Source organism: Chaetodon auriga, chromosome 2 (genome assembly GCF_051107435.1).
Source record: "Chaetodon auriga isolate fChaAug3 chromosome 2, fChaAug3.hap1, whole genome shotgun sequence".
In the NCBI taxonomy this organism is placed as follows: domain Eukaryota; kingdom Metazoa; phylum Chordata; class Actinopteri; order Chaetodontiformes; family Chaetodontidae; genus Chaetodon; species Chaetodon auriga.
In genome coordinates, this window is record NC_135075.1 from 7,223,568 (window position 1) to 7,508,163 (window position 284,596).

Sequence of the window (284,596 nt, forward strand, 5' to 3'; positions counted from 1 at the left end):
ACAGAGCTGCTCTGCAGCAGCACAGGTTTCATGGACTCGAGCTGAGGATGTCAACAAATAACACCGGCGCAATACCATGATGCATCGTTTGTGGTGATTATATAAAAGGTGTTCCTAAATATGACAAGTATGTTTGGACAGTGTGATTCTTTACATAAGAAGAAAAAGCAGCAATACTACAATGTCAGTAGCAAGTGCAAATGCTAATAAAAGTCCATTTAAAGCATTTAAAGGGTGCTTCACTGATTTAGTACTGCACCGACATAAAGCTGGGGGACATATAAAAGAATGCAAATAAGAGTGATGAAAGCTGAGATATCCTCACCTTGACTCTCTAATATTGGTCCGGCTCCAAGAATATTCAACCCTACATTTCCTTTCACTAGACCCGTCCATGGCAGTGAGCCATAGAAGTTATTAACCAACTTGTTTTCACTGGCTGAGTAGTACTGAGTAAACTAAATAAGTCTCTACGTAAGTAAACTGAACCTTCATGGGTAAAATAGATGAAGTGCCTTTAGAATGAAATATAAGCAACAAAATATACCAATAAAAGCCCTCATACATCCTTTCAGTGTTATAAATACATGATACATTGTACATTGACTGGTAAGCAGCTCAGTTATTTCCCACATATCCAGAAATGAACCAGTCCTCAGACGCTGGAATAATAGAGGCTGACCCTATGTCACTGTGTCAGCGACTGCGTGGTGATTTGAATAAATAAAGTTTATATAGGAATATGAATATATAGGAATTGAATGGCACTCCATTCAACAGTTGTCAATATGTTTCACTCAAAACCAAAAATGCAAGCCTCATATGATGCTAGAGGAAAAGTCAGGGGATCACCAATGTCATTAGGGTTCATCCTGAAGAGACCATGAAAACCTGTGCAAAGATTTTAGGACAAATCTAATACATTACTAAAAGCCAAGGCCACAAGATAAGGAAATACTGCTGGACACATCTTACAATATATAAGACATTCTGACATGTCACTGTACAAAAAATAAATAGGTGTAAACAGTAAAATGAAACATGGCTGAATTCAGGGTCTTGGCACTGTGCATGCTAGCTCACTGTCACACTGTCATGGCTTACTGAGACAGCTGAATAGATCAGTATGACTAGCTAACTGACACAGTGAACCTGGGGCTTTAAGGCCCCCTGGAGGTGTGGATGATCCACAGGGAGTCGCAGGGCAGTGCTACTATACTGCTACAACTAGTACAACACATTTGGGTGGTTTGATGTATTGCAATTTAACATAATATATGAGTGTATCATGTATTTAAGATGTGCAAATACAGATGGTGAAGTCACAAGAAACTATAGGTGTTGCTTAAATGCAGGGAAGTGAAAAGGTGTTTTATTGATAAGCTACTCCACTACAAAACACAATCATGATTAGCAGGAGAAGAACTTTTCAAATGCAGTTGGACACTTTCAGCTCTGACTGATATGAACATCCTGTCTTGGTAATAGCAGAGTGTCTCCACCGGACCAGCCATCCATATCATAAATGGTGTGTTGTTAAACAGTAGATATTCTCTCCCCCACTTGCAGCAGGAACATCAAATTTATTCTGCTGCTTTGATCTCATTTTAGACGGAGTCCTGAAATAGCAGGAGGCTCAGAGTGGTGTCAGCAGAAAAGCAGCCAGCAGAGCCGGCCCATCCTGGGCGGCACCTTTACTGAATAGCAACATCAACACTAAACTGTGAACAGTTGATCACACAGCTAGCATCAGAACCAACATTCAGCGCTGTTTTTCAGATTGGACTGTTCCCAGCTCCGGCCCAAGAGACTCACTAGCTATATGGAGAGGAAATGAAAAGAGCCAGGCTTGGACATGTTTGAAGAGGAGAACTTTATTTACAACACACAAGGCACTGGCTGCAAGCCAGCGGCAAAGCTTTCAGTCTATATGCACCATTTATCAAGGGGGTAGCTTGAGTTTGCTTTCTTCTTCCACTCTGCCTATCTGCCACTGGGAGAGCAAGGGAACTTCAGCTAAGCCCATCAAAGAAACCTTCCCTGAAGTTAATCTCTTATCTGCCAGCTGGCTATGACCAAGATGACCTTTTACCAACTTGATTATTATATCAGAGCCGTGGCGCCCACCTCTGATGGCTCTTTTATTAACATAGGGCCACATTTCTGCCAAGTCCATCGCAGAATTCACTATTGTGCCACAGTAAAGGTTAATTTAGGTTTATTAGTGGATGTTCTCATTACTGGGACACTCCAGTGTGGATGAGGTATCAAAGCTCTCATTAACTGCTCCAGTGTGCTCCATAAGCTGTCCTCACCCCGACCTGTCTTCTTTACCTTTCCGCTGGTCGCTCTTCTAATTTCTGGTCAAAGTGCACAACACGCAGTTAAGTAGCACTCTATTTCTCTACCTCATATTTAACATTTTTTCAAGTCATTTTCTAAATGTTCTGCTTTGTCCCTGCTGTGTTTGAATCTCACTTCCTTCAGCTCCCTCCCGCTGACCCCTCTCTTCCATCCTACTAATCACCTCGACACACAGCCTACCTACATCACGCCACCACCTCATTTTTCTCCCTCTCTCTTACTGCCTGCCTCTCTGCTTTCTCTCTGGGTGTCTCATTAAAGGCGCTCTATCTAATGAGATTACGCCGTAGGGATTAATAGTGTGGCTAATTGATAGACACACAGCCGGAGAGGATTAAATCCCTTTAAGTCCCCAGTGGGGTTTTTGGCGCTTCAGCTGACTAATTGAAATCACAGGAATGGACACAAATATACTTCCTGACCCCATATACTGCTTTCCTACTCCTTCTCCTGAAATGCAATAAAAGGACAAATGGTGAGTATTTTATTAGAAAATGAAGCCATATCCAAACAATAGGGTCAAAGATTAACTGTGTAATTGCAAAGGGAGTCTGTTCCACTTCATGTCTGTTTCCAACACTAAAAAATACATGATTTCATTGTAAAAAAATAAAGATGGTGCAATCATGGAGTGTGCAAATATAAACCAATAAGGTCATGAACAAATAAAATGGAAAGGCAGAGAGTTTAAAGCCACTGAGTGCAGGCTTTTATGTGATTATAGCCTATCTGAAACACATTCCCAGTGAAAACTGATGTAGTCTCTGTGCTGCTTTCAGCTCGTTCGTGGTCAGTATACCCTGGTTGATCCATGTGTGTGGGTGGGGGCCAGAGGCATGGTTTGCTTTCTGCCACAGTATCTTCATTAATACTACCACTCTGGGGGGTTGCAAACATCAGACATGTTCAAATCCAACATGCAGTGGCTTAAAGTGTAGGCTATTCAAGATGAAGCTGGAATAACTAATGATTGTAAAGATGACACGGGCTCATTATGTATTAAAGCTTTGAGTGACAGAACATGTTAAATGGCTATTGAACCAAACGGGCCACGTCACACAGTTCAGCATGCACCTGGAGATGATGCATGTAGGGAATATTCAAAAAAAAATGGCACATTTTCAAAACATGTCTTGTTTATTTTCTGAAGCACACATCCAGTATCTAGATGAATGAATAAAAGAATTCCAGGACACTGAATAATAGAACAACTATCAGCAGGCATGGCTAATGAACCTTCCACTGTCCAGAGGCCAGAGACAATGCAGAGTGAAGGGGAAGGCTGTGTTTTCACATATAAAAGGAGTATAACAAAGCGTTTTTAGAAAACAATCTCAAAAGAAAAGAAAAAAGAGCGAAACATGTATAAGCAGGCATCTTGAAAAAATGGAATTATGCTTCAACGGAGGACAAAGAAACAAAAATATCCACATGTTAAAAATGAACGGGCCAAAAATCCCTTAAGCCCAATGAAGAGCTAGAGAAAGAGCAGCAACTTTTATGTCATCAATACTTCAAAAATAGGTATCTTACAGTATTTTTATTTTCTCAGTGTCTTTATACAGAGTATATTCATATAGTTTCTGCTGACTATTTTCACATTCTCACCACATAGTAACAAGTGCTTTAAGTAAAACATTTGGAAAAAAAAAATCATGCACCTTTTAATAGTTTTGTTGGCCTATAAAAAACGGGAATGTTCAAGGCGACCAAAAAAAAAGAAGAAGAAGAAAAAAAAAAAACTTTCTCAGATGCCTTTGTTCCAGGTCATTTAAAGTTCCACTTTCTTACACTGTCTGACTAATCAGATCATGCCTACATAAGCTTTACACTGTGGAGAAAGCAACACAAAACCGTACAGGGCAGGCAAGCGTCTTCAACATAAAGCCTCCTAAACTCATGAGTCCACAGAGGAAAGGCAGGAATTCTCCACTAAATTAGAAAACCCCCACATGTATAAAAATGGTCTCACACAACGTCAGCGTGTCGACAGGTGATTGTGAAAGTCAAACTGAGCAGGTCCTTGGAGAAGAGGGTTGTCTTCCCCACAACAACTCTTATTGGCTTCTTGTGGGCCATAATTCATTGGGTTATGGTATCCGATAGTCTGCCCTGGTTGTGTCCTTCCCTCCTGGGATTGGCTGCTGGGGTTGTTCATCTGCACCACTGTGAAGGAGAGAGGAGAGTGACAGGCAGGGCTGGTCTGAGGAGCGCGGTGGGAGTAGGCGGCGACGAGAGAAACGCGCCTCCACTGTACTGCACGAATGGCAACCGATCCTGAGATAGCAGGAGTCTGATACAAAAACACACCACAAAAGGCACTTTATAAAATGACAGTGCTTCTGTTCTAAGGAAATTCAAGTTGACAGAGTGAAAGAGAGAGTCAGAGAGTGTCTTCCCAAAAACATTCTCTTCAGTGTGAGACTAAAGCAAGAGATGGTTTTTGTTTTAACAATCAATCAAAGCACAAATTCACTACTCGTGTCTCTCACGACCGCCTTGATTCGTCCCCAGAGAGCTCCGGGTCCAGCACGGTGAGAGAACAACAAAAAGAGAAAAAACATCACACTACAAACTCGCCACTAAAAAATAGAAAGCCAGAATACAGTTGCGTTGCAGCAGAATTCATGTTTGCGGGCTCGGTCGCTGTGAGCAAACTAACGTGGCCCATGTAAGGTTCTGTTCCTCACACGTCCACCGGAGAGCCTGCGTCATTTTCTTGGCCCCTGCCCGTAGGTTCTACGAGCATCCGTCCAACCGACCCCGCCTCCCCCGACCCCTTCCACAGCCCCACCCAGCCCCCTGCTCCGCTCTCAGTCATCGTCCCCTCCTCCGTAGAGGTCGGCCAGCTTCTTGAAGCGAGGGCCCCAGTCGTTGAGGTAGTCATAGTCCTGGTCCCCTGAGCTGATGGAGTTGAGTGAGCTGACAGAGCCAGCAGTTGAACCGCTGCCCTCGTAGTCGAACACCAGCAGGGAGTCGTAGGGAGGAGCTGTGGGGTCGTTGTCTGCTGCCCTCAGACCCTGGAGACACGAAGATGGACAGATAAAAAAAATGAAAGAGCTTCTCTGCAGCTACAGTATTTCCTCTGTGTGGTTAAACAGAACACTGTACCACATTTCTCTCTTCACAAAACTGGATTCCAGCCAATCATTGTTGTCCACCAGCAGTATAATGGAGTTGATGGTTTTTCACAGACTGTAAAAGTTGCAATAAACCGTGTCTCATCTGGCTCAACCACCCATTAGGATTTAATGCTCCATCATGGTCTGAATGCTGTTTCAGAGCCAGACATTGAGCTTTCTACACGGGGAAAATATTTCCAGCAGCATCCGAGCTGACAGGAATACAGTTCGGGCAGAAACATAAGAAGTGAATCATTACATTTTTTTCTTGCAATATTTAGAATCACTTCTGAGGATCCTTTGCAAAAAGGGAATCTTTCAAACTTCAAAACTCAAGCTGTGTAAACTTTTGCTAAGTTGCCTCAATGAGGTAACATTAACTGTGAACTGTCTGTGAACACTGCGAAACTGTCCAGCTCATAAAAAGAAACTGCTATGGAAACAACACAAAACACTTTCCTCCATTCTCGAACTTACATCATTAATGAAGTCTCCTATGTCTCCAGGGTGGGGCAGACTGGGTCTGATGGGGTACTGCGACTCAGCAATCACGGGTCTCTCATCCACCCTGCGCACCCCTACCGGCTTATTGATGATGTGGTCTAAGGACTCGGGCTGCTGCAGCTGGCTCAGGTCGTAGTCCTGGATGGACGCCACGGAAAAAATGTTGAGAGACACTTCATCCTTGTCCTTTTATATGAGTTTGTTTTCTACTTCTGGCAAATCCACGTATTTTCTCTGATTTACCGCTTCTTTGTTAAAGTGTCTTTCAAAAAATGTAGCATGATCAATTGAACCCAAATGATTAACCCTTTAAAAAGAAGTGATTCTCTAAAAACAGGACATGCATTGTAATGTGAATCGAGCTTCCTTCCCAAGTCGGTACATATTCTTTGGCCTGGTCACATCGTCCGCCCTCACAGACTTTGATGTGCGTTCCTGTTAAGCCTGCGAGGGCTCAGGACTGACCTGCAGAGAAATCTGTGCTACAGATCTCTGCTTTCTAACGGACGTTTGGGCCCTTTTGTAAAGCTGCAGTGCTGCAGTCTTTGCTTGAGGGAATTACCCACAATTCATAGTGTTCCGCTGTTATAGAGACAAGGTTGTCAGGGGAGGTGTGAAATGATAAAATCCACTGAAAGCTCCTGCAAGAATACGTTCACATTCAGAGAGCAGCTGTGGTTCGATGAAAAATTACTGATGATACTGTGAGTTATTGTTAAATTCCTGATATGAACAACAACGTACTGTCACATTGCTCTTAAAGCACGTTCACTGCTCATGCAGGTGACGTCTCTGACTAGTCATCACGCTCTCCTTCTTTCTCTCTCTCTCTCACAAACACTCTTAGTTGGCTCATATTTATGTGATAATTATTCTAAATGCGTTGTGTTTGCTGTCCAATTCATATTCGGTGCAGATCTGATTCTGTGAGATTCTGTGAGCCTAAACTAAATGGTTCATAACAAATGAATGGTCTGTGGTCCAGAATGTTCTGAAATGTTTAACTATGTGTTGTAAATGGAGCAGGCTGTTGAGTTCTCTGCACTGCTCTCTTGAAGCTGATGAATAACTGTACCATACTAAATCCTCACGCAGGTGCTTCAGAGTGAAAATATGTCTACATGCACTGCAGCCGGCTAATGCTAGTGTTTGTTTATGCACCAGATAGCTGGCGTGTGTGGGTGTTGGAAAATAGCAAGTATCAAAAAAAGGCATAATTAATCATACATTTCTGAATTAATCAAAGCTGTTGGAGCTTAACATTGTTGAAGGTTTTCATTTATTTAGAAAATAGTATTAGATAAGAGGAGGTGGTGTGCAGTGGGTGTATAACTTATATAACGATTTCTGGGCAGAAAAAGGGCTCGTCATACACACAGAGTTGCACAGTCAACTGTACGTGGAATTCAAGCCAAGCAGCATTTTCAGCCCCAGCACTTGTTTGTAAGGCAGAGGGCAGACTGCACCCTGAAAACATTTTTCCAAGTCTGGCTCACTTTTAGAAAAGTACATTTTGTTCTCTGAAGACTCTGTCTGCAGCCCTGCTGAACAAGCCGTTCTCAGCATTGTTCATAGTTATTTATGGGTAATTTTACCATTGTGATACATGGACTAATTTTCTGTGTTCTCTCATTTTCATTAAATATAAAGTTAGTAAGGTGATGGAGTTAACATTTGACCTTTCAAAATGTAAAGAATCACGAGGTTGTACAGTTTTATATAAACATCCGGGTGTGAAAAGGTGAAAAGACTTAGGCCGGGTCAGCAGGAAGCTTTAAAATGTCTTCTGTCAGAGTTTTGTGGAAGGCGCCTTGGATTATTTATTCAGCACTACAACCAATGACAGCAACAGGACTAAGAAATGTAAGGTAAAGGCTGGCTCTTCAACCCGTTTGTGGTCTGCTTTCATTTTGAATTGTGGAGCCAGTGGATAGACAAGTATACATGATAATGATTAAATGTTTGACTTGTTTTTTAAGCCAAATGTCAAACATATGCTGGTTCCAGTTTCTCAAATGTGAAGATCTGGTGCTTTTACTTCTTATGTATCACTGAATATTGGCAGATTAATATCAAATTAAAATGATCATTAGCTGCAGACATAATTAATTGATATTATGGAAGACATCATTTTTTAATGTTGTGGCCCCTAAACAAGGCTCATCCCCCTGCTATATGTGTTAGTTTGTCTACTTGTCAGTGTTTATGGGTAACTCGACTAATATCCCTTATGGCGATTCATAAAGTTATCTAATCTAATCCACCAATAAACTCCTGACCTTCTCTAAGAGAAAGCAAATTTTTTAAAAAAGGGAGTTTAAGTTAAAGCAGCTGTGCTGGTTCACAATGATACCTGGTCCTCCTCTCCTCCTCCCTCCTCGTCGTACTTGAGGATGTTGTCTCTGACGTCGTCCTCAGGGTCGATCAGCAGGGGCTTCGCCTGCCGCTCCTTCTCTCTGCGCTTCATCCACACCACGAACAGCAGAACCATGCCTGTGAAAAACAAACAAACAGCCAAGAGTGGATACTGGCATGTTTCTGAGCAGCTGTGATAGAGAAAAGGTGTCAGTAACAGTTTGCTGAGCAGCCTTACAACTACATTTTGTCGTTTTCATGATGTATGACAATTCAATGATCCGACAGCTTTGATCTATAGTGTACACTCTGTAATAATATAATACCTAAAGGTGTTGAATCTGCATATAATGTCTTACTATTAGCATTACATTGCTTATACCTGCACTATATATCTTCATGCTGTATTTCATACCTGCATTGCCTACTGTAATTGTTCAAATCAAAATCAATCAAAATTGTTGCACATGATCAAACTGTTTATAACCTTGGATATCCACTGCACGCAGTTATGCTGTCTTTCTAATGTCTCTCATACTCATATCTACCCCTTGCTGTTGATTTATACAAACCACCATGTACATTACTCTGCACTTTTCACGTCTGCTTAGATACTAAACTGCATTTCATTGTCTCAGAACTTGCACTTGCAATGACAATAAAACTAAATCTGATCTGATCTACTTGTCCCACTGGGATGTACTCACTGAGCAGTATGATGATGCAGATGAGTATAGCAATGATGGCCCCGGTACCAAGGCCTGCGGCTGCAACGGCCCCTGTGGCACTGCAGTCCCCGTTATCATCACAGGGACAAACTTTGACCCTAATCACAGAGCGGTTGGACAGAGGAGGGTTCCCCGAATCGGACACGATGATCGGGATCTCGTACACACTCGCCTCCAGGTAAGGAATCCTGAGCCTGAGCTGAGCATAGTCACCTGGAGAGTGGGAGTGAGATGGTGTTGATGAAGGGGAGAAGGCAGTGGAAAGGGGGGAAATATTAAGAGATGCAGGAGAGTGAGTAGGAGGGAAAGAGACATGAAGAAGAGGAAGAAAATAAGATTAGACAGTGTACTGCAGAGAAATTAAATTTGTTTACTGCAGGATATCATGTCATCATGTGCGGAGGTACGAGTGAATGACACCCCAAATAAAAGCTGCAACCAAACAGCAATCATTCTTACATGTATGTATGCGAGGAGGCATAAAAAATATATATCCAGAAAAACAACACAACCGAACATATAACCTTCAGCATCTATCACTCAGTCAAGCTAAGACAAGAACCTCAGTGGGAGAAGAATCCAGGTATGTGATCAGATTTGTCCTCAAGACAACTGCTGTGATACATCCATCTGGGTGGATTAGGTGACAGATCGGCTGCTCGGGGGACAGAGAGATGAATGGATCTCATTTGTCACAAACGATGGATCGTACGTCAACACTGGATGGCACCCGCGTCTCTCACTGTGAGCTTTGTGAGACATTTTGTTAAACTTGGTCTTCTCTCACAGCTTACAGAAAATCCCTGGTCCCCTGATTGATGTTGCCAGTTATGCTGCAGAGGGGTTTTGCATCCCATCTGTTTAGTTTATGGTTTAATTCAGCTGGGGATGCAGAATGGTTATATATCCTTCCCACATAACTCCTGAAAGTTACATCACAAGGGTAAAATGCTTGCAACGTAAAAGCGAAATGTAGAGCATTTAATTACCGCTGAGCCTGGAAATAGTCCAGTTGCGGCGAACGCTGGCAGGAAAAGAAGGCAGCTCAAAGACAAAGGGCCCAACGTTGGGATCGGCGTCGGCGTCAGAGGCTGTGATGTTGATCCTGGAGTTGGGGCGTGCACGCTCGCACACCTGGGCCTCCCGGGGTATCAGCACCGGCGCGTTGTCGTTAACGTCGATCAGGTAGATCTGGAGGGTTCCCGTCCCACTGGCTTGAGGCGAGCCTGAGGGGAGGCGAGAGGAAAGAGAGGAGGCAAAGAGATCAAAGGATGAGATGGTGAGATAATAACGGAGCAACTGAGAGAGGCGCGAACAGCGGTGAGGCGAAGGACTAAAGATTAAATGAGTGGAGCAAAAAGCGGGAAAGCGGCGTTGAGAGACAGCGTGATGTGGAAGCTGCAGAAGAAGGCAAAACAACTCTTCCATTTCAATTACAATTTCTTTCCAGCTGATTCATGTGTGGAAGTGAGAAAATGAGGCGTACAGGCAGACAAACAATTGGGAGGAAGAAGGTTTTGTTTATTAAAGGACTGAACGTGGAGGGGCAATAACAGTGTGCATTTGTACTGGAGCACCCAAACAAAACAGCCAGAACAAATAAAAGGACACATGCATTTTTTAGTCCTCGTGTTTAGAACTGGCTGCGTTCTGAAAAGGCTGAGGCGAGACTCATATTGGAGGGGACAACACTCACATAAAGATTGCTGCTATCTGCACTCTGCAAAGCCCACTGGGAAATGACTCAAAGGCTAACTCTACACTATTCCAGCAACACAAGCTCAGCCTAACTTACTCAGGCTTTCTCACAACTGTCAGACCAGAACAGAAACATCAGGTTCAGAGACACACTTTTTGATGTTTTATGCATTAACAGCAAAGCCTCTAATGTGCTTTGATTACAGCGCATGCAGTCACTGAACTGCAGTTAAACTGACGCAGAAATGTTGTTTATCTACCACACTGTTTCTGTTGCTGTACAACACTGCGCAGGGAATAAGCACCTCATTGTTTTTTAAGTGCGTTGCTTGCTTTCAAAAAAAATAAAAGCAAAGTGAACTTGAAGTTGTTTTGCTGCTCTACCTCAAGTCGACCAGTCAACATGTTTTTAACAGTGAAAACATTTGTAATGTTGCTGAACTCTATTGTCAGGTTAAACACTTAACTCTCAGACTGAGAATGCGAAAGAATAACGTCTTTGAGTGATGTGTCCTCCATGAACACAAGGCTGTCTGCCAAAGTTTGATCAGTTTTGATTATTTGACATATGGGATATGTATTTTGTGCACCAATCAGGATTTAGCAGCATTTAAAACAAGCTGTGACAGTTGTGGGGTTGTTATTTATGCCAGGCAACTGTCAGTCAAATCTGATCACATCCAAACAGTCCCAATGGAGCACATTAGCCGGACTTTTGAGTGCTAAACTCTTGTAAAAAATAATACAGAAGAATGTTTTCTTCCAAAATGTACCTTTGATTGTTGCTTATTTAGTTATTAATATTTAATATCATAAAGAAGAACCTGAGAAGTGAAGTTTTCAGGAGTCATTCAAGCGATGACAGATGTGTGGGCAGTGAATTATGCAGAACAAATGAAATGAAGACTCATAAATGATCATTACACTCATTTAAAAGTGTTTGTTTTCACCGGGATGTGGTTCAAATTACTGGAAAATGATCAGACGACTGCAGTGCGCTTTAAAAGAAACAGGACACTATTTAAGTAATGGAAAACAGTGAAGTTATTCAAATCTAATCAGTGGACTCAGTCAGATAATTATTACAATCACCAATGCTAAATTCACTCAAGTTCTGCACATACGTACGAGTATGAGGTACGTCATAGTTTCACCTCAACCAGTTCAAGCATCAGTTCAGTCATATGGTTTCAATCAATATGATATTTTTCCAATAACAATAATCTCTGTGAAGATTGTCATTCATCCAGACAACAACAACAACAACAACAACAACAACAACAACAACAACAACAATAACAATAATATATTACTACACTGTACTCATAATATTAGTGGGTATTACCACTTTAACTGGAGTACATGACCTGAATATTTCTTCCGGAAGTGACAATCACCAGCATTCTTCAGTGATTCGCTTCTGATCATAACATTACGATCCCAAACTACAGCTGAAGAAAATATGTGCACTGCTCTGGTGAACAGACAGACTGCAGTTTCTTATTGTGGCCTTGATATCTGGTTGACAACCCCCTGCACACAGACTGTCAGCACGCACAACGAAATCCCTGATGCAGTGCAGCATAGATTGAGTTTATCCCAGTGGCTCATCAGTGTTGTATTTCAACTTTTTTCCCCCATCAGCATCAACTATGTAAAGGTCTGTTGCCCCAGGCCCCAAGGCCCATCGACCGTCTTGTCGGTTATGATTGGCTGGGTGCTTTGTTGCTTCTTACGCTTCGCTTGAGTAGAATAAGTAAAGAGAATTTCAATCAAAGTGGAATATATCCCCTTGTTGACAGTGGGCTCAAGAATCAATAGGCAGTCAACACTTTGAGCTTAAGTTGGTGTGCTTCGGGGCAACCAATCCCCCATTTCTCACTGGAGTAAAAACACCTGGGTCCCTCCTACTTACACAGAGAGCAAGCACCTTTGTTTGTAGTGCTTTAGTTCTTTAACTTCATGCATTGTTACAGCACCTGAGGCGGATGCTCAAGACTTTCTTTTTTTCTATCAGAGACAAGGTCAGTGCGTATACAGTATACTGTATACAGAATAGTATATGAGCAAATCACACAAGGGTGTGACACATTAAATGCATACAACTTTCATTCATTGAAATCGCTGCCAAAAACGGTTTGCTGTGCTATTGTGTAGCTTTGGTCCATGAAATAATTATAGTAATAATAATAGTTATGCTACTACTATACTACTACTATTGTAAATGGGATGTCTTCCTCAGTTTGAATGTGTTGCTTTGTTATTGAGTTGAGGTGTACAGAGGGGAACAAAACAGCTTTCAAGGTTATTTTCTAGTATATCCAAGCTACTGCTAAGTCATATGTTGTCTGCATTAACCCTTCCCTGAAAGTACTGAACCAGTGAATAATTTAATCCATTTGATGATTGAGAAGCTCAGAAGTAGTGAGAAATATGCAAGAAAAATGTGTTACTTGATTATGCTGTGACCCTTTACTGCAACTGCTACATTCATCCCCCGCCAGTGCTACAGTGCTTTCACTCAGGTGATGCAAAATAGTAAAAGATAGCTTCATTTTCAGTCAGACGATGATTGACTTATTGCCCTCAAAATTAAAATATAGCTGATGCAGTTTTTTCACAATGACAAAAAGCAGCTATGCCGGCGGTGCTTTGAGCAAAATGCTTTCATCAGCAGGCTGAGATGCTCACCGTGACAACACTAACAAGCTGATATTTAGCAGATCATCAAAGTCATCTTCTTACCACTGAGGCTGATGGGAAAGTCATTATTTTTACAGGGATTTGGTTAAAAGCCAAAGTACTGGTCAAAGAATTGTGACCTGATGATGAAAAGGGATCACAGAAGTGATCACAATTCATCTCAACCTCATGGTGACACTATAAGAAAAGCCAGGGGCTCACCAGAGTCATTAGGATTCACCTTCAGGGGACCATGAATGTCTGTACCAAATCTATTGGCAATTCATCTAATAACCGTAAAGAAATTCCAGTCTGGACCAAAGTGGCAACGCACCTCGAGCCTCGCTGCTACCGTGGCTGAAAAGTACCTCTATTGTCCCATATGTGCCCTGCTGTTTATCGGACAATCACGACACACACAGTCGTCCTGACTTACCAGACTTACCATTGTCGAATGCTAGGAATGTGGCCTCGTACACATTGTTTTTGACGTACATGGACTCTCGGTCCAGCAGGGCCATGGTGGTGATCTGACCATTAGTCCTGTTGATCTTCAGCCAGTTAGCTGGGTCTGACAGCTTGGAGTACCTGCACACACAAATACACACACACAAATCACACACACACATCCACAGAGAGAAAGCCAGACTGTTCAATGAATCCAAACATAAACACACAGGAACATATTCCACACATTACCAGCCAACTGCTACTTGAATTTCAGCAGCCCTGAATCTTTTATTTGTTGATTCAAAGTACCCATTATCAAGTTGAATGTTCATTACCATAATAAGCAATACCAGCCAAGCACCTTTGAAATATTACAGTGACATGGAGAGCGGAACATATGTTCACCGAGCTTATCATAGCAGCAGCTCATTAGCATGAAGACCGATGAAAACCTGAACCCATATGCAGAGCAGCCAAGCAGCGCTCTTAACAACTGCAGTGCTCTTTGTACCCACACAGCCGCCACGGCAGCTCTCATCACCGGTCGTGACATCAACGGAGTGTAAAGTGACAGCTGCAATTAAAGTCTATAAATCCCATTAACAGCTATGACGAGTCTTAACAGCTGACCGAGTAGAGTGAAGTGCGTCTCTCTCAGGTCTAATGAGAAATGGTTAATTGTTGACGAGCGAGACGTCTCAGTGGTCGGTACATGGTCAGTGTGACACCGTTGTGACAGGAGATGGAGGTTAGAGACACAAGCACACAGAGAGGAGAGAGATCAGAGGCAAATTTCTGAATGTGAGGGGGAAAGGGGATTTAATTAAAACAGTGCGTTGGAGGCTGACACCAGTAAGCAAGAGCCTGGTGGAGAAAACTCATTCCATCTGCAGCCAAAGACACACACCTCTGGACCAGTGCACCCATAACAAACAGACAGAGGGACATAGTGACAGACAGGGACAGCCGCCATCACATTTTTTACTTTTTTATTCTTGGAAATAAAGAGAAAAAACATTTAATTTCTGGGGAAACAGCTTGTCATGTGGTGTTAGTCGGGATCTGATGTTGTCCTGCAGGTTAGACTGTGGTGTTTTCATGTCGTGCCTGGCACTCTCGTCGCCTTCTTGTGCCAACAAGATGTCACTTCCTGCTGTCATCATCTGCAGCTGGCAGAGCAAAGCGTCTTAATATACATGTGACATCTGCAGTAACCTTTAATCCGAATGTTGTGTTTGGGGCCCTCTTTAACGGCTCAGAAAACATAGCCCACATGATTGTTAAAGCAGCTTTCATACAGCCCTTTCCTAATTTTATGAGAATGAGAGTTGATGTGTCAGAAGTCCACTACAGAAAATGACCCACTGATTGTGTTTGATGTCTCAGAGATCCCAGCTGTAAAACATGGTTGAATAAAATAGATTTTCTATTCTCATATAGATGATTGGTGTTGGCAGTACATACAAACCATCATTGTATAGGACAACATACTGTAAATGGCCATGCAACATACAGCATAAAGCTCAGAAGTTGGTCTTGTTTTTATGGATACAGCAGAAGAATCTGTAAGACCCCAAACAATGAGGAAGTTAAGCCATTTTCAACAAAACACAAAGGTTATCCAAACCCTGATTACCTTGAAGCCTTCAGTGTCCCCACACTGCGAAAAGCGGAATCAAAATAAGATGAAATATTTTAAATCAAGGCAATACATGCTTGTTTTGTGTCTAATAAATCTTCTTACCAGGCAGCTTTTAATGTTAGAGCATTTCACTTGTCTCAAGATTTATTGTCCTTAATTATGTTAATAAGATTTTATTATTCTTATTGAGATTAATTAGTGGTTCTGAGTAACTTAATGCTTAAAACTGGAATTTCCAGAATGAAGTAGTGAACTGCTTTGTTGAAGTCAGAATGTTCTTTGAATCCAGACAAACGTACTTGTTTTCTGGCTGCACTACTTTTAAGGTAATCATCATTTCCCCTATCTTATGGCTTCTTTTTTTTTTTTTTTTTTGTTATTTCTGTTTTTGCAGCACATCATTCATCCATCTCTCATAACACTTTTGCATTGGAGACTGAAGGTGTGTTGTGTGTTTGAAAGAAGTGGTCATTTAGGTGGTGAGAAAGATCTCATGAAAGACCCTACTGAGTTGCATTGTAGGAAATGAAGTGCTTCTGCTATGTGGATTGTGCAGACATTGTGTAAATGTCAGAATATCTCAGCCTATGCTGCTCTGACTTTGACCGTTCTTTGATTCAGTCTGTCTTTTGAGTCTCACGGCTTCATGGGAGTGCAATTCTAAATTGCTGGAGTGCAACTTAAATCCTAAACTGGAGCCCGAAATGGAGATAAAGTAGCAGCAGAGGACCAACCAACATGGCCTCACATCACATCATTCTGCAGGGCTAATATGTTAATGCTAACAAGAAACACGCACAAAAGTAGACAAATTAGCTCTCGCTGCCACTTAGATCACATCTAACAGTAAAGTCAGATGCCAAAAAGCTCACATCTTTTCTAAGAAAAAAAGAAGAAGCAAGAAATCCAGACGGATAAAAAAACCAAAAGCTGGCTCCTCTCCCATCCGCTGCTTACACACAGGCCTTGCACTCATCCTCGGCGGGTGCTCGTGTGCATGTTTGTGTGCGTTTCTGAGTCTGTGGTTGTGCATTTCTGTTTCTTTTGTGTGTGCTTTAGCGCGGGTTCAAGCGAGGTCACCTAAAGGGAATACAGCAGCAGCAGCAGCAGCAGCAGCAGCAGCAGCAGAGATGAGGCTGTCTGAGGATGAGTTGAGCGTCTGCTGCCAAGCTGCTTTGGAGAAGACAGCAGCTCTGAGGTCCCATCAATAACAGACCCACAGGCTGACAGAGAAGAAAGTGACAGGGTCAGCGGGAGCAAGAGAGAGGAAGGGATGAGAGAAAACAGAGTGAAAGAGGAGTTACTTCTCTCAAAGGGCAGGAGAGCTCAGTCCACTTAGTTTGCATGACATGTCTTTTCAGGAGAAGAAACCTGAGATGTGGATATTGCCCACTCTTCTGTACAGTATATATACGAGCACATCTCCCACTGCCTCCCCCGCTATCAATTCAGTAACATTTCCACTGGGTCCCTCTGTGAGAAGCGGCCGTCTCACTGACATTAAGAAAAATCAATCTCTCTCGTTGGGGCAGGCTATGGAGTGGAACGGTGCCGCTGGACCTCAGCGGGCATGTGGGAGTTTCTATCACGCAGGGTCGATGCCTGGATGGCACGATGCCCGCTGTGTGTCATCCCAGTTAGGAAGGATGGAGGGAGAGATCAATGAGGAGGAAGAGAAGAAGGAGATATGGATCTAAGGAGGGCAGTCAGACAGTATCCAACTCATTATAGGATGACCTCTTCACACCAGTCGCCTGGCAACGGGGAGGTAACTGGAGCCCGAGATGTGGGCGAGAGGGTCGGTTGAGAATGTCACTAAAGAGGGACAAACTGTGGGGAAAGCGCTCACCGCTGATTAAACACTGGTGACACTCAGCAGGGGGCAAAAGATATCTGACTATCAGGTAGTCTTTGGCCATCAGAGGAGCTTCGGTTCCACCTCTGACTGCTGTGATATGAACCCTGGAACCATGAATGTGTCTATGAAATCTGCATTTTCATCTAAAGGTAAAGCGACACAAGAGATGGTGGTTTGGAACAGCAGGGAGCGCGAGCAGTGATCGCAGCCACGGATAAAATTAAAGTAAATAAATAAAACAAACACTGAAAATAACAAAAAGAGGTTCCAAGGAAAAGGCTGCTGCAGCACAGGATGTAGAGTTTGAGTGAGCTCAGCGTCTTCAAAGAGCCTTACCGCAAGGAACAAATTATGTTACATCAGTTAGACTATTTAATTAAATTTATCCTACATTTTATTGAAGGTGCGTGCATTTTCTAACATCTGACCCTTCTTCTCTGGTCTTTATTAAGTTACTTTGTTTTTAAATTGTTGCTAAGGTTATTTTATTTGTTTTTATTGTTAATGTCTTCCTTTCTTGGATGCATCTTCAACAGAAGGAGTTATAATCGGCAACTGGAATAAAACTGACATGCTGAAATGTGTCTAAGACATAAATAAATAGAAAAGAAAAAGAATGTAACCACTTTAAAGCTGCTACAATCAATATTTATAAATGAACGCTGATTACAAATGATTAGATGTGAGTGAAAGAGGCTGTTCTTAGTGATGAACCCACAGACATTTATCTTGGTTCAGTCACTCGACTGCCATCGTTTCCAGACAAAGCTTTTCTTAGGCAAAAAGCTTTGATACACGACTGTAAGCTACCAAACAGCAGATGGATAAAATCAGTGACTAACTGGTGAACAACAACTGGTGGGACTAAAGAGCCAGACATTTCCTTCAGGAGTTGGTGGAGACCAAAACAGAGCTAAAAGGAGAGTGAATATTAGACTTAAATTAATCAGAAGGACACAAACAGGACCCTGAATCAATGCTAACGTTGGACTGTATCTCCTGGATGTGTAAATAAACAACTGTTGCTGTGTCCAAAGTGTACCTGTGTTGTGAGATTACTGATATATTACACTCAGCAAATAAGTGAGCCCTCCATTCTGTGGTGTCCTGTAAAGTACCTGACAATCTGGTGGATGAAGTGGTCAGGGTCCTGGGCGGCGAACACGGTAAGAGTGGTCCCTGCCGGCACACCCTCCTCAAAGCGGATCGTCTTGGGGTTGACGGGGAAGACCGGTGGCTCGTTCACATCCTGAACTGAAATGGTGACTCCTGCTGTGGACTGGAGCGAGGACTGGATGCCGCTGGCCAGGTGGGCCTGGTTGGACACCACCACGGTCAGCATGAAGGCACGATTCATCTCAAAGTCGACCGGCTGGAGAAGAACCATCGAGTTGGGAGAGAGGAGAGAGAGAGATACAGAATGATGAGAGATGGGAGGAAAACGAGTGCCGCTGATTGCAAGATTGGTTCTAACTGCGCTCTAATTTGAGAAATGACATAGAATTAAGTCAAAACAATGTGAGACCAAAGTACTCAGTCATCAACATCTGGCACTTCAGAGCAGGTGGAAGCACACAAGATGCAGCATTGAATAATGATGGAGAACTACTGCACGCTCTCATTTTGAAAGTCCGACATCAGGACAAATGCACAGCTTCATTTTTACCTTGACCACTGTCAGCATGCCCTCGTTGGTGATGGGGTTAGTGCGGATGGTGAAGTGTCCAGAGGGGTCTCCGCTGACGATGCGGTAGACAGCGTTCCAGTTGGGACTATGCGGCTGATCCCTGTCCACCACTGTAAGGTTGGTCACCACCACATTCACCTTGTTCTCTGGCACCTCCCCAGAAAACTACAGAACAGGAGGGAGGGAGGAGGGAGGAGCAGGGAGAGACAACAATTACGCTGCTGTTGTTCCAGCTAATGCACGTTAATAAGTTGATTTATTGAGATTCTAAATGTTTGCTTGCAGCGTCATCGATTTTGAAGCGTTTTCCATAACTGTTATTATGAAAACAAACTGCTTTTTAGGGTCATGCCAAAGATGCTCATTACACTGAAACATGAACTGAAAGTAGTAGCATGAAAAAATGTGGGGATAAATTAGAAAGATAGAAGAGGAAGAAAAAAGACGCATTTGTTTAAACGGGGATAATAGAGAATCATATCTTCCATTATGTTAATGCCTTCTCTTATTCCACTCCATGTCTGCTCATATGAAGCTCATTATTTGAACTAATGGATTTGTTCAATTAAGTGTTTACTCATTTAATTTAGATTCTGTGCATTCACCAAATCTAGGTCTTAATTAGACCTATTAGATAAGTACTGTAATTAAGGCAGCGGTAGGAATAATCTTTGGCTAATGATCTTCATTATATTGCAATCTGAAACAACTCCCCTCTGAACTAACTCTGGAGGAAACTTGGTGACAGCTGCAGAGCCTGAAGAAGAATTTACAGTGCAACGGGATACGTGTCTTAGTCTATGGGGATTTATCTGGCTACAGAGGGATGGGCACTCAAAGGTAGACACACACACACACACACACACACACACACACACACACACACTTCCATGCTAAAAGCTCTCATTGTCAGACAATAATCCGTGTTTCCTCTTGTGAAGCGTTAACTTGTTTATGGTGTGTGTCTGCCAGCTGCTGTTCACTTTAATGGCTTCATCATCATGGGATTGAAGCAACGTCCAAACCGCTCGATTCTTCTTTTCCTATTCTTTCCCTCCCTCCCTCACTCCCTCTCCTTGCCCCCTCCTCTCCTATCCCCCGCAGTGTGACCGGGCTGATAAGCACAGAACAAATTAAATATGCACTCTCAGCCTCTGGTGTGTGGGCTCCTCCATTTCATTTTCACCCCCGAGCTGTAGCACAAACACCACCACAAACCTTCCAAGCTTGTTTGGTCCACGCTGTCAGACGGCCAAATGGAATATGCTCTCTCAGAGGCGTTCACAATGGTGCTGACTGTAGGGGAGGGTGCTTCCAAAATGGCCACTCTCATGAAAATGCAATGTGGACCCAATGATAAGCCACAAGAGAGACAGACTCTGAGTTTCGGAAGGATTTTGCATTTACACAGAAGGCAGGAAAAAGGAGCGGACCAACTAAGAGTCAATTGTAGGTAATCATCAGATGGGACCTCACTTTGCTGGAGAATATAAAATTCAGATGAGACAAATATAAAAAGAATCATTAAACTTTAATTTGGGTTGTTATGTCACAACAAGTTCTGTCAGTATTACAGATTCTGGCTTTATAGACAGACTTTATGTGTTTTGCCCTTTTAAACATTTAACAACTTTATGGGGAACATCTCAGGACCAGTGTGAGCTTGTTCAGCAACATTAGCTGAAGATGCATTTTCTGAAGGCCTGCAAAGGGGATGTACAGGATCAAAAGAAAACACACAGGGACAACATGTCTTTGTTGTGCTGTGGTGCGATGGTGTTAGGGGTTCATGGTGAATGCTGCAACATGCAGAGACAGAAACCATCAATCATTTTGCTGATTCAAATTGTTTTAGTTCAGGAAAAAGTTTTTTTTTTAAGCTAAGCAATTGCATCTGCATTCAAATAAACTTTAGAACGTACAGTAGTAAGTAAACGCATCACTGTTGGTGTGTCCGTGGCGTTCATCACTGATTCTGACTGACTTCAGGTCAGTATAACATTTGGTCTGTTTTTAGTTCAAGGTAATACGTTCCATTCAATACAAAATTAGTTCTGTTCAAGCACTGTTTATAAGGTGAATGGCTCAGCAGCCTATCTGTGCTAACATTCACATTATATGATCTGTGCTTTTGGTCTTTTATTGTATTGCACATATTGTTTGTCACAGCTGAGCTGACAACTGTGCTGTCAGTCACCAGTGAGCTACTGATTTGATCAGTGTCTATGGTGATTCACTCAAGTCTGTTCAAGATTTGGCGCTAAAGATTTGGCCACACAGGAACTGAATACCTCCAGAAACAAAGCGTAACAGCTGCACGGGTCGAGGCGAGTCACAAGGTTAGTGACCTGACTCAGTGATGTCAGTTACACAGCAGTTTCTATCTAATGTTTGCTAACATTAGTTGCCATATGTTACTGATCATACAAGACCAAGTAAGAGTGTGGCTGCAAAACTTTGAGTGCTTTTATTGCTTATGAATTTAGTTTTTCATTTGTAAAAGATTTGTTATTTCGTCTTTCAAAAGTTACGCAGTCTAGTTTCAAGAACTTGGCCAGACAAAGACACACGGGCAGGGGAAGAGGTAGGGTCACTGTAGGTCAACAGCTCTAGACCCTGGAAGAAAATGAATTTTATATCTTCACCATTCAAAGCATAAGCATCATCACTGGCACGTTATTTCAGGGTCTTCTTTTATGAACCTCTGACATGGCAGTAGATCACACATGTATGAAGGTCAGCAGTAAACAAAACCCAGCTGACACAGGGTCACTTATGCCTGATTGCTTCTGATTATTGCTTTTCATGTTTTAAACTGTCCACAGAGTATAGCCTTCAAAGGTTTGAGCTGCGGTCCCACCAGGAGGAATCAGTAGAGCTACAGTGCTGCACAGACCATAAATCACTTTAGTAAATAAATCTGCACCAGGGTGCACTGGCCAGCAGGGGAGATCTGCTGCCTTCTTACTGAAAACTGCAATGTAAAAATGTTCAATTCCAGTTGGCAGAAGCACAGTTCAACAAGAATAAATGAGCTCTTCCTTTCCTCCATGGGGTGTTGAAAACAACACCAAACGTAATGGCAGCATTAGCACATAGGAATACATGCCCAGACACAGACTCCTGCTAGCATCAGACTGACATCAGTCCACTTAAGGCGGCTGCGATGTATTCACCACGCTGTAATAACCACCACAGTGGGTAAGAGGCGTCTACCCTTACTCATTTTTCATGTTATGCAGACATATCAAGCTTTTCAGCAGCTCTGTTTTAACACCAATCAAAGATGAGGAGCGGGAAGCAGAGGAGCCTGCTGAATGGCACTCCAACTCTTTCAGGTATTTAGAAGCTAGAAGCTGCAGCTCTACAGGTGAATCACAAATAGCACTCAGCACTCATTCAGATCTCTGAGCTTGTGTGTCTGAGAGTTCAAGCTTTCAACCCTATGAGTCTCCTGAGCGACTCTCCTGCTACTCTGGTGAATGAAAAACCACTGAACTGCACTTTCACACGGGTGTGATGCACTTAATTAGATAGTTTGATTAGATAGATTGTGGCAAGCACCATTGTCTTTTTGTTATCACTTAATGATGAACATAGCAGAAATGTAGTGCGAGGCCCATGTGTTGATATGAATAAAACATTTGGCATTTTTAAAAACGTAGGCGCTATATATCAGCTTGGTTTACACGCTTGCAAGCAATTTCACTTAATTAGCGCCCTTATGTTTTCTCTATGCCTCCCATAGAGAGCAATGAATTCTTCTTGTGGCTGTCATGCACAAATAATTACTGAACTGCTCCCAGTCTCGTTGCTTGTGTGGGACGAAAAAAAAAAAAAGAAAAAAGTAGAGATTGACAAAGCAGTGGAAATGACATCTGGTAGGCCTCAAGAACAATTTCTTTGCTGTGGATGTTTCATATGAGAGTGTGTGGCTGTTTGTGTCTAAGTGAAGGACATATAGGAAAATACATTATTTAGCATTTTTACTCATTACCATCTTTGACACACACACCAAAATATGGGCAACTGCTCCTTTACAAGCTCAGGCAAACACATACTGTCACTTACTCAGGGAAAGCAATGAGGGTCTGAAGAGATGGCAAACATTAATCACTGTGTGAGTGAGCATACCTGCAATGTATGTGCACATCTCATTAGTGTGCAGTGGTGGACTGTAACTCAGTACATTCACTCAAGTGCTGTACAATTCAATAAATCCAACTGATGCAACTTTACTATCTACTCCACCACATCTCAGACACACATTGTACTTTTCACTCCACAGCTTAAGTTACTAGTTACTTTTCAGATTTGTAATTCATGCAGCAGTAATATTAATGCAGATATAATAATATAATAATAATATAAAACACTGACAAGGAACATTTCACTGCACAAAGAGTACTTTTACTTTTCATATTATCATATATTTGCGATAATACTTGGATACTTCTGCTTTTGTAGTGGAGTATTTTCAAGGTGTGGTCTTACTTTTACTGAAGTAAAACATGTGAATACTTCTCCCACTACTGTCACTGCCTACTGTATTATGTCAAGGACAATGTACATGTGTTTTTGTGTGTCTGTTGAAGCGTTGCATGTCCATTTTTCTGGCTAGCAGGAAGACTCTGGTCCAGAGATTTTCCCAAGTGAAGAGCGCTGACGGCTCCAGCACCACAGACGGGGGACAGAGCAGTTCTGAGCGGAGCGGCAGCCTTGTTCGGTGAGCTCTAACCCTGACAGCTGGGGAGCTCTTATCAGAGCATGCGGCTGGAACTGTACTGGCATGCACGCTACTGACGGCCCCGCTGAGGAAGACAGGGATCACAGTGTGTGACGCTGACACACTGCTTGCTCTGCCTCTGAGCTCGGCTGCAGACAGCATCTGTCTCTCTCTGGAATCTCAGAAATCCAAGCGCTCACATAAAGAGCTGCTACAATATTGCAGGTCTGTCAAGCTGCGGTCAGTGTTCCCATCTATTCAACCATCATGGTGAGAATAGAGCATACAAGCTGCATATGAGGGAAGACGCAGAAACCTAAAGGCATGCATGCGCACATACACAACATTCACACTCAGCATAGAAGAGCTTCTGCTTTCAGTTGCTCTTTCCTCATCAATAACATTTCATAGAGTAAGCCTCTCTCTCAAAAACAAACATCTGCACACACTGCCACAGCTAAGTGGGCCAGCTGTAGCATGGTTTCCTGTCAGACCAATGTGGAGGTATCAGGGACCAGGTCCAGATGCCTGCAGACAAAACCTGGCCACCACAGGCCCCGCTGGCAGGGAACACACAGAGAGGAAGGGAGGGAGGAGCACACCTCCCATCACCAAAACTGATCTTGATCTTACTTTAACTCACAGTGTCTTTTTCTGTCTCTCCACATGCACAGTGGTTCTTTATCTGTCACTGTGTCCATTATATCTGGCCTTATCCTACAACATTGTCCACAGCTGTACGTATGTTCCCTTCATCTCAGTGTTCTATGAAAACATATTTCAGTTGAGCTGCTGTGATATGATTGTTGTCTTTGACAGGGATCAGATAATGCATTTTCTAATCATATCTGAGAACCATTTAGTCTGGAGTCTGGAGAATAATATACTGCACTTTCATGTGCTACATGTAGCATAATGGCTCTATGGGACATTAAGCAATTGTTAAAATGACAGATGCAAGGTCAAGCCCTGAGGTGAGACTGAAAAATCAATATCCTCCCCCAAAGAACAATACAGCAAATAATAATAATAAAAAAAACATATTTATAGCAATAAACAAAGTGGATTTATAATAAAGAGCTATTTAATAAAGGGGTGCAAAAACCACTAAATGACTGAACCAGGAAGAGACTGCTGATTTGGATGAGAAAAGTAAGGCCGTAACGCGGAGACAGGGCTGTTATACTCTGCATATAGACAAAGAGCACTTGTATTACCCATGGTGTGGACAAAAGACATCTCTTGTTGATGACAGTAAATCTCAAAAGGGAAAAATTCTGTAGCACATAAAAGGGGATAAGAAAAAGTTAATGGATCCTCCCTCAGAGTCAAACTACCATCCTTTCAGCATAAGCAAGAAGTACACACCCCTCCCCCATTTCTCCCTCCTTTTAATGTTCATACAGTCCCTTACACAGATCAATAAAACATCTACGGGAACGTTAAGGACTCACTGTTCGGACTGTCAGTTCTGGAGGATTGTCGTTGATGTCTGTAATGCTGATGAGGGCTGTGGCTGTGTTGGACAAGCCAAAGTTCAGGTTGCCCTCCATGTCCGTGGCCTGGACAATGATGGTATACTGGGACACTTTCTGTAAAAAGAAGCAGAGAAAGAGAAAACATAGGTATAAACATTGGGTATTGGGTATTGATATTGAACCTGAAACAATTAAATGTTTATGCCATTTGGCAATGACATAATGAGTCACATGAATAACGAAACAAGTGAATGAATGAAATCCCTTCACCCCAGCCCAGCTACCAGCCCAGCATACATACATCTCCCCTTCTTCCACAGGAGACAGGACAACTGGAGTCCGTTAGAACACTTTATTTGCTCAATAACAGATGCAGTACACTGTGAGCGCGTGTGCGCACACACACATACACACACACACACATGGACGTACACAAAGTCGCAGGGAGGGAGCAATGTGTTGGTAAAAGGCTCATCCATTATTGCCTAAAAGTCTTGGCTTTCTGCTGCGGGAACAGACCTGGATCATCACTCATTTTAATGGAGGTGCCGCCACTTTAAGATGCGCCACAGTGCTGCAGATAATACCAGAAGGTGGACGGGCCTTACTTAGTCTAGTTACAGTGAGGGGGAGTCGCCCCAGAGTGTACTGCAGCACGCACCGCAATATTACAGTGCCATGACAAGAAACACCAACAAACATTGGGCTTTGTTCAGACACAACCGAGAATCAAAGAGGCAGAGAGACAGTGCAGCTGTGACACTGTCCATGGTGCTGAAAGTTCAGTCCGTCCCCAGACTCACCGCTGCAAAGAGGACTCTCTGTGTAGAAACCAATCTGCCGTCTGGTCTCTGCCTCTTCCTATTAATCCATTTGCCTCAAACCTCCATTGTGAAGGAGCACAGTGAGCGAGTGAGACAGAATGAACGTCAAGGACAGGGGTCACTTTTCTGTGCACAGGGCTTGCTGATTTGTTCAGTGTCCACAATGTGTATTATCAATGGTCTGGAGCTTGTTTGTTGCTTGGCTAGTTTCGCCATATTCAACCCAGGACTGTGCTTTCTAATGACTTGATGGCCAGTGGCACTGACGTCAGGGACTGCCTGGAGGAAGGAGAACAAAGCCAGGCAGAGGTCTTGTAGGCGTAGGTGGGGGAGGTATTGCTTACTTCTTAGGTGGCTACTTCTTTGCGTTTTCATTTCTTTGAGTTGTGGCTTTTTTTTTCCTTTTTTTTCCTTCAGCTTTATTCTGTGCTCTTTGTTAACTCAAATTCTGTGCTTCTTTTGATCTCTCGCTATCTTTCTCATCACATCTTAGTCAGTGCTCTCCGCCTGTCTGTTCTCTATCTTTGTATCTCTCTGTCTGCCTTTCTGCCAGTCTCTGTGCATCTCTATATCTCCTCTCTCCCTCCCACTCTCTTTTTTCATTTGTGAAGGATGCAGCTGATTGTCTGATCAGTCGAACCATTCAGGCCAGTTAAAACACCCAGCTGGAGTCATTTAGCATCTCTCCAAGTCATTATGAAGTGCGCAGACATGTTAATCTGCACCAAACCAACCCTATTAATGAAAACTCAATACTGGCTGCCCTTTATTAGACTCATAATGAAATATCAATACCATCTCCGCTCATAGAGTGCTTCAGTAAATAGAGCCTCCAATGAATGTGTCTCTCTGCAGACTCATTTAGATCCGGTCACATACATCAATCTAGAAATAGCACCAGATGGCTGCAGAAAGATAATGGGCTTGAGCTTTGATGGACACCCTTTTTAATTTGGTCAGGTGAAGAGAGATGACTGGAGCTGAGCCAGCAGGTGGAGCTGTCACACAGTAGGAGGTGCGGCTGATGCGTCCTATCCTGCAGGCTTATATCACTCATCTGAGGGTAGTTGTGAGTTTATGGTCCTTCCAGTGCACACACAGATATCCGCTAATGCTCTTATAGCGGGGATACACTTGCACATGCACACTAAACACACACACCTGCATGCAGATGCATGCACACACACACACACACACACACACACAGCCAAACACACTCTGCTCTGCTGTCAAAAAGTGGCTGCCTGAACAAGCCAGTAAAGGGCTCTCTAATGAGTCCTATAGAAGTGCTGAACAGAAAATCTCTGTGTTAGATTAGAGTCCAGCCCTGGCAGGAAACATAGCTTCTTGTCTCATGACCAACAGCAACAGCAGAGTCCGCCACAGGCCTTGAGCCTCACAGACTTAATCTGCAGAAGCTGAAAGCCATCAGAGGCCACAGAAACACCTGTACACAGAGCCTCGCCAACAATAAAACCCAATCCCTTTCTTCAACGAGGCCAAATTAGGTAGTTTACCATCCAGCAGACTGAGGAAAGAAATAGGAAAAAGGCTTCAGGCTATCGATGTTAGCTACTTGCCAAGTCGAGCCAAACAGCCGGCAGGACAGGTGGAAAAAAACCTGGCTGCGCATGGTTTGTAAGCAAATGGACTTGTGCTCCAGTGAGACTTTGTTAGCAAGAACAAAGTAGGGGAAATAATGGTCTGAACGTGTAAGGCGATGTCGAACAAGAAACTGGAGAGGAGTGGTTTTCTGGCAAAACACGTACAGTTGTGAATTAATTATATCTGAGCTGAGTGTGCATTTTCACTTGGTGCGCTGTACAGGACCACTCAAGGAGGGTAAAGAGGGAGAGGCCAGGCCAGCCAGACTTGCTCTTACTCGTGTAGTTTGTACATTGAGTTCCGGCCTGCCAGGCTCAGTCATTAGTTTGTCACTTACAATCTGTCTCAAATGGCCCAGTTCTCGTGGCTAAAAGTGTTGAGACCAGCCTTGTTCCTTCCTGTGACTGTACTCTCTCTCTACCTCACTGACCCTCAGTATCAGTGACCCATGCTACAGTTTCAGGGCAGTTCAGCTGAGATCTCTTTAATTAAATTTACTCAGTTTGATTTGATGCTATTCCATTCCACTTCATTACATTTTCCTTCGATTCAAATCAGTCCAATTCATTTCAGTTCAGTTACAAATCCATGTTGCCAGAGAAAAAAATGGCATATTTAGTGACAAGTGAAGTACCTGCAGTTGGGAGGGATTCTGACAATCAAATACAGTACATGTCTGAGTTATTTTCTGTTTTCACACATTTTCCCAGGAAGTGCCAAAAATAAGCAGAGAAACCTGTTTTGCCTCCACCTTCATCATCATTCCTCTCTGCATCCCTCGCAGGGATGCTTTCAAGTTGGTCTGAGGACACAAACTGCTCAACGCTGATTTGATGAGAACACAAGCCAGGGATGATTTATTGCAAGCAGCACACTGTTCTCTTAAAGCTTTTCTCTGAATCCCACTGTAGACACAGTCACTGAGACACGAAGGTAAATCTGAGATATACACTGAGAGTCCACTTTATTTGATACACCTCCACATTTACGCAAACGGCTCAGAGTCACATACTGGATAAATAAAGGCTGTGAGTCACACATAAATAAAGCTGCTAGAAGAAAGCTCACAACACGACTGGACATGAAGTTTGGTTGATTGTTCAAGTGAGCATTACGGTACCATAGACAGGACACCATCAAGCAAATATGAGTAAGATGAACATGCCGTTGTCGGACTTCGTGGCTCCAGCATGTCACAAACAGATAAAAAGTGTGATGCCAGATAGAAGCAAATGCTTCTTGTTCTACAGCAGCAGATCATGTCAGGTTTGTCATCTTTCATCAAAGAGCGTGACGACGGCATGCGGTCACCAAAATCTGAAATGGAATCGCATTAAATAAGAGACAAGAAAGAGGAGCAGCAACAACCGGTTAATCTCTGAATATGAGCTATGTGAAAAGTTAACCCTTCTGACACACTGAAACAAGAGTCCACAGCCATGTTAGCTGGCTTTGTGAGACTGTATAGGCACAGCAGTGCTTTGAACTAAATGCTAATGTAGGCATTGTAACAATGCAAATGCTCATGCCGATAAGGTATAATGTTACCATGCTCACCATCTTAGTTTAGCATGTTGGCATGCTACCGCTTGCTAACCAGCGTCAAAACACTGAGTGCAGCTGAGGCTGATGGGAATGTGTAGTTTCGGACAGGTATTCGGACACCAAAGCAAACTGAAATTTGGAACTGATGGTGGCGCTAGATGGAAAGTCAATGAAGTTATCATAATTTATCCTGAGGAGGACAAAAATGTGTGCACCAGATTTCATAGCAATCCATCCGACAGCTGTTGTGACATTCCACTGAAAACTACAATATGCCAACCTCATTGTCTGTGGACGGACACTGCCATCCAGCCATACTGCTAGCAGGAAGAGAACCACATCTTGCAAAACTTGAACTTCAAACTAATCAGTATCAAACATCTTGCAAATGAGGTGGCAATCATGTTACATATGGTAAGTGATTCTGCGGTGATATCTGATAGTGTTAAAAAAGTAGTTACTGTAGGGTGGACATAGTTGTCCAGCGTGTATATGGTTTCCAGGGAAAGGCTGACACTGATCGCAAGGGAAAACACTGTTGTATTTTAGATGAAATCAGTATATTAAGTACACTGCATGGTTTTGCCTTGTATAAAGGTATGTCTTCTGCAGATACAATGCAAAATCTCTGACTTATGGTCATTTGCCATTTCCTCTCCTAAATCATCTTCCCATAGGATCCTAATGGGGTCTCACATTTGTAGACATAATAGGTGAATTCCACTGTGAACAAATGAGATTAAGCCCTTTAAAGAATAGGCTGGTGTCAAAAAGTCATCAAGGGAGAAGCAGGAAACCGAAGAGACAAAAGAATGAACTTCCAAATATCTGCAAAAAAATTTTGCTTTGGTAGAAAAGAGAGCCATTGAAAGTGAATATCTGACTAGAATAGAAAAGCATTATCTACAAAAGAGGAAGTGGAAAAACATGATTTGAAACTGGAGGGGCATAAAAGCAAAAATTCCAGCTTTTCTGGAGACAAAGCAAAGTCCAATTCAATACTAGCTAGGTGCACATAATAAAGTGGATATTGAGTGGATATTTTCTGGATTGAATGTTGACTACAAGTAGCACATGCGTCCATGTACATGCATCAATATACTTTATTCAGCATCCCACAGACAATCCTCTGATGGCTTTGTTGTCTGGCTCCTGGAGCTTTGGTGCTCGGCAGCAAGTTAACATAACTCAGTGTTTCCCTTGGACAATAGAGCCCCAGACCCATTTAGGATGCATACTCTCAGCCTGTATCCCCAGTCTCTGCAGATCCTAATGGAGCTTAAGGCTATGGGCACTCAAGTCCTTGAGGCAGTCCAGGCGATGTCCTAATCAGTGGCGAGACAGTCCAACGTAGAGCTGGCATCAGCCTGGTGGACACCCTGGCATTGGGCCACACCACACCATACCATGCCAAACTGTCCCAATCCAGGGCTCATGGGAGATTGAGACAGCCTGGGGTAATGAAAGACAACAGCTCTGCCTGCCAGTGGAACCAGAGCCATGGAGAGAGGGCACAAAGGGAGAACATCAGTGCCAGCTGTGGCACTCTGACATCTCCCACTCTGCTTGCGACCTGCTGCACCAGAGCTGTGCTTCACTAGAAACGTATTTCATCCATAGAAGACTGACTGACGAGTCTATTTCTAATACAACATTTATAGAAATATACATACACAAATTTGTGTCAACCCCAATTTAAATCATCACCTAGTGCAATCTTAATTCTAATCTAAATTCTGTTCTCAAATAAAATTCAAAATTAATTACAGTACATGACAGATGTGAAACATGAACCCATGCCCACATACAAACAATCATGTTATATTCAGAGTGTAGGATGTATGGAGTCAAACACACATGTGTACGGCTCAGCCCTGCTTGTTAGCCTGTAGGCAGGACCAAATGGAGGCATGTGAGGTCATGGGATGAGAGAGGTTGCGGGCAGTGAGTGAGGGAGAATAATTGGTATTCAGCAGTGTCAGAGGTAAGTGATACGAGGCTAACCTCAATGTACCCCCTGGTCTCCTCAACACGAGAGAACCTGCTTCACCCCTTAATTAGCACATGAATATTCTAATTAGACACCAGCATGGCGGATGAGGATTAGCTAAAGTGTGAGAGAAAGAGATGGGAGAGGAGACAGAGAATATAAAGTATCTGCCTCAAAGGTGTTTATAGGGTATTCAGTGTCATACAGTGGGTATGCATATTCATGCTTTTGTGCAGCAGCATGTGTATACATCACAGCGGTTGCATGGATCCAGTTTGACATCTTGGATCTAATTCATCATATCTGCTGCTACTCCTCAGTCTGTGTCAGCTTTACTGCCTCTAAGCAACAACCACAACCGCATGGGAGTGTGTATGTGAACACGTGCCCATGTGTCTGAGACTGTTTGTGTGTTTGTGTTGATGACCTTGACAGCAGGTGGGTGAACTCCCAGGTGTGTCCCAGTTTTAGTGGGAGGATCAGAGGCAGGTGGGACTGAGCCTGGCTTGATGTGTCCAGATTAATGAGCTTTGCCTCACACACATCAGCTGCTACTGCTGCCGCCTGGGCCAAGCTGGAAACAGGGACACAGAGCTGGCTCGCATTCACTAGGCTCATTTATATTGTCCCGCAAATGTATCACGCCATCATGGCGTGCCAACTCTGTGCAGAATTTGGACAAGGAACGATCATTGATGTATTGTATTCTTCTGTTATTCATACCCGATTTTGCTCTTGAGATTTCAACCATAATTATTCTCCTATACACTCACCTTACCATTGGCAAATCCTGTTTTAATTTCTAAAGTGCTGCCTGGCCGGGTTTAGCACCAAGAGGGACCACTGGGACTTCTCAGAATATAAACATTATGAGACACACTCAATGATGCTTTAATGTCGGTAGTAAAATCAGCCAACTAAGTTATGAGGATAAGATTATCCTCATAATGGCGGCATATGAATTTGAACGTTTCCCTGATTTTGCCAGTTGTATTTTTTTTTTTTTTTTTATCTTGCACCACAGAGAGAGGATAGTTTGTGTGTGTGCGTGTGTGTGTGTGTGTGTGTGTGTGAGAAAGAGGGAAAGAGAGAGAGAGTGGATGAACAGTCTGCCATGAAAACTCCAGTGCCCACAGTCACCTGATGCAGCTTAGGATAAACAAAAGTCGACCTCCCTCATTAATAGAATAAGATGGAAGATGGAGGAGGGATTATGGGTGGTGGTGGTGGTGGTGGTGGTGGTGTGTGGGTTGGAAAACGACCACAGCAATCAACAGACACACACATCAGCAGTGCATGAGACAACAGACGACAATCAAGCGAGAGCTCCTGTGACACAGAGGTGCTGGGTTTGCCATTATATCTGCCCTGCACTATGCAGACAAACATTAGCCGTTTGCCCATCATTTATATTTATACACAATAAGAAAACAGGCAAATGACTGAAGTGAATGAATGAATTTTGTGTCTGGTCTGTTTTATTTGACATTTTCGAAAGTGCCAGTGAAAGTGATCCTGATTTTAGTTACATCCAGGGATAAAAACATGACCCTGGAATATACAGGTTGAGATGTTTTTGTATTTGTTGTAACAAGATGATGGTGAATGGATATAGAGAGATTTGACATTTATTTAAAGCGTCTGTAGTCAACAATTGAGCATACACAATGCAAAACCCTCTGTCGCTCTCTCTGCTGCCCCCTATCACTCCGCTAAGCCCCTCCCACCAAACCTACAAGATCCAATGGCAGCAGAAAGAGTCGGTTGCCCTGCGAAACCTCATGCTTTGTAGGGCCTGCTTTCCACAGTGTGAGTCTCACCAAGTCCGAGGTCCCTCTTGCCGTGACCTGTTTTCTCAAAGACGCCACTCGAGTGCCTTGCGGCCCCAGGGTAGAGCAGCAAAGGCTTCAGAGGCAGCTGTGACGCCATCTAACAGCGGGATGAGAGGCTAGTGCACCACATACAAACACATACACACGCACATCACTGTCACCCCTTAAAGGTTATTCCCTACTGTTTGTCATCGTGCCTCTTTGCCACTCATTGAGACAAGCGTCATGGGATCAAACATAATGAGCCCAAAGTTCACTGTAGAGCCGGGACATGTTCATGCTTAGTACTATACTCTGTTGTAGGCTGATGAAGTATTTGAAATTTATCACAACTTGTAGTATTTTCTGCAGGATTTTCCGCCCCTGAATCAGGCTTTCACTGTCACTTTCTGGCACAGCACGAAAATGAGGTGTGGAGTTAGATCTGACTATGCAAGACAGGTCTGAAGGGACCTGCATCTGCATTTGTAGAACAGCCAATAGGATGACCCACTCTCTGAAATGACCTGTGATTGGTCAGTCTCTTGTCACAGGCTAGATTTTTGAAGCCCTGAGGAGCCAAGAGGAGGTGCAGAAGTCTAGTTTTCATTCAGACTGCTTAAATTACAATAAGCTGAAAGGTCATTATGGAATTTTTGTCAGATGATGCTAAAAATAAACTGCTCATAGCTTTAATGACTGCTTTTTTGTTGTAAGCAATAGGATTTCCAGTTCATTATTTGAGAAATATTTTGAGAATTTCAGGATTTATTTTGAGAATTGTCATTAACTTACAACTGGATCTTTCTGGGTAAAATGACGGACAGGCCAAATAACATTTGGTGCAGACCTGGATAGCATCCATTGTATTGCGGCTAACTCGTATTTGATTGCTTCTCTGTCCACGGACACACTTGCTGTTGTGAAGCACAACACAGCTGTTTTTATGTGTGTGTGTGCATGATGTCAGGTTTTGTTCCTGCAGAAAGGCTGTGTGAAAAAATGACTGACTGGATGGAATAGCTGTTTTGTTTTCAAGTCCCTTCCTGAGTGGGTGGGACATGGGGGAGCAAGTAACCAGAGTAATGGCCGGGTGGTTAAAGAAATAGTTTGACATTTGGTAAATACGCTTATTCGCTCTCTTGCTGAGAGTGAGATGAGAGAGTTATCCCACTCTCTGTCTGGTCTGTCTCTTTCAGTATTAGGCATGAAAGTTACCTTAGCTTAGCCAAGTTCTGCTCTGGCCTTCTACAACCCCTGGAAGTATCAACAAAACCACCGAAGACCAAGATAAAAATAACATAAAGTCATTCAGTGGCAGAATTTTAGCTCAAGTTTCATCTTCGGGCTGGGTAGATGCAGATGAGAATGGTCAAATGATGAGAGTAGCAGGGACACGACGCATGCAGCTGACACTGACCTCTCTGTCCAGGCCGGCTGCCACTGTAACGATGTCCCCGGTCTCGCTGTTGATGGTGAACATGTTGGGGATGGGGCTGTGGGGTGTCTGCGAGAGGATGCGGTAGCGCACCATGCCGTTAGCTGTGGTGGAGTCATCCGAGTCGGTGGCTGTCACCTGCATCACAGATGAGCCTGTGGAGAGAAAGTTTGTCAGCCAGGCGGCATACTCTGAAAAGCAGGTGACGTACATCGGTGCACACAGCATCAGAGGAGGTCAAGCTAAGAAAAAAGAAGACCCAAAAACAAGCAGGCGACATTCATTAAAATACAAAGATGTGCTTTTCAAGGTCCTTCACACACATACATTTTAGAAAATACATAATGAAGGTTTCTTGTAAGCCCATTACTGTTAATGAATTTGTAGAAAATATCAAAGAGAAGGAAGAGGGCTCAGAAGACAACAAACCCATTTATAACCACGAAATAAGTCAATCAGACTTTGCAAATGGCTGTGACATTCTCTGTTCTTTGGCAAGCAACTTTTAGAGTGAGAGCTATTACAGAGCACAGTACAAAAACACAAACAAAGCTGTTAAATAAGCCTATTTTTTAAGCTGTGCTGTTTTGTCCTTTGTATATAGCAAGGTAGTGGGACAAAGTTTCCATCTCTGCAGAGTCCATTTAGTAATGAGCAGCACTGGGTCTTCTGCCATTTCCACCATCCATTATTTCAGCCTTCAGCGGCACCGTGGCTGCCCTTAATGCTCCGATGCTCTCTCCCTATTTGTCTTAGAATCACGGATAAACACTGCCATTTAAGGCAGACAGCACAGAGGTGGTGAGGTGGAGGGAGTGTGTGTGTGAGAGTGAGTGTGTGGGTAAAGAGTGTATGCATGTCTGCGTCTACTTACAGGTACATGTGTGCATCTGTATGCGTGTGCATGTGTGTCCTCACAGCACGGATCAGGGTGAGAGGCCCTGTGTTCCTGCATCTTCCCCGAGCAGAATTATTGATTTGCTCGAGTTTGTCAGCTGATGCTCACAAATGCGACCAGGCAATTAGGAGCACTTTGTGCTGGAAAGAGGAGAGATCACCTTGCCTCTCTCACAGGGTTCTGTGAAAATGTCACTTTCCATCAGACGGCCATTTACAGGCTGTTGCTGCAGCTGAGAGAAAAAGACCGTCGGCTCACAGGAGGGGGAAGGGTTGGCTTAAGCATGAACACGTTTGGATGAGAAGACAGTGTAAGTAGAGAAAATTTAGGGAGACAAAGGGGACAGAGGAGCTCAAGTAAAAAAAAGAGACGGCGAAAAGGAGAAAGTTGTAATACAGCACCTACATTTCTTGTCAAAATTAAGTGGAACCTTACAATTTGAATAGCATTTCTGATGGTTTTAAAAAATATACCACTATTTTCATGTTAGTGGGCACAAAAAAGTGATTCAACAACTAATGCATTAGCCCTCTGGCCGTGTGGGTGGCACCAAAGTACCAATGTTCAATTATCACATCAAGAGCAATCAAAATTAGTGCAGCAGACATAAGAAAGTCCAGTTTTGCTTTACAAGCTTCAAAATCATCCATGTAAATGCCTCAGCCGAAGCAGGAGAGCTGCTGGACCCGCCGGTCCCTCGCGGGCCTGAGCAGTTGCAGGTGTCTCCACTCTCATGATTGGGCCTAGATGGCATCATCACTCCTGTGACAGCCCGTATGGACAGGATAATTGTAGCCTCGAATTCCATTTCAAACGACATTAAGTTCCAAAGCAGGATTTGTCACTTTGTCCAGTGAGGAAAAGAAAATAGTCCAAAGAAAGACGGGAGGAAGAAAAACAATTACTGCCGTTTCACCGAGGACAGCGTCAATATATAATCAACCACTCCAGTCCCGCAGGGAGGGAGAGGCCAGGATATTGGATCACATGTCAGCGCTGCTATGTTTCATTTCAATGAGGAGAATTCAGTGATATGATGATGGTGCGCTTTTGGAGGGGTGGCCATGCCTGAAAGGGTTAATCTGTGAGCCTGTTTAATTCCTCTTTAATTTGAACACTAATTCCAAATCCTAATTGCTTTTCCGCCAAAATCGCTGGAGCTGAAAATTTAACTGGTGGCAGGCGCGCATATTGTTGGCTACTTTGCCCACGTGATTCGAGATCACCGGAGAGGCCTATCTGCTGCCTAAACATTAGTAAGCCAGAGTCAACATCTGCCTCCCAATTAGAGGGTAGATTGAGAAAAATAGAGGAAGATAGATAGAGATAGACAGATATAGCAGCAACAGGGAAATAGGCACACACAGATGCAAAGATAGGAAGCAGAGGAGGAAATTGCAAAGCTAAAAAAGAAAGTGAAGAGGGGAGTAAAGGAGAGAGGGTTTACAAAGACCACTAAAAGGAAAAGTACAAGGGGAAGTCAGGAAGCAAGAGGGGATGGACAGTGTAAGAGGATAATAACTCTCATCAGCGGAGGAAAGATAGAGGTTGAAAGAGTGGCTGCTTTAGTAGACAGCAAGAAGGAGGAGTACACATTGAGAGTTAAGGGAGGTAAGAGAAAAGGTTGGGGGAAGTGGAGGGGACACATGGTGATCATAATAGAGCCTCTAATGGAGCCAACTGCTCTCTGAGGACACAAGGACACAATGAAACCATTCAAAACAGCTATGAGGTCAGAAACAGGCAGCATTCATAACAGGATGGGTTAAGTTCACCTTTTAGCTTGATCACTGTTCCTGCATGATAGCCGTGCCTGTGGATCTCTACATGCTTACAGGGACCACTGTGGAAGGCAAATAGCTGGACCTGCACAAGCTTGTACACTCCAGTCTGAGTCTGTCACACAGGAAGCAACTCATAAACTGAAAGGGCTGTTATTCTGGATGTCCGCGGTTGTTGTTGCAGCCAAAGTCCAGTTCATTTTCTGCATAGACTATGGTAGCTGATTAGCCGTTGGCAGCATCCGCAGGGCTTGGATGGGCCTAAAATGGCCCTGCTTGAATCATCTGTGCATACAGTAAGATGAGCAGCAGTGTTAGCATTTGTCTGGTGCTCCACTAGATTTGAAACATGTCAAGTACTTAACCTAAAACATGTTTGTATAAAGGTTTTTGTAGCTCTGGCAGAGCTTTGTCCTCAGGGTTTTCATGGCTTGGAGTGTTTGATATATGGGAATTGTAGGATCCAGGGTTTCTGGGACTCGATCCATTCTAGGTGTAAAAGGTCAGGATATCTCCGCCTCAGCAGAACTGAATATGATGGTTCTTTATTGAGTCTCCTGCAAGTCTCCGAACTTAATAGAAGTACAATAAGAATTCATTGGATTACCTTTCATGAAAAGTCCAAAAAAAAAAAAAAATTCTGAAAATGAAAATGAGAGAAGTATTATTCTTGTGTCTGGGTAAAACTGGAATCACGACACTTGACGATACACATAAACATTCAAGTGCCTCAATGCAGTGAAGGGTGTTATCAGTAACCACTGATGGCAGAGGCTGACGGTCGGACCTGAGCATAAAGCAAGCTGATTAGTCGATCCAACTCCTGTTGGGAGGCGGATGTAAACCTTGTACTTTGTTTAAGTATAAATGAAGCAGCCATACTAACATCTCAAAACAAAGTCCATACACGTTTGCCTACATTTAATCTCACGGGCATCATCTCCCACCTGAGAGGAAGAACATGATGGTCACAACCCTAAACCCACAATACTGTGAAATAATTGAGGAGAATAAATGTTCCTATCTTTCATTGAGAATATTATCAAAACATAACTTTCATGAGAGACTTTACAAGGATTAAACTTACTTCTGGAAAAAGCAGCTCATCCAACTGTGTTTTTTCATAGAGGCTTTTCTGATCTTATCCAGAGCTAAATGAATATCTACTACTGCTCTGGATGGGAAAATTAAGCACCTTATCATTTCAACGGAGATAAAATTGTTTTGTTGGCACTTATCAAAGGTCGGGTGAGGTATGAGAGCATACCGATGGTGAAATGCACTGTATGAGAAAACTCTGAATTACAGGCGCTAATGGAACTAACATGTAAAGGTGGCATGACTTCATACCCACAGGTCCAACGGATTCTCTGCTCCACATCTCTTGTCTGTAGGAACAAACCGGTAAAAAACTGCAAACGGACAGAGAAACAGTCCTTTATGCTGAGATGGCAGTGCTGACCCTCTGTGTCAATAAAACTGTTCATGTAGCCCTGATGTGTTTGACTAACAGCACGGAGCACAGCGAGAAACACACGCTCACCAAGTCTGCCTCCAATACTGATTGAAACATCGTTGTGCTCGTCCACCTCTGCTCGCCTCCATCACTGCATCTCTCCCTTCCTGCACCAATGCCTAATTACCCCCCCAAGGCAAGAGAGAAAGTCTCTCAAATTTCTCTGCAACTGCTTGGAAACTCGTCAGGAGAGAGAGAGAGGGAGACAGAGAGAGAGAGAGAGAGAGAGAGAGACCCCTGCCCCCCCCCTTGGGAGGGCAAATTGACTGTGAGAGAAGGCACTCAGCTGCTGGTTTTGATCTTGCTCTCTCATTTCCGACGGCCTTTTTGAGGAAGACGGTCCATAAAAGGGAACAACTTGCTGTCAGAGTCAGGAGGGAAGGGGGAGGGAAGGAGGACGACAGAACATCACAGGGCAGATGATCTGAGTACACTGCTGCCTCAGAACACTGGAGCTTTCTGAGGGAGTCACGCCATGTTGATTTTATCTGAGGCCACTTAACACAGAGCATGTACTGCCTCATGTCACAGTCTTGAAGATTTCATACAAATTCCGATCATTTTTGGTGATCTTGAAAAGGCAGAGGTTTTTTTTTATGTGCGTACTCTAGGTTAGCCCGAGCTCATAGCTCCAGAGCCAAAAGCCACAAGCGATTTTTTTCTGATACTATATGAGGAGAACAACCAAAAGAACCTATTTGCACACAGGTTTAGCAGGTTTCCCAGGATAATCCTCCGCAGTTTCAGATTGAATTCCATTTATTCCTCATTAACAAGAGCTGACTGTGATCAGATAGCTCATTTCGTCATGTACTGTTACGTTTGATTACCTGCACAAATTAAATTCTATTAGTCAAAGGTTCAGTGGGTGCAGAGTGGGGGACCCATTGGCAGAGGGTGACAAATGAAGGCATTTCAAACTGATCCTGGCTGACGGTTTGATCGGATCTCTCCCTACATAACATCTGGTGGCCATGATAAGGGTGGTTCCCTGTAGGTCTCCCTTTCTGATGGCTTTCATGCAGCGCAAGATGTAAAGATGTGTTGTAATGCCTCAGAGAACCTCTGATAGCTGGTGATATCTGGGGCTGTGGATACAGAATGTGATACTACTGCAGCTTTGCACATACAACCCCACCCCGGGGTTGTATATATCAAAGAATTTTAAATGAAATGTTTCTATATACTTGGATTTATTCATTGTGCGCACTTTAGATGAAGAGCACACATTCCTTCGAGCAGAGGTTTATTCGATTCATTGGTGTGGTGGAGAACTATGCAATGAACTTTTCTACTTGTCATGCATCGCTGCTCATCTTTCTGCTGAGACAGTGCCGATAAATATTCTAAATATTCCCTCAATTAAGTTTCTATTGGGATGACAGAGCATGAGCACTGAATTGGTTGCAAAGTCATCAGCACATGAATATATTAGAAATATTTTACACATGCTGTATTAATTTGGACAGTTTCACACTTTTTACTGACATTATGGTGGAATTTAATCTTTTAACCTTTTTCTCGTGCTTAAAGAAATTCCATTTAACACTAGCGGTATCTAACACTCTCCATGGAGATAGTTTCCTTTTCTTGCCAAGGTTTTTGAGATCTCCGCTGCTGAGACTTCTCTCCACACCCATACAAGTGAAGAGAATGTCAGCATCAAGAGGTCAGTCAAAGAATATCTTTGTAATTGCTTGTTGGTTTTTGATTTTATGGCAGAAGTTTCACGATAGCCACAGATACTGCATTGCTTATTACCCTGAAATTTTGTACAAAATGTGATAGAACTGAAAGCTTGTGAAAAATTGATTTTGATGTTTTGTTTAGTTTTTTTTTTTTTAATACAATTGAGTTGTCTGGGTCCCGATGGGCTCATGCAGTGAATGGAAATAATAACTGGCAAAGCCCACCACAGTGTGAGTGTAACTATATTGTGTCCTGGATCATTATGTGATAATAGATCTGAATATTCTTTGATGTTTCACCACTGTTTAAACCCGCTGTGGGCAGCGGGAGAGAACGGAGATATTCCAGCAGCATCGCAGGACACCCTGCCCTGAGCAGCGCCTGTCAGCTGCAGTGATAGGTTTCAACACACCACCCGCTGCCAGGACGGCAAAAGAGTGTGTCACCTGGAGTAACCCCTCAGGGTTTTCCATGGTCATCTTTCGATTCCACAGAATGATCTGAGCCACATGCAAATGCTGTGATCTGTGAGGCTCAGTGCAAGTGCCAGCTTTCTGCACCTTATTGATCTGTTGGCTCTTTTGGTAACCACTTAAAATTTCAGAATATCGTGTGATATGAAAGTTCAGTTTAAAGGATTTGGAGGAATAAATTTCTATCATAAGAAGAAGCCAGGTGAAGTGCTAATGAGCTGAGGTGCTCTTTAGGATGGACAAAGGTGAAAGAGGGAAGAAACTCCAGACAATCTGAGGAGCTCCCAAGCCGAGAAAGGGAACTAGTTCTGCCTCAGATTCCTCTTTATTTTACCTCAGATAGCTCTTTCATTGGATCTTAATATTTTACTTGTTGCTTTAGGTTTTGTGATTCAGTAGAGCAGAGTTCCTGCTGTGTAAAGAAAGGTGCACTCAATATAGGTTTGACAAAGTTGATATAAATAAATGCACATGACCTCATGACCTATCTTGCACTTGGTTGTGTTTCCTGTTCTCTATCTGAAGACTTCAGCCAAGACGTCTGTGGCACTTAACTTGAGGTCTAAACTGGGTCCATTATTAGTGAGTGAAAGATTTAACCGGCGGAGGATATATTAAAGGCTTAAATGGGGCAGAAAAGTATAAAATGTCTCCTTGAACCAACACTGAAGATGAATCCCACTCATTCTTGTTTTCTTCGACTAAACAGGCAATTAGGCCAGCAAGACTTTGCAGCCTATTTTCTTAATTAAAATTAATCAATTCAGAGACCAAAGACTTAGCAAAGGAAGACAAAAAGCACTGCGCTCCACACAAAATATGCTTTTTTTGACACCAAACTCTCAACACCTGACATTTTGTGCTCCACAAACAACTGTTTCTTGTGATAGCTTAATGAAGAGCACAGCAATTATGCAGTACAGTGTAATATATTTCTGTTAATTGGTATCACAGATTTCATTCTGTTCAAAACAAAATTTAATTCAAAGACTTTTGTCATTGCATGCTCTCATTTTAAACTAAGCCGAGAGTATCAGCGTGAAAAAATGAAGAAAGTAGCTTTTGGAATGTCTGGCTGCCCTCGCTAATTAGGAGCTCTGTATATAGACCCATGCTCCACTGAGGAGTAACCAGTACTCTCTCTCTCTCTCTCTCTCTCTCTCACACACACACACACACACACACACACACACACACACACACACACACGCACACACACAGTCAATCCCATACTTGCTCATCCATACACACACGTACAGACACACAACATGCTTTTCTATATTGTTTACAAATCCCCCAGAGATTAAACTTTGCAGCAGAACAATATCTGAATGCTGTGAAGACAAACATGGGTCCTCAGGGTCTGATTGTTAGAACAAGAGTTCTTCCAGTCGAGACATGAAAGCTACTTGCACATTCTGCTCTCGTCTCTGGCTTCGCATTGACCACAACTCTGTACCCTGATTCTGAGGAAAGGTCTACATCTCTCCATGCTCTGCAGAATCTGATAATGATGCATCCAGCCAAGATACTGTAACAAATATCTCATGAACTTGCCCTCAGCTGAACCAACCGAAAAGTGCAAGAGTCCCGGCAAATTCACACCTCAAATTGTTGGTCGGCCATACAAGTCTAAGTTTATTCAAGGACACCTCAAGTAAGACTGAAACATCTCTGAAGGGCCCTCTGAAGGTGGACAAGAATAGACTCAAATGGTTAAAAAAGTTAAAGAAATAAAAAGCTGTGCATTACAGTAACTGTAAATTAATCATTCATTAATGTATCTGTTAATATTTTAAACTAATCCAATAAATCAGCTGAAAGCACAGCTTCAAATGGATTATTGTATTAATCATCTTCTGCAGAGGACAGCACAGACGCTATGAAAGTGCAAGAACAAGTGATGATTTTCTTTGCATCCATTTAAATTGTTACATTACATAATTTTACTTTTACAATTAACTGATTATAAACTTGCATTTTCCGACTTTCATAATGACCAATCAGAACTGAACAAAAAGTACAGTTGAGCTCAAATCATTGTCTAACAAAAGGTGACAGCACTGTTCACGTCCTCTGCAGTTACAATGCCAGCTCTGTTGTTGAGCTTGTATGTTGTGGAGCCCTGAATTTAATATGTGCACAGGTGCATATAACAAACTCTTACATCTATATATAGATATAGATATAGATATATATAAATGCATATTTCTGCAATATGTTTGAAATTTTTTTTTCTGTGAATATTCTTGAAGTAAAACTTTGTGGAAAAAGTTTGACCTCTTCCAGTCAAAAAAGGTTGGGAACCGCTGCACTACGGCACAGTGGCTATTTATTTGATTCTTTCGGACTCAGACTCACAGTGTCAAATACTGGGGAATTACTTCAGTTTTCACTTTCACCTTTGTAACAATGAAAATGGCAGGAACACCATCCAAGCGTTGTGTGTATAGTGTGCTGTATGTTTCTGGCTGAGATAAATTGGCCTGATGAATTAGCTGTCAGCAAAAATAAGTCTGGGGAAAGAATGTGATAAAAGTTGAAATGATTCAACAGTACTAACAGTCATGTAGGAAGCTGCCATGGCTACACCGTGGCTTTCTCTGCAAGGGCAATTAGTTTAGATCAATACAGTCAACACAAATGATTTGTCCAGTATACATAATAGGTACTTGACAATCAGTATAATGTTGACTTTGCAACTAAGCTGCTAACCAATAAACTAGACTGCTTGAACAGAAAATGAATGATAGAGAGTTGTACTTGAAAGGGGTTTGCTGTTTAGGTGTAATGTATCGTAATGTCAATCATGAATGTAATAGCAACTAAGCTTGAGTTTGCTGTGACTGTGTGTGATAATTATGCACATGGAAAGGAGCGGAAGCTTTCAGCATTAAAGGACCAGACATACAAATCACAGCCCAATCACTTTGTGCCAGACATCTAGTTTTTCCAGGGAGCTCCTTGTTGCCATGCGATGCTCTAAAAATTAGCTTTAACTTTCTTCAAAGAGCAAAGCTATGATGGCGAACAACATGCAAGCTTTGCTTTGATGTGGTGCACACTTTTCAAATGAACCTGCACCCACACCTGTGTTACCATGCAGCTGCATCTACGATGAGCAGAAGTGACTCTTACCTGGTTTGGACCCTTCGGCCACAGAGCCGTTGTACACCTGGTTCTGAAACTCAGGCCTGTTGTCGTTCATGTCGATCACATAGATGTACAGATCGATTGGATTCTCCACCTGGTTGCCATTCATGTCTACTGCGTGGGCTCGCAGCTGTGAAAACACACACAAAGAAAGACGGGATCATTAGCAGTCAACACCGAATGTGAGCTTCAATGAATATTCCAAATGTTGCTCAGCTGATGACAGGCTGCTGGCTTGATTGATCTGAAACTCTGCAGAGTGCGTGGACTGGAACAAACTCAGCACACAGCACAACTTTGACTTTGTTAATTGGCAACTTCATTGAACTGGCAAATGCTCTGTTTCTGTCTGCCAACGGGGGCATGAGTATCCTGTTGGCATCATGGCATGGACCACAACAACACAGAAAGGGGCAAAGCAGTGAAATGTTCCAGACACACAAACAACACCTATTTTGTTGTTAGCACAGCCAGAGGCCAAAAGAATATCAGAGAGGTGTTGCTGTTCAAGCTGTGGCTCCTCTTTGTTTGGGAGAGAATGTTTGTCTTGGTTTGGGTTGACAATGTCAGCCATTTGGACGGATGTCTGTGACTGATGAGCTGTTCCTTGACAATTCACAGCGTGAGAAAAGAGAGAGCAAAGAGGGAGAGAATGCACAAAAAAGCGACGCAGGGAAAAGAAGAATGAGACGGGAAGGAGAGGAGGAGAGTGACTGAGCCTTGTGCAAGTAAACGAGAGATGAAAACACAAAGAGGCAGTGTGGGGGTGTGGGGGCTTGAACAGGGAGGACTGACAAAAGCAATCATCATCTACAGTGGGATGTCTTAATCTCTACCGCTGCTGTTACTCCCCACCAATCCCCTCTAATGATATCTAACATAACGCAAAGCTTTGTAATAGCCCTGGAACCAAACCGGCACTGTTCCCTGTGACTTACATTACTCTCATTCAATTGCCTAGAAACTCATATCCTCTGCAGAAATGTTATTCAATCAAAACTTGGCTTGGAAAGAGGAGAGGGGCTCTCATCCTGGCTAAAACTGACACGCTGGCAGCAAAATATTTTGTCTGCCACAACACAGTTGAGGAGGATCTGCCTGCCAGACTATTTACAGGAAGTCGTGATGTATTGTGGGGGTGACATAAAAGATTGAATGGCGGCACCTGCCTTCACCGAAACACAACTAATCATGTCGGCTTTTGTGCCTGCCTGTCAAGGATGTATCAAAACACATCAAAACACGTGCTCGCTTGAGCATTCACGCGAGCATCCGAACAGCAGTTCAGACACGTTTACGCACATTAACACGGACATTGACACAAGAGCCCGGATACACACTGGGGAGATGCACACAGCCAATCAAAGGAGCCCTCTTTAGCCACTTAATGATCCTGAAGATGGTAGTTTTCCATTGGCTGAAGCACAGCAAACAAACATGGAGAGGAGACCCAACAAACAAACAAACCCAATCTGTTTTCTCAGCTGTGAACACTGTGCGCTGAGGGATGTGTGAGTGTGGTGTGTGTGACTGCTTCAGTGCATGGCTGTGCACGTGTGTGTGTGAATGACTGATAATGATTGTGTTTTTCTGTCTTTGTGGTGAACTGTATTTTTGGGTGTGTGTGTTTTGTCCTTTCTGCCTGTTTTTGTGTGTAGGTTTCTGCATAGGTTCTTATATTTCCATATGTGTATCATTATATTCACTTGTGTGTGTGTTTGTGCGCTCGATGGAGGAATTGGAAATGTGATCTGAGGGCCTGGAGGAGTGTGTGTGCTGCACGGACGGCAAACGAATGTGTGTGAACACATCGGTGCTCTGCAGGATGAGCTTTAGTAGGCTGGACCAGCCACAGAAGAGAAATACCGTTAGCACGTGGCCCGTTGCTCTCCTTACCCAATATGTAGCCATAATTGCACGGTACTTCCAGAGGTACTTGACAATCTTATACTTTATGTGGTACTTTTTCCTGTCTCTCCTAAAATATTGCTGCTTATCCAAACTCCCTATTTTTGTAATACTATGGACACTTTTGAAACAAGCTGCTGCAAGAAATTTGGGGGTTAAATGTGCAGATCGAGCAGACATGCTCCTATAAATATCATATTTTTCAGTCATGCTAGTAGCGCTGGCCCACACTGAAATATCATGGATTTCCATGAAATTTCTCAAAATTATTCAAGGTCACTAGATGTCACGGCCACATGATGCCGCAGTATTTTCCCTTGTGTTTATGTGTTTTCCTTTTCCCCTTATCTTTCTCTCTGTGCCTGTGGGTGTGGTGTTTGTGTGGCACTCGCTGTCTCACTGCTGGCTCCTGGGTTGTGGTCAACCATGTCTTTTGTGCTTTGGAAGGTTCCTGAGTGAGTGAAACTGAGTGAAATGACCTGGAAGTATCTAAGCAGCAGCGATCAAAAGAGCTCAGATTCTTTAAATGCTAAGGAAAGGTGCTTCAGTGCTTCCTTTCTTATCTCCTTTAGCATATGATACACTGGACCCTTTATGAAAGGAAAGGAGATAATGCTCTCTCACACTTCCTTGCCAAAACAACATTTGAGGCGACCATGGTAGACCCACAGCAATGACATCCGTCGTTCCACAATTATATACAACCCAAAGTCGAAAAAGTTGGGCTGCTGTGAAAAACATGAATAAAACAGAATGTGATAATTTTCCAAACCTTTTTTGACATATACTCAATTAAAAAAAGTACAAAGACAATAGTTTTAATGTTTTACCTCATCAATTCCATAGATTTTTGTAAATATCTGCTTATTCTGAATTTGATGCAGCAACATGTTTCAAACAAGTTGGGACAGGAGCGACTAAAGGCTGGGAAAGTTGTGGAATGCTCCAAAAACACCTGTTTGGAACATTCCACAGGTAAACAGGTTGATTGGTAAAAAGTCTTTGGGAAAAGACATAGGAAGTCATTTTTTTTTTTTTACTGTTCGACCACACCCCTGGATCTCTTCTCAACCCGCACACCTGCCCTCCATCAGCTCATCACCGTCCAGTATTTCCACCCTGGCACCTCTCCCACATGTTGTCAGACTGTTGTCACAGCTACAGTGGAAATCACAAGTTTCATGCTGCTCTAGTTTCATTATTTGCTTCTTTCTGTTTGTTTCCAAGCGTGTCAATAACTATGTTTTCCCTTGTGCCTTGGCATCATTCCTCATCTGCCTGCTAAACTGCCTGCCTGCTTGCCCACTAACCCTCAGGCTACTCCAGCCTGCCCACGCCATCCACCCTCACTCATCCACCCTCTGCCGTTTATTCAACCTCTCCATTCCAACTCATCCCTGCAAGTCTTATATTAAACCTTCTTAACCTCGCTGTACCCCTGTGTCCTGCATTTGGGTCCACCCTGTAACACTGTAACACTAGAAGATAAATTCGAATGACTTTCACTATTCATAACTTTTCCTCTAGTGCCACCAGGAGGTCACAGTTGTCACCTATTCTGTGAAATATCTCAACGTCTACTGGATGGACTGGTGCAGCATTTTGAAGGATACATCATCCCCAAACCATGTTTCCTAATGACTTCGATTCACCTTTCATCTAGAGCCATCATCAGGCCAAATGTGTCCAGTACTTTGCTTTAGGACCAAATACCAGCAGATCTAATGAATCCCATTGACCTCAGCTGTACTTTGCTTTTGCTGCTGCTACTTACCAAATGTTGGCATGCTAAACTAATATTTTATAAATGGCAAACACATGTGCTAAACATCAGCATGTTGTCATTCTCATTGTGAGCATGTTAGCATACTGACATTAACATGTAGCTCAGAACACTACTGTGCCTATGTAAGGTAACTGGCTACACTCTTGGTCTTGTTTAATAATCAATAAAATGTTTCCTATATTCTCAAATTTAGCAAGTAATACATTTAATGGTGTTAAATCAAGCCAATTTTATCTACATAGCCCAATATGACAAATGGGCTTTATACCCTTTACAATATACATTAGAACACTATCTCTCCTTAGACCGTCCATCCCGTTAAGGAAAAGCTCCCCCAAAAACTCTTTAATGCAAAAAATGGAAGAAACATCAGGAGGAGCCACAGAGGTGGGATCCCTCTCCCAAGATGGAGTGTACAGAATAGACAGCTACCAGAAGTACGGTATGGAAAATCAGAATGACAAAATTATAAATTCATTGGAAACATAGATGAAGTATATAGATCTGGGACGATGAAGAGCAGCTTCCAGACACACCTGATCCACATGACTTCATCTGCAAATGAACACAAATGTCCCAACAGCATCAGCACAGCAGTATAATACACACATACAAACACTCACACACAAGTGGATGCATTCACACAAACAAATCTGAAAACAAAAAAAAAATCACAGATGTTCATGCATTTGCTCATTTCCTCCTTGTGCCCTGCTGACTCACTGCAGATCTGTCTGACAAAACCAAAGCTCAAGCTAACACCCACTCTCCTTACCTCACAGATCACTTCCCCCTGGTGCTAGTCTGTCAAAAACAGCCGCCTCGTCTCTCTTTTCACTTGAACCCAAAACTAACAAGCAAAGTTTGGCCTGCAAGAGCACAGCAGTGCTGGGAACTTCATGTCAAGTTGAAAGAAAGTAAGCAATGGACTAAATTTCCCCTGGGTCAAACACTGGCTACATTCTCCTACAATAAATCATACATCACATCACAAGCAGCATGGGTCCTCGGGAGTCTAAACAGGAACCACAGTCAACTTGAAGTGCCCTCAACCTAACATGCTGTTTTCACTATAGGCATTGTCAAATAAGAACTGTTTACTGAGTGGCTGTCCTTTCCCAGGGACCAATAACCTGGTTGCTTTATTGATCCCAATTTGCTGGTTGAGTGTAAGAGTAGGCATGGAGGGGCACGAAACACATGAGCAGCAGTGTCCAGAGCCTGAATGCAGCGAGTAAAGTAACAAGAGGCTCATCTAAAACTAAATGGAACACACACACACACACACACACACACAGAAGTACGATATAAAACAATCAAGAAGACAAGCATCTAGAGCTTTGTGTTTGTTTATAGTCACTGCACGTACTGTGTGTGTGTGTGTGTGTGTGTGTGTGTGTGTGTGCGCGCGCGCATTGGTGTTTAGAATGTGTGCATGCTGCTGAGAGTGTGCGCTGATAGAGACGCTGAAGGGATCCACTCTCCTTTATTCTTCCTCGGAGACAGCAGCATGCTTTTGAATTAGCTCTATCGGCAGTGTAGCCATCTATCACGCTGACAGGCACGTGGGCGTTGTGAGTCTGACACCAGCGCTCACCTCGAGTGGAGCTGTTAGTCCTTGCTGATTTAAATTGAAACCTGTAATGTGCGTATATGAACCAATGGCCTAACGTTAACACAAGTCTCCCTTGTGGTCTGCATATTTAATTCACGCATTCCCGAAGCTGTTTAACCCTCGGTTCCAGAGGGGCCAATCATGAAGTCAAACCTCCTATGTGTGTGTGTGTGTGTGTGTCTGTGTGTGTGTTTGTGTGTGTGTGTTTGCATGTGGAATCCTGTGGGCCACATTCAGGCTAGCAGTACAGCTGTCAGCTTGCATCTTTGAACAACACAGCTGGAGAGCGCACAAGCTGAGTGTGTAACAATGAGCGAGGGTGGTGAAGTAAAACAGGGCGGCAGGAAACGGAGGAAAAGAAAGTACAGGAAGTGAGAAGAGATGGGAAAAAGGAAGACCTGACTGCTTATGGTATGAACACACATCATATATCAATCAGCTATCAATACACACACACACACATACACACACACCTTTGCAGGCGCACAGACACGTACGCACACACTTGAAGGTGCACCTGCTCATTAGCTCTGATGGAAAGAACAAAGACAACAGTTTTCCTGCACTCCACCTCGCCTCTGTCTCCTTCCCTCCGTTCTATCCAACCAGCGCTGCTCTGTGCAGCTAAACCTCAATCTAAATGACAGCTGAAGTGGCTGCGTGTTTTGCAGAGGCATTCATCATTTCATTTCTGGCTTTGGCATCAATGGAGTGACTGGTGTGAAGGCTCTGTGCAGCAGCTAACAGTGCAGGAGCTTCTCTGAACGCACTCCAGCTTGTGACAGCATCGGTGTTAGAATTAAAGGTAGATGGGGAAGCGAAAAGGTGAGGCACATTTCCACAGGGATAATTGGGAGATAATGAGACAGACGTAAATAGAGCTAGAGGGGAAACAGAAACAGACAAGACAGACTCATTTCTTCCTTACATGGAAGGAGGCTCGCTCCTCTCTGTCCAGGGGTTGGGTGACAAACATGTTGCCGCTAATGGGGTCAATGTTGTAGATCCCGCTCGGGGGCTGATCAGCGCCTGCTCCTGTGATGCTGTAACGGATGCCAACGTCCTTGTCCTGATCTGAGCGGATCTGTGGACAGAATCAGAGAAACAAGTTCAACAGAGAGGAAAATCTGGGTTTTAGTCCTGGCTTTTCAGGCTTGCCCTGCACTTGCAGCCGACAGCACAAAATGTTCCGAGCACAGTGACATAAATTGTCATTTTGTCATAAAACCAAAAGTTTGTGAGGAGACAGAGTATGTGGTATGCCTGACAGATAGATTACATTTCCACTGGGAGCTTGCTTTTGCGCGAACGCTTTGAACCTACAGCCTGAGTGGGAAATAGATCCACTGTCAGAATATTTTGTCTGACCTGTTGAGTTCTTGGTTTTCTTTACCTTCATGGCAGCTTCTTCGCAGACCTTGAACACGTCTCAAAAGACTTTTTTTCTTTCTTTATTTAGGCTTAATGCCTGAATGAAGCGAAAATGATTCATGCCATTATTCTCAGCTACCTGGCTTAATATCTCCATGTGCCAGTTCCACCTTTAACACGTTGGCTGTTATTTCACACACAATTCAAAATGTGACATTTAAGGGGTGATATATTTTACTTTGAACAAGTTTCGGTATGAGTGCTTCTGCAGCCACAGCAATAAAAACATCAATAGTTTTGCTCAGCACCTTGCTGACTTCAAAGATGAAAGAAGATGCAGCATTTCTTCCTGTGGCATTGATTTTCAATGGACTTCAAGGATTCTACTGTCTAACCACAGAATGCGGCAATGTTAATGTGACATTACTTCAATCGGTGGGTCTGAAAGTGTTACCATTACTAAGTTGGCATACAAAGGTGGTCACCTCTGAACCCTCAGAACAGTTATTATTCTGTCATTTATTTAACCCCCGTGGCATTTTATATTTGTAGTATTTAAATGAATTGTTTGACATTATTGAAAATCCGTTTTTATCTCAAAATGTAATCAAATTTCAGATTTGCTTTGTAGCCCAAAGTTAAATGAGAGGCTTGATACCACTCTCATGTCTGTATGCTAAACATGAAGCTACAGCCAGCAGCCAGTTAGCTTAGCTTGGCACAAAGACAGGAAACCAGCACCTCAAAAGCTAAGCCAAGAAACAGCACAGTACATAAGCCTGCATGAAACCACAGATTTCCACCTTTTTTTTTTTTTTTTTTTACAGATTTAACAAAAGATATATAACATGTTGCTTTGTGAGTTTTAGAGGTTTGTTACCTTTACAGGTTTGCCATGCTATGCTAAACTGCTGCTGCTGGTGGTAGCTTCATATTTACTGACGGTCTCTTCCAACTCTGGGCAAGTAAAGCAAATAAGCTCATTTCCCAAGAAACCATTCCTCTAACTTCTAAATAATTTAGCACAGTATTGTGTTATTGTGTCTTTATTGGCAGTTTAGACCAAATCAGCACAGACAGGCTCAGTCACCTGAGGACAAACAGTGCTCACAGACATGTTGTTCATGCAAATGATGTGACCCTAAAGTTAAGTGATCACTTGATTCTAGTCCAACTCATTTGAATGCTACAGTATTACAGTATTTTTTATCACATGCAGAAAGGAGACTCACACTCCAATAACACACACATCAAGACAAATTAATAGTGTATTACAATTTGTGTCATGTAATTACTGCACACCAGCACTAATGCATTCAGTCAGCAACAACAAAGAACCCTGCTTACCACATGTTTAGAATACACCACATAAAAACTTGAGGACATAATCCAGACTGGATCAATTTCAGGTCAATGTCTTTGTTAAATCTGAAACATTTTGAGGGGTCTAAGGACGTAAAATTACACCTGATCGAACCCCAAGTTGGGAACCACAGTCTTAAACAAACTACAGTCCAAGCCAGCATACATACTACACCCGAAATTTGATCACTGTGCTTTTGTTCAGGAATTACACACAGGAATCATTTAATCAGATAACAGTGGTTGATGACTCCTTACACCCAGTTCTATGGATTGATTTTAAGGATTCATGCCTCCTGGACCAGTCTGATATATCTTTAAATGTCAAATATCTTCATACCATTTTTTCTCTGACCTCACCCTCTGGCTCTGAACACTGCGTTGACTGGTTTTTATTGGAACCGAACCATCACTATGGTTACAAGTCAGAGGGAATAATCAGAGTCAAATGGAGAAAAAGGAAGGCTTGGCCCTTTTTTTCTCTCTATCTTCCTCTTCCCCTCCTATGCAATTTTCCTGGTCTGCGGGGTTGCACATCATGCATGAAAATGAAATTACTTCATCCGTTCAGCGGTGACGGCAGCGTCTGCATAAAACATCTCTCTGTTTGAACATGATACCCTCTCTCTTAATTTCCAACGTGGTCCTCCCACACCCACGGTGTAGCACTCCACTGCGAGCTTTCAGAGACACAATTTTCATTTCCTGAGCTCACCTCGCACAAGATCCATACGTACACCCTGCAGGTTCAGTGTGATGTACAGTATTGTGTAACCCCTGTCAATCAGTGCACACAGGCTGTTCTCCTTATACATGTAATCACTGTGGCGTGACAATGATACTGTAAAACAAATTACATTTATTATTCATGACGCCCACCATCTGCCAATCAAAGCGGGATGAAATCATGGCATAAATAATAACATAATTTGATCATTCACCCTCATCATCAGTGTCATCTGTTTGGATAACAGATAGATAATGTGGAGCAGAACAGACAGATTATGCATTTCAGTAACGAGAACGTGCCTGAGAAATCCTCTGTCTTATTTATGAAGGAGACAAACATGTTGAGGCCTCACTGTTCAAAACAACAAGAAATGAACTGAGGCGCACCACAGAGAGTCCCATCTGCTCGAGTTGCAGGAGCATGCAAGAAAAAAAAAAAAAAGAAGAAGAAGCTTGTAGCCATGTATGTGTGTGTAGTGGAGTGTTTGACAGGTAAGAGATTCTCTGTGTGCACACCAAAGCGTGGATCAAGAGGACCAGCTCAGTTCAATAATTCACAGGGCCGTCGTGTGGGAAACGCACATATGAAATTTTCACCTGCCACGGGTCTGTGCTTCTTCATCCAGACGTGTGCACGGTTGCAGTTGTCTGAGCGTGTGTGTCTCACTTCACTGGAATTTCAAAGCAGAACGTGTGTAGTTGGCACATTTGTGTAATAGCCCCAAGAGGAGACAAAGGAGCTCTTACACGTCACATGGCCTCTGTTTCCACGCCTGCTTAAAATTCCACATTAAGGCCACCTGAGACCAGATGTCACATTTGCCGGTGTCTCTTAATGAAGAGTCTTTATATCAATAAATTGAATAAATGAAGAAGCATGGCTTCTCGGAGTCCTGGGAATCCCATGAGTGACAACTGCTCAATTGAGCCATTTGAATGGAATGCTAATGATGAAAGCTGGGATTTCTATCCTCCTCTCCCTCCCTGTCTCTCTCTCTATCTATCGCTATCTTTCATTGTCTCTCTTACTTCAGTACCTCCTGGTAGATAGAATGGCTACTAATCACACTAGAAATAGCAGAGGGAGGCAGATGTGAGGGACTTAACTGGCTGTCTGTCTCTGTCAGATCAGACCAGACATCAGATAACTGACCTATTTGTAGCTCTTTGAGAGTGATTTCCTTGATTAGTGACAACTGCTGGGATCCTGTGGGACAAGCTATCAGCGTGAGAAGAAAGATGGAGAGGGGTGGAGGCAGAGAGACACGGGGAGCGAAAGCAGCGGGGAGCTGGGGAAAATTAGATGAAGAATTAGTGTTCTGTTAAACTCCTCGGGGTGGCGCAAGGCACACAAACAGATACAGAAGAAGGAAAGGAACGGAAAGCAGTACTTTTCCATTTACTGAGCATAGCGGCTGGCTGCCTAATTAGCGCACTATGAAGCTTCAGTCTGTCCAAATCTCCTTGATCCAACTCTGTATGATCACCCTATCTGCATAAATAGTTTGATGCCTACATAAACAGCCACTAAATTGGTGTTTATTTGATGGTAGTCTGTGTTTCATCCATTCACTCCGTGTCTGACTTACTGTAGTTGTAGCGTTACTGCAGAAGGAACAAAGCAGCATTCTGCTATGCAAAAGGACAAGCATATGTGGAGCTGTAGTTCTTTGCCTGGCACTATTTTGCTTCGAGGAAACAACAATCATTCAACCAGGAAGTCATTAAAGGACAGCGTGCTGCAGGCACCCACGGGATCATGAAGGGTTACTGTGTGCTATGGGCTAATGTCACACAATAATGGGAATCTGTGGTTTACACTCTTTGATAGCCTCTTTTATGTCTTGTCCACGCTTAATGGTTCAGGACTGTGTTGTAGTCCTTTTGGCTTCACACACACACACACACACACACACACACACACACACACACACACACACACACACACACACACACACACACACACACACACACACCTCTCTCTCTCTCTCTCTCTCTCTCTCTCTCTCTCTTTATTTTATAGCCCTTTATGGGCTTAAGCTTGGTTTAGGCTTCTGCGTCGCGGCGACGCCGTACCTACGCCGTCGACGCAGACCCCTACGCGGACCCTACGCCGTAGCCTGACGCGCACCTCCAAAAAATCCTGACTACGCGTCGCGTCGACGCGTAGTGACGTGAACGTCGAGGACTGTGATTGGTCCGTTCAGAACGTAATTTTCGGTTCAGTCGCAGCCCTATGGTCGCAGCACAACAACACCGCCAATTTCAAAGTTTCTGTGGTGAGAGCTACAAGAAAAACTGGACCAAGCCGAAGAAATAATTATCGAGGAGGTACGCAAGTACGACCACCTCTACAACTCCTCTTCGCGGCAGCAAGAGCCCCCCGAAACCATACAAAGACACAGCCGCACCCCCCTAGCGGCTTGGCGGTGAATTGCGGAGCAACGCGTTCCCTCGACGCAGAACTACGAATGCTCAGTGACGGCGTAGGGTGTACGCCGTAGGTACGGCGTCGCCGCGACGCCGAAGCCTAAACCAAGCTTTAGTCACCTCACTTTGCCTTTAGGGCACATCAAACACTCCCCACAGGTTTCACAGGCTCAAGAGCCACACCAGGAAGCGAGGGGATCATATGATACCGTGGATCTATCCAACACAATAAGAACACTCTGTGAATTTACACTCACCTACTCTACTCAGGAGGACAGCACTGCATGTTCCTGTCATTGTGTAAATATCACACAGACATTCAACACAGGGGTGGATGAATTAGTTTGCATTTACTAGAAGTTTCATTACTGCAAATAAGCAACAGTCAACCAGCTCCTGTCCATCTAATCAGCATGGCAAAGGTCAACGCTATGAGCAGCTGCTTTGTTTCTATCTAAAGCAAAGCTTCAGTAGAAATGGCTTCAGTCGCAAAGTATTTCTTGTCCATCTACTTACAATGCTATATAACGAAAAGGTAAAACACAGGACAATTCTGGTGTTTTCAGGCTGAGTCTCACTTTTTAAATTTTTTTCCACTCTGGCTATGAGTCATAATAACTCCACTCTTGCCATCTTCATTTGGAAAATGCAGACCCAGCAAAACCACATATATTGTGACAAGCAGCATGAGCCTCCTAAAACCTTCCAAATAAACTTCAATTTCACATATATTATTTCAAAATCAAACGAATTTCTGAAGGTTTCTGAAAGTAAACTCCAAACTTCTTACTTCAGTACCTCCTGATAGAAGCTTTGCTTGCCGTGCTTTTTTGTGTTGTCCATGTTTCTTGAATCTTTATAATGGAGGTGGCGAGTGCAATGTTAGCGTGTCCCACAGTCTGAATAGACACTTAATAAGACCCAGGCTGAAAAACACTAACATTTTCCTCCTCCTGAGAACCAAAGAAAAAAATGTATCTTTCATTTTATTTATTTATTTTTTTATTTTCTTGTCATTTCCTGCCTCTTTGGAGCTCAAACAACAACTCACAATTTAGAATTTTATAAAAAAAAAAAAAAACCCAAAACCCCCCCCCCAAAAAAATTAGGTTTTACAGCATGTCCACTGTAGTGGACTAACAGAACAATTTTACCACAACACAACAAATCATAATAGGCTGACAAGAAAACAAGAATGTCAGTCCATTTTTTAAATGAAACTGAACATTTGGTCTGTATCTTTTGTTGAACTTTTTCTTAACAAAAAGTTTAACTGAACTCTGACTCCAATTTATGATTCCTGACATGTTCATAAACAGGAAAATATATGATTACCATAGTTAAAAAAAAAACAATATCTTAACAATATTTGACTTACCTTTTCTCTTTTCCTGGCATTTGTGTTTTGCTGCAGTCTCCGTTTTGTCTCAGCATGAAAACAAAGTTCCCCTCATCCCACCCAAACACATGCTCTACTGCGCACACCAGGACTTAGTAGGGTAGTTCAAATGAGTCAAAAGATATAGAACAAAACCAAATGTCCACTGGAGGACACAAATGAATAGACTGGGTCTCAGGAGGATATCATGTGTCTGCAGAATATATAGGGTGGATTTAAATTCTACTAACACAATAAAAATATGTTTACTATACTGTGTGCATAAAATGCTGTTATATGTATGGAATAGAGTAAATAGATTGAGACCAGCAGCTTAATGCCAGCTATTTATATTACTGAGTGAGACAGTAAATGTCACTGATAGCACCACTAGCCAAGTATGGAAAACACCTTCTACACAGCAGCTCTAGTTTGGTATGAGAGATGGGAGCATGTGAGTTTGAGGGATGGTTAATATGTAGAAAATAAAGGCAGCTAAGCCAAATTCAAGCTAAGTTAAGTTAAGCCATTTCTGTGCTGAGGTGCATTATGGGAGGAAGTGCTGCCAAACACTCAGGGCACCGACAGGCTATCACAGAGACCTTCTGGTGTCATGCTTTAGCTGTCATAGCTGTCAACCAAAATTAAGACAGTGTCTCTGCCAAATATCTGGCTGCCTTTAATAGAAACTACTTACTGACTGGATGCCTCATATACCCACAAGCCCGCTCTGCTTTTAGACTCCGTCTCCCAGTCTGAACTGCTTGTTTACATAATCACACAAGCACACGCGTCATAACAAAATGGTTATTAAGTGGGGATGAAAGCATGATTCTGGATTTTTATTGTCCAAAATTGAAATAATGAGGCAAAGTGCTCGGAGTCAGGATTAGTTTGAGGTCTAAGAACCTGATGGTCGATCAACATGTGGATTCAGAGAAAGCAGAAAACAATCAGAGGGGTTTTGTGGTTTTAAACAGGGTTTTAGAGATAACCAAATCTAATTTGCTCCCTGGTGCTCGTACTCTCCCCCTCTTGAAATGACTGAAATTTCCCTCAAGTGGTGTGAATTTCCAGCAATTTCAGCTGCAAGCTCATATGCCTAATTTCTATTTGCTTTACTGCTCCTTTTTACGGTACTGCCTTTCATTCAGGGAATTGCTGGCAAGCTATTTCATGGTTTTAAAATATGCTTTCAGTTTTCTTGTATGTTTTAGTCGCAGGTTCGTAGCAGGTCTGGCACCTTAGTGAGTGGTTTTGAAGAAAGAAAATGACACTGTCATGCTGGAATACACTATTGATTTTCCTATCTTGAACAGTCTGACTCCAGCGTCACCACTGGGGTTAAAATATTCAGATCTGACAATAAACCTTTGCACTCGTGGGGATGCCGGAATGGCTGCAAACACGAGTCACTGCAAATGGGTGAATTGCTATGTTAAAAAGCATTATCAAACACATCTGTGCATCTGCAGACTACACAGGCATCCTTGAAAATGGCTGTGTTTGATAATGTCTCATCTTTCCCTGCTGTTATACTGTATCTGTTTTCTCTTTGTTGAACATGAGGGAAATGGCAAAACTACATGCTTTTTAACTTCCTCTTAAATTTCAGTTTTGCATTGCTTTGATCCCTCCTGCTGCGTGCTTGTCACTCTTCAAAGCTGATGTGCCCTGCTTTTGATGGGGAAGAGGAATTCAAATAGCCTGATATGCCATCCACACAAACATCCAACAAAATGACAGAGGAGGAAATAGGGAAGCAGAGGATGAAAGAAAGAGAGAGATGGGCTGACAAAATGGAAACAAAATTTCCAATTATGGGAAATGTGGGACCTCAAGTTTTTGCCAGCCTTCAAACTTTCTTTCTTACAAAATACAATAACAACCTTGCACGCCGGAGAGTGGCGATAAAGAGGGGTAACACCTGTCAATTTAGTGGCATCATGAGAGGGGAATGGTGCGGATGGTTTTAAAAATAGTCACATAGGAGGTCTGTGAGGGAGAAGCTGCAGAGAGCTCAGGTTTAATATCTCTCAAGTGAGAGCCACTGACAGCCACCGTCGCACACAGTTATCCCTGGTACTCATAAAGAACAGGCGTGCCTGGGCCTCGGCACACAGGCGTGCTAGTCCATTATGGATCCAAAACTGAATGGGGAATGAACCAAGCTCTGAAATATGTTTTTTTTTTTTGCCTTATACACCCTCCTTTTCATTTGGTGTGCTCTCCCATTCTGTCTATATTTGTGCTGCCATATCAGCTTGTCTATCTCCATCTCTTCCTGTCTCTTACCCGCCTGCACTCCCTCCTCCCATTTCTCCCAGTGGGACGGAAGAAGTGAGAGTCCCATCAATACAAACGAGCAAGAGTTGCCACCTGAGGAAGGTTTTTCTGCTCTGGTACTGACACTATTATTCAGCCCTTCTTCTGCACTTTTTAACACCATCAATTGAAATGAATCCTTTGAGTTCCTGAGGTTTCCCGAGGTAATGTTTCTGTGAAGTGGATTTGGATTTAAAGATAAAAGACTGAGACTTTTTTCTTGACAATTAGGGAAACAAAGCTGAAACCTTGTTTTCCCCCTCCAGAGGACCTGTTTTAATGGGATGTATAACAGGAAAAGACAATCCAGTTATAGGTGAGTGTGAAAAGACATATAAAGCTTAGCAGAAAACGTGAGAAAGCAGAGGCATTGTCAAGTAATATGTATTTTAATGAACAGCGGAAAGCACTCTGAATGCCGGCAGCATATCCAATAAATAACCTTCAAATGAAAGAGTTTAGCTCTCTTTTAAGAACTGATATGAAATTTTTGGAGGAGATATTTTTTTATTCTCAGCTCATATGGATCACAGATATCTGGAGGATGTTCCTCAATTTTGACTGTGAACCTCTGATGTCTCTCTCTTAAATTTGAAAACCCTCCAACTCCATCCTGTGTGTCATTCATCGTTTTGTGGAAGAGAGAAAGAAGTCCCCGCACTTTAACATTTCATATCTGCCCAAAAATAGATTAGATGCTTTCTCAAGCGTACACGCGTGCATGCACACGCACGTCACTGCCTCCACCTCAGACCATTAAGCAGACGGAGGAATGAAATGTAGGATTGGGAAAAGGGGCAATTAGAGGGAGAACAAATATTAATGGAAGTTAAGAAGTGACTCACAAACCCAATTACAGCATTAGCCAGGCAATTTAGATGAGCTCTGCGAGAGGCGAGAATCCTGTTGAAATGTACCAGCGGTCTCTCTGCATTAACAATGGCATTAATTCCCCTGATTCACAGTGAGGGGAGAAGAATAGAGCAAATACAGCCATTCTGTCTCCCCTATAGAGAGAGCCACATTCTCTAATTCTGTGATGGGAATGGATGGGACAAAAGGCTGATGATCTTGTCTTACCTGCTCCTAACAGATCGCGGACCCCCCCGAGAGTCTCAACTTGTTAAACTGCATTTACTCTCCTGCCCAAGGCTTCCAAACACAAGGATGTAGTGATGGAACTGAACATAGCTGATCCCTGCTCTGTATAGATCCCCCACCCCCATGGTTCGACAGGCATGTGAATGGTGAGATTAATTGCAAGATTTAACCATCATAGCGTGAAATACAGTTTTACTGCTGCTGTTACTTGCAGAGTAGCAGTGAAAAGATAGACAGATTTGTGCTGTGTTTTACTCCGAAGTGCAATGATTGGGTTGGGGAAGAGCAACTGATTAAATTACCATTTCTCTACAATTTGCCTTTTACGTATATTTTTCTAACATTATGTCTCTGCGTTCTCCATAAAAGGTCATTTGCTATCTAGATAATTATCTATATTTATATTTAGGGCATCTGTACTTAGGCAATCCATACTTATATTTAGGCTATATATCTTTATATTTAGGACCATTTACTATATTTATCATTCCAAGCCCTGTATTATATCCCTCTTTGCACTGAATTCCTTGATCTGGGTGTAAATTACCCACTGAAGCAGCATATCTTCATATTCAGAATTTCACTGACTATTTGAAGTGCAATCATCTTTACATGGAAGAAGAGAATGAGGCACTTCCTGTCAATGCAGACTCTTGCTTACTATGTTGGCTTAGGCCATGACATGGATGATCCTAATTGGTGTCAGAGGGCAGCAGCCATTTTGAAACCAGCATATTGCCTACGCAGTTCATGCTTACGATTATTAGAGTGTTTTGGATTGAATATTTCACTGGATTGGATCATCTGGACCTTTGTCAGTGTAACCAGACAGTCAGACTGTTATCGGTTGGTGGATTACTATAATGCAGATTTCATTGGTGAGTTGCCTCAATTTTGTAATCGTTTTTTGTTCTTGAGTTGATTGTATCTGCTGTTGTAACTGTATCTTGAAATGCTTTGCATCAATCACATGACGAGACTCTTAGCTTTCCAGCAGTGCATGGCATGAGAACAAACTTGAATGTGACGTTGTGGCTTTCGCCTCTGCTGAGTGAAATTCTGCAGGCAATGACTTTGAGCATTTTCAGTGGTGTAAATGAGAAACTAGGCATGCTTGTCAGTATAGAAATAGATGACTCAAAACCGTGAAACGATCCGAATTGTGAGTTTTGTGATCCATTGTACCCCTACAAGGATGACAAGTAAACCATACTACAGGTTCTTCCATGCACAGAGAAATGTCCTACAAGTTAATTACAGTGAAGACATGGTTGGCTGCTGTAAGGCTGACAAAGGGAAAGACAGCAGCAATAAAGAGATATAGATAAAGTTATAGATGGCGGGGTGGGGGTGGGGGGTACGCAGTGAGGAGCTTTCTGCTGCTCTTGCACTTTTCCTCTCCATCTACCGCCATTGTCAAATTGCATCCCTCAACCCAAGCTGCTGCCACAAACTCCCGTAAGGGACATGCGGTCCTGACAGCCTGGCCAATCAGCAGCAGCCTGAGGCCAGTTGAAAGCCCCTCTGGCATGCCTAAGGCTAGCGGGGTCCAACCAATCAGTTAGAGACCAGGCTTGAAAGGAGGGCCATGCTTGGCTCAGGGAGCTGCTAAGGCTGCCAATGAGAGTCCAGAGGGGAGCTCGAGTGGCTCAGAGGGAGGCTGCCAGAGGGGTCAGAGTGGACGAGGGCAGACTGACAGTTATTTAGTGAGAGGCAGAGCTCTGTGTCACTCACAACAGCATTCAGCCTTTGTACTACTGGGCCGGCTCTAATGGGACTGTCACCTTCTAATTGTTCGACCGGGGATGCTGAGAATGACAAACAGACACACATACACTCTAATGCACAGGCAATACATAGAGACACACAGGAATACACAGAGACACACAGGTACCCCCACACCAGCACAAACCAGCAAACAAAAGGCGCGAAACACAAATCTTTAGACATAAACAGTCTTTTTATACTGTGAGAGATTTGTGTTTCTGGGAAAATTCGACCAAAGTGTAGTATATGAGACCGCATTCCCCTGCACTTCCATTAACAGTAAATGCCTACGGCTAATTTCTATATTACACCTGGTACTTTGAATTATGTATAATATCTGAATATTTTTGCTGAGCCGACCAAATTAAGTTAAATCCATTCCCTTTGCAGCATTTGTGGCGTTTATTGATTTTAAAAGCCTTTTGCTAATCTTCCCCATAACTGTGGGCACAAAAAATTATGGTAATAAATGGATTTAAATGTTGGAGAGTTTTGAGAATTAGCCAGACAACCTCTTAAATGCCTGTATGCATTATAAAGACATATTTAACAGAGAGATCCACTGGGATTATTATGTTACTGTCATTTAAATCTTCATTGTTAAATCTGATTTTTTTGGCCACTTGCAGGCAGTGCAAGAGTGTCTATGCACAACATTGACATATTGATGTGTAAATGGTGACCATGTTAGCAAACAGTTGCCTCTTTACTCGTGCAGCTAACAACGAACAAAAATAAATCAGAGGTTTAGCATCAAACTATGCAGATTTGAACAGGAACAGGTTCATGTTTCTGTGTCAACTGCACAATAATGCTTATAACAAGGAAAGCTATTCTTAAAATTTCTAAATAGAAAGCTCTATCAGAATATCAGCTGCATGTACTATGGACAGACAAATCACAGTATTTAATCTAACCACAGTGTAGACTGCAGAAGGCCCAAAGGAAAACAGGCTCCCAAAATATTTAAAGCCCATTTTAAAGCACCGTTGTGGTTCAGTAATGATCTCGGGTCAAAAATGGTACTTGGGGGAAAAATGGTTACAACAGTATTCTGGCCTCTCGTGCAACACTGCGGGGACACTGATTAAATGGAAGCTTTAATCATTCACAGTGATTCTCCTGTTGGGGCCAAAACTATTTCAAACAAATAATAAATAATACATTTGGTGACTGAATTATGCTGTTTTTTTTATCTCTGTTTGTTACAATACCATTACTGAAGGAAAGAGGAAAAACAGCAACATATCAGGTGTTTTGGATGGTGGTGTGAGGCCAGTATTCACTCTCCTTTTAGCTCTGTTTGGTTGCAACCGGCTCCTAAGAGAATTCTTCGGTTCTTCAGCTGTTAAATGCTCCACTATGTTCACCAGCTAGTCGATAAACTGCCTGTCAGCTTTTCAGTGCTGAGGCAGGTTGTATACAGTGGGTTTTTAGAGCCCCTTTTTTTTTTTACTGAAAAGAGCTGCTGGAGACTAAGTTGATGAGCGTGCTGAGAGTGAAAACACTGCCCAAGTTGTGAGCCATAAAACTAAACAGACGACCTCAAAAATGCTAAAATGCTCTGTAGAGCTGAGAGGAACTGCAGAGCTGAGTGTTATAATCCTTTTTTAAACAAGCTATTTTTTAATATGAATCACATACAGTGTGTGCATGTATCTTTGTCAACAAAGCTATAAACCTCAACGGTACATTATGTGTCCGGACCTGTGAGAAGTAGGAGTCAAACTGAGTGATAGACTAATCACAACAGCAACAAACTGCATGAACAGTCTTGAGCCGAATCAACTGCTAGAGCGGAAAGCTGCATCATGCTTTCTGGACTACTCCATCGTACTCTACAAGGAGACAGAGTCTGGTTTAGTATCTGGCAGTGCTCCTCTGTAGGAGACAGTACTTCATCATTATGAAAAAGTACAGCATGTGAAAGAAGATTAAAGGGAACTTTACTCGTGGAGACCTTGCTGTTACTGTGGATGATTCAGCAACAAGAAACTTCTGGATTCTGGGGCGCACTCTGAGGATCGTGTCAGGAGAAAAGGGAGTGAGAGGTGTCCTGATTTAAACCAGAACAAGACATGTCAACAAACTCTGTCTGCTCCTTGAAGCTGAGAGCCAAACTCACTCCGAATTTCTGTCAGAGACAGTTGCTGCTCAGAGACTTGAAAAATGAAGCAGAGCTGTAAGAAGCCGAGCTGAGATGCAATGAGTCGCTAAGTGATTGTACGAACCAATGCCTACTGGCTCTATCGATTGAACTATTACCGCTATGGAATAAGAAATTAGAGGCTGAACTATTATTATAGTCATTTTGATGGTTCTGGTTAATCAAGTGGTGCTGTCAACAGGAAGTGGTAATGACTTTGTTCATACCATCATGAAGACACAGAGAAGCCTTTGGCCTTGCCTTTAAACATATAACGCTGTGTTTGTTGTTTGATGGTCATCTGGACAGAGAGCGTGATGCTAATGCTACTAAAGAAGCAGTACTCTGTTACAGTAGTGAAGAATGTTGAAAGCACAGTACCACAAAGATCGAACTGCTGCAGTAGTTAAAGAGCTTAAACCCAATTAAACCTCACACTTTTGAGTCAAACTCTTCATGTTTTGAGATTTTTACATTGTTGGCGTTTGACAAAACTCCCAGAGATCTGACGTTAATGCCAAAATTTGCCATATGTCAGATCTTCGCCTCAGTGAGGTTAAAGTCCTGTGATAAGCCGGGAACCCATGTTAGCACTTTCCTTATACCAAGTGCAGTCATCATGCTGTCATGTTTAATGTACTACTTAGAGAAAGAAAAATTAATCAAAGCCCTTGGTTACCCAGCAACTGAAGTCAGAGTACGCAGTGAATGAGTTTCTACTCCCTGTCAATCAACTGACCATTCATTAAGCCCTGCCTTAGTTACTGTGATTTCCATCAAAATTACTGCAAATTTTAACTGAATTTTGAGCTTTTGGCAAAACAAAATGTGATGCTACCCACCGAGATTCCCATTCTCACACTGCATATACAGAGGTTACAGTGATGATGGTGGCTGATGAAATTCAGTCATTTTGAAACGCTTTGATTCCTCAATGAAGCAAACAAAAGCAGGCTTCTTATTTCTAGCAGTCCATTGTGGATTTTGCCTACAATGATGAGTCTAGCAAATGTAGCTAATGTCAGCTAATGCTAATGTTTAAACTCCATGAGTCAGCTGAGAAGTCCATCTCCATGTGACACATTTTAAAACAAGAACTCGGTAAAAGGTCTTAAATATGGACTTGATGGCAGTTGCTGATGTAATATATACAACAGAGCAGCATTGCTTGCGTATTTTAGTATAGAGCTAGTAAGCTCCATAGCATGGTATTAAAAATAAAATATCAAAAAAAAAAAAAAAAAAAAAAAAAAGTGGGCTAATCCTATTCATTCAATATTCATTGCACTTTTTGGATGCTTACTGTAGAAAAAAGTACTTGGGGAAGCAATACAGTGGTCAGATTTAGGCTGAGCTTTATTGTTCAAATTTTCAAATAGTATGATTCACTTTTACAAGAGAGAGAAATATAATGGTATCTAATGCAAATTTAGCTGGAGCTACTGAAGTGTGAACCTCCCCAAAACAAAGAGCAAGACTAAACTGCTATCATTTTTCTAAATTTTGATAGAGCTGCATCTTGGCTCACAGATCCCCAAACAGTAGAAGTGTTGGTCCTGAGCAGGTATGTATCTAATGTAACCTGTAACTACACAACATAATGGTGAAAGTTACATGCCCACTGCCTTTGGATGTAAAACCTGGTCACTACTCTTGGTTGTAAACCAGTTAACCACACAGCTTACATTAGAGCAGATGAAATCAAAGTTAAATTCATTTCTCATTCCTTCTTGAGATACCATTTCTCTTAAATCCTCGTCCATCCCACATCAACATGTAGAGACATGCAAAGCTTGACATGCCTGCCAGTGTCTTGTTACAGTTACCAAGCTATGATTGGACAGTTGCTGTTCAGAGCAGGAGTTTGGCAAAGGGTCTATTAGGTGGTACAAGACATGAGATAATTTTGAGGAAGTAGTTTATTTTGCAGTCTCCTTAAAAAACAATGTGCTTGGGGTGCTGGATTGAGCAGGATTTTATTTTGCTGTTGTTTGTACGGCAGCATCTCTCACCGCCTCTTTCAGACGTGATGGAATGTCATTATAAACCGGGCTGGGGGAAAGTAATTGATGTGAAAACTATTTCTTTGCGTGAAGAATCCTGTTAAGTGTTAAATTTAGATAAATATGATCTTGAACAAAGTAAAAGAATAGTGTACAGTATGTCCTCCTACCTCATGCACCCATATGCTGGTGGAAACACACATACACACAACCCACACACGTATGTTGCACACACGTATGTCACACACACACAAAGGAGACACAATAGACACAATGTATTTCAATGCACATGAGATGCAATAAAACTGCAAACAAAGCAAGCGGATCCAAAAAGCATATTACGAGCTCATTACAAGCTGTAATGAAATACACTGTGCAATATGAGGTTGTAAATAAAGCACAGTGTTTTCATTTTGGGGACTGAGCAAACAGTAGTACAGACATTACAACGTCATTGAGCTAACTCGCTCCCACACACACACACACACACACACACACACACACACACACACACACACACACACACACACACACACCACATATATTTTAGCTGCTTGGCACAGTAAACCAAATTAGAAACCCAATAAAAAGCCACATATTCCTTCTGTTTCTAAAGTAAATGCCAACTTTTCTTCTGCCAAAGGGTGGAAAGTTAACTTGAGTGGTGGGCGAACTTAGCTATTTGTTTTTGTTTGTGTGCTTCTGTTTGCTTTTGATAAAAATCCCTCTAAATGAGCAGCCCCCAGTCATTCTGAGTGTGACACATTCAACACTACACTGTATCGTATTATATTACCCATGAGCACTTCCATAATGGGCTATTCAAAATATTGAGGTAAACCATCATACAGAGATGCACTCTAATATGCTGCTTCACCTATTCACCTTAATACCTTATAAATGTATGATAAAGATGATATCATAGATATCATTCCAGATTCATTTAGCTGCCTGGAAAGGGAGCAAAAGGAAAACAGACACTTCTCTTTAGTCTTTCCTTTGGCTGTGGACTCACATAATATTAAAACAACCATCCACAATGTGCCTAGTTATTTCCAGCTCATATTGTTCGTTTCCTTGTCCTAACCGTAGGTCAGAGAGGCAGCCAGCGTTTGAGGCCTGGTTAAAAGAAAGGAGGGTCTTTTCTCTTCCATGTTCAGACTGCTTTCCATCAGTTTTGCCTCATTGGCCCGAGTGTAGGTGCTGCAGGAGATGGTTGAGATGAGAATGCCACAAATGGCCTGAAACTAATGTTGGCCTCCCTCACTGCACAGATTTACAGCACCCTCCAAAGACTTTCTACTTTTTCTTTTCTTTTTTTTTCCAATCTCTACCTGTCCCCCTTTCTCCCTTTTCCATCTCCCTCCCGCACAGCTTTTCAGTTTCTGAAAAGGAGTATTTCTTCCCATCTACCTCAGTAACCATTTAACTCAAGCTGTTTTTCAACTCCTCCATTTCCACTGCACTTATATCCGTCATGTCAAATAATTTGAGAGCGAGAGCTCGGAAGCATATTCCATTTGAGCACAATGGTAAATCAATGGCATCAAAGCTGCACCATTTGTGGCTCTTCATGACTGAATTGCACATGTCAAGGTGAAAATGGCCAATGGAATGGTGCTCTTGTACACTGTTGGTGTGTCTGCGCGTGCGTGCATGTGTGTGAGAGCATTTTTCTTTGTTTCGAGGGAGTGAAAGTAGCTTTCACGAGCCGAACCACAATATTGCTTTTTCTGAGCTAGAGGGCTGTGATGATAATGATGGCAACGTCAGAACGCACTGGAACATGACCTATAATGGGACCATAAATAGAATCTAATGACAATGAAGGAAGAAGTTAAAGCCGTATTATCATATGAATTATTATGCACAATTAAATCTGCAAGACTTTGTCTTACACAACCCTGTTTCCAAAAAAGTTGGGACACATATAAAACAGATGTGGATATAAAACAGAATGTGATCATTTGACATATACTCAATTGAAGGCAATATATTTAATGTTTGACCTCGTTAAGATATTTCTAAACGTGCTTATTCTGAATTTGATGCTGCAACACGTTTCAAACACATTGGGACAACTAAAGACTGGGGAAGTTGTGGAATGCTCCAAAAACACCTGTTTGCAACATTCCACAGGTAAACAGGTTCATTGGTAACAGGTGACAGTATCATGACTGAGTATGAAAGCGGCTTCCATGATTGTATAAAGGATATTAATACATGGACTCAGTAAACTCTGTAAAACTGTTGTAGGTAAACACAGCTAGTCTCCAAATGACTACATTCTGTTTTATTTATGTTTTACACAGCGTCTAAACATTTTTGGAATAGGGGTTGTACATGCAATTAGACTTGTCTCAGTTCAATCAAAAACCCTCCAGCAGCACAGCTACATTAGCCTCTCATTGTACTCTGCGTCATAATGCAGCTTTTTCTCCACTCTCACTGAAGCAAAAGAGAAAATCACACACCTCCATGGGTGTGTCACTTGCATCGTTTGATGCTTGCAAAGCTGTAATTACACTCCAAGGGTTAATTGGTCTTTTCAAACCTGGTGAACCTGACTGTGTGAAGGCTCAAGTGCAGAAACACAAGTGATAAAAACTCAAAGAGTTTCCAGAGCCCAGGAGAGCTGATCTGTCCTGAAATCAAGTGCATATGCTTTAAAGGTTGTTCTTGGCCACTTCTGAGACTGGCAAGATAAAGCACAAATTCCCCACTGTTCCTCTCCCCGGCTGCCTGTCAGAATGGAGAGTTGTGTTGCAGAGAGACCAAGGGACAAGCGAGCTCACAGAGCAATGGACAGCATGAGTCACATCCCCCATGGTGCACTGCTTTCAGCGACGGCTGAGGGCTGAGACACACCTATACTGTGTTCACATGCAGTATGCAAGCTGGAATATATTCCCTCTCACTGTCTCACACACTGCACACGCAGACACGATCACACTCAGTCTAACCCAACCTCAACACTCACATGGCCACACATACAAAGGAAGCCCTTGAGGTTTAATCCAACCATCTAACACTTGACATGTGAAAAGGGGATAAAAGAGGGTCCATGTCTCCAGTAGGGCAGCGCAATTTGGTGCCTCCCCTGACACTCCATGGCCCTGCTGTGTGTGTTTTTGTGTGAGGGTGAGTGCTTCCATGCTTTGGTGGAAAATCTGCCCTCTTGCCGACACATTGGTGAAAGGCGATTTCCGTAATCCGGGAGTGTAAGCTTCGCTGTACAAATGGGCGTAAGGGACTTTGTGTGTGTGTGTGTGTGTGTGTGTGTGAGAAATGCCAGCAGAAAGCTGCATGTCTGTCTGGGTGTCTGATAAGAGGCATCGAGTGAGGAGAGTTTAGAGTTGCAGCACAGAGCTAAGAGCGTGATGCCTCAGTGGGAAATTGCTTTTGATTTTCCTTATTTTTAATATTCACTGTTATGCACTGGTTGTATTTAAGAACTAGTGACATACATGTTCGCTTCAGCTGTTACTGGTGGTGAGAACTGTAGACTTTCACACTCTTAACGTGAACGGTAGTTAAGCTGCAGGACGAAACTGAATCCTTTTACATCCTGCGGTCAGGTGTACCAGTGCAGTACTGGCATAAAAAAACATGGTTACCATTAAACTGTTCTTGATCGTTTTCTCGAGGCAGCCCTTTATAATATGGTGCAGAAATGGATTCAAATTCAATATACACTGTTATTCTGTTAGGTTGTGCATGAATTTCACTAAGAATTAATTTGTTTTTGCAGTTTACACTTCTCAGTAGAAATTATGGTCATCAAATGTGAAATGTGAATCTTTCTTTAATGACTGCTGTGGGGTCATTATTGTGCACTATTCTTTTTGCTCAGTCTGCTTTGACGTTTTCCCTTGTTTGATATTTTCTGTAGGCCTGTAATTTTATAATATTCATCATGAAATTCAGAGGGAAAAATCTGTTTGAAGGCTATAAACTAAATCACTATTTAATGATGATGACTGTGTGCTATAAATTGTGCAGCCGTGCATTAGAATGGCAGCTCTGGTGCTGTTTGAGGAGCCTTGTCTCATGGAGCACACAGAGGTGTTCATATTCAAGCAGTCAGAGTTAAGGGCGTGTCAATCTATGTCTACTGAGTGTGGGAGTTATACCTCACAATGAGTAAAATTAATTAAAGAGAACTATGTTAATGAATGGCTTTACACATCTGACAGAAAGAGTAATGCAGGCATAGTTAATATTTCTTTTAGTCATGAATCTACAGAGTTTTATGCATTTGGCCCCTGGTGGTTGAGCAGTTAAGACACACACCATGTAACAGTCTCTTTATATTGTAATAGTGAAACGGCCCAAACGGAGTCATATAAGCGAGCAGGGGTTTGGCAGTATTTTTATCCTTTGCAAGCTCAGTATTTAATCTGCAGCTTTATATATGCTAAACTTTGTATGCAGCTTCATTACTGGAAGGCAATGCATGATGAAAACCTAAAAATTAAGCATCCATCATAACTAACTAAATGAAAATGATGTTAAACTGCTTTGTTTGTTGCAAAATTCCAATTGAATCAAATTGCCTGCTGTCCAAAGCATTGCTGTAACGAACATTAATGTCAGTTCAGGGATTCTTTGGGCTCATCAAACTCACAGCTCTATGGATGTCATGATCACCCATCAGTACAGATGTAATGTGATGTAAAAACTAGTCTAGAAACACCACTGACAGAGAATACTCCTGAGTAATCCTTAGATCTGTTCCTCTGGGACGAAGCATGAAGTACGTATTTGTGTGCTTTCCAAGCAAGATTTTTTTTTGGTGTTGTTTTTTGTCTACCTGTCTGTGGTGCCCAGAGGCACAGCAGACAAATCATCTGGTATCATGACTTAAATCGGAGACAAAAGCAGTGCTTTAAGCCTGCTGGGTGTGCTTGATAGAAAATACCAGAATGTTGAGTCTGTTGGCCTCATGGTGATTGTAACAGATATTACTGTATATTCCCCACTCTTATCTCTTGCCTGGCCTGAGTAAGTGCTTAGGAAAAAAATGGGTTGGCTACCTAGTTTTCCTTGGAATCTTAGCTTTTCTCTGCAAGACAAGTTATATAAAGGTTCTGCCGTGCACCAAAGACATTCTGCATCAGGAAAAGATGTGTGGTACTTGCTGAAATTATATAAACTGTCACTCACTCTGACAAGCATGTGAGGGAAGGGTCCTCTGGAGTTTTCAGGCACATTGATAGGCGGGATGACCCAGTCTCTCTTCTGTCGCCTCAGCCCATTGGCAGAGGAGCTCCTCTGATGTTTTCGAGAAAACTTGATAACTCTGGGTTGGGAGTCCCAGACTCTTGACAGCATTTCTTCAATGCCAACCTGAAAAGAAAAACACATCATACTGTATCATGCCACATCTCACATTGAATAACTTACGTTATCATTTGAAGAATGCTATTTTGCCATGACAGGTTGGGAGATGAATCTATAAAGTGCTGTAAAATGACAAGTTTTCCCCTCTGCTAAAATTGAAACTAAAATACTGGGTGTCATGTGAACAATAAACCCATTTTGTGAGAGTGACAGAGAGGCAAACACAAGTAAATATAAATAAACATTTTTTTTTCTGAATGCTGCTACATCACATTTCATGAGGCCCTTGGCAAGACACACTTAGCCTGCCTGAGCCCTCGGCTTCTGCCTAAGAAAGCCAGACCTGCCCCAGGCTGCATGGCCAGGTTCTGTCCACTGAGGTGCGATGCTTTGTCTGCATCCCTGCACAGATTTTTCAGGCAGACAACATTATTCCCACCTGTCCCTGTCCTCTCTGTCCCTGCTGAAGACAGAAAACAATGTGAGACTTTGCCCAGACAGAAGCCTATCATCAGATAAAACAGGTATTGATGAAATACCAGCGTAATAACAAGGGGAGCAGAGGAGACAAACAGGAGACTGCATGTCCACGCTGTGATCACTTCAAAGACAAGCACCTCAACATGCTGCACACAGTTGATGTAATGTTCTTGTCTAAAAAATGTTAACCCACGATGTGTAGACCTTTTGGATTACTATAGTGTTCCTCAATCGTACAGGACCACAGTATTATGGGCAAGTCCCATGTAGGAATGTATGGGTGTATGCACAACCCCTCCAGCTATAGCTGCAGAGGAAGATTGCATTCTTACTAATCTTGCCTGGTGAAATAAGGGTTAGACGGAAGTGTAAAAGACTGAGTGTTTTTTCTCGATCCTCTATGGTGTCCTCCTGTGTAAGATGGTTGTATTGCTGTAATCCACCTAATCCTATTGTTGTCTCTGCACCCCGCACACACACACACACACACACACACACACACACTCCCTGGCAGTGTGCCGCTGTCACCTGAAGCGCAGTGGAGATCCTCCAGCTCATCCCACCTGGAACACACACAGCACAGTCATACAGGCGAAGACATACACGTGCCCACGAGTAGCCACGGACACGCTGCCATGACAAACCCAGGTCGGCCATCCATCCTATCAATATACACCTGCTTTACAGACTGTAAACCACACCTGAGCAAACACTGTGTATATTTTTCATCTTTTGTTTTAACTTCACACACTCACAGCCCAGAGGATTGGACTGCAAGCTCAGTGCAGACCTCTGGACAGCACAAGTGTTGAGCTGGGCAGGAAGCTGACACAGAGGGAGCGGGGCGACTGGATGGATGGATAGAGGACAGTGAGAGGAACGAGGGGACCAGATGTGTTTCCCAGATAAGATAACTTTCGTTCCAGCGCCACTCATGCAAAACACTCACAGGTACCAACTGGCACAGGGGAGGCAGGGGCCTGCCAGCCGGCTCCACGGGCGGCAGGTGGAATTAGTCTGCGAATGTGTGCGCGTGTTTCTGTGGCTGTGTGTATATTTGCAGATGCTCATTTGAAACAATCAAAAACGAGAGAAAACAAACAAGTATGTAAAATAAACAAACATGCCACAGAAGATAAACAACATTCGTTCTCTGGCAGAAGACAAGTCATCAGGACTGTTTATATGTCAGTACAGTTCGAACATATATGATACCACGGCACTGCTCCTCCTCCTCTATGCTCAGTCAGTGTGCTGCTACCATGATAAAGTCCTTATCTGCCTTCCCTGCTATCAGCAGAAAAACACAATGAATGAATAGTTGCTCTATACAGCAATCAGTCTGCTGACGAAGGCAGCCCATCAGGCCTGACGATAACGAGGTTGAAGCATCCAGTTGGTCAGGCCCCAACATTCCTTTGGAAATGTTGCCAAAACAAAAAAGAAGAAGAAGAAGAGAGATGGTCAGTCCGAGAGACAGACACGGACAGAGACAATGAAAGGGAGAGGTCTTTTATTGTAAGTCTGCTTGTGGATGATATCAGCGCTGCGGCTGCATGTGACTGTCACTTTCAAACAGCATGGCAGATGACAGGCTGTTGGCATTGTGACAATACCACAGTCACAAAGGAAAGAAAGAAAAAACTGGAACAAGCTCTCAATGGGCCGCCAGAAAACGAGGTGCTTATTAAGGTTTGGGTTTGTTTTTTACTGTCTGTGTGTGTGTGTGTGTGTGTGTGTGTGTATAAATGCACTGTGTGCATGTGCAGTGTGTTCAGTCATGCCTGCGTGCACATATGGGAAATCATGTGTGCTGGCCTTGATGCAAGCATGTGTGCACACGTACAAATGTGTAAAAATAATGCAGGAACATATGTGTGGGTGCATTTGTCCCAGTGTGTGTATGTGTGCATGTGCACGAACACATGACAAGGAGTCAGTTAGTGTGTCCCTGAAACCCAGAGGCAGCCAGGGCCAGCTGGCAGCTCTCTGCTCCCAGGCAGCCTGCGCATTGCCTGGGCATTCTTTAGGCCTGCAGCGCCCGAGCCCTGGAGCTGACATCTGGAGGTTATCAGTCTGACAAACAGGCAGAACAATACAATAAGAGTGTGTGCTCATTGCCCATTCTCTGTTCAGTGTGGCTCTGAGAACATTTGATTCAGGTTTTTTGATGTTATTTTTTATGTCTTTAGTGCTGCTGTTCCCTTTGCTGGCTCACTGTGATAAAAAAAAGAGAGATCAGAGTACTCGTCTTCAGTAAGGAGACTGTTCTCCCTTGAGATCTTCTCTCAGAAACTAAAGTGAAGAAAAATAACATTTAAATCTAGCTTAGTAGAAAAAAAGTATTAAATTCTCATCGCTGCTATTTGCCTGTTGAGGCTTGCAGCTTTCCACTGTGGATTGTCAACATAATCAGGCTATAATCACGAAGTTAAAGGACACAGCAAAAGCACAGCCATCCAACCCTGCTGGTGTTGCTTTTCAATGACCAGTAGACCCCCAGGGTCCCACGTTCCACCCAGCTGCCGGCCTTCGCTGTAATCTACCTTGAACAGGTGAGGCCGTCTGGGGAGAGTACGGTAAAAAATGCAAATCAAGTAAGCACTAAAACCCGCTCCGGCAACCAGTCGACTCCAAATCCAGTGGTGCATAACTGATGGGCTCTAAGCTGGTGGAGAAGGCAAACCAACGTGCCATGAAATCAGTACAACTTGGAGAGCACTCAACGAGAGGCCCTACCTGTGTGATGTGCGATAGCCTGAGTACATAAACCCAAAAGGGCTCTCACTTCAATTGCTGTGGTATTGTACACCGGAAAATTACATACTAAAATGAGCTGTTCGATCATGGAGCATTTCCCAAGTATGTTATTTTTATGCTACTAAAACAGCACAGTGAGAAACTAAACCAGTTATCAAAAGCAGATCAATGCACTGTCACTGGTGCCATACAACAAAGAAAGCATAGCAAGAGAAGAGAGCCACAGTATATTCTGTGTTGAAACCAAGTCATCTGAGTAGAGATGAAGCAAGCATGCAATTAACTGCAGCATCTCTCTCTACACATTATCTGTGTCTACACAAAGCCAGTGAACAAAATGAGGTGGTATTTGAGCTGTCTGTCTTTTAATCACCACTGGGAAGAAGAGGATACCCTGAGCTGTTTGTTTCCCCCTCTGCCGTTGCCATGTTGATTACGGAGTGAGAGGTTGCGGTTAGGCGATGCGATTATGATTTCCTCTTTTCTAAAATAACTATTGACTTTCAGAACAAAGAGATGGGCTCAGATAACAGCAACTCACCTCCGCGCGTGTTTACTGAACTGGAAAAAGAAAATGGCCCACACTGTTCAAAACTACTGCACTGCACTGATAACGCTGATAAGTTTTAACTTCAATTCCCAGAAATCCTGTGAAGTCATTGCACTAAACTGCACAATGCTGTTAAATGGCTTACTGACTTCTCTTGTTTACAATGTTGTACATCAAAGGTAGAACAAATATGGGACGGTTAAGCAATCTTTCTCACTGCTGCTGCCACTGTTACATTTAGCTGGGGCCGCTAACTGCAAAAGTGCCCCAACTCAAAGGTCATTTTGGCAAACGAGTAAAATTTACAGCATCTCTGTTACAGAGTCTTCACCTTGTGACTAAATTCCACACAAGCTGTTTGTCATTATGCACTTCACACACATGTTCACACAAGCTTGTCAGGTGTTTAGATCAAAATCCCCTGACTTTTCTGAAATTTGGTACAGACATTCAGTTTCCCCTCAGAACGAACTGTAGTTCGTCCAGTACTTAGTGTGTAACAAACTACCTGCAAAACGAATGACATTTGCACGCTAACATGTTGAACTAAGACACTAAACATCATAGATGCTGAACTTAGCCAGCACAGCCATTGTGAGCATGTTAGCAGGCTAACGTTAGCATTTAACTTAAAGGACCACTGTGCCATAAAATCTTGCTTGGTGGTTTTGGGTATATAATAATGTTGTAATTATGCACTGTTAGTGTTTGACCTCTTGTTCAAACATAAAAACTTTGAAACTCAAGGAGTGAGACGGGGAAGGCAGCAGGGACCAGGAAGTCCAGGGAGACTGAACAACATGACCTCGCCCACAGAGTCTGGGGCCTTGTCTTCAGGGCTGTTTGACATTACAGCAGGTCACAGATTCAGAGCAGGCTCAGCTGCTCTACATGGACTCATTTTCAGCCTGTTCCACGTCAAATGAAAGGATAGTGGCAGTTTAATGAATGGTTCATTCTGGAGAGTTACAAAATGGAACCAAAAGATAAGACCAGCAGACAGAATAAGTCTACAGTACAACTATGATCACTTCTAAATGTCACCCCTCCCACTCAAGTCATAAATAGTAGATGTCAGTGAGGACAAACTGTTTAAAAGGGTGATTTTTCAGCCTTGTGGAGGTTGTCACTCAATGTTTCACTCAAATCCTTATATTTTATGCTGTTTTACTAATGTGGGTCCATCAGGAATCCTGGTGCAGCATGCAGTCTGACTCACAGGAAGTGGGCTGTTGTTCCGTCACTGTTTGACTATTTCGGTGGGAATTCTCCTCCCCTTCCACTATCTTCATGTTACAGTTTTCAAGGTCCCCCTGGCTCCATGAGACAAGTCATTTTTTCCCCTATTCCACAATGATAACGAGTTCAGTCAGACCTTTCTGTGGAGACAGGTCTGACAACGCAAGACTATACAACATGGAACAAGCAACAAGTAAAAGGATAGATTAATAAAATGAGCCCCCAACCACATTGTTGCTGATATTTTTGGTTCCTTAAATGGTTATACTCTCACCCATGTTCCTATCTCACATTATCCTGGAGCACATACTGTATTTTAATAACTATGTTTCTTTATGACTACACTCTTAATGAAGCAGGTATTTATTTTTCTTTCTCCTTGGGATATACCAGGAGATTGGAACTAAATTCTACTATAACACCAACACCTAATTATAGCATCTGAGGACAAGAGTGACAAGAACACATGTAAACACTGTTCTGGTGAAAAACCAAAAAAAAAAAAAAAAAAAAAAAAGGTGCATACTCTACAATACATATTAAAGCTGGTTTTCAAATTTCCATGTGATTAGAGAAAACACATTTATTTCTTGTTCAATTATTGAATCTCTCTCAAGCTCCATGATGTCGGGAACATAATTATATGCTGAAACTACATCACCTGGTCCTCGCAGACTCCGCCAGAGTGGAACATTAGCTCAATCAATGTCAATTATTTCCCAGTCTCCATTATTGCACTGCCAGGAGTGGGCAGAATTTTAATCCCCACTCTGCAATTGCTTTAGCTGCATGAGTCTTGGGCTTTTTGTCATGATTAGAAACATGACTGAACATTAAGCCCAATGGCGTTCAACAAGTAGTGCAGGAAAAATGATAATGGGTTTGTCGCTCAGCAAAGTGCAGCACGGTAGTGGAAGTCAGTAACACTTGCTATACATTTGTCCCCGTGTAGTTTTACAGTCTCTGTTACTATTACAGCCTTGGTAGCAAATCGGGTTATGTCTCTGCTTGTCACATATACAGAAGTACTGCATCTTAATTGCTGTTCATGCACTGTTATTAACTCCACTCACTCACATTAGTGACAACTGGAAACACAAAGAGTGTGTAAGGGTGGACATGCAGGGACAGAGAGACACGGGGAAATGTGTCCTTACTCTAAATGTTAAAGGACGTCTCTGATCGTTACAAGTTTGCTTTATTGCATTTCATCTCGTTCATATTTTAGTTGTTTATGAAAGTGATCCTCTGTCTTAACTGCTTGAAACCTTTATCAGGATGATGCTTTGCACTTTCAGCAATAAACAATGAAGCACATCTACTCAGAAAACAACTTAGATTTTCGGTTTAATAGCAGTTTCAAATCCTCTTATCAAATCCATAAATTTAACTGTCAACACCTGGAAGTAATTACACTTGAAAATGACATAAAGATCTGGAATCACTGCCTGTTTGCTGATTAGGAAAGACCTGTTTTGAGTGCAGCCAAATTAATTTTCACAACCTGTTGTGTCACAACCAATGTGAAAATGAGATGGAGAGAAACTGGAAGATAATGGAGGACACTCTCTGAAATGTTAATTAAATGCATCTGACACATTGAAATACCCACTTACGTCTACACCTGATTTTTCACTTGCTCCAGACACTTGGGATCACAATGCAGAATTATTCAGTTCTTAAGGTCAAAATATTGATATGATATGCCTAAATGTCTCCTGAAATTGACATGATGTGATCAACTAGATCATTTCTCAAGCCGAGAGTTGCAACTCTGTTAAATGACAACAAAGTAAAAACACACTCTTGGTCACTGAGTGGTGTTACATAGTGATGTGTTCTGTCCCTTTCTTTGGCTGAGTGTGCAAAGAGCACATGAACCGGACAGCAAATGTTTTAATTGATCCCTTATGGAATTAATATCAATTAGCTACAGCTGATTTTGTATAATCCTCCACCTGGTGATGTTTATTGGCTGAAAGTTAAAAATGAAGCCTGTGACCTGAATGTTTCCTACGTTGATCTTTGCTAATGAAAACTGGCCATCAGAACCCAACACTAAACAACAAACAACAGATGTAGCAATGTAAAAAGGTTAACCTCAACACCTCCCACCTGTGCGTGAGTGTTTCTAGACAGAGGACAAGTTAGGGTCAGATAGGAAAACAGCCTGCAAGTTTACAGCAACAGTTAAGCAGACGGAAGGCAGTGTAGTGATAAACATCTAGCAAATGTATTTTTAAACATATTTAAAGACCATTTTTATCTCACCAGAAAATAAAACCGCATAAGCAGGGCTTCATATTGGGCCCCACTTGCAGCTTGGGCAGCCCTGAACATGAGGAAACAATTCGAGCAGTCAGTGGGTCTGCCCTTATGTTTTGTATGTATGTCCTCCCTCGTTACCTTTGTCAGAGCTGAAGGATGAGGATGTCCAGCCAGGGCTAGCTTAACGGTGGTCTCCCAGATGTGTGGGTCATGGAGCCCCCTGGCTGTCACCATGAACTGGACAGGCTCTGACAGGTTGGCCACCTCCTGCTCTGCATACACCGTCCCATCAGGCCTCACGCTGAAGTTGGGGTCGTTGCTGACAAAGCCCACCTCTCTGCTGCGCTGGCAATCCTCAAACTTCACTGCAGAGACGAACAGAAAGGAGAGAGGGGGTACAGAATGTGAGAGCAGCACAGTGGGATTTAGTCCATGAGGTGTTCGCAAATCCTTGACACATACGGCAGGCTTAAGATTAACCTGCATCCATCAAGACGTATCTTGAAATATCTCATCCCTTCCGCTGTCACTTTTGATTCCCCGCTTTGACGTCTTTGGCAAAACAAACTACTTATCTGTTCCTGAACCGGAATACACACGAGGGAACCTAATTCTTTTTCATATCATTCTTTCCCCAAACTAGACAGATAGCAATGTCAAAACAGCCTTTCCCTCAGCTTCTCCAGGGAAAGCATGAAGAGAAGGTCTAAAGCACATTAGGCTGACTGGGCCAATTGCACTCCATGCTCTGCTGCCAAGCACATGGAGCACAGTCTTGAATGACATTTGGAGGGTTCTGCTTGACTGAGACAAAAGAAAGGGAGCTGTGAGGAATCTCATGTTTGCACACACACAAACTATATTGCTATTCCTGTTCCTAGAGCAATGCGCTGTATGTGTGTCTGAGCGGTGTGGAAGGATGGTCTGGTTATAGGGGCTGTTTGCAGGCTTTCCACTCCACGCATGAGTAAAAGGCTTGGGACAGATCACGGGGACACAAGCGGAGGGATGGTGTTGGGATGTTGGTGCATCAGTGCAGATTCTCCAGTGACAGCTGACATGAATATGCCATTACACCACATAAAACACAGGAGAAACCTACAGAGCCTCAGACACAACTATTTGGAAAATCCTTTCACTCCGTTTCCAAATTTAATCAACACTCAGTGCATCATTTTTCCATGATCCACAGTGTGGTGCAATGACATGAATGCTAAGAATGACTGATTGTTGTTTTCAACATATCTATTAGGTTAACACACACACACACACACACGCATGCACACCATCACTTGTCTCCCTCTACCCCCAAGTTGAAAGTCTGATCTTATCTCACAAACTCGGGCTGCTGATAACAAGACAAATTGATTTCATAAATCACCCAGGGAACAGATCGCCTGTTATGAGCTATGGCAGCGTGATTTTTCAAAAATCCAGCGTGAAGAATTCTGCACAGCAAGCTTTTTATCAAGCCATCTATTTAATTTATCGCCCGGCTTCCTGTCAAAAGCAGCTCCCAAACAACAGGCCAATAAAGCATGCGATCTCGTCGGCCACTGCAGCTTAACGTCACACAAATGAGGCTGCTTGTTTTCAACCTCTGAGTAATTGCATGCGTAATGGGACGGATGGTAAACACAGTTTTGACAATGTGTGCATCTGTCTGGGTTGGCAAATGCAATCCATATTTTCATTAAAAAAAATACGGCCCAGTGGAGAACGTCCTTATGTGAGTGATAAGCGATTGCCTTACTTTGGGGATCATTTATCAAGGCGGGGGGCCATTTAACATCAGGTTGTGACAATATGACACAGACCTGCTTGAATTGTCCACAGATGAATTGTGATGGCAGGCATGTATTATGTAAATGACTTCAATTAGCTTGAACTGAGCTGGCTAATTGTTGTCACTTAGACAGGTCTCTTGTGGTGCAGCTGGAGAAGGGAGGCTTAAGGACATGTGCACTGCAAAGCGCTGCTCATGGATGTGTGTGTGTGTGTGTGTTCATGCCTGTGTGTGCACACGCGTAGGAGTAAGTTCAGCCAGTTTGAGTATGTCTGTTTTCAGCTGGTGCATATATTAATTTCAATCTTAATTCTAGAATAAAGCCAGTGAGGCCTCTGAGGGTCGGTCTCTTGCCTTGTGTGCTGTGGTAGTGCCAGTTGGCATGGGAACACACGTGTGGCCTGTGAGGCATTGCCATTGTGCAGCATTGTTAGAGGAGTATCTTTGATTCTTTGCACGGGCACCTCTCAGTTTACCATTCACCACCTGCTGGTATGTACCCACGAGGGCCAAAATCACGACCCTGATTCCTAACATATCTACTTAGTGTGAAGATATTCATAAACGCTTTGCTATTCATTAAAAATCTGGTTCACAAAGCACATTTAAATCAGGTGGTGGGATCTGATCTGTCACGCTGTTAAATGGAGATGAAAGCAGCAGAAAGAGACAATGCCGAAACTAGATGCTGATAGGAAACTATGTGTGTCTGAGAGAGACGGGGAGATGGTAGGATAAAAGGAGAAGGCGTGAGATGCAAATATTGTGGAAAGCAAAACAAGAAAAAAAAAGGTAGAGATACATTACAAAATACATGCAATAACCCCTATTTGGAACAATTTTCTCAGTGTTAAAAACAAAATCCTTAGCTTTGAGACAAAAAGAGCTAATGTTCAAATGCAGCAGTGCAGATTATTTATTGCTGTCACATTATAATGGAACTAGTGAATGAAGAATAACACTGTTGATGAATAATCTGCACTTATTTATTGTTACTGTTGTCTAGTGCGTGTAAAGTTTTTGTCATCTTTCGCATGGCATGACGTCATCGCTGTGTATGAAAAATTGAACTTGAAGTTAATAAAAACAAGGCTTCAGGGTGTTTTTTAAACTGGCAACCCCGAAGGTCAGTAAAGCCAACATCCTTCTTCAATCAAACATGACAGACATCTCCAACACCTGGCCAGCTTATCTGGACTGAACGTAAGAGACAGAAGAATGTGCTGAGCGCAGGTCTGGCCTTTGGCTATGTGGAAGAGCTGAAGGCATTCGCTGTATAATCTGTCTATGTACTTATTTCACAATCTGACAAATTTGATGTTGAAGTGATGTCTGTCAGTCTTCATAGATGCTCATTTGAACAACACAAAGAACAACAAAGACAATGCCCAAAGCACATCCCACTTCCACACAAAGTGTTTAAGCTCACCTGATTCATTCATTTCCCCTTCGACTCTGTCTTCGCACCCCTTCCCCAAACCCTTTTTCTTTTCTCTCTCTCTCTCGCCTCTCGCTTGAATACAGGAAACACCGGTGGCTTTTGCTGAAAATCCGAGAACATCAGAAGAGGCGGCTCCCCCACCCTGAGCCTCAACTCCCCGGTCCATCCCGTCTCCATGCCAGCAGCTCACACTGGTCCATCGCAACACTCCATCCATCCGTCCATTCATGGCCCGGATTTCTCCTTTCATCGTCTCATCCCTCACCCTTCTTCCCCTACTCTGTCATCCCTCTACCCTCATCCCCCCATCCCTCAATCCTTCATCCCCTCATCCCTCAACCCCCTTCATCCTTTCATCCCCTCATCCTTCAACCCCCTCCTCCCCTTCATCCCCTCATCCCTCGACCCTCATCCTTTCATCCCTCACCCCTCATCCCACCTTTCCTTCATCCCTTGACCCTCATCCTGGTAATTTTCATCATCTATGCTCTCCTCCATCCATAATACACATTAAACCATTATAAATCCATCTCTAATGGTCGTTGTTAATAAATCAAGGGTAAGTGTGTCTGTGTGTGGTTGTCACACGGCTCAAAACACATATTATTCATTTCAACAACTCTAAGATAACAGATCAAATCAACATCCTGTCATAGTCATCTGGGGAACAGATAGTAGCTGATACGAGACGTCATGGCACAACTTTTCAGACCACTGGGTGGCCTTGTTTACCCAGCATGCATCTCTCTGTTAGGGTGAAGACTGTCAGGAAAACTCACTGTGTTCAATTTTTGTAGACCTTTTTGCAGCCTGAATCTTGGATGTGTTTCTGAACATATTCTATGCAAACAATATGGACTAAAATGTTAATTAACTACCTATGTGATCTATATAATCTTTGTATATGTACACACACACACACACACATATATATATAAATACATATGGGTGATTGGTGTGGGTGTGGCTCAATGAGAAGGCTGCCCTCTCGTCTCAACAGCCATCTCATCAGTCCAGAATCAGCAAACAGTGTAAACTGTGTTAAAGTAGAGCCAATTTTGTGTGTTTCTGAAGAGGGCACCAGCCTTTTCACTCAGAGATCAATTGTGTGGATTGCCACCTTCATCTATGGGTGTATAAGTGTGTGTGTGTGTGTGTGTGTGTGTGTGTGTGTGTGTGTGTGTTGTAGGGTGTTAGTCTGTCTCTGAGTCCCTGTGTGAGCTTCTCTGAGTGTATGTGAGTGTGCATGTGTTGTGTGTGTGTGTCAGAGTGTGTATTTTAGCTGCCATCCACAGCGGTGTTTGGCAGGCTGCTGAGCCTGGTGTCATTCTGCTCGGCTGCTCCTCTCCGAGCCTGAACGGCAGAGAACATGTTGTCCAACAGAGCAGCTAGTGCGGCACAGACGTGGCTAAAACAGAGCGGGCAAGCAGCCGTGACCATCAACCACAGAGACCTCCACGCACACACATGGACACACACAGAATGACATGCTTATGTTCTTTGTCTCTTCCTGCTTGTAGACCCACAACAATACCCTAGAGGAGGCCAAAACAGCTCTTATATGGAAACATTACAGGTGCATCATGTAGATGGCAGGTAGTAACTCTGCACAGCATGCACGGTGCATCCTCATGGAGCATGCCTCCCTCCTCCCTCTGCACCCGCCTCCCCCATGTTCACCTGTCAACTGTCCACGCCTCCCTTCTCCTCCCTGCTGTTCTCTCCTCTTCCTGTCACCATCTTCTCCCAGTCTCCTCCACTTCCCCGTTGTCCAGTGTCCCAGCTCTCGATCCTCCTTACCACTCACTGTCCTTATTTCCTCCCTGCTTAACCCTCCCCACCTGTCCTCTCCTATCCTCCTCTTCTCCTCCTCTCGAATTCCCTGCAGAATGAGCCGCTTTCTCCCTGATGCCAACAAGGACAGCCTGTCTGAACCAACGCCCCAGCCAGACATAAAAATGGGCACCCTGGTGGGTCAGTTACTACCATTGTTAAAGTGAGCAACAGCACAAAAGAGCTAAAAGAGGCAAAAAAAAAGAAAAAAGGTCAAGATCACGTCTGATATTAGCATTTAAGTACAGCTTTTATTTATATGATTACTGATTGTATGATTTTACGGATCATTTTTAAGACTTCGGCTGGATCTTTTTATAGAACTACTTTTATGCAACAACCTTTATTACTGTTCTCAACCTCCCTTTTATGATTTTTTTTTGCTTTTATTCTGTGTGCCTCACCCAGTATTTATTGCTTCTACTGCTCATTTGATCTGTGTTTTTTTTTTTTAATGAGAAGTGCTTTGTTTTTGTGATTTGAAAGGTCTATAAATAAAGATTACGATATCAATTACAACTGCTAAAAATAGATGTCTGACAGCAAACATCATTACACATAAATGCCTTGGCGTGTGATGTAAAACTTCCCCCTTTATGTAGTCGACACAGGCAGAAAGAAAGGTTCAAAGTCTCAGTGTGGCAGATTGGTTAGACAGTCAGGTATATCACCAGTGGAGCTGGTAAATAGATCAGACTGAGCATACGGAGCTCCTTTTGTTAAGGTGCTGTTCATCTCAGTCGTGCCACAGTGCGAAGTAAACATTCCCTCTGGTACCCTGCCGCTTTCCTCAAGCCAACAGGAAAATCAACGCCACCCACATAACAGTATTTTTGCCAGACTGAGGCTGTGATAGACAGCAGCACGGAGCCCACTGATGAGTCCACTAACGCTGCTAAAACACAGGACATGCTGTATGAAAGAGGCTGTAAAGAGTGCTGGAATATCCCACTTTAAACAAAGGACTGTGACTTTGGCATATTTTGTGTGCACGGTGCAAGTAATTTGATAGGGCATCATAATTTGTGCATTTTAATCATAGTTTTAATTTTGATAAGATAAATCAAGAATGACTAATTCATTAAAAATGACACATCTGTTTCCGTCACCAGCTTTAAGAATTAAAGCTGAAAAATGAATGAAATGCTGGGATGCTGAAGCATTTGTTTTGAAGCACTCTGATAAGAAGTGTCACTCACAATAAGCGGAATCAGTTTTTTAATGATATACTGCATCAAATGTGTCTCTGTGAAACAAAATGCAAAAGCTTAATATGCTAACTAAGAGATTAGACCTTTTAATTCCACTCGAAAATCCACTGCTGATAGCAATGAACTGAAAAAAGTCCTGTGAAAAACATGTACCTTATTCCCAAAATGTCAGCTTTGAGAAAGTCTTGTTTTCAGCTTGACTGCCAAACATTTTTAAATGTTCTCGTTGGGGAGCTACAAGGCTTTGATGAGCTAAAACAAACCCTAAAGGTGCATGTAATCCTGAAGTGTGAGTTTCAACTTGAAAAAAATGACTGAGCGTACAAGGTTTTCACCTGACAGTGACATTATAGCAGCTAAAAATCCACCGCAGAGACATTTTAGGTGTAATCTTCCTTCTAACTAGAGACATGAGAAAAGTTTACATCTTTCAGTGGGCGGTGAAATAACTGCAGTGTAACAGGCGTGATTGGCAAGTAAAGAAGTAAAATCTATTTTCTGATGCTGTGATTTATCACAACTAAAGTGCAGCATCTTGTGAATCTGTAGTCAAACCTGAAGCGCCCCATGCCGTACATCCACAACCCTTGGAACTCTTTTGAAATCCAGCCCACTGTGCCCCCACAGGAATGCTTATAACTAATTCAATTTACATGCTGCTGTTTTTAAAACACTGCAGGTACAATGTGACTTTCCTGAAAAGACTGCTTTTTTTTTTTTTTTTTTTTTTTTTTTTTTGCCGCAGTTGGAAATGAATTTCTCTGCCTCTGCAGTTCTCTGTTTTAACAAAAGCCCACACAGTTCCCTCTGACAGCTCGCTCTCACAAAAGGAAACCACTGCGACTCAAGTGTATGTGTGTGTGTGTGTGTGTGTGTGTGTGTGTGTGTGTCGCTGTGTGTGCTTATGCGTGCGAGGGAGCCAGAGTGAGAGAGAAGAGGGACATTGGAGTGGGAGTGTGTGACACCAGCTCTTTGCATATACGATTATTACAGCTGATGCATAAATGAGTATGGGTGTCATCGACTCACTGCGTTCTCATAGGTGTGTGTGTGTGTGTGCGTGGGAGAGAAGGTGCTGTCAACCTGCATTTGTGTGCGTCAGTGCTCATGTTTCACTTTTTAAACACCATATGCTTGTTATCTGGTGCCGGCGCACTTACGGGGCTGAACAAAACCTTGTCACATTGTTAGCGCACTGTCACATCTATGGGGCCAGCATCCGCCCACAGCCCTGTCGCCCCCACCCGTCACCCCTTTGTTTTCCTTCTGTCACCTCCCTCTTTCTGCAGGTATGGATGTAACAGCTGTAAAAGAAGGCCCACCTGCATTGGAGCCTGCGAGCCTGTCAGGATACAGAGAGAGTCTTTATACTGCAGATCTGTCTGTAATGGAACCACACGCATACAGGATGTTGTGTGGGCCAAATGCTCTGTGGAGGTTTTTCAAAGGTTGTCACCGCATTTCAATGGATTATGAAGATTTTCTCAAAGATATTTGTTTTTCTTTACACACCACCTCACTTGCACATCATCGCATTACACAGTAAGCTTTGCTCACCATTACAGCTCGCATCTCAGAGAGTTTAAGTGCTGCTGCAAACGCTGTCCCATGAGTTTTGTTCGGGGCATTTTTGGGCAGAGCGTTTGGGTTTTGCACATCCCTGGCCCTCGCTCTTATCTCTGCATTAGCCTCCTCTCATCGGCACGGGCATGAGGAGGCTTGAGGAATGAGAAAGGGGAAAGAGGCGAGATAAAGAGGGAGAGCGGGAGCAAAGCAGAGCGGATGCAATTAAAAGACTGGGTCACAGATCGCAGTGCCAAGCGTCAGTGTGATTAATACACCACCATTCAGCCCAGGAGCTTTCCTCCTCTCTGTGTGAATGTGTGTGTAGTGTGTGAGTGGGGTTTTGTTTGTGAATCGGTTATCTTCGAAGCTTACCACAGCTAGGTGGCACCAGTGTGTCTCAGTGTGTGCCATCCTCAGGTGTGCCAGCTTTAACTCTTTTTAAGGTGATGTCGGGAATTCTGGTGACCTGAACAAACAGGATTGAAGAAATAATCTGTCCTCGTCTCAGCTCTGTCAGTATGACAAAAAAAGTCTAAGTTAAAGGACCAGTGTGGAATATTTAAGAGGATCTTTTGGCAGAATATGGCAGCAGTGGAACATAATATTCAGAATTATGTTTTCATTAGTGTAGAATCACCTGAAAATAAGAATTGTTTTTGTTACCTTAGAACAAGCTGTTAATCTCTACAGAGGCAGCGGGTGCTCTTCCATGGAGTTGGCCATGTTGCACCGCCATGTTTCTACAGTAGCCCTAAACGGACAAACTAGCTCCGGACAAACTGGCTCTAGAGATAACCTTATGCATTTGTGAAAGTTTCGCAGTTCCAGCAGGTTCTCCTACACGCTTGGAAAGGGAGGGGTGAGGTGAGGGGTCTTCAGTCTCCCAACTCCTACACACTGGTCCTTTAAAAGACTTTTTTTTCATTCAATCTATTACAAGAAGAAAAAGCGAGGAAGTAAGGCAGCACACTGGCTTTAAAAATGTTGCTAAAAGAGTAATTTATAACTAGACAATCTTAAAATACTGCGTACAAATTCTTGCTAAACAGGTTCACGCTTGTGAACTTCAATAAACACCCACTATCCATGACTTTTTTGCATGCCTTTTGGCTGACTATCTCATGAGAAGCTACCCACTAATTTCAGACCATGCCAAAACAGTTAAATCTGGCTTCCAATCAATCCATCCTCTTAAGAAAAAGAAAAAAAAATAAAAACACACTTGTATGAAGGCATGAAGGCAGGAAGCATAGCTTCGAAAATACCCCCGATTGAGCTGGTGGCCCTTCCCAGAGACGTATGGTAATGAGAAATGTTCGTTGTTGAAACACAGCAAGCAGCACAAACATATCAACTGATTCTCTCTTCTATTTCTTTCATCTGGCTCCCACTCACCAGACCTTGCCTTCAAGGCCTCCCCTTCGATTTAGCGTGAACAGGGAAGGAGCCACGCTTTATCACAGCAATATCTTTTTTAAGGAGGTGAAGCGAAGAAACTGCCTCAAGGCTACATGCTGTCTCTTATCTCCCAGTACAATATAATAATTTCACATAGCCCAAAGCAAGGTGGCGGGACCTCAGCTGGGCCAAGTGACAAAAAGGGGAATGTGAGCAAACTGGGGGCACAGATCAGGGGACAAAGGGGGCTTCTGGGAAATATCCATGACCCTCACTCAACCGTATAATGACTATAATGAAAACCCATTATTCTCAAGAAAGTATTTTTTTCCTAGTGTGAGTCACATTGGCCCTTTTTTCGTGCAATGTAGAGAGCAAATTTCAGGTTTTAGATAATGGTTCCACTTTTATCATAATAACTGACACTGCAGAAACGCCTGCCATTTGAACGGGAGAGACATTACGGCCGGGTGAGTAAATGATTCCAGTTACAGTACATAAGGCAGTGCTCAGTCTGTGTCCACTGTTTATGACTGCAGCACATCTCAGCTGGTTATTTTTAGCTGGTCTTGATTACCCTGGAGACTGGCCTTAATAAATACTATAAGGCTAAAAACAGGCGTCCTCCCCCTGGCTCTCCTCCCCATCCTCAGAAGAATCCAAGCCTCACTCACAGGGTAATCAGCTTTTAATTTTCTTCCCCCTCCCTTCTTACATTCTCTCATTTTATCTCTCTCCCTCTCAGCTCTCGCTCTCCATCACCCTCACTTGCTGACAGAGTCCACCAGTAGCCCTGTCTTCTTACTATTTCTATTTTTTCTATTTCTCTCCATCTTTTCCCTCCTTCTCGTGTTATTAGCATAAAAGAGTTTGCATCCTTCCCTGGTGATTGTTTAGCTGCTGTGTTCAGCATCTTGACTTGATTCCCTACAATTGCCCTAATTAGCATTACAAATATACACTTAGAGACAAACAGAAATATCTGTTATGCCTGACAGACTAATTTAAGGGAATGGAGGCCAGAGGACAAGGCAGCACTAAATTTGTGTGATAAAAGGTGTATCACTGCATCTCAATAATGAGGTGTCTTGTCCTAGTCGGCTGAAACAACGCTTTCACTACATTTATGTAAATCAGTGAATGGTGTGTATGCTTTAACTGAACGAAACAGCACACAGAGCACCTGACAATGGGAACATATTAGATGTCCAACTGTGATAAAAGGTGTAATCACAACAAGAAACGTACCTCTTATCTTCTCTCACTCTTGCCCTCTCCAGCCCAGATCATGTCTTCTAAAGCCAATGATTAGACTTAAGACAGATGTCTCTCATTATCTGTTGCTCTCATCTATTTCTCCCTAATCCTGTCTTTACTCCTAAGCCCCCTGGGGCAAGTGATAGGCCAGGGCCAACCATTAGTCTCCATACCCTGAGACCAGGGACCAAACTCATCCGCACTTTCCCTTGGAGGAGATCAAGGTCATCTCAGAGGTCAGCTGCACCGCTATCACTGCAATCACATACCCATAACTGCCACACTGCATCTTTTCCGACTCTGCGTTTGTGTATGTACTTGCTGGTTAAGAGTGATCTCTGCCTTTCCCCCAGCTGGTCACTATCCGCTCCCCATGCAGGTGATGTAGTAATTGAAGTAATTGTTCAGCCAGGTTCTTGCCATCTCAGACTGTAGAGGCCATTCTACTGATCGATCAGCCAAGTAGCCAGTGAAAGTAATGGGGATCATTATTGTCAACCAGTGCACAAAAGCGGGTATACGTTGGTTCCCCAAGAGGACCTCGCACACAAAGCAGATGACGTGCACCTGAAGAGCACAGCTACGGACTGGAGGGACAAATTCAGTCAATAAGTAAAGAATCTCCATTGTTTGTTAGGTCACTGTGGGGTAAAGGAATTAGCTTATATAAAGTAGATACGGTGACTGTGTTTGCCAACAGTTGCCAGTTTACACATGCAACAGACACAGAGCATCATCAGCATTCATCTGGAGTCATGTGGCGCTTTAGCTGCTAAAGGCTCCACTATGTTCACAAGCTAGTCACTAACTGCCTGGTGTTTGGTGCCGTGCAGGTGTTGTACAGTGGGTTTATGAGATTTCCTTTTGCTGTAAACAGCTGCCCGCTGCTGCTGGAAACAGCACTGATGAGGGCAGTGAGAGTGAAACAAAAGGGAAAAGTTGCAGGCACATGAATCCAAAACGATGAGCTGAAAGGTGATACAGCGCTGTGTAAAGCTGAGGGGAGCTGCAGAGTTCCATGGTAGTCTAAATTGTATTATAAATAGCACCATCTCAGAGGTAAGCTGGCATTTACCATTATCTGTAACACCATACTGTAGCTGAAATACGTCAGCCGTGTAACCACCCTTTCACAATCCCAGTTTGAGCTTGGATATTCGTCTATACTTGAATTAAAAAAAAAAAAAAACCCTCCCTGAGCCTTTCAGAGTGCAGCCCTCCCTTAAAAGCAACAAATCTGAGTTTCTTTCAACAGCTATTTTTCTTTGAAGTCACCCTGGCCTGTTCCAGAAAATCAATTAAAAACATGACTAATACATTTGCACCTAACATTTTCCACTTTTCCTCTTTAGAGCGTTTGATGTCCCTCACTGCCTAACACTGCGTAAATGCTGAGATCACAGAGATAGTGACGGGAGGATTTCAACAAGGACCCTTTCATACTTATTCGCAGCTTCAAATGAAGCTCCAACCTGAATTGAAATGAAATAATGAAGGCTATCAGTGGACTCCTACTGTGCTGCTTGTGCGCAACACTCGACACAGAAATGCAGCACGCCTCAAAAGCCCATCGGTTCAACACTATGCCCGGTGAATGTCCGATTTTGTCTTTCTGGCCCGACAAACACGTTTTCTTTTTGGACGATTTGTGAATAATCTAATGCAGGAGTGCTTTTCCCTCCACCACTCTGGCCATCCTTACATTTCCTATACAAGTCCCCCAGTGACGGTTATCAGAGAGATATGCAGCGGTCCTTAATACGAGCATACCCCTGTCCCTTAAGTGGGCAGTGCTAAGCCTCATTGTCTGCCATAGATGTAGGAAGCACAATAGGAGAGGCTGAACCTCTCTTCTCAACTATCTACCGGGAGGGAATGAGAGGTCGGCACCAAAACCATTATTCTTATCACTGCAGGACAACTCACCGCGGGCCAGAAAAAACTCTTCTGAAAGGTGAAATGAGTGTGTCTCTCAGTGTGTGTGTGTTAACCTCCTCCCCACCTCTCTCACACCACACATTTCTGTATTTCTCATTAACTGATAATGCATCACTCATGACCTTGTGATAAAAATACATTAGCTGGAGACAAGTCATTAATCTCTGAAGAATCAGGCTGTTTAGGTTATCAGGTGAGAATGGGTATACGTGTTATCGCACAAGTAATGGGAATAGGCTTAATTGCCCTTCTTAAGCGAGTCATTATACATAGTGGAAGTGGTTTACGTGTTGTCTTTGGGAGCAAAGCTGAGTCCATCACATCAGGCAATGTGGTTCAGAATGGGCCCGTACGCAGTAGGACTGGCTGCAGGAGGAGCAGCTCCATACTGGTGCTTGTTTTGGGAGATAGAGGTCATACTGTATGTATGTTGGAGTGCTGTGGTGTCGTGATTTGGTGCAGTGCAATGAGGAGGAGGAGGATTTAATAGTAAAGCTGGATTTGTGTGTAGAAATCAATGCCCACAGTATGTTTGGATTTATAGTTCAGTGTCAGATTTCACCCACCGATAGCAATGCAAACCCTAAACAAATACATTGTACATCATCAGGCTGTGCTTTAATTACAGTACATCGCTGCTGTCCGGTGGAAACCTTGAATCTGCATATTTCAGCATTTTTTTTCTGAAATCAACACTATTGACCACCCTTTATGCCTGTCTGTGGGTTTTTCAAATATTAAACCAATGAAAAGTATTAAAAAGAGCTTGTGGCTAAATCTCGTAACTCTCCTAACTAATCACCAAATCACCAAAACCTCATAGCTCCAACCCGCCTTTATGCGGCGATACAGTTTTGTACACCCTCCAGCTGGCAGCAGTTTTGAGCCTGAATTTTGGGTAGTAGCTTCACTCAACTGTACAAGAATAAACAGCAGTGGCAGGCAGTTGTTTGGAGACAACAGTGTGTTGGAGAGCAGTTTAGTCGAGCAATCGTCGTCTGTTGCCAACATCGTCTTCAGTAGCCTGTTCAGAGCACTTAATCTTTCATAACAAGAGATTTTGGCCAATCGTATTCAACAACAGGAAAAACTGAGGGCACACATAGCTACAGAAAACTTTGTATCCTGTGAGTTGATCATAACGCAATACACTTACTGCCTCAGATATGACCTTTTTAATCAAGTTTCTGATCATATGTAAAGACATAATACTAACTTTACTAACTTTGACAGCTCTTGGTTTGGGGCATAGGCTACAAGTTTTCTGCTCCATAGTGACAATACTCCCACACTTAAAGACTTTAAGTTATTTCATTGATTGTTGACACGATAATGAGCTATGAATTACTTAGATACGTGTGTCATAACTGAATAGCAGGTTACATTCTTTCAGCCACTGTGACCAGGCGCTGAGCACGATCAGGGTTCCTTAATGATGTCTTCACTCTCATCAGTCTCTACCGGCATCAGAAACTTAGAAGAGAAAAGACCGGCCACTGATGTTGGGGTCTCCACATGGTATCACCATAGCTACTGTGCCCCCAGCATGTAGTTACCGTACATTTTTGAGAGGTACAGAGCCCCTTAACATGCAGCTGTTCATCCAGTTTTCCTTGTTGCCCGGATCTGTACCTCTAACCATTTTATTGGTTTCTGGTCAGCCCTTCTGACAACCACATTTCCTGTGTTACAAGAATCCCTTGACATACCTCCATCTGGGTGTATGGGCCTGAACTTCTGCATAACCAAGCAAGAGCACAGCTTTTACATGGATCACCATTCTTTCTCTTAACTGTCAGGACCACAGGATAACCCACAAGACAGCACTCCTGTTCAGACTAGTCAATTTGAACAAAAGAGACACTCATCAAAAGCAGATCTGACTGACAGAGGGCAGACTGAAGAAAAGAGAGGCCAGTGAAATGGATGAAACACTGTTGAATACAGCTCACTAACACTGTTTACTATATTCTCAAAAACATAGAGCCTTTTTTCCGTCTTATCTAATTTGACACGACTGACAAACTTCAGATCTCGTCAGTTTTGCTGTAGGTAATTAATCCACCTTTTTCAATTTTCCCTGCTAGATATATTACTTTGAAAACTCACAGTCTGAAATTAGTACGTTAATGATTTATTTTGCTTTGGAGTAGCTGAAAGCACTTGTTCTATAGTGAGTGCCTGTCTGTAACACACTAAACTTGAGAGAAGTGAAATGCTGCTCGTATTAAGGAAAATATGTTTAAACATTCTTGGTATCATTTTTAATGAATTAAATATGGGCCATAATTACACAGAACCACCATCACTCCCATTACAAACAATTAAAATACACCATCCATTCTGTTGATTTGGCAACCAAAACCTGATGGCTGGTTGCCAGGCTGGCAAACCACTTCTGAAATTGACTGTGGGGCCCTGGAGAGGTTGGCTGAATTTTGTTTTCACTCGAGCAAAAGCTTGAGAATCCAAGACTGTACTGAACACACAATGCAGAAGCACACCAAGGACCTGTCTCTCAAGGAAGGATTATTAAATTAGTGGTTTAACAGCATTGAAAACAAGGTGGAAAGGCTCTTTTAACTTCGGTTCATGGTCAGGATTGAGGGTGCTGGCTTTCACTTTATTAAACTAACATGATCATCCTGCTTCTTGAGACAGGCCCCCACAAAATGAAAAAAGGAAAAACACATTGCCTGTGTGTGCACGATGAAACGCAGCCTTGCAACGTAGAGTCAATGCAACACTGTTGACTAAACAGATGTATCCAAGAGTCGCTGGATGTGTGCGCAATACACAAGTTAATCCATAGCAAATGTACCAAAGCTGGTACACGCACCAAAATGTCAGTGTCAGAACATATAGAGTTTTTGACTCTAAGTTTTTTCGGTACTTAGAAGGAAGTGATCTATCCACTTTCTAATCATCACCTGATGCTCTGGCTTTTCCCAGTCACAGAAAGTGTTTCCTACAGTGTTTACAAACATTCCACTTGCTCACAAACCTTCCGGCTGAAAATACATATTGTGCTAATACAAAAATATCAGGCAATAAATATGAGTGTGAAAAGTATATTTAAACCTTCAAATCACCATGTAAACAAAGTCTGTTGTGGAGGAATGTGTTCAACAGAGTCAGCCGTGCTGCAATCACAGCTTCGGGCTTCTACATATCAAATTAATTGTGAAGCTTTATTTTCATGCCAAATCCAGGGCTGAGTTTGGCTTTCTTGCCAGCAGCAGTTTGACAGTGTAGGTGTTAAACTTTTCAAACAGTGAGCCTATCGAAGCTAGCCAACAGCATTGCTCGTGTCATGCGCTGTAGCTTGCTAACCTGTAACGTATGCTTGGACTTGAGCTGTCTGCTATGCATAAATCTCCATGCTGCTGCAGGCAGAGAGGTGACAGAGCGGCAGATGAGGACATCCAGTGCAGTATGAAGGATGGTGGCAGCCGTTCCCTCAGGCCACGGTGATGGCACTACATCGATCCAGCTACTCCGGTGCCTGAAGTGCAAAGCCTTTTGGCTTTGTCAGCACTGTTCAGCCCAACATTGCTCCAACTCCCCTGATCACTGTCAGAAACCCAGGAGTAAAAGCTCAGACAATAGGGAGAGAAAATGCTGATGTATCTGGAGCCAGACAGGTGGCGCAGGATAGGCTAAATTACTGCTAACTATTCACCGCGCTTCTAACGATTCAAGTGCTTCTTTATAATTTTCTAGCTGTTTACTGTCAGACAAATTAATGTTTACTGTCAGGCAGGAGGAAAGCAGAGAGACATCTACTGCTAAACACAAGCACCTGTTTGTCCTCTTCAGCTTGCCAACTGGTCCTCCAGGAAACTTAATTCTACTAATCCACTCATATATTTACACAGGTGGAGGTCTTCTGGCACCACAGACGGTATGCACTGTTGTCTACAGGCGGCCAGTGTTTGTCTTCTAAGGTGATTCAGTATGTACACTAGTTTATATCTCGTGTCATTAATCTCTCAAGTCACTTTGGATGTACCCAGAGACTTTCTGCTTTCTCTCCTCTCTCCGCTTACTGAATACAATCAATACAGGCCAGACTCTGGACTTTGAAATTCCTCTTTTATTGTCACCTCTTTAAACACTCTTTCCTTCAGATCTGAGTCATAGTAAAGGCAAGCATAAAATGTGCAGAATCTAAAAGCACAAACCTTGGCATTGAAGAGGTCTTGAAGTGTGCAGACAAAAAGAGTACATTTTGAATTAAACCTGACATCCTGGGGTTAGTCTGGGGCATTTTGAATATGACAGCAAAGGTTGTACGGCCCTGACCATGGCATTTTAGTAAAGCCATGTTCCGCAATGTTGGAACAAATTTGAAAATTTTTGGAAACAGTTAAAGCAATAGCTTCACATTTTTGAAAAAATGCTCATCTGCTCCCTTGCTGGGAGTTAGAAGAATGACACTGCCCACCTGTCAGTGCAGTAAAATATGTTGCTGCAGTCAGCACCTGGTTAGCTTGACTAGAGACTAGGGTACACAGCTGGACTGGTGGGTGGGTGGGTCTTGACAGTTAATAAGGCTATTACCCCAAAATGTGTTCCTTTAAATTGGCCAAACATAATGTACATTTGCTACCCAGGTTACATTAAAAAAGCTGATGTCCAACCAGGTTCTATCTCTGACAATTATTCAGTTTTAAAAAGATCTTCTTGTTTTGGTCACATGTTTGTAATGTGGTTGACATGGATAAAATGTGGTGGTCTGATGATCTTGCCTTCAGCCAATTATACCTTAGGATTTAGGGGCAGCACAAAGAATGGCCCAACATCTTTAACGGACCCCTGCTCACTTCCAATCAGTCATTGGAGCAATAAACCTCCATAAAAACCATTTATCTGGGAGAAAAAAACCCCCCCTCAAATTATGCTAACGGGACTTGTACATAAAACTGAAAGTATTTCTGCTGTGCACAGGAAAAAAAACATTCATTCACCCCATAACTATTTGTGTATTCAGCAATAATGGTGCAGTGAAATCCATTAGGCACAATTGCTATGTTGGCATGGTTACCGTTTAGGTGGGATAAGCAAATTCCTGCACACACAGGGGAATTTGCAGGGTTGTCAGATGTGGAGAGACGACAAATATCCATCTCTCTGGTTTTGCATCAACATATCAAAGCTACCTTGTTTTAGGATGAAGAGGATTTTGTTTCCCTGGGGACCTACAATGATGAGGCCGTATGTAATCTGACGACGTCTTCTAAGGTCCGTGTAACTACACCTGTTTCCTTCACAAACTACTAATTCGGTCCAGCCCAAAAATGTTGAACTGCATACAATAGTTCAAAATGACTTTCATTATCATTTAAATATTCTACAATGAGACAAAAGAGACAGTAAAAGCCTTCGAATAATATTTGATATGAACTAGATATGCACTAGTTGAGAAAGTGTTCATTAAAGTTAGTTCATAGACATCACACGATAAAATAATGGAACAAAATGGCATTTCCCTCCATTGTACTGGAAGAAAAATGAAAATTCTGAATATGTACTTCCAATGAAAAGCTTGCTGGGAAATGTCAAGACACAGTGACATTTTTACTCCATCTTTAAAAGCTGTGATTCCATCTCCGCAAACAGAGGCTCCAATCTCTGCAGCTCCCAACAGACAGAGGCCAGACAGATTAACTCAATTACTCTTTGACTTGAGTGAATGAAGGAAACAATACATTTCTCAATTAAGCCTAATCCTGTGTGGGAGCAGCGGAGGAGTAATACTGCAGGTAGAGGGAAGGCAGAGATGGGGAGAAAGAGGGAGTGTGTGCAGCTTGAAAATAAATTCTGAGGCAGCCGGCATGTTTGCTCATCTTTTTTCATTCTTTCTCTTAACTACAGTCGTAGAGCGGCAGAGTGAGAGAGACAGCAGGCGGGGAGATGGAGAGGAGGAGAGAGGGCAGTAGACGGAACGATAGACATGATGGAATGACAGACAGGCAGAGAGTCAGGCAGAGGGGAAGAGAAATGAGAGAGACAGAATGGGGTTTACAGCTCCACTATGTCAGAGTTAGTTTGCAAGATGAAGCAGCGAAAAATCAACCAATTTCCACAGTGCTGACACACCCAAACTAATACCCTGCACGGGGCATTAAAGTCAGCCTTGTGTATGAAACACGGTGTGACACATGTGGCCTACGTATTGTCTGCAGCATCTGTTGCAGGGGCACAGATGGCGATGGTCATCCTTGCCACCGCTCCGTCTCGTGGGACATGTGGTCTGTGATGACGTTTTACTGACAGCGTGGGCCTTCTGTCAACACATGGCAGCCTGTTTTCAACTTCCTTTTCTCTCCCATGAATGTGGATCCAGACGCGCGGGGGTAGGTCGGAGAAAAGCAGTCGCCATGTGAAGGATGGGTGTTTGCACGGTGTGCATGAAAAGGTCAGGGCCAGGAGCTTACTGCGGCAGCAACATCAGTGAAACCCAGGAGCGGCAACAGCAGTGAAACCCAGGATCCTCAACAAAGCTCCGTCAGACTGCAGGAGAAAGCTGTCAGTGCAGACGCCTAAACCTTTACCGCCCTTCCCTCTCCCTCACACTCACTCTCGCCTCGCTCTGACTCATTGTGTCAGCTCTTCAAACACTCTCCATTCTCCTCTGCCTTAAGCTAGACGCAGAGAGCAAAAGGAAGAATGAGTCCAGCTTTGGCTGCTGTAAACAAAAGGGAACACTCTCTGTGGTATGTGAATTTTCTCTCCTGTGTCTGTGTGCCACATCAAACTTCTCTCTCTTCAATGTACATGCATGAGGGAATTCTTCCCCTTCCTTTTCCTCATTTACTGGCCCTACTTCAGAGATAAAAATAAATTGGAGAGGGAGATAATGAAGATATGACTGGGACAAGGCAGAGACAGTGATTCAGGAATACTGAAATTGACTTGAGCGGCTCCACCGCTTTCTTTGCTCCCTGGGTCTGAACAGTGATACGGGCTAATTAAAAATTCATTGCTCTACCATGAAAAGAGCAGACGTCTGCATTTTGGCTGGACTGAGAGACAGCTAGTGATGTCTGGACTGTCTGCGGCTTTGGTGTGTACCATCAAGTTTGAGATTCAAGGCACAATGTCCACACAACAAGATGAAGGTGATGAAGGTCGCTAGTTTTGCAGCTATTTGGTCTTGGACACATTGAAATTCTGATTTCACAATGCTGCTAGATGAAACGAGACCACTGAAGATGTTACAGGCATGAAACCACACAAGTCTGCCTTCTGGAGGCACTGCATAAAAAGTTAGAGGATCACCAAAGTCATTAGGTTTCATCACCTGGGAACAATGAATACCTGTCCAAATTGTCACACTAACCCATCCAGTAAATGATGAGATATTTGCCTGGAAAATGAAAAACTTTCACTTGCTAGTTGAAAAGTCAGGGGCTCACCGAGGGCGTTATGTTTCTGTACAAAATTTCATGCCAATCCATCCAATAGCTGTCGAGATATGCAAGTCTAGACCAGCTGTCTGAGCATGGCTAAAAATGGCCATGGTGAGAGATTTACAGCACAGACAGAGAAAGAGTGACAAACACACGGTCCTTCTCTCTGTGTCAGCATGTAGGGTACATTTTCACTTTTCAGCAGTAAGACGGTGTTTCTGCTTACATTGTTAACATGTAGATTATAAACTGAATTAATGGCCACAAGGGAACAAGGTCATAATGTATTCATAGTAAAAATTATTCAGTTCATTTTATCATTGTCCACCATTTGTATAGTATATAAACCCCTGGGGTTAAGATTCAAGGTTAACTTGCTAAGCAAGTGTAAATGAAGCAAGTTCTCAAGAGCTTATTTGCAACAATGTTGCAAATTAAATTGGCATCACGGATCTAAATATCCTTTACAGCTTTCTATTCTTTGGTTAGGATATCTTGTTAATCAAATGTCCTTAACATAAGTCTTGTTGAGTGTCACAACAAAAGCCAGTAATAGCTGTTGAAGCTCCAAATGAACGTTTTTTTGTGCTGTATCACACGTGGCTTCACTGGGTTCATGAGAGTAAAGAATTCATAGCATATTGGTAGAGAACACAGGGCTTCGTCTCCATGCAGAGTGCCCTGTTGAGCATGTTATTTAGCAGGTAGAAACATAGTTCAGACACATAAATTAAATGAGCTATGCAGGTCCCTAAATGCACCTTTGAATGTCCTCAACATTTTCTAGCTTCAAAAACACTGCAACTGAAAAACAAGGCTGATGCTGTTTACCTTTCTGCCTCATGAAATGGCAAAAAAAAGTCTCATCATGAGTACACAAGGACATCTCTATATCCCACTGAAGAATGTGGTCAAATGATAATTTGTCTGCCTTTATCATTCACTGTTTCTGTGGTTATCGACAGTCTGTTCTCCTGTTGTTCAGGAGAGAGAGCACGTCAGGAATGAGCGGCTCCTAACGCAACTGATGAGCACTTAAATAAAAGCTCTATTCAAACACGCCTTTTACATTCCCACTTTTAAGTCATACTGAGTCGATTAATCAACCATTTTCAAAGAAGTATTTCAGATCTGAAATGATAAACATCCATGTGTGTATGTTCCTACAGCAGCAGTATTCTACCTACAGCACAGTATTTTAACTACCTGCTTCAACTGTTGTGGATCTATTTTATTCTCCCTTCCTTCCTTCCTTCATTCCTTTCTTCCATGTTGTGCAACTTATCTGAGTCAGTGTTGTTGTGGCATCAGTAAAATAGTGCAGATGTGCTTCTACCCAGTCATGACCTCGAGTCCTCCTGGGGGATCCAGAGGAGCTCCCAGACCGGCAGTTCTGGGTGTACCCCAGGGTCTCCTCCCAGTTGGATGTGCCCAGAATACCTCCACAAAGAGACATATGGAAGGTGTCCTGATTAGATGCCCAAAATGACCTCAATTGGCTGTATTTAGTGAGCTGATTCTGGAAATCTGAGCTCCTTAACCGTCCCTAATGGTGAGCCCAGACAGCCTGTGAGGGAACTCATTTTGGCCACTTTTGTTGATGGAAGTTAAAGAGAGGGTTGGAGGGTAAACTGACTCATAGAGTTGTGTGTGCAGGTGTAGTTCTGTAAAGCATTAAATAAAAAGGAAAGTCTGGGCCCATGTTTATTAAGCATCTCAGGATCATTCCAGGAAGAGTTAAATGGAAAGATTTGAGAGTTATTTAAATCTTCTGACGTGCACAGTTCTTATTTGAGAGAAAATCATTTTTACACAACTAAAACCATCATGACCTCTAGCTTTTGCAACAGTGACACTGGATTCAGCACATTGAAGTGAATGACAGGCTGATCTTTAATGCAGGAGGAATCAAAATATCAGAGAATATCACCATCTGTGGGTGGATGACAAGTTACTCATGCACATAAGCTAAAGGCTAAAAATTGATTTGGATCAAAACTAGTAAAATTACCTATACATAAACCGCATTTCATCAGCTTTTTCGTAAATGGCCTCTAGCAGTACAGCTCAATCGAGCCCCACGTCTCACATAAGCCTGCATAAAATAAACGTGAACATTCTCTCACCACAGAAACATGAGAGGCAGCGTTTTGCCATTGCTGCTGCTGCTGCTGCTCTGCTAAATTCATTCTGCACACAGACACGCCCACACAAACTGCAACATCAAAGATCATGCCTCCATGCTGATGATATATATTGAAACTGAGTTATCGATTTCCTTGGAAAGTGTTCTCGAATGTGCTTGAAGCTATGATATTATGTGAGCTATAATGACCTTCACAAATGCAAAGACGTAACCAATTTACATGAAATCGTTAAAAATCGAGTTCATTGGCTGATGTTCTATTGAATATACATGGAACTGGAGCACTGAGCCATGTCACCATGCCATCATGTCCAATATATAACAGCGCTCATTAAACGAAGCTGAGATTCATTGTATAATAATGATAGGGAAGACCTCCACAGAGTCTGAATAACACACTCTTCCTGTCATGAAGGTAGCAGTTTAATTGCAGCCCTACAGCAGCTGGACATCTGCTGACCCTCCCAGGTTAAAGGTGCTCTGGGGAATGTTCTTCTAAACAAACAGAAGTTAGGTTTACATTCATTGTTTCTCACCACACCACTTGGTGTATCATTGAGGTCAGACAAACATTTGGATTTCCTTCCTTGTGAAATATTTGCAAAGCAGGAATGTCTGTTGCGTTGCGCTCGTGTGTGGATACAAGCAAAATGCTAAATAGTGCTACTAGTGGTCAAAATCAGAAAAAAAGCTCAACCATTATTCAATCTGTCATTGGCGGGATGATTGGATTTTTCCCTGACCAATCAGGAGTAATGAATCAACATATCATTTTCAGTGAAAACTGAAACGAGTTTCCAGTTAAGCAAGTTTACACTTACAATTACAATTTGTCATTTGGCAGATGCTTTTATCCAAAGCGACTTACATATGAGATTTTCATACATTACAAGCAAGGTTTCTAGACGGGAGAGAACAACAAGAATAAGTACCCTAATGCAGCTTTCTGGTCCATGAGACAGTGCTACAAAGTAGTGCTTTTTTTTTTTTTTAAGAAAGAAGATGTGCAGTAATTCTTTTTCTAAAGATTGAGAGGGACTCTGCAGAACGAGTGGAGTTTGGTAACTCGTTCCACCACTGGAGAAGCACAGAAAAAAAGAGTCTAGCTAGAGACTTAGGGCCTTTTTGAGCTGGCAACACCAGGTGCCGTTCCTGGGCAGAGCGTATTGGGTGGGAGGGAGCATAAACCTGAATGAGGGAGTTCAGGTAGGTCGGAGCGGTTTTGGTGGCAATTTTGTAAGCAAGCATCAAGGACTTCTACTTGATGCGGGCAGCAACTGGGAGCCAGTGGAGGGGTATGGACAGTGGAGTGACGTGCTTCTTTGGGCTGGTCATCAATCATGACACCCTAGTTTCTGGCAGATTCTGCAGGAGTGAGCAGAGCTGAGTCGAGCTGGATACTGATCTGTTGTTGTATAGAGGGACCGGCTGGGATGACAAGGAGATCAGTTTTTGACAGGTTAAGCTGAAGGTGTTGCTTCTTCGTCCACGCCAAGATATCGGTGAGGCATGCCAATATCCGAGCTGAGACAGTGGGGTCGTCTGGCGGGAATGAAAGGAAGAGCTGGGTATCGTCAGCATATGAATGGTATGAGAAGCCATGTGAGTGGATGACTGCACCAAGTGCAGTGGTGTATAATGAAAAGAGAAGGGGTCCAAGCACTGACCCTTGAGGTACCCCTGTGGACAAGCAGTGGGATTTACAAACTTCTCCCCTCCAAGGTACTCAAAAGGATCTCCCTGAGAGGTAGGACTCAAACCAGCGGAGAGCAGATCCTGAGAAACTGAGCTCAGTGAGTTTATAGAGAGTGGCAGTAAAGCCACGATAATGCCAGGAATGGCAGCCATAGAAAAGCTTTTGTATTATTGATTTGAGAAGAAGTTAATGAAAATGTGAAAAACACAGCTGCTGCTGCTAAGAATAGAATAAATTCTTTGAAGAACTGCAGCACCTGAATGTGTTTTGTGTCTGGCTGTGGCAAGAGGCTGAACAATGGCAGCACTGCTCACTTACAGGTTATGTTAAAAGAAGTCCTGACTTGACTTCAAGCATTGAAGATTTGACAACTCTGTGTCTAAGGATCCTTCAGAAATCTGAAGCAATGTGATCATTACAAATAACCTCAAAGTCAAAAATATAAGTAAGGAATTGGTGTAAATGAATGAACGAATGTTTGGAAATCCACAGTTTGACCTTTGCAGTGCATATGTTATAAAGCAGTTATTATGAGGTGGTCCATTTCAATATATTTATCCATCTATTCACCCATTTATCTGAGAGGGAAATGACATCAGGGTAATGAGGAAAAGAAAACCTTCTATAGAACCACTTGTGTATAATTATCTAATGTGGACAAATGTGTTCATCCCTTTCTTTCCCAACATTGTTTTATCTTGGTGTAACCTTTTGAAAACGTGATATCTTTGACCTCATACAGGAGGATTAACAAGAGAAATAAAGAAAAATACACCTGGAGAGAGAGAGAGAGAGAGAGAGTTGTATAGTGAGAAAGAATGAGGCAGACAAATTGAGAGAGCGATCATGTAAAATTTAAGGACAACTTTTTCCCCTGAGACATCTACGGAAGTTAATAGGTCACAGTTATTAACGCAAAGAACCATTGCAGCCTGCGCGGTACATCTTAGCATTTTGGAGGCAACAATAAAGGGGAAAATGAAAAGCAAAGAGGACATTAAAAGACGAGGAGGATTAAGTAAAAGAGATGTGAGGAGAAGATAAAAAGGATGAGGGGAGAAAGAAAATAAAAGGGGAAAGCGTGAAAATTAGCGAGGTGGCTGGGGAGCTTGTGATCAGATAAAAATAGACAGAAAGAAAGAGGGACGAAGAGGCACGCCATGCTCATGGTGAAATGTGCACTTCAAGACCTAAATAGTTGTCAGAGTGGCTACTAATGCACCGAAGTGCCACTGAATAAAACGGGTAGCATTATGTAAGCAGTAATAGAAAATAAGTGTTGAACAATTCCTTAAATAATCTTATTTTAAATCATTTTATTTCCTAAAATCAGTTTCTGAGTGTGTTTTGCAGTACAAAGTGGGTAAATCTTACAACTTCGCAAATTAACAGGTGATTAGGATGCTGGGTAAGCTCTTAGATGACAATATTCTTCATTCCTGTATATTACTTCAAATGCACTACCACCTCCTCTGTGTGCACTTCAAGTTGAAAGGTTTGAAATTCTGCGGCACATTAACCGAATAAAACACAATGGAAAGATCGTTACTGTGGATTACAGACAGTGGAGAGCTTGAGAGAGTGCTTGGCACAAAAAAAGAAAAAGAAAATCAGTACTTGTTAACATTCCAAACCGGGTATCCTTGTGCTAACACAGACTGTAATTCTCTGTTGCTTTCCACAGAAAGAGCGACAGTGTAAGAGGCTTTGCATGCAGACTGCAGAGGCATAAAGTTGAGCAATGGACCTCGAAAAGTCAGATACACACACATTTAAAATAGACAAGAGTGGCATGAAGAGTGTATGCATGCACAGGAACATATAAATGCTCACAGGAAGTATCAGGCATGCTCATTGTGTGATAGGATGTGCAGAGTATCTGAGGAGACTCAAGGCTTTTTGCTGTCTTTGGCCAAACTTCCACTCTGGACTGAGAAAATAAATATTACTCTTATTGTTGCTGCTGTTGCCTCTGCTGCTGTTGTTGTGCTCACAGTTATTTATGTGACAGTCTGCCAAATTCCGTTTAAAGGAGTGATGATGTCATCATCGCCAGGTTTGGTATTTGTTTCTCTCAGTTGATTAAATTTCCATCATAATGTAGGTGATTTACTCAGCATGTTTGCCTGAATCTCTGATTATGTCTCTGACAATTTTATGCTTAAGTGTTCTTCTTAATTAGCTCACGAGCACCACACACTGTCAACATGTGTTTGGTTTTGTGGTCAGTGTGTTTTGACTGTTAGACTTAAGTCCTTGTAACATAAAATGTGATGTGACACTGCACCAAATTGAGTACCTGTGGTTAGTAAAACCTTTAATATTTAAAAAAAAAAATTAGCTGCATGAAAGCAGAAAGTGTCCTGAATAAGCTGCAACAGCTTACAGGCAACAGTAGTCCTACTATTCTGGGAAAGTGTACTAACATATGAAAGAATGTTCAGTACTATGATTAGATCACGTTGCATTCGAGGATAAGTGCTATAAAGACAGTCGTGAGCATGTTCTCATTGATGGAGGGTTTAATAAAGCGTATACCAGCTTCTTTTGAAGAGTAACATATGTTTCCTATATTTGGAAAAAGCAATTCATCTGATTAGATTTTTTCAACTTAGGTTTAAGTGCATAAGCATGTTTGTGTGTACACGTGTATATCAGCAGAAGCCAAGGGGACAATGCGGGTGCACGCTTGAATTCAGCCAAAGCCCCTTAAAACGTCTGTGCATGTCCTTGACCCTACGAATGTTCATGCCCATATGCACAATCATGCAATTTTTGTTGACATGTTATCAGTCAGCCAAATATTTTGCTGCCTTCTGGGTCCCTACAGGCTGTCAGAGCTCTCAGCACACACTGGGTGTCCTGGAAATACCCCATTTTAACTTCTCAGTGATGGGATCATCAGCTGCTGCAGTCTCTGGCTAATCTCCTGCTCATCAAAGCAGGACAGGACGCTATAGGTTGCATGAGAATACTTAGATAAACGTGGCAGCAGTGTGCAGTGTTGAGCTAATCACTTAACAGGTCCGCTGAGGGAGCGCGCTTGCTGGGAGCCTGCACTCAACACTGTTGAGTGAGAGGCAAGTGAGTGTGTCTATTTGTGTGCATGCAAGTGTACATTCGTGTGTGTGTGTGTGTGTGTGTGTGTGTGTGCACTGAGGATGACTGAAGGGTTTTGGCAGAACGAGGTCACTCTGTTCTACCAGGTGAATTTGTGTGGGGGTGGACAGGATAAGGAGATGTATTTGTGTGTGTGTGTGTGTGTGTGTGTGTGTGTGTGTGTGTGAGTGCATGCGTCTCTGTGTGCAAGTGTGTGCATTTGTATACATGGTCTCATTGTAATGTCAGAAAATGCACTGCCAAAATGTGTTTTCAGAATTGTGATTTTGTATTTTTATGACAAAAACATGGCTATGGGATGAAAGAGCAGTAAAGAAAAAGTATCGTGGATTGTTACTTTTTTGCAGTCATCTTAGTAATTCTGCAGTAATTACAGATGCAAACAGTGTGTAGATAACTTGGCATCAACGTCAGCACAGAGAGCACCTTTCCAGCAAGAGATGAATATGTTGTGGATCCAATCTGATTACTCATTATTATCATCTCCACTGTGAGCAGTGACAGTGTGTCTGCTGGATCCTGTTTGTTTTCCTCTTCCAGGAGAGTGGCGGGTGGAACTGGGAGAGCCTTTGGATTGTTGCTGACTCCAAATTAAATTGCGATTACTACTGAATGCTACACCAGCTCAGAACCACCAGTCCCCTCCATGGTGCGACAGTACCTATTTAATCTCTGTGACGAGACTATTTAGGCATCTGTTTTTGAACCCTGCAGGGCAAATACTTGCATGTACATGCAATGAAATATAAATACACAGCTAATGTAGGCCTCCGTGGACCCAGGCAGTGATGTGATGTGATGTGAACACTGTGCTGCTTAATGAGTGTCTCAGGAGGAGGCAGGTACATGTCTTCTGTCCCTCCAGCCAACCCGGAGCAGTGCCCTTCTCTCTCAGCATCATTAACTCCTCCAGTAATGATGACAAAAACACACTCATGTAATGAGGTGAAGTTACGTTTTTATGAGTTGATACTACTACAATAAATGTGAAGCTACATAACGTTTCAACACAACAAGTCATCATAATGAAGTTTATCAGTCAAGGAATTCATGATGGAACTTGATTATTAAAATCAAGATTTTTACAAATTGTGAACAGGATTTGTGAGAAGTGCTAATAAATGTGCACTGGAGCAAAGGCAAAACACCAAACTGCACACATCTTGGAGGGTGATGATGTGGTAGGCCCATTTAATCATATTGTTAATTAATGAGTTAATGAGAGGAGCTGCTTTCATAAATGGCCGTGCAGGCTGGATCTCAGGAGAGCACATCTACTGTTTGATTAATACAGTTCAAGATGTCTAGGAGCCCTGTTTTTATTTGTTACCCTGCAGGGTGCATTTCGTTTTCTGCTTCAGACAAACAGCCTTTCATTTATCACATCCCGGGCTGAAAAGACACCTGTCGCAGAGCTGGCACCAGCAAGAGACAGAAAAGGAGAGCCTGGGGGAAAACTAATGTTCAATGTGCTTCGTCCTAAATATTAACCAGGCGCCTCCTGCTCTAAACCTGCTGATGGTAGCCACTTCTCGATGGACGGAGGGAGGATGCGCCCCAATCCTCCATGGACAACACTGCCCTACTTGTGCGGAGGTGACCCCCATGTGTTCTACACAGCCCTAACATTCACCATTGTTATTTATGAGCTTGCAAAGGTGTCCTTTTGCTGGGAGACCATGCGCCACCTGTTTTAGCAGTAGGTTAAAGAACGGCGCAATATGTTCTGCAAAGGTGAAACTGGAGGTGCCAGAGTGGAGTTAACCTACTCGGCAAAATGGGATACAAGTTTTAAACTAGGCTGCAAGCTTTCAAGTTAGCTGCTAGATGTCGAACTCTAACAGCACATTTATTGGACTCATTTTGAGGTGCTATGGGGGCACTTGAATATACTAAAGTATTGCTCAGTTAATTGTGATAATGATAACTGATATAATACAGACCACAGGTGATATGCACATCAAAATTTAACATTTAACAGGAATAGTTCAACATTTTGGGAAATACAGAGAGTTTGATGAGAAAATCAATACCACTCTCATGTCTGGACACTAAATATGTAGCTGCAGCCAACAGCCAGTTAGCTTCGTTTAGCATCAAGACAGGAAATAGTGGAAAAGAGCAAGTGTGGCTTTCTCAAAGGGTAACAGAATCCACCAACACCTCTAAAGCTCACTAATTAACACATTCTATCTTGTGTGTCTAATTTGTTCAAAAGCTGAAGCAGAAAAATGACATTTCACCTTTTATAAAGATTATGATGGATTATTTCTTGGCCATGTGATTTAGTCATCTTGGGACAGAGCCAGCATTTATGCTTAGATAAGATAACCAGCTGCAGGCTCCAGCTTTATGTTTAATGCACAGATGTGACTGTGGTATTAATTTTCCAATGCAACTCTCCCCAAGAAAACAGATAAGCACATTTCCCAAAATGTTGAACAATTCCTTTAAAGAGCAAGAAAATGGATATGAGGGCCAGGCCAGAAACTTAAAGAATCCAGCAGATTTCCCACAAAAATGGACCCAGTGTCTGGAAATACGTTGACAAAACCAGAGGCTTCCAAGCATGGTCTTGTTTGTTGACTGTAAATAGAATAACCTTCATATTAAATGTGTTAAGCCACATAAGTTTCAGACATTAGTTGGAGGGCGTAAAAGAGTCCATACATTTTTTTAACAGGCCTTTACATACATTTACATTACAAAAGTGCACAGTCTTTTCATTTTCCCCATGACTTTCCTCTATTCTTCCCTCTTAAATTGCTCATATATAAAACACTGTGCCTGAAAGTTCCTATGGATTAAAACCCTAAAAGCTTTTTCTTTTCCATGAAAAAACCCTTCATGCCTTACACTTGCTGAGGTGTAACTCTACACCTCTGCCTTCATGTAATACCTAAGCAGTCCCCGTCTCTATCTCCACCCAACCTGCGCCGCTCGCCTGCAGATTCGACTTTACTCATCAAACACAGAAACTTCATCAGCAGCTCAGCGATCTGACAGTTCAGAGTAACATTTGTTAACTTTCTTTGTCAACACCCTCAAGCCATATAAAATGTCTTGTCAGCATTTGACATGAATCATCCCATAACATTGTCAAGCACACCGCAGAGTTGTTGGAAGCAGTCAACAGATGAAACATGAGAAAAGTAAACTAAGCGGTTGAACATGTTGACTCGTACCTGCTGTGTCCCCAGGATAAATGGATGGAACAGCGTTGGGCTTCAGAGTAACTTTTGTGGCAAAATCCATCTGTTTTTGTGTGAACTTTTCAAAACAGCACGGCTGCTTTAGGTACAGTTTGGCTCCCAGATTTTCAGATCCTCCGTAATAGATGAAGCCTCACTATTTCTCCTTTTGCAACTTTGCAACTGAAAACAGGACGCTTCTCTGCCATCGAAAAATTGAAACTTAGCTTACAAAATAATGATACGCTGCACCTTGTTTCTCCTCTGATACCCCAGGTTTCACCACAACCCTCCTCCACAACATGCCAGTATGTTACATATGAATCTTGGCTGTCTGAATCCATATTTGTGAGACTCTCTGCACTTCCAAGGCAGAAATGCTGGTACATGGCACTGAATGCTTCTATCACTCACGATATGTCTTGTAGAATATAAAAAACACCATATGGACATGTTAACAAGGTTGAAAACTTGACTTCCATTGTAGGGGGTCTTTAAGATTTTATGCAACTCAGGCTTTATAAAACCAGGTGGGCTTCAGCGTGAAATTCAGTGGCAGAAAGAACCTTTGTCGGGACACCTTGCGCTGCTCCTGCTGATTCTTTTGTTTCTCTGACAGAAGGTTCCCATTTAGGCTCGGAGTCAAGCAGAGAATTAAGAATGTAATCATAACTGAAGATAGCCATCTGGACTGCATTTGTGATTGAATGTAGAGGATATAGGCTGGCAATTTCCTTATTAAGTGGTGTTGTGCTGAATAAGGGCCCTTGGGGTTTATTATCTGTTCTTTAAAATTCATGACATTGAAAAGAACTATAACAAAGACCTACATCAGTCAGCAGTCACAGCAGCTCTCAGTAAGGCCAGGATGCACCAGGGTGGAGATTATTACAGAGTTTATTCTCATGAAGGTTGAAACAGCTTTCAGGAAATATTCCACTTTCTTCCTCCCCATTTAATGGCACTGAAGTGCACTTATTTAAAGGGCCAATGTGTAAGATTTAGGGGGGTCTATTGGCAGGATACAACAGCAGTGGAATATAATATTCATGGGTATGTTTTCATGAGTGTATAATCACCTGAAAATAAGAATTGTGTGCTTCAGTTACCTTAGAATGAGCTCTTTATATCTACAGAAGGAGCAGGTCCTCTTCTACGAAGTCTGCCAGGGAGGGGTGGGGTGAGGGGTATTTTGTTGGTTGCAATCTGCAACCTCACCACTAGATGTCCCTAAATCACACACACTAGTCCTTTAAGCATCGTCTTTGTGTGCTTGTAGTGCAGAGGTATATGATTATACTGGCTGGACAGGCACGTACATGTGTATATACACACACACACACACACACACACACACACAAATGCAAACACAATTAAAGCAGACGTGGTCAATGGACTCTGAATGAACCTTTGAACCACTTCAAAGTACCAAGGTTGAGCAGAGGACTCTCTTTCCTTTAATGAAGAGGAGATAGTTAATCTAGCATTAACGCATGTCTTCCCATGAGGAAACACCATGATTCAGGGAGGTGTGAAGGAGTCTTCACTATGCATTCAGGCACACACACATACACACACTCTCTGTCTCTGCCCTTCTTTTTTCTCCAGGGTGATACAAACACATCACAAACAGCGCTTGAATGAAAGGGGCGTCAAACAGACATCGATTTCTAATAGGGAACTTTCTGGATCAGCATGGGGCTTGGCCTTAGTCACGTCTGTGCTTCGGTCAAGGACACCATGTGTGGGAGCATCAACTGGACCTGTCTCTCTCCACCAGGCACCAAATGAACCGCCGCAGCAGGACACAGGGATCAGAGAGCAGTGGGAGACTTCTTTCATCTCTTGGGGATTAGCACTCCCATAGGAGAGAAGTATACATGTGTGTATGTGCACTATGTAACACTCCAGGAGAAGTATCTACCTTTTAGCCACAGGCTACACACTTCCTGTTTATGCTGCATGCTACGAATCCCCCCCAAGGCCACAAATATATGAGGCACCACAGGCAAGAGAGAGATGAAGGAGAAGACATCCTCCTTGGGCGAGTTTTCTTAAAATAAACATGAAACTCTGTTTGTGCGCTCTTTCCTCATGTGCAACAGTGACGGTTATAGGCTGAGTTACTCCACTGTTGGTTGATTATATTTAAAATATTCAGCGTGTAAAAAACACTGTTCAAAGCTTACCGTTATGTTGGAGAGGGAACCAATTTGTATGAAGGAGGGAACACAGGAACAGCAACACAGAAAAACATTGACATGTGCTGGAGAGTGCCATCCGTGGTAATTCTAGTATGGGCATTAAACATGCATGGAGACAGTGAAGGCTTCACTGGACTGTGTCCTCTCAGTTCTATTGAAGAAGTAGCACCATGTGGGAAAAGGTGAAGCAAAGAGCAAAGCCATCTGGGAAACAGGATCGCGTGACAGTCTTTGGGATCCTGGATCATCAGCCTCTTCACACTAAGCAGCACCTTTACTGTCGCTGCAGCACAGAGGAAAACCTGCGAGACAAATACTTTCAATCCTCACCTTCCTCCCTTTTATTTTACTCCTCACCCTTTATCTTGACTCTCTTTACACACATGCAGCAGGTCCAGCTCATACTTCCTTCCTTCATTAATTTCTGCCATGCAGACCGACACGGATGGAAACTCTTCACACACTGTCAGGAGAGGCTGTGTGTCTCACCTTGTGCAGACTTGCTCCTTTATTGATGTTGCTACTAAGAATAAGAATGACTCCTGCTGCGCTCTGTGTCCTGGATACCAAGAACAATCATTCAGCTCTAACTCTTCAAAGCTGCCTGTCTGCACATAGCGAGGTACTTAGTCTCACCATGGAGGCAATTTAGCAAGATTTATATCCAATTACAACAGTCCAAATGTGAATACATCATATCATATTGCCCATTTACTGAGTAAAAATTGGACAGCTTGCATTTGGTCTTGTGTGAATGAGTGATCCTCTTGGTTTTGATGACAGCGTTCCTTTCTAATTGTGTTTTCTTACTCTATATCACCTACTGACAACCAAATTCAAAACTGCCTGCCTCTCCAATAACACCAGAGTCCTATTTCAGACAGTTAAACAATGCAGCCCACCCAACCATGTTCTTTTTAAAAAACAGACCTGGACCTGCCATGGCTGAATGCCCTGGCACAACCATCCACCTGCAGTGTGCCCGCCATGCCAGCCTAGGCCCGGACACCAGGCTCTGGGCAGCGAGCAGCGGGCAGCTCATAAATGAGTAATGGCAGTCACATTAACATTCGGTGGTAGGGCAGGCTAAGGGCAAGAAGGAGGGGGACCCAGAGAGTGCAGGCGCTCCCTCTGTCTTATAAAACAGCAGCTGATTAATGTTTGATTCTAGCTGGCCTCATTCTTCCGCTCGCACAGTGCAGAGCTAATCTGCAGAGTGGGTGAGAGCGAGAGTGATGGAGCTGTACGATTGGGGTGAAGACAAACAGTTTGTACAGGTGCTGTTTGGAAAGGTTGAGCCAGCAATATGCTGTCTTTCCTCTGGCCCTAAAATGAAAAATATCAGTGGTGCAGAACAGTTCAATCAATTCAAAATGAATTGAGGCATTGATACGATAGGGCATGAAAACGATGATGAAGGATGAGGAGAGGACATCATTTCAGGTGAGTCACAAATATGGGCTGCTTTACAAGAAAAATCCAGCTAGCTTTAATGTCCATTTTCTTTTTTCATGTTTAGTTTTACCACATATATGGCTTAAAGTAAGGAAGTTTAAGAAAAAACAAACAAACAAAATGACCTAAAGCACAACAAAATCTGCACCAACATGCTGGCCTCCAGTCTGAGGGTGTAAAAATCAGCTTAGGTCTATAACTGCCCTTTGCAGTGTTGTCTTAAAGTGATGACAGGACAGCACAGACAGCAAATTGTTTCTACTGCATTTTGCATCATTAGAAGAGGTCAATTAAGAAAAGTTCCATTTGATGGCTTAAATACTGAGGAAACAAGACTGAGAGTCTACAGTCATGCTCTCTGGTATAGTCAAGACTGATGGGAATGTCATTAGTTTGTCATAACAGGTGTTTGGTCCTAAAGTATTGAGAAATTTTGACCTGAAGATGGTGATAGAGGGCAAGTCAAGGGATCATCAAAGTCACTCGGATTCATTGCCTGGGGACCATCAACATCTGTCCAAAATTTCATCCATCTAATATTTGTTGAGATATTTCAGTCTGGAACAAAGTGGGGGATTGGCCATTAGCCATCCACGGAGGTACGCCTTTGGCATGTTTGTATAGCATTGGAACGATAACAGTAAATATTGAACATGAAGCTGAACTTGCTCTGCCCAAATACAAACCACAGCAGCTGAACAGAAAAAGTGCCAGAGATTGGCAAGAACTTTGTGAAAAATGCTGGAAACTGCTCACAGAAGTTAATGAAGATGAAGCTGATACTGGTTAAGTTGCTAAATTAAATGGACACTTTATTTGTCATAAAAAAATTTGCACTGTATGAAGGGCATAACGTACAGACAGCTCAACGGTCACATCAGGTGTGATTTAAAGAATGGACAACAGGATCTGTAGTGACAGATCTTTATCTTTATCTGCTCATGAAGTATATGCCATATGCTGGTCTGCGTGGCTGCCTGACTCACAGGTGGATGGTGGATGTGCTGTTTTGGATGATGAGGAAGGAAATTGTAACACTAAAGTGATTCTGACAGTTGCGTGACTAGGGAGCAGAGGAAATTAGTTTGTCATAGGTGAGGAAAATATACCTCTTCAGACTTCACAGAAAACACTCTTCTTTTCCAGGGAGAATACTTTACAAAGTGTTTCACAGTTCAGTTCCTCTCTCTCTCTGTAAAAACGAGTGGTAATACTTTGCATTGCATTATTGTAGTCCTGGAGCTATTTCAGTGTCTAACCCCTCAAGATAAAAAAGGAACATCCTTTGTTTGGTGGCTCTACTATTATAACAGTAATATAATAAATTATACATTAACCAAACATTTAGTACTGACTCTGAGTGTAGGTACATTTTTGACTTAAAAAGAAAAACAAAGTTGACATTTTTATCATCATTAAGTTGAATTTTGTTCTCTGGTTTTTAAAACCATACAAAATAAGTGTTCATGTTAACACATACATGTTAGCAAAATAACTGGACTGCACTGTGATGATATCATTAGTGAGTTCTTGGGCTTCTTGTGGTGTTTCTGCTTTCAAGTGCAGATGAGCAATAATTACTCAACAGTGTTATGTCATTAATGGAAAAAGGCCCACTGAGACTGGAGGTGCTCTACATACCAAATTTGCCCCTAAATGGGAAAAATTGCAGCAGAGAAGAAGTGAGTCGGAGAGAGTTTAAATGATATTAATGTGTCAAGTTAGTGTCGATTAAAGTAATGTGGTAACATAGAGGGAAGTGCAGTTAGAATAAACGTCAAGGAAACAGGAACTCAGCAGGTTTTGTCAGCTAGGATGTTGACATGCACCGCATGAAGTCAGCTCCAGCAGTAATCTTATAGAAGTGACAGATTAGTACTTATGACATAAAACGTCTGGCATGCATACACACACACACACACACACACACACACAGAGAGAGAGAGAGAGAGAGAGAGTCATGTTTCTTTCACTTCTGGGGACATCAGATAGACTTCCATTCATTTCCTGGAAACTTATGCCTACCATAACCATAGGTGCGACTTGCCTAACCCTAACCCTAACCTTCACCCAAACCTAACCTCAACCGAAGCCTTCCTTCTAAAATGGAATGATTTATGTTATGAGGACGTGCGTTTTGTTCCCATAAGGAAAACGAGTCCCAACAATATGACTGTGTAAACAGATTTATGTCCCTGCAACATAATACACATATACACACACACACACACACACACACACACACACCCCCACAAACACAAATGCTGCATGCACTCTCATTTGCGCACAGACAGAGTTCAGTACAACCTCACAATAGCAAAGCAATTTGCGCATGTAAGGAACACTGAGAGGTAGTCGTGATTGACAGGGAAATCGTTCCCGCTGAAATACCCGTCTGACAGAGAAAAGTACCAAATGCAAGAGTTAAAAGTCAGCCACAGAAATCGCCTCAGTATACTTGACATAAAAGCAAAGTTGAGAAGCTGAGCATCTGAGGTAAAATGTGTGGAAAAACATCAGGCTTTTTTTTTTTTTTTCTTTTTTTTTTCAAAACGAAGAAACTTAATGCTCTTTGTGCAAACCCGGGTGCCAATCATGAGCATGTCTCTTTGAGGGCCCAAGCCTCATACGAAAGTCAGCTCCGTAGTGCATTATAATTCCACCCCAGATCTTGAAGAATGACACAGTTCCAAAGCTGCACTCGCTCCAGTGCGCAGCTCTGCCAAGGAGGGAAAACGGGGGTAATAAAAATTGCTCGCCTTTCTGTTCAAGAGACATTGTAATTTAACTGTTGGTAGTAGGCAGCGGCAATTGGCTTTAATAAAGGTCTCTACACTCTAATTTGTGTAGGGATTTGCTCAGACCAGAGTTGTCTCACAGTCCCTTAATGCTTCTGTGCAATCCAGCCTTGCTGCTGAGAGAAATGGAAGATGTGCCTGAAAGTACCAAGCTGAGAAGAGAGGAGAAATATATAAAGGGATGGAGGGAGAGCTGGAGAGGGAAAAGTCTCCCACGGTGGGAGGTGATGATGGAGGGAAGAGATACTAAAGTGCACTTTGCCATTTCCTGTTCCTCATAATATCGTCTAATGTTGGTGTAATTAACCCCAGGAAATGTGGCTTCATTAGTCCCGGCCCGGGTGTTAAAATGAAGTGTGAACTAATTGGTCAAGCATACACCATGGCTGAAATAATAAAGGCGCGGTATGGAGACGTACGCAGGGGCAAATGTAGAAATGACTTCAAAAGCTTGACAACAGAGATGGTATTTAATTTTTCGGATGCTTTACATAATGTCCAAAGTTGGCGGCATGGGCTCTTTCAGCAGAAACAGGCATGATTAAAGAAGAGGTGACCACAGGTGACGGAAAAACACACAATAAAATGACCTGACTGTGAAAAAAGTCTTCTACTCTGCACAAGCAACAACCTATGGGGCTGAAAAATGAAGCTGCACAAGCTACAGTTCCTCAAAATGGCCACTTGGTGCGAGTCTATTCCCATAGACCCCCATACTAAAATGCTCAACTTTACTGCAGAAATAAACATGTTTACAGTCTGGTACAAAAAACGGTTTTGGTCTCTGGAGCTAATTTCATCGTTCAACTGTACAAGGGTGAATTTTTACATAACTCACACATTAACGTTTTATTTGGGCTAAATGTTATGCATAATTAAAGGCATTGCTGCTTTGTGTGACAGTTAGCTACCTGGTTTCAGCAACCAGGCTTCACTCAGCCCACCTCAGCTCCACCCACGCTCCACCTGTTTGGCCATTTTTGAATAAGCCAGGAGTTTTGTCAGTCAGGCAGTACCAAGATGGTGACGGTCAGAGTCACTGTCACTGAGCTTCACAATCGCTCTTCAGAAACCTCTGGGTGACATCACGGAGGCTACGTCCATGTTTTATACAGTCTACAACTGTGTATGATCTCTGTTTTCCTGTTTGTGTGCTCTGAATCTCAGCACAAAGCCTTGGACTCCATTGGTTTCAGCAAGTTTCCTGTCTGCTCTCATCTGCATCACAAAGAGGCTTTTTTCTCTAAAAAAAAAAAATACTGATCAGGCCTTATCTTTTTGAAACATGTAATCCACTGGGGAAAGCCGGACTTGTAGCCATTAGGCACTGTCCTCTGTGCCTTGCACTCTCTGCCATCTCAGCCTTTGTAGCAAAAGGCCGGAGCAAAGCTCGTCTCCATTCAGCTGGGAGGGCTGGTCAAAGCCATGAGATCAAGCAGCTCACAGCACTTTTTTTTTTTCTTTTTTTCTTTTTTTTTTTTTTTTAGCTGAGACTTGAGTCGTCTCAATAGTTTTTGGAAGATGGTGTGCAAAAATTCTCCATAGAACAAGATCTTATGTTTTCCCTGGTCTCCTGCAGGTTTGACAGCATTTTTGAGAAAAGTTTGAAAATTTGGAAATGGTAAGTCTTAAATTGGATAGAAAATAGGAGCTCCTCACTGGAGACAGGCTGCCATTTTTATGCTTGTTTGTTTCCTTCTTTGCTGCTTTCTCTCTTTGCTCATATACTCTTGCACAAACCATCTGCCATACAGGTCCTGTGTGACTTTACTTCAAGAGCTCTTAGTGGCTGTCTTCATCAGCGCAAGATCTGCTGCAGAAAAACAGCTTTAATTGGTAGGAGGGGGAAGAGAAGCAGAAGGGGTCGCACGCTTCACCACATTTTAGAGAAAAATGCTTGCGAATGATCAAAAATTGCATTCCACACTGCTTCTCCTTGGTGAAGGCATTTAATGCTAAAATCTTCACGTAGCTCTTTTTTAAACATTATCCCTTTTGTGATACGAAACACATAAAAACGTATCAAAGAGACCCCTCTTCAAGTGAACATGTCTTCAAATTATCGCCAATAAAGCATGTTGTGAAACTACATGCCTTATTGCACTTGACGCAATAACTCTCAGGTTTCATCAAGGTGAATCAACTTGTCTGGCTAAAATTGCCAGTTGTAACGTTTCACCCTGTCAATATCCCTGAGCCTTGAAATTTGCCCTACTAAGCACAGTGCTCTGCAGCTCCAATGATTGAAATAGCAAATGTCAGAACACTGCTGAGCTGCGTTCAGGATCTTGCGTTACATGGGAAAAGGAAACCCTACAGAGTGCAGCCAACAGTGCATTCCAATCCATTCCAGCAGGCAATTACGTTATTTCACCAAGGCCAGTAGGAAAGCTTCACTACAATTAGGCTGACAGAAATGGCCTCTCTGACACATCAGAGGAAACCAGGGATGTTTTCCCTCCCCTTTTCTTCTCTTTGCACTGTCAGGGTTCTTTGCCGCATGTGTTGTTTCAGAAGAGCTTTGAGACATTAGCTTCTGTTGGTGCTCTAGCTTTGGAGACATTTCACAGCCCATTAGCTGCCCTTTCAGCCCCAACCATTACTCAAAACCAGTGAAAGAGGGGAAGGGGTGGGGCAGAAACATACAGAGTGAGAGAGACTGTACATATAGCATTACAGTGGGTGCATCTGGTGCAGAGGCATTGACTTTACATGTGAAAATATCATCTATAGTTAGAGCAATGGCTCAACATTTCGTGCAACATGCTTATTCACTTTCTTGCAGAGATTTAGGATAAAGTTTTAGTTTAGTTGTAAAGTTTGTGACAGTTTGTAAAAAAAAAAAAAAAAAAAAAAAAAAAGCGCAAAAACGAGAGGTTGTTGTTTTACTGGAGGTTACTGGACTATTCCTTGGCCAGGATGCAGTGACTGCTTGGAGTCATTTTATGACAGAGTTTGTTAGCTTTTGACAGAGCCATTCCAGCCGTTTTCCCCTGTTTCCAGTCTCCATGCTAAGCTAAGCTAACTGGCTGCTCTATATAGTCTGCATACAGACCTGATCTTGTCATCTAACTCTTTATTTTCCTTAATGTCAAACTATCACGTTACTGTATTTGTCATTTAAAGGAACACTGATTTCTAAAATTGTACTGAGGTAACAAAATAACTGTAGCGAGATACAGTACAGCCTTGTTAATTTGACCATAAAAAGACATTCATATGCAGCACCAGATGTTAAACTGCACTGTCTCTAATAGGATCACTGCTGCCTTTAGATGAAGCACTTTGCGAGGGCATACAACCAGCAGAGCTGAAAGCCAGCGGTCAGAATATTGTCACTTAATCAGCAGTACATGCACCGTCTGGTTTATAGTTTGCAGATGTGCATAGTGGTTTGGCCAAGACAGAGTTAAGGTGGTTTCCAGTGCAGTTGATGGGGTTTAACAATTTGCACGGCCGGCAGAAAAACCATAATCAATCCGGAGACTATAGATAAGGACCTAAAACCAGCCAAGCACAGCGTTTTCTCTTATCGCAATTACACCTTGCCCTCCTGCCTCAGGTACAGCCAATTAAGCAAGGAGAGGATGCGCCGGCAGCCACTTCACATTGAGGAGGCCTATCAGATGACTCCAAACACACCCAATCACTGCAGAAGGGGCAGAGAGGAGCTTGTTAAGCACAGAGAGACACAGGCAAGAAGCTCAAGTATGTTTTGCACTGCAGGGATATACTGTATGTTTATGTTCTTCTAAAAACACACATGCACATTGACAAAAACAGGAACTGAATGATGTATGCTTCGGTGAGTGATAAGCAGTCTACTGGACGGCTGCCTGCTTGCTTAAAGGGACCAAGGGCACACAGACCTTGCCTTAACACTGCCTCCTCTCAGTCTGTCATCTGCTTTTTAATCCATTCGTCGCTTCACTCTTCTTTTTCTGCCTTTCATTGTGGAACATCATTCACATTATGTGACTACTCAGCAGTACAGAAAAGGAAAGGAGGTACAGAAGAGGAGAGAACTCATGCGTGTGTTTTAATGTGAGAGCGGAAGGGCGGTTAAGAAAGGCAGAGATGAGGTCAAAATCAAGGATAACACTCAAGGTGAATACAAATCTTTGCCTATTGTGACTTCTTACTCCCCGCTCTTTGTTCAAGCCTAACTGGATTGAAAAAACAGTGCCACACTGTTGCAAGCTTGCAATGAAAAATTGATCGCACGGGCTTGTCTGTGCTGCGTATCGCCACCTCCTCCACCAGCGAATGAGGGTTAACCAGACACACAAAAATAAACCTCGAGAGCTTGATCTGTACCACAACTTTACTCCCCTCTTCCCTCTCGCCACTTTGAGGTTTCAAAGACCAGACACACAGCATGTGGTGTTTTGTCTACACCGCGTGATGCCACCACACCAATTTAGCTCGACAATTTCACCCCAAAGCACCATCCTTCATGGGGCGGAGAGCAAGTTCAGCAAGATCCCTTTTTTGTCTCAGTGCCATACTGAAACCCTGATGATGACATGTGCTGTGGGAACATCTCTAAGCACACAAAGCAGTGTTGTCGAAGGAGAGTGGCTGACATGGGGCAAACGGGGCAGACGCACATGCAAAATGAACCAAAGATATAAACAAAACCAGTCCTGCCGACGGACTCTCTCCTTCAACCTGTTTGACAAAGTGATTACAGTGCTCCTCCACAAACAGAAAGCTATGAATAACCGCATGACAGAGGGAAGTCAAATTCAAAAAAAACTGAAAACATGATAAGGCTGCGTCAGTGGGGGAATCCATCTACTCTCAATTTAGACTACACAGTGATGCGTTGAGCTAAAGCTAGAATAGGGTACTCCATACTGGCTCCTTACTGAACATTATTGGAGTCAAAAGGGGGTAAATTGACTAAGTAGGTCATGGCAAACTGCGTGCAGGGAAAATATGCTAAATTCAAATTCTGATTGGCCACATGGGTCTGCGGATGCTGCTTTCATAATTGCTTTCGCTTGATGTTTTTCTCCTCGTTTCAACATTTGCCATGACATGCAATGTGATGCAGGGGAAAATAGCTTCCTGGTGATGCAAATGATGTTTGTGGCTCGGTGCTCCCCCACTGAGACTAACATCTGAGAATGGTTCCTTCCACATCAACACAAACAGCCAATCCGCCGTTGTTGGCAGAGTCCACACACAGATGGCTCTAAATCAAGGGAGCATGCGGCTGCAGTACTTACCACGTTCGCTGGACAGGGTGGTATCTGTCACAGAGAGAGAGAGAGAGAGAGAGGGAGAGAAAAGGGGCAAGGGGAGAGGAGGGAGAAGATGATTAGAACATAATAGGCTTCAGCAAAAGTAGCCTTGCAATACTAAAGTCACCGTTAAACAGGAGAACAAAACAGATCAATTTCTGAGGATTAATGGAAAGTCACAGGCAATAGCCGGACAGTGACATATACAGAACGTAGGGCTACTATGGGAGAAAATTTGCTGTCATAACTGCATAGTCATTCACATTTGTCTCTGTCTATTATCCAGGCAGCACCATTTAACAAGAATACAGTTTGTTTTTTCTCTTATACTTCTTGTCATTGCCTCAAGCAGTGGGATTCATCATTATCTTCAAACGCTTGTTGTGATGTCTATATTGCTCTTGTGCTCATTCAATGAAACACAGGAGAATTGCAGGATATTGCATATGCACATCGCGCACACTTAAGTATATCGTCGTGGGCGGTATGTATTCAGACCTTGGCACGACAGCCGGGTGACAGAAAGAGGAGAGGCAGCCGTGGAGGCTCTTGACGTCTCTCTCCTGGTTGCTTGCCCTTCTTGTGTCCTCCAGCAGTCTCTTAGCGAGATTTGATCAGAGGCAATCTCCATGGCTCGTTTTTGCATTTATTTCCTACATTCTTAATCTCGAAAGCCTTAGAACTGTCTGAAACTTAGAAAAATACCAACTTTGATCAGATACACTTGCTTTCTAAACCCTACATTTCAGGACTTCCTACTTTTAGCATGAATTTCAGCATTCCCATGATTTCTTTGGTTTGGTTGATAATGTTGTATTAGTCATTTGAACTCTCACAAAAGCTTGAGAATCAGTTTTAAGCCACATTAGTGGCCTGGTCGATGGCGATGTCAGTAAGTCAGTCAGTCCAACAGCATTGTTATGTCTAAAAAATTTTGTATGGACATTAACGGTCCACAGAGGATGAATCCTTCTAACTCCTCTGACTGTTCTTCTAGAGGCACAGAATGGTTGATATTTGTTGATCCCTTAACTTGTCATCTATGCAAAGTACAACACTTTAGCTTACGACCAAATACCTGCAAAAACAGTCCCCATCAGCCACAGCTGTAATGTGTGTTTAGCAAATGTTTGCATGCTAACACACTAAACTAATGTGCATGTTGTGAGCTGTGAGCTGCTGTAAATACTTGTTTATAATATACTTAGTTATATTGTATTTTTATTATATTATTGTAATATCATATACTATGTATTATACATTGGAATACATATTATATAACTAGATATTTAGTTATATTTTAAGAGTTTTATATGCTTAGATTCTTTGAGAACATTGTTTTTCTCTTAGTTTTTCATTCTCATCCTTATTCTTCTTCGCTGTATATATTTTGTGGTTGTCTGTATGTTTAAACTGCTACTGCAACAGAACAATTTCCCAAATTGGGATCAATAAAGTAACAGTCTAAGTGTAATATCAGCATTGTCATTGTGAAGATTAGCAGGCTGATGTTAGCATTGATCTCAAAGCACTGCTTTGCCTACAGTACAAGTTCAGCCTCACAGAACTGCTATCATGGCTGTAGACTCTTGTTCCTGTTCTACTTTAATTCAAAGCACAAAGTTGAGTTGGACCACTGGTCAATGAGAGCCTGGGGTTACGTATTCGTGGTGTAAGAGCCTGTAAGTTTGTTTGGATAGGAATCTCTGCTAAATTATTGCAATTTAAATGTAAAATGCATACCCTGTTTGAATATATGTCTCCACTGAATTGATTTTTCAGTGTGTATATTTATTTCCTCGATTTTATGCGTGGTTGTGGTGCAAAGTTGTAGGATCGATGACAGCTTCTGGCCTCTTTGGTTGGAATTACTATGATCCAAATACATAAATGAGTTGATGCTTTTTTCCCCCCCTCACTCATGTCTGGTCATAAATACATTCAAATTCATCTTAAAATCTCTGCAACTTTTTGATTTGTTTACAAAAAGCAAACACTTTCATGACCTAAATGAGAGTTTTGCTCGTAGACAGCCCGACTGTCTCCATTCCTTCTCTCCATGTATAAAGGCACCCCACTCTATCCCAACAGAACTTCGCTACGCACATGTTCAATTATTCATCTCCCTCTGTCAAGAATTCAGCTTTGCTAGCACTTGCCAGTATCCCCCACAAATTGGCAGGCAGGCTCATATTTGGCATATGGTGCAGAGCAGTGCTGCTTTTCCTTCTCTCTTCAGTTGGCCTGCTAGCACTCCGGAGGAGCTCTGCAACACACACTGGCATGCACGCTCACAAACGCATATACACACATACACACAAGCGCAGCCGTAAATACACATACACACACCAATGATGCAACATGTCTGTCAGTTTTGTACGCGAGATCTCCCCACCCATTGAGTTGCTGGGCATTCGTCCACAAACTCTTTGCAACAGGTTTCGAGGTTTTCAACAATAGCACTGTACATGCTGCAACAGCGAAGTCAGCCACAGCTTGCTACTCGCAATAATGGAGTTTTCTAAAGTGCCTGATTTTGTGTTTGCTGCTAAAGTGAACATCCAGTCTTTTAGAGTGAGTTCAGTATGTACTCCATTAATTGCTCTGCACACCTACACATGTTTTCTCATGTACTCTGGCTCATCAGACTGCTTTTCTGGTTGAAGTTGGGTGGAGCAATGCTAGTACTTGTTGAGGTAACCAAACTGAGAACAAAATGGTATTATCTGAAATGGGCTTTTTCCTCCTTTCTCAAAAAATTCCATCCACACAAAATCTCTGTCCATATGTAAACACAAAACCACGATCAAAGCGTTGTCAAGCGCATTGGCAAACCCACAGGTGGCGATGTGACCCGAACCCAAAAGCCATGTCGGCCAATCAAAAGCCTGAAAAAAGAGAGTTGGAAAACTGTTACGCTACCTGCAACTTGAGGTCAGACCTGGTCTTGTTCAAAACAATGAGGGGTCTGTGGCTAACACCAGTGCTATTTTAGCCATGTCCACCATAGCATAAAATTACCTCATGTAAACAAAGGCGATAACGACACTGTGATGTCACAAGACAAAGCCTCTTCTCTCTCTCTTCTGTCACCGTGGGGGAAAGCACAGGTGTGAATTAGAGGATTATTGATGCCTGGTGACTTTTCTACTTTCAGGTGGTGGAGGTGTGCCTGAATTCATAGTGCTGAAAACATCACTCATATACTCGGTTGACTATCTTCTGTTAGCTGCTACAGCATTTTCAGGAGCTATAATCACAAACTCATGACACATGATTATGACTGTGTACTGTAGAAACACAGTAAAAAGAAAGACAGCATTCAGATAAAAACCAGGAGAACCACTGATATTTAAAACACAGAAGAGTTACTTCAAAAAAAGGACAGAGGCACTCTAACAGTTTGCAGCTCTCAGCTTTGCTTTCAAACCATTATCAGGAGCAGGAGGTAACAGTAAACAACAGCTAATTAAGACATGGTGTGCTAACAATTAGGATGATGGGGTCACAGGTCTAAACTGTTTGTGAGACTGGGCATGAAGATTACAGCAGTCACCGGTTCTTGTCCTTGTTCCTTTTCAAGTTGAAAAACACAACACTTATTTAGCAGCAGTGGACTACAAGTGTGCAAGTGTTCTGCTATGCTGGACTACAAGAACGCTTTACAACAGAATATAAAGTCTTTATTGTCGACTGCAAAGACTTGGAGTCTTTTTCAAAAACCTGAAATGTGGGTTTTATCGTCTTTTATAGCTAGCTCATGCACTCCCCGGAGGCGTGACGAAGACATCCTGCCAACGCTTGCATATACTTGTTCCACCATCCACTGATGTAAGAACACATCAGTTGGACAAAGTGACAGCAGCAGCTGGCTAAACTGATATATAAAACATTTGTAAGTATGGTGTTGTGCATTGCAAGGTTGATACTCCATCGCATTTTTACCAATTCCTAAAATATGACACAGAAAATAAGACATGGAGATGAATAAATAAATAACATATAAGCCAGCAAAACACTACTTATTCTATTAATGTGCTTTTGATATTTAATGAATAATAAATCAGCAGTGAAACAGGTAGGTGGCCCCTCACTGTGACGATCTCGTGCTCTCGAATGGATAAATTAAAATTACACACAAAGATACCGCAATCTCGTTAGAACTGCACTATTCATTATCTTTTAAAATATAATCAAAACATTTGACCTGGTGCTTTATAAAGCTGCTGATGACTGCTGTTGTGAAAACGAAGCAGTCAAAGGACGTGATGATGCAGACTCCCACAGAGGTCACAGTTACTCATTTCCTTCCTTTTTCTTCATCAGTGACATAAAGAAAACATTTTTGAGCTCTCACAAAACATCAAATTACATCCACCATTTTCTGTTTGACAGCGCTTCTGTGTGCACTTAGCCAGAGAAACGTATGGCCATCCACCGTGTTCCTCATTAATGTGAAACGTTAATTAAAATACTGAAGAGGCTGTGGGTCGAAAACGGCATGCACTAACATAATGAAAGGCAGGTGAAGTGTTCACAGAAATTATTCTGCTGAAAAAGGTGTAGGCTGAAGCTCCACCTTATAGTGCCTACCATCGACTGGAAATAAAGATGGACTTCTCTTCCTCCCACTGTACAAAATGAAGCCAGAATATCCAGGATCCTCGCCCTGCCATGTTGTGCTGGAGATGTCATTTGGAGTCAGAGAGTGCGCTGTAGTGGTCAAGTTGTGAAGCCATAGTATCAAGGTCCCGCCCAAACACCCACGCGACTCAATCACACGCAGGGCCCAACTGTCAATCATGACGGCACATGCTCTTTATAGCATCAAATAACTGATTAAAACCAAAACTTATCAGAAAACACTGGAACATAGATCAGTGTGGGAAAACCTTTGTTCAGGGGGCAGGGGGCGGGGCTTATGACATGTACTGCAGCTGGTCACCAGGGGGGCGAGCAAATTCTTTTTTAATCACACAAATTATTCTCAAATCACACAGACTTTCTCTCCTTTTAAGCAACTTTTCAACGCTTCCAGGTAAGAATGGATTTTTTGCTTTGTACATAATTTCAAGAGATTTGAAGTTGACCAAGGTTTTAAATTTTACTAATACTTAATTTGATAAAGCGTGGCTTTCTTGGTACTCTAGAATTTGTTTCTTTACAATTGTTTTAGCTCTTTTTTGATGGATGAAGATTGGATTAGTGGTTGCTTTTTAAGTATTTCCAGACATTTCCACACAGTAACATGTGTATGGGAGTATAAAGGAACAGTATAAGGTGTACAATGAAACCTGATTCAGAAGCCCTTTAACGTCTCGTAGTGCTTCTATTGACTTTGACATTTTAGCTTTAATATAATCTGTATGTGCACTCCAAGAAATTAAACCTCAGACACTCTTCTGATTTCATCATTCATAGTGAGTTTACTTGTTGAATTAGTTAAAGGATTACCTAATTTAAAATTTAGTTTTACTTCAATGTGATTTTTTTTTTTCCAGAATCAAACCAGCTCTTAAGACTTTTCAGTTCTTTTTCTAGTGTATGCAAAATTGTTTGAAATCCTAACACACACACACACACACACACACACACACACACACACACACACACAAATCTGCCATATGAGTGGGGATTGATGTGAACATGCATGTGTTCTTATGCCAGATCTTCTTGTTGCCCTTGTGATGACTAATAAGCAGAGAGCATTTTCAGCAAATAAATAATACATTTAAGAGTCTAATCAAATTGAACAAATGAGTATGTCTAGAAACTATTAATCAGAGAGCAAACGTGTATTTACAAATATAACACTGGCACAAACAATCAATTATTCATAAAGTGAATGCTGGGTAAGTGGGCTTCTTCCCGGGTGAGATGCTGCCATAATTGGAGTGGGACTACAGGAGTGCCGGCTGGTGTGTGTGTGTAAGTGTGTATTAGTGGGTGCATGTGAGCCTATGTGTGTCTGCGTGCTCACACTCACACCCATACACACACAAACACTTCTCCCCATGCGCCAAACTTCCCCCAAACATGACAAGAGCAGGCAGAGTCGGCTCATTACTGCCTAATGAGTTGTCTGATTAGTGCAGAATATAAAAGCCTTATTGTCAAGCGTTGTATGTTTATTTTGATTAATTATTGTACTAAAGTGACTGAATGGAAGCACAGTGACATGGAGCATTAACGTTTTGTAGTAATAGGGCCCTTGCGGAGAGAGGAAATGTATATTCAACCGTCAATGCGACACCTAAACCATGGCCCGAAAGCTTTTATATTGGACTTCACAGTATGCATGTTTAAATTGTGCTCTCGGTTCCCAACATTGTTCCTCAATCAATCACTTGAAATGAGAAAGAGGAAAAGAAAAAGTTATGTGTAACGGGCAAAGTGTATCAAAAAGAAAAATACTCCTTATGTAGAATTGGCCCCTGCAGAGTGCCGTATGATTACATACTCTACTATTATATTAGTGGATATTATTATTGATGAATATGTAGTATTTCAATGCTGTAGCTGACTGAGGTGGAGCTCTTGTTAGCTGCTTTCTATCCTGTTGATAATATATTGTGGATTATAAAGTGTAGATTGACTTTATAACAATGAATCATATTTATTTGCTGTTCATATGTTTTATTTTACAAATCTGGAATGTAACTAGTTGCAGTGAGTGTCAAATGACAGCTTAGCTGAAGCACAAAGTTACAAAAAATGGTCAGAATTGGAGCACAGTACAGAACTTTCCCACCAGTGCAGCTGGAAATATAATGAAAATCAAACTCTGTGTCTAAAATAGAAATGTGGATAGTGAGAAAAGAAAAATAATCCTTTGAAAGGTGTGGCCAGGTGCAGCGCCAGAAGCACAAACACACTTGCTGAGAGTTTAGACTGGCGCAGATTAAGAGAGAGTTTGCAACGTGCCACTGTTTGTGTTTCAGACAGGGAAATGCTTTTGGAGATGTTGCTATGGTGATTATGCATCCATCCCAACATGTGACAGGCCAGCAACATCTGAGGGTGTTCTGCTGCAGACTATGGGATGATTAATGATACCAGTGTGCACATTCAGGGATATATGACTTTCTCTCTCACTGCCCTAATTGACTGGGAAAGTTTAGTAAGAGTAAAACTGCCTTCGCCGGCTTTGACTGCACTCTTGGGAGTATTTCTATCACAATTACTCGCTTTGATCAGTCAGTTAAACATGCTTCCAGTTCAAAAGAAATGCCAAATTAGTTAAGTTCAGTATGGTTGACGTGTTTTGAAGCAAACTTTTCTGTTAACATGTGGTCTGTAACTACTTGGACTAATGCTGCATGAATAAACATGAACTTAATCCAAAATATAAAAGCTTTTCCATGTATCTTCTCTAATGCATGTCTCCAGACGTGTAGATCTTTACAGAGCCAAAGACCAAACGTGCTAAAAAAAAGGACAAATGCCAAAATGTTATTAATGGTAGAGAATTAGATTCTACGCTTGCAAACAATTTTCTTTGCTGTAACGGGGCTGTTTCTCTCTCTGCAGCCCTCCTGTCCATGAGCAGGGTGCTACTGGTATTGTCAGAGGAGGAACTGTATCGCTTGGCCTGTTGTTCTTTGCACACTTTAAATCAGAGGTAATGGGGCACTTCAGGAGACTGTTGTTACACACACCCAACTGCCAATACACTGTAATCACTAAAGGCCCCTTTTCTTTGGAGATAAGCATTGCTTACGTGCACTGCAATCAAAACTACAAGGCTGCACTGGATGTATTGAGGATATCTTAGCGAACAGAACTTTGTGATTTAATGTGTTTTGACATGACCGCCTTAGTCACAGACAGGCAGTGGTTCTGGGCGAGATCTCATCCTGTTCGTGCTGAAAAAACACGGAGCACACGTTCCCACATCACGTGTTCATGCAATTCACTTTCATGGAGAAAAAGCTCCAAACACACTGAGAGCTCAAGAGCTCATCCGCTAATTTCTCCAGCTGGGTACGAGTTAAGAGAAGAGGCTAAAGTGTCTCAAGCAAGAGTATCAATCCTGACTTCAGTCTAGGGTTCCAAAAACACATAAAAAGCACTCTTTGTTTTTCAGTTTCACTTTCAAGAGTGTCAATTGCATCAGCGCTTTTGTTTGGAGAAACAAAAGACAGTAACTCAATAACTCAATAAAATCAGCAGTGGGAATACCAACGAGATGAGCAAACAACTGTCTTTATTCATCTGAAAGGCCAAATAACTACAAACTAAATAGAGGATGGGACAGAATACGGTTCTTTGGATTTACTAAAACACTTAGAGGCAAGCGGTGAGGAAATGAAAAGTAGAAAGTAAAAGTTTTGGATCAGTGGAACCAATGATCACACACACACACACACACACACACACACACACACACACACACACACACACACACACACACACACACACACACGCACACAGAGTGTTCCATCATTTTTGGGGACATTACATAGACTTACATTAATTTCCTGGATACTTACCCTGACCATGACCGTAACCAGTACTTGCCTAACCTTAACCCGAGTCTTCACCCTAACATTTAATGATTCACATTATGGAGACCTGCATTTTGTCCCCACAAGTAAGGTGAGTCCCCACAACGTGACTGTGTAAACAGGTTTTTGTCCTTCCAATGTGAGTAATACATGGGCACACAAACACACTCACACACACACACACACACACACACACACTCTCTCATTTGCTACGCCAATAATATAGCTGAGTAACACTAAACACTGAACATGACTCATGGCTTGATGAAAATGACTCGATCCCCTCTCATAGAATGGTGAAATTTCCCACCAGTGCCAATTTAATGAACAGACCGCTCTGAAGACTTGACTTCTGCCCTATCATTTCTCTTCATGTCAGGTCGCTATACAATATCTGTCTCAGCCTTAACAGCCTCAAAAGCCAAATCAGTCCTGTTGTGCAGAGCGCTTACATTAATGTATTCTGTATGCTGTTAGACCCTAAATATAAAATGGATGCAGCTTGTTCCAAGCTATTTGTACTTTCTCTCAGCTAACATTAAAGCACTTTCCCTGGAGGCTAAACACATTTAATAGGGTGACTCAACCTTACTGTTAATGCACTGTAGGTAGCAGCCGATTAATTTTTGTAGCCCAGTAGGTGGTTTCATTTCAGCATGTAAACATCTTATGTGTAAGGACGTTTGGCATTTGCACACTGGCATGTATTTATATGCTCGACACCAATACACACTTGTCCAGTCACAGCCAACAATTTCAGCCTCTGCCTGATGATTAAATCCATATGAATATGCATGCTCGGCGCTCAGTCACAAACACTGAACGTCAAGAATCACAATGCGTAATGCAGTTTTCTCTGAATGCAGCCTTCCAACATGCAGAGACAGACACAGAGACAGAGCGGGGAGGTGTGGGGGTGGGGGGGTGGGGGGGGCCTGCTGTGATGAACTGGTGCTGACACAGCCAGATGTTTAGTTAAAATGCAGAGCCCCGATGTGGGATGGAGGGAGGAGTTGACATGTGCTTCGGGGTCTTTAGGCAGCCAAGTGCTCCTCTGTAGCTGCCTGGAGTCTCCGTAGGCAGAGTGCGTGCGTGCTTTATCTCACAAGATTTGCATTCGGCTGAGTGTGCGTGTTTGTATGTGTGTATGGGTGTGCAAACGCCTGACAATTCACAGTAAGTGTAAGAACAATAAAATGCGTGTGTGTGCATGCATGCCTCCATGTCTGCGTGTGTGGCGAGTGGTACATCGAGCATATGTCTGAACCAAGGTCTCCTGTCGCAGTTTCCTCTCTGTGGACTGTGTCAGAGCTGGAGGGCTATAGACTGCACAAGATCGCACACAGTCAAGCAGAGCTCTCACACAAATACACACGCGCACACACACACACACACACACACACACACACACACACACACTGCTGACTCAATGCTTCCACTTGCATGCGGAGTCTGACGCTGCTGTTTGGTGGAGAGCAATATCCCAATGGCAGAGCTTCTGCAAACATAATGAAGTGAGAGGCGGCATTGAAGGAGAAATCAGCCACATCTTGCGGCTGCGATCACAGTGCCAACCGAAGGCATCAACAGCCTGTCATCGTCGTCATCATTACTACTATCATGATCTTCATTAACATCATCTCTGTCATCATCTTCCTGCTGGCTCATTTGGGCATGCTGCAGTGAACTATGATGGAGTCAGTGACAGAATGACAAGCGATGGACTGTAATGTGTTGTTATAAAATAACTTGTATTTGAAGCTGCAGAGCAGGCAGGTGGCAGGTTGATGGGCTACGGCTATGCTACACACACACATTCTCCCATTCTCTCTCCCTCTCATTTTCTCTGCCTCCACTCTCTGTCCCCCTTGTCCTCCCCTATTGAAACTAATCTCATTTCCCACTAGCTTGAATTAAATAAATGTCTGTCATTAAGACCAGTGAAGGATGGCGGAGGGCCTGGGGATATCAAGAGTTGGGGTAGGCAGGGGAGGACAGAAGGTGCTTAGTTAGACCCTGTGGATCCACAGAGGCTGGGAGGGGAAGATGATGAGGGCAAATGGCAGAAGTGGACACTGATCAAAGGGCTTCACTCTGCTTTTTTTTTATCACTTGTCTCTCTTCCACTTTTGCCACACATTGGAGAAAATATGAGAAAAACAGACAGCTACACTGTTATGATGAGACGAGAGGAGAGACTGCGCCTCTGCAGCAGCCGGGCTGGCTCTTACCATTTGTTCTGTGTCAGCTTATCACCCTCTCCCCCACCCCCACCCCAGCAACCCTGTTTAACCATTAAGCCAACAAAGAAAACCGCTGGCTGCTCACCAAGCAACCAAACCCACCTCAGCTCCCCCATATCCCCCAGCATCTATTGACAACCAGCACTAACAGGTACTGTGAAGTATTTCACATCCACCTGGGACTCATCCCCGCAGTCATATCTGTCCAACATGTGACTGTAGGAGGTGGCTAAAGGCTGCCATCAATCCCTTCTGTGTCTGTTTGATGATCCCCACATGGGAATGCTTCACTGCTAGTCTTTGCTAACCTGCCGTGCTATTTTAACAATCTCCCCTGGGTTTATTAGAGTCTATTATGTGTCTGCTGGAGGAGCTGTGCGGCACATTATGAGACGCATGTTGACATGTAGTCAATGCTTCGTCAGGGACCCTGTAGTGTGTTCTGAAACAGGTTGTTTGGCTCTGATTCTCAAGAAAAGTGGACCAAAGAAGGTCACAGAACCCTCTAATTGACGCTGCATTCTGATTTGCTGCCTGGAGACACAAGGATGACAGACTGGGAGACTGTTACAACTAGTAGTCAAAGTGGTCCATTCAGATGTCCCCTGAAAGGACCGGTGAGAGCAGTCTGAAAGACGGAGGCACACAAAAAACTGTCATCAAGCCTTTTTCCTGAAGAAAAACTGGCAAAATGAAGTCAGGCTTTGAAATCCAGCATCACAGCGACCACACTTCTACACTGACCTCTCTAAACCTCTAAAATGCCAATGGTCTATAAATGTCATGGTTCTATAAATACAGCATGAATGCCACAGAAATACTTTGTTTTATGGTAATGAAAATGCAACCAAAAACGTTGGGATGCTGCGTGAAATGTAAATACAAACAGATTGTGATGATTTACAAAACACCAAAACTTGAGATGTAATTGAAAACAGCACAAAGACAATGTATCAAATACTGAGATTGAGAAATTTCATTGGTTTTTAAAAATGATATCCTCATTCAGAATTTGATCACAGCAACACGCTTCAAGAAAGCTGGGTCAGGGTCATGTTTGCCACTCTGCTGCATCAACTCTTCTTTTCACAACACCCTGTAACTGAGAAGACCTATTGAAAATCTCACAATCAATTAGTTTAACTGGCAACAGTTAACCTAAAGTGAAACGTGCTGCTGGCATGAGGATGAGGATATCATTTTCAAAAACACGGACATTTCTCAGATTCAACATTTGATATGTTGTTTTTGTGCTATTTTCGATTAATTGATTGATTTGCAAATCATCACAATTCAATTTCTATTTACATTTTACACACTTTCCCCGGGGTTGTATATGAGGCTAGGTCTGAAATTTTGAATTTGTATATCTGTACAACAAACGTGGAATACAAGAAACCTTTAAGTTCACAGCTGATGGAATCTGAATGAATGCCAAAGTAACTCATGAACAAATGCCTCTGTGTCCAAACGCTGATTATTTTCAAAGTGAACAAGGAAGGAGGTCTTTGGGACTGGATATTAGGTGAAACCAACAGAGATATAGCTCTATTAGGCTTTTGTGTCACTGTTTCAACTGGCTCAATAGTGAGTTTTGTGTGCACTCCGCTGTCTTTGGTTGTAGTTGAAGGAAAATGACAGCAAGCAAGTCTGAGAGAGGGAGTGACATTCTGTAAGAGGTGAAGAGGTGATGAGCTCAGTTCTGGGCACTGACAAAGTGAGAAGGTCAAACAGAGCACTTAGATATGTAAAGACACTAAGTGGACAGAGAACACACTTCAAACCCTTCTTGTGAGGGACTAAAGTAGCACTTAAGGGCATTTGCTTTCGGCACTTTCTGTGGCCTGTCCAAATGTTTCAGGTGTGTCTGTGTGTGTGTGTGTGTGTGTGTGTGTGTGTGTGTGTGTGTGTGTGTGTGTGTATGTGTGCGCCAGATGCATTTGTACACTGTATCAAGAAATTGCTCTTGAAGCATTAACTGTATCTTAATGTGTGAGACAGTAGTCATGACTCCCTGAGGAGCTTTGGGGTGGGGGTGCAGCACCTACTGGAGCTACAGTAACTATCCTCTGCACTAATCCTCTGAACAGAGACAGGATGAGAAGAGAAGTCATCAGAAATTCATTTTTTTTTTCCACTAAATGATACACATATTGAAGACCAGATTCTTGTGCCATGGGATGAGCTTAGCAAGTTCCCAGTCGTGTATTTGTGTTGCTTCTATTCTCACGAAGAGCTTTGCTTTGGCTCTGGTAACTTTCTACTCCTGGATTTATCATCAGATTAGGTGACATTTTACATTTCAAATGGGGAATTACTATTCTTTAATTATGCTTGCAAATAAACTGTAACATGTTTATCTTGAGTGCTTAGGTCTAAAATGCATTGTGTGTATTTTTGAGCACCAACAAATGTGTTAAATCATTTTCAAATTTAAAACCCACAAAGTTTACATCCTTCTTCCCATTGTTTTTTCTAAATTTCTGCTCCACATCTGCCATCTGCAGTCAGCTGCGATTTGAATCACATCACCTGTGCACTCGTATGTGTGCATCCCTGTGGATGTACCAGTAAAGCAGTAAAGTGACAAGCAATATGGGGACCCACTCACCCAAGTGTGGCTCCATCGCGCCTCTAGTGTCCAAAAACTCCACAGTGTACCTTTAAGTGTTTGCTTCACTTTCTACGAGCGCTTCCCTCACAGTTGGATTACTCCTGCTCAAATGTATGATGTCACATCTGTAACACTGTTTTGTTCCTTCCTCCACACAGCTTCACACTCCATCGGGAGCGTTTTAGAAGAAGAACATTTTGCCTGCCCAATTTTGGTGATTTGGTAACTTTTCCTCGAGTTTTGTGCTTAGCCTAGTCTGCACAGGGTGTTTTATTTTGGAAGTTGACCGGATGCTCTTTGCTGTCCCTTTGTCTGAGTCCCTGCCCAGCTCATTCTCCTCTGCACAGTGAAAAATAGACCAGGAGTGTATTCTACACCGAGAAAGAGAGCGGAGAACTGCTTCTGGGACACTTCTGCAGCGTGTCTACTAACGCTGAGCCTGACAGACCTGACAAGTAAACGTGGAAGTATCTGCAAAGGTTGAGGCACAACAAACGATGTCCCTCTGACATCTGACATCCTTTCTCAGCTCATCTTTCTTTCTCAAACTCCTGCTATTTCCTCCCATTGTTTAATCTTCCCCCCTTTGTTCTCAGTGTCTCCGTTATGTTCCATATGTGCTGTACTTGCATTTTTATGAGGTTACAATTGACTTAAAAAACAAACACAATAAAACTACCATGCAATTATGTCGTCTACTGAAGCCCACATAGGGAGCAGATGCTTGCATTCGTATGTCATGCTGTCATCTGTCTGCATAACCTCAGCGAGAAGAGCTTTTCAATAAACCCCCCTCTGTGGAGCAAATACAACTGTGCTGAATTACGGGTGGCAGGAAAGCAGTAAAGCGCCATCATCTTCACAATTCAGTCTTATATGGTACCTATAAACCACAATCTGATCTTTTCCAATACAACTGCAGAAACTAGCCCAATATTTTGCCATTAGGAGAAATACAGTTATCATCATGTGGCTCTGGAGTGACACTTGCACACACTTAGATATAGATATAAAAGTTCTACTTTTTATTTGATACACATCTTTATTTGATGCACACCATGCAGCACGGGTGCACCATTGTTCTGCCCCTCGGAGGATTTGTTGGAAAAATCTAACTTTTGCTTTCTTTTCTGTGTTGAGGAGAGAGAGCAAAGATAGAAAGCACCCAAGTGAATAAGAACAGGAGTTTGTCTGCTCCGTCTGTCTATTTACTTCTGCTGTTCTACATTTCAGAAAACGCACGGTAGACTGCAGCGTAGAGGCGCCGCCGAACACTGCGAGGCTTCTTCAGCAGCAACAAGTGTCAAATCTTTTATTTATTCTTAAAAGTTTGAGCCAAGCAAACTTTAATCATCTGACTTTGTATGTCTGGGAATGAATTAGTAGTTGTGCAGGGTCGTGTATTTTCCTCAGATTGCCGGCTAGCCGTACACAGGCATTTATGCGTCAACACAGGACAAACTAAGGCAGACAAACAACAGCTCCAGCCCATCTAATAACAGTGGGGCTTATCAGCCGCCTCTGCCTCCTCTAATTTTCATCAGTTTTGACAAGCCCATTAAATGAATCTGGGACCAAAAATAAACATGTTTTTGTTGAGCTGAAGTGACAGGCAGTGATCACACCTCCCAATGTTGGAGAGAGAGATACGACGCCTTTTAATTAAAAATGCAGCCCCCGTGCACAACAGCCTGGACGTGATAAACAGGACTTTTGCCTCCAGCGCACAAACGCGTGCAAGGATACTAGGACAATGTGTGATCCCAAACGCAGCACATTACTAGTGTTGATGATCATTAACACAGATGCTGGAATATTCTGGAAGATTCATGGTGCGAGTGTTGGTAGAAGGATTACAGAGCAATCCTTCCTCTAATCCTGATCTAATAGTAATGAGTTTTATTATCCTTCTCCTTGAGTATATTAGTTGTGCGGCTACAAGGACTGAATTCACGATAAGAGGACAGTCGACTTTTCTATTTTTTGCTCCCGCGCTGCTCAGTCGTTCTCATCCCAAACTCATCATCAAATATGAAAAGCAGAACTGTATCTTTTCGCCACAGTTCGTAACGTATCACATCACCGGTCTCGCAGTGTGTTATCTTAAACAGGCCCTTTGGGGAGCGCTCTTCGAATTCAATTAAAATAGAGACACAGCAGAGCAGCCTTTAGAATCCCAGGAAAAACCAGGACAATATGGCTCCAGCGAAGGCAGTGTCAGCACTCACGGCCGTTGGCGACCAACACCTATTTTACTCAGGATGGCATCTTTATCGGCGGGCATCGTCATCCACTGGATAAAACACAAAGAGACCACCTGCCTGTCAGCAGCACAAAAATCTGTTTCCATGACAACACTAGTCTCCAAACATCCACGTCATTTCTGTCACAGAAGCTGACATAAGGTGAGCTATCATTACCTTTTTCCCCAGCTCCATCTTGATTGTGCTGCTTTTAGTTCAACTTTTTTGCCTCCCGTTGAGTTGTCTTGTACTATTACTGCCCCTATCATTCTCCTCCAGCGTTGTGGCCTCCTCTCTCTCATTTTCCTTTCTTTGATAGCTATTTATTTCCCAAAGCTGCACCCATGGGTTAAGACGGGAAACATAAGTGAAGAAATGACTACAAGCTAAGTTTCTATTTTCCCAAAGGCGTGAAACAGGTTCATGACTTGAGATTTTTCGTCTGCATTATTGAGCGGGTAATAAAGACAATGGTTGTTATGCAAACATTTGTTCTGCACTACACTGGACACGCTCTGGACTCTCTCTGGATGTTTTGGAGAGGTTTATAAGATCATTTCTTTTCATCTGTTTGCCAGGGAGCCTCCTACTCGTGGAAGATGCGTCGAAGAAACATAATACCTGGGTAGTAAAAAGTGTGTGTGAAAAGATATGAGGAACGGGGGGGGGGGGGGGGGGGGGCAGGAAGGGAGCTAAGGTCCTTGGGCAAATATTCTTTTATTTTTTCTCTATCCTTATTTGCCCTACTCTGAGTAAATGTCAGACTGTGCTGGGAGCTGGCAGGAACAGCTTATTATAAAAATCTGAATCTCATGCATCTTGCCCCCTCCGTGCCAAAATGCATCAAAAGCAAAAGGGAGAATAAGATCCAGTCTGATATGTATGCAGTGCCGTGAGCGCCTGTTCCTGCAGTTGAGTCTTTGCCATGACAGCCTGCATGACCACGAGCAGGGCAGCGGCTATTGCCCACTACCAAATCTGCAATTACAGTCACTTGTGTCTTGTGTGATGAAATGAATCATTACCACTGCAGCATGAAAGAACATAATCTGGCCCACTCCCAGCTATTCCCCTAAGGGGACTGATTTGTGATCGCTTCTGAAGATAGACTGTGCATTCAATAAACAATGCGGCTTTCGACTTTCAGGCCACCCTGCTGAAAAGCTTGAGGGATACAAGAGATCAATAGAGATAAATTAATTACTACGCTGGCAAATGGGTGTTCTGTGTAGCCAGAGTTACTATAGAAACACAAGACTGCATGGCAGCTCACATAAACGATATTGAAGCTAATATCTGCACTGCTACAAACAGGGTTGCCCGTGACATGCCACGGTCATTTGCTGCACCACTGCCATTAAGAAACACCCACTGGTTTGATGCAGAGGGACAGCTGGTTGTAGGAGTGAAAAAAGTGAAGTCTTTCAACTGCAATGTCGGGATATTGAAGGCAGTCAAGCAAGAAATAATGCCGACTTGCCAGGGAAGTTTGAGTTTCATTAATGTGAGTGCGACTCATACAAATTCATGATGTGAAAGCAATTAAGACAAGAAGTAAGCAAGATGAAAAGAAGGAAGGACAGATATGATATGAGATGTGATACGAGCTGCTGTGGCACTTATTGCCACGTCCACTGCCCGTCAGCTTGTTCCACAGTGAGTCCACAGTGGGGCCAGGCTGCCAACGCACTTCCTCCTGATAGGCTCATCTATAAAGAGTAGCAGTGTGCCGGCTGGCCTTCCTGCCTTGGGGCTACATTTGCTACAACACTAATATCATACAGGCAACCAGTGAATTCCTAAAGAATACAATCAAGGGAGAAACAACCCCTGCCGCTCACACTGCCCTGGCACTTGCCTCCATACTACCAAGCAATATTCCAAGTTGTTGTTTTGCTTCCATCAAATTTTCCATTAAAAGTAGCATTTCATCTAAATCAAGCCCTTGGGGTGCGAAAGCAGCCGAAAACTCGGGGAGCTGAAGGATGGGGGAATTCTCACGTACAGTTACATGCACGAGCACAGGGCCTGTGCACGCAGGCCTGTGTGTACGCCTCCAGCACCTAACTGACTCCATAATCACGGAGAGTGCCATTATTTGTAACCATCAGAGCAACATCAAAGCAATTACATGTGTCTCTGCATTCAGTGTGGTTATTAAAGCAAACAGCATGGCCATTTATCTGAGATGTGTAAACATCACAGCCTTCTCTCCCTCTTTGTCTCCTCTTATGCTGCCAGCTTCACACCACTGAAATAAAAATTCATAACTATCCCAAAGCAAGGTGTGCGTGCGGGAGGGGGTTGTGGGATGTGATGTGTGGCGGCGCTGGGTGACTTCAGTGGAGCTCACAAGACATGCGAAATAGGCTCCATTCTGCACTCACTGCATATGAATCATTGTTCACTTGTCACATTGCCACTGGAGCGAGAGACTGAGAGGGACACCAAAGAGGAGAGGAAATGAGTGTAGGCAAGGAGGTAGGGGAATAGAATGAGTAACAGCTCTTGACCAAACACTCCTCTTTTAGGAGGATTGAGTCTGGGAAAAATTCGTCCCCTCAGGCATCCAGTCGCAGAGTTCGCTGGGACTTATCGAGGTCCGGACTCTTTTAACAGTCGAGAACACACTGAACTCCCCCAGAGACCTCACCACATTTTCCACCAGAAATGAAAAACTAAGACATAATATCAATACTGCACGGACAGCCGCACACTTCAAAAAAAATGAAACGCCGTCTTGCCTTGGAGCACAGCAGCTACATTTAAGTGCCAGCTCCTGCTATTTCCTCACGCTCGCCGTCTCTGCAATATCTGAACAGCTGATGAAAGAGTTAAGAAGAGTACTAGATGCACTCTGCTTAGAAATAAAATATTACTTCTTGACAAATGTGGCTTTGTGGCAATCAGCTTGACTCACTCTTGTCTATCCATTTTCTATGCCTGCTTATTCCTTCTCAGGGTCACAAGAGTTTATCCCAGCATGTATTGGACAAGAGACAGAAAAACAGTGTGTGCAGGTCGCCGGGCTGTCACAGATAGACACATTTATACTCATATTCACACACATGGAATATGTGTGGTCTCAAATTCACCAAATAGCACATGTTTGGACTGTGAAAGGAAACAAAAGCACGTGAGCAGAGCTGAACTCCACACAGAATGGACCTATACTTTATATAAGTGAATCATCGTGTTGTGCCATCACAACTGTGACAGTAGATACTCATACTTTGGTCTGCACAGTCTGCAGTGCATAAGTCACCTATGTATCCTTGAAACTATATAGAGACTGTGTTAAGAGCCACTGGGGCGTTCATGTACACGTCTGGCATGACCTTTACCTTCTACCTTAATGAGATTTCCATCGATTCACTTTCCCCGAGAAAGTAAATCAATCGGAAAAAATTGACACAACACCTCTGAATGCTTCAACGGTTATGTCTCCAACGAGTCAATTGCAGGTATAATGAAACATCTTATAAAACAGTCAGGTTATCATGCTTGCTGGGGAAAGTGTGTGAGCGTTTGGATCGTGTCTCCGTGTGTGCTCTGCCTGAAGGGGGTGTGTGTTAGAGAGCAGCGAGGAAGGCTGAACTCTTCACCTGCCATGGACCAATTAGCCTAATCTTCACATGGTTCATTACAGTTTGGTCGGGTACAGGGGCAGGATGAGGAGGATCAATAGGAGTTCAAGTTCAAGTCAATTATGTTTATTTAAACATTCATCACAAGCAAGTTCTGTGGTAACCTTGTGGAGAAAACAGAGACTAAGCTATGAGTTTCGGAAAAAAATTGGGAGGAAAAACAAACTAGATCTCACAAATTTACACCAAGGTAAAGGAAAATCTAATGAGTCTAATCTTGTCAGGGATACCAGGTACCACCAGCACCACAGAAAAGGTAAGAGGAAATGAGGGTTTAGACTTAAAAAGGCTGTCTGATGCCCCTTTATTAATTAAAGGATGTGTCAGCATATTCACAGATGACAGCAGCTATAAAACAAAATGCTCCTCAGCAGTTACTCCACCTCCCACCACAGCAGATGTATACCAGCAGGATGCAGTGCTCACATGTGCAGTATATGGAAGTGCTTCCACAAGGATCACAGTATCCAACTCTGTGTGTGTGTGTGTGTGTGTGTGTGTGTGTGTGTGTGTGTGTGTGTGTGTTTGTGTGAGTGTCTGATTAGACAAACAAAGGAATATTCTGGAAGGCAAACGAGTGGGAGCTCGGCAATTAGGTGTTTCAATTCCACTGATTGGGGATGACAGGGGCTACACACTGCGTCAAGCCTCACACAGCTAGACACACGTGCGCACACACGCACGCACGCACGCATGCACACACACACACACACACACACACACACACACACACACACACACACACAGCAGAGAACACTTTGGTTCATTTACTGCAATCCCAAATTGGATCTGATAAGCAATTAATGGTGTAATTGGCCGTTGGAGAGGTTGTCTTCTCCCTGGAGTCTCGCTGGTTCCACTGGGCGGTGGAGTGGAGAGGGAAGGATGTGTTACTGATAGTGTTTGGTCAATAGAAAAAGGCAAAAAAAAAAAAAAAAACTGCAACTTGTTAGCAAGCACAGAACAAGCATGATAAGTTCAGCACTGGGCAACTGAAGTGAGTGAGAGTAATATCTTTTTCTCACTGCCTATTTTAAAATGCACTATTTCTGTTGTCTGTGAAACTGTTCTTAGGAAGTGAAATGAAAATGAAATCAGAGTGAAATAAAGGAAAAACAACCTTTTAATATTAATCATCTCATTACAATGTGCTGAAACCATGGGTCCACCCCAACACACATCACCCAAACAAACATTGCTGCTGACCAATGCCACACGCAGGGAAAAGGCAGGGAGGACTCCATGGAAGAGGACCCACTCCCTCTGGATTCCCATTAACAGGTGATAATACAGTAATGAAATCACACTTAGGAATACTGTATTCTATTTCAGCCATATTCTGCCAATATATATATCTCTAAATCTTACACACAGCTCCTTTCTAGTAGCCGACGAGCAGAGCTAGTCTCGAGCGGTCAAAGGCAGCAGCACCTGCTGTGAGCTGAGGCAGAGGATGAAGACGGGATTGATGGACCTTTAATCTTGTCTCGAGCCATCAATCTGCTATCGTAAGCTATTGATTGGAAAGTTAGCCACTGTTAGTTACAGTCAGATGCATTTGCTAATAGGCTAAAGATAGCATCGATTCAACAAGTGTGCTTACATTAACAGGAGTTCCAAAGGAAGCCGTAAAGTTATTAATGGAGCAAACGTTATGGACTTGTTGCTACATGTACATTTCAGTACTAGTGTGTGTGTCTCTCTCCCTGTCTGTGTGTGTGTGTGTGTGTGTGTGTGTGTGTGTGTGTGTGTGTGTGTGTGTGTGTGTGTGTGTGTGTGTGTTCCTGGCACAGTGTTCAATCAGAGTAGATCTCAGCTGTTTCACATTGTGGTCACTTCCAGTCACTTGTTGATGAGCAGGTCATACAATGCATGCGAGCAAAGGTCTTATTTTTGAATGTGCTGGATCGCTTAGATTGCCTATTTGGCTTGTAACCGTGTCTGGCAAATCTACTTAAGCCAACAGAGACAATGCACATTTGTGCTACTGTGTGCACTAACACTGGTTTTTTCATTTCATTTATATTTATTTTGTTTTATTTATTTGTTAAGTTTAAAAACTTAGACGCTCCTATCTTTGGATCAATGCTGTTGAAAGGTTCACTACAACTTTCAGAAGTTTTTTTTTTTGTTGTTGTTTTTTACCTGTGAACATTTAGTTGCTTTTTTTATTTAAATAAGTGCACTGCAGACAGAGTGTAAATCTATTTATGCAAACAGAGACAAAGCAGACAATAACATTGAATAAATGTTCATTTGTTATTAAAAATCAGCATTATACTGTACATCAGCCATCGTGATCTCTGAATATTGGCATCAGCCAGTGAGAAACCTGTATCGGTCAAATATGTATTGTTGGGAGGTCACCTCGAGGAAAAACAAGGAGAGATCAACAAAATAGTTCCACCATCGCCCAAGGCCTTCCAAATCTCACCTGAGTATAAGATTCAGTTTGAATCCAAATCCTGGTTTCCCTTTTTTCTCTCTCTCCTTTACTAACCCACACACACACACACAGAGCAGTTGCTTGTGATGATTTGTGCACATGTGCTGTGGTAACAGCTGGTTGTGAGGTCCCCATCATTATTTATTCATTCATATTCATAATTCTATTGATATTATTATTACACAGCTATTGGTATCAATTATTATTTTTATTTTCTGCTAATGACCAAACCTGCTCCGACCAGTTCCCAACCGTACACAGACTGTGAAAACAAAACCAGCCAACTGAGTGTACATTGTAATCCTGCTTTGTGTCAGCAATACAAAAGGTAATTAAACAAAGGCTGGTGCTGCTCAAGTTTCATTTTAAAAAAAGACTCAGTAATTTCCTAAGACAGAGGCTACTTCACTGAACCAGGAGTAAATTAAAAGCATTTGCTGGGGACTATTTTCAGCTGTAGATGAATGCAATGCACTAGTGAGGAGAATGACGGCGTGTATGGGAGTCCAAAGGAACTACAGTCGCCATGTTTCTAGTAATGGAGGAACATAACGCGCAGTGCAGCTGTGAGGCTCATGTGTTTTTATAGGTTTTGGACAGTGATGGAGCTCTGCACCGCTGAGGAGTAAGCTTTGGCTTTACAGACTGCACTTGTTAAGACATTCATTGTTGGTTTTGTTCTTTTCCTCGGATTTGCTGACAATAAGTTCAATATCAGCAGCCTCAAAATCCACTAATGACGGTGAATGTAGAATTTGTTTCTTCCAAGTATTCTCTGTCATCGATATCAATAATAAAAATTCAAATCACTTCTTTGGAGCTCTACTTTCCAAAGCTGTCAGCCACAAAAGTCTTTCAGAAATATGTCAACAATCAAATCAGCTCCCCTCTGCTTCCTGTGTCATGGCCGAAACATAAGAGCTGGTGATTGATGAAAGGCGAGGCCCGGCCAGCCCCGCAGCACCGGGCCATACATTCACCCTGAGGCATTCTTAATGGAATTGACCTTGTGATTTGCCCACCCCCTCTTTGCTATTTTTTTTCTTTTATGACTTCTGTCCCAACCTCCTCTGATCCCCCACAGAAACACTGTCTTTCAGAAGAGAAGAAGAAAAAAAAAAAAACAATTGCGAAAAGCACAGATGCTGCTCCCTGCTGCAGCCGTGCTGTTTCCATGAGTCAGCAGAATTGTAAACGCACAGTTCATTATTTATCTATCCAGAGTCCCAGGCGCTGTTTCAACTGGGAGCAATGTTTCTTCTCCACAGATAGTGGAGCCATCAGATTCTCACCCGCTCTCTCTCTCTCTCTCTCTCTCTCTCTATGTAATCATGTGTTCGGTCTCTCATCAAATCTCTTACACACACAAACGTGCTCACATGATATCATATACCGCGTGGAGGCTTACACACACGTCCAGCTGCTCGGCCATGTGGAGACGCACATGTCGCTGGTCTTGTCAAATTCAATCTGTGCTGAGTAAACAGTACATTGATAGTAAATGGGCTGTTATTGGTTGTGCTTTGCTCTGTGTGGGTGTTATTTTGGATGTCAGGGTGTGTTGACTACATGAGCCTGTGTCTTATTGTTCTGCTCATGTCGTCCTTAGACATCTATTTGTCCAACAAAACCAGCGGCACAACAAATTGATCAGAGAGCTACTCATCCTGCTCAATCCAATAACCAGATATGTGGAACGCTCCCATTGCTGAACTGGATCCCGGTGGTGTTTCTGACTAGAACGGCTGTAACAGGGAGAATGTCTTTCACTTTTTCTGGAGGCGCTGTCCACAGAAACAGCAACGTGATGCATACATGATGTGCAGAACAAATTCCCTTTAGCCCGCGGCACGTCAACCGTATCTCCCTGGAGAAAAGAGGAGAGGGAACGCCACAGTCTGGACTGGCAAACAGAGAAGAAACGCCAGAGCAAGAAAACAAAAGAGACAGAGAGGGGAGAGAGAGAGAGAGAGAGGGGAGCTGCAGGGTAAAGGTAGAGCTCTGCTTTCCAGCACAGACATTTGACCGCTTTGCTTTGATGTCCTCTGTACAGGCTTTTTCTTTCTATAGAATTCCCTGCTGCATGTTTTCTGTAAGCTGAACCACCCACAGGTGTGCTGTCTGCATGTAAACCATACACAATAGGACATCTTCAAAGCTCAGTTGAATATGCCTTTCACATTTACAAAAATGTAACAAAATATGTCTCCCTGGGAAAGAGGCTGTGAGCTTGTCTTACACTGTGAGCAACAGCAGGGAGGATGCTGAGTTGAACAGTGGCAGAATGCATTTTCTAATGTGATTCGTCTTTAAGTGGATGAATATTCAGCTCTCTTGTGTCTTTAAACATCCTTCGTATGTAGGACCAGAGCTGGAAATGGGTCAGAAAGCACCCCGACAGCCTTCCAGAGGAAAATATGAGAAGTTTGTTTGGAGATTTTCTTGACCTGTTAGGCAGCCCCCAGCTCTACCAATCTAACTTTCAGGTTCTGGTATTAGTCTCAGTGGTTAAGTTCAGCTACCTCCGAGGCTCAACCCAACAAGTGCTCTTGCACCTTGAGTTCTGTCTTTAATACTGTTCGCAAAAAAGCTGGTTGACTTTTGGTCTTGTTGGTTTCTTCCTGGTTCCCTTTTCTTCTTTCCAATATCTACAGTCTAACACCGAGCTAAAACTGATCATGTATTTCAAGCTAATATCTCAAAGCGGTGGACTATGATAAAAGGTCATTTTTTGAAAAATGTTACATTGAACTATCAGATTGACTTCACAAAAATACAGCTTGTGAGTGTGTGCAAAATTACAAGAAACGTAGCATGAAAATTATTATCATGTATAACAGCAATAGTGTTCAGGGGTGGACAGCAATGAATGACGAATTCATGTTATTTTATTTTCTAAAATGTGATAGGCCATACACTGTGTTTGTCACAGAAGAAAAACCAATCACAGGAAAGAACAGTAAACTTCATCAGTGCCTTGTCTGCGCTTGTAGTAGCAGCAGTTTCTATTGGATTTTTAATTCTGTTGTTTCTATGGAAAATTATAACGCAGTTATAAGAGTTAGCTAGCGAAAAGGCAGAGTTACTGAAGTCCTTTCAGAAAAATCCGTGTTAGTCCTATCAAAATAAACACAGGACTATTAGCATGGCTGGTTACCGAAATCCAGTTAAACATCCCCCGGGGCTGATTTATTAACGATCATAGTATTGATAAGCTCCGACATTACTGGTTCTTTTATCACTACATTTATCATCATGTTTCAGCGTCTCCCCTACTCTCTGTATCAGGGCTGAGCTCTCTCTCTCACACACACACACACACACACACACACACACACACACACACACACACACACACAGTGAAGCCAGCGAACAGCAGATTCCACAAGCTTCTTATTTTACAGGTTCTTTAAGTTAGTCCTTGCATTCAGCAGGTTGTTTGAGTCAAATACTGGCGTTATGTACTTTGTCCATCACTGGTACTGTCTCATATATGACATCAAGCAGTTGAACTGACTAGATCAGATCGTCTTCTTTGAGATTCTGCATGCTCTAAACATGTACGGGTACAGACAGGAAACATTAAGAAGACAATACGAAGAAACATTTTGAGTATCATCGGAGACATCATTCAATTAACAATTCAATCTACTGATAAGAGGTGAGTTATGAATGAGATTGAGCATATATCGAAATAATGATACTGTACACAAAGTCTGTTTGCTCACTCTCATTTCTGATTTTCAATATAGCTTTCAAGGAAAACGGGCAGGAAGGGTTTGATGAAGGTTTCCAGATTCAACGCGGTCATGAGTAGGCAGCAAGCCCTTAATCCCTCTGAGCAACCAGGTCCCTTTTCTTGCTCCTCTCTCTGATAATAGTTACATTTGAGGAAGGAATGCTGATGAGGTATCCCAGCGAGGAGGATCTGAGGCTGAGCCCAGCACAGACACCACCTGCTTCCACGGCACTGATGCCCTGCTTCCCTTCTTTTATCCTACACTTTCCCTTCTTTTTCTGTTCCCTTTTAAGTCCTATCATAGATTTGCAAAAGCCTTGCACTTTTCCCGCATTCCTCTCTGTTTGCTTCAGCCCATCTTTCTCAATATCTCTGTCTGCCTGTCTCCTTCCCTGTCCATCTGCCTCCTCCTTTATTTCTCTCTCTGCATCCCTCTCGCCCTCTCTCTCTCTCATTTTCCCTGTTTCCCAGCCCCTCCCTACTACAAGACATCTGAGCCAACAATCAATGCCATTTCATTCTGGTGAGGGAACAAATGAAATTCCAGCTGAGAGCATGGCAGCGGGCAGCGAACAAAGGTTTTTCTGTGACACCGACGCCCCCTCCCCGCCTTCCCCTTCAGTTGGTCTGCAGCAGAGACCCCAGCCTGCACCAGGTCCCTATCACCTCCTTACATATATATACACAGGCCCGTTGTGCACAGAGGCACACTGTGACCCTTTTGCCATTTACAGAATGTGGAACTGTACCTGATAATTAACTGGAGAGGAACTGACAGGGTATTCATTTCCTATGAACAAAGGAAGTATGAATATAAAAATCTGAGAAACTGTAAATGTCTTGTTTTGTGGATGTTTGGTAAGCACAATTCATAGTCTGTGCCAACCAATAAATACAATGCTTTCCTGCAACTGCTTTCCAATAAAAGTCGCCCTGAGTTTCAGCAGTTTTTAATGAGAAGCAGCAGCAGCAGGAAATGTTGGGTTTGTACTAGTAGTAACTTCATTCAGCTGCGATACATTGCAGAGAGTGAACAGTGAAGCTGTTATCAAAGAGATAAAAGTTTGCAGGGTTACATGAATGCAACATTTTCCTGTGACTTTCTCGTTCCTTGGCGGGCAATCTGAATGCAGCACACCAAAGGTGGACTTCACCGCTATCAATAAAACAAATAGAGAGATAAATAGTAAGGTCATTCTTTACCATCATCAGCAATTCCACGAGAACTCTGCAAACTCCATGAAGACCGTGTGATATGACTGAAAAGCTCCAGGAGTAGGTATTAGATGGATCTTGCAAACTGATTGTTTTCTTCACTACTGTTTCCGAGGTCAAGACTAAACTTTGAACCTCTACTTTACGCTGAAATCTCAAACTTCATCAAAATAACACCCCAGCCAAAGCATGTGATGCTACTATCTTCTTGCACAGCCATATGGTCCATCAAGCCTTTAGAGGTCTGGGGGAAATGAAAAAAAAAGTAGGGATTGAGACTACTGATGACCATTTAAGTCCTGGAGCATTTGATTGGCTGTTAGCTTGAATAGCCCTCCTCTAGCGATTTCAACAGCACCAGATCTTTTTTATTATCTCTGTGACTTTAATGGTCTGCACCTGTGTGAAGCAGTATCACTGTGCATGAACTGGTCACTGTGAATAGACCCGCACTGCCTTATCTTGGTTATCTCTAATCAAACTAACTATTGGTTTGAAGAGTGGATGACTGCATTTTTTTAAACATCTCTGGATCTCTGTCCTTGAGAAGGTCCACTGAGACAAAATGACACCACCGGACACTCAGGAGCAGTGTGAAAATACAGCAGCAATGAGCACTTAAACTGTAGAGAGCAAAACATGCCATTTGCTTTGACTGACATTCTGGCAGCATTTAGGTTTAATGAAGATTGTGATTCACCAAAATCATAACTACCGCTGCTTCTCACAGAGACTGTAACTGCTGTAACCCAAATGTGCATCTGTTGAATCCCTGGGAGAAAATCTACTCGCACTATATTTATAGATAAATTAAGATTTTGACAACACAGCAAAAATGTCATTTTTGCATTGCAGGGATTTGGTATCGACTGCTCCCTGCTGCTTATGTCCACCTCTAGCTGCAGCTGTCAGTATTGCTTCTGCAAGTCGGTGTGATGGACTGGCCTGTTTCTCTGCCTCTCAATGGAGGATCAGAATGGATAAAATAACATATTAATAGCTGCCTCCCTGACTCAAAGCACAAAGATGTGTTTCATTAAAATCCAACTGAGACGTTCCAACCAGAAATAGCACTAAATCGAAGCAGGAGAGGAGAGAACATGTCTGACAGAAACAGCATTGTTATAGCTCTCAGTGTGCTTCCAAGAAATGATATGAGAAAATAGAGTCAATGTTCTGCAACACGCATAGATTTATTGTCAAATAATATATTCTTTTTTCAAACCTCCAAAGCAGCTTTATTATTCCTGTTTGTATAAATCACAAAACTTTACAGCAGGACTTATTTAATATACATATAGACAGGTCCTTCAAAAACATGAGTGTTCTCTGATTTGGCGTCCGCACATAAGTGAGAAAACAATAAATATGATGGCACTGTTCAGGGCCACATTACTTTTACCAGAATTATTACAATCATCATATTCATGGTTACAAGAATGGGTGCAATTCATGGTTTCTGATTTCAAAGTCAGACGCTCCTCTGTACCCCCCAAAATCCACCCTGACCTCCTCCCTATTAGGTTATGGGGTTGCTATACCAGCATCATGCTTCTTCTGCCTCCACCTCTGAAAGAGGACAGTTGTTTCTTACGTGACCACAAGAGGTCGCTTTTCAAGAAAATGGAAATGTGTTGTTTTAAGCTATTTATAAAGGCCCAGTCACACTAGCAATGAACATTTTGCAGTCATATCACTTAATTTCAAACAATTTTCAAACAAACTTTTAAATGCCAGTTTGCACCATTAACCAATCAGAAGCCAACAAAGCTAGTCTGTGAAGCCATTTTGACACAGCAGCTGCACGGCATATTACTAAAAAGGTGACGCAAACTGCCAAAACATCATTTTCACCAAATCACTGGAGAAGAGCGGTTATACAACAGTCAACACGGTTTTTGAAGCATCACAACCAAAATGAATAACACTGGAAATCCCATTCATGTGTGCGGGAATTCAATCGGAAGTCAGCCAGTTCTGCCAGTGGAAGTCTATTGGCCCCAAAACATGGAAGTATGAAAAGAAGCTTATGTCAGCTTTCTTTGCACATGCACAGAGTGAGCAACTTTCACAGGACTGAATGTAGCATCGTCTTTGAATACATGGTCTTGACTGTGCTGTTCTTTGTGCGAATGGAGAGGCCAAAATGAAGGAAGCTATCATAGCTTATTAGCGGTGTTTCATTAGCCACTTTTATTTAACCCTGAATCCACAGCACTCCATAAGACTCTGAGTCCCACGCGCCGTCCCCACCCCCCCTCACCTCACCCCAGCATCCACTACTACACCTCGCTATCTGCCTGCTGCATGGGGCTCCCTCAGGCATAGCCCTGCCTGGATGTCTGGCCAGCTGTGGCCATCCCCCTCAGCAAAAGGGAAATAGCGGTAGTGAGGAGGGGGGGATAAGAGAGAGTGACTGACCAGCTGTGGATAGCTATTTGCCTCTGTTGTAACACTGCACAATCTATCAAGAGTACACCCATAAAATAAGAGGAAAGAAGAATGAGGTAGGTTGAACACACCCGAACACACAGCGCACACACACACACACACACACACACACATACACACACACACATACACACACACACAGTCATTCACATAAAACCTACAAAATGCAGGAGAGAGCAATGTTATACGACAAGTGAACAATTCCAAGATGCCCGATATGACTGAATAAGCACAGTGAACACAATGGTACTCCGTGGAATTATTAATGAATGCACTGACATTTCTTTTAATCACCATGCCCTGTTAGATGCTGTCCAGCACTGTGGGAGGTGTGAGTGAGTGAGAGAGATAGAGAGAGACCGAGAAAAAAAAAAAAAAAGTGGTAACAGATAATGAAAAACATAATGCATCAGCATACGGTGGAATGTGCAAAGGATGGCAGAAATAAGTCATTGATCCCCGAGGGAAAATCCAGCCCCATGCTCGAGCAGCCCGGGAGGTCCAGCTAACATTAACACACATTATACGGTAGGCCTGACTTACAGCAGGACACCTATCACATGCTGTTAGCATCGCCGCTCATTTCACTCTGTTGATTTGAATATATTATCAGCTGGACTGCAAGACTTAGGACAAGCTCTATGTCAACATTAAGCTGGTTATTTTCTCTGTGCATGCTCTGCTCATCCATATGTGGCGAAAAGGAACATTTATTTTACTCAAGTTACTAATAAGCCTGAATGTGATTCATGTACGCTTATGTGCAACTGCTGCATATGAATTAAGCTCACATGAAAGACATGTTAATCGCCATAGGCAGTGCTTCTCCAGGTTAGGCACATTTTCATTTTCTTACTAGCTCCTTCTACCTTCATATGACAGCAGCTTCCTGGAGATCTCATTAATAAAAGCTTTTAATGGAATATGCTTCAAATATTTGCATAACATATTACAATGGCTGCGGATTAATCTGCTCCTTGATTTAAATTAGTTGTATTCAGAGATTCAATTAAATCACCATCACTTTGCAAGTTGCGTTAAGTGCAACCAACAAGGGATATGGAAAATTACATTTCCTTTAACAAATTTGCATATTACATTGGCACCAGTAATGTGTTCAGCTCCTTGGCAAAGAATGTGCTTACTTGGTTCCAACTGTTAAAGACAGCTGAGAAAACTACTCTTCACTCACTTTGTGTTTCTAGTTTTTGTGTTTTTCTGGAGAATACATTACAAACACATACTCTCTGCAGTGATTTCTTGGACGATAGAATAAAGATAGAGCAGTTCTGTTTGTAAATCACAATATGGCCAGTAATTATGACATGTATTAGCAAATGTTGCCCTCTCATGTCTAATGCATCATGGTGTGATCGTGAGATAAAGTTGAGTCTTTTACCACAGCGCACACACACACACACACACACACACACATACACACACACACACACGAGGAGGGCACAAACAAGTGTGCACTTAGAAGCGCATTTGTGACTCACATGTAAGTGATAGGGCAACATGTCATGCCTTCGAACCCTCTGGCACGTTTTCCATTAACCTTTAAATACACAGTGATGGTGACAGGCAAGCAAAGAGGTTGTCATGTCTCTCTGTCACAACCAATTAAGATCCCCGTTCCTTGAGTGCACAGAATTAAGGCCCCGCATCCCCAATCACCACGGCCACACCTGTGCCTCTGATCTGCCTTTAAGCCACAGAGTCAGAACAAAAACTCAATTTTCCTTCGCCCCTCCTCTCCTCTCACCTCACGCTGTCAGCTGGAGTCCACTCTTCACTGACATCACCATCCACAAAGCCTGCTACTCACTATAATTCATAGATAGCCGAGCTGACATTAAGGCAGATGGATTTACTCTCAATCCGCTTAAGACATCAGACGCTGAGTGACTTTGTTCCATTTTTTAAAGAAGCATTTTAATACTGCTGCTTTCATGTCTGAGTGCCTCCCCACTGTTACAGATATTGAGTTGGTAGACTGCTGCATGGCAGGCAGGCAGACACTGTCGAATGAGAGCGATTAAGTGCTTCCACACTCCGCCTACCTGCTTTAGTCTGATAGTCCTAATATTGCAACGATATCCAGAGATGGCTCTCTATTGGGTGGATCCCTATATGTATCTGAGCTTATATGTATATTATATGAGTAGGAGAAGTAAAGCAGAGTGTAGTTGAGGTCCTTTTCATGTGTCAGATGTCTCAAAGAGTGTTCAAGGGCCAGAGTGGTCAAATTATCAAAAAAAAAGAAAAGAAAAAGAAAAGAAAAAGAAAAAAGGAACGGCTGAAATAATCATCTCACAGCAAGATTTATCTTGTTACCTTTTGGACATCTAGGTTGGGGACCACAGTTCAACCGACTACTACATTCAGATACAGTAATCTAATCAATGATGGATGCTTTTCAAAATTCAATATTTGAATGGGGTCTGTATTCACCCAGAAGAAGCATTCTGTATGTTAACTATGCTAGGAAGTTAATGGAAAAAGATTCCCCTCGCACACTTTCACAAAAGGTTCCTCTTCACCCCTCAAACCTTATCTGTCCAGACAAAGGGACTTTCTCTTCTCTTCCAGAACCTGAATTTCTTCCAAACTCATTCCAACACAGAGGCTAGCAAATCCAAACTTGTCACTTTTTTGACAGGTTTCAAAGCAAGTCGGGGAGAGGAGGAGAGGAGATAGTGGGAGGCCAGGGATGAGGCAGTTTGTCTGATGTGAATGTGTTTTCTGTGTTATCACTCTGAGTGGCTGAGTTCCTATGTCGGCCTGATAACACACTGCCTCTCTCCTGCTTTTCTCACTGTCTGCCACAATAGTTACTGTAAGTCATTTTGTGTCAACACAGCTCAGCTGTGGGGTGAACAAAAGTCAGATGCTGTCCACGGTGTTCGGTGAAAGGTCGTGACTCTTCCTCTCTCCTGTGTCATCGTCTCCGCAGTGGTGGTGTGGCTTAGACCTATGCTGGCAACACCTCAAGGTCATGACCACTGTGGGAAGTGAGCGAACCACAAGCTGCTTCGTACTGTTTCTATGTGAAAGGAAAACACCCCAGTTTCCTTGTGTGAAACACCCTGCTCCTTCATTGATGGAAATGAAGGAGCAGGGTGTTTCACACAAGGACAGCTCCATTACTTCCAGACATGTAACATGGGTTTGAATCGCATAGAGAGTGATGTATTACCCTGACCTGCGACATTCATTACTCTGCCTGAGAGCTGCAAATCATATGCATGGCTTACCCAAATCTGACTTTACAGGTATTCATAATTTCTTGATATATAATGAAATATAGGATGTGGAAAAAAAGGAAAGAAAACATCACAAATACAGGAAATGGTTAACTGTGTCTTTAGCCTTGTAGCTCCTCCTCGTCGTGAAAGCACACAACAAAATGCAGGGAATAATGTAGGGATTAGGCTCATAATCAATCAAATAGATTAGAACTGGTGACAACAGTGCAGGCAGTGGTACCACATAGGGTCTGCAGTCAGTCCGCAGGAAGGGTTGAGTGTTTTGGCTGTGATTGGCTGCAGAAGGGGGTCTGCAGGAGAGGAACAGCACTGCAGTCATTCCTACATCGTAAATCATACACCCTGTTTCTTTAGATTGGTTTAAATCGAGCTTCTCTTTTGGGCCTTGACTGGGTCCCTGGGCTTATTAGAGCTTCACGCTGAGAGAATAACCAAGCTTGCTATTCATCAGGAAGGCCTTAAAAAAGAAAGCCTGGCCAGACCCATTCATTTGGATCACCCATCGAGGTGCATCCCCTCACACACTACAAGAGCATCTTAAAAACAGTTCACATTTGCAGACCTGCACACTGACTAGAGACTGGAAAATCACCATTTTATCAGTGAAACTCACTCTTTTTAATTGTCACATGAAAAGCCAAAAGGTGTCATCTTGGTTCAACCTTCAGGTCTGTATTTTACACACAGTGAAGCAGTGCAGCACATTACAGCTTCATCTCAGCTCCATATGTTAAGACTTGGTTGTGTCTTTTTGCACTACAAATATAACAAGCGTAATCAATGAAGACACCGGCACAAAATGACGACTGTAGCAAACAATTACCAAGCTAATAACATTTTCTTAAGTGTGAACAGCAGACAGACCCCAGCAAGAAAATGGTCGCAAGCAATTACTGCAAAACTGTATTTGCCATCTTGCGAGTGACAACAAAAGATTGAGACAGAACACAGGCGCTGGGAGGACAACAACTGTAACTATCTGCGCTGTCAATAGCATGGAGACTAAACCTCCACAAGCCCAATAAATGTTTAAAAGAAAAAGATTGTATTCAAACCCAATCCTGTTTGAATAGCAGCTCTTTCATCTGATCAATACGCATGGTGCTTTGAACAAATCCAATGGCCACATGAAGACACAGTCCCAGTGGGAGGGCTCTTCAACCCTGGCATTTCTTGAAAATGTTATTGGCGAGGCGCACTACCCTGTCCTGTTTCTATATGAAAGCTCCCCTCTTCTCCAAGTGTCACTGACAGCGCAAAGATTACACTCTAAAATCACTGGGAACACATCCATCACGTCACAGCTATTTTACATGCGATTACTCGACCAAACTGCTGCTTTTTTCGTAATTTAGTATAATTTCAGACTGTGTGGTGGCGTGATACTAGCCGATACGTTAAGCCATAGAGTTTGACAGTGTGTGATGGGAACATGAAAAATTGCTGGCTTTTTGTCAGCGGTGAAATCCAATAGCCTTAAATATATGATCACTCATCATGTAGAGGCAGCAACTTGGCTTATTTAGGCGGGGCAGCCTTGTGGGCTATACATAAACACTGGCAGCTTTACATCACTGACAGTGGCTTCAGCCTGATTCTGCCCAGTCAGCAAAGCCCAGAGGACTCCACCATGGCGCTCTGCACAGAGTCTCAGTAATACTGGCAGAACAAAGAAGGTGATGTTGGTTAGAAGTGTCTTTACGCCTGTTTGCACGTGCTGACTCAATTATATGAAGACGCATCAACTTCTTTCCTCCTCGGTGAACTGTATTTTGCAAATAGTAAGCTTAGTACCAAATGTCCTATTCAGACTAGAACTACAGAGGAGTGTTTGTCATACAGCACAGCATACAGAACTGCCCACATTAAACCCTTCTAATTAAATCCAATGATGACTGATCTTGACATGATTTTAATAACTACACATAAGCTTGTTAAGAAGCTGAATAAACATGTTGCTAAAAGTGTGAGGGCCCATTGATGCAGCTCACATTGATTTTTCCCGTCTATTTATTTCCCCCTCATGCGAAGTCTCCTCGAGTCTACCCTGCGCCGGCTGATAAACACAGGCCGTCGATGCAGAGTAAGGTGTTGGGATTAGGCAGGGACATCCTTCAAAGGGTCTCTGTCTCGTTCACAGGGGAAGGGTCAACGGGAGCGCCAGGGACACACAAGCTCGTCCTAAATCTGAAATGAGGTGATGGGTGAGGAGTGGCAGGTGATAAGCCAACCCGTGGAGGGGTGCTCATGTCGCTGTGTTGTCAGAGATAATGGGTTCAAAGGTTGGCCAAAGGTCAAACAAAAGACATGCATGTGTGTGGAAGTAGCGTTAATCACAGTCACACACACAACTCAAAACGCAGAGTGACTGCAGAACAGCGAGATATACAGTACTGTACACACGAGCGAGAAGGAAGGGTCTTTTAGAAGCACAAAAACACGCAAAATGAGCGAAAACATTCCGAAAGCAGGACCGTGCACACTATTCCCAACGCCATCTCACAGCAGGTGTATGCTACTTAAAATGAGTTTTGCCAATCGACGGGTCAATTTTCAGCACTAACTTCATAACTTGATTTCTTCAGCAAGTGCAAAGAAAATGTGTGATGGAAATGTGCAGCAACTGCTGCAGAAATATCCTGGAAAATGTCAATTAACACTTTGATGATACATTTTCTAACCAGTACACTTAAAGCACAATGTGTTTATGTTGCTAACATACAGCATCTGCATGTCAACGTGCATGACTGGATAACTTAATGCAACCTTTTTAATTACTCAATTAAATTACAAGCAGGTGGTAAAAACAGAAATATATTAAATTGCACTACAAATTGCTGCAGTTGTTGCCTAGTTGCACAAATATTATTATATTTTATAATGTGGTTATTTATATATATTATTTAGATCTGCCTGGGATTCTGCACCTTTGCAAAAGCCCCTTTCCTCTGAACAGAGCCAGGCCATGCAGTGATTTTGGCATAGTGGCCATATTTGGAACTGCAGGTCTCATGATACATGACATAAAGAGGAAGATTTGATGTGTATGACACACATGCAGCAATTACACTTTATAACAATATCATCCATTATGTCCATATTAGTTTCAAAATCATGAAAAGCTGTGCTATGAAATTATCTTCAGGCCATTTGTGTGTGCAGAGAGTTTATCAGCACAGCTACACCTGAGGAACATTTGTGATGCATGCATCTAATGAGCAAGTTTCTTTGAAGTGAATGGGAGCAATCCAGCTCCCTCACGATGGATAATACGGCACATTAAACTTCCTGCTTCTTATAAAGGGATGAGAGGAGCTGATGTAATTGGCCACTGTTATTAAAGGCCACTAGATAGGGTGGCCTTAAATAACACTGCTGATACTGTACTTGTACTCATAATGTACTCATCCTGCTCCAGCCTCTTCTTTACATTGTTCCACAGAGCTCCATGGTAACACTTGTGTCTGTTGTCACCAAGATCACAAAAATTACTTGGTCATGCCCGTGTGTGCTTGTGACCTCACTTTACACCAGTCATTGTACTTGCTCCTAGTTCCTGCTTTCAGTTTATATAGACATAAATGTGAATTAATTTAAGTTACCAATCAAACCTGTGACTATCAGTGTGGCCTGTTTCTGAAAGGTGGGTAACCAGAGCATTGTATTTCCAAAAGAGCTTTACGGACAGCAATGCAGGGGTTTAATGCAGCATGCCGATCTGCTGGTGTTTTCCAATTAAACAGTGTGGACGTGGTAGAAGTAGTGGGGCTGCCTGGTTGACAGGCCAGTAATTATAGGTGCTGCATTTGAGCTATCAATAGGTAATGGCAGACCAGTCACAATCACAGCTCTCTATGATACATACATACACTCATCACCACTGGACTGTCTGGACACTCCAACTGCACAGCACACACACACACACACAACTTTACGACCATCACAACGCAGCTGAACTACAGCATGATGGGCAGATGGGGATAGTCAGTGGCAAAAAGCTGTTTCAAGCTGTCCGAGACTCTCGCTGAGCTCCTGTGACTGAACAGCATGAGGATACCGTAACACATGAATGTGATAAATCCACGTGTGTGTGCCAATTATCGTCACACATCTGGAGACTATAGTTTTCAGCTAATTACACGTCTGCTTCTCTGTGATCCTCTAAACTTGTTTTAGACAGAAATGTTGGACTTTATCCAAAATGTTTACAATTAACCATGAAGACTGTTAACACCCAAGAAGAGATGGAAACCAGATGTTTCCACATCTATCACCATGCAGTGAAGTGAACAGTAGCATGTATATAGTATGGGGTATGAATTATAATCATCATCTTATAGAGTGCTAAAATCACATGCAGTACTTCAATCACAAACTCATTCAGGTTCTAACTGTACAGCACAAATGGTGAAATGAATTTCTGCTGCACAAAAGCACAAAATCCTTGAAAGGATGAAAAAGCAATTTCCAATGTTTAAGTGCTAGTTTTTATTATTATTTTAGCATTTAGTGTTTTAGCTTTCATGGGGTTATTCAGACAAGAGTTTGCATGTTGGACTGGGTAAGCGAACAGAAACACGCATCCTCCACTACAATGCACCCACTCTATGAGGTGTGAATGGCACAAATATGATGAACATGCGGTTTGATAGAAAAAGGCGGAAAAGGTCCTTACAATATTTTGTCAGCAAAATGACTTCAGCGGAGTGTGATGAATTCAGCCTGAGATGGATGTCGCCTCAGAACAAAGACAAAGACTGCTTTGCTTTTCTTAAGCTGCACAGCCAATATTCCCGCACCACAACACACTGCCTAACCCTAAAAATCAAAAGTGGGGGAAGGGGGGGTGGTGGGCAGGGAGGCGGGGTTCGAAAAATGAAAAATCTGCGAGAGTCGGAGATGCTTGTCCCAGCGGAATCAGAGGCACTTTAAAGCATCAAACATAAGAGGTGATTCTCCCAGCCGGGCAATTTGAGAACAATCAGTGTGAATTGTTGTGGTGCTCCTCCTCACAAGACAGAGGCAATGGTACTATTGTTCATGTCAGCAGCACTAAACATGGAACAACAGAGCTTTCCTAGGAGGGAGGAGAGGAAGTGAATGCATAAAGGCCTCATATGGATAAAAGCTGATGGAGAAAAGGTGGAGAGAAGTGTTGGGAGCAAGGTTGGATAACCCCCCCCAAAAAAACCCTTTTGTCTCCGTATCAAGCTTCTCGCATTTAAACTGGCCGCAGAGCTTTCAGTCGATTGCCTCAATGATCCGCTCTGTTGCTTGTGTTCTCAGCTCCTCTCAGCACTTACATTTCCACAGGCCACCCGTCCAGTAATCCATCACGATCAATCAAGTCACAAATGGCTGAAATCTGACTTCACACCAAAGCCAATAAGCTGTTCGACGCATTCAGCCACTCTACTGTATGTATGATATACAGAGGCTCCACATTTAGCAGCAGGTTTTCAGACTGAAAGATTTATGTTCTCATCGTCAAAAAATTCTATAATACCAACTCCTTTCTCATCAAAAACACCCTGAACTCATCCCGCAATGGGAAAAAGAGAGGCCGGGGCCATGGGGAGCAGAAAGGGAGGAAGCTTCCACTATCCCCCAATACCTCATTTAGTACACTGACCAGTGCATTAGAAGCTGTCAGACTGAGTTTAACTTGGGCAGGTATCCATCCACACAGCACAGGATACTTCATTTCATCCATGAGTGCATAGGCAACAGCAGAAAAAACCCTACTGCCAGAGAGGGGAGAGAGTTTCTGAGCTGGGCGGATGGAGCTCTGGGTGTGCGTGTGTGTGTGTGTGTGTGTGTGTGTGTGTGTGTGTGTGTGTGTGTAGGTGTACTAAGAGAGTCCAAAGGGAGCCTTCAGGTTAAGGTTGGAGGATGGTATCCGATCTTTGATTTGAATTCAGCTGTGGACCAGAGAACTAAATGACCATGTAAAGCCTCAGGCAGGCCTGCAGACATGATTGCATGTATGCATACTGTATGTATAAAATCAGTCTCACTCCTCATGGCTCTGATCCCTGATTATGTCTCTGAATCTCTCTCCTTCTGAATAATCTTAACAGCACAAAGGCTTCTGTGAAAAGGGTTGTACGAGAAGCCACTCAGCTACTCGAAGAAAAACAACTCCAATCATTAAATTTAAATCCCGCCTCCTGTAAGGCCTCAATCATAAATGTCAGGCGACTACTGAGGCACTCGAGATGAAAGATGGTATAAAAAGATGCATGGCTTGTCTTAAATGTTGAAAAATTCACAGTACCTTTGGTCCTATCTATACCTGAAATATGACATTTCCTGTTGAAACAGTCAGGATGCAGCAAAAAGAAGCATGCTGACTTGAGGATGGAAAATGCATAAATTTTGTATCTCTATCTTGGTCATGGCGAGATGATATTCTAAGGCCTACAGAATCTGATGTAAAACTTAAATTAACGTTTCTCTCAAATGTATATTGATGAGCCTCCCTCACCTATCGGAAAACGGAACTGTGTAATTATTCAAGTCACTAATTAGAACAGAAAATCACAGATACGAATCTGGATGTGATTTTAACTGCAATTAAATGTGTTAACAACATTACGTGCGGCACTTCACAAGTATACCTTGCCAGTGCCAGAAATAACTAGTCACTCATTAGAAGTGTTATCTGTATCACTCACCCGTGCTTTTATGCCAACTATATTTGACTTCCTGGGAACATACAAAGTTACACACATAAGAGTTCACAGAGCCTTCAGATGCTGGGTGTCATTCCATACACTGAACTTCTCTACGGCAAACCTTAAATTCTAACAGTCATTAAAAGTGCACGCACACATAAGCTGAGCCGCTGCAGGACGAGACTCCTAGCAGCTACTCCCACTTCTGCTTTACAGTTTCACATCTTATATGAGCAGCCAGGAACGAACAGACACAAACGTTGGCTGGTTGTCAGTTCCCCCGGTGCTGCAAAAGCCATGAAAGCGTTCTGCCTTTTGGATCTACTGATCACTGTGGCTTCCCAGTGTCCATGGTAAGTTGGTAACCTTGAATTCTGTCAGCTGAGCTCTGAAAAACTGCTCCTTTTTGAGTTTACTTCTGATATGAAGCCGCAGGTCCGACTGTGAACAGCTACAGTTACAGTAGAACATTGGGAGGAGCCTGCAGTGTGGTGCTGGTGGGATCTTCCATGACAGCCTAAAGTAAATACTGAATTTCATTATTTGCTCTGTAGCATGTGGTGGCAGGTGAGTTACTGATTTGTTGTTTCATTCTCTTGTCGATTCCAGCACGGCTGTATTGTCATGTGAAGTGTTTTGCCAGCATGAAAATGAATAGTGTTTTGCTGCTGTTACGATCCTACAGACCTGTCTGTTCCCAGTGTTTTCCCTTCTTTCCTTTTCCCCAGTGTTATGTGTTGTCTGCCTGTTTTCCCAGTCTGTCTAGCTGGGTGTGTCTCTACACCTGGCCAGCTCCGCAGGCGTACACCTGTTGCGCATAACTGTGATTTAAGCACAGGATAAAAGGGGAGAGCTCTCTCCTACCTGTTGCTGGATTGTCCTGACTCCTGCCGTGATCATGTGTCCCATGAGTGTGAGTACTGAATTCCCCGTCTCCTCTCCTCGTGAGTTTGTTAATGTCTTTCCATGAACTGCTACTCTAAGTGTGTTTATGTCTTTCAGTTGCCTGCCTGCTGCGTCAGCGTGTGCCTTGCCTCAGACCCATCGCAACGGAGCTCCCTCAGTTTTTCCTCCACTCCTCTTGAGTGCGCTTTTTGTTGTCAAATTATTCTTGTAAATAAATTTTGTTCTTTATCTAACTACCCCTCTGGTCTGCATCCTTGGGTCCAAACTAAATTCTCAGATGATAGCCTAACAGCCGCATACAATAGTTTTATTGTCTGTGATTTGTAAAGCATTTCCCTTTATGCTTCTGGTTGAGTTTTGCAGACCTACTTGAAGTACTGCAAGCCTTCATCACAGGAGAGTGTGTGTGCGTGTGTGTGTTCTGTTGAAAAACCTAGAACAGGCTTAAAGAATAGCCTAATATTGCAACGTGCAGGACACACTTGCGGTAATCAGTATTGTGTTTTTTGATATTTACTGTCATTTGATAAACCTACTGGACGCTATAGGCTGTGCTTTTAATTCACTTGTACTAGACTGTAGACAGACACCTGAAAATGAATGTCATGTCATGTTGGATTATTCTTTATTTACCTTTGGCTATCTGCTGTATCTGCAGGTTTTATGTGTGTTGTTCATAGATGCTGTTAATGTTGTTAACATTTGCTAGTTCGTTTCTGATGTTATATTCTGATAAAACTGCAACATGTATCACATTTTTGTCATTGTGTGAAAATAACAATCATAACATGCACAGTGCTTCACATAAAATTAGACATGAAGTGAACATAAAACCATGTTAAAAATGGTAACATAAGACGTAAAACACAGTTCAAGTGCACTGTGGTCACCTCATGGCAGGAAACGGGAGTGGCAGCGATTGATGGCTCCCTCAAAGTTCTCCAATGAGATTTCTAATCAGCAGGTGATACCATATACCACAGGTATATTTGATTGTGTGAAACAATCAAGTAGTAGTGCTCTTTTGTGTGTTTAATGGATACAGAAATTGTTTTTAAAGTGACCATTAAAATGTGCTGTTTTACTGTATGCATCACATTTGCTTCTTATTGTAACACTTGTAGGATCATTGACTCAACCAAACAAACCAAACAACAATTAAAAAAGTCTATGGCCTCACCACATTGTGGGGCAGCATTATGAGCCCAAATGAATCCATTTATGTCAAATTGATGTAAAACACTTTATACTATACATGTCATTGTGTCTTGGTTAATGTTTTCCTTGATATAATCGATAGTGTCGGGTCCTTGTGAGTGTGTAATAGAGCAGAGGGGTTGTTTAATCTTGGCGTGCTCATGGTGCTCCTCATAAAAATTATCAGTCTGTGTAAACTAGACCTCTGCGCACATTGTGACAGGAAGGAGCGAAACACTTTAATGGCTTTCTAAAAAAGCTCTTGAAAAATTGGCCTCCACTTGAACACCTCAGCCGTCTTTTATCATGCTGATCAAAATGTTTTGCACCCAACAAGCCTCAAAGGTGAAGGGTCAGTTGAAGCACCTCCATGTCATCCGATCTCTTTCTCCATTCCAGGTCTGTTATGTACTGACACGTCCTGTGCTTCCTGTGCATTTGATGAATATCCACTGACATCCAGGTAGGTCTTGGGAAAACCAAAGCTGGCCACCACAGCGTTTCATCTGAACACAGCCACTTCTGATACAGCCCATAATCCTGCCAACACCGTGTGGCATCTCATTTATCATCAACAGCTTCAGGTAAATGTCTCCTAATAAATAATCAGCTTCATGGATCTCACTTTTTGCCCACCTCTCTCCCCTGAACTTTTGAGAGCTCTCCCTCTCAAACTACAGCATCTCACTTGGATTTAGGTCCAGACACTAAATGTGTTCTTCCTGAGCCTTTTTCAGTAGCTTTGCTGGAATACTCAGGATCATTGCCTGTTAGCAATACATTCATTCCTGCTTTACTTCTAAAGCTTGGTTTAGGCTTCGGCGTCGCGGCGACGCCGTACCTACGGCGTACACCCTACGCCGTCACTGAGCATTCGTAGTTCTGCGTCGAGGGAACGCGTTGCTCCGCAATTCACCGCCAAGTCGCTAGGGGGGTGCGGCTGTGTCTTTGTATGGTTTCGGGGGGCTCTTGCTGCCGCGAAGAGGAGTTGTAGAGGTGGTCGTACTTGCGTACCTCCTCGATAATTCTTTCTTTGGCTTGGTCCAGTTTTTCTTGTAGCTCTCACCACAGAAACTTTGAAAATGGCGGTGTTGTTGTGCTGCGACCATAGGGCTGCGACTGAACCGAAAATTATGTTCTGAACGGACCAATCAGAGTCCTCGACATTCACGTCACTACACGTCGACGCGACGCGTAGTCAGGATTTTTTGGAGGTGCGCGTCAGGCTACGGCGTAGGGTCCGCGTAGGGGTCTGCGTCGACGGCGTAGGTACGGCGTTGACGCGACGCAGAAGCCTAAACCAGGCTTAAGAGCAGTAGGCAATCATTTTGTTCAAGAGTGCTCGTACATCCCTGTGTCCATTCAGATCCACTAAGAGAAAAAGGGAAGTCAGACAGCTTCCCACAAATGTGCTTGACTATTGCTATGGATCAGGAGCACCATGGAGTAGGTGTCCACAAATCGTCATGTTTGTCTCAGCACTGTAACACCTTGATTCCACTAGGCAGAGCTCTATGACGATGCATCTCCTTATGTCCTCTGCACAGCTTCATAACCTACAGGAAGCACTTCAGAAGTGGAGCAATTTGCCTGTGCAACTTTGGTAACTCAGATTTCATCATTTTTTCTTGATTTTTGTTCTCTCTAACGTGGATGAGTAGGCTATGTAGGTTGTTTAGGGTTCAAGCCCCAAATGGACAAAACCAGTTTACCTGTGAGCTGAAATGAACCAGAAACCTGAAACTCAGCCCAATAACTGGAAATGATGTGCAAGTTCTTCCCATGAAGTATGAGCACAATCGGCCTCATGGTGACGCTGGCCAAAACTTCCATTTTGGAAAGACCAAACCCCTCACACCGTAGGTCCAACTCAGTTGAAACTGGACACACAAGTCCAGCTCACTGTGCCTCATGAGCCACAAAAGTCTGCCATGATGGATTTTCTGTCAGTTTGATTTTTTTGCAGTGACATTAATATGAATAGAACATGGTGGATTTTGACATTTTCTTAACACACCAAAATAGGGATACAGCATCACAGGACTGAGATACACTATACTTTTGTCTGTTTTTATGATCGGGAGTCAGCCAGGGTGGTTTATTTTGAAAATTAACCAGGTGCTCAATGCTGTTCCTGTGTCTGACTCTGCTCTGTGCAGCTTGACACGGCTTCCATCAAAATAGACCAGGTACGCATCTCAAGCTGGGTAAATGGAGAGCCACTGCTGAGACACTTCTGAAGTATGCTGCAGCGTGTCTGGTGGAATCTCTAGCATTGTCTAAATTGGCCACGATCAGCTTCAGCAACCAAACGCAACACAACTGTGGTCATTGGAATGAAGCAGTATAGCAGAGTTTTTTGGCCAAATCTGTTCTTCTACAGTAAAAGTTCTCCCTGACTACCCTTGCATGAATGTATTTTCTATTCAGTGTTCTGTTTATTATGGATGTACAATGACATCAGATGGAGCAGTGTGGGCTGACTGGTCTCTCAATATTATTCTTTTTTATTCTTTTGCTACTTTTAATGTTTTGCTTTTGGCTCTTTGTAATAGTCTATTTCCATTTATATAATATTTGTATGAGTGGACTGTTAGAGCCCAGAACTTTTGAATATGACTTTATAACCTTCTGCGAAAATATGTATTCTAACCTAAGGTCATATTAAGACATCTTGTCATGTTTTTCTTTGAACTGCATAAGAAACACCAAACCCGACAGGTTTTTCATCTGATTTCATAGGACTGTCACAAAAAACTGCTAGCCAAAAACATCATAACACGATGTGAGAGCTTCTCAGCTACTTTAGCTTTCCTGATTACACTTAGTCTTTCTTTTTTGGATTGTATGCTCTACTTCATTCATCAGCTGATGAGAAATCACAAATGTTGCACCTTCATGTATTGCAATTATCATTCACCCAATATTGACAAAGATGACACGCTGAACAATGCATAAAATGTTGGTGTCATCTGGTCTCTGTATTTATATTTTATTTATATTTATAAATCCACGAGTGAGAATAAATTATCTGCAAGCCATTTCAGTTACATCATGAAATAATATAGATTAAAATAATTAATTCGAATTAGAATATAGACTCTGAGCTAAAAATACTAAAGATGATGACTTTAAAAGTAAAATGATGTAACCACAGTGGTGGAACTTACACTTTTTTAAAGAAACATTAGATTTCATGACACACTGTTGATACAATGGTTTTATCTACAATCTTATAATTGCTTGTTTCAAATGTCTGATGTTCTGCAAGCATATCATCAGTGACACAAATCCGCCAAGCACAGAGAGGTAAAAATGCCATTAAAACAGCTATGACATTTTGATTCCTGTCAGGCTTGATTTGCTGATTTCTCTGACCGGTGTGGTGTGTCCTCCTCCACCTCCTCCACCTCCTCCACCTCCTCCTGGTTGTCCACAGACATCAGCATGACAGCCACTTAAACTATAACCTATTCTGCCTCTGCCAGGGAGGCTACCGGCAGGTCACAGCCAGGTGATAGGTCTTAGTTGTCCATCTGATTCTCTTTTCATTTTTCTGCCTGTGTACACTTCACATTTACTGACCTTCCCAGTCCATCCCTTTCGGCCTCACAGTCTGCTTTACAAATGCAGTGAGGGGAAACCACCATGTCCGAATAAGGTCAGCAAATGCCGCAACACAAAACCTCCCACTAAAGCCGGAGATATACTTGTTTGCCTGTGCCTAATGGCTGCATCACGTATCCTGCATTCATTTCAGTCCGGCCTGAAAGAGGTCAAAAACGACTGTATGGTCTGCCATCAAATTTGGTACTGACATCAGTGGTCCGAAAAGGATAAACCCCCTAAATTTTCATCTGGTGATACCAGCAGGTCCAATTTTTCCCTCTCTACCAACATATCAGCTAGATAGGTTGGCAAAAAATATTGCACAAACATCCTCCAGCACCACCATGTGGGTCATATCTGTGGTTTTTAGTGAAATGCCATCTAGCATTGCCATCAGTTCAAAATTTCAAATATTTGCAAAATGAATTACATTCCCACCAACCTCAGGTGTTTGTTTGTTTGTTTGTTTGTTCTGACACTAATAAGCAAATGTTAGTATGCTAACGAAGAAAATAAACCTGCTAATCATCAGCACATTAGCACCATAAGGATGTTAGCATGCTGATGTTAACCTTTAGCTCAAAGTATCTCTGTTACTAAGTTCAACCTCACAGAGCCACAAGCATAGCTACTGACTCTTTATCTTGTTTTGGCATACACTCAAGAATCAGTGTTCTTGTACCTCCTAATTTTTAAAGAAGCTATTAAACATACCAGGACGACGGCTCTATTCATATGAAATATAAATATTTATAGTAGTTGGTGGCCTCTTCAACTTCTATTCAACCACAAGAGTAGAAATGATGCGCTCTCTCTCCCACAACTGGTCTGAGGGGAACATTTGACCATTAATGACAAAGACAAATAAATAAATGGCTGAATGTAGGTGGAGGGAACGGAGCAGAGCAGGAAGTAGGCACAATCAGGTGAACTGAGGGAGAAACAACCAGGTCAGATGTGTGAGTACTAGTCCGCTTCTCAGCAGCCAGCCAGCCAACGGCAGGCCAACGTGATCTGCATCTCAATCGGGTGCAACACAGCACTTGTCCTCTGGCACATTGGCAGCTCACAACCTCCTTCAGACCAAGCTGCCAGGAGAAAGAATGAGCCTCTAAACCTTCAAGGTCAGATATAAGATCTAAATGGGGAATAATAAACATGTTTAAATTGACAGCCTTGTGCCTGGCCTAGACAACCATTCAATTACAGACTGACAATGTGCTGATTCAATGCTAGATCTGAGTGGCTGATTGAGTTTGAATTGTTGCTGCTTGTGGGATTATGAAACATGACAGGCTTTTTATAAGGTGTAATTAACGCTCTGATTTTAATGGGGACATGACAGATATTAAATTGGTTTCAGATCTCAGTGTCGGAACTGACGGTTAGGGATGCTGTTTGGTGTGTGTGCGTGCGTTTGTGTGTGTGTGTCTGTGTGTGTGTGTGTGGGTGTGTGTGTGTGTGTGTGTGTGTGTGTGTGTGTACACCATAAATGTTAGGCTGCATTTTGTTATGACACATGCATCAAATACCATAGTATTCAAGTTATTTACAAAAGAGCTGAAATGTTTATCAAAGGTCTTTTGATTTTATCTATATTCCTCCATTTTACATAATAGAATTTAGGGGAACTTTAAAGAATTGTTCATGTTCAGTAAATCACAGGGGATTTCTCACGATTAAAGCATCAGTGCAGGACTGCACATAAGATAAAATAAGACAAGACAAGACTCTACAGGATACAGAATAAAAAGTCAACTACGTATATGTACACTATGTACAGATTATAAAAATACTAACTGCCATAAAAATACTACTGCCCATAAAAATACTTTTGCCAGTATTCTTATGAGAAAACTACCTAATGCCATATGTTGAAATTGCACTTGAGAAATGCTGTTGCATACTGGCGATTGATTTGTGATATGACCACTTCAGAACAGCTAAGAGTAATCAACAAGTGTGTTCTATACAAAGCTGTTGACTTCAAAACATCCCTCCACAGTCTTCATGATGTCTCTGGGTACCTAACGTTTATATTTGTGTTCATCTGAACAGCTTGCAACAGGACCTAAACCTATGGCTCAAATGCAAAAGCAAGCAAACAACTGGAGACAGTAAAACCCATTCCAATCAGTAAAGGATGCACAATATAATACGTACACATCAATATTAAAAACAAATGGAACTCCATACGACCACATGTTTTGGACCTATAATCCAGAGTGCTGAACGTGACAATGGCAGTGTGTGGAAATGCCGTATTGCATCATCCGATCTGTCTATCATTTTTCCCCCTCTCACTTCCAACATGAACCCCTGCTGTTCCTCTCCACTGTAATTCCATGGCAACACCTGAAACAGCACTTATGTGCAATCTTCCGAGACACATACCCTTCTTGTCCCATCTCTGTGAGCACCAGATGTAGCTATCTCTCTGTCTTTCTGGGCCATAAATACTGGCAAATGGAGTGTACAATAGCCAGTAAAAACCAGCAATTAGTAAACCCATCTCCCTGAGGGACTGGCTGTCAGAGGTACTCATGCCCATCAACCACATCTTTCTTAGCACTTTGATTTTGCAGATAGAAGAGTGGGAATACTGATGTATAATATGTGTGGCTGTCCTGTGTATCTCATAAGGATGGGCATAAGAAGACCCTGTCAAGCTCTTGAAAGCAGTGCAGTTTGGGACCATGGCAAGAATTTCTCTGCTCCCATTTTTCTCGTCTTTTTCTGCTGTCCGTCTTCTAACATGACATGAGGTGACACTATTCCTTGGCAATTTGACAGATGGCATTGTCTCAGCTCATTTTGGGTTAAACTGGACTTGAGACTCTTCTGGGACCGAATAACTCTCGCAGACACATAGCAGATGGACAGATAGTAACTTGGTAAACTAGCACCTCTAAGGCTAAAAACATCCCAGAATACAAAACTCTTTTAAAATAACATGCTTTATTTATTTATTATTCATTATTTATCTAACAGAGTGTAAGTGCAGCAAAAGTGTTTGAAAAATGTCTAAACCCTCAAAGATGAATAGAAATGGTTATTCATAAGGGTCACCTGTTAAACACTTACTGTTTTACACGGTTACCCTCTCAGTGTGGTGTGATAGTTAGCAAACAGAGGCCTTTAAACCCTCTCCCTTGGATGGAGATGTATTCACAAGAATGGACAATTTATTTGCTCCACTGCATCTGTGTATTACATAAACATGTCAGGGAAATTATAGGTAATTTTCCATTTTGTTCCTCGTGAATTGTTAAGTCAGACATCTCCACATTGCAAAAATACAGCCTTGAATTTAAAGTCACTTCAGTCAAGTAGCATGCAGAGCAAACGACATAATCAAGTTGATAACTGGCTGAATCTGTCTGTTGACTCCGGAGAGAAACCGCGTTCAAGGGGCCGTGACATCTGTCTTTTTTTATATGATTCTTCTCACAAACCAACTGTCTAACAAAGTATAACATCTTCAGAAGTAAGCTGAACAACTATACGGACGTTCTGAAATCTAAAATGTCAGCCATTTCCCTTCCATGTCATGACAACGTCACTGATCTGATGCCATATTAGATCACACAGTCAGTAAAAGAGGCACATCTGCATCCTCGTGATGGACCCTCAGACGAAAGAGCTCAACCTTAAAACCAACCCGCTGGAATGTGAGGAGAAGGAGGTCTCACTGGCCCCTAGCCCTCTGCCTCCACCACTGTGAAGAGTTGCATCCATTTTCTCTCTGGAGAGTTCATGGCTGCGGGGCTGTGGCTTGTCAAAAACAATTACATCCCTTGGTCTCTGGGAGGGCCTCCTCTTAATTTGAACTGATAAGCATCTACTTGCATATTAGCAGTGAGGCCCAGCGGTCATCCTGCTCCCTACAGATAATGGACTGGGCTGGCAAACAGCATTTGTCAGGGACAGCCACTTACCTGGGTCGTGCACGACATGCTGAGCAATGCTAATAATAGCCACTCAGCCAGACTAGCAGTTAGCAGGCCACGAACCCCAACCCTGCGGCTGGCCAATCAATAGTCATTTACTCTCACTCTCCTTTCAAGTCAACAGAGAAAAAGATGTATTACTGAACCCCCTTTCTGTTGCTTTAAGGCTGGATGGTGAAGAAATACTTTTTGGTCCCCTCAGCTTGATCAAGTTGCACAACTGTTGTACCCCAGCAGCTTCTCTCAAGCATGAACATTGATCTGAAACTTGCATGTTTGCTAATCATTTCATGGCATGCACTGGAAATCCAATGTACGTTTACAGGAGCATTATGGGAGAAAAATTGCATTCAAGAGCTTGAGGGAAATGAGATAAAAAGAACCTTGCGTTTCTCTTCATCTGGCAGTGGTTTATTTATATGCCATGGGCGGCCAAAGACTTGCAATATCCTGGCAAAGTAACAAATGTCCATCTCTAACACAGCTGATGTGTTTTCACCTCCCCGCCCTGTGCCAGACTATGAGGCACTACATTATTACAAGGAAAAAGTGGGTAATTTTGATGGATGGACAGACAGATAGACAGATGTGTGACGATAGGGAGAGGCTGTGAACAAGAACAGAAGAAATTATGCAGGAAGGCATACTGGTTAACTAATGGTGGGAAGGAGATCCAGCCGAGGGATGAAGTGAACGTCAAGGCAAGAAAGGCGTGTGAGACAGGCAGAGATAGAGGGAGAAACTGGAGAAACAAACACAGAAGTCTGTAGGAAAAGACAGTGTGATTAATTCCTGTTCATCATCTCCATTCATGCAGCAAACGAGCAATAATGGCGTTCATTTGGCTGGCAAGTTCGCCTGAGTGGGACGTTGTTTCCTTATGGCCGCAGGTTGGCATTAGCCCAGCACACTTATATCATTAAGTCACTCATTAGTGGCGGAATAAACGACATAATTCGATTTACAGAGCCAGTATCACGCCCCCAGCGAACAGGTGAGTTGCACAAATACAATTACATGGCAACAACGACTTCAGGGTAGCGGATATTATCAAGGGAACCCACCAGCTCTCTTTGTGCATAAATGCACATTGACATTTACAGGAAGATCCAGAGCAGTCCGACTCAATGCATGTCCGCATTGAAATTCTCTCTCTCTTAGTTGTATGATTTGGGACAAGAATAAAGCTACTGACACTGATCCGTATTACTCTCTGCAGGCCAAAGACTGTTACATTCACATCTACTGTTGGGCTGACAGAAGTTAAATTGCCACAATATGTATAACGTAAATGACAAATCAAAGCATCAGCAAAAGTGACAATAGCCAACTGGTTGTTGTGTCGACAGAATAAAGAAGCTGAGAGCAGCAGAAGCTGGCTGAATATGTGCATCTGTGTGGTTCCATGACCGTCCTGTTTTCATATTAAATATGTTAAATTTCACGGCTGGGGCTCAGAAAAAGCCATTTGCCAGAGACTGTTAGATCAAAGCAAACAGTGTTGATCTCATACGCAGTTAGAGCCACGATACAGCACACAGGCCACAAGCCATCACCTCCTTTAAAGACAGACAGAGACAACAAAAAATCAAAACAGAGACATAGAAATGAAGGAGAGAAGGACACTGAGGCTGGATTTTGTGTTTGCATGCTGCTTAAATGGAATCTGTTTTGTCATTCTGTTTGTCTTCAAATAAATGCATGCGTATCTAAATATGTCATGAGAATGAATAATGTGCGCACACTGCTGCCTTTGTGCAGAAGGATATTGCTCCAACAAAGTATAATACTTGGGATCGAATACATATTCAAGCTAAGTGATTCAGGAATCCAGTGTAATGCGAGGGGGGATTTGGATACATTCCAAACAGTCTTTTCCATTTGCATTTCAATGGTCACCTCCATTAGTATGGTAAATATGCTGTAACACATGATAAGCACATTTAAAAGGGAACATGCACCAAATTAGGATTGAGAATAGTTCTGCAAAGTGTAACACACAGAAAGTTGCTCTCTCCCGCACAAGCAAGCAGTTACACAAACCAAGTAAAGCTTGCAGAAGCCTTTTGTACCTGTATTTCATCCTGGTCCTGAGGGGCATTCGCCTCCCCTCTGTGTAAGCAAAACTGACATCCTTTATAAAAGATTTATGAGCCAAAGATGCAAACGATAGAGCGTGAACTCCCTTGGGTGCAGCCTCTTCCATCTGTGAAGGATCACCTGTTCTTAGGTGGGCTAAAGCGCTTGTTCCCTGCCAGTGTACTAACAGGCGTCCAGGCCGTAGGGAGCAGACAGGGGGCTGCAATAGGACACTGTGCAAGAGAACAGCCTCCTGGCAGTGGCTGCAGCATGGCTGACTGATGCAGCTACAGCAGCAGATGTTATGGAGTTCTCAAGTAGCTGACAGAACTTTGTACTGACTGTGGCGTTGCTTAAACACATGGACAGGGGCGACGGGAAAAGAACTGATACAAATCTGCTTTTGATGTGAGCGGACTAGAGGAGAATCATTCAGCTGTCTTCACCTGGATTTTTAAGTACACATTGACCTGAGTATCACCACTTTCCCTTGCTTTAAGGGTTCTCTGTGAGAAACATCAGCAGAAATTGCATCCTGCACTAAAAGCAAGGCCACAAGGGAACACAGCACATGTTATGTGAATGCAGCGTGCCTTTAATTTTCTAATATTAGCACAGCAGGAGTATGTTAAAAGTCAAAACACAGCCGCACCGCAGCAAAAAACACAGTGTAAAGGAGCACAGACGGCTGGAAGAAGAACAGCCCCTCTTGTGCTGCTGCCAGCTTAATGTAAGAAGTGAGAAGGCCAGGGAGATGCAAGCCAAACCAAGAGGCTGAAGCAATTTGCAACTTCAACAGGATCTACAGTGGTGCTTGAGTGCTGAGGAAAGCTCTTACATCAAATCCCAGGGATCCCCAACAGGATTACAGCTCTACATTGTTTTATAACCCCACAACCGGTCTGGGTAAGATCGACACTACTGGTCGGACTGATGGCCCAGCAGTGGCACATGTTCCATCTTCACCGTCATCTGTTACGTTTTGCCTGTCAGCGTATTAATCTGAGTCTGTGTACTGACTCTGTTTCCCCACCTGCACTGATTCTACTTCGTTCTCTGCCTCATTCCACTTGTTATTCAGATAAATGAATAGCTAAGCACTGTTGCCTTGACTGAGTTGTGCTCCTGGAGAGGCGCATTCAGCCAAGTCTCCCACAGGAGAGGGGGGCCGCTAAAATAATGCCAGGCTTTGTGTGGGGGATCCTGCTTCATCCCCCTCCCTGCCTATAGGCCATGTCTCTCTCGTGGCCTCCCGGGGGACCTCTCCTCACCTTCTTCCATCAGTCTGAAAGATAAACGTGCCCTGGTATAAAGTGGGGTCACACTTGTTGCTTTTATCAAATTTTCTATTCATCCTCTATATAAACTTGATAGTCCTCACCCTGACCAACCCCCCGAGGTCTGTTGCAAGCTTAAACAATGAGAGCGGCTGTCTCCCAGAGCAACTCGCTAATATGGAGGACATGTATTTAGTCTCTTCAGACACATTTAATTGCCGACCTCGTTTGCACACCACGCCCCCGGTGCTGTTTTGGCCCTGGCTTATCTTGTCTGCTCTCAGCGAGGCAAACAAGAAATACTAAAAGCACAAAACACTGATCTGAAATACAAGATGCCTCATCAGGGTTAGGGTTAGCATTTTAGGCCATGTCCACAGTATTACAGGCAAACTGGAAAACACGGAATACATGTGAACTCTCTCTCCGTGATTCTGCAGAGTCTCAGCAGGTTACACCTCCTGTCACCTCCTGCTCTCCATGGTCTTGCATTGTGTTTCAGCGTGTGTTGTGTGATTCCGGCATTTAAAATGAGTAGTAGTGCTGTTACACAGCCTCCGACCGCAGCTGTGAAGGCATATGTCATCATGTCGGAATACCTTATTTTCTCCGTCCACGCTACAATGGGACATTTACAGATCCATCCACTCTGTAAAGTGTTAAGATGGTGTTCTGGGGTGTGAAAAGCACCGTCTTTATGTGGATGACAGAGGAAAAGATGTGTTTTAAAAAGCAGCCACCTTACTGTGACCCTGGCCTTCAATCACACCCCATAAGGAGACATTTTTACCTTGAGGAGACATTTTGAGTCTCAGACAAAAAGGCAGCTTAGGCCTGATAAAAGAGAGAAAATTGGCCAAATGGTCATTATCATGCTAGACAGCTGAAAGAAATTCCCACTGTGGCCTGAATGAAACTAGTGTCATTACCAGGCTTTGCTTTGCAAAGCCATCAGATGAGGAGGGAGGTGGGAGGCGGGAGCCGTTATCCATTTGTTAATTGTCCCGGCCAGTCATTACTCATCCACCTTTGACCTCATAGGTTTCTAGAAGAATTTACTGTCAGTCAGTGACAGGGCAAAATTGGTTTGAACTGAAAAGTAATGGAGTCTATACACCTATTCAAATCATTTGTGTCGCCATGTTCCTCCCATCCACCCTTATTCCCACCCTTCCACTCTTCTGTCATGCCCTCTTTTTGCTGCTGACCCTTATTTCCACCAGTTCTACACATGAAGTAAATTTTTCTCATCACAGAGACTGCTACTCCCACCCTGACAAAGCTCCTGTCTAATGTCTTCTGTGGATCAGGAGGGAGGCTCCAAAGTGAACATATAACCCTAACGATGTCGTCTGAGACAGCAAACCTTTAACAGAAAGTGTTACAAACTGGAGGTGTGGGGTTTAAAGACGGGGTGATTGACAGGCAGAGATGGGCTAATAAAAATGCTATCAAGCTGTATTATGGGAAATGTAGGATCAGTTGACTGAGCGTCAGGACATCTCTGAATCTGCTGCAAAGATTTTCACCTTCCTTTTTCACACTTCTTTCATTTTAGTCTAATTTTATAAAAGTGTAACACTAATTCGCAGAGTACTGCTTTAAAGACCACACCGATTCACTGGCCTCACCTTCATCTGCTCCTAGTGCCTTGAAAGCTCCCTTTTCTATCTTACCCTAACCTTCCTCGGCCTCAGATTATACAGCAGCTGGCAGCAACTGACTAGAGCAGGGAAAGACACAAGGCTCACAGCTGAGCGAAACAGCAACCCTGGTGAGTAATGCATAAGCTAATGAAACATCATCTTGCAGCTCATCCTCATTCCCTCAACTCCACTAGTCTCACTCTCTCTTCTCTCTTTCCTTTCCCTGGGGGGCGCCTGACTCAACAAACCAGTCCACCAAAGTCCCAGGCTGAATCTTTGGGGCTGTCCCCTCCCATTGGTGCTGCACTTCTTAAAAATACCAAATGAAGATGTCACTACGCATCACAGGGGCCCTTGAGTGAAAAGCTTTCTCACGCCCTCACACATATTTGTATAAATGTCACACACACATACACACACTGCTGCACACCTCATCAGAGATGCAGAGCCCTTTAAAGGGCAGCTGACAGTGCCGTTATATCTTTTCCTCAAAGACTGAAACTTGCATGTGTGTGCAGGTATAAGAACACATTTATGTATGTGACATGCTTTATCACACTGCTGATTAAGCCATGTCTCCGTTAAGCTTCATGCTACCGTGCAACAACGGGATAAATATTACATTAGCCACATTTAAATATTTGTGTCCTTTGCTATTTCCATTTCCATTGCTTTTGGGTTGCCCCAGCGTTCCCATTTATTCTTCTTCTGATCCCATTTAATGACTCTTCTGATTTAATGAGTCAAATCTCAACTTTATGAATCTCATCTAACTTTAAAGAATAAATTGTGCCCCTGAGCCTTCACATCACCTATGAGAGAATGTGATAGTGAGTGTTACATTGTGGGCAGAGGAGACATGTAGTGGGGGAACAGGTGCTACAGGGTAATTACAAACACAGCAAGCTTTTAATTATGCTCTCTAGTACTGTTAATGAATGTGAACCTCATGCAAATAGGAATGTGTTCCCACTGTGTCATCACACATGTGCAATCACCCGCGCTCAAACAGACACGCAAGCACACCCGCACGCACACACGTGCACACACGCGCACACACACACACACACACACACACACACACACACATTAAGTGTTAAGAAGGGGGATTGGCAGCAAATGCTGTCGCTCCAGTGCAGTGCCTCCTCATGACTTGGACTAAAGGTGGTTCTCCACTCAATCCCCACTCTTGTTGCTCCATGAGCTCCACTCAAAACACAAATAGTGACAGCTGGAAACTTGCTGGGCTCAGCCTGAGCTCTTTCACCTGGTGTTATCAAAGGAGGCACTGTGGTGCAACATAACAGGACGTAAACAGGTTTCAAGGTGTTGCAGTTTGTTGGAACAGTTTCTACAAAATAAGCCTGCATGTAGTTTACGGTCACCAGCTTTCTCTCCTCAAAGCCCGACCTGTCTAAAAACTCTCCCTTTGAGGGTTTGGTCATCCTTCTTCTTTTGTGGCCTTCGTGTTCCTCCCGCTCTTCACCATGGGCTCTAATCCGTAACCTCCCATCCTTTCAGCTCACCTCGAAGCGTGATCCTGCCTGACACGGCTGAAGCTCTGATAATTGATTCACTGTGAGAAATCAAATCCCCTCATGTGATTTGTCTGTAGTCTCTCCCATCTCTGTTCTTCTGTGCATGTGTATGCTTGTTTACTGTGTGTGCTACTGTCTTCTGGCATATGCTCCATTTTTCATTTGAATGGTAGATAAATTATTGCTTAAGCTTAAGCTTCTCAGTCTGGGAGAAAAGCGGCAGTGGAGAGACTGTGTAGACTTTGCGGTGGCTGTGCGTCCTCCTGTCTGCATGCTGGTTTGTCTCTCTCGCTCGGCGAAGCTGCCTCGCTGCGTTACATTCTGTCCCTCCATATCTTCATCCCTGTTCTTCTATCTCTCTGCTCCAGTTTCTCTCCCTGTCCTCATGTCATCTCTGTCGCCCAGATCTGTGATGTTAAAAAAAAAGACCAGCCAAGCCAAGCGGCAGACTTTAAGGCTTTTATAAGGCATACAAATAGGCTGCAAATCGGATTAGGGCGGAGGGGAGGGAGTTTTTTTCTATTGAAAATCCATTTTGTGATAGGGTGGACATTGTATGTACAATGACAGGCAGGACATACACTTGTCTCAAACAGTGTGAGGGTGACTAGCAAGAAGAATGCCACCAATATGCAGAAAAGAGAAAGCTTTCATATTGAATGCCACAGTGGATGATGCTGCATTTGATGTTTGCACAGAGGAATCTCCCAGATTCTTTGTGGTCTGCTGTTATTATCTAAAAGAAAGAGCCAGAGAGACAGAGAGAGAGGGAGTCTATGAATGTGCTGCAGACAATGAAATCATTTATGCCCCACAATACACCCCAATATTTACTGAATTATTTAAGTTCTATACAATTTTGGGGTACTTCCATTTTATGCTTCTTTCGACTTCAACTCAGCTACATCTCAGAGGGAATTAATGTACGTTTTACTTTTTAGTGTGTCCCTGATGTATTGACTCAGCGATGAAGTCATACCATTGGTCGGTCGATCGTTGGGGTTTCCCCATTGGTCGCTGCTCTTTTTGAAATGAAAAGGCACAAAAAGTCCTAAATTACACCCTCAGGAGCACATCACCAGTACAGAGTCCAACCAAGTACAAGGCTTCAACTTCGTCTTTTTACTTGGCAGGTGCAGATTTTAGATACAAATATATGATCAACAAACAGAATAAAATGCACTTTAAGAGATTAAACTACCCAACAGCATTACAGTAGTTAAAATTAACTCCGCCTTGAACAATTACAACATTTAACAGCACTGTTAATGCATCAATAATAACATCCCAATAATATAACATAATCATAAAACACTTGTTGCTGATGTAACTTTTACTTTACTTTGTAACTTTTACTTTCACTTGAGTAAAATTTGGAATACAATGTTTAGTTCTGCTGTAAAAATGGACATTTTAATATGGGGGTATATGGGGATTGACTCACTTTTTGTCAGCGCAGCTAGTGTGGTGTTAGTGCGTACATCTTTTGGTTGTACACTGCATGTGACACAGTGGCCTGCTGAGACACACACTGTCCATAAAGACAGACACCGAAGGGCATGAACAGACCCCTGTGGTATATTTCCCCAGTGTCCCCTATTGTTTCTGGCCATCCTTTGGCCATGAATGTCTGCCTGTGCTGACGGACCAAGGAAAAGGCAAAAAGTCTGCCTTCAAAGTATGCAGACGCAATGCAGCAATTATCACTGTGGTATTTCTGCTAACAAAGGAGAATACAGAAGCCTGCATTCAGAGCGTTACATAAAATATAATTATTCATGGTATTTCAGAATGTTTTGCACGGCATGAAATGTCAATGGATCATGTGTACAGAGAACAAGCACATTACAGAGAAAAGTGCAAAACAGGAAGCCTGCGACTTGTCAAAAGTTTCCAAATTCAGACAGTTGATATTTTGCTGGCTGAGATGCTCCAGTGCTCCACTGAAGCTGAGCAGGCTCCGGTTGATAATCATCTGCTTTGTGGCGGGAAGCAAGGGGAGATGGAGCAGATGGCACTAGTTTTATTTTGCCGCGGATGCTTTCTCTGAATAAGGAACGCTCTACTGAATGCCAAGCTCTGTGGGAGAGGAGAAGCAAATTGAAGCCCTCCTGCACCGCGCTCCTCATAAGGGGAAGGTCTATTGTTGTGTGTGCTCCAATTCCAGAGTGACGGGCAAGTCCTGCTCATTCATTAATGAGCTGCGCTTGGGGATGGACAAGCCACGCAGGAATTTCATGACCTCACTCGCTCACCCTTTCTCCCCCCTCCCCGTTGCCTCCCAAACTCGCTCTGTCGCTGACATGCCCGCGTTGATGAGAAGTGATTCTGTTGTTCGAGCGAATAACCAGGAAAAACAGTACAACTCCGATTCAATTAAGTAATGATAGAGTAATGATTAGTGTTTCAATTACTGACGGCTTTCACCCTGATTGGTAGTCCACTCCCAGTGTAGCCGTGATTGGACGCTTCCTGAAGAGCTAGTGCATGTTAATGGACAATGATTACTGGAGTTTAATCATGTTAAATCCAAACCCTTTTTCTCAGAAATGAAACTGCTTCAGACAGTCTAAATGTCACATTTGGTGGCATTTCAGTGAGCAACAATAATGAGAAACCAGAGGGAATTCATATCATATAGCAATGAGAGCGACAACAGCCTATTTGAATGTAATTATGAAATATTTAGGCAGAAGCACAATTCAAGTTCAACACAGTCAACCTTAACAGACTGCCTGTGAGGTATCTGAATGAAGCAACTTAGTGTTAATGGGATGAGTTTACACAGCAAGCAGGCCAGAGGGGTGAAAAGGTCAAAGTGCGTGAGTGAACAATAGAAAATAGAGCGAGGCAAGTATAAAGAGGAAAGAACGAGAGATGAAGAGAGAGAGGATAAACCCGGAGAGAGGAGAGAAAACTCAGGAGCCTCTGATCATCCACACTGTTTGTGAACACTAATGATGCTCTGTCTCACAGTTCCTTCTCGCTGCTCTCTGCGGTCTCACATGCACAAGACACAAGCCTTCTGTACGCAGTGTTGTGCAAGAAAGCGCAAAAAGAGCACATTCACTGAACACGCTCATGTTTTTAGTTAACGGTGAACTGAAGATATGAGTTTGCAACTAATGGACAGAATGCCAGCAGATCCCAACAGAAAAAAAATCGCACATTTTCATGTAAATTGAGCTGCCGGATCTGAAAAAACAAGCCCTAATGTCAGCAAACAGCCCCAAAGTTCCTCCACCCGAGTCAAATTCAGCATTCTGTAGAGGAAGGGTTACCTTTGTGTCCTAAGAAAACATAGAAGCAGTGGAGGAAGGATTCAAAATACTCCACTACAAGTAAAAGTCCTGCATTCAAAACATTTAAGTAAAAGTATACAAGTATTACCAGCCAAATGCACTCAAAGCATGAAAAATAAAAGTACTCATTATGCAGTGACATGTTCCCTGTCAGTGTTTCACTGTTATACCTGATGTTTCTGGATTAATATTACTGCTGCATTAATGTGTATGTTGCATCATATTCTTTAAGATCGCCATATTTTTGCATTGTCGCTGTGAGAGAACCACGTATGCATAACTTTTCGGCCCTGTTTTCAGCCTTGTGATGATGCTTTCCTGCTAATCCAGGAGAGTTTTTAAATTGTTTATTTAGTTTAAGAAACACAAAGGAATCCACATGAAGGAACACATCAGCCTTCATGGTTGTCACTGGACAGGAAGGGAATGAAATAACTTGTAACTTGTACACTGCACCACCAAGAAGAAGACAGACTTCTTTGAGACTACACTGTAGATCTGCAGTCTTTGCAGCTCATTTAAAAAAAAAAAAAAAAACGGAAGAAATGAACGTGAACTAGTTCAGTTTTGAGGACTGTGAACTTTGCTCAAAATTGAACGTGAGCTAGTTCATTTTAATCTGTGTGGACTGAACTTTGAGCTAGCGCTTGTGAAGTGTGAACTGGAACAACACTGTCTGTGTGTACCCACTCCTCAGTGCAGTGCTCGCTCTGAATGCTCCGTCAGCCCGACACGTCACAGTAATCTGCTGAATGAGCCAACCATTTTACTCAGACAGCCTTCTGAGATCTCACTGTTATCATTTGTTATCAGCAGAGCCCTCTGTGTAAATGGAAGCAGACCGTGGTGCAGTTTGGATACCATTTCACACATGTAGCAATCAAACAGGTAGCTGGAATGTTCCATCTCTTCCTTGCACTGGAGGAGCTTTATGAATCAATATCATCTCATTTGGGAGGTTGCAACAACTGTACAGACAACATTATAAGGATAATGCTGCTACATCACACAATATGTGATTCATATAGAAATGTGCTGATTTACACAAATGTAGTGAGGCCATCTGAGGAGCAGGTTGCCGCTTCCTGCCCATGTGCCATCGTTCTGTGCTGGACATGGACACTGGCACCAGCCGGCATAAATGATTGAGTTGGATGTCAGAAGTAGAGCTCTTGCCAAGGGGCCACAGCATCCATGCTAATAGGCTGATGGAGCCTAATCTAAATAAGTGTGAATAAAAGGGCTTTTACTGTGAGTGCTCACATCTAAAGCAGAGAAACGTGCTGGAAATTGCTTCATCTTAATCAAACAGTGGGCGAGACGGTAATTCAATTCATTTAACTTTCACCATTTAGCTTTTACCTTATGTCAGCTATCGCTGGCAAAAGTGTGCTGGAGTGTGTGAGATGTTTCATGTGCATCTTGTGTGTACGCCGTTTGTTTGCTTTGCAAGTCCTTAGTCTCCCGAAGCCCATCTGAGATCAATCACTAGGCCAAGCATGATGGAGAGGCCTGTCAGAGCTTACTGTTGTGGCCTTGATTCAGTAAAACAAATAAAACAGGCAGAGGCATTACAGAAAGGTTCAACACAAGCCAGACAAGAGACCACACCAATGAGCATTCAGAGAGAGGGGTGAATAATGAGGAGGGGGACAAATGTCAAACAGCAAAGGCAGGAAGAATAATGATGACGCAGAAGAGACAGAGCAAGGCAAATGTACACAGAAAAAAGACGAGAACAGAGGCAGACATACAGAAAGCAGCAGGCCACAGCGCTATTGTCTGGCTACTTTAGCTCAGCTCTTCACCCTGTTCCTACTCGACAGCAGTTCATCAGTGCAGAGCTCCTCTGTTTCGACCCTGATGTGGATGGTGCAGTGCGTGGCCATGTGATGAAAGGGAGGGGACGTATTTAATGCAACTTCCCTGACACATCCTTTACATTATGTCAGAGCATATCAGCATAGCTCTGGTCTGAGTAATACTTTTTCTCTGATGATTATGATGTTGGCCATGTAACCTGAGCACTGCAGCACTCAGCTCAGCTCAGTCAGACCCAGCATTTACTACACAAGACTACATATGACAATGCAGCACAGACGCCCCCCCCCCCACCCCCCCGCCCAGCCCCAAACATAACATAACCTGAGGAAGCCATTACACAACTGACAGTACTTAACTTTCACTCAGTACTTCAAAGAGACATTCAGGAGGAGACAGCTCGGAGGTGAGACCCCTGCCAGACCCACGCTCAGCACCGTCAGATATTGCACCAAGCTCATGCATCAAACTACTTCCTGCGGTTCCACTCTACTTCATACTGTACATGTGGAGGAGATGATGGCATGCACCCTGTTGGCCTGACTGGTCAGAGAGAGGTAGAGGTCAGAGGTCTGCTTTTGCACCAGCAGAGTGGAACTCAGCAATCAGAGGAAACTTGCTCCTTTTCTTCAACACAGTGCACAGCCAGAGGGAAGTTCAAGAAGCTTTGGTCAAACTGCCTCAGCGGTGAAGAAAAAAAAAAATCTGCTCGTTTTCTCATAATGATGACACGAGGTTCTGGTTGTTACAGCACTTATTTCATTATAACAAGAAACTTTTCCCATTATAAAGTCATACAATCTCGTTGCAGCAAGTAACTTTTATAAAAGGATAAGCTGGCACGTCATAATAACAAGAATCTTTCTTATTGTTCTTCAGCAAGAACAAGCTGTAGTCAAAGCCAAATGAAAGAACATTGTAGCCTATGGGCACCAGAAAAACTGACAATGACTGATTTAAATAATTCAGATAAGATAGTTGGCATGAAGCACATTTGTCAGTGGTAGCAGTGATACAGAATAGTGAGCATTTTTTTAATCGAACAGACCTTTTACAAGCTCTTAACTGCTGAAAGTGCAACTTGTTTTGTGAATGTAAAAAGCCTTTATGGCCTTAACAGTATTCCCCTCTCCTAAAACAATAACCATAGTGCCTTGATAAACATAATGAAATCAGTTACTGCAATGTCTTCATATTGGGAGCATTAGGCAAATTAGACTGGATCATGTGACTGTGTCTTATAACACCACACTAACTTATGATTTTTAATTAAAGTCTCTTGTGAGAACGAGATGTTGGCATGTAATTCTAATGAGAGAAGCTTCTTTTTATTGAAATAAATACATCAGGTTGTCATAATAAAACATAATAACGTGAACGTATCTTGTTACTGCATAATGACAAAAAGATCTCATTATGGTAGAAGATGGAGCAGATCTTTTTGTCATGGTGGCTGTCGTACAGCTGCAGCTGTGCAAGTTTTACTTCTGAGTGGGAGGGCGTCTTTGACTGCTCGCTCCCTCTGAAACTTGGTTTCTGGGTTCACATCCAAAAGAAAGCAAGTGGCACTTGACTTTTGTCTTTTTCCTCTTAGCATTTTGCATATCTTTTAAAAGCAAAATTAACTCCTGATCTTGCATTTAAATTCAGACTTTTGGTGACAGGTGAAAGTCTATTTGAAAATCCCTTGCTGTGAGTGTAGCTAGCCTGCGGGTATTTGCATCGCCATTAAACTCATGTGCTATACAGTGCAGCATGTGAATAAATACATATTCAAATCAAATGCAGCTAACTATAGAGATGTAAGCGCATAAGCAGATCTATAGAACTCTTACTGACAAGAGCTAATCTGCTGTCTGTGCCTGACTGGCAGGATTTACAGAGAAAGGCTGTGTAACACAACACAATTCATGTGCATTTATTAGCCCCGAGGGGTCCATTCATTAACTGATTCAGTCCTCATAACGCTGTTACAGGTACATGCTGCACCCCTGCCGGTAATAATAGGAGGATCGTGCTGTAATCTAATGGCCCTCCTGCTGGATCACTGCAGGGTTAGTCTTGCTGATGTCCCTGACCACACACCAACGCCTCACCATATTGGATGAATGGCAGCCTAAAGAAAGCTGTGCAGGTCAGTTAAGAAGGCAGGAGTGCAGGTGTCAGCTCATTTACCGTGATTTACATTTCATCTGTGTACTATCTGCATCGGTCACACTGCGCTCCAGTTACACGTACGCTCTTAGCTATTTATTTAGGTGCCATGTTTGATGTGTGCTGCTCCGGTAATCATCCAAGCCAGCGTATTATAAATACATAATGATGTTTACCATGAGATCGGTAAGATTTTCTCATTTAAACTTCATAATAAAACCAAGGTTGCTCGCTCAAGAGGTTTCGATATTTATTCATGCCGTTAAGACGGAACAATGTCTGTAAATGGAAACTGCTACAGAACTACAGTATATTTCAACATATAGCAGCACACAAAGTCTGACAGACACACAGCGGTGGGAGCATGTCGTCGCCCCGCCATTAATAGCTCCATGTGAATGGATGGAGGTTTGGCTCATCTGCAGTGCGTCGGAGTCTCACGGGCTGGCAGGGCTCCAGTCCTCTGCTCGCTTATTCATCTCTTTCTGCCACCGCCAACGTAGTCTGACACACACACACAAACAACCACACATACATTTGGCACGCCCTCAGCCACCTGAACAATACCACTTGATTCACACAATGTCATTAATCTAAAACAAACCCAAATCCAGAGGTACCATATGATGGCCACAAAACAGATTATGCTAACTGACACTTCTTATCAATCTCTTCACAAAGCTAAGCACAGTGCAGTGTACAATCAAAGTCCATTAGAATTACAATATGCCTAAATTCAAAGTCCACTGAGCTGATTCCCAAAGGTGTACAGAGAATAGACTAAACTCAGCATCCTAAAGAAAATATTCATCCATGAGATTAAATTATGCATACAAATGTGCCACAGGTTCGAAAAAATGCTATGTAGATTTGCCAGTTAGGTGGTTCAGGGTGCAGAGGAAGTAAATAAATAATCCTGTTTAATAATTCATTGAAATTCATGTTGCTTTGCCTCCAGCCTTGAGAGTATTTAGAATGCAACCTGCAAGGGCCCTGCTTCTGACTCGTGGTGGTGTGTGGTAAGATTATTGAAAATGGGGGGGAGGCTCAAGCAGTGCACACACATGTCCACACACACACACAGAAATACATAAATATGTATATCATGTGTCATGTCGCATATGGACATACGTATGCTGTCAACATCTTATCCCGTTTGGTCCATTTCTCACTGGAATGTCAGATACAATCTCCAGAGTGTGAAGAGAAGTTCACACAGAGCTTCAGGCTGGTGAATACACTGAAGTTGAGAAAGATGGCAATGCAGGCACAAAGAGGACTGCAAATTGGATCTAAAAGTCTTCCAAGGGGGAGAAAGGGAGGGAATAAAAACAGAGAGGAGAGGAGAGGAGAGGAGAGGGGGGAGAGGGGAGGAGAGGAGAGGAGAGGAGAGGCGAGGGAGGAGAGGAGAGACTAAAGGCTACTGATCCATGTGTGACCCATTCCTGATGTCTTTGCTTGATAGAATTACACCAGCAAATAAAATGATTTTGTCTGCCTCTCATCAGTCTGTGTGTGTGTGTGTGTGTGTGTGTGTGTGTGTGTGTGTGTGTGTGTGTATGTGTGAGCAGATTCAGCATCAGTGGTCACTGTTCAATTCACTAACATCTTTACAATCTCTAACACAAGAATTGGTTTTGCATATCCGCACCGAGCCTGATTCTTTTTGGATGTAGTTCATACAGTTAAAATGCTGTGACAAGTGGATGTGGCTTCTGCATATTAAATATGCAAATGACTGCAGGGGGGTTGATGATTAAGAGAATACTGTGAAAACGGCATCTTCAAGTACTTGCAGAGTATAGCTTACATTTTGGCACTGCTACCAGTTTCTGTTAATGCCCATTAACAAGACAAAGTTGGTGATTCTGTTGCATTTTCCCCCCTGTTGGCAGCTGAGAAATGAATGCTAAGCTTTGATTAAATAAGGCTGAAAAATACAGGCTGTGAAGTAGGATTGAAGTGCAAGTATTGAGATATTTATCAGGATTTCACGAGTAACTGTGGTATGTTTTCTGTCAAGTGTACACCTGTGTACTGAAGCCAAGCAGTGCATTAACGATACCACAACTGATATGAATACTGCAGCATTGGCCTTAAAGTGCAGTTACTACAGTAATGAAATTGTCTCAACTTTTCAGCGTGCAGCAGTAAAAATGTCAGGGTAACTGTAAATGAGACACAGTGCACAACATGTTAACGACACATGACATGCCTTGTGTTGAAACACTGGCATGTCATGTGTCGCTTCATCTGACGTGCAAAACTCAACAGGAAGAGCACTGAGAGCAGAAAACGGTTTTCTCCACAGACACACATACAAATGAAAACGACGTGCAGAAGCAGCCATGAGAAAATATTTGACTCAAGTGTGGATGTTACAGCGGGGACGAGCGCTTGGTATTCCACTTCAATTCGTTAAGCCATTGTGTGTTTTTTTGCACTTTCTAATGATGCACAGGGAGATTTCACTTGATGGCAATAACACATTGTTGATCCGACTTCTACATCTTTGCAATGACTCAACATCACAGATAGTACTAGATTGCCTTGGCAGTGAACTCTGTACACTGCAAACATCCCGATGTCAAGTAAATGCATTTCTTACTGTACTACAGTTTCAGTCTGTTCTTTACTGTTTGGTATAAAGTGTTGTACAGCTTGCTATGTTGATCATACATACGACTGCAGTGATGTTCAGGCCTTCTTCCAACTCCTCCTCACATTTCATCTAATATGCTGCAGGGCATGAAGGTGGAAGAGGGTCTTGTATTGTTGCCAACATCCACCCTAGCTCTACGATAATGAGCTCTACAGGCCCTGAACCTGACCCAATCTTGCAAAGCTATCAGTTAAAAATAACAGGCAGGACCATCGCTGTGGTCAAAGCATCATGTGGTATTTCAATAGTTTAATATAATCTTGGAAAAGCATAACAAAAATGCAAATCAAGCTGTGAATCACCACATGAAATCAGGAAATCCACTTGATATCTACGGATGGTGGATGTTTATTCATGACAGGTGAGTTATGCGCCTATGTCCCTGCAGCAGAGCTTACACAACAAGGACATTTAACTCGGCTTCATAACGATACTTTTAGAGAGCTGTTCAAAGCTTTCCATGTCCTCTGGTTAGAACGCTGACCGGTAGATTAAACATGACTACTGCATGTTCAGCCAGTAACTTGTGGGCTGCAAATCGAAAGGCTACATGCTTAAGCACAGTCATGAGCTATCATATGCTAATTCCATCAGCGTAACAACCTCTGTGTGTTTAACAAAGACAGGCACGGCAACAAATGAGCACCAAACTGCAGCACTGGTTGCGAAGATCTTTCATTTGTCTGTGGCATCTCTGACGTGTCATCATTTGGATTAGCCTTGATGTTAAATTGGTCTGCAGAGCTATAAATTTAACGCTGCATTTAAATAGGTGCCTGGCTGTAACAGCCATCATTCACTTTGCCACAGCCCTGTGGTGGCTGTAATCATGATGACACAGTAATAGGGCAGCATCCGTTTTTCTTTTACCCAGGCTAAAGTGCTGTTTATGGCAATAAGAAGGCTTCTATTCCCAGAGGCCACAGTTAGTCAGACTGCCTCTTATTGTCTTACTGCTGGCTTGTGGTGCAGAGCACAAACACTGTCACCAACCCCCCCAATCCCCCTCCCATGCCTCTCTTCTCTGTTGGTTCTCAGAGCTATTATTTTTATCTGAAAACCTATACGAGGCTACAGAGAGAAAAGAGACAAGAGAAAGAGATCGAGAGGGGAAGAGAGGCACACGGTGAGACAGAGTGGAGCAGGAGAGGAAAACCGTGATTCTTCTGAAGCTGTGATCGATGCTACCAGCGTGTGTCTGCATTGCACGTTGCCAGCAAAAAGGAGGGCTCTATTGATTTGCTCCTACATTTCAATCAAAAGTGGGTTCTCAACCCCAGATTTTCCTCTGTACTTCTATGAATTACCAGTCTGTCACTAAATAAAGACAAGAATGCCAAATGTCAAGCTTAAGCATATTTGAAAAAACTCCATCTTGTTATGCGGAGACAACAAAAGACACGTTTGTGTGTGCAACTGGGACATCTTTGGCATGGTAATGATGTTTCATGTGGATTTCTGACTGTTGCTAGCCGATGGCTATAATCTTCTCATGGGTATTTGCAGTGTGCCTCTATCCACATCGCACACAAATATGTCAAGAGGTGAGCAAGCAGTATGAAAGGCACAATCAGATTTAAAAAATAATCTTTTTTTTTCTCCTGGCTGTTTAAATGCATGCACATTCTCCAGTGAGGGATCAGAAATATACAGAAGTCTGCAGGTGTACTGTAATGTGGAAGAAACCCATCTGGAGGTTAAAGCTAATAGTATAATGGCACGTTTAACATTTGAGTAGATACCTTCAGGGGCCTCTGCTACAATGAATTAACCTCTACAGTAAGTGTTAAAGTGCGCTGCAGTGTGTGTGTCCGTGTGTGTGCGTGTGTGCAGGTGGGTGGGAAACAAATTGTGTATGTGACCTGCTCTTGTGAGTGCAGCTCTAAATATAAATCAGACAAGTAAGTCGTGCTTTGTTTGGTGTCTTAGTTTTTGAGGAAATGGATTCATAAGGGAGTCAGTGAGAGTATGATGAGCTCCCTCGGGTTTTGAGAGACTGAAACAGACAGACAAACAGACAGACAGACAGACAGACAGGCAGACAGACACATAGCTGAGATAATGTGTCCGTGGAAAGAAAGCCAAGTAAGCAATAAAAACATGAAAAGATTCAATTCCTCACTGACATCAGAGCTGGCGACGAGAGGGAACAGGAAACAGATTAAGTTGTATTACAATTCTACGGCAGAATATCTTGTGTTTATTCTGGTCAGCAAAGCATATTTGCAGATTTGTCGGCCTCCCACAGACAAATCTGCATCACAACAGGACGGAGCATGGGTTCGTATTGTGGTTTGCAAATCAGCCATCTGAATCCAAGCAAGAATGAGCTCTTTCAAACAGACAGTCTATAGAAAGTGTGACTGCTGCAGCAACAATAGTGTCTGTTTGACAAAGCAAGCCAGTCATTTCTCAAGAGGTAACAGGTACCACAAATTTAGCAGAAATACACCTGGAAACTTTGTCTACAAGCATGACAACAAGATTAAAAGCAGCGGCTTTCTCTAAATCCTAATTGGAAAGTTTCATGGGAGAAAATGGATGCAAATGCAAACAGAGACACCTAAATGGGCAAAGTACAATCTATGAAAAATGTAAAAACAAAAAAACACAGAACGGTGAGTTTCAAATTAAATGAGATGAGATGAGCTGAATATGAATTAGTTCCCAGCAGTGGGCATCCACAAGTCACTGTGCATGAGAAAATAAGCCTGCAGACAGCCCGCTTTTTAGATCAAAATAGACAGCAAATTGATACAATCAAATCCAAAAAGCGTCACCACCATAGGAGATGCAATTTCCCCCCTTTTTTCCATGATGGAGTCAGGATTTGTGTTTCCATTTTCTTTTATGGTGCCATCGTTTCCCAAACTGTTTCTTTTATGCGCCTCAGAGCCTGGTGAAAAATGGCAGACACACTGTATATCTTTCAACACCAAGGCTAATCTGCAGCACACACACACACAGTTTATGTGTTGGTGACTGCGTCATTGTAGCTGCATTCATTCATTTGCTATTTAAAATGGTGAAAAGCAGCAGCACTGGAGCAAGGGCCAAATAAACTCTGGTAGCATTTGGCATTTACAGTTCTACAAAGAAGTACAATAACAATGTGAATCCTTAAGATAGATTCTAATGTAAAGAGTCATGCCGCTGTGCATATCCTAATGCCATTTAGTGTTAAACCCAAGCAGCTGTGTAGCGTGACGTTTCCTTTTCTAACAGCCAGCTTGTGAGCGTGGAGCTGAGTTGCAATTATGAGTGCAAATAATCTCATTTTAAACAGAAATTGTGCGAAATGTCAAAGCCTTCTGTTGCTTTCATTCAGCATATTAAGAGCAAACCAAAATGTGCAATTTAATAAACGTCACATTTTTCAAATTTAAACAGTCTGTGGAAAATGTAATTTTACAGTTAAATACAGTTAATATTTGTTTAACCACGAGGCATTTCACCTCAGCTGCTGAGGTGAAATCAATGCAGACAACCTTCCTTTCTGTTTGACTGACGAGTTCGGTCTTTACCACTATGAACAGGTCTGCCTACGTATGGATCTCTCTGTCTCAGTGTAGCGTGCATCCCTCTCTCTCTCTCTCTCTCTCTCTTTCTCTCTCTCTCTCTCTCTCTCTCTCTCGCTTTCTCTCAGTGTAGTGTACATATCTCTCTCTCTCTCTGTCTCTCATCCCTCTCCTTTGCTTACTAATGAGCCATGAGATTGACAGCTGGATTACTGGGCTGGTTTGTAATCCTTTAATTTCTCCATTTAAGATAATCACCCTCTGGATTGCCTAGGCTGCCTACAAACACATGCACGCACAACACACACAAATACACACAACGCGCAAAATATACAGCGTTAATATAGAAATAAATAACTTTATGCATATAAAAAAATGAAGAGGAGAACAGGGTAAAAACAAGAGCACGCAGGCACCCTGATCAAAAATAGATTCCAGGCTGAATAAATCCAAAGGACAAAGTACAGCACAAGCCGCTCTCTGGTGAGGGACCTTTTTGATATTAGAGTTTGCAGAACAAAGGCATCTTGACAGTGTAGTCTTTTAATTAAAGCGATAGAATAGCAAAGCCCTGTGGCTTCCGAAATGGCTGTATAGTACAATACAGAGTGCGCCTCTGGAGATACATTTAGGAGGAGCTTAGAAGGATCTATGTGTTGAATCAAGCCCAACGTAAATCATTTTGATTGGGCCATGGTTTTCATCTCGTCCTCCTTGGCAGACTGAGGATATGAGTGCTGGAGAACATGTGAGGTCAAGTGGATACACAAGGTCAAACTGCCTGGCCATAATTCATCAATAAACTGAGGAACTATGTGTCACTTTGGGCCCCTGAGTCAGGAATGAGGAGCCGGTCGGGGAGAAAAAGGAGGCACAGCTGATCAACAGGGCAGACTGTCATGGACAGCTCATCGGTCAGTTAACGCACAATGTAAAAAATGCACATGATGGAAGCAAAACTGTGCTGAGTATCATTTGGTTTCAAGTCCTGTTCAAACACACGGCGATCCTGTAAAAGACAGACTTCTGTCTGACATGCAGGAGTTTGTGGAAATGCCAAGTAACTGTTTGAAAAGACGATGCTCAAGAATGCCTTCAAATGTGTAATCTTCAGTGTATTCACAACACGTCATAGTAATGTGATTACTTTGTTCAGTAAGGAGTAGTGTAAAGGATTACATCTTAAAATTCTCTAATTACATTATGGTTACTAATCCCAAGAGGGATGCGATACGTTGACGTTTAGTAGTCAGTTTGTTTGCTGTGTTAGCAGGAGTCTGATGGTGCGTTGACATCAGCTTGGCCTCTGTGTGTTTAGTGGGCACACTGGCCTGCTACATGTTAGCTTGGCTGAGGAGATGGAGGTTTGGGGAGGCAGTTAGCCTCTTCGAGAAGGGGAGAAATATGACTCCCGCTAACAAGAAGTGCAGCTTCAGGTGAATTCAAAGTTGTCTTACTTCCGTGTCGTCTTCTTGGCTGGCTTGCTACATTAGCCACAGGTAAGACCGCACTGAGGAATCACCTCGTTTGAAACCCGCAGCTTTACTGGGAGGGCAGGATTTCTGAAGAGCTGTGTGCATTTACCCAGGCTAAGCTAGCTGCTGGATGGTCAGTTTATCCCTCTGAACTGTGGGCTGCCTGCTTGTTAAACCACAATGTCTCCGTTTCTGTTTCTAATCCTGTTAAACACAAAAGATGCAGTGTGTGGGTGTAGAGGACTTGTTATTTAAAGAAACGTTTGCCGCAGCTGAGCTGAGTAATGAAAGTAATGTGATACACTGCTGCTGAGTAACTGGTAATGTAGTTCATTTTGTATTCAGTAATTTGCAATGAGTGATTGATTCAAAGAACTTTCCCAACGCTGGTGATCTTATTGTTCTTAGTCCGTCTCCTCCTGTCCTCAGTCTCCGACTCACCTCCTCCACCTACCTTTTGGTTTCCAAGAGGAGGTTTGGCTGATCTGAGGATGTGACTGAGTGGATAAAGATCCACTCTAGAGTGATTAAAGCATGCCCAGAAGTGGCACATAAGACTCTAAACATTCGGGCTGGGCTTGATGGAGGTCAACGAGAGAAACTAGCAGGTGAAAGTCACATATATTCTGTGGTCTATACAGTATGTGAATTTTTGCTTTTTATTTCCCTGTGTATTTTATTTCTTGGATGAAGAAATCTTGGCATGACTGAAAGCCAATCACAGCTTTGAAAAGCCACAACTTCAGACTGATGATAACGGAAATGGAAAATTGGTTCAAACTGAGCTTTTCCACATTACTTTCCGACAGGTGAGGTTTGCACTGAGCTCTCACGCTCTTCTTTTTAGTTTCTTTTGCAGGGCTGCTGCAGTAAAAGCCCTTTCTTTATCTCTATTAATTGTAATAATTATTATCTATCCAATAATCCACCTAAATGACACTGAAGTGCGCATTGTCATGACAATACAAACAGGCAGGATAACATGCAAGTGAATTAATTGAGTTGAAGAAACACCCCTTCCATACAGAGGACCTGATTTGTATTCAGATGCATGTAAATCCTGCAAGCCTGGAGGAGGTGGGAAAACCTTTGTAATGACCTGGTAGATTCTGGTTTAGACTTACAGCTAAAAGGTGAAACAGAGGTCTCCAAGTGGGAAAACTGTTCACTTCTGCGTGTCAACAAAAAATAAAAAAGCCAATAAAATCTTAATCAAGGCCACAATCATTACTGTGCACTTAGATGCAAAGCGCTAATACACATTGATCATGGAGGAGGGTGGTCAATTAAATAAAGGTTTTCAATAACAAATGCAAATAGTATTCACAGAATAGAAGGTCATCAATGGCAGACATGGTGTTCGTTTCTTTAAAAGGCTGTTTTTTGCTACTTTCTTTGACAGTCGATGGAAAGTGAAGCACTCATCAGGAGGCTTAGACTGTAATTTGGAGGCAATTTCTAAGAAGTAAGAAAACATCACTTTAAACTTTGTCCATGAATATTTTTTTTTTAAATTTGCCCTTGTCTCAGCTCCAGAAATACAGTAGTAAGTCTCTAGTTCCTCATCCAACACAGTCTCTTTCTTATCCGTTAATCCCTTGCCAAGGACTCTCTTTTTTGGCTAACACCATCAAAAGTGCCTAGTTTCCTCTTTCTTCCTTATAATAACTCCATGATTTAACCCACAGCCGCCAGCTCTTGCAGATGCAATCTTAGGTCTGATAATATCATGGCTGGCTCCGTTTGAAGGTCAGAATTCAGGGCACAATTAACTCACCTCTTTCTGTTTTTTTTTTCCTCGGAAATGTAGATCTACTGCATAATCTCACTCAACAGAGTGCAAACAGAGACTGTGCGCAGCGCTTTTGAAAAATGCAGCAGAGAGTCTCGGAGCATCCTCTGACAGCTTCTCGCCGTTTAATGCAAGGAGCTTGACATGAATCATGCCTGTCTCTCTCTCTGGACACCAAATGGGAAAGCAATGAAACTATCTGTGTTGTAATGAAGCTCCATGAGAGCATACGCCATGACCCAAAGACCAAGCATCAGACTAACACTACACCAGTACGTAGTGAGAGGAGCTCAGTGGAGATCAGTGCACTAGAACTAATAAAATTCGCATGGAAGGCCTGACAAGAGGCAATAATATTTCTGCTGACAGCCGGTTTCCCATCTATCAAAACCTCTTTTTTTTGCTTAGTACCTCCACTGAGGAAATGACTACAAAACAGGATGAAAAGCATTGTGCTGTGGCATGTACTATATCTTGGGTGGCTTGCTTGATGGAATTGGCTCAGCATGTATGTCATGTTGTAGGGAGTTTGAGGGATATAGGAGCGTAGCTTGGTTTGGTAAGAAGGCGGGCGAGATAAAGAGAAATGATGTGGCTCATCTTCTGCACCTGTATTCTATCAGCTCGCCACAGACTGCAGGTCCTGGCTGCAGAGATGAAAGACTCTCTGGAGGACAAGAGAGACGTTCGTGAGTCAGAAGGAAAATGGCATCCCGCTTATCGAATGCCTGGAAACGTAATCCCCCCCGCCCTCCTCAGTTCTTGGGTCTGGACATACTTATGAAAGCCCTGTCACTTTGGATAGTAGGTTAGGAGTCAGAAGTTCTCCACAGCACAGCGAACACCGAGCTGGCTGTTTCAAAGCAGATATGGCTCCTTGCCAGATTTCCCTGCTGTAGTCTAATTGGGGTCATGTTACAAGTCATTTTGGATGTGTAACTTTTAGAGATGGAATTAAACAATAAGAAATCCATGCCGAAAGCATATAGCTGATGGAGGCGTGATCCTCCCTAAATTAATCTTTTAGATTAAAGTACGGTGTGTGCAATTCTTTTCCCTGCATGGACTGCAGCAGTTATAAAATAACTGCAATAGAAAAGACCCCATTTTAAATTAAAAGCCCTGAGATGAAAGAAGCAAAGAAAAGACTCCCAATTGTAGATTAGTTTTTCATAGAGCAAGTTCATCTCCCGTGATTCAAGAGACATCACAGGGACTGAAAAGGAAAACAAGTCCATTCTCTTTGAAAGGGCAGCGTGGAGTCCAAGTGGCAAAGCACAGGCTTTCTCAAAGGACATTGTGTGATTGTTTGAAGAATACACACCTCTTGTGATGCCCTCTCCCACAAAACATTATGTTATCATCATTATTTTTTTTTTTATCTCATTTGCCTACAACAAAGTGGTCCTCTGCTGCATTTCTTAAACCACCAGCACTGAAAGGCTGAAATTGATTTGTCTCCAAAAACAAGGCTTCTGTAATCCAGTGAATCCAAAATCATTTTCTAAGTCATAAAATCTTGGCGACACAAAGCAAAATATGCAGTCCGACAGGCGTTTAAGTCACACAGAGCAGTGCTGTTCGCTGTCTCTCAGGACTGGCGAGGGGCAAAAGGTGAAACTCATCACTGCTGCCTTTTCAAACATGCATTGACAGTGACTTAAAGAGACACTATCCTGACTGAACTGCATTTCAAATCAATTTCTTTTGTGCTGAGGCCACATCCCCTTGTCCGTGTTCCTAGGTGTCTGTTCCGGCTCTTGCAGCGAGGTGATGGTTTACACAGCGATGTGCAATCACTGGAATATTTCTTTTCATGGCTTATCTGCCCGCAGCGGGAATCTGCACGGACCACGACTCAAGGCCCGGCTGTCTGCCTGCCTGTGTGCCACAGCCTCCCTCCTCCAATCCTGACCCAGCTCTCAGACAAACATCTCCATGGGAGCATGGGATGATTTATTCAGCTCAACTTAGCGGCAGCACAGAGATTTGCGAGTTAGTTAAACAAAGGTCTTTTACGGTCAACCACAAAGCCATAACAGCCTTTTTAACCTATAAAGCCAGTGAAGAACGACCAATGGGGGCACCGAATGATGCATTACAATTTTAAAATGACCTTTCAAGTCTTGACCGGACGCTTCACATTACCTACGGAGAACACTATAGAAAAGAAGCTAAGTTAAAGGACCACACCAGTGTTTTAGCAAAAATGTTCCTGGCTCCCATTTCAGTCACTGCAGATCATTTTCAAAGTCATGCTGTCATGTTTTGGATTTTTTATAATGCATTCCTACATAAAGGGAGTGTCATTAGTTTCCATTCTTGTCCATTTTATCCAGTAAAAAGCACATATCTCCAAGTTTATGTTTCGAGATACGTTTAAGCTGTCACAGCTATGGCTGTGTCTCCTGTGCTCCTGTCTGTCTCTCTCCTTCTCCCTCTCTGCCTGTGTGTCTGTGGGATTGTCTGAACGGAAACAGGTGCGCTGAAGTCAGACCAGAGTGCCACCAGCTGCATCCCATCTTCTAATCAAGCCTCCTATGAAGACTCAGCTCTGCCACAACCACCTGGTCAGATCGTAGCCTCTGTCCATCTATGCTTCAAGCCATTGTTGCCAGTATATATCTAGTTAACCCGTTGCAGCCTGTTGTCAAGAGCCTAATACTATTCCTCCTGTCTCTGCAGTTCTGTCTGCTCTGCCCTGCTCTCCCATCCCTTCATCATGTCTGCCCTGCAGCCCTGTCCCAGGTCGGCACGGCAACTCTCCAGACATGACTCATAAATATCATACCTGTCTCTGTGTGTCTGCACTTGGGTTCACCAGTTAGCCTCTTCACAAAGGCAACAGTGGCCAACATGGGTGTTGGGACCCATGGGTCATGATACAAATTTGCAAGGTTACAAAGACTGCAGTTTTACTTGTTAAGGACTTTAAAAGCACTAAAAAGAAACACATTACGGAACAGCTGGAGCTTTTGGAACTTTTGTTGCGTGTCATTCTCCATCCATCTCACCCCTCGTTCTCTGTCCTCCCTCTGTGGTCAACTCTAAAAACACCCCATCAAATGTCATAAAGTTTGCACTATTTCCAGATAAAGACGACGCCAGCCAGACAATAATAAATGCAGAAAGAGGTAACCAATCTTAAACAAGTTTGAAGTCTATACAATGTTCAGTCACTATTGAAATGAATACAAAACAATTGAGAAAAATGCCTTTCTGGTTCCATCAGCTGCTGTAGATTGCGATCATTTTGACACATGTAAATGTAAGATGACGTTTGCTGGTGCTGTTTGTGCAGGAGAAAGATCCGATTGATCGAAGCGTTGCACGGAAACAGTAAACAAGGAAACGTTGTAGCTGAAGAAACAGCGTGCAAATTCTACTTTCTGACATGACGCTTCAATGAAGGTAACACTTTCAGACATTGAAAGCACTATTGTGTGCCCTGGAAAATGGCAGCGGCATAATGTGACAACCAGGTGCTTGCAGCTATAGCGACAAGGAAAATAGTTCTAACACATTCAATTAGCTGAGATTGGTGTTAATGAATTTGACATCAGAAATATCAGCTATTGACTCCCAAACTACCCACACTCCGTCAAAACAATAAAACAGAAGAACAACAACTCCCCCTTCTACCTCAGCACGAAAAGAGCTGCAGTTCACACATTGTTCAGTGACTGGAAACAGAGGCCTGGTTCACACTGCACCTGCTGGGCCAGAGCTCTTTAGTCCTTCCCCCATCGCTCACTGTCCATCTCTCCAGGGAGACAACAGCCACGGCCCACAGCGGTCCAGCATCCCCCCTAACCAGCTCTGGAGCATCCCAGTCCCTCCCTCATCTCATCCCAGCACATTCATTTTCTTGGAAAGTGACAGTTTCAGGTTATACAGTACATATTGTGGCGTTAGTATTAAAGGCTTCCTCCTGCTTTCTATCCCGCTGTACAGAAAACAGACCTTCAGTAAGGCTAGCCGCTGCACATTCATCACTGCATGAGGGCGCATGCTGCTTCAGCCCATATCCCTTTGAGTGGCCAGTTGGGAGGACAGCATGGCTCTCAGATTGATTTTCCCAAAGAACAAACACAGAGACAGACAAAATGAAAGTGAGAGACTTGAAGCACAGGTAATATGGGATCAAAGCTGGAGCTGATGCAGCACATAAGCTATATCAAATTGATGCAGTTGAGCTTTGCTGTAACTCCTTTTTGAATCGAGGCAGATAATATGTACACCAGGATGCCCCAAAGGATGCATGTGCATATAACACATGCAAAGCACAGAGGAGGAACGGACATACGTTATCTGTCACACATCACATCACCCTCTGTTAGCACTGTTTGGGTCAGTGAGGACACCTCAGCCCATTTCCAAACAGGCAGAAACCTTGAGCCCCTTCAGGCAAACTCGCTCCCCACTGACCGCCTGCACTGTCCTTGTCAGCCTCCTAAATAACAAAATAACCTCCAGAATAATTCAATTGTTTTGCTCGGAGGCAGAAAATGCTCAAACAGCTGTTACAATGAGAATGCCATTTCCTCCTGGCAAACAGTATTTCACGTTACAATAGACAAATATTTGGCTACAAAAGCAATACTATAAAAGTGTCAAGGGAGAGCTAAGCTTATTGTGCACTGTTGTTGAGATGTGTGAGTATCAGTGTAGAATAGGTTACAGGAAAACTGAAATCGGAGGAAGCATGAAAGAACCAAAATATTGGACCCATATTACCAAGTACCTCGACTTACATAGCAGAAATCCACAGTGTTGATATGAAAATCTGCAAAATGCTGAAACACACATGTTGGGCTTAATTTCATCATGTTGCAGCTGTAGTTTAGAGGTTTAGATATAACATGGCCTATATTATAGAAGCATTTGGGGACCCATGGATGTGAATGAGAGGGATTTTTTTTTCCATTATGGCAAAGATTCACCAGCAAATGGAAGAGACACGCTGAAGAAACTACAGCATAATTTCAAATGGCAGGAGATGAACCTCACAGTAGATTCAGTACACTGCCTGCTCCAAAAAGAAATGGAGCGAATGAAAACAGAATTGAATTCCTCTGAAAAACAGAAAGAATAAAAGGGCTGGAAAATGTATTACAACGAACACTGGGAATAAATGAAAGTTTGGGGCTTCCAGCTGCAAACATGCAGAGTAGGCGACAGGCCGTTTAAATGAGTCTGCCTGCTGCTTAGTCAATCAAAAAGAAAATGTATTGTTTTCATGTTTTTTTTTTTTTACTGAAATCAGTGTCATTTAGGCGTCTCATTCATCAGTGAAACTCCATATCAAACGAGAACTCTTGAACAGAATGCAGTACACACCTTCTGTCATGACGTGTGGTCACATCACGAGACTTTTTCAGCCCAAGCTGTATCACAAGTGTATCTATCTGCATGAATATATGCACATCTGTGCTTATGCTCCACAGCCACAGTCAGTGTATTCTGACCTTCTTTAGGAGAGTCACACGCAATAAGTTTTGTCCACACGCACACACATAGACATGCTCTCACTCAATTGCACAGTCACACTATGAGATTGAGGACAAATCTGGGCAGAGAAGAGAAAATATCATCAGTCAGTAAATGAGATCCAGCAGTGGCAGACTTACCTTTGAGAATGCTCTGCCCGTGCAGCAGATCTCTTGAGACAATCACCGTGTAGAAGTTCTGGGAGAAGCCTGGTCTGCATGGGGGTTTGAGAGGCTGGCTTGCCTTACTCCCCTGAGGAATAAAACAAGACGAACTATTAAGCATTGGCAAATTGACTTGTGGGCACGGGGTCACAAGCTGATCTCACCGCCTTTTCTCACTGATATTGAGCCTCGCAGCCTGTCTGACTACAGCATGCTGCACATGGAACCGTCACAGTGTGGAAGTCCACATCTGGGGCTTAAGACAGCAGCTTTCATTCACTGCAGTGAAACTCAAATCAAATCTCATGAGACACCGAAATACTGAAGAGTGAATAAATTCTCTTAATGAAGGCAATGATGATCGTCATCATCATTATCACCATTACAGATGTTATCATCACGATCATTATATGTTGAATAACGTAAAAATTATGAAAGAGACCATAATGACATGACCATTTTACAGATGATGACTGTGGCTTGCAGGAAATGTGGAAACTAAACACACATTTGCCTGCTGACTGGAGTGTGAGAGCAGGAGTGCACAGACAGTGAGAGCGTGTGTGAAAGAGAGCAAAGATAGAAGCCAAGTGCATTAAATTATAGTGATATATACAAGCATAGTTGCAGGCACACAGTACTTTCAGCAGCTTTTCATTCTCCACAGAATGCACTTGCAGCGATACAGCTCATTCATCACATCAGTTTATGTTTGAGAAATTATACCGCAGTTTGTTCCATAATACAGGCAACTCAGTATTTCCGTGATTGAGTATCAACAAAGCCCAACAAACTACAACTGCATTTATTTGGCAAATAAAGCAGGTTTAACGAGAATTTGAGAAGTTTGCAAATAAAATACGACAGGCGTATCATAATTGCTGATTTGCTGCTTAAATCATCCTTCTTAAATAAGCACTAAACCAAATAACCAAGCAGCTAACTGAGCCATAAAGCCCAGCAATGTAGGAAAGGAGAGGAGACAGTGCGTAAATGTGCGTAAACGAAGTTGATCGCAGGCAACAGAACGAGAAGCCCCTCCAGAAAGCACTGTCCTCTGCAATAATGCACTGCAGTTGATTTGGGGGAAAGGGTGGACAGTGTAACGAACAGAGTTGTCAGTGACTTTTCACACCACACCTAGACAAAAATATTCTTGACCTTAAACGTCGCCCTATTAAGCTCGATTACACGCATCATGTTGCCTTTAGCGCAACGCTGCGGGGGGAAAGTGAGCCTCTCACAGCCACTTTCGAGGGCTCATGCAGCGCGCTGCAAAGCCCAAGTAAGCACTACAGCAGTGCAGCACTTCCACTGCACAGTCAGCCGACAAGACATGAAGAAATTAACTCATCTTACCGAGGATGCGCCCACAAGTAAGGTGCACGCCAGGATGACGCAGCCAACGTTCATCTTTGCAAAACCGCGTGTTAGAATAACAAAGGGGGGGAAGCGATGAGTCTTCTTCGCCAAATACACCTCAGTAATTCCCGGAGCCCTGTTTCTTCTTCTCGGGTGCTGAGTGAGAGACCGTCCCTACTTGTCTGGCGCAAAAGTGCCGCTGAGACAGAGATGCTGCGCTCCGTCCAGAGGAAGCCGGTGCCCATTGGATAACAGCGTCACTACAACCCCTCCTACCGCACGGCGGACGAGGCATAGCAGCGTGCGTCTGCGCTCCAAATGACTCCGTGCGAGGATGCCCGTACACTTCTGGGATCTATTGGTAGAAAACTGCATTTTCCAGGCTATTTAGATTCATATTTGAACTTCAGATGGAGCAAAGGCGGGTCTGGCGGTGTGAGTGACAACCAACCATCCGAGTCTTTTCATGTGTCCATCAGCTAAGTGGAGTCTATTTCACACCCCAGTTACCCCTCTGCCCCTGATCCACGGTATAAGTAAACGGCAAGAGCCGCCGAGTTTTCAGCTTTTTATTAAAGCTGCTATGATAGACCTCTGCGGGATAAGACTTTGATGGTGAATCTAAGGTTCAAATGAAATAAAGTCCAGTGAACCAGCAGCCGGTGCGAAGATCTATAGGAAATATGTCCATTTTGCTCAATCATTTGGTCTTTTCCTTCAGTATTTTCAAATCAGTCTTTTTATATTCGATCTTTTCTTCATATAAGAGATGGAATTCTTCAATTGTTATATGTCAGATTATTTTGGGGTCTTTGGAGTCTTTTTGCCACTCAGTATCTTTAATGTCTATCACTGTGCTAGAAAATATGGGATATAATATAGGATCAAATATGGAATGTGTTTTTCTGCATTTTGCGAGATTTATTTTAGTTAGTTTTACAGTTTCAGCCTAAAAGAAAAATATAGAGAGCTCATAACTTTGCGTGCTCTGAAATAAACCCCGGTGAAAGAATGAACTGTGTCTTTAACTGGTCTCACAATTTAAAAACAGTTGACATTTCCAAAGCCTCAGATCAGTGCCTCAATTTCCATATCTGAGAGGTCATGACAATTTAATCCCATCAAAAGGAATAGGACAGTACTGCAGTGTCAATCAACACAGCTCCCTGTCTGCCCCCGTCACTGCCATTCACTGTGCCGCTTTATTTTCACTCACTCTTTCAATGCTGAAAACGGTTGACAATTCTTTCTTCACAGTTACTTTCCTTTAAACGGTATCTTCAAAATAAACTGCTGGAGGCTGATAATTAAGAAGTACTCCTAGTCTCGTTGACTGCAGCTCAGTGGGTGTTTCTGTCCAGAGGGCAGGATTTTGTAAGGTCAGATCAGAGATATCAGAAGTATGCTCCACTCATCTGTCTTCAGAGCTTTGTGCTTCAGCTTTTATTACACCCTGCAAAACTTGGCAGGGAATTCCTATGACAAGGATTTAAAACTGATGCCCTGTACAACAAACAATGACTCTAATAACTAATGGCACGTCCCGGTATCAGTCATTTCCACCAGCGGTTGACAGGAAGCAGGGTTAGGAAGGGGAATGAACTCAGAGTTCCAGAGAGAAAATGTCTGAGTGTGCTGAATGTGGCACATCCTCAAGGGAAAAAGACTTTTGCCAGCAGTGTTAGTATATTTCCCAGCATTCAGCAAGCCACACTCATGCTGTTTTAACTCTAAACCTAATTAGCAACAGCACAGTACAGTGCATAAAGTGACCATCGCTGGATGTCCCCCGACCACAACCACCGCCACTCTGTCTGCCTGTGCAGCATAAACACGACAATATTCATGAAATTATTGTTTTGCTGAATTAGTGCCCTGAAGAAGGGCCCCACTGATTCTCTGCTCAGTAAATTCCGCGTGGCTTGAAGGTAGCCTGCCAGTTTCGGAACGCAAGTAAATTATTCCTCTCAAGTATCGAGCATTTGCCTAATAAAAATACCATCTGGGCACTTGAAGTGAATTGGTTTAAGGCTGTGCTGAATTATTAAACAAATCTCACGAAATGGGTCCCAGTTCTCTTTTTATAGGGGGAAGTCGTTACTGTAGGAACACCTCACCATACACTATACATGCTGACAAATTCTACTTTCCATTTGTTCTTTCATGAAATGTTTTTTTCTCTTTCAGTGCAATAATTTGTGGAGACTTATGTGTTTCTCTCATTTCCTAATTTCTTGGGTTCCCTCTCTCCCTGCCTGTCCTCTTTTGGGCTCGGTTGGGCACCATAAGCCAAATTTATGAAGTGATAATACGTTCATTCGTACATTTGCTTTGAGAACTGCATATTTACAACAGTACTGATTTTTTATTTTTTATTTTTTTCAGCTGAATTTATCACAGAGACACAAAATTTGTAAAGGCTCATTGGGAATTTAATGATCCTGCTTGAATAAATTAGGGCCAACCAGTACACGATCACTTGGGTCTGATATCAGTATCATAATTAGGGAAGAAATTTAACTTACTAAATATTTATTTTCATTTTACACTTGTTGCTTAGCTTTAACCTTCTCATTCCCAGGGGACATGTTGCCTTTCCGCCCACTGAGGCTTGCTCATCTCACCATCCATCAACATCTGGCATGATTCTTCATGGTCCCATGAAATGACTTATCACACTTGGTTCCAATTAACCTGCACATCAATCATGGTTCTGACTCTTTCCATTTCATGGGGGAAGAGGAAAATGTTAGGACGCTTTTGTAAACTGTTCACTTTGTAGGTGAATAATAAATCTGTTTTAGGTTGTGACAGCAGTTAAGCTTTGGTTATTTGTTCTCATGGTTACAGTAATAATCATATGGTTATGGTCTGGGACTGATTGTGAGTATGGCTGAAGAAACCGAAGCTGACTGTTGGTATGGGAACAGCAATGTCCTGTGTTTAGGTCCATTCTGTTGTTGACCCGTCCGTCCACACTGACCTCTGACCTCTGCTGACTTAGCCGATCTATAATAACTTGACTTCCACCTTTGTTCCAGTCATTATTACTTACTAGAGGGCTATGTCAGTCGATCATTTACATATGCTGCTTGGAGACAACTCTCTCGGGAGCTTCAATTCTCAAATTATGGACTCAGACCTGCCTCACAACCAATAAATCTAATTTATTGGTTGTGAGGCAGTTCTGAGGCCGTAATTTCTGTCAGTTTCAGCAAAAACCACTCATAGTTCACAGGTTGGTTGGGTGAAAGTTTGAGCTATCATATGTCAGACCTTCAGATTCTAATAAAGTTCATGTTATCGTTGAATTCTTCAAGGCCAGCCTAAATTCTGTATCTACATAATCCATCGTAAATCCTGAAGGCAGTTATTCACATGAAACGTTTCTTAATTCTTGAGCAGCGCTGGTCATGAAAATGAGAGAGAGAAATGAGAGCTGTTGAGAGGCAGATTAATGGAAGTAGCACAACAGTTTTTTTGGCTGAGGACTGGAATTTAAAATTGGTTTTCTATCAATTCTGATTCATATTTCTAATTTTCTAAGCTTGTGGGTGTTTATCTCGCTGCCCCGTGCCTTTGTGTTATCAAACAGATTCACGTGCCCTGAGAAGAAAGGAAGTGAAAGTGTGTAGTTAAAGCATTTTGTACCTTTTTTGTGAATCTTTACACCTTTCACACAGGAAAAGTTACCTCCTCACTGTTTGTCTTTATCATCTAACATGGGCCACCGCCAGTGTGAAACCCTCTAGTCTAATAATAAAGCTGACATTTTTTAAAGCCCATTGGATAGGTGTTAGAAGCCTGCCGCCTCATTATTCACTGGTATTAATGTGAATGTGGCTGATCAAACGCGAACCTAAAGAATTTATATCACACTCACAACATTTAATTATACCGTATACACTGTGTCATCCCCATGACCGCACGTCGAGACACAATCTGTACGTGTGACTTTTGCTCTGAACGGACATATAGACAAGGTGTAAAAGCCGCACAGAGTCATCAGCACGGTGCAGCGATGCCACTGATGATGCAAATACTGCAACGCTGTCAGCTGTGCAGTGAAAGACTTCGTCGGTGCGAAACTTTCCTCACTGCTGACCGAGGAGAAAACACAGACATTTCCAGAGTTATGTGACAGCATAGCAGCATCAACAAAACTCTCCACATTCATTTACTCTCTCAGAGAAAGAATAGCATTTGAGTTGGGTTACAAAGACATTTTGAGATATTTGAGGGCTTTTCAGGTTTTTCATACAAGTGATTTAAAGGAAAACAATATCGCAGCCCCTGGCAGTCGGTCTAATGATGCTTCTTCAATGACTGGGTAAAGCAGAATTTCATTGAGCATGTTTCTTTTTCTGGACTCTATGCAACTGTGCTCGAATTGTGTTTCCAATATCAGGGGAATATACCGTATTAATGCAACACCTACAGTGCGTTAAGCACCGCAAGGCCAACTTCGGTACCACTTACCAATATTGTTTGTTTTTTTGCAAAAAACATATGGTGAGTAGCATGCTGTAACAATAATTTATGAGTGTTTTTGTCCCTCGTGATTTAGGTTGATGTGGTTTTCAGTGTATGAGCGTCAAATTGATGCACACAGAGAAACTGGAAAGAGGCGAAGGAAGGCAATCTCCATTAAACTGCAACAGAAATTCTGCACAGACTCCACAACACCGAACCCGCTCAGACTTTCAGGAACCTCTGTTTTGTTTTTACCTTCTTCTCCTGAATGAATGAAATATTGATATGTGCACAACATAAATACCCGAAGACCACAGGAAGCAAATGATCTATCAGTAAAAGACCAAAATAAACATTTACTCGACACCTTGAGACGAGCAAAGGATGTAAAATGAACTTAAAGCAATTTCACCCATGATCTGATTTTTTAATTTAGCTAAGATTAGGGGATATTTCTGAGCTCTGTTCCAGTGAGCTTCACACATACAGTATTTCAGCAGCGCAGAGCAGCACATCCCTTTGCCTCCACAGGGACTGGACTGTAGAAACAGGAAGAAATCAATAGGCAACGGGTCCGTTTTTATCAGAGACTATACGACTGTTGTCCAAAGATAATGACACAAAGCTTCAGACTGCTCTCCATATTTAACACAGAGGGATGAGCCCCTGCAGATGCCTGTATCCCTAACCTTTTGACTGCCATTTCAATATACCATGATTGCCTGATAGGTGCACAGAGAGTGGCTTGACGGTGATGGATGGTGGTGGATGTCATTTGATTTTCATTTGAACCGGAACATCAGAATCTACTCCGCCTAATTAACCTCTCTGTCTGTTTCCACTTGGCAGACTTCCACAGCCCATGTGGAGGGGGAAAAAAAGCTCTGAAGCAACTTGCCCACAAGACATTTCACACATGATTTATATTCTACCTAGGCATTTGTCACATTAATAGATTTGTTAAGAAATTTTCTCAGAGACAAAGTACACTGCATGGTACCAACTCTGTCTTCTAGAAATATATTCACATTCTAGCAATCTGTTTTTCTCAATTGCAGTTTTGCCGAGAACCACAATTGCTGCCTATTTTATGTTCCCTGCTTTGTGTTTTCTTTTTTTTTTCCACTTGTTTTAAGCACCACAGGGATGTCTTATGGAGGTGGTCAGGATGGATGTTTGGATAAATAAAGTAGATATGTCATGTTTCATCCTTCAGGTTACTGTTGACTTTAATATTTAACCAAGATCCTAATATTTTATTATCAATAACCTAGACCAGTAAGTGCCTAAATTATCCATGAAATAGCTGAATCAAAATTGTTAGGGATGAATATCTTATTTCAAGAGTGGAGATTGCTGGCAATACAAATGAAATACGCTCTCAGTGAACGTATTCTTACATTCAGCATCAACAGTTTGCATATTGGTAATGTTGAGGGGCCCGACAACCTACGTCCTCATTCAGTTCGTTCCACTGAGTGATGTGGTCAGGAAGATGTTTTAAGTTAGGAGGGCTGCCAACTGAAATTACAAGCGTGCCGGCGTGTGTTCTTAGCGTGTTCTTAGGGCTCTGAGGCAACGTCGCTTGTGACTGTAACAATGACAATGGCAGCAACACATGCAGCCACTCACTAGGCCAGCAGTCGTGTGCCTGACACACACACACACACACACACACACACACACACACACACACACACACACACACACACACACACACACACACACACACTGTTCCAACTGCCGGCCGCGGGCCATTGTAGAATTTATTGTTATTTATTTTTCTTCCGTCTATTGACGCAAACTCTATGTTTACATCTATATTCATATTACAGAGTGTTAGAAAGCTGAGTTTCTCGTGAATTGATGATTGATTGATGCAAACCGCTCCAAGCTGCAAACACAACAGGAGGCACAATAAACCCCAACAGCAGACAAACAACCGTTTTAAAAATTAATGCAACATTGAGGCAACTCACCAATTATGTCTCTGTGATCCACAGATGGATAACTGTCCAACGAAAATGGCCTGGTAACATCAATCCACTGTAGGAAAAACATTTGGTCCAAAACATGATAATAATCCACAGAAAGATGTTTTCTCCTTTCAAATTAGCAGGCGATGTGCTAGTCTTCCACTTGTCTTCTCTGTTTTTCCTCTTACAACTTCCGGAAATATACGCAGAACGTCTCCAGTTACTCTGTGGAAGTTTCGAATGACACCTCACTTGACCAATCGCGATCTTCCACACAAAGCCTCGCAAACAGTGAAGCCAATAACAGTCTGATTTGAACGAAAGGGCCTCCTTCTCTTCTTCCGTGTGAAGATCGAGCCAATCGCAACTGATTTTGGAGACGACTGATGCCTCAGATAACCTGCAGCTGAAGTTGCAGTATTGGAAACGTTGGTGGATTGTGTCATTACTGGCAGTAAAACCTGATCAAACCACACCCAGACAGGCCTGATGAAGCAAAATAGCTGAGTTTTCACCTTTTCTCCAAATGTAAAACTTAATTGTTGCTTGTTTAGACATCAACATTAATGTTTACAAGATTTGACATCATGTTTTCAGGGGTTTTGATTAATGTCGACAGCAATAATTACCAATGTTTACTTAGTATTTTGAGTATAAAGTAAAGGCAGCATTACATTTCTTTCAGAAGGTATTTGCTGTTGCTCATTAATAGTACGTCATGATTTCTGAAAGACAGCATTGGAAGTCTATGAAGCAGCCTGAGATTTTAAGGCATTTTCAGTTTGTAGAAGGTGAGTCTACACCACATAGTCCTCTTCTGGCTCTTGTCAAAGCTTGGTGTCTATAGTACCCACAATGCAACTCGACCGCCAGAGATTTGGGTGTGTTATGTAAGTAGCGGCTCACGTAGCCGCAGCCTCAGGTAGGGATGAGGAGCGGGATACAGAGGTCTGCTAAAGTCATTTCTTTGTAACACCCCCAGATTTTTTTCATTTTCATACTTGCAGTCTTCAGGCCCAGCCGACGCCGACTCAAGGAACATCACAGCACAGATGCAGTAGTGCTCCCCAACACCTGTAAACACACTTTGATGTGTAAAATCAGTATCATTCCCTTTTAAGTGAGAAGCTATAGGTGAGACTATGTGCATGGATGCAGCTGTATGTTGTTTTGCGTGTGTGTGCGCACTGATACTTAAATGTTTACAAAATATTCTTAGAAAACCGACATACTCTCTAGAGGCACTATAATTACTCTTATTGCACACTGTGTAGTTGCACTAGACAAATTCATACTTGCTTAAGCAAAGAAATGCAAGCACAGCTGATACATGGCTGCATTGTGTAGTATTGCATGGTGGTGGTGGTGGTAGTGGTGGGGAGGCTTAATTAATAAAAGAAGCAATCTTGAGGGAAGTTCTATTCAATAACGGCAGCCCCACAAGTTCTAAATGTCTAAAAAAAAAATGCAATAACACATAAGACTGTTGTGTGAATAATTCAGAAGCAGAATGCATAAATAGTGGATTAGGCTTGATTTAATTATGTCTGTGTGAAAGCAGAGCCTGGCATTAAACAAACAAACACAGGCAACCGGAATGAAGCAGTTCAGCACCCAAGTGGCAAGGCCTTGCACAGGAGCCAAAAGCAGGCTTCTGTAGAGATCAAACACAACTAGCTGCATTTAACTGGGGCCAGACAGAGAGACAGGTACAATAGACTCAGCCCCTCTTTTCATTGTTGCGTAGAGAATTGGATGTGATTCTCTCACAGGAGTGTATCCAACATCATTTTCATGGGAAGATCATTGCATTGTTTACTTCATAACACTATCCTCTGTATTCTCATTTGCACGCATCAGGTGATATTTATTTCACTTTGATAGAAAACCAGTTTACTATGCAATGGAAGTCTTATGATGGAGCACTGGTTCCCTGAAAACTTCTATAATGTCAAATATATGCCTGTTACAGAGTTGGACGCATGGAATGCTTTCTATATACATTTTCAACATTCTTTATCTGGTGTGCAGTGCAGGCAGCACATTGGCTTTTATTGATTTGCTGTAAACAAATATTAGAAATGGCATATGAATAGCTGCATTACCATAGAAATAAGTCTGCATTGGGGAATATGGTCACAACATTAACATCTTCATGGACACTCATGATTCTCAGGCTAAAATTGATCACATCATTCACAACTACTATTTCCCTGATAAAGAATGCTGTTCATTTGCGAGTGGCAGAGGTCTGAATGAGAGCAGATGTACCCAACCTGAGAGGGATGTGGGGAGAAGTGTGAACTGATTGCAGAGTTATTCTCTGGGCAATGGAAACCAATATGAGGAGCCAACAGTAAGCTCCGTCTACATGGGCTGAATGGCTGATTGAGGTCAGGTGGAAGAATGGGACTTGGCAGCAAGGAAGGGAACACCCCTTTCATCCACAGCCATCCACTTTCATTACAACATACCTTTGAAACCAGCAGCACATAATCACACCTGAAACCTGATCAGAGGGGGAAAAATTGCTACTATTCACGAGCGGCATTATTCAAAACTCCCAGCCATGTCCACATTATGTGCACAATGCATTCAAAGGTGTAAAAGTTTGACAATTTGATTTATGCTAATGTAACTGCATTCAATTTTCCAGTTTCCATAGTGCAACTGTAGCCATCTTTTCAGAAACCATGTTCTATTTGCAAATGTTGAAATTAATGGATTCCTTCTGTCAGGAGCCGTCAGCCACGTAGCCTCCTGCAGCATCTTCCATTGGCAAGACGGTTAAAGCTGTGTATGGGTGTCATACATCTTACCCTATTTGAATTTGCGCTGCCCTCTGTGTCTCCTTCCAGGTAAAGATATGAAATATTGACTGTTCTCATCTGGGCCTGCAGCCCCCATCCCCCATTAAACCACCCCCCCAGCTACTCCGCTATCAAAGTGCTGGCACAGCAAAGTGGAGAGAGGAAAGAGTGAAGGAGCAAGAGGCAGATATATGGGGCGAGTTTACCAGACAGGGAGCCACGCATGAGAAAAAATATGTAAATCAGTGAGCAGTCGCAAATTATGCATAAACAAAAAGTCATGTGGGGTGCTATTAAATCAATAAGACCTATAATAAGTGAGAGAATAGGAAAATGTGGATTGAAATAGAAAGCAAATGCCAAAAAAGGAAGAAAAATTATAAATCTGTGAAAGGGGGAAAAAAAACCTCTCAGCAATTTGAATGTGAATCTGAAGAGTTCTGGCACTGAGGGTGTGAAAAGACAGCTGATTGTGCAGTAAGTGGTAATTATACACCCCAAACTGCGGTCGACTGCTGAGTGACAAATAGTCTTCTTGCTGTACACTTGCCTATCTTACCATCTCTCAAGCACAGAGGGGAAGCACCAGTGGTGGGGCTGCGGCTGTATGACACATTAAAAAAAGTTAAAAAAAAAAAAAAAAAAAAAAAACCACACTTGCTCTGTCATTAAGATGTTCTCAGTGCAGTAAATTCAGCAGCAGGCACAAAGACAGTTGTTTGCAGCAGAGCCAATTATCTGTGCCCAGGCTTTGTTTCCTATTGAAAATTAGAAGGGACAAAGGTAGCGCTCCTGTGGCATGCCCGATTATGATGACAGGACATTACACATGAAAAGCTACTTAGTGAACAAATAGATGAACTTGAAGAGAGCGGAAAAAGAAAAGTTGGCATAGATCCGACACTTCTTCCTGGGAAAGGAGAGTACGCAAGGCTTTTCTGAATGGTGGGTCAAGTCTGTGCAGGACTTTTTGTGTTAAATACAGTCTTCACTTATTTTGTCATCATGATGAAATTGTGGTAAAACTATGTTGTCCGTCAAATCGGGGCACAGCTCAGACAAATGCTGCATTTTCCTGGAAACTGTCCATTATTCTGACGACCCATTATTCCAAAAGCCCAATAGTCAGAAAAACATCTGAAAGACCCCCCAATGTCCCTATGATTGGCGAGAGTTCGTTGATCAGGGTTAGGGTGACATGTGTCATGATTCGGCCCCGGTGTGTTCCCTCCCTGATTTCACAGTGTTCTCTTTCCTCCCTCTCTGTCAGCAGGATGAGCGCGAGAGAGAGAGGCGGGCCTGATCTCCTCAGGTGTGGGCTTTCACTGACACACCTGCGCCTCATTGGCTAATCAACCGTCTTCTTAATCCAGCTCCAGCTTGACTCCTGTGCCAGATTATTCTCTGTGCCCTCGGCAGTCTAGTCCAGCTCCCGAACTGATCTCCAGTCTCTCTCTCGCCGCGCGTCTCCAGTGTTTTGGTTTGCTGTGTGTTCTCTTTAGTGAGTTTGCTCCTGGACACTTTGGGTTTGATAGTTTTATACTATTGCTGGTGAGTTTGCTCCTAGACACTTTCAGTTGTTTTTGTTTCTCTGCCTCCTGAGTGAGTTATCGCCCTAGTGGTGTTTTTTTTGTTATCGTTTATTTGCTACTTTCCCCGCCGTGGTGTTTTTGGTTCCTGTTGTTTTGAAGTAGTTTTCCCTGTTAAGGTGATTTTTTGTTCTTCAATAAACGCCTTTTTGTGATGACTCTGCAACTGGGTCCAGGCTCTGCCTGTCCCCACACAACAAGATGGTTGGTTATGATGTTTAGAGTTAGGAAAAATATCAGGGTCAGAGCCAATCAGAGGAAGAATGGGGCAGGTCTATGTGTAATATGGGAGTGGGCAAACAATACTACAGGGAATCGGAATATTGGGCCAACCGACAAGAAAGAATATCAGAAGCCTGCACCTGGTTACTGATTATCCTCAGGGGTTTGTTCTGCTTTATGACTCTTAGACATGGGTAAAATGAGCCTATTGATTTGCGTCAGACAGTATGTCGACGAAGAAGATTTTACAGTGAAAAAACAACTATTTGCATGGGGACAGTGTTTGAAAATCTTCTGCACCAGCATGTGCTGAGCACTGTTTGCTTCTGTATTATTACAGATGCATTATTCATCCAGCAGTTTGAACAGATCATCACTAATGGACTCTGAATTCCATTTATTCAACCATTGTTATTATTTTTACTCTTACATGAATTCAAGCTTTTATGTATCTTAGATATTTTTAATTATCATAATCGACCAATGACCTGTCAGCACTTCATCTGCTGAGAAAAATAAAGAAAAATGACTGGACAGTGTAGGATAATTACAAGGTGTTACATTGTGGATGTTCAGTTAGTATGGCTGATTGTGAGTATGGCGGCACTGTGATGAGAATTACAGTACATGAGATCACCGTATTCAGTGTAATGATAAAGGTGTACGGCAGTCACTTATTACAGAAGTCAAGTTCAAACCAACACAATTTGCATCAAATTAATTCAAACCCAACCCTCGTGGTCAAATCCTAAAATAGGAAGCTGTAAATACCAACACAGTCCTGAAAAGAAGTCTAATCGAGCGTTTTTCACCAAACATCTAAGTGGTTGTCCAATTAGTGTGCAGGACCTTGTCTAAAACAAAAAGGCAGTAAATCTATGCACATGAAATAATGAATAAGGATTTAGATAATTTTTCAAAAGGATAGAAAAATGCTGTTTGGTGTTTACCAAAGCCTTCACCCGAGTAATGGATAGGCTAATTTCAGCCCCATAGGTAGCAGCTTTTTCTGGGGCAGTAATTGGGATATTGGCCTTGTCTTTGTTGCAGAGAAAGATTAACAAAGATACATTTGACAAATTCATTGTTAGTACTCATCCTTGAAGCCTTTTCTCTTTTTAAGTTGAATAAAATACTTTACATAAATGATTAATCTCACCCGTGTAGCTTATTCAAGTATGGTTTTTCAGTTATGCGACAGCATTCCTGGCTACATTCTGTTTCTTCACTGTCAACTGCTAGGAAGCAGTCCATTTTAACAGTCACAGAAAGTCTTTTTCAGACTGTATTTTTGGGCTTAGCATCCATTAACATGGCATTCTGTCACACTGTATGTCATCGTGGCCTCTTACAGCATAGATGACTCTGTACGGACCAATTTCTGCAGTAAGGATGTCAGGAGAGTCTTTCCACTTGTTTCTCTTCATTCTGAATTTATTCCTTTCTCTGCATCAAAACGTCTAACATACGCCAACAGGAAGCTCATGTAGACAAGCAGGACTAAGCAGACACTTCTGGGCTGATGAACTCCAACAGACACACTTAGACTGCCAGTAAACGCCTATCCCAAACATATCTAAAGTCAATTTAAAGCTATTATTGAACCATTTGAAGTACATGCATGGTTTTGGTCTATTTTGAAATGTAACATTCAAACTTTGTGCCAAATTGTTAGGCTTGGCCTAAGTTTAGAAGCAACCAGACTCAATGTACAGACCAAGAAACAAGAGTAAGAAAAAGAAAAAAAAGTTATTAACAAGAAATATAACAAAAGCACACTCGTAAGGAGTGGGAACGATAACCAAAAACACACTCAACGAGTGGAGAGAAACAAAAGGTGCACTCAACGAGCCTGCTGGGCAAAGGCTGAACGTGGCTTGTTTAGGCACTGTGAACAAACAAAGCGCAGGTGAGGCAAAAGAGAAAGGCACTGAACAAAAAACTGAGATTGCATCTTGGCAAGGACGGGAAATACTCACTGGGCACGGTTCTGGTAAACTCATGGGAGAGATCAGGATAATCCAGGGACCACTCTAGCTCAGCGTCTTCCTTAAATATTGAGCCCTAATCAGGCTCATGTGCTCCAGGTGCGCTGCCAGAGAGGCGGAGTCAGCTCAGTGCAGGTGAGACAGGCAGGGGAACAGACAGACAGACACATAACACTGGGGAATAGGGAACACTAGGAGCACACAGATCTAGCGGATCCTCACACAAATTCCTTGATTTGGCTGTAAATTACCCAATGAAGCATCCTATCCTCATTTTTGGAATTGGTTCAATGAAGTGCCAGTCATCTACACAAGTGGTCGCAATTGGCTCAATCTTTACATGAAAAAAGAGAATGAGGCACATCTGTTCAACATGGTCTCTCGTTGGCTATTGTCAGCTGTGGACATGACGAGGAACAGGCGCGGCGTTAGGGGTGGGTCTGACGGGCCTGGGCCCACCCACTTGTACAACTATATATATATATATATATATATATATATATATATATATATATTCGGCTTTTATCACGTTAGGTCTAGTCCAGTCACAGCGGGCCAATCTGGCGGTTGTTTGGCAAAAAATGGTGACTGAGAAGGGCAGTGGATTCTGTATTGTAGGCACAGGCTGCTGCAGTTAAATGAATGCATCGCTATGGCGCAACAGTTTTGTGCTTTCGCCCTCTGTTTTATGTTGAATACAGTAACATGTCATGTAGAAGCGGTGTATTTAGGAAATCATATCATTGCTTTTTCTATATTCTATATTATTATTAAAAGTCATTGTAGCTCACCCAGTACTCTGATCGCTCTGTTTCTCCCTCTCTTTGCAATCAATTTAAAGAGTAATCCAGTCAGATCAAACAAAAATGAATTAACAGGCATTAAAATGTCTGTTCTGTAATGAATTGATGTATTGATCCACTTGATCCATAGCAAAAATATAGATAACAAGACAAGCCGCGTGTGCCACTTGTAATAAACACAAACAAACTACAAATACAAACTGTCACAGTGAAAAAAGAAGCTACGGCATTGAAAATGTTTTTTAAAAAGATTTTGAACATGTCATAATCAGCTAGACGTACTAGTTGCCCTCCACAACATGATACCAGTCATTTTTGTTGTAGTGAGACTACCAGTTGGAAACAACTTTTGTAATTAAGAGGCCCACCCAAAATTGAAATCCTGGCACCGTGCCTGACATGGAAGATGCTAATTGGTCAAGTAATGTGTCAGTTGAAAGGCCAATGCCAATGTAACCACACCTTTTTTTTTTTATTACTATGAGACTTAATCGTTTGTTTATTTGTTGTTGAGGCCGTGCCCAAAATCACTCTCCCTGTCTTGCATAATAGTATTTATAGTCTGCCATTATACTTAAGTGTTCACATTTTTTGTCTGACATACATGCACTATTATTCCTCCTTCAAAAAGGTCCACAACTGGAATGGAAACATGGCGTCCATGGCATGTGCACTACTTGCCTTGCATTTGATAGATGTGAAAATTACAGCAGACACCACACCTGTCAGCGATGACACACACTGATGAGGATTCAAAAGTGTTCAGAATCATGATTTACTACTATGCTTATAGAGTATATTTTAGACTGTCTGTTATATAGGGAACACTGAACGAGTGGAGTGATTTTGGACACAGCCCCAGACTCATTCTGTAACACAAACGCTGGTAATGGGCCAGTTGCACTGCAGTCATGTTGACTTGTCAGAGCAGGAAAGGCACAGGTGTGAGTGCTAACACTAATGATGGTTGTAAGTATAAGTCATTCAAATGAACCAGCATACACAATACCAGGGACCTGAAACCAACTCAACTAATGCTGAATTCATGCACCGTTGGCAGGAGAACAAGAAAAACGTATTCCTTATTCCAGCTTGGGTTTACACATTATTCCAAGGTGGTTAGCTCTAGTGCTACCTTGCAGTCACACAAGATAAATGTCCTATACTATACTACTGTTGTGTGACATATTGGTAGCAGTTTGTTGCCAAGTGAAACCACATACAAACAAACAAGCAATATCCAGCTCCTTTTAAATTAATGGATTTTTTATATATATATATATATAAATAAATAACAGTTTTTCCCACTCAAGTGCACAACGGCTCAAACGATATGATATGAACACAGCATGGATGGAATGCAGCCACTGTTACTGTTATTAATTTCATCTGTGACTTTCCAGCTACATGTCCAATTGTCTATAGTCAGCTCTATCTGTCTGTAAGAGAACACCTGAGATGATCGACACTTTCTTTCAACATAAATTCAGACCAAAATAAAATCATTGTTGTCTGTTCCAGCCAATATGATCTTTATTTATCTGCTTTGTGTGATATATTCATCCTGAGCTGTCATGTTAACCACATCTTTGCTCACTTGTTGAATGTGTCTGCTCATTAGTGTGAGGTTGCAGGTGCAGCAGTAGGCAGGGCTGTCCTGATTTGGGTGGATTTGGTCATGTGCTGGCACAACAGGGTGGATACAATAAGTAACTGGGAGTGCTTTCCTGCTCTGTGCAGCCAGAACTGGCCATCTTCATATGCGGGCTGGTTTGACCCACTGTCAGGTGTTTATGGAGACATCACTTCATTAGCTGTGGATGATGCCGGACACACATAAGGGCCCACCATCTGCTCCCTGAGCCTCGCCAAGGTTAAATATTCTCTTGGCGAGATGGAGAGGAAGGCGGCAGTGAAATGTGTACGCAACAATGGATGGAAAAGGTTGAGTTAGAGAGGAGTAATGGCGGAAAAAAAGGTAATATTTCACATGCCCTTTAATGGACTCAGGGTTAGTGGATAATAAAGACATTTCTGCTAAAGAAGGAAAAGCATTACTGTTGTAACCACTCACTGGAAGAGAAGTCAGGAAACCGTGAAGTGAAGACTGATTTTTCATACAAAAGTGACACAAAGTATAAGAGGAAGTCACTGTCTGTTTTGTGTATGCATGAATGAATATGTGCGCAGGCTAGCTGTTGCTAAGACAACTGTTACTGCTGTACTTTGTTTTATATTTCATTATTTCTAAAGGTTATTACTCAGCCGAGTATCTGGAATGCATTAAAAAGATGGCATTCATTATTCTGTAAAAGCATTCGTGTTGTTTAATGCATCAGGATGTCATGACATCTACCTGGACCTAAAAAGCTGTTCAGCCTCATTTCACACCGACATTATGGAATAAACAAAGCATTTAGGGCCAACAGGCATGACCTCGCTGGAAGTCAGCAATTGCTGTGGAGACTCTTTGCACGTCAAATGCTCACCCTGACACCGGGGTCACCTCAGAGATGAGGGGATTGGCTAATTCGGCTAATTACCCGGCAGATTCTGATGAGCTCTTCCATTAGCGGGGTCACCCTCCCTTCTCTGGATTCCTGAAGCAAAAATGCAACCAGCTCTGAAATCAAATTCTGTATGTCTTCACTGATATTTGTCATTTTGGAGGATGAACTGAAACAATGGCACCGATAGGGAAACAGTGCAGGAGGGGGCAAGCTGTTATTTTAGATGTCTGAAATATGGATACCTTGTGAAGAGGCGCTTTCAAAACAGATATGTTTGAACAGTGCTCTGGAGGAGAAAAAGACGTCAGTCCTCCTCTGAGGAGCCAACTGCGGCACATCATCCATCTTGTTCATTGCCATGTGAATGTCCCTGCTAACAGCGCACCTTTGTGCAGACTGAGCCGTCAAGATACTTTCATCCTGCTCTAAATGGACAGGATCACATATTCAAGACCATTATGCTTTAGGGGTGAGTAAGATCAAACATCAAATTACTGTGAGGCTTGGATTTTTCTCTCTTGAGATAGAACAATTTTCTGGGTCTTCTACTGTGATGCATTATAATGTCTGGATTTCATCTGTCATCTCAGCCCTCATTAGGAAGACTGCAGTGGCCACAGTCTAATTGTGCTCTGGTAAATGTCTGTATCTACAGTATGTGCGTGTGTGTGCGTGTGTCTGTGTGTGTGTGTGTGTGTGTCAAGTAGACAGACTGTCTCTCTGTTTGCATGTATGTGTGTGTATTTGTATTCATATGTACTTGTGTGTTTGCGAGTATGAGTCAAAGCATGCAGAGGTAATCTGCTGATCTTCTGACCCATCTCAATTTACATGAAAACCAATTACAGCTGAGGCTGTGGGAAGTGTCTCGTTCCGGAGCAAAAAACAAAAGAGAGGCAGAGGAACGTATCACAATGAAACGACGGAATTGAATGGGTGAGTGCTGAGATGCAGCGCAGTGGATTATCTGAGGGGCCTGTGTGCTTTGATAAGTCTAACAGTTTCCTCGTAGACGAGCCACTGGCTTCTGCATACGAAGACCCTATCCTGCTGGGAGAGAGCACGGTTTGAAACTGGAACTCATGAAACTCAGTCTGTAACTATCTTTATCTCATTCATAATGATTTTGCTGCAAATGAGCAGCAGTAATTTCTTTGTGCGCCTGTTGCAACAAAGAATACACAGATTTCCATTTTTGATGAGGGTGAAAAGCAGACAGTCGAGAAGTAAACACTGTTCTAAAAAGAGCACCACCTTCTACCTCAGGATGCAAGAAATGGCATTCAGCCTGGCTCGATTTGTAACAGATAAGTTCTGTATAAAAGCTTTTCAACAGGAGGAACAGGGGAGACACACAGCTCTTGAACATATAAAAGCATCTTTTATCCTTCCACCTGGAGAGATTTCCTTTCCTAGCCTCATTCCACAGTTCAATCCTCACATTCAGCATAAACATACGTATACATTAAAACAAAACCAGACAGTCGGAAAAAAGGGAGAAAACGCCTTGTTTAAATAGCTTGTCTGTAAAAAGGAAACCTCCCTGTTTGACACGATGTTCCCCTCTGAGTGAGCTGAGGTTTCGAGCAGTGGGGTTCAGGTAAGAGGGCACAGAGGAGGAAATGAGTGGAGACAGGCAGTGCTCTCTGCGGTGAGCCTGTGACACTGCCTGGCCGCCTGTCAGGCCCAGTTTGCCGCCTGTCAGGCAGCAGCCTGGGATGGGACAGACAGGCGGTGGGTTAAAACATGGAGACAAGGGCTGCTGAGGGAGAGGAGGCAGGATGTATGAGAGGCAGATGAACTGGCGTATGCAGATCTGTGTCCGGTCTGGAAGAAGCTATTGCTGGGACTTCAAAGGACACACGATCGGTACACAAAACACAGCAGCTGGTGATGGGGACTGTTGGGGACAGGTGAGTGGAGGAATATTTATAATGAAGCCTCCAAGCAGGTGATTATCACACTACATCACAACCAGCAATAAAATCAATGACAAGTTTATTCTTAATACATGTTCCTCTGTTAAAAAACATGATCCTCAGAAAGTTTGGTGGAATTTCATTCAAACCTATAGCAGACGTAAAACATATTTTGCAAATGAGAACCAGTCATTCTTCAAGTTCAGTGTCCTGAGAATACAGAAATAAAGAGTAATAAATAGAAGAAGAATAAAAAAGAACCTTTATTTTCATCAGTCATTAATTTAAGTCCAAGGTGATCTTCAATTTACTTGTGTTGTCTGAACAACAAGTTATTGAATTTAATGTCACCTAAAACAAAGAATTCTTCAAATTCTTGCATTTGAGTTACTGGAACATTTGTGTTATTTATTTATTTATTTATTTATTTTTGTTATGAAACTAACAAAAAAAATAGTCAAAAGATTACAACTGGGAGATTGTCAAAGCTGTTGCCTATGAATTTTGTGTTTATCAACTGAGAGTTAATAAAATAATGATTTCTGATCTGAAAAGAACAATGATTAGATGTAGGTGGCACTTGTCAATACATTTATACAAACATGTAAAACAAACTAACTATACAAACCCAATTCCAAAAAGTGTGGGATGCTGTGTAAGACACAAACAAAAGGCTCCAAAGGCTCAGTCGTTCACGAGCAAGGATGGAGTGTGTTTCACCGCTGTGTCAAATCAGACTGTATGAAACAACACTATAAAAGTGTTTGTTTGCAAATGACTGCATTCTGTTTCTATCCATGTTTTCCACAGTGTCCCACCTTTTTTGGAATCAGGGTTGTGCACAGTGATGAAAATCATTTGTAGAGAGACAAACAACATCCTCATCCACACATGCTCAACAAATGTAGTCAAATAATGCAGACAAAAGAAAGGTTTCCTTCCCGAAACTGGGACAAGTGAGTTTAGTTTATCCATCACTGTTCTTCTGACTGCACTGTCAGAGCAAAATGAATGTCTTCATGTGTGTTCCCCTGCATCTCAAGGGTCAAAAATGAGTTTCACAGCACAGAGAAGCTTCTAAATAATAATATTTTCAGCATGAAATTTAATGACTTTTCCTGGACTGAAAGTGTCTCACTGCTCTTTTTTATATTTTTCTAAAAGCTGTACACCATCAGCAGTGTTGTGCATGACCACACTAAAAGTGCAGGTTCATTGATCATGCTTATGGTTTTGGTGAACTGAACATCAGTTTGCAACTAATGAACATGAACATGAAGGTTGCCAACTCCCACCAGAGCTAATGAAGCTCACGCACTGCGTTTCACAGCACCCATCATGCCAGCATGCTTGTGCTACTGGTAATTGAGACACAGCTATTAAGATGTGAAGAAAATTCACGAACAAATCAGCACAGATTCCAACAGAAACTCACTTTTTAAAGCTGCTGTAGGTAACTTGTATAAAAGTAGTTTTTTGTCATATTTGCTAAAACTGTCCCTATGCCCAGACAGCGGTACATGAAACATGTAATGACGTGCAAAAAAAAAAATAGGCTCCATTGGTTCCACCTACTGCTCCTCCTGCGATTTGCAAGAATCCACTGCGCCCGACACAAAACAACCAATCAGAGCCAGAGGAGTGTCTGAGGGAGTGTGTGACATCTGTCAATCACTATTCACACACGCTGAGAACCGCCCCCTCCCTCCGCTCATGCTGCCAGCTGCCGCTCAGTCAAACAGCTCTGTGAGCGGCGTCAGAAGGTTAGTGAAAGCTACGGCGGAGCAACAGCCACCCGCAAAGGACAAACTGCCCAAACCGCCGCTGCCAACAGCAGCATATACGGCTAAGACAACAAATAACCAGAAAGCTAATATGGTGATTATTACAGTAAAACTCTGCAGTGCGTACGGTATGTTAGCGACTGTGATGTAGCAGCTGGACAGAGTTAGCTTGTTTCCAATGCTAACGTTACTGCTTGTCACAGCAGCTGCGCAGACGCCGCAGGGAGGAGGGGCTTGAAGGCAGGGCATGAGTGCAGCGGAGAGGGAGGGGGAGTGACAAGAACTTGTGTTGGTTCACATTTTCAGGCTAAGTCTGCGCTCTTCTCTATCTGACCTTCTGCAGCTTTAATGCAAATTGTGTCCGTCATCTGAAAAAACAAGTCGTGACATCAGCCACGTCAGCAACACGAAATGAACGGAACCAGTTAATTAATCTGTGAACTGAACTTTGAGCTTGCTTTTGTGAAGTGTGAACTTGTGCAACACTGACCATCAGGGTACAAAACAGAAACATTGTGTAACAGATGCGGACAGGGCACGGAGAAGGACAACTCAAGTCATTGTTTTCCAGCATTTATCTTTTCCTGCAGAAGACAATACAACCATTAATTGCCTTCTGGTCTTTTTCTCTGCACATCTGCTCCCTCAGCAATGCGAAACAGCACTGTGCAGATTTCATTCTCTTTCTTGAAACACAGATACATTAATTTGACATTGTAATATGTTCTCAGTACTTGCTGAGAGCTATTCACATTTAAAGCATTTAACCTTCATTATAACAATAAATCTCAACAACATGAGGAATGATTTACACAGAGGGAACATATTAACACCTGGCTGACAAAGTAAAACGGGTGCGTGGGGTTGAGTCATTAAACAGAAACAATGAAAATTCCAACATTTAGCAAAGGAAAACACACACACACTTGGAAAGACAGAGAAGACAACACATCCATTAACCGCTTTCTGGTCTTTTCCCAGCATCTGCTCAACATGTAAATGTTTACACATGGAGATGCTAAAATCTCTGCAGTGCTACGTTGGTCAGATGACATAGGGCATCCTACTTTAATACCAATGGCACCCAAAGATGACAGAATAATTAAATGATAAGTACAATTTACTAAGACAAATTGAAAATAAAAATGAATTAAGTGAATTTGTGCACCATAGGCATGATGTGCAGAGGGGGAAAAGTGTTTAGGTCGAGTCAACAAAAGCTGCGTGTTAGAGTAAACTGCAGCAGTCCAGTCCTCCTTTTGGTTCAGGGTCGATAGATTCACTCGCCGTCATGAAAACCATCCCATCTGCTCACCAGGGGGAAGAGATGGTGTGAAAATCAGACATGTTGCATTCTGTTTGAGGATTGCATTAATCCTCAAGTCGTCCTCAAGTCCATCTTCTCCACATACAGAAGATAAATATTGAACAGTCGAGCAGTACGGAGCAGGGGAGAGGGCGCATGCACACACATGCAGTACACGCAGAGAAACACGGAGAGAAAAGAACAAACTTGTTACACTTCAGTGGCCACGCGCACGCTCTCCTCACACACTCGCACCATGGATGAAAGCTGATATGAGGCCCTGTTCGCAGCAAGGTGAGGTAGGGGACATGCTGTCGGAGTTCTTTAACACCACAGACCTGACAACACCACGGGCTGAGAAGGAAGACAGCTTCTCCCCATATACGCTTCAGCTCTTTTCCTCCCCTCCTTACACACACACACACACACACACGCACACACACACACAGAGTTAGGTTTCCATCACTTTTAAGGACAGTACAAAGACTTAATTTCCTGGGGACCTTCAAATTTAATGATTTACATTATGGGGACTTGGTTTTGTCCCCATAATGTGACTGTTAACAGATTTATATCTCCACAATGTGAGTAGTACACAGAAAGAGAGAGAGAGAGAGAATCCCTGACCTCTGTGGTGTGAAATGGAGGGCTGGGGAGGGAGGTGAGGGTGCAAAGTAAAGGGAGAGAGCTGTCAGAAGAACGCATCCAACACACACTTGACAGGACGGAAGTTCAGATGCTCGCCCTCATCATGCAGGCAGAGCACAAGGGGTGAACATCTCAATTCAAGCGATTCAGCAAGCATAGCACAAATCAAGGCACATTCTCCATATGTCCGCTGTCTGAACTCCTGAACTCGCACTGCTGCTAAATCCGCAAACACCAACATCTCATTCGCTATTATTAAGTTTGATTGTGGTGGACAAAAATGTTGTTTTGAAAGCACACATGAAGTCAGCTCCTAATAAATACTTGGCTGTGGGGTTCCTTTATGCATAAATGGTGAAGACATGCTCTACTGCAGCGATACACTGTTTACTTGTGATTAATGGTGTCCAATCAGGTTGTAGCGCAGTAGCATCTCACCCCCCCGGGGTGTCTATGGAAATCATTTTCATATCGTGAAATTGATACCCACTCTCTTCTCTGACTGCCTTTCTCTGTACATCTGACCCACTCAACTATACAAGATGAATATGGGCCAGTCATGTGATTAGGTCCTGATCGTGTTTACGCTGTCTCTTTCTGCATTGCAAAACATTGCTAATCGGCAATGAGTTATGGCAATAATAACCGAGCTTCCTTATAATAAGGTAATCAATTCAATGTAGTGTCAATTGGCCGGATTAATACTCCGTCTTTGTTCCCCATAGGGGGGCTATAATTGAAGGTTTCTGCAACAACTGACTTATGTTGAGTAAACATCTGTTCTTCAATATTCTTTGTTGAGTGCGTCCATTAATTATAATTTTACTCAATTAACAAAGTACGCGTTCAGAGGAATGTATCGGGATTCAGTTTGCTCTCTGATGAATGCAGTGCCACTTTCCCCTCAACATCAATCGCAATTACTTTGTATTTCCGACTCCACTGCTTCCCACCAGCACTTCTTAATATTCTTCTTTTTTTTTAAATCAAGTATAAACTCTCTGAAGCAAGTGAACTCTGGTCCTCCAGCAAAGGATGAAAGTTTATTACCAAAACAATCACACAAACCACCTTTGCACAACACATGCCCTTTGTTAAGCCCAAAGGAAACTCTGGCTGTTGGATTTCCATTGAACACCCACACGCTTGGCCTTTTCTCTCCATGGAAATGCTGCAACACTGACCCTTCAGAGACCCTCTGCGGTTCTCCGGGTAAGGGTTGCAAACAATGTGCAAAAGAGAGAGAAGAGAGAGAGATCAGAGCTTCTCTCTTTCCTTCACAGTAATGCATCTCTTTCAGAGGGGAAGAAATCAGAGGATGGGGTCAAGCAAGGATATTGAACTGGGCTTCAGACAAGTCTGAATTTCAGGATATCTATGCTGACATGAAACCACCAAATTAAATTCAGTGCAATTGAATCCCCCCTTCCTCTGCTCTAAAACTCCTTCTCTTTCGAAGCAGGCAGGAAGAAAAATCAATAGTGTATGTATTGATATTAATGTTCAGCATTATGCGTCTAAATGAAATCATAGCAGCAGAGAGGAGCATAAGGCCTTTATTAACAACATGTGCTGAAATCAAATTACCATCTCATTCTGTCTCAGGTGGCCTTCATTCAGGTAAACCGAACTGCTGCCGCCTTGTGTTGTTTACCACCCTAACAACCAGGGTTTTCTGGAAAGAAGAGCCTGCTGCAGTTAACTTGTTGAAGTGGGAGTTGGCAGATGGAAAAGCAAAATCCTCCTCATTATTTCATTCATCCACATCCTTCTGGCTCTCTGTTTAAAACAACAGTCCCACAATGCAATGCTACAGGCGCCGTGCATTAGGTCACCTGAATGAGGCAAACGGCTCAGTACCTGGCGTTTTAATGCTTCCTGTCCTGGTTATACTCAGGTAGTTACATACAAAGTGGTACTGACAGTGTGGCCACAATACAGAATTGATAGATGAACTCACACAATGCACGCTGTGTCTCTATTTCACATTGTCCTCGAGCGTTTTCAAACATAATGTGCACATCACAGTCCGTTGCTTATTGAATTGCCGGCAAGATGCACATTCCTGTCTGTATATTTTAGTTCAACAAATATCACAAAATGAACCTTTTTACAGCACTTAGACAGCAAATGGCTCGCAGATTAGTGCAGCGGCTCTAAGGGAAACATCACTGGTGCACAGACTGCCAGTTATGCAAAACAGGAGCTAAGAAGGTGTATCTAGTTAAAGGGGGATGAAAGGGAGGGAGATTTAACTCGACAGTAATTCAGACAAAACAAAAAAAGAGATGGAAACCTGGAAGCATGAGCACACACAGGAACAGTGGAGGTCAGACTCACCTATTCTAAAATAATGTCGACAACCTCCAGCTTCTCTGTATACATTTAAAGTAGGGCTGTTAAGTGATTAAAAAATATCAAATTAATGACGTGCTTTAACATCTTGTCATCTGCTTCCATCACGTTCACAAAGCTCCCGTGGACGGTTGTATGCTCAGTGACGTGTGGAGTCAAGGGGCGTCATGGAGCATGATTAATCTGCATTCATTGTTTTGACGCATTATTATTTATATGATTACTTAATCAAAATAATGTATTATTTTGAAAATCCATTACCCTAATTTAAAGTCAATACATTAAGTGAAGAAGAGAGGTGTGCATACGGTCATGTTTGCTGGACTAACTGTCACAACCTATCAAACTCAGCTGTGCAGGCTGCTACCTGCTCAGCTCCAGTAAGAATGATGGTAAACCCAAATCCAAGCTCGGCCCCCTCAGAAATCTATGGGTCAGGTCCCTGACACTTATGCATGTAACTAACATGTATGACGAGCATGAAAGCAAAGAGGAATCTTCACTGGACACTGAGAAACAATGACGCAACAACGTTATAGCTAGATAGAAGTAAATCTGCCAGTACGTTAATGTTCATTTTCCCACAAAAAGAAACACCTTGACACACAACTGAACTAATGTTTGAGACCAGTGAGTTAGTGTAAATTCAATTTCAATTGATTAGTCAGTTGACAGAAAATTGATCAACAATAATTTTCATGAGTGATTCAATAATTTAACAAGGAAAAATGCCAAACAACCTCAAGTTCCACCTTCCACTGTGATGCTGTGCTGCTTTTCTCTTTATGTACAGACAAAAATATCTGACAAACTGTGACTTTTCACTGTTTTCTGACATTTTATAAAAAGAAAATATCATTAATTACCCACCTGAAAAAGTATAAGACCGTATCTTTAAACTAAAATGGTTCATCATTATAATGAACAAACCCCTTAAGAACCTTGATTAAAAATGTTAAGATGGATCCATGTGATTGATGTGGTGGTGGATGAAGAGGTCTCTTCATCCTCCCTCAGATGGCTGATAGATTACAATGTGTGCATGGGCGATGCTCCATTAAGCCTTCTTCAGACCAGCATTTAGTGCTTATGAAGCAGGGTTTTCAATATTCATATCAAATCTGAATAAAAGCATGAACTTATCAGGCCTGGATGCATTTAAATATTGAGTAGCCTTCCATCATTTCTTTCCCGTGGCCAGCTCTTGAGATGAAAGGTAAGGGAGTGGAAAGGCCAGGCCTGGTCAAGCGATTCAAAACTGCTGATATCTGCATCCCTTTGAAAATCAAATGCATTGCTTTTGTCATCAGGGGGTCCGTCTTTGATATTTCTTCCTTTTTGTCACCATGATGCCCAGCCTTCTGCTGTGTTATGGGTAAAATGTCTCCAATATTAATGTTAACTGACTCTATCTTTAACATCCATTTGATCTTAAGAGACAGATGCAAGACAGATACAGACTCCTGCTGTGTTTCTACAAGAAAAAGTAGAGAGAAGGAGGCAAATCTACATAATAATAATAAAAAAAAGTCAATGACAGTCAGTGTACTAATTTTTCATGGCTGTGATGGTTTACACTGCACCTCCAAGCTTCCTGGAACAAGCAAGTCACTACTGAATACTTGTTTAAACAATGAGATAACGTTTTAGTTACATTTCAATTAATGATCCATTACAAATGACAGCCACAACGAAACCAGTTATACAACCATTAACAACACTGACAAAATGAGGCTTATGCTGTCAGTATATAAGCGTTATAGACAAACCATGCAATGGTTCACTCACTCTCTGTATTCCTTATGTTTCTCCCCTCCGCCTGTACATCTAATGGGTACTGGCCAATCATAAACTTGCTCTGGACCTCTGCTAACAGATAGTAGCCATATCTGTCTTAAAGGATCGAAGCACGTTTTTCAAATGGCACGGCACAAGAATGCAGGACAAAGAAAAGAAAAGGCAGAAAAAACTGTAAGCGTTTTACAATATAAAATTATTTGTATTTTGTTCAGAAGCATTTTGACTTAGATGTTAAGTACTGACCCAAAAGTGGTTTATTTCCTTAATAAATTCCACTTCCAGTTATTCCAACCAACTTTTGAGTACCAATACATTTGGGGATTACAAGCAGCAGCATCGCTGTGGGCTGTTGTCAGGATTCAAAAAAGTCAGGCTCCATTGGGGGGAGAAGCATTTAAAAACACTTCTTGTTTTCCAGGATTTCAAATCTCTTAATCATAAAGGTTTCTGCTGCCAGAGCATCATTCTTGGTTTACCTACAGTACTGTTGTAAACAAGGATCCAGCTCGTCAGAATGACTCAGGCCTTCAAAGGAGGCTGCTCCATAATCAGAGGGCATGCCAGCAATGCTAACACGCCATCTGGGATCTGGGTGCAATGATTTCCTTAATGACGACCTCAGCATGAGGATGAAGAGGCTAACAGGGACAAGAAGCAACGGGTCCCCCTGCCAGGACATTGGTCCAGATGAGGTCTCACCAAGTACCAGTCCAGACCCATCAGCTCCCATGAATAATGCTGGAGAGCTGCCTGTGGCCATTCTCATAGCAGGAGTGGGCAGTGAAAGTGTGTGAAGAAAGTGCCTTTCCTTGTGTGTGTGCATGCATGCAAGCGCGTGCACTGTAACAGCAGGTGTGAGTGTGGTCTGCATATGTGTATGTGGAGTGAGGAGTGGTTAATTGGTGCCTCAGGTGACACTGGACACTGAGGCATATTGTCAAGGCTGCAAATCCTCACTGGAACTGACAAGAAAGCGGTTATTCTGAGCCATCAAACTGGACATGTCGTGACCGACCATGCCACTGGGACTGCTCAGACACAGAGAAAACACGCCTCAGCATCGGCCGGCTCTCACTGGGGCCATTTCCTCCCCGGTGGTATATATCGATGCCTGCCATCAAAGCAACTTTTCTTTCTGAGCCGAAGATTTGGCAGATCGCTCCCTTCGGCACTCGGTGATCTACACAAGCTTTGTCAAACCACCTGCGCTTCAGACACACTGTCACAACTTAAGAGCTTCACACCTGTCAGGCACTTTAGTGAAGTTAATAATCAGATTTAGAGTGAGTTCAAGTGGAGTGTCTTTGAATGCGGTTTCCCAAATCATCCATTAAAACTTAAGAAGAAAAGACTGACTAAATTTTTTATTCACTTGAAAAATGAGAGCATTTGAATCGGTGTGACTTCAAGACCTTCAAACTGATGATGTGGCTTCTAAGAATCATTAAGAATTGTGAGCATGTGTGGGCAGTGAAAAATATCAAAGAAAGATTTTGTTCTTCTCAGAGATAATATGTTACAAGTTAAACATGTGTCCTTAAAGTGCATGGATATATCATAATGTCAAGCTGTAACAGTTGTGGATATGTCATATTATACAAGTGTGTGGGCAAGAAGCAAAAAAATAATATAAAAAAATAATATAAAGTGCAGCCAGATTTTGACTTTATGTTCGGGCTTTTACAGGCTGACTTATTATCTTATGTTGTCGGAGCTTTAATCACTCATAATGGATGAAAAAGGGATGCAGCCGAAGACAACTTCAAAGAGACGCAGAACAACTACAGTGAGATGCAAAACCACCACAAAGAGACAAGAAAACAAAAAGCAAGAGAGGCAAATGACCATAGAGACACACAGGACTACAGGAAACAGAGATGCAAAAAGACATGCAAAACAACACTACACAGAGGTAACATTTCAGTCATGGTGCGTTTATATGTGTCACCTCACTGCCAATGATGGTTGACAGGTAATCAGGTACATATGATTGTTAGAAATTCATGGTGCAGGCACCATAAATAGCCACAACCGTGCATCACGACAGCTGCTCTGGAGCTGGAGGTGACACAGTCAGACTCAGTGAAACTGCACTCCATCTTTGCAGTAACTGTGGGAGTGGATATGAGGCTCGTGCACGTGCAGATCGTTCCACAGTGACTGAGGTTTAGAAAACACAACCAGAGAAACACACAGTCTCACTAAGCTGACAAAAAGAATGCATGTGCATATTACTGTCTGTGTGCGTGTACTGTACACAGCTTTACTTGTGAATCTTTTATGCATCTGGGCTCTTGTCTTTAAACTAAAGTCCGAACACATTTTTGTTCATTTTACAAATCTGCTCCTAGTTCATGAATCTGTGCGCCAGTCTGCCCTCCCATTCAAAGTTTTGTAACAGTGTCCCTGACAGTAGCTTGTCACATTATAACAATCTTTAATTCATCAAAATCCTCAAGCAAAGCGAACATAATAATCTGTATTCCTACCAGAAGAACTAAAAAGGTTTCCAGGGACTGCTGTGCATGCTGCCAACATTACCACCGCTCTGACTCCATTTCCAGAAGTATAAAGTAACTCCACATTCTCTCCCAAAGGTATTGAAACCCTGCATAAAAATGTTCTGTTACAATGCTGGCTGCCAACACTGATCTGAGGCTTTCTCTTTCCCCTGGTGCAGCATGCAGTTGCCACAATAACTGTGGTGTAAGAGCAAAAGCTGGGACAGGCGCGAGCCCCGGTGCACACCATGCTTATTCGGCACTTGTTTTTCATGGCAGGGATGCGTTCAGTACACACCGTACTCTGGCCAAATGAGGAAAAAATCGATACGCCATTGGTTCTGCGAGCAGGATTTAGCTGCAATTAGATTCACTTTACAGGTGTCATACTTGAGATTATTTTGTTTTGACAGAATTGGGACGGGACAACGTAATGAGATAAAAATGTTAAATGAACAGCGGACGACACCGAGCACAGCCTCGGGATTGTCGCCCACAGTAACTGGATTGGGGATTTTGGGGGACGTTTGCTGAAATTGATCTCCTCCTCCTGAGAACAATTCAAAGAGGTGGCGAGTTTTCTTGTCTTTTAAGCTTAACTACAGCGTTTGGGGGAAACGGTGGTACCTGAGTTCCTCTCCCATAAAGCAAACTATTTGCACTGACAGCTGATAATTTCACTGTATGTCTACTCGTGGCCACCTCTCACATCTCACTCCTCCCATTGCACCACTACAGTTTCTATTACCTTTCCTCTCTCCAGGCACTTCGGCCTTCACTTGCTATCACCTGCGCAGAAACGACAGAATACAATCTTTTTTTTTTTTTTTGCCTTGGGTGAACACTCCAATTCCCTGTATGGATAGAGACCATTACAGATCAGACAGCGCACGGGGGAATGTGTCACGCTGGATCGTCAGCCTGGAGAGTCACAGGTGGACACGTGACAAGTCATTAAGTCTCAGCTTTGTCCCCGTGTAGGAGGGAGTGCCCTGGGTCAAATGGAGACAGTGACTGCAGAAGTGTAGCGGAGACAGACAGCGATCATAACAGGCCTAATGGGCAGGACTAATGGTGCAATGGGCTCCAATTACAGGCCTTTCTGACAGCTGCTCACCACCACTCCGGCTTCACCTGCACTGGGAGCGCCAAGCAACCGATGGCTGGCCAGTTGAGGACATTGTTAGCTCGCATAGAGTTATCTCCCCATGCTCCCTGCAGGAAACAATGGTCCACTGCACACAATTTAAGGGCCTCATTGTGCATGGAGGAATTTTGCTTTATGGGCGAAGGGGCTGTATTTTTTATATGCAGCTGGCAATCTGACAGAGAATTTGAGGTAATATTGGGTCACAAGACTTTTTCTCTTCAGCTGTTTTCAAGTTTAGTTCGTTGTGGTGGAGGATTGTATTGTTTCCTGTCCTTTCTGATACTGAATTCAGAGGCACGTCATCAGTTAGTTTATCACTAATGTCAAAATGTCTGGGGAGAGCGGAGTTTGGAGCCATCAGTTGACAGCAAAGATATATCACTGGATATTATTTTCTCACAGTTCTAATCAAAATATTAATTGTGCTGCTGTGCTGAGCTTCCCGGCTTCAATCCATCTGCGAAGAGTACATTAAATAAAGAGTAGGTCCTTCCTCCAAAACCCCACCCGCTAATGTTCTCCAGCATTATGAACACACATTTGTCTTCGAGGAGGGCAGCTTGTCCTGCTAGTGAATTACTCTCCAGCGCTCAAGGAATATTCATTCACTTACTGCAGGAGTAACCTGTCTGCTTCCTGCCCTTCTAAATGGTTGTGGATCATTATCAGTGATAGAGAGGTTTTTTCCCTCTCTGTGCGTTGGCAAGAGCTTTGTTTACAGTATGTGTTTGACTAAACACCCTAGCTCAGCATTCGTGTTGATGGATTTAAGCTTGTTACGATGACAGAAGCATTCTGTGCCATCAGACGCACATCGCTCTTCGATCCATTATTTATTTTGGTGAGAGGCAGAATTATTAAGGAAAACTCTTGTTCATTACAACTTGGGGGATATTCTTATGGTGTTGGCCATCATCTCTGTTGGTTCTGTCTAAACCACTTCATACGCTGAGTGCATTGGAGATGTCGCAGAGGATCCTTGCACCTGCTGACAGTTTTGCAGTGTTCCAGATCTCAGCAAAGAAATGTGTGAGAACACTGGGCCTCGGGCCAAAACCACTCATCTACTTGTCATATAAGTGACTAATTTTCTTGGATGTAGAATTTTTTCTTTGATACCAACAAAATCCAGTTTCAGTCTTGTGTCTTTCTGCATGTGATGTCCCAAGACATTGTTTACCTGTGTCTTGTCTGTTCTGTTGGCTTGCAGGTGAACCTGTTAGGCAGAACACCTGAATGATTTCTTAGGACCCAGAGATGCAGACCAGAGAGGAATTGGTAAAACAAAAATAATTTATTTTCAACAATAAATGTGCAACAGAATATGCACTCATATGGAGTGGACAAAAGAAACACAAAGCCCACTCAAAAGTGAGTGGAATTAAACAAAGGGAGCTCCAACAAATCAGGTTTCTGAGGCAAGACGTGCGCTGACAAGGCAGGCAAACAAAACTGAATGAACGAAGACAACGGCAGGGATTCAGAACAATCCGGCAACAGGTAGGAGAGAGTTCTCCCCTTTTATCCTGTGCCTAATCATGGTCATGCACATCAGATGTGCACCTGAGGAGGCGGAGCTTGCCAGGTGTAGAGACGCACCCAGCTACACAGACAGGGGGAAAAGAGACAGACAGCACATAACACTGGGAGAGGGGAAAAAGGAAACACCAGAAACAGACAGGTCTGCAGGATCGTAGCAGAACCAGGGGTGCAGCCATAGCTTTCCAGAACTATTTGTGGCACCTGCTCTGTAGAGTTTAAAAGCCCCTCCTCCTCTCAGCAGCACTCTTTGGATGTAATACAACTTATATGGATGCCAACTGCTATAAAACTCAACCAAAGATGCAGAAAAAGAAGCAGCAGCACTCTCTCCCTGGCTTCCACCCTGTTTGGTTTTGTTGTGTTTGTTTGTCATTATCTTAATTACCTTTTAATTACGTAAAATAAAGCTATTTTTGTTGCTACTCTTGTGTGTTCTCCAACCTTGAGCCTGGTTGTGACACTGTGACTAAATAATTATAACGCATGCATCTAACTGAAATTGGAGTTGCGTTACCACGATCAAATAAAATGACATTAAATAAAATGAATGAATCCCTACTGTAATCTCAAGTACAGCGTGTTATAGAACTGTAGAATGTAGAATGAAAACCTGAAAACAGCTAGCATCCACAACAAGACTGGAACTGCAGAAAAGAGACAACTAGAGTGAACTATACTGAACCTAACAGACCATAATACTGACACTTGTTACCTTGAAATAACATGACCATCTGGCTGCAGTGTGGGCTGTTCCTTTGTGAAAGTGAGGTCCGGTGTGGAAGTGTGCTGAGGCCTAAAGCTCCTCCCAGAGTCCATGAGGTGTTTTTCTAAGGACAGTCATGGAGATCAACAAATGTTTCCTGGACACCACCGCCCCCCCACTGAACTTTGTTCCTGTTGGGGTTGATACCAATGAAGCGCCTGAAGGTGTAATAATAGAGAAAGCATATATTAGGTGTGGTAATAGTACTACTACTATTATTACATCCACTGTCATTATTACTGTGATTGCATTTCTCTCTCTCCCTCTCTCTCTCTCTCTCTCTCTCTCTCTCTCTCTCTCTCTCTCTCTCTCTCACCCAACCGGTTGAGGCAGATGGTCGCCCACCCAGAGCCTGATTCTGCCTGAGTTTTCTGCCTGTTAAAAGGAAGTTTTTCCTCGCCACTGTAGCCAAGTGCTTGCTCATGAGGGAATTGTTGGGTCTCTGTAGATAAAAGAGCTCAGCCTGTGCCAGCTCTATATGGAAAGTGTCCTGAGACAACTTCTGTTGTGATTTGGCGTTATACAAATAAAATTGAATTGAATTGAATTGAACTGTACGTAAAGACAATGTGTGCAATGCATTCACCAAATAAAATTCTGCGGTTGTTTCTCGTGATAATCACCTCTGTGTCTGTGTTATGAAACAAGATCATTGTTTCGCAATGATGAGTTTGCCCGGAGAGAAAAGCAACATGACACATCATACAAACTTGAAATAGCTCAACAACAAATGAGCGTTGTCCTTCATGTGGATTGTATAACAAATCAAGGGAGGATCACATCTCATTGTGGACATTTGATTAGATTACAAATTAACATCTTAAATGTGACTGACCAAGCTGGCTAACTCAACTTAGTTTGTTGATTGGGTAGAGATTTGATCCGGTGGCCATGAAAATCAAATAAAGTGACAAGTAATGTGGTTTAACAGAAGTTAAATGTTATCTCAGCTGCTAGCTGACGTTAACTGAAAACAACATGCTAGCATCATTCAAAAAAGAAAAATTAATACAATAGAATTGCAGCGCAAAATGAGCTAACAGGGTAACGATGACTTTGATGAAACCACAGTTACCTGGATTACCCTGCGTTGTGTTTGCTGTCCAGGATGACAGCTCATCGTACCGGTTCAATCAGTCCTGGTCAGAGCAGGGTGAAAATCGTCTTCAATTCTTTCTCTTCCTGTTGTTCTTCCTTTTACCGTGAATAAAATAAATGATCCACAATGCTATGCTATTTTTTAGCATCTTTAGATGAGAAATGAGTGGACTCAAGAGCACAAAAAAAAGAAAGAAAGAAAGAAGAAATACTGTATTATACCGTTAAGATTTTACAGTAGCTTACTGTTAATATTTTGTTTCATCAACATTTACAGTATTCAACTGTATTTACGAAGAACAATACCTGACAAAGTTTCCTGTATTTTTACAGCAATTTGTTCCAGTGTATGAGTGTAATCATGGCTTGACACACAAATCTGTTTACTTTCATTGTTGACACACAGTTGCTTGCCGGTTGCACTCTTCTTCCCTTCCTTCGTTGGTGCACGGCTGTGTTTCTTGGCTGCTAACACCACCTGTAGCTCAGTGGAAAAGTGTGAAACCATTGGCAGGCACATGTATCACATTAGCTGAGTGCACATGCATGTGCATGTCTGTACATGAGAAGTAACAAAACAGGGATCCACTCATAAAAACACCCATAAAAACATTACTCCATAACGCTACTAGCAGTCAAAGATTCCACAGAGCTCCAGAAAGCAAGACGATTCTGTAGCATTTAACTTCATGTCAAACCATTCTTTCTTTATTTCTGTCAAAGTACCACTACCAAATGCCTTTGTATAACAGGACTTCAAGGTCCAACGTGGGAAGTTCTTTTTATCTTGGGCGACATTTTTGAGAATGAAACTTGCCTACAAATGGGCCTTACATGCTATCTGTTGTGTACACTAATGATCACATTTCATAAATGCGCACCTGCTCATAAACAGGTGGCAGTCATCAGATGAAACAAGCAAGTTACAACAAGTTCATGCAGTTAAGAGAGTTCAATGAATCCAACAGGCCTCACAGAATAAAGTAAGAGGCATTTAGAAATACAAAAATGTTCTTTCATGAGGCTCGTCGTAACTGTTACCAATAGGAATGAGGCCCAAAACTATGAAAATGAGGCCCAAGGTGTAATTTAGTAAAATCATTGTTTAAAGTGAACACAAAAATTTGACCAGATCCAAATCACACAACTACTGGGTACCCGTAATACACGATGGTACATCTACCACAAGGACTGCAGTATATCACATTTAGTTTTTTTTTTTGGTGTCCAGCCCCCACAATGTTAAATGTGTGTTAACCTGACACCTCCAGCTCAGCATTCCTCACCACAAACTGGACCTCTGCATGCCAATTATTCAACAGATAATATCTGTGGTGACTATCTGACTGGAAGGTTCATTACCACACTGAACCTAAACCAGCATTAGCCTCTCCCAAGTAAGGTTATATACATACTCAATATTGCATTTCAATAGGCTGACCTCAGCAGTTGCGGTTTAACATGGCAACTCTCAGAGTTGCACAGAAGACTTCACAGCTCTATTATAAAAGTCAGTGGGTCACACTCTGAACAGACATTACCCTCATATTAAGCAGTGGTCGGCTCTCACATACCATCGTATTCGCTCCATTTGTTATTCAACAGGCAACCTCACACGCCACACAGGGAGTCTGGAGAATCAGACTGCACTTTCTTCATTCGCTCTTTTTTTTCCCTTTTTAAATTTCATTAATAATCCTGTGTGGCCAGGCTGGTGTGGAATTCAAGTGGATTGGGCACCATGCAGCACACAAATAAAGCTAGAGAAACCAGCAAGAGGAAGCTAGATTTTGTAAGTAGGCCTATACAACCGAAGAATCACCTGTCTCTTCAGACCTCCCTCCGAAGCCACTCCCCCAAAAGCCCATGAACACACAACACCTGACTACTGCTGGAGGATGAGTCCACGGGGAGAGGAGTAGTGAATACATAAATGCCACAATCATATAAGCACAGGCAAAACAGCCGTCACAAACATACCTTTCAGTCTGTTAGTGATGGGATTTCTGGCTCTTTTAAGAGAGCCGGTTCTCACGGCTTGGCTCTCATAAAAGAACCGGCTCTTTTGGCTCCCAAGTGGCTCTTCAGATTTTTTGTTTCTTAAATTTATTTATTACCAAAATAATGTAAAATTAATTACTAATGTGCAAAACATAGTTTATATCAAATTTTACTGCATTTCCTGCTGTCACTCATTTTCTCACCTTTCCAGCATTTTGTCTGTGGCAGCTGTGTGTGTGTGTGTGTGTGTGTGTGTGTGTGTGTGTGTGTGTGTGTGCGCGTGTGTGTGTGTGCGCGCGCGCGCTGTGTCTGTACCCCCCGCTCCTCCCCCTCCTGCTCAGTGCGTACACACAGAAGCCACCACACATCATGTAGTTGACCAATCACATGCAGCTTGAATGGAAAAAAAGTCGAGAAAAAACAAAAAAAAACCCCAAACCGATCGTTCACTTCAAAGAGCCGGCTCTAAGAGCCGTTTCGTTCACGACCGACACATCACTACAGTCTGTGGGTCTGTGCTTTGTGCTACTGTGCCACAGTCTGCAGGCTCAGGCCTGTGTGCACTGTGTCACGAGCGCAGCACATCGCTAACTGTATCCAGCAACCTCATGTCTCCTTCACATGTAAGATAGCATTATCATAATTATAGTGAACAATGGACATAGCCATTGTTATTGCTCACAGCTGTCAAGCTAGCATGTTAGCATTGGGACATTTTGGCCGCGCTTTCGCTGCCGCTGTTGTGTGACTAGCTCGCTATAGTGTTAGTAATATCTGCCAAGCCTTTTGGAAGACTCCAGATCAAATGAATATGATATCTCATTGTGTGTTATTGTTGTTTGCTGTGTATGTTTTTTTTGTTTTGGCTCTTGTTCTGTCCATAGTGTCAGCCATCAGGTCCAAAACAGCAATGGACTAGTTCCCTGAAGAGGCCTTGGAAAAGAAGCCGAGAAAAAACTTCAGTTTGGCTTTCCTCATTCCCTTTTTTAACTAGTATTTGCTACATGAGGGAGCTCTCCTCCCATGTTGTATAGCTTTTGTCTGATAGAGAGGGAAGTAGTAAGTTTCTTCTTTCCTCCTCCAAGCAGTATGTGTTTTAGAAGGAGTCTCCAGAACTCAAGTTCCATGTCATTTAAGGCATGGCCCAGAGAAGAGTGGTAGACACACACACAGACACAGACACAGACACAGACACACACACACACACACACACACACACACACACACACACACACACACATTTACCCCCTCACATCTTTACAGCACACTGTGCTATCATTTACTGCCAAATTAGCTCATAATGTTGATGCATAGTATTTCGCATTTCACATAAAGTGCAGCAAAAGATTTTTTAAGGTTGGTTGTTTAATCACAGAATTTGATTGAATGTGTGTATCTGTGGAAGTGAGGATGAAAACAAACAAACAGTAGGAAATGGAATCTCAGACCCCGTAAAGACAGCATAATGTACATGCTTGTGTTTTATTCACAGCTGTCCGTCCACCAATGAGAGCCACAATACAGAGCATTCACTGTGTGTGTTGTTTTTCCTTCACTTTCCATGTACTGATACAAGTATAGAAACTCAGAGACAGAGTGTGCTTTATCTCCTGTCTGTGCTGGAGTGCTTTTTATGTACAGAGCATCTACCATATTTGTTTCTGTACACATATGTCACACAGCTCGTCTTTCCACTGTCTCCACCAAATATTTGACAACTCCTTGCTTACAACACCAGAGCCAGTCTTGAACAGATTTACACTGCACTTCTCCCCTCACTGCATACACTGATGAATCACTGTACCACATGCAGGATGTTGCCTTCCCTGTCTGCATTTATAAGAGGCATATGAACACTTAGTCTGTGCTGATTGGAGCAACAGCAGTGTAGCACATTATGTGGTTGGAAGCAGACATGAGGCCGTTTTAAGGGAATAGTTCAACATTTTGGGAAATTTTCTTACCAAGAGTTGGATGAGAAGATTGTAGTAGCAGTAGTATTAGTAATTAATGTAGCAGGTGCCAGCAGCCTGTTGGCTTAGCTTAGCATGAAGTGCAAAGTGGAATTATTAAGTCCATCACTCTGTTTTTCTCAAAACTGTGAAAATAATGACCTATGTCCCCCTACATTTTTTGCTCAACTAACTCAAAATATGTAACACTGCATATTCAGTCTGTCCTCCACAAATAATCAAGCCAGATTTTTTTTTTTTTTTTTTTTTTAAATATCAAAAACTGAGCTCACACTGCATCAGAATGTTTTAGTGTAAACAGCCGCTGCAAATTCTCACTGAATAAGTCTCCAATGTTCATGAAAAACATGCCAAAATTTTGATGTCTGGTAAATTTCAGAACTGTACCTCAAAAATGGAAATTTTGACAGCATTTTGAATTCTACACTCATAAACTATTGCAGTCAATGGGAAATAGAGCATCGTTAAACATGCGTCTGTCACTTATAGAGCAATTAATTTGGTTTTAAATCTGCCTTTAAATGCAACCCCGGTGATTGCCTAGGTTGTTCCTGCTCAAAATGGTCTTTCTGCACAGTCATTTACTCATCTGTTGCACATCCTTTAATTAAGACTCATTAAACTATTACTTTTTTTACTCTACTCCTGTCTCCATGTTGTGAGTTTCAGCATTTGGATCCAGTTTCTCTGTTAGCAAAACATAATAGAACAATTCCACCAGTATGGACCCAGCTGAGTCAGACAGGGAAACAGTCTGCAGCAAGCCCTGTCGCACCACGGAAGACTGCTTTGACAGTACAGGCAATTATCGGACACTTTTCACGAGCAACAGCAAACCCTGTTAAACTCACTAAACATGCTCAACTCCCTCTGACTTCAAGTGTTGGTGGATTCCTGTGCAGCTTTATTGACCAGAAAGTGGCCAAACGGGTTACCGCTAGAGCCCCTTCCTTCTCCCATCACAGTTAATGCCTTGAACGGCAGTTTCTTGGCGGAGTCCCGTCTGCTTGTCTTACTGTTCTAGCAGTCTGTTCCATTTCCTGAGAGAGTTCCCTCCATCCCAGTTACAAGGAAGACACCAGACCTGTCTACGGTTCACCAGGAATAACATGACCTGGGCGAACTGTTGAGCAAGGACCTAGCTGTTTCACTACCTCCTCACTGCCCATATGACTGCCCAATCAGTCTCCTTCCTGGAGCTCCTTTACCTGCCAGCCATCTCTACAACCTGTCATGCCCAGAGAGGTAGACTACAGAAAAAAATATCAGTTCTTCCTCTCTAAGCTGGCATTTCTCTTTATTCTTCTTCAGGTTGGCATTCTTGTTGCTTCCAGGACATTTTCAGTCTCTCATCATGTTCAGCTTTCACACTTCCCTATACTATGATATCATCCATTAATGTGTTCACTCCTTCCAGGTTCTCACAGGTCATGTGGATTGTCTTGTGATATAACTCAGGGGCTGAAGCAATGCCAAATGGCAATCAAAGGAATCTGTTTTTGCCAAATGGACTGTTGAATATACACAGTTTAGAACCTGTGTCATCCATGTTTAGTTGCCAAAATCCTGATGATGCATCCACAACCAGAAGTACTTTGCATTTACAACCTGTAACATTATTTTTTTCTCTTGTAGGAAGTTAGGAAGTATTCCATTCGCTCTGTTCAGATCTCATAGATCCATGAAGACTCTGGGCATTCCATCCTTTTTGTCCACAATGATGAGGAAACTCACTCACTCAGTGGGTTTGCCCTCTGTCCTTGTGTGTCACTTTCACCATGCATTTTCCCTTCACAGCTACTGCTGCTCTTGAGAATCGCACTACTTTCACTTTTGTTGCATGTAGGTGTAAGTCTAATTCTCTTGAACTCAGCCGCTGATATTACATTAAGTCAAGTTCCAGTATCTAGTTTCTTTGCAATGTGTATGGCATTCACTTTTAGTGCTATTATCTAGTCCTTTTTTCTGTTTCCTGTAGAATTCCTCAGTGTCACTCTCATCCACTGTGTAGGCTTTGCTTTGTTGGGTTTGATTTTACAACACTGGGCATAATGGTTGTTTTTGTTGCAGTTGTTGCCTGTTTTGCCACATGCTGGGTTGTTGTTGTTGTTGTTGTTGTTGTTGTTGTTGTTGTTTGTTTGTTTGTTTGTTTGTTTGTTTGTTTGTTTGCTGGTTTGGTTCCCCTTTTCACCTCAGGGTTACTGCTCTGTGTGCATCCTCTCTCAATGCATCCATACATTCAGCTTTCACTGAACAGCTCTTTTGCTTGTGTATTCACAGTCACTGCTGCTCTGCAGAATGTTCTTGCTCTTTCCAAGTCCAAATCATGCTCCCTCAACCGCCTCTCCCTTAGACTATTATCTGGAATCCTGCACACAAGTCTGTTCTTTATCAATGTGTCTGTCAGCCCTTCAAATTGGCACGTCTTGCTTCTGTTCCTCAGCTTGGTCACATATTGATCAACTGTCTCTCCAGTTTTCTGCACATGTGAAAAATCTGTGCCTCTCAAACATCTAGCTATACAGTAAGCTTCAAACTTCACAGTTATGTTATCCAGTTTCATCATGTCCTCATCAACATCAAAAAGTGGCTAAATCTTCTTCAGTTTTCAGCAACATTACTTAACAACGGAGGGTTGGGTGGTGGATGTGATGGGGCTTCCATTTTCCCTTTGTTAGGCCCTCTTTCTCCACGGTAACTTGCTGATGCTGACTCGTAGATGTATGCTAGGTTAATTCGCTGGGTGGCTTACATTTCTAGTACGATCCAACAACATGGCTAATCTCCTTGGCTCACTTTGAAATTTGTGTTTTCTATTCAAGCCCGTCTTCAGACACCATGTTTTTATTGTGCCGTGGGCTCTTCAGTAACAACACCACAGTTTAACCTTACAGAGATTGTTCTGTATCTAAGTGACTTCAGTCAATCACATGTTTACAGGAGACGCTGTCTGTACACATGCAATTCAACTCACATACAGATGACCCCCTCACTGCATATGCTCCATCTGACAGGCATACAAGTGAGAATAGGCAAATCAGCATTTGCTCTTATCATTACGAACAGCAAACTTCCACTTATACACTCATCTATCTCTATTATTTTTTTTGTTCAGTTCCACCTAAAAATCATCCAGACTCAGCTCATCACGAAGATCTTTACTTACTGTCATGGTACAGTTAAGGTATGACTGTGAGAGATGTTTTCTAATGGCTGTTATTTCCCTGCACACACTGGTGACAATTCTGTGTGCTGAAGCAGCAGCGGAGTGACGAAGAACACTCTGTTCTCAGTGTGATCATTGGAAATAATCAGAGCGTCCAACTATCTTTTTTTTTTTTTTTTTGCATTTCTGCTTTTTATTATGATAGTGACAGGCAGAGAGAGACAGGAAAGGCAGGAGAGAGAAGGAGCTGATGTGCAACAAAGGGCCCGGGCTCAAAACCAAGCAGTCAGGACTTAGCATTAATACATGGTATGCAGTCTACCAGGTGAGCTACAGGGGCGCCTCATCCATTTATCTGTCCATTTTCCAACATCACCTATTCTCTCTCACAGCCACTGCAGGACTTTTGCGTGTATTGGGTGAAAGGTAAGGAAAAGCAATAGCAGCACTGGGTTGTGCTGATTTTGACATAGTTGCCCTTGGACTTCATGCCATACACATCCAAAAGAAAAGGATGCAAAGAACATTTCCAAAACAGCACACACCAGCACACACTGTCAAAAATGAGTCTTTGAAATGTCTGTGTTTAGATCATTTTAACATTCATGTGTGCAGATTCCCAGAGAAGGACACTAATAGGAAGCAGCAGAAACTTTTAAAGCGAGCAGCTTTAGCTGAAATAATGAGCTGCCATGTTTGAAAAACTCAAAAACAGACACATCTGATGCCGTGTTCATGACACATTCAAGTATTTGTAATTACTAGTTTCTTGTAATTGTTCAGGTCAACATCCAAGTTGTAATTACAACTTGAATTTTTTCAAAAGCTGTTAGAAATTTAAGGGGCACTCCAACAATTTTGGTGGTGCTACAAATGTTGCATTGTAGGAAGTGTAGGAGCCAGTCTTTTTGGAAAAATCTAAATTCTTCTTGTATAATTAATCAATTTATTTAGATGATAAACAGTGGCATCAAATGTACCTGAATATTGGGTCCATAATTCTCTACAATTTGAATGTAATTAAAACCATTTTTTAATGTGGTTATATTTCCAAAAACAAATTGTGTCATTACACAGAACTGAACAGAATTTACAAAATAATGATGCTTCAGTAGCCTTTCAGTCCAGGTGAGAAGAGCGCTGACTGCAACACGTTTACCTAAAAAAAAAAAAGGAAAACGGGATGCAGGCGTGCTGGGCTGCAATGATGGATATTGGTAATTACTTTTAGTGATCTCATTTAACCCTACACACACACACGTTTAATTGCCTGGAAAAGAAAAACACAAATCGAGTTAATCTGGTGTAAGGGGATCTCATGTGGAGAGAGTCCTGAAGAGTGATTGGAGCAGGACGGTGCTTCATCTCTGCAGACGGGGCGTGGCTGTGGACTCCTACAGATTGTCTGTGGAGGGAAGATTGATACACATCTGATCTCTGTCCAACAGAGGGTATCATCCAGAGTTTGTGCACTATGTGTGTCTGTGTGTGTGAGAGAGAGAGAGCGAGCGAGAAAATTGATCAGTCTTGCAGTGTTACAGTAAGTAGTAGTAGTAGTTATAGTAACAGTGACAATTTTCTTTAACAATTGGAGATCTTATAAATAATGGACGGAGGTCATACCTTGTCAAAATTTGGATTTGAAAATAAGGTGAATTTTCCAGGGGCCTGCCCCGGCCATCCCATCACCCTCATCACTGTCCACATACCCTTTACATTTAGACAAGGGGACACACAGTGAATCCTGAAAGCACCGCTAGGTAACCACTGGCTTTAAAAGATCAGAGCAACAAATTCCTACACAAAGTGACGACAGTAAAGGGCTCAGAATCAGACACCTGGTTGAAAGTGAAATGCTGTGAACATCCCTGCTTTATACCACTTGAAGAATATGTGCACATCTCTTAAACATTATGATTCAGTTGGGATTCTGAGAGCAGCTACGGGCCAGTGAGACAATTGGTAGCAGAGGGTGATTGAGAAGATGGATGGCAGAGGTAGTATAATTCAGTCATAGGTGGAACATGTTTCTTGGTGCCCTTTTGTTTGGCTGATTCGTTGCTTTTCCCTCTGTGTGATACAGTAAAATCCCTGTGTCATATTTTACAAAAAGAATGACTTTGACTGATGTTGCTCTTCACATACAAGTAAGCTTCTTCCCATTTGCTGAGATACTTGCACAAACTTTTAGACTTCTTGGCATGTACTCCATTCCTCTCACATTTCATCGTCATCATCATCATCATCATTATCATCTTCGTCTTCTTCTTGTTTAATGGTTAGTGCCATTTGAGTGAATGATTCCTCTTCAATAGATGTTACAGCTAATGGTGTACGTACTGCCACCTGCTGTAGTGGAGGGGAATGTGTGTGATGGGCAATGTGAGGCTGGTGACTCACTTTTAATATCTTTTTTTTTTTTGTTAAAAAAAAAAAAACAGTTTTTGTGGCAGACTGTTTATTTTGTCAGTATGTGTATAACAGATTAAGCCCACCACTCAACTGTGATCGGTGTAATTGATTTACATATGCATTGTCTCAGCAGAATGTGTAACTCCATATTGTATCTCTCTAATGAATAGATCATCTCTGTTATCTGCAAATGTGTCTTTGTTGTTTTGGTCATGCATGTCAAACATCTGATCAATTATTAATCAATGAACACATGCGATCCCTTTACAAAGAAGTAGAGCAATTTGCACTTGGAGCAGTATATCAATAGCCCATATGACAAACATGACACTGCCATCTCTTGATAGCTGAGATTCATCAATACTTGATGAACCGACAAACATTTGTGCCCAGTCTGATCGTATCTCTGCGATGAGTAATGGCATCTCTCTCTTTTTCATCAGACAATCTAACAGCACAGGAAATTAAGAGAAACAAGAAGCAGATGGAGATTCCTATCACGTCTGCTTCTGATTTTCAGTGTGTGAAGGTTAACAAGGACCCATCTGCTTTTCAGGTGGAATTCTTGAAGCATGTTTGCCGAGTAGCTTTGGCGTACCTCGTTCATAACGGCGATACATAGCAGAAAAATGTTTACTTTTACTACCCTTTTGATAAACGCAAAAATTATGGAGGGGGAGTTAAATCAGAGAAGCTTAGGCAGAGAAACCGTTCCTGTGTTTTACAAAGATAGGGACACATTTGAAGGTTTCTGACAGCCAATTTAGAAGCAGTGAGTAAGATTCTTTTTGAAAACCTCACAACTCTGCCACAGACTGGACAAGCAAATTTCTGTCCTTTGATAAGCTTCACCCTTTTCCTCTGCAGTCACTACTCTTATTTATTTCATCACATACCTTCTCTGTTGTTCAGTTCTTTTACTTTTGGCTCCGGTAGCAACCACAACTTTCCCCTCAAGGTGTTCTATAGAGCTAATATGATGATTAATATATCTTTTATGAATTCACATGAAGTGGAATATCTAATCCTTTAAGCTTGTTGGCATCATTTAATTGGGGGTATTCTGCTATTATCAAATCTAACAACCACAGCTAATCTATCTACGTTTTGATAAACAAACTTTCATCTCCTCAAACGACAACAAAGAAATCCTCTCAGGCAGATCCAATGTGCTTTCTGGACTGGGACAATGGCACAACCTAAACTCAGCTGTGTTTGTTCCTTTAGGTCTGTTACAACCAGGCAAAGGTTCATCAGCAATATAGAAATGAGAGAACCTGACATTTTCCAAATGTTTCTGCATCCATAAGCATCATTGGAAAGGTCTGTAATAATGCATATTTAATTAGATTCCTCAAATCATGAAGGTCACTGCTGGTGAACTCTTCCCATAGATCAATATGTCTGCATGACCCGGCAAGTTAATATGATCGTACTCCCACTGCTGAATTTCTCACTGATTGCTGATGATTCTCTTTCACCATAAATCGTCTGCAGTGCATAAAATCATCACAAACGTCTGCAGGAAAGTCGCCTTTTTCATCTAACTGTGATGCACTGCAGATGAACATTTGATGGAAGCTGTCAGATTAATGGGGTTTTTTCTACATTTGTGAAATGAGTGCATTCCTAGCTAGAGGTTGTGTACTTTGCATCAATGTGGACACTTCACTGACACAGATCGACCTATTGCACTGCTTAATGTAAACATCTTAGTGATAGATTTGCAAAGTTCTTCCTCTGCAGGCCTGACTTGCATAGTGCGATTGCCATCACTCACGGGGCGGCTCATTTTCTTTACTGCAAGCTAAAAATGACCTGACTGCTCTGTTATGAGAGATGGTAGCCATTCCTCCTTTCAACGCAATGATGCATGAGTCCTGAGCAGTGGGCATGTGTTACCTATAGACTGCAGGAGAGATCGATACTGCAGGTACCAGAGCTTGCATCCAAAGTATAAATCTCCGAGACATCTGAAGAATGGAGCAGCAGCACTCTGACGGAGCGCTAAGTCCCTCCTCATCGCTTGTGATGCTCAGGCCTCCTCCTGCCTCAACCCCATGTCCCAACCATGATCACCACTCCCATCACACCACCTTGCTTTGACATGGAGCAAGAAATAAGATCCAGTGTGCTCCCAAGGTCACTGTCAGGCTCCCGCGATGATACGATACACCTACACTGTCTCACTGTCTTAAATGAATCTTCAAGTGCAGACGTACAAGGGAGGGATCCAGCAATGTTCCAGACTTGACAACAAACAACATATCAGATGGTGAAAGAAGTCGAAGATATTGATAGCTCTGTCTGCCGAAGTTCTGTGCTGGAGCTGCCGGCGGGGACTTGTCAGTTTTCAGATTCCCAACAGCTCTGCACATGCTTTTAAAGCCAAAGTAAACTTTGGAGTTTTTAATGTCAAGAGTGTTGAGCGAGGCCTCGAGGATGAGCGTCACCCAACCTCAAACTAAATTATGAACCAGCAAAGAGGGGAAAGCATCTGCTCGCAGAAAGTGTTTAAAAGAACACCAGTGCAGACTGGTGTCCATAAATATTTGATGCCTCACTCCTTGAGTGCAAAGTGCAGCACATTATTTAATGTCCCTAATGGTGTTAACTCCTTCTCTGCTCATGTGAATGTGAGCCGTTTGTCAAGCTAAATCTCACAAATCTTTCTCTGTATTGAACCCTACAGTCAAAGCATTGTCTCTCTTTGTTAGTTTTCTTCAGGAATTACGGCGCTTTCAAAAAGCACATTTCTCAACTTTAGCGGGAGATGTCTTATTACCTGAGAACACTTTTTCTTCTTTTAATTAAAACATTTGGTGCGGCGGCAGGTTGGAATGGCTCCTGAAAAGCGGAGGTTTACGTCATAGGGAGGATTATGAGAAGCTAACACGGGAGAGGGAAAGGTGCTTAACTGTGGAATTACAGCTGAAATGAGTTTTTAATCATGCAGTTAATGTTGGGGAAATGTGAAGCCCAGAGACAGAGCAAATTGCCTTCACGAGGAATAAGAAACCATCAGGGAGCCAAGTGAACAGATTATTTTTTTCAGATTGCATCTCGGTAGAGACAATAGAATTAAGTGTGTCTTCGTAGTTACTGTCACCGCCACTATTTCCTTTAAACTCATGTAATTGGTATACGAGGCATTTAATGTGCACAATAAATGTGTTGGTGAAGTTTGCAAGTTAGCAGCTTCAAAGTGGAGACCTGCTTAAGTTGCAGATTCCACCTTTTGTAGAATATGAAAGCCAAAGGTCACAGGGACTCATTAGCCACAGCTAATCCTATTTTAGTCTTTAATGCTTGCATGGCTTCATTGCAACAAAAACTGACTCCCCCTTATTTTTTAGCCCTCACTGGAAGAGCAGGAGAGCTGAATGTGCTCCTGTTAATGAGATACTGGTTATCTCTATAGCACACTGCCTCCCACCCTCTCCCAGCACTGCATTATTGTGCATCAGAGAGGAACTCTCAGTGTCATTAGTGTTGAAAGAGGGTAATGGAACAGAGCCTACCAAGTTTCATGAGGGGTTGCCATGACCCAGCAGGAGTAATAGGCCTGGATGGAGAGGTCTGATTATGTGGGATCTACTATGTAAAAAACGTTGGCTGCAAATAAAATGGATGTCGTGCCTGCCACTTCCTCACAGGTTGTTCTGAAGCTTGCCCTGTTTTATCCATCTACTAAATGAATGGATCACAGTGAGTGATTATTAAAATTATCCCCCTTGTCATTGGCTTCGGAAAAGTTCTCAACCTGAGAAATTTTAAGGCTCATTTGCACCATAATGTGAGCGAATGATTCAGGGTCCACCTTTCTCAGGAGCACGCCTCGCTTATGCATAAATGGATGATGGATACTGCCATGATTAGAGATTCATCTCTCATCTCTGCAGCCATAGACACCAAAGTTCCCGAGAGCAACAAGTCAAATGGCTTGTGTAATCTTCAGCATGGAGGGCTTGTTTCCTTTTAATTCAGGCAGAGAAAGCCGGCGAGAGGGGCCCAGTGATTGTAATTCCCCAAAGCATTTCATTATTTCAGTCTCTGTGATAACATCTTTAATTCCATTTTAAATAGGTTTATATGTCCATCATAAAATACTCCCTCGTGGGTTTAATTATTGCCGTAAGATAAGAGATGCTATGGGAAGAGAGCATGGACAAAAAAGGGAGAAAGTCATTTCTAAAGATGGAGACACAAATTATGTAGCTCGTTGTCTGATGGTGTCCTTGTTATTGCTTATCGCTTGTGACATCACTTCCTGTAGCTTTCATTCGTTTGGCTTTATCTTGTCATCTTTTCAGCGCAGACAATGGGACTGCAGCATCTGCTATGAGCCTGACACAAAGAGGCTTATTATGGCAAGATTAAGTGCAATCTGAAATTTTCCTGTTTCAAGGGGCTTTTGACGCAGTCACAACACTGTAGATGTTACCAGCACACCATTTTAACTGCTGCTTTTGTACACTATACGCTGTAAACATATAGGCATGACTACTCGCAGAGATTATAGGGAGCCGCTCTCTTCAGTCCTGCACATATGTACTCTCAGTCGATCTTACCCGTGTACTCTCACTTTCCTTTTTGCCTGGCTTTCATGCTCTCTCACCTCAGGAAAACTCACATGCATACACACACAAATCCACACGTGACCAGCAGCAGATCCTCTGAAGCCTCTTTCTGTCTCTGAGGCGCTGTCACCTCAGACCAGACGCTCGCTGGCTAAAAATTGCTATGTCAACCATAAAATTACCTTCAATTCAAATTCACTTCAGCTACTTGGAAGTTCTATTCCATTTAGCACAAACGTTTTCCAGTGATAAATACGTCGAATTCTATATTTTTCTTCTTTTATCCTCGTCTCTTCAAAAAGAAAAAAAAACAAGTGGTGGTTTGAAGCCTGGAGAACGTGTTGCATGGTGAAATGGGTAATCTCTTGATCTGTCTTCTTATCCACTCATGATGTTTTTCTGAACTATTCTCTCTCGACTCGCCGTAACCTCCATCACTCCCACATACTATAAGCTCCGTTTACCACTTCATCTGCTGCAGGAAATGATCACCTCTGAGAGCCTGCCTGAAGAGACACGACCGAGGCATGCTTCTTAACTTCGCTGCCAAACTAAGCTCCTGATCTTAGAATTAAAAAAAAAAGAAGTGAGTGAGCGCCGTTCTTCTGTGAAACAATACCTGCAGTGACTGGTTCGTCCTCTCTGGCTATCTTTATCAGCACCTCCTGAAGTTTAAACCACACCGCCACCACTGAAGAAATATATATGATTTTCTTGCCAAAGGTTACAATTAGCAGTGAATATTGTCTTAAGTTTGAATTCCCCAGACTGTATTGATTAGGTGTCAGTTGGAGTCAACAATACAGATGGGAGCTTTATTACTCCACTTAATGAATGATGTTTTATTAATGGCCATGCAATAAGATTACCTTTATCTCAATGAAAGCCATCAATCTTTGCCCCCTGCTGTGCAGTGCTGTGAACACTCATTTAGCTGCAAATACATCTTGTTCTCTAAACCTACAGAAGACCTACAGAGCCCTGTAACCTGCATGAACACCAAGCAGTCCGTTTACTTATATATCATTAGAAAATTTTAATGAGTTCCTAGCGAAAGATTTTAGAAATGAAGACATTTATCTGCCAATAGGTCGGTGTGCAAAGTTATTCATACATTAGTTAAATATAAAGCTAATTAAATAGTAAAAAATCTTTGAATATGTACGTATGAAAGGGAATTTATTTCTGCTGTTTTTGATTACCAACAGCATCCCTCTTTGAATTCAGTTCATTGACTACTGCCATTAACATGACACTCAAGAGCATTTATGGCAAAACTTACATTACATGGTCTGAGATGTATTATGGAATATGCACAAAACCACAGTGCCACATTTCTCTTTTTGTGTTGTGAAGAAGAAAATGATTCTGTATCTCAATGCACCTCAGACTTTGCCGTCCCATATGTATTGTTGAAATTGCATTTCAGCATTTCAAAGTGTATTTCTGTTTGTTGGGGGAAAGAGTTTTATACTTTATGGACTTCAGCACAAGGGTTTCAATCCATGTAGTTTCATGAGCAGACATTAACATGCCTACACATTTTGAAACTAGTTTCCCCATTAGAATTTTAGAGCAACTATTTGATCAGAGTAAGAGGTGTGTGCTTCTATAACACAATGGTGCCTGTTGAGCGATATACTGGAGGGTTTACAGGGGCCGGGTCAATACAAACAATTTAGCTTGATCAAAATCTATGTGACCATAAAGCCAGTATATTTGCGGCAGCACAGGCAAAATCAGTTGTGAGACCTAGTTTCAGGTCACCACAAATACATTAACTGGTTGTTCCAACATGACCTTTAAGCTGCACATAAATATCCAAGTTTTACTGATGTGTTTTCATTGATGCAGACGTTCAGAAAATATGCTCGTAAATCCTCCAGGTACTGGGGGGCCAGTCTCGGATTGGTTGAAAGAGTGGATGAAAGTGGTTGGTTGACAGCTCTGCTGAGGTTTGTTTTCCGCATCCAGCCTCGCTGTGTTTCAGTGGCGTTCAGTACAGTGGAGGCCAGTAGTCTCTGAGGCAACGCCATCTGAAGCGATGACAGCCCCTCCCCCTCTCCAGCTTCATCTCACAGAGGCTTGACACAGGTCGGAAAGATTGATCTCTCCTTCACGTGGGCCTGACAACCCCCAAGCTCGAGCGAGGCTTGTTTAACAAACGCCATACTCTCTGCCAATAAAAAGCACCTTTTCCCCCCTGAAGGTATCTCACAGGGCAGCGCTCGGCGTTTATATATCAGCCATAATTTTTTTTAAAAGCGAGATTTATAGACCCCACAGTGGGAAATATGTCAGAGCATGGTGAATTAATTATTCCAAAACAATTTGATATATCTGATTATTAATTCTGGGACACAAGCTCGCTTAGAGCAGAGACTGCTTGTAAAGGTTGGATTTATCATGTTGACATTTTGCTACAGCCAATGGTCTCTCTCTCTCTCTCTCTCTCTCTCTCTCTCTCTCTCTCATACAGTTCAGTTGTTCAAAGCTCTGCCCTACAGTTTCTTTTCTGTTGCACAAAGTGGCAGAACACAAATATGCCCTTTTCATCTGTCTTCTGCCTCTTTCTCAATGAGAAAGCTACGGATGTTTTAGTAAAAGATTACAGCGGGCACACAAACATATTGCACGCACACACCGGCTGTTGACAAGCGTTCTCTCTACTGGTGTGCCATGCATGGCGGAGCACGCAAATGAAAGGTCAGGCCCATCAACATCCATCTCCCCCTCAAACGGCAGAGACACCAGACTAATTCAGCTGTACGAACAAACAACAAAGACGCGCTGAAAGAAGAACTCCAGTAGATGCATCAATCTGAAAGCATTAGAGAAGGTTAAGGCCCTCAGTTTGTTCAGCAAGCACCGGCAGTATGTGCACTCACAGCTAAAATGCATACAAATGGACAAAGGAAAATGTTATCATTCAGGTTGTGGTTACGCTGACTGCGTGCAACGCCATCCACTGCTGTGAGCCTTGTAGTGTTAACCTTCTGGTAGTGCATACTGACCTGCTGAGTCATCAGGAGTGAAGAGCTGATCTCACCAAACCTTTGACACTGATTAAAAGCTAGGCCTGAGCTTTAGGCCAGGCTTATGAGCCTCGCAGATATCAAACCACAGTTTGAAAAAAAAACAGAGAATGCTCAGTGAAGCATAAGACCCATGGATGCATCACTGTACGGCCCCCTGAGTCCACGGGTCCCTGGGCGTTGCACTTCACAGCCAGAGGCAGAGCTTCTGTTTGAAGTAGCTGTTAACGTGTCCTGTCTGAAAGTCACACAAAGCAGAGATGTCCTGATCATGTTCAGTTATTTATTTATGTATTAATTCATTTTGCTGATCAATATCAAGCCTTTTAATACTGAATATCTGCCAACCAAATGTGCCAAGTTTTTTACTTCCATATTAGAGCATCATGAGGCTACAGCATAACAAAACAAAACAAACAAGCTTTAAGAAACTGGAACCTGAATTTCAGGCTTTATTTGATGATTTCCTAAAATATTTTGTATAGAGTTCTTAAGTATTTTATGCAATATCTGTGCAGAGGAATGCCAGTGTGGATTTGCTATGGCAGGAATCTTTGGATGGCAGTTAGACATCCTCTCTTCATATCCAGTGTGAACAAAATACTGATGTTCAGGTGCAGTTTCAGAAGAGTGTGGCTCAATGAAAGAGATGACTACAACAAGAGACAAAGTGATGCAAAAAAAACAATAAGATGCAGAAACACTTCAAGGAGAGACAAAACAACCACAAAATTGTAAAAAAAAAAAAAAAAAAAAAAAAGGGATACAAAGAAAGACAAAACAACCATAAAGTTATACAAAACAAACACAAAGAGATGCAAAGCGACCACACCTGAGGCACACCTGCCTCTTTCAGTGTGTGTGTGTGTGGGGGGGGGGGGGGGGGGCTTTTGCATGTCTGTGCCCAGGGGCCCATTTTCTCATAATCCGTCCGTGGCCAGACCAGAGTGTTACCCACACAGACACATTCCATCATGACAAGTGACCTTGAAAATTAATTTCAGCCTTTCCTAGTGCATCGTTAAAGCAATCCAAAACACACACAATAGCCATTTCCCCAAGCTCTGAGTTTCATTACACTTTGGTTTCCTCAGTTCTATTTTGGCAGGCTCTGTGTGTGCCCTTGATGCGATGAGAAATGTGAATTTCTACACAGGACATACAGCATATAGCACTGTGCTTCCCTGTCAGACACACTGCCTCATAGTCATAATTTACATCCTACTTGAAACATTTCTCTCTGTCCTCTCTGCAGCTTGTTTTTCACACACTCCCTTGCACACGAGCAGACTAAAAGCACTGTCATTACTCCATCACGCTCTTAAAGCGGTGTATCTGACCCATTAGAGTGGGCTGGTGGGAGTAGGGCTGTGAAATAATGATCACTAAGAATTCTATAAAAAGAAAAGTAGCGCGAGCATTTGTTAGTCACAGTGGAGGAGCGATTAAGGCAGACTGATTGAAAGTGTCCCGTGTGAGCGGACGTGCCAGACTCAGAGAAAGTTTTGCGATCGACGTAATGGGCCAAGTATCTGCTCGGCTTGGTTCCTCTCTCTCCTCCACTCCACAACGCTCTGCTCAATTAATCCAGAGCCTCTAAATGACCCTCGAAGGTGACTCGCTAGATAAGTGCAATTACACTGGAAACAAGGGTGCTGCCAATTAGTCCTCAAGTCTCCCTCCATCTTTGCAGCGGAGGCTGAGCACGTCCCACCGGGTCGGCCTGTTTGTGACTTCATTAGCAGGCTTCTAAAAGGGGAAAATGAACGTCTGGCCTAGATCACACTTCTGTGTGCAGGGATCAACACCGCATAGGATGTGTTTGTCCTTAGATGTTCAGGAATGACAGAAGAGGCACAGGGATGTGGCAGGAGGCGAAACCTTGGAAACGTGTCCCAACATCCTGACATCTCAAACTGTCCACAAACATCTAGTGACATTTCTGCGTGGTGGCAGCAGTTTACATGCTTTTGGTTATTTTAGGCGGAGAGACCCAGGGGAAACCAAACTGATGTCTGCGTTCATCATACCAAGGAGTGATGATGATGATGATGGTGATGGTGATGATGCATCCAGAGGCAGCAGAGAGGAGGTCTCACTCCTCATCCTTCCTTTCTCTCTATAATGCCTCTTTGCTTGTCTCTAATTGCTCCCCCATTGTTCCTTCCTGAGCAAATTGTTAATGAGAATTTCCTGCTATGTAGACGTCAGGGGCACAGTCACTTGTTGTCTGCCAGCACAGAGTCTGTGAGTAATGGGTGTGACTAATGCTGCTTGGCAGCTTCCACTCTCGTCCCTCCCTGCCATCTGTCCCCTGCCACCCCTCTGGGTGCAGTGGGGTGCTCTCAGCAGGTCTCAGTAATCATACACACACATACACCCCCCACACACGCACACACACAAGCAATTCCAGCCATTTGACAACATCCAAATATTTTCAAAATAATGTTTTCCTAATCTGTGAGTTTCGTGCACACTGTGCCTCTGCATCAAGCTAAGTCACCTCTCTCAAGTTAGAGTTAACAGCTAATTATTTTCCTTTAAACACAGTGTCTGCTAGAGTGTGTTTGGAGTGCGGGGTGAGCATGTGCATGTTTTAGGACTACATCAAATAAAAATTCATCTAAGACGAACAGACCACTTGCTGTCCTTTAGAAAATCAGCTAGGACAGACTTCTCCTCCGCAGACAGTACTGACACAACTCAACAACGTACTTGTCAGCGTTTCTGTTTAACTGCTTTCCATTTGAGAAAAAACACACACCTTCCATGTGGTGATGCAACGGCAAATGAGATGTGTGAGTGAGTGTGGAGGATAAATGTATCCAGGATGTCAGTGCTAGCTTAAGATAGGGAGAAGCAGCATGAATCTCATTACAGGGGCCCCCGGACCTGCCCCTGCAGCCAAGTGCATCACTCTGAGTGACTTTAAATTGGTGTCCAATGAAGTAGGAATTGATCCTTGGCCCTGTTCTGGTTCTCTGAGGCAGTCTGGACTGTAATCTTCAGAAGCTGCAGCTTTGAGGGACTCGTGGCATCTGTATAGTTTCCATACAGCAGAAGTCATTTCACAATTCATCTGCAGAGGAAAATATTTGCTCCTCTGGTGACTCGAGGGGTGTTCATCTTGACTGATTCATTCTTTTATGCTATTTTGAATGTTCACACAGCAGATTATAGGAAAATCTGAGACCGTACTTTTTAAATGTGTTGGATTTTCATTGAGTGTTAATTTTGTGGTGGGTAGGAAGGCATTACGAAAAAGTTTTTTTATGTTCCTTTCTTTAAACTGTACTTTAATTTGATTTTATTTTTTAGGTTTCTCAAATAGTAATTTCTACTTTGACTTCAGTATAGATTTTCAGTACTCCACCCACCACTGATTTGAACAGAAATAGCACATACTGATCGCCATGGTTGATGTTTTGGTGCTGCTCTCTTGGCACTTAAGTAGCAGAGGTATCACTGGGACTCTAGTTGCACTGCTACAGGTAAGGTGGGAGTATTTTTCACTCTCTGAATAGCCAGAGGCATAGTGACTCTCAGTGTGCCTGCCAGTCATTAAATGAAAGCAGCTTTGGCAGGGAGATTGTCCCCCTCCAAATATAAAATTGCCATTTATTACCTTTCAGCTGTTCTATGCACTTTCTACTACAGATAGAAGAGGTCTCCCTTTATGCTGTGCAAAAATAAGTCTTCCCCAGCCTAATAACATAAAAGACTCACAACGACTGTATTTAATTTTAGGGCAGCATTGTACATTGAACATCATCATTGTTGCAGATGTAATGGTAAACCGTAAAATATTGTTAAATGTACTGTAGTTGTGAGGATTTGGTTGCTACTCATGTACATTATTCAGTGTAATTTTGCAGAGTGAAAAGCAGTTAATTATTTAAACTAGTCATCTTACACCCAGAATGAACAACAGCTGCTCAGGCCAGTCGATGTAAACAAACAAGGTGGACTCTATTGGATTTCAATCGGGTATTGACACCAGGTAGACTTTGCTGGACTGAACTGAATGCAGTCACCTAGCTGTGACATCATCCCACGATGCATTGCTGCCAGCCAAATGAAAAAACTCACGACAGCATCTAAAATACAAAAGAAGAAGACCGATGCAAACAGGGGATTATTTTCATTATTTGACATAATACTGAACCTGTAATCTTAAAATCATCCTCCTTCATTCTCGCTGAGCTTCTCACACAGTGAAATACAGTGCATGGAAGGCTTTTATGCTCCACCTTATGAGCAATACACAGACTCTGCCATGCATCAGGAAATGGATTTGCTATGGATATTTTCAGGGTCACTCTGTTGGTCCATAATCTCATTTGGAGTGAATGAAATAAACATATCCGTGGGAATTGGACACAGTTAATTCTGAAGGGTGCAAATTGATTTTCTGTAGAGCTGAGTATGGAGAGCAGTTGTGCAGCATAAAGACACTCCAGTGATGAAAACCTCTATCTGGGTTCTTTCTTTATCAGCTTACAGTCGAGAATTGTAGGAATTTCAGCTCTTGGAAGTAATAAATGAACTCTCTCTTTCTGCATCGACTTTCTCGTGAGTAATGACAAAAGTCTGAAATTCATCATTACATTTTGAAGCAATGACACAGCCTGTACATTACCGCTGATCTTGGCTCCAGCCTTGAATTAACGCAATAAAAATGTCAGAATATCCTGTGCTCTTTTTCTATAAAGGACATTTGTTTTTTATAGTTACTTTTAAGAAAATCCTGTAAATGTGCAGCAGCTGAAGGGGACAAATCAATGAGACCAAGTCAGATATTGTGTTGCTGAAAAGGCTCCACACTAAAAGCAAATCCAGTTGAATGACTCTGTGTGATTTGTAGCATTAAAATCAGCTTTGTGGGATGTTTTCAAAGGTATGCCTCTAATGGTCAGTCTCAGCAACCTGCCATTAACCCCACCCCACCCACACCTGCCCACCCCCCACATCTACAGAGCAGAAAACATTCTGTTAATTTCACTTCCCTTGACAACATGAGGATGCATTCCCACACCATCAGCGCTACATTTCAAACTTATCAGCCATTATTAGAATAATTGAAGGGAGGCTGCTATGGCAACTAGTCCTGTGGAAATCCACTTCTCACATCACAAGGGCAACAGCTTTCATGCTACTTTACCTTCTGCATCACATGCAGTTTCTTTGTTGAGATGGAAATGTGTACAGAGATATGTGAAGTAACGGAAAGAGTCTTTGAATCTATCTATCTATCTGTCTATCCATCTATCTGTCTGTCTGTCTTTAGCTCCCCCATCTCTTCATGAAATCATTTATGAAGAGCTTTATGTACACATTAAGCTTTCATAGTCTGCCAACTGTGAAGCTGAAAAAACACAAACGACGAGTTTATGACTTTATAATCTCTGCATACAGAATCCTGCAGAGAAGAGCTTAGGCTGGTTCCTAAGTTGCTGGAATCAATAGTAATTCAGCAGAAGCCAGAGGGAAGAGAGTTAATTATCTGGAGGTTCTCAGGTATAATTGAACAGATGTGTTTTGAAATTGGTCACCTCACCATTGCAATGCCACCGGTAATATCCTCCCACACAGGGACAGTCTGCAATGCAGAATCCAAGAGAGACAGAATTGCTGTACAGACTTCATGAAACACAATTCAGTTGCAGCACACAACAGTCCACCCCAGAGACTGCTGAAAAGGCAATTAACCTTTGACACTCGCCATACACTGTCTTAGACTAGCTAGCTTAAAACTTTTAACCTTACAGGACCTTGATTTGCAGCAGTTTGAGCCTGTTTTGAATAGCGTTAGCTCAGCTCTGTCATACATCATTCATACCCTGAGCGTGCTTTGGTGGATCCCCTGTGGTCTCAGCACCACCACAGTTCTCATCTGTGTGGGGCCCTCCAGCCACAGGCTGTGGCTGATGATAAGAAGATGGCAGGGCCGGCCCTGACGAGTGGCATCTTCCCTCCATCACTTCTCTCATTTCATTTCCCTGCTTTAAAGAGGAGACATCAGGATGCGGTGGCCTCAGGCTGCTATCTCCACTCTGCTTCCATGATTCACTCTCTTCTCAGGCCACTCTCTCTCCCTCTCTCTCTCTCTCTCTCTCTCTCTCTCTCTCTTTCTCTCAATATTAAACATATTGTCTCTCCCCAACACAAAAGATGATGGCTGCTCAGAAAGCTGAAGGTTTATATGAGCAAATAAAATCTGTTCCCCTCTCAAATACTCACAACACCTATGAGTCATTGGCCACTAATGAAAACTCAATCAATAAGTTGGCCCACAGGTCACACAACACCAAAGAGGCAATCCAAGCACCACACCACACCACACCACACCTGTCTGTTCTCATTCTGAAATAATTTTCCTGAAAGGGAAGATCACTAATAACAAAAAATTACTGGTAAGCCCCAAAGTGGTACCATGGGACATTTTTTTCATTACCTCACAATATGCACCCACTCACATTATGGTCACAGTCGATCACTGTAGCTACTGTCAGTGCTTCGACTTGCACAAATCACCTTTTCATTTAGCCTCCTAAAATCTATGACCATGGAGCCAAAGATGGCACGATGACACAGAAAAATAAATTACATGATTTATGGAAAATGTGGTTTTACAGTCAGTTTTATGGTGACAATCTAAATAGTCATAAATTAAAGCTGCTCTAATCAATATTTTTAGATTAATGTATCAAATGACTGCATGTGACGTGAAAGTCTGTCATAGTGATGAACCCACAGAGAATTGTCACCTGACTCTGCAGGTCCCCTCAGCTCTACTGAGTCTTTCAGCTCTTTGTTTTGGTTTTATGGCCTGTAACTTAACAGTTTCGGTTCACTCTCAACACTCTCATCACCCTCATTTCCAGACACAGGCAGCTGTTTCCAAAAATCTATGATAAACCCACTGTATACTACCTGCCCATGGCAAGACAAAGTTAGCAACTAGCTCAAGAACACAGCTCAGCATTCGGCAACTAAAGACACATATTTCCCTCAGGAGGTGGTGCAGACCAAAAACAGATCTGAAAGAGAGTGATTACTGGATTTACATTCACCAGGTGGCCAAAAACACAACTCCAAATGAATGCTAATATTGCTCTGTATTTGCTGATGTGCAAAACAGCAACATGCTTTCCATTAATCTTATGAAGAGATGATAAACAACAGCAAAGCTTGCTTCCACTGCCTCCAAGTGGCCAAAAAACACAATGCAGCTTTAAAGAAAGTATAGGATGGATATTTCTGTAGTTCAAGAAACATTTAACTATTTATATGTTGTAATTAGAATGCAATTACCCCCCATCATGACAAAGGTCTAAATTCACCCAGTCACCCCATGCTCCATGCCACCTCCACACATTAGTGAAGGCAGCCAGATGCCTAACCATATGCCTTTGCCTCTCCTCCCAAATGGAGAATTACTCTGCAGTTGAGTGTGCCGCTGTGTGTACTTAGTGGTCTTGTGGCACTAAGTGTTTTCAAAGACATGATTAAAATCTCTTGCACCCCCCATTTAAAATGTGGTTTCATAAAAGAACAGATAAGGACTTTAAAACATGTTCAAACTACTGTATTAGTACCTTCGGTAGGATTTTATTCATTTCCTAGCAGGTCTGGTTAGATTTTATATAGCTGCAGTAGCTGGCCAGTAGGTGGAGCTGTGTGCATTTGGTGTCAATAGCGGACGCCAGTCACTAATAGAGTGAGACGTCAGACAGTACAAGGCAGAGCAACACAGATGTTAAGACTGTTTGTTACCGTTTCTGCAGATAAGATGCTCAGAAATCATAACCAGAAGGAAATATGAAAAGAATATAACATGTGTAAGCCTTAGACTGTGACATATGGTGATTTGAATGAATGGAGACGAGTGAGCCATTGTAACGAGTGTTAACTGAGTACAGCGACGCAGCGCTAAAAATGTTGAAAACGAGCTATAAAACTGTTTTCTAAAGGGAGAAACAAGCAACCGTAGATAGAATCACAAACAATGATAAGAGTTCTGGCCACCGAATGAGTTGAAAGGAGTAAAGTTTTATTTGTGTGAATGAATGAGCGAAGGCTAACGACACAGATGCTAACCACGCTAACAATAATAAGGTCCGCGCGCATTGCAGTTTTGACCGCCGGCAGCACGCAGTTTCCGGTTGAGTTTTCAGAATAAGAGCGGAGCGATATATCGAACATTTGTGATCCTGCTACATTTAAAAATAAGAGTTTATATGTGAGACATGATTTCAGTATTAGATTTCATTGTTATTTTGGAGCAACATAGAGCTAGACAGAGACAATAATAAATACTGGTGAGTTAAAAACAGTTCTATGTTAAGCTAAAAAGGTGAAACAGTTCATGATAGAATAAGTGGAGATTAAAAAGAAGTTCTTTGAGTATAAATACGGTGAAAATGTTGTTTACAGGATGGATTACTATATGATTATATGACTGTAATTTGATTGTTCTTGACTTGTTAAACGTGTAATGTGTGTTCTGAGATATGCCAGTCACTAATAGAGTGAGATGTCAGACAGTACAAGTAACGCAGAGCAACACAGACGTTAAGACTGTTTGTTACCATTTCTGCAGGAATAAAAAAAATTAATGTGCAACACAAAGGATCGACCACAGCGTCATTCTTAAAAGTGTAACAGTCTTGTGTAATCTGAAAGTGAAGCAGCTCCAGCATCTTCTCCACTCTGTTTCTACATTACCTGTATAAAGTGCACATTCCTCCTCATGCTCTTTGCATGCCATCGATTTGAAGCAATTCTTGAAATTGTCTACTTTTGGAGTTTTTTGCCATTTCAACCTGAGCAAAGCATGATAGTGCTTTGTGTGCTATATCTGAATGCTTCATTTCTCTTTCTGAGTAGCACTCATTCCAGAATATGCAGCACAGTATCGAACCTCCAACATGTAACACAATTCACGTGTATGTAGCCTGCTGAGGAGTTTGTTTTGATCTTGGGTTTTCAAAGTGGGGGCATCAAGCCTCCTTCCTTCCAAAACCACAGAGTCCCTCTGCACTGCTGCTACTTTCACCTTCCGCAGGATCAAGTGACATTGACAAAAGCTTTCAGAGACGGGCTGTGAGTGGCCTGAGTTAGGACTGCACAGGCTGACACTGCGGTACTTTTTATATACATTGCGACATGAATAAATACAGCAGGATTCACCAGATGACTTGGATAGTTTGAATGACAAGGGGTGCCAGTCAGAGCCACATTTGACAAATATTAATTAGAGATAAATGAATAAAGATAAAAGTGACTTGCGCTAAAAGTAGCAGACATTCAGCAAGAGGAAGAAGCAGAAAGAAACATGGCTCTACAATGCCTGACAGTGTGGACAAACTTCACCACAGCAGACAAAGATTTGTTTGAACAGTCATTTTCAACATTACATGTGAAATAAACACAATTTGAAGGTATTTAGAGAAGGGAAGACTCTTGCTATCACTGCAAGAAAGCAGTGGCACTGTTACTGCAGTCGAACAGTATCTCCACCTCAGACAAGCTTGCTGTAGTTTTAATCCAATCAGGCTAATTTATGACAGCCTCTTCGAGCCAATCGAGGCTCTGCTGTTTTACCTATCCCCAAGTTGGCCCAGCATACATCAGGTAACCCTTCACTAGTTGTATTTGAGACCTTTGACAAGAATTGATCGATGTTACTGGGTGAAAAAATATGATACATCTCCCACAATTAATCAGCTCCTTGACTACTTTTTGGGAGTAGTTGATGACTACCGAAATGCAGCAGCTGTGAATGCCCTTGTGTGCATGTGAGTGTCTAGGGACTGTGTGAGTTCAATCCACCTGATAAATAATCTGTTTTGTTTTCTGCACAAACCCAAACAGGTCAGTTCCAGTTCAGTTCCAGTTCAGATCCCCCCAAAAAATACTCAAAACAGTCATTCAGAGGTAAAATAGGAGCATCTTAATTTGCAGTTCAGTATAGTGATTATTTTTCAATATATACACCAGGTACTTACAGTATCATCCATCAGTCAGTCTATAGTCAGTTCGTATTGCAGCTTCACCCTTGGCTCCACCAGGACTGGCAACTCCTGGAGAAACTCCAACTGGGAAACATACAAATCTTCCAGATTATTCCTCCTGACACAGACTCCAGAGACAAGGCTTATGTTTTACCATTGTTGTTGGCTACAGTGACACAGACTTTACAACACCATCTGATGCCGAGGGTAAAGCTGGCCTATCTCTTCTCCACTTACCAAAAAACACTGGCAGCTCTGAGACGTGCTAATAGTTGGCTTTGCATTCTCATAAGAGAAGCGATACAGCCTGGGTGTCTTCAAGGACAAGAAAGCCATGCTGTCCTTCACCACTGGGTCTCATGAATCCACGTTCAGTGCAAATGTTATGGGGGAGTCTGCATGTCAATCACAAGCAACAAATTCTTTGTGTCTAAGAACCATTACATAAGATGAATTATGTAATATCAGACACACTTCTTTGGAGATTAGTCAAGTAGTATCAAGCAGGAAAAAAATTAGGTATGACCTATTTGAGTTCATTTGTCTGTGATGTTATGTTGATGTTATGTTGATGCTGAAACAGTACAGCTTATTGCAGCCCTATTGTACAGATAGAAAGCATGAGTTGATGCACAGCCAGCGTACATTCAGATGTCTGATGTTCGATGTTTTCAGTCAGGGGAAAACATGTGCTGTGAGATATGACATTGATAGATATTAATTATCTTCTATGCAAAGATTAGTTCAATTGTTGGTCGATGTTTTTTGTGATGACTTCAGCTAACACTGAAGTAAAATGAACCAGCAAATTGTATTATTATTACACACATTATGAGCGTCTTCTTCAGCTTTCATGAGCTGGTTGCTCCTTCCTGCTTCACTTTGATCACCTCTGTTAGACCCCCTTCGCACCTTACATTAAATGTGTTTTGGGTAATCAGATGGCAACTGGATAATGCTTGACCGTGTGAAAGAACAGGTGTAAATGCACCCAAAAGGCATTGAGGATGGGTTGTGATCTGGTCACCAAACCATTTCCAGAGTGAACACAGCTACACAAAGTCTTCATCTGTAGATGTACCAATCACTGTCCTTTCCCGCCAGTCTTGACTACAGCCCCGCATCCACATCATCCTCTGGAAAGAGATGGCACTAACCACAGCTGAAATAAAAGCAGCTGCACAAAACAGCATTATCCTCTGCTTTGTCGAAGACAGCTTCTTCCCCTGCTTCGAAAAGTAATCGAAAGTCCATACAATAGCACAGCTTGATGGATGGCTGCCATCTTTTTATTTGTTTTTGTATTTTTGCTGTTTTTTTGAACCTGTGCAAGTGAGAGGAGGGTGTAAGAAGGAAGAAGAACAAGAAGCTGGACAGAGCAATCAGATAAGATCTCAATGTGGGGCTGGAGACACATGTTAGTGTAAATGTAAGCAGGTTAAATCTGAGCACAAGACACATTCTATTGTAATACTCTTACACTTTGTAATACTCATTATAATTTGGCCCTATTAATTCCCAATGGCCTCACCAACTTGTGCAGTGGAGCAGGGTGACATAGTGTGTCAAGCGCAGTAATTTAATTATTTGTATGTGTTTTTCATGTTTCAGCCAGAAGGGACCTTTGCTAGCGGAGTGCTCTTCATTGAATTTCTGCTATTTCCTCCTTACCCCCGTCCAATCAAGACAAATGACGTCAGTTTTGTGCCTGTTTTGATGTGCAAGCCAATGTGCGAATGTATGTGTGAAGCCAAGTGTGACTGTCAGATGCTTCTGTGTATCAGTTGCTTTCGACTGTTAATTGCCAAAAACAAAATCAAACAGAAGAACAGAATACAAAATGCATCCTATATCCAGACAAAACATACGACCGCAAGCAGCAGAATAAAAGGCCTCTTCTCCCTGTGAACTAACTCTATTTTCGCTTCTTCCTCTGTCTCTCCCTCACTTGGTTCCTAATAAGGGTGATCAGAGCCGAATGGCCTAACAGCCTGACCCTCATTATAACCAAAAGTAATAAGGATAAGACACCAGTGAACCAGGCCTCATTAGGCCTATAGCTGGAATACTCGTCGGAGGTCATCACCCTGGACGTCTTGCTCTGCTCACGACTCTTCCGCTTCCATATTGTCTCACAGCTACCCAGAAACCTTTGTTCTCCAGCCAACAGCAGCTAAATTAAATGGAGGGAATTACTGAGACCTCTGTGGTTTGTGCTATCCTCTGCTCTCCACTGTTATGAATATGCTGTTTTTCTTCCACCCTACCTGAGAAGGCATGGGCAGCTGGACACCATTTTAAACATGGGCGATGCATCACTGAGGTTTCGCAACTGTTTTCTTTCCATGCATGGCGCTCTGATCTGAGCCATACCGTCCATAAGCAATGACAAGCAGACATGCCTGTCTATTAGAGGGGTGATTGTTCTCTGTTTCACTGTAACACACTCAATAAGCAATTCTATTTTCTCCCCTGTCCAGTCACTATCAATCTCTCTCAATTCTGAACATGTGTACATACTTCTATTGATCCCATTTAAATAAAGACCGAATGCCTTGTTTCTGTTTAGCAGGTCAGAGACAAGGAGAGCACGACTAGAAGAACTCTTTGTTTATGCACCCACAGCAGGCAACAACACAGCAATCAGCTACATAGCTGATAGAAGAAGTTTTGCTATTCTTTATGATTTTTGGAAAACAATCATTTTCCTCAAGCACTCGCTACTCAAGCAAATAGCTGCCATTCAGAGATTGCCTTTTGCAACAAAAGCCAATTCATTTAATTGGTGTACCAATTCTACAACAAAATGACCTTGAACACAAAGCAACAAAATCTCATATGAATATAATTCCAGAGCTCTCTGCAGACACATTTGTCTGACTAAGAGCAGAGAGGTATTTTCAAGCCGCTACAAGATGTGTGGGCCAGTATCATCTGAGCCGAGTCGCTCTTTACTTGAGTATAATGATTGTGAGTGTTACCACAAGACTATATCTTTGACATAATAACACAGCAGTATGATCGCAGGTCAGAGATGACCTGAGGGGCTAGTTTTAAACCACATTAACCACATTATGATAGGATGAGCACCACCAGCACCTACAACACCATCATATGCACCCATAGATCATTATCATTACATGCAATATAGGTCTGCAAGTAACAATTATTTTTATTATCAATTTATCTGCCAATCTTTTTTTGGGGGGGGGGGGGGGTTAATCTGTTACACATTGGCCTACAAAACATCAGGGAACAATGAAAAATGTCCATCATTATTTCCTAGAGCCCCAAGTGAAATGAAATGTCTTGTTTAATGTCAGACAGACAGACTGTCCAAAATCAAGATATTCAGGAAAGGAAAAGCAGCAAATTCTCACAGTTTAGAAGCTGGACAGATAAAATGTTTGGACTTTTTTGCTTGAAAATTGACTTAAATGACTAATATTTACTAATATTACCAATATTTTCACTGAGGGGGGAAAGCATGAAACAATAAATGAGGTTGTGAAGATAAAGTTCAGTCAATGTTTTATTAAATCTGCGGTGATAAAAGGGAAGTTCTACTTCCTTTGAATAACTTGCTTTAACAAGAATTTCAAACCATTTAATTTGTACCAAAAGCATTATTCCTATTGGAGGATGTTGAATAAGATCTTGTTTTAGATTTAAGAATGGGATCAGACAACAGAGAGCTGAAGCTCCATTTCAAGGATGTGTCCATGGTACTGAAGACGACGCAGGCTGCAGCAGGCCACTCAGCTGCATCACAGCTGCTTCAGCTTAAAACAAATCAAGTCAGGTTGTGTCGTACTGAAGCTGTCGGCTGGCTACCTGCTACTACAGCTTCATAGAGCTCCCTAATTAAATACTCCCATGTGAATAAATAAAGGAATAAAACTGTAACCTTCTCATATCTTACAATTTTTAGCTAAAGCTCTGAGAGCTCGAATGCAGTGACAGTGCACAGGGTTCTGCTGCTTGCTGTCACAGAGACATTCAGCCCTTATAATAAACCTGTATATGCTTGAGCGGTCATGTTGGCAAGATGCGCGTTTTGCTGGGTGAGCTAAATAATCGAACAAGTGGATCTCAACACACTCCCAGAGGACTAAAGCCAATCCTGATGTGACAGAAGTCAATGCAGGTCCTCAGTGTTGACACGCACTGTCCAATCAACAGCATTCTTCCAATACTCCTCTCAAAGACATGGACGTGTACAGATAAACATGCCTCGCGATGCTTTTAGGGACTCTCTCATTGATTTTTGAGCCCTTTACTGTGCATAACAGGCCCAACCTTAACCTGTACCCTAACCTTTACATGAACCAATATCTAACCTTAACCCTGAACCAAGCATTAGGCTCAGATTATTGGTCTTTAAACAACAACCACATAGCCACATGGCCAGGAATTAGGTCGCTGTTCCTCCTCTCAATGTAATTCCATTGTAAAACACGGGATAAACCACCTTGTTACAGTACTATACTATATTTCTGTTTCTTTGGAAGTCACTTATAATAATCAAGTGGTTATTGTCCAAAGGTAAAATCCCCTCTTTGTACTATTATCTTACTGCAGTCCAGGAGCCTTGGGAAACACAGAGAGGGAATTAGTTCTTTCCCCCTCACAGGCAGAACTGTAAAATTGAACATGTATGGCATGTATAGCCATAATGTTAAGATATAAGGCTATATATCGTGTTTTTTACAGCAGACAGAAGTATGGAAGACATTAATATGAATACGTCTTGTGCCCATTTGAAATATAGCTATATATGAGATGTCAGGTTATACACTTTCCAAACATCTTTAAGATTAAATGTCTTAGGACCTTAGGCAAGTGCTTATAAGTTATTGTTTCTTATTCATCTAACCAAAGTGGTATTCATGTCTGTACCAATACTAGCTCAAAACCGGACAATTAAGATACTAAATTATGAATGTAAAAATGGCAGAATGAAAAGGTGCTTTCCAAAAGCAAGCTCTCTACCATGGCATGTACTGTATGTAAGCACCTCTTCTCTCCATCTCTTGTCTTTTTCAGGATGTCTCCAATCATTTTAGATTTGTATGCAATAACATCACTCCTAGTTTTGTTCATTGAAGCAGAAAAAGTATAAATGACTTCATAGAATTTGTTCTCAAGTCAGTGTAAATGTTTCACCAGTAATTGTGTTTCCTGGAGCCTGGCTACATCCATGTTGTCAACAAATCTGTAAGGGGCCTCTACAATTATTTCTTGGTCACCATGAGTGGCCCCCCGACTGCGAGAAAACTATGGACCCCCTGAGACAAACCTCAAGAACGAGAAGGACTATAAGTTCCAAAGCACCAATCTAAAAATAACAGACACAACTTTTAGAAAAGAAAACACAACACAGATCATTGTGCTGTTCTTTTATGTATTTGTAGTGTTTTAATTGATGCTTGAAAAGAAGCAAGCAGACGTAAAAAAGGATTGAAAACAGCAGACAGACTTTTTTTAATGTTAGAGAAACGCAGTTTTTCTGCTGGGCATATGTGTACAGTAACTCTGCTATTATGTATTCAAAGACACCTGTCTCACATCTACTTCTGAGGAATGCTTGCTTGGATATGTAGAAATTTTGCATCTATGAACATTTCACAGATCTTATACTACCAGCCTGGTGGCAGATGGCCCTCCTCTCTCTCTGATAGCCCCCTTTCCCCCATCTGCAAAGCTGCTGTCCCACAAAATCAACTCTTGTACCTGCCATTGTTTTCTTGATTGCTTCCTGTACCCCTGAGTTTGGCCTTGAGGATAACATCGATTAGTAAAAGATCATATTCTGTCTATTATTATTCTGCTTCTTTTTACTCAGCCACACTCTCCGGAAACTATCCCCGAACCACTGGAGCCAATTAATGTCCAAACAGATGTGCAACGCCGACAGCTAAGCTTTGCCGCAGGGTCAAGCAGCCTGAATCTAATCTCCTCAACAGAATTACATTTCCTCCATCATGGCCCCATACCTGGTGCCCTACTCCCAGGCCACGAGAGGCAGCTTTTGCCTAATCACATGTTGTCATTGCAGTGGAGTAACTCTACATGACCTGAAAGGAGCACTGTATGGGTTACTGGTAACATTGTCACTGTGTTGGACTGATGGCTGCGCAGACTAAGCTGCCAAAAATGGAAAGCCTGCAGCGTTTTAATGAGGAGAAGTGCCTCAGTTCCATTTGATTCTTAATGTGTCATACGATCATGTCTTTGATGTGCATTTCCATGCCTTTCCTCTCCTCATTTTACTCTGATTTGTGTTTGCGGAGAATGGAGAGGGAGATACAAACACAGAGAAATGAAATACCTGAGGCAAAAGTGGGACTTTACACTTGAAAGTGGAAAGCATTACTTATGCATTAGGTATGTCTTTGAAGAACCCAAAACATGCATATTTCCCTATTCCTTCCTCCCAAATAATACAGATAAAATCAATTATTCATTTGTAAATGTTTATTTCACTTCAAAAACAAGTATGACATGGGCCTTGATGTTGGAAAAACTGTTCCTGCAATAACCCACACTCACAATGCCCTCATTGGATTGTTGTACTTCTGTTCTGAAGTTATACAGAAATGTCCTACAGCATGATTTAAATGAACAGTGATTACAAACAAACATACAGTCAGCGCATGGTTTTGTCAATGTAAATGTTGTCAACCAACATTTTATGTTTGGGCAAATGACCGCTAAAAACAGAAAAGGAGGGGGCATGAGGTATTCTTTAACAGGAGTTCAAGAGCTCAAATGTGGGTAAGAACTTGTGGGTAAGACAAGTCAAATAATCATTAACAACATGTACAAGGTTATTGCAAGTTCCTCAGTAATCTATGAGTTATTATTTATATGAACACCTGCTCAGAAAGGAACTATCCATAGCACGCTCATGGTTTTTATGTAAATTCGTATATCACTTAATTGGGAAAATCCTGATGAAAATAACAACACACTAGGAGAACTTAACAATTAATTATGTTAAAAGAATTACTTCAGTATTAAATACTTTGAGCCAATTAAACTCAAAATCTTCTAATCATTCATTTTAAAAGGCAAAACACAGTAACCATCAGCTGAACTTTCGGAATTAGCCGTGGAAGCATTGTGCTCATTTATTTAACAACATCATCATACAATGAAAGCTTCTGATGAGGTCCTGATGGTCCACACAGACAAATGAAAAGTAAATGGGGTTGAAAGCCCTGATGGTGTCTGCAGTTACATTTTCATTACTTTGGATGCTCTTGGCACTGTACAGCTACCTGATTAGTGAGGTTTTTAATTTGTAATTTCCAACACTAAGGAAAGGGAGGAGAGGGGAACTCTGCAGCTGAAGCCCATAATTAAGCTTGATCTGAACCCCGAACACACCGGACACATCACACAAAGCAGAACCGATGTCAGTACACACAGTTCATTTACAAATGGCCACATTCTGTTTATTATTTCTGTTTCACACATGCACCCCAACACTTTTGGAATCAAGGCTGTAGAACCAACTTTGATGTACAGCTTTTTTGTGCTGAACTGATTATATGAAACCGGTTTTAAAATGGCGTCAGCAGTGACGAAAAGGGGAGTCTAGTCTGGTATTCGACACTTCCAGCCTAGTTCTGTCTTATTCATTATTTATTATTATTCAGATCAGAGGCAGAGTGGAAGGGGGAACAGCACCTAAATACCAGCGATGGAAGTTAGCAGATAAAGTGACACCGGTGGCCATAACAAGGCTATTTCAGTCGGCAAGACAGTTCATTTTCTCCGTAAATGTTTCATTCCACAATTCATCTCTGACACATAAATTGTATTTGAGCCGGATCTTCCAAGGGCTAAAGTGAAGTCCCTCCTCTGCAATGTTAAATGACCTCTGGAACAATTTGATTATGATGTCTTGCTGACAGACAGATTTATCACGGCAGTGGAGCCATGTAATGGATATGAGCACAGCTCTGGTGACAGGAGAGAAGATGGTGGGAGTGAGGGATGAGGGAGTAGAAGCATCAGAGAATGGACTCTAAAACCTGGCTAAGTAATCCATTTACATGTGTGTCATATGATAAATAAATGACAAATGGCTGTTCTTTTCGTAGCCCTAGTAAATGTGAATTATAGTTTTAAAGCACTAGCGGCATGTTAACTTCACTCAGAGCAAATGGATCCTGGAGGAGCAGTTTTACCACAAAACTGTAAACACTGATTACCTTCATGACCCTGTTTGAAGCCTGAGTGCCAGACATCAGTCTTGCTGAGTTTCTTTACTGATATTACCAATTATATTCCAACTCGGCAGGTCTAATGAAGCTGGATGCGTTTTCTTGTGTTCCAGCCGGTAAGCTTGACACATTGTTAACAGCGTTGACATCTCTGCAGACAGTGCACAGGGGGACTTAAAGGCTGGATGAGCCACAATTCAGCTCTGCAAGCCAACAACAAAACAAGCATTTTCAAAATGTCACCACTGAGGCTTAACTCCCATATTCACCACGTCTTTCTGTCTTCACCAATTGTCTGTCAGCACTTGGCTGAACTCCATAACACTACGCACAATGGAAATACAAGGAAGACTGACTCCTGTGACATTTGTTTGGAGACCTGTGTCATGTCTGGAGTCTTTCTGCGATGGATGGAGGGCCTGTGTTAACTGTGCCACTGATGGAGACCTCTGCCAGGCAACAAGTGCTGACATTATTCTTCTGCCTGCGCTTTCTATCAATCACATTTTTTTCAAGTGTTTCCACGGAGACTGGGGAGGACAAAGGTGAGTTGAGGAGGGGAAGCGTGTAAGGACAGCTTATCTGTCAGAAAGTGCATCAGGACAGGAGGAATAATTTGACTGGCCCTGTCAGACCTTTCCCTTTGCCTTTCTCTGACATAGGCTGCACTCAAACTGACAGCAGATTTGTTTCCTTGGGAAGTCACTGTCAGACCACTGGCATACAAAACAGAAACGGGTAATGATATCAGGACAAAAAGGCTGTGAATGTCCTAATGAGCTGAGGAAAATGCTCTGAGTTATTAATTTCCTTATGCACAAATAAAGACCAACATATTGAAAATTAATTTGTTGTTTCCATAACTATGGAAAGGTAGATACACAGCGGCAAACCAGGATTGTTTATTCTGATGTTCAGATGGCAGAAAAGTCTGAGCATTTCATTTAAATGCAAATAAAATCTTAGAAAAACATGGAAATAATACAATCTACCTTCAGGTCAAAAACAACAACAAATCCATAGATTGCTGAGGCAATATGCAAACATGGGGTACAGTGTAACACAAGAATCTCACAGTTGTGAACCCTATATTTAAGACGGATAAGCTCTTACTGACCTAGCTACTACACAGCATCTCAATCAAGTTCAGCCCAACGAGAAACCAGATGAGAAGTTTGTGCTGAACACTGGCAGCGTATCAAAAAGGAATAGAGAACAAGCTGTTAAATGTTGTGTGTCCACCCATTAAAGCTGTCACAGTAAAATAGTATGTAACATATACGTGTCACTTCAGTTCTCACAAGACAAAAAGTGACCTGCTGCTAATGCTAATTAGCTTACTGACTATCAGTAACTCATTGCCCACATGAGAGGTGTCCCCTTACTGGACCCTTCTGTCAGTGGGACAAAACAGGAAACAGGAAATAAAGATGGTGAAAATTAAATGCAGATTTGACATTTTTCTATTAACAATGGAAGAAATGAGTATTGTGCTAACTAGCTAATTGTAGCTAGTTAGCAACTAGCTAGTGGACACAGTTGGACATTTAGCCACTAAAGATACAGATATTTCACTGAGTTGTTACACCAGAAACAAAGCTAAAAGGAGAGTGAGTATGGGACTTTCACTTGCCAGGTGGCGATAACTGCAGTACTAATCTTGCTTCATGTCTGTTAACAGGCCGGTTAGCTAATTCGTTGCTCTGCCCTCAAGTGACTATAAATTTTAATGCAAGCAGTTAAACAGATGCTGATGGCAAGACCACAAACAGAATTACCTCCTATTCAGTATTTTGAGTTTCCTACAGTTGCCATGAACTAGGACTGATAAGCAACAGAATACAACATCAAAACAACCAAAGGTTCGATGGTGTACTTATACACTTATTTTCCATGTTCATTTAAATTTCATACTGCAACTTGTTCTTAGAGTTTTTAAAAATACAGCAAAATAATATCAAGTCAATTATTCATGTATCATGGCTCAACATAAACAGGATCGTTTACTATGATGGTACATGACAAGTGGCTCTGCCAGAAAATGAGTAATTCAGAAAAATAAAGTTGACGTTTATATGGACAGCACTATCGGATGCTTCAATCAGTGTTATTTCATGTCTTTGATGGCATCGGTGATAATCAGAATACTTGAAGTAATCAGCCACATATTCATCTGTTAATACTATCTACAGCATGAATGTAGAGGTTTAATCACCCTGCTCTCCAAGCAGATGCCTTCAGTTTATGCAATGCATGTTATTACAATTTAATGTTAATGAAATATTAAATTTGAAGTTTGAAATCTTCTTACATGAGTTTCTGTTGTTACCTTAATAAATCATCATCATTAATCTTCTATTGAGGAACGCTGCATTTGAGTTAGCATCTCCAGAGATGATGGTAATGACTTAAACTGAGAGAAATGTTGCTGTCATCAATACATGAGCCCATGAGGAGTAAACACACACACACACACACACACACAACTTCAAACAGCTTTCATATCGTCAGTCTTTTTATATATATTGACCATGTATTTTAGCAGTTTATTTACTCCCTCAACTACTGCTGCTGCTGCCATCAGTCAAACATTAAACAGCTTCCATTGAACACACCCCAGCAAAATTAATGACTGGCATGATGCAAGTGTTTTGCCTCTTTTGCAAAGGACTTTCACACATTCCTTGCATTGACAGTTTTGTGGGCTTTTGGATAAATTTGATTAAATGACCATTGAAGTGAAACTCGCAGCTGATTTACTGAAGTCGTCGTTAATAATTGTATGTCTGTTAAATGGCTCTGGATTTAACAGCGTGACACTTTTTCCAGGATGTGAGCCTTCAGCTGCATCAGCCATCAGGAAGCACGTCATCAGAGACCGCAGGCCCACAGAATGCTGACGACTTTCTTTCACAAGGATGTGTGCAACTTATTGATGAACACAGATCACTTAATCGTCTCACAAACTGCATTACTGTACACTCTGAAGTATGCAATCCACTGATCAAAATGTTTCTTGAAGATCCTACAACTACAAATTTTGCAAGATAAGTTAAAACAGCCATTTAAAGTAATATTCCTCTTGATGTTCCTCTTGTTTCTTAGTTGTATTCCCTCAGTGTTTTCCTTCTAAGAGCCAACAGAGAGACTGCTGACAATGCAGCTGGCCCAGATTTGGCTTCCCCATGCAGCAGTGCGATCAATAGATTGCAATTCATGAAGACCAGTGAACAGCAGTGTGAAACTGCACCCTCTTCACCCTCCCAGAATTGCCCGTCCAGGGAAAATCAGTCAGTTAAGTTCAAAAGAAAATGTACAACAGATTGATTAAGCAGGGAGAAGTGGGCCTTTCAGCACTATCGCAGGTCACACCACCATACTGCAAACACTGGAGTCAATGTGGCAGAGTGGGAGCCGCCACACTCAATCTTCTCAGAGGCCAGTTCTTGGAGGAAATGTGTAACCAACAGCATGCTCCCAACAAAATATGTGATGTGTTCACAAAAGCCAATTGAAGTGCTGTTGAATAAAGAGCTGCGAGCAAATTCCAGCATGTTCACTGTAAGTCAAACAGAGGGGCTTCAGAGATATTGTGATCATTGGCCAGGTTGTGTTTTCTCTTCAGCCAAAATGGATTTAATGTAGTCAGGTTCATGCCCTGCTTTCTGTGATATTGCTATACAGTTCCCCCTGTGTGCTTCCCTGACTACCCAAAGGCAGAATAACAGGGAATTTGTAATGTTGACTAAAGGTTTGTAAAATTGTCTCAGCTCATCTGTCGCTTCAGTTGGTTACAGGTTATAACATGAGGATCTCAGGCTCACACAGTAATATACTATCCCCCTCAGCCATACATGCATCCATCCACAGTTGAGTTCAATAAACATAAACAGTGAGCTGGGGTGATTATGTGTGGGAATTACGCCGTAACGTACAAGTGTATCTTTACAGTATCTGTACATGTAATATGATTCCAAAACATAATCTGTTTCCAGCATCAGAAAACAAAACAGTCTGTTAACTAAAAATAGTCACAGTTTCATGCAACCACCGCTCGTTATTGCATTTTTATCCTTAAAGATTGCACTGCTGCTTCCTCAGTCAAAACAAAATGCTGCATCCGAGGTGATGCAAAAACAGACAATTAGAAAAGAGCTGGCATCTTCAAGTATTGTTTGTTTGTGCCCAGGCGGTGGAACAAGATGCTGCCAGCCTGCTTACCATATTGCTGAGCAAAGGGAGATCCTGCAGTGGCACCAGACATCAGACATAACCTGCCCGGGCATTGATTATGTTTTGTCCAACTTACTTTTGGCTCTGCCTCTCTGACTGTGTGCTTCATGCACTGCTTAGGCAGAAGGCAAATTGGGAGTAGTGGCTTTATCTAATGAAGAGACAGTATCATTAACAGGCAGCTCCTTTGGCAGTAACCCCCTGATTTATGTGGCTAAGATGAACAGAGACTTATGCCAAGGATATCTATCTGACAGTAACAGAGCAGCTGCAAAGCAAGATGATAAAAGAGGAGAGGAGAAAGTGTACGAACAGTTCATTATGAATGTATTGTGTGTGCGCAAGCAGTGTGCCTTCAGGCATGGCAATGTTGGTTGGTCAGTCCACCATTTTGGTTCAGAAATGAAATATCCCAACAATTAATTAATAGATTGTCATGAGATTCATGGTTTCTGTGGATCTTTGATGATGCCTAAACGTTTCATCCAGCATCATCATGTTGTCCAATACCTGTAAAACTAGAATTCCCATCAGCCTCAGCTGTATTTTGACTTTCAATAAAACTACCAATTATAGCTATGTAAATATAATGTTCATTTAAATCCCAACAGACACAAGCTTGTAACATCTAATATTGACCCCCTGTGAAGCGACACATGCAAACCACAACCACTGTGACCTGTTCTGCAGCAGCAGTTTGAGCACTTCATGGCTCTGGAATGTTATGTTTTATCTGTGAATGCATTAAAAGAAATAAGCAAACAAAACATATTGGAAACATATGAAAACATTAGTCCTCCAATGAGCAGTGCTCAAAAGCAACTGGCCCCTGGGTGAACCTCATTTCTGTGATTTGAGGGTCGCTCCGTGAGTCAGGTCAAGTCAGTTTTATTCATTTAGTCCAAAATCACACATGAAAAATTTGCCTCAAGGGGCTTTACAGTCTGTACAGCAAACCTCTGTCCATAGACCGTTCATTTGGATAAGAATAAAACAACTAGAAATGACGACTTTAAATGAATAATGTGTGAATGCTTATAAGAAACCAAAACCCTAAACCCTGCACAAGGGACAATACTTCACAGCTCTGGAAAGTTATCACTGCAATAAACATTTTATCCTCACTCTTGATGATTGTGAAGTTAACATGCTCTGAAAGCTCCATATTTCAGCTGAACCTTTTTCAGGAGATGTTGCTTTTTCTTCTTATATGCTGCTACAGTCTGTTAATGTCTACGCATCCATCATTGATAAGCATGACCACAGGGAAGGCAAATAACCTATGTGAAAAATATCTCTGCTTAGAAGAAATGGTGCAAGGGTGGGTGGTGCCTTTTGGGATGTTTTGGCTGGCATCCTGGGAGAATTCACAGAATCATTCATTAGCCTCTAACATGATTTCAGCATGTCATGTAGTTTCATTAAAAGCATGAAAATATAATGTGTTACACAAACTCAGACACTAAATGTCAATGTACACATGGTGACACCTCTATCATGGGACTTTGTGAATTTCCCTTGGGGATGAATAAAGTATCTATCTATCTATCTATCTTATCTTCATGAATCAGCTCAAAGTCAAAAACACACCTCGGAAAGCACAGCATCCTCCTGCTCTCAGGAACTGGTCCAAAGGGAGCTCACTCAGGGAGCTGCAGTGGAGAGACTCTTGTGAACCTAAGCTGGGAGGTTCGACATGAAAGGTCAGCAGATTGCAGGAGGTTGCAGCATGAAAAGAAGAGCTCAAGACAGTTCAGACTCACTCTAACACCCACAATAAACTTCTACCACTGTCCATTGCAGAGCAGTGCGCTGGGACATCTTACATCCACTTACTTTTAGTGTCTGAAGACACAGTTGAGCTGTAGCCAAGCATGACATCTTCAGTGAGTCCCTGCTCTGAATGGTGATTCACCCAATATAATGGCCTCATGGCAATAGATTATATTGAATATCACACTGTCACATGTAACCAGGTAAGTATTCACAGATTCTGTGATGCAATATTGAACTGTGTCGCACATGCTCTCAGGTTTTATCAGTGTGTTGCGCTTAGCCAGTTATCTTTGCCACAGCCAAACAGTGGTTTCACAGTGCACGGTGCACTGACGTGGTGTTTTCACGTGTTGTGCCTGATTAGACCTCTTCTCAGACCTGCCTGGGTGGACGTGTAGCTGCAGACTATGCCTAGCACAGAAGACATTTTGACATGTCTCAGTGAGAAAAACAAAGATGACAATTACAAATGAATAATGGCTGAGTTCCATTTAGCTGCTTCAGTTTCTGGGTCCTGGCATTGTTCATGCTGGCTCACCGTCACGCTGTGGCATGGTTTACTGGGACTACATAACATAATAAAGCCATTGTTGATGTTATTAGCAACACCTGTGATTTCCTGCTTCATTCTTATTGGTACATTGAGTATGCTACCCTCAGTTTAACCTCACAGCATGGCTCCACCCAACTTCAACCATGAGGAGAGGTTTAATTATTCAGAATGCAAAGAGCCAATCTGCTTACGACCAGCTTTGGTTTCTTCTAACCATGACGACGAAGGTCCCCTAATGTTAACTGAATCATAATTTTAACTCAAACCATTTCAAAAACCCTAATCATGTTGTTATCTCAGATGTGTCACATTTTAGGATAATGCTGAGCCAATCACTCTCCTGTGAATCTGTTATTGCTTAAGTCTCTGTTTCTCAGAAATAGGGTCTTTGACTTTTCTGGTGAAATGTCATTTTGATTATGCCTGCTATGCCTGGTGTGGAGCTTTGACAATCAAATCTAAGAACACACTGCAGGTGATTCAAAAAATATCATCTGATATTTATCAAATGCAACCCTTTGAACTCATGTTGGCACGGTGGTATTGAGCTGCATCAAATGCACTATATCATTAATGGGTTTGCTCCTCAACAGTTGTGCTCACAGATCTTGGTGGAACATCTTCAGCATGTAATAGCAGGGCCAGTATGCGTTCAAGTCAAGTGATTTCAGTAAATAGTAGTAAGTCAATGTTTTTTTACAGTGGTGTCATGTTGTGGAAATAAGTGTGTATGGATAACAATTCATATTATCATATCATATCACATCATATCACACCGTCACTATATCCTCCATGTAAGATCAGATTTTTTATTTTTTTTATTTATTTATTTATTTATTTATTTATTTATTTATTTTTTGCATGTTATTTTATTTATAAATCGTATAATTTTTGGGCGATAGTGCTTTGTAAGTGGTTTGGAAGGCACTGTTGAGGTATGTCATCCTGCCAATAGGGGGCGTCAGTTTGGAAAATGCTTTGATGCCTTGATTTAAACTGATTTGAACAGGATTCTGTATCTCTTTGAATGGTAGAAGATGGATGTTTTAACTATTTATTTATTGGTTTGAGCTATCTGTTTGACTTTGACGCATATAGACAATTAAAAACAACAAATTTAGACAAACAGTTTATGTCAAAAGGTTTTTCACTTGAGCCTGTTCATCAAAACACCAGTGAAGAAAATCCGTGCAGCAGTGTCTTAGTCTTCCAGGTTTTTCAGGGTCCTTTCCAGGCTAATGCTCACTGATGGTTCAGCTGACCTGCAGACCTGTGGGTGCCATGTAGCTCTGTGGTTCCTGCGTGCTGTCCAGCATGTTCCTGGACACTAACGTCCCCAAAGATGCCATGTCCCACTGACAACTGCTGTACTCTGCTTGTCTCTCCCCTGTCAAGACCATCGTGTGGTGTCCCCACCTTCTACCACTGTTGGGACCAACGCACTCCAAAGTGTATGTTACTTTAACTTCAATTTCAGAAAAAATCTTAATTTAGTAACTGAATTACCTTTGCTGAGAGGCATGTTATTTTCTGTGTAGCCAGGTAATAATAGCCAAAAATTGCCAGGTACTAATTAATTTCAGCCAGTTGAAGAGTTGCATAGTCGGCACTTCCTGTTTCTGCTCAAAAATGTGTGTGATCTCATGTGTGGATATGTCTGGATATGCATGACGATGGCAGACAGGTCAAGTTTCTTAATTTGGAGATATTCTCACAACAAGAAATGTTTAGTAAAACATAACTTGTGCTTTGGCTCAAAGGTTCTTTCCACTGCAAAAAATAAAAATAAAAATTCTTTGTCTTTCGAGGCACCTGGCCAACCATCATGCCTGCACGAGGCTAGTTACTGAAGGCCCAGGCACATCCGAATCCATTCAAGCCAAATCCATTCATTGCACCCTCTGATGATGGCCCAGTAAGTGTTCGGGACCACTTTTGTGCCTCTTGCGATCGGCAAGTTGTGCTAGTATGAGGGTTATGATGCCTAACCTTATTTTGTGTCTTCAAGAACAGGCAGTGCAGCTCTGAGTGTACCGGCAAGTGTGCTGGATGTTTGAATCGTGTCTGTCTGCATGTGTAATGTAAAGTGTTGACTGTGCAGAGGAGAGATACGACACAAAGGTCCACTTTTGTGCTTTAAAAATGTTCATTTGTTCGTTTCACTCTCTCCAGTTTGGGTTATCACAATGTCTTTTTGTCTAAAGAGGAAAGAAAACAGATTTGCACAAGTCACTGTACATACAGTATATTCAGTGCTGCGCGTCTCTCTTCGGTATGTCGTCTCTATGCCGAACAACAGGCCCTCAGAGAGTTCAACTGCTTTCAATTCCTACAAAGCCTCCAGACAGGCTTTTGCTTTCCATTTTCTGTCTGTTCTCCCCAGCGCTCTCAGTTGCCCCGTCTTTCTGTGTGAGTAAATGAATTCCCCCCTGATGGTAGGAGATGTGATGTGAGAGCAGCGATCGGGGCACTTTAATCTCAGAGATCCATCCTGGAGGTTTGTGCCCCGCCTCGTCACTCTCTGTTCAAACACTGAACTTCCCTACCAAGACGACAAGGATTATAGCGCAGCCATTCGCTCTCTCTTTCTCCTCTCACTCCATTTCCCACCCTTTAATGTCTTGCACTTTCTATCTCTCTCCATCTCCCCCATATCACTACATTTTTTTTTTAAAACACTGAAGCATTAAACTTTACGTGAATGTCTGCAACACGTTGCGACAGAGAGGCCAATAATATAACAATTCTCCACACAGAAATGCTTCTTTCCTGATCCCATGATGAACAACACTGCTCACACACACACACACACACACACACACACACACACACACACACTCATCACATCCAATCATGATGTACACATTTCACCGGGCGCATAAAACAATACAAACAACCGGAGATTTGATTATTAGTACAGCGCACAAAACGCTGGTGTGATGTCATTTTGAAAAATGAAATCAGTGAGAACCATGACAAACGAGGTAACAGGAGTGCAGCACTCAAATAAAACCCCATGAGCTGTGAAATTATGTTTTCAGACATCTGCACCATCTAAATGAGACAGATAGAGAAAACTGTATATGAATAAGATGCTACAATTCATGTAAAACTCCTGGCTGTGCATCCGGGGGTTGAACTTTAGGTACATTAAGTGTGAGCATGAATATTCACAGATGATTTGGAACGTATACGCTGAGATATATACGGATGCAAATTGAATGTCAGATCTGTGAACCCATGTAGAAACACTATATAAAACACTGTATAAGCAAGGACTTGAGTGTTGGGAAGCATGCTGTCGTAAGCCGAGTATTAGATTTCTCCTTTTCTCACCCCAGCGAGCTCACAGTGGAGTGTAAGCTGTGCTGCAGTTTGATGTTAACCCAGCTGAACTCACTTTACTCCCATCTGATATTTGATTATAATGGCTAGCATTTTTTTGTTTGCTTTTTTTAGAACTTCATGTAGTTTTTTTTGTTTGTTTGTTTGGTTGTTTTTTTTGGGGGGGGGGGGGGTGGGTTCAGATTTTGAGCTGGACATAAAGCAGTTTGATATGTCTGTGCTGTTTGTATGCTGTGCAATTTATAAAACAATCAGGCAGGAAAATGTGCTGTGACATTTCAACTCCTAACAGTTACTGCAGAGATAGCAAAATATGTAAATTCACCAATAACAACAACATAAATCAAATTTAATAAAAGCTGTTCCAGGCTGTTTTCTGCCCACGGCTAGGGTGAACTGCATCGAGGGTGAACAGAGAAACATCAAATTATGTTTAAAAGAACTCTTCAGGTGCTGAGGGTACTGGGAGTGGGTGGATTCTGTGATTAACACTGAGGGAAGAAGGGACAGAAAGGGGGAATTTCTGTTTTCACAACAGTTTCAGCGACTGCAGCACTGAAACCAGTCACGAGTCGTGCATCTTTAGGCTCATACCCACCTTCAGATCTCTTTGTCCTCTCCTCATCCTCCTCTGAGTCACGCAGTGGTGTCCTCACTGTAGGACAGCAACACCTGATTAACGTGTAGCTGAAATTAAAAGCTCTCTTAGTCAGAGAGCTAATAATAAAAATCATCACACCTACATCTGAAGTTATTATATTTTTGGCTTGAGGGAAAGTATGTTATTAACGTAGAACCCATCAATATACCGGGTGTGTATTGTGCTGTGAGATAACAGCTGACGCTTCCTGTTTCTGAGCACATGTATTGTGTTGTGCTTATTTCCTCTTTTTTTGACTACACAGTGTATTTACATAATCCCAAAATTTACATACAATTAGATAAATCAGCCATTATGAAACCAAGTGAGCAACATTTCAACACCTTTCAGAGAGAGAGGGAGCAGCATTAATTAAGATACACTTAATTATGTTGGGCATAGCCTCACTTTAACTGCTGCCATGAGTAATGCAGACAGATAATGAATAAACCCCTCAAAGCACTTTACCTCTCAGTGCGCCAGTTATCAGGAAATGAGGCCCACATCTGTGTGAAGCAACCTGTTGACATGGTCTTGTACAGCGGGAGATGGAGTCATTTGGTTTCACCCTGTATGCGCCATTAGAGGGTGAAACCTGTATGAAATCAGACTGTGTGAAATGGAAGTATTAGCAGGAGTCAGACCTCCTTCCCACCAAAAGGCCCAGGATTAAACAGCACCAGGCAAACTTAGCTGCGTCTGACAAACCTGAGGAGTGAGGGCAGCGTGGGGGAAAAGATGTGTGGATGTTGGAGCATACAGCCATTAGGCTGCAGACACAGCTGCTGTTTAAACGGTAATCTGTGGAGGCTACTGTTATAGTCAGTGTGATTATTGATTTTGTTATGTTTCTCTCTGTGGTTGTTTGTGTGTTTCATTTTCTCTCCATGTCTGCAGTGGAGGTGTGGCCTGGCGGTCCTCATGTTTTAAGCAGTGTGGCAGAGTCGGCACGCTGCCAGATTGTCAAAGCTTCTTGCCAAGACTTTCCAGTCATTTTTTCCCCTGTGCTCATAGCATCCATAGTATCTTGCCTTGTTTCCTAGTCGCCTGTGTGCGGCTCTTGTTTTGGTTTCTTATTGTGTGTTTCCATAGTGTAGCTTCCTCAGTTTGTTTTCTATCATAGAGTTTTTGTTCCTACCCGCTCGCCACGGTGTAGTTGATGTTTTGTTTTCTTGGGCTGATTTTGTGTTTTCTTGTATATCAGGTTCCTGTAGTTGTGGTTTGTTTTTTATTGTTAAATAAACTGTTTGTGTTAAACGGCTCCCTGTGTTCTCGTGCTGATTGTCTGCCTCCTGGGTCTGTCCAAATATACATTGATTTACGAATCTTAACGGCTACTAGCTACAGTACAATGGATCCTAATGCAAGATTTTTTTATGGTAGGACACAAGATTGCAAGCAGGCACACGTGCATTTGTTGCAGGCCTCAAGCATGAGTTACCTGTAAGGAGATGCTGTGTACTATTTTGTGGAGGAAAAATCAGAGAAATTAGATGTTAGTTTTCATTATAAAGCAGAATAAATCTCTTTTTCACTTTCAATCGAACGTTTTTCTCTGTCAGTAGTGCAAATTTCACAATACATATGTAATTCAGAAATCCAAATCTGCTGTTTAGATATCTAATAATAACTATCTAATAGTGCTGTAAGGCTTTATGCGTTCTCCAGCTCACATTCAGTGAATGTTGCTTTAACCAGTTCCCAAAATATTCTCTTTCAGTGTAGCAGTGGCTGTCTACTGCTCCTCAGGGATGGGTTTAATGCGGCAAACAAATTTCACTGTGACAGTAAGGAATCTTCTATTATATAAACACCTTTGGCCATTTAACCTTACAAAAACGTCATTACACTACATTTTACAACATTACTGTATCACGCTGAGCAGAATGAGCAGTCATAAACATCAAAATAATTAGATATTAAGCATGAAACTTGTTTACTTTGCCTCATAGTATTTCACATAAACCGTCATCAAACAGTTGTTAAGGCACAGATGCCAAAAGCTCAAAATATAAACAGTCAGGGCGTCATTTTGCCTAATTTTGCCTAATTAACCTGAACAGAAATGGAATGAACGTTCCACAGGTGAACAGGTTGACTGGTAACAGGTGATAGTGTCATGATTTGGTATGAAAGGTGCATCCTGGAAAGGCTCAGTCGTTCAGGTGAGGATGGAGCGAGGTTCACCACTTTGTGAACACATGATTGGATAAAGGATGTTACTACATGGGCTCAGGAACACTTTGTGAAACTGCTGTCAGTGATCACAGTTAGTCTGCAGCTGACTGTTTCATTTACGTTTTACACAGCATCCCAGCGTTTGTGGAATCAGTGTAGTGCAACTAACCTGTGTTAAACAGAAAAAGGAAGATACGGGAGATGTTAGTTGCGTTCATTCAGCAGGCTGTGGAAGAGGACGAAAGGTCTTGAGTGAGAAGCTAATAACTGATCTGAGACATGGAAATGGTGGAGAATCAGCCTGGAGGAAAGACATGACTGTCCAGGGGTTTGCCTGAGTTTCTTCAGCTCATCATCAGGGCAGAGGATATCCCCCAGTTGTCCATCACATCATGATCACTGAGAAAAAGTGAATGAGAAATTGATAGAAGGTGGTCCCAAATATAGAGCAAAATGGGCTCAACCTGATTAAACTGAGCATATAGATGCAAAATTTCAGTGGATGAGGAGGTAAGTGAAGCCTAAAGAGCCCCATTAGAGGGGATCTCAGTGTGAAATAGAACAGTAAAGTGTCTTATTATCCCAGTACATATGAAGTATTGAACATCTTTATCATTTGCACATTAATTCCGGGCTAAATCCCACTCTACATGCAGCATTGGCTGACTTACCTTCCTGCAGTCATGACAGTACTCTGCAGTGATCGCCTCACTCACAATGTATTTAGAATGGAAATCCATTCCGTATCTTAATGACAAACATAATCTTAGATTATCCGCATGGCTTTCTTAGATGCTGGAGGAATAGTTCAATATTTTGGGAAATATAATATCTATTTTTATCTTTCTTGCAAGAGTTAGATTAGAAAATCGACACCACTCATGTCTGTGTCATACGTTCAAGTCTACAGGCTGCAGAAAGTTAGTTTAGCTTAGCATAAAGACTGGTTACAGCTAGCCTGGCTCTATCCAGAAGGAACAAAATTCACGTACCAGCACCTGTAAATCTCATTGATTAACAAGTTACATCTCGTTTGTGTAATATGCACAAAAACTGAGGTGTAAAAACAACATGCCATGGTTTCATGGCTTGTGACATCACACTATTTCTTGGCAGACTTTGGACGGCAACAGACTAGTTCTTTCAAGTCAAAGCTAAGGTAACTGGTTTATGGCTGTAGCTTTACATCTACTGTACAGATAGGAGGGTGTCAATGTTTGCATCTAACGCTTGGCAATAAAAGTGAATAACAATATTTCCCAAAATGCAGATCTATTCCTTTAAGACTGTCTCATTTACTGTGGCTGAACTTACTGTCTGTGGCTGTGCACTGCACGAGTGTCATTACTCACCCTAACAGCTTGTTATTTTTTTGATTGTGCCAATAAAGTCTGTTCAAAGCACAGTTGTCACCTAACAAGTCATGCATTTTCAACATTTGTGTCATGCAAACTGCAGTTAGCGGATAAACATTTCAGCTTTTGCAATGGCTGATTCAAACACATGGCAGGCTTTAAAAAGAAGCACTTGTCTGAGGCAGCATAGAAGCCAAACTGCCCAGAGGATGAGTATTTGTTCAGAAGCCCTTCCACAATGGAAAAAATCAACAACATTCAACAATAAAGAACAATTAAAGGTTGAAATATTACAAGCCAATAATGTTATGACCGTTATATTACAATGCAGGTGGATCAACTAAGTGTAAAATGTAGAGTACAGGCTGCCATTTCTGAACACCTGCCTCCTGCTACAGATATTCCTCATATATAGGCAGCAATTTTTTTTTCTTTTAAGATTTCTCTCTTTTTTCCAATGAAATGTGGCTTGTTTATTAATGTTGGTCAATTGTTTTGTGATTGGGCGGTTTGTTTTGCAGCTTGCCATGTAATTACTCGTGGGTTGAGTTTATAGTTTTGTAATTTGTTTCATAAGCGCAGAGCTCTGCCTGGCTGTAATACTGTGGCAACAACTTTCATCCAAATTCTGAGGCGAAAAAAAAAAAATCTTTACAAGGCTTACACCAAATTGAGGCAGATGAAAAAAGGATTTTTTCTGTTTTTCCACAATGTCTCTTCACCCAAACTCAATTCCTCCCAATAATGACCAAGTTCATATTATCATGACAGCAGTATCATATTCATCAAATGAGCATCACTCAGCCAGTTCATTGCTGCACTGAGTTGAATAGAGGAGGGGGAGAAAAACAATAATGTTTCTGAGCTCTAAATTGTGTTTGCTGATAGCGCTACTGCTTGGCTGGCTGTTGATGGATATTACTTTCCATGCCATTCCCCAGGCCGCTGTTTGAAGCAGTGCCTTTTGAAATGAGCGATTGTGTGATGCTCCTCTTAAACTAGTTCAGCATGACATCATTCATCATCTGCGGCACTGCCAGCGGGGAGCAGGAGCGTCCCCATGTCTGCCAGTCACAATGGGGTTACAGGGAGAAGGGCTGCCTGTAACCTCACGGTGCTGCGCTTTACACTGGGCCACTGAGGTAGCGGTACCCCCACATTTCACATACATCTGAAACAACTGAACCACAGTGGTAGCTACTATGCAAGCTATTTTAAAGCACTGCCACACTGCATCTACCCTGTGTGAACACCAAAAGGTTTGCCACAGAAATTTCTCCTGAGGCCATAGAGCAGTGCAAGAGCAATGCATCATCCACGCAAAAACTGGAGCATCTTTAAGAGCATCTTGCTGTTTTTGAATATATTTACAGCTATTTCACAGTTATATGAATATATAATGATGACCAAGTCTATACAATCAAATTTCAGCTCAGCAAATTGGCATGATAAAGGTTTCTCCTCATTAACGCCTGCTGTTTACGGATTCAGTCAGTTAGTGCTCCAGTTTCAGACTGTGCTTACTTTGCAGCTCTCCTTTTCAGCAGCACTTCTATAATCCACACCTGTCAACTCTTCAGTCTGTGTTTCTCTGCCTCTGTGTGTGTGTGTGTGTGTGTGTGTGTGTGTGTGTGTGTGTGTGTGTGTGTGTGTGTGTGTGTGCGTGCGTGCTGGAGAGGAAACTGTTTGCTGAGGGAACAAACATACCGTTAGGAGTTAAGTTAAGGCTGACTTTGGATCTGCTGCTATTGGGAAGCATTACCCACAGTGTAAAGGGCAAAGCTGACCTCAGCATTTCTCAGGCACATCTGAATTCTGATTTCCAAAAAGCAGTTTCATGTGCCTTTTCACCACATTATTGTCTCTGAATTTAATGGACTCAGCTCAGAGTGCTTCTGAAGTGCAGCTGATGCACCCACCAGCGTGTACTTGCTGTATATGTGGAGCTACAGCTTTGTGGGTAGATAGAGGGCTGTCGCTGAGAGAAAGTCAAAAATCTAAAACTGGCTGCCCTTTGAATGTACTGCAGCCTGGAGAGGAGGCTATTTAAAAAGGAACATCCACACTGTGTGTAATAGTACAAATGACTTGAGGCCTGGTCACACAAGCATTTAGATTTCATTTCAATGAATCGCAGCGACTAATAAACTGTCTCTACAGCGCTGACCTTTGCAGAAACAGAGAGCCTGAGAGTCCAAAAAGGACAAGCTATCATAGCTTATTAAAGTTTACAGACTGGAGCCGATGATACAAATACAGCCATGAATTAAACGTGAACATATCGTCCCGTTAGCAACTGACTTACTAACTAAGAGTTAGCTAGCTAGCTATCTTGCGACTGACCAACAATGAGGTCAGACTAATTTGTGCATTAGCAATTAGCTTGACAGCTTCTGCAGTCTGCCAACCGGGCCTGCAAGTGGTCACCACATCACCAAGTTTCTCAAACCACGTATTCCAAACTGAGGCATTTCACTGTACCCATTTCTGGTGAGATCGAGCCTTTAAGCTGTTTTTAAACCATAAAATATTAACTATGTTGACAAAATAGGTTTAGTGTCCACTTTAAAAAAGCCTAACTGGTATT

At 42.4% G+C, this 284,596-nt stretch overlaps 1 protein-coding gene across 2 annotated transcripts; it reads right to left on the bottom strand.

The window, feature by feature from the left end:
• Positions 1-3,486: 3,486 nt before the first annotated feature.
• cdh4 (cadherin 4, type 1, R-cadherin (retinal)) lies at positions 3,487-199,521 on the bottom strand. Of its 2 annotated transcripts, none has more exons than XM_076751779.1 (17): positions 199,273-199,521; positions 197,890-198,001; positions 120,268-120,291; positions 78,717-78,943; positions 71,105-71,287; positions 50,255-50,410; positions 44,003-44,147; positions 34,490-34,662; positions 25,271-25,408; positions 19,070-19,255; positions 18,522-18,775; positions 13,899-14,041; positions 10,063-10,299; positions 9,053-9,286; positions 8,344-8,483; positions 5,964-6,128; positions 3,487-5,384 (listed from the first exon to the last, which is right to left on the bottom strand). In XM_076751779.1, exons 1-17 carry the CDS (start codon positions 199,324-199,326, stop codon positions 5,178-5,180), a joined length of 2,778 nt encoding a protein of 925 aa, XP_076607894.1. In that variant the 5' UTR covers positions 199,327-199,521; the 3' UTR covers positions 3,487-5,177. The 2 variants fall into 2 exon arrangements, with proteins under 2 accessions (XP_076607894.1, XP_076607884.1); XM_076751769.1 differs by having other exon boundaries at positions 13,890-14,041.
• Positions 199,522-284,596: the final 85,075 nt, after the last annotated feature.

Coding starts and splice junctions, on each gene's coding strand:
- cdh4 (XM_076751769.1), bottom strand. CDS start 199,326: ATGAACGTTGGCTGCGTCATCCTGGCGTGCACCTTACTTGTGGGCGCA. Junction 198,002..199,272: donor TACTTGTGGGCGCATCCTCG/GTAAGATGAGTT, acceptor TTTATTCCTCAG/GGGAGTAAGGCAAGCCAGCC. Junction 44,148..50,254: donor AGGAGCGAGCCTCCTTCCAT/GTAAGGAAGAAA, acceptor GTGTTTTCACAG/CTGCGAGCCCACGCAGTAGA.